Source organism: Piliocolobus tephrosceles, chromosome 8 (assembly GCF_002776525.5).
Source record: "Piliocolobus tephrosceles isolate RC106 chromosome 8, ASM277652v3, whole genome shotgun sequence".
In the NCBI taxonomy this organism is placed as follows: Eukaryota; Metazoa; Chordata; class Mammalia; order Primates; family Cercopithecidae; genus Piliocolobus; species Piliocolobus tephrosceles.
Genome location: NC_045441.1, coordinates 78922937 through 79186483, shown reverse-complemented (window position 1 = coordinate 79186483; position 263547 = coordinate 78922937). Strand labels below are relative to the sequence as shown.

The 263547-nt window shown below is 36.9% G+C and overlaps 4 protein-coding genes and 1 pseudogene across 18 annotated transcripts; 2 read left to right on the top strand and 3 right to left on the bottom strand.

Moving 5' to 3' along the window:
* Window positions 1–58146: 58146 nt before the first annotated feature.
* SAMD9 (sterile alpha motif domain containing 9) lies at window positions 58147–90396 on the bottom strand. The gene is given in 10 exon segments (XM_023226758.2): window positions 58147–60077; window positions 60948–61193; window positions 61195–61237; window positions 61240–61942; window positions 61944–62905; window positions 62908–63014; window positions 63016–65258; window positions 65261–65601; window positions 88657–88753; window positions 90280–90396. Coding segments are annotated over 10 exon segments (4863 nt in total). The 5' UTR covers window positions 90289–90396; the 3' UTR covers window positions 58147–59965.
* On the bottom strand, window positions 89599–107805 carry SAMD9L (sterile alpha motif domain containing 9 like). Of its 10 annotated transcripts, none has more exons than XM_023226753.2 (5): window positions 107612–107805; window positions 104809–106575; window positions 104171–104278; window positions 97557–97681; window positions 89599–95528 (listed from the first exon to the last, which is right to left on the bottom strand). In XM_023226753.2, the coding sequence occupies exon 5, from the start codon at window positions 95506–95508 to the stop codon at window positions 90751–90753; it is 4758 nt and encodes a 1585-aa protein (XP_023082521.2). In that variant the 5' UTR covers window positions 95509–95528; window positions 97557–97681; window positions 104171–104278; window positions 104809–106575; window positions 107612–107805; the 3' UTR covers window positions 89599–90750. The 10 variants fall into 10 exon arrangements, with proteins under 10 accessions (XP_023082521.2, XP_023082523.2, XP_023082516.2 ...); XM_023226755.2 differs by having other exon boundaries at window positions 104171–104272; XM_023226748.2 differs by lacking the exon at window positions 97557–97681 and having other exon boundaries at window positions 104809–105004; window positions 106310–106575.
* A 42026-nt stretch (window positions 107806–149831) lies between these two features.
* On the bottom strand, window positions 149832–193720 carry HEPACAM2 (HEPACAM family member 2). 5 transcript variants are annotated; one of them, XM_023226591.2, is made up of 11 exons: window positions 188344–188645; window positions 187860–187927; window position 186529; window positions 181093–181443; window positions 177410–177694; window positions 170592–170888; window positions 158998–159123; window positions 158884–158908; window positions 158753–158790; window positions 157350–157423; window positions 153493–153606 (listed from the first exon to the last, which is right to left on the bottom strand). In XM_023226591.2, the coding sequence occupies exons 1-11, from the start codon at window positions 188420–188422 to the stop codon at window positions 153493–153495; spliced, it is 1458 nt and encodes a 485-aa protein (XP_023082359.1). In that variant the 5' UTR covers window positions 188423–188645. The 5 variants fall into 5 exon arrangements, with proteins under 5 accessions (XP_023082358.1, XP_023082360.1, XP_023082356.2 ...); XM_023226588.2 differs by lacking the exons at window position 186529; window positions 187860–187927; window positions 188344–188645 and adding exons at window positions 150551–151881; window positions 193360–193720 and having other exon boundaries at window positions 153497–153606; XM_023226590.3 differs by lacking the exons at window position 186529; window positions 187860–187927; window positions 188344–188645 and adding an exon at window positions 149832–150515 and having other exon boundaries at window positions 153497–153606; window positions 181093–181581.
* Window positions 193721–194338: 618 nt separating this feature from the next.
* VPS50 (VPS50 subunit of EARP/GARPII complex) lies at window positions 194339–238047 on the top strand. Its single transcript, XM_026449226.1, has 12 exons — window positions 194339–194499; window positions 201506–201574; window positions 214218–214340; window positions 215430–215501; window positions 218114–218167; window positions 219006–219076; window positions 219767–219884; window positions 219967–220002; window positions 221464–221546; window positions 232891–232933; window positions 234287–234385; window positions 237785–238047. Exons 1-12 carry the CDS (start codon window positions 194467–194469, stop codon window positions 237965–237967), a joined length of 984 nt encoding a protein of 327 aa, XP_026305011.1. The 5' UTR covers window positions 194339–194466; the 3' UTR covers window positions 237968–238047.
* A 6387-nt stretch (window positions 238048–244434) lies between these two features.
* On the top strand, window positions 244435–248543 carry LOC111552370 (annotated as a pseudogene). The gene is made up of 2 exons (XR_002734621.2): window positions 244435–244440; window positions 246961–248543. The product of XR_002734621.2 is annotated as an anamorsin pseudogene (transcript).
* The last annotated feature ends 15004 nt before the right edge of the window (window positions 248544–263547 follow it).

Below are 263547 nucleotides of genomic sequence, written 5' to 3'. Positions count from 1 at the left end.
CATATAATTTATAAAATACATATTGTATTTATATATTATATTAATATAATATATAATAATTATATAATTTATATCATATAATATATAGATATTATATTATATATAATATTATATAATTTATATAATATGTAATATAAATTATATGATATAATATATAATATATGATATAAATATATCATATATAATATAATATAAAAATATTAAAATATAAAATGTATTTATAATATATTATATATTAAAATGTATTATTATAAAATGTATTTATAATATATTATATATTATAAAATATACTCTCTGTCTATATATATATATATATATATATTTGGTCAAAAGAAAGGCTCATTCCTGCTCTAAGATGGCCGACTAGATGCAGCCAGGAGGAACATCTCCCACAGAGGGACCAGAACACTGGGAAGAATGGCACACTCCTAGCAGATCTTCAGAGGGAAGGCATCGAGATTGTACAGAAATAAGACACAAATGCTGGGCTGAAGCAAGAGGAAGCTAGAAATGTTGCACGGGGCTACCATGCATTGGCTTTCATTCCTGGCCCCCAGTGATTCCTGCCAAAAGGGTGAGTTGAACAGGCAAGGAGCTACCCGGGCTCTCCACAGGCCTCTAGAATCCTGGCAGGAGACCTCTTGATCACCACCAGGGGTGGTGGGGAGAGCTGCTTTGAGAAGTGGTAGGGCCAGAACTCCAGCCAGTGCAGAGCCCAGAGGGTTTGGTGTGGGAGTGTCTATAGTGGTGCACAGCCAGGGATGCCCATGCCCCTCGGTTCTGTTGGCTCCCAAAGGAGACTTTAGCCCTTAGGATAACTGTTGGACGTGAACTCTGCAGGGTGGTCTTACCCATGAGATGGGGCTAGTCCAACCTGAGCAACCCTCGGCCTGCTGGCCTCTCTGGGGCCCAGAAGGTTGGCTGTGTCTGCTTGGATTGGAGCTCCCAGGCACCCTCTGGGGGCCCATGTCATAGCTCTTGTACTGGAGGACCACCCATGACCAGCAGAGTGCTCCAGCAGAGCTGTGCCCACTGGACACACACCAGCCCACTTGTGCCCACCCCCACTGCACTTCCCCATGGTGCTTTGCCTGAACATGTTCACCCATGGCCAGTCACCCCCATTGCTTTGCTGGCACTTGCATGCCTGGGTGGACCTTGTCTTCCCTTCTCTGCCAGTACATGTGCATGTGCACCCTGCTGTGTCACTGCTGCTGGTGTGAGTGTGCCCTGTCCCCATTCAGCCCACCTGGGATGGTTAATACTGAGCGTCAACTTGATTGGATTGAAAGATACAAAGTATTGATGCTGGGTGTGTCTGTGAGGGTGTTGTCAAAGGGAATTAACATTTGAGTCAGTGGGCTGGGAAAGGCAGACTCACCCTTAATCTGGGTGAGCACCATCTAATCAGCTAGCAGCGTGGCTAGAACATAAGTAGGCAGAAAAATGTGAAAAGAGGGACTGGCCTAGCCTCCCAGCCTACATCTTTCTCCCATGCTGGATGCTTTCTGCCCTTGAACATTGAACTCCAAGCTCTTCAGGTGTGGCACTCAGACTGGCTCTTCTTGCTTCTCAGCCTGCAGATGGCCTATTGTGGGACCTTTGTGATCATGTGAGTTAATACTTAATAAACTCCTCTCTCTCTCTCTCTATATATATATATATACATATATATATGTGTGTATATATATATAAAGGATAATATATACATATATATATAAAGGATAATATATACATATATATATGTGTATATATATGTAAAAGTATATATTCTCCATTAGTTCTGTCACTCTAGAGAACCCTGACTAACACACCACCTTCCTGCCATTGCCATTGGAGCATTGACAGACACGGAGCCTGCCAGCCCCATCAGTGCCCCACCCCTGCACTGACACTGCTCCTGGCATGAAACCAGGCACAAAAACAGCAGACTTGCCCCCAGCCTGAGTATCCACCACCACCAGAATGAATGCACAGAGGGCACACACAGTCCTGTGCCCACCAGCACCCTGCACCCCTGCTAACACCACGACCAGCTCAAAAGTGTGCATAGTTGCCAGCAGGGGTGCCTTGTCCCCCCAAGCTGTACTGCCACCACTGTTGCTGTGAACACCTGCAAAGAGGCTGACACCCCAATGCCTGCTAGCACCCTGCTCCAGCTGATATATGTGTACCCCACCACACTGCCATTGCCACTAGTGCTGGTATTTATGAACGAGGACAAATCCCACTGCCACTGCCCTACAAAGTGCTTTGGCTGACACCACTCATTGGAGTGTTGTGACCAGTGGTCTGTGAATACCTCAGGCCCTCCAGTACAGCAGGCTTCTAACCTCCAGGAGTCAGAGAACAAAGCCAGGGCTCTATACAAGTCCCCCAGAATTAGAGTACATAGTCCAGGAGTCACCTACTGAGCTTCGACCCCCTAAAATCTTCCAGAAATGAAGCCAGTCAGCTGAACCCACAATCAAACCCCCAAGGTCATCAAATAAAATAAAAGGAAAAAAAAAAAACCCTTCTAAAGGTCAGCAACTTCAAAGATTGAAGAAACATGAGCCCACAAATATGAAAAAGAACCAGCACAAGACTTCTGACAACTCAAAAAGCCAGAGTGCCTTCCTTCAAATGACTGCATTAGTTCTTCAGCAAGGGTTCTTAATCAGGCTGAGATGGCTGAAATGACACAAATAGAATTTAGAATATGGTAAGGAATTAAAATAATTGAGATAAAGGAAAACATTTAAACCCATTCTAAGGAAGCTAAGAATCTCAATAAAATGATACAGAAACTGACAGACAAAATAGCCAGCATGAAAAGAATGTAAATGACCTGATGGAGTAAAAAACACACTGCAGGAATTTCATAATGCAATTACAAGTATTAACAGCAGAACAGATCAAGCTGAGGAAAGAATCTCAGAACTTGAAGAATGGCTTTCTGAAATAAAACAGTCAGACAAGATAAAATTAAAAAGAATGAAAAGGAATGAACAAAAACCGCTGAGAAATGTGGGATTATGTAAAGAAACCAAATCTATGACTCATTGGTGTTCCCGAAAGAGATGAAGAAAATGGAAGTAACTTGAAGAACATATTTTAGGATATCATTTATGAGAACTTCCCCAACCTAGCTTGAGAGGCCAACATTTAAATTCAGGAAATGCAGAGAACCTTTGCCAAATACTTCACAAGAAGCATCCCCAAGACACATAATTATCACGTTCTCCAAGGTCACATGAAAGAAAAAAATGTTAAAGACAGCTAGAGAGAAAGGGCAGGTCACTTATAAAGGGATGCCCATCAGACTAACGACGGACCTCTCAACAGAAGTCTTACAAGCCAGAAGAAACTGAGGGCCTTTATTCAACATTCTTTTTTTTTTTGAGATAGAGTCTCGCTCTGTTGCCCAGGCTGGAGTGCAGTGGCGCGATCTTGGCTCACTGCAAGCTCTGCCTCCTGGGTGCACACCATTCTCCTGCCTCAGCCTCCTGAATAGCTGGGACTACAGGGGCCTCCCACCATGCCTGGCTAATTTTTTGTACTTTTAGTAGAGATGGGGTTTCACCATGTTAACTAGGATGGTCTTGATCTCCTGACCTCATGATCCACATTCCAACAAAGAATTTCATATCTGGCTAAACTAAGCTTCATAAGCAAAGGAGAAATAAGATCCTATTCAGACTAGCAAATGTTGAGAGAATTTGTTACTACCAGATCTTCCTTACAAGAGCTTCTCAAACAGGCACTGTATATGGAAACAAAAGACTGTTACCAGGTACTACCAAAACACACTTAACTACACAGACCAGTGACATTTTAAAGTAACCACACAAACAAGTTGGCATGATAACCACCTAACACCATGATGAGAGGATCAAATTCACACATATCAATATTAACCTTGAATGTAATCAGGCTAAAGGCCAATTAAAAGGCACAGCATGATAAGCTGGATAAAGAAGCAAGACCCAATGGTATGTTGTCTTCAAGAGACCCATCTCATATGCAATGACATCCACAGGCTCAAAATAAAAGTATGAAGAAAAATCTACGAAGCAAAGGGAAAACAGAAAAAAGCAAGGGTTGCAATCTTAATTTCAGAAAAAAAAGGATTTAAAACCAAAAAAAGATTTTAAAAATGATAAAGAAGGTCACTGTATAATGGTAAAGGGTTAAATTCAACAAGAAGAGCTAACTACCCTAAATATATCAGCACCCAACACAGGAGCACCCAGATTCATAAAGCAAATTCTTAGAGACCTTCAAAGAGACTTAGATTCCCACACAATAATAGTGGGAGACTTCAATACCCCACTGACAGTATTAGATTATAGAAGCACAAAATTACCAAAGGTATTCAGGACCTGAACTCAACACTGGACCAAAAAGACTTGATAGAAATCTACATAACTCTGTACTCAAAATACAACAGAATATACATTCTTCTCCTTGCCACATGGCACATACTCTAAAATTGACCTCACAATTGGACATAAAACAGTCCTCAGCAAATGCAAAGGAAGTGAAATTATACCAACTACCCCCTTGGCACAATAAAAATAGAAATTAAAAATAAGACAATTACTCAATACCATATAATTACATGGAAATTTAACAACCTATTCCTGAATGACTTTTGGATAAATAATGAAATTAAGGCAAAAAAATCAAGAAGTTTTTTGAAACGAATGAGACCAAAGATACAACATATGAGAATATCTTGGACACAGCTAAGGCAGTGTTAAGAAGAAAACTTATAGTACTAAATGCCCACAGTGAAAATTAGAAATATCTTAAATTAATAACCTAACATCACAACTAAAAGAACCAGAGAAGCAAGAGCTAACCAACCCCAAGCTAGCAGAAGACAAGAAATAACCAAAATTAGAGCTGAACTGAATGATTGAGACACAAAAAAAATGCAAAAGATCAATGAGTCCAGAAGCTGTTTGTTTTAAATTAATAAGATTTAAAACAAACTAACCAGATTAATTAAGAAGCTAGACTAATTAAGAAGAAAAAAGAGAAGATCCAAATAAACATACTTAGAAATAACAAAGGGAATAGTACCACTGACCCCACAGAAATACAAATAATCATCAGAGACTACTATGAACACCTCTATGCACATAAGCTAGAAAATCTAGAAGAAATAGATAAATTCCTGGACACATACACTCTCCCAAGGCTGAACCAGGAAGAAATTGCATCCCTGAATAGACCAATACTGAAATCGAAACAAGAATAAGTAGCCTACTAACAAAAAAGGCCCAGGACCAAGTCCATTCACAACCAAATTCTACCAGATGCACAAAGACATGTCGGTATGATTCCTACTGAAACTATTCCAAAAAATTGAGAAGGAGGAACTCCTCCCCAGCTCATTCTATGAGGCATTATTCTGATACTAAAACCTGGTAGAGACACAACAACAAAAGAAACAAAACTTCAGGCCAATATCCTTTATGAACACTGAAGCAAAAATCTTCAAGAAACTACTTGCAAACTGAATCCAGCAGCACATCAAAAAGGTAATCCATCATGATCAAGTAGGCTTTATCCCTGGGATGCAAGGTTGATTCAACATACAGAAATCAGTAAACATGATTCATCACATAAAGAGAAATAAATAAAAAAAACACATGATCATCTCAATAGATGCAGAAAACGCTTTTAACAAAAGTAAAATCTCATGTTAAAAACTCTCAATAAACTAGGTATTAAAAGAATATACCTCAAAATAATAAGAGCCGTCTATGACAGACCCTTAGCCAATATCATACTGAATGAGCAAAATCAGGAAGCATTCCCTTTGAAAACTGGCAGGAGACAAGGATGCCCTCTTTCACCACTCCTCTTCAACATAGTATTAGAGGTCTTGGCCAGGGCAATCAGGCAAGAGAAAGAAATAAAGGACATCCAAATAGGAAGAGAGGAAGTCAAATTATTTTTGTTTGCCAATGACAGGATTTTATATCTAGAAAATTCCAGCATCTTAGCCTAAAACCTCCTTCAGCTGATAAACAACTTCAGCAAGGTCTCAGGATACAGAATCAAGTGCAGTAATCACTAGCATTCTTATATACCAACAACAGACAAGACAAAAGCCAAATCAGGAATGCTTTCCCATTCACAATTACCACAAAAAGAATAAAATACCTAGGAATACAGCTAACCAGGGAGCTGAATGATCTCTACAATGAGAATTATGAAACACTGCTCAAAGAAATCAGAGATGAAACAAACAAATGGAAAAACATTCCATGCTCATGGATAGGAAGAATCAATATCATTAAAATAACCATACTGTCCAAAGCAATTTACAGATTCAATGCTATTCCTATCAAACTCCCAATGACATTTTTCACAGAACCAGAAAAAACTATTTTAAAATTCATATGGAAAGAGCCCAAATAGGCAAGGAAATTCTAAGAAATCCTAAGCAAAAAGCAGGAGGGATCTTGCTACCCAATTTCAAACTATACTATAGGGCTACAATGACCAAAAACAACATGGTACTGGTAAAAAACAGACACATAGACCAATGGAACAGAAAAGAGAGCCCAAAAATAAGGCCACACACCTACAACCATCTGACCTTTGACAAAGCTGACAAAAACAAGCAATGGGGAAAAGATTCCGTATTCAAAAAATGGTGCTGGGATAACTGGCTAGCCATATACAGAAGACTGAAACTAGAAACTGGACCCCTTCCTTACACCACATACAAAAATCATCTCAAGATGGGCTAAAGACTTAAATGTGAAAACCCAAAACTGTATAATCCCTGGATGACAATATAGGCAACACCTTTCTGGACACAGGAATGGGCAAAGATTTCATGACGAAGATGCCAAGAGCAATCGTAACAAAAGCAAAAATTGGTAAGAAGGTTCTAAGAAAACTAAAGAGCTTTTGCAGAGTAAAAGGATCTATCAACAGAGTAAACAGACAACCTACAGAATGGGAGGAAATTTTTTGCCAAGTATGATCTGAGAAAAGTCTAATATCCAGCATCTGTAAGGAACTTAAACAAATTTAAAAGAAAAAAAAACGTTAAAAAGTGGGCAGAGGATATGAACAGACACTTTTCAAAAGATGACATACATGCAGCCAACAAGCATATGAAAAAAAGCTCAATATCACTGATCATTAGAGAAATGCAAATCAAAACTACAATGAGATACCATCTCACACCAGTCAGAATGGCTATTACTAAAAAGTTAAAAAATAACAGATGCTGGCTTGTACACTTTTGGTGGGAGTGTAAAATAGTTCAACAGTTGTGGAAAGCAGTGTGGCAATCCCTCAAATAGCTAAAAAAGGAACTACCATTCAACCCACCAATCCCATTGCTGGGTGTATATCCAAAGGAATATAAATTGCTCTATCATAAAGGCACATGCATATGTATGCTCATTGCAGCACTATTTGTGATTGCAAAGTCGTAGAATCAACCTAATTGCCCATTAGTGGTAGTCTGGATAATGAAAATGTGGTATATATACACCATGGAATAATATGCAGCCATAAAAAAGGATTAGATCATGTCCTTTACAGGAACATGGATGGAGCTGGAGGCCAGTATCCTTAGCAAACGAATGCAGGATCGGAAAAGCATATACCACATGTTTGCACTTACAAGTGGGAGTCAAATAATGAGAACGCATGAACACAAAGAGAGGAACAACAGACACTGGGGCCTACTTGAGAGTGGAGGGTAGAGGGTGGCAGGAAGGAGAAGAGCAGAAAAAATAAATATTGCGTATTAGGCTTAGTGCTGGGGTGACAAAATAATCTATACAATAAACCCTCATGACACTGGTTTATCTATATAACAAACCTGCACATGTACCCCGATCCTAACAGTTAAAAACATATATATATAAAAGATATATAAATATATGCAATATATATGAAGAAATAGAGTCAATATAAAAGTAATTATAATATATAAAATTACACATATTTAATATTTTCTTAAAATATAATTTCAAATTAAGATTAATTTGTGATGTCAATCATTTTTAGACAATCAATAAGACCAATTCTGATTATCTGAACTTTCTGATTGTTTGGATTTGACCAAATGTGGGTTTATCACCCTTAATACTCATGTTTTAGAAGCAAATTTAGTCGATTACGAAAACTGTCATAGTCTAGAGATAGCCGTAGGCAAGGCTGAGTGACAGAGGGGCTAAAGGAGATTCCTGGATCTTTCTTTGGGCTTCAGATGTGACTGTAGAGAGCTCTTCCTGGGAAAAGCTGATGGGACCTGGGCAAGGATCCCAGCCCTCTGCTGGTCTCATAGGCTGAGTGACTGATTTAGAGTGCTTGGGGTCAGTATGAATTAGAGAGATTCAACTCATCTATTTGCTGAGCCAGCTCATCTATTGGCTCTATAGTGATGTGTATATTACTGACTTTTCTCAGTTTTACGTGAGGCCCATTGAAGGCCTGTCCTGAAGTTCTGCCTTCAACAGTGCTAGTGTCATAACCACCATGGAGAAGTTGAAGGTAGCGTAGAGGTGAGTCTTCTCTGTATGAATTTTCTTCCCTATCCCCACTTTGAACATCTGGTTGAATTAGTGAAATGCTGGGTGTGAAGCAAGTGCCCCACCTTAACTCCTGGCTTTAATTGCATTATTACCATTAATTTATCCTACTTTATTACAGTAGATAGCTTCAAAATTGTGTTCCTAGCACAATCACTTTATTTGGTAAATCCCTCCTTGATTGACTTTTGTGGGAGTGGCCATTTTGTATAACATGATCCTGCTCCTTGGCTATATTTAATTGGTACATGGATAAGCACTTGACTACATAAGCAGGTACATAATACAAACTCGATCAATCATACTCTCTTTTTTTCTGGTTTTGGCTGCGGCTACAGGTGTTAATATTTGCATCAGAGATTAGTGACTGACTGACTCAAGCTAGGACAGTTACAGCCTTTCCTAGGACAGGCAGATAGAAACCCAGAGAGTTGAGCTGAAGCAATGGGATATAAAAACCCGGTTGCTGTGAATAGCTGTGTTTCCTGCCACGTGGAGAGAATCAGTCTGGGTGAACAAGAATGAAACTGACAAGCAGAGCAAAACAGAGACTGCAGTAAGATGTGAGTGTTACTTAAAGCCCTGGTTACAGTTGTCCTTAAGGCTGACCTGCATCTCTGCCCTTTCCAATGTGTCATGTGATTGCTTCAAACTAAAACACCTATTATTATTATTTTGCTTATGCTGGTTTAAGTTAGGTTTCTGCACAAATCTTTACCAGTTTTTCTTTTTTGTTTTAGTTTGATTTGTGTTACTATATTAAATGTATTTATTGTATGCCCCCTGAAATCTTTATGGAGCAAAGCAAGTTATAAGTCTACCAATCCAGTGGGGAAACACATATACCTTATACTGTGTGAGGACTAAAGAAGAGGTGGTAAGGGTAAAATCAGCAAGGAAAGTGAAAGTTGTGCTCAATTAACAATTTTGGTGAATGAGAAATTTTCTAATGGCCATTTTTAAAGTTAGAGACCTAAACTTTGGAAAACTGACATTGTTCTCAAGTAGTACATTCTTGGAATACTTTCACTTCGATTTAACCCATTTTGAAAGGTATCTACATAGGCTATCCAGAAACAGTCTCTTTCATATTGTAGACAGTCAGTAAATGTTTATTGAATGAACCCATGTAGTGTTTCTAGCTTTGAGGATCAGGATATTTCATTTAATTTACCACAGATAAGCTATTTAACTTTCATAGCAGTTTCTCTTGTGTTAAATGGTTATTGAAATACAGAGGATTAAATTCAAATGAAATTTCAAAATTATTTCTGAACACTTATTGTTAATATCACTATTTCCATCTTTAGCTAGTGATCATTCTTTAAGAGTCTGAAGTGAAGCATTGGTTCAGTACCTGCCTCATTAGTCAGTTGCCTCACCTTGAATCTGCCTGACCTGGAAAGGAGGCTATGATGTGATCCATACAATATCTCCTACCTTAACCTTCAGAATGTCATCAGGACCTGTTGCATCTCATTTTATTTTTGAATTTTTATTTGTAACTATTTGTAAAGATATTTGATGTCTTTTATTCTTCCGAAGAACCAAGGAAATCTTTACTTATTTTTCTTTTTTGAAACAGAGTCTCAATCTGTCTCCCAGGCTGGAGTGCAGTGGGCTGTCTCAGTTCACTGCAACCTCTGCCACTAGGGCTCAAGTGAATCTCCCACTTCATCCCCTCAAGTAGCTGGGACTACAAGTGTGCGCCATCACGCTTGGCTAATTTTTAAAAAATATTTTGTAGAGACAGGGTTTCGCCTGTATAAAGCTTTATACAGGGTTCAATGGAGCTACATGGTAATTACAAGATAGGATGGTAGAAATCTTCATGAGCCTATTTTTCCCATTTTGCTACCTCAACTTGCTAGGAATGGTTTTAGCATTGTTATTTCATTGTTCTCAACTATGCTTTTCTAAAAAGATTAAAATAATAAGAAAATAGAAGAATGAAACCTCCTGTAAGGAAATAAATAAATCATCATGGTGGCATCAAGCTTTAGTTTTCTTTTTGGGTTGTGCAAAGTATTGCATTTTTAAAAAGTAGGGAATAAGGGAGGTATGGAGATACATTTTGCAGTCTTTTAAAAGACTGTTAAACACAGTTGAGGATTTAAAAATTTCCATTTTCTTCCCATAATGACAAAGAAAAAGAAGTTGATAAAGTATTATTCAATGAAACAGAAAAAGAATGCAAAGAGACAGGTATCAGCTTCCTAGGCCATAATGATGACAGTAAGTTGGTCAGAGAAGGGAAATCTCAGGTATGAGTCCTCAGATGACAATATTCTGGGTATAATTTTTTCTCCCATACTTAAAAATCAATGAATGAACAATTCATTTCTAAATAAATAAAGAAAATATGGTGTTCTCATCCAGTTAGTAATTCAACAGGAAATATTTTGCAATAAGAACTTAAACCATTCTGCTTTGCTGAAAATATGTTAAGAGTATCTTTTATTGTTTCAAATAGTTTCAAAATTTATTCCATGTAGTTTACTAGCAAATGAGTTCTGAAGGCAGGTGTGTTTACAAAGGTTACTGGAAGGAAATACAAGATATAAAAATAAAAAATTAATTGAACTGATTATTTTAACTGATGTTCATAAATCCAGAAATAAAATTTTTGGCACTTATAGAGCAAAGAAAATGGCAGTCTTCATGCTGATGGCAGTGGTGGCCTGTCTGGAGCAGCCACTGCCATGATGCCAGCTGCAGTGGGGGAGGTGCAGGGGGCTGTGGACTCAGGCATCCCTGTATCATTGAGGACTGGGAGCAGGCAGAAGCCCCACCCTCCCAGGTGCTGCTGCAGCTGCCCAAGCCATGGCTGCAGATCCTGGCATCTCTGTGCTTTCAGGGTGCCAGGAAGCCCCTCTTCCCCAACAGGCTCCTGCTGCCTGGCCTCTCCCCACTCCCAGCAGCCGGTCTGATCTTGAAGCAAAATTGGGGCCCAGCCTGGGCACTGTGGTAACCTGGCTGGGTGTGCACAAGCTCAGGACAGTGCTGACATGCCAGTGCCCTGCTGCCTTGGCCCCCTCCAGACCTTGGGCACCAACAAACACAAGAGGGAGGTCAAAGTGGGTGCTGAGGGAAGCTGCACTGGCCTGCAGGTGCCCCTCAGCATGAACAGTCTGGGGGCCATGAACAGCAGTAGGAGGCAGACAGGCTCCTGGGCCCAAAGGGGTGGGTCCCCAGTGGAGCTTCACCTTCAAACCAGAGAAAGCCTGAAGTCTGGGGGCCTGGCTGCCAGTCCCACAGACCAGGGTGGGAGCTGATAGTGCTTTTCCATGGGTCCACACGTGGACCAATTAGCACATACTTCCTCTCCTCTGAAGTCCATAAAACCCCCAGATTCAGCCAGACTCAAAAAAGATGACAGGATGACCAGCAGCAGAGAGGGGCTACCCACTCTAGGGTCTCCTCTCTGCTGGAAGCAGAACACTCATCAGGACACCCTGGAGCTATCCACTGTGGATCTCCTCCGAGCTGTTTTATCACTCAATAAAGCTCCTACTTTGCCTTGCTCACCCTCCTTTGTTCATGTACCTCATTCTTCCTGGATGCAAGACAAGAACTTGGGACCTACCAAATGACAGGGTTAAAAGAGCTATAACACCGGGCTGAAACATGCCCCTTGCTGGCCACATTGTGGGCAATAAGAAATAAGAGCAGAGAGAAGGAGAGAAGAAATGCAACCCTTTGGGGAGCTCAGACCTGGGAGCTCCCCAAGCCAGGGCTGTGATACCCTCCTTGGGGCTCGGCAATTCCTGCTGTCTCCAAGCTTCTGGGCACCAGCGCATTCCACGGTGCCAGTCGTGGAAGCTGCTTGCAGTATGCCTGGTCCAGGTGCAGCCTGGCAGGGAGTCGACACCTGTGCTGGCTCCTGGACTTCCCTGCTCCCACAGCAGCCAGCATGCCTGGCTATGCGCAGTAGCTGGACACCACACTTACTCACCCACACACCCCTCACTGCTCTGCTCACCCTTGGCAGGCATGGGATCCAGGCCAGTAGCACCAGCTGAGTACAGCCTGCCAGGCCGAGTGGGCCCAGCAGGCCCAAGTAAAACTTAGGCAAAGGCACCACCGGTCACAGAGATTTCCAGCTGGCAAAGCAATACCCTAAGAATCCTATGACAATGCCAACACAATTCTGGTTTGTTAAAAATTTCAATTGTGTCACATTTTGATAAGGCCAAACAGAGCAGAACGATGAATATGCTACAACCTATTAAAGAGTTATCTGAAATCAGGAATCAATATTTACACTATGGATATGCTGCAGGCTCCTGTATGATAGATTTGGCAATGAGTTGAATTTTAAAGACATTGTCCATTTTGGGTATAGATACCTTCAAAAGCAGGAAAAGATGGAAAATTTAAATTTGCTATGCTTAAATTCTTATTAACATTTCTAACTTTTTTTTTTTTTACTATCCCTTATTCTTCTATCAATTATTTGCAAAATGACTTAAAATATTTTAAAAAATATTTTAAAAAATTAAAAGGGTTTTTTTGGCCCCAGATGGCAAATGGTGATTTTTTTCCTGGTATAATGAAGGTAAATGAGCTCTACTTGATGTATTTCAGTAAGTATATCAATGTACATCAATAAGTGAATGGATAAAGGAATGACTAGACCCAATCAGTAAGAACGTGAGGTGACTTTCAAAAAGAATATACAATAAAAGAAAGCAAAATAGAAAGGAGATCAAAGTGAAGGAAAAACACTTCTTTATTTTCAATGTCAGTGCTTGAGAAATAGAGCCAAATGTAGCTACTGGTTGTAGCAACTACTGCAGTCTTCTTAGCTACAGAGAAGCCATGAGCCATGACTGCTCCTGTGCTGCTCATCAACATTTCAAAGTTACAAAGTGAACCCAACTCCATGCCCAGTTCAGTTACAAAGTTGGAGACAGAGTTGTACATACCTACAGGTATGTTATCTGAAAGAAGATATTGTGAGAACACAGAGTCTCATGACTTTGAAAAAAATATATTACACATCAAAGTGCAATGTTTAATGAGTCTGCTTTCTGTTCCTATAAGCCAACTCCAACTCACTGCTTTGCAACTTGAGCCTTTATTCTTTATACAACACTTACACTTCATTTCTTACTGCCTTTCCCTTCTCAGTTGACAGTTTCAGTTTCCACAGAGGCAAAAACAAAAACAAAAACAACCACAAAAATAGCTGCATTTAAATATATATTTAAAATTTATGATGTATATGCAAGGATGTTTATGGCAGCATTATTGATATTACTGATGAATTTGGGATAACTTTAATGACCATAAATATGGGAAGGACTAAATAAAACACCATACGCTGATATTCTGGAATATTATGGAGCTACTAAAAATAATATAATACTGGTATTAAAGGTTATTCATTAGTATATTTCTGAGTAAAAAGAAGGAAGTTATAGAACAATATGTTTAACAAGATCCCATTAAAAAGAAGCGATCCTCTCTCTATAGGTATATTAAATGTATATTACATGTATGCAAACATATGCAATACACACATATATTTTATACACATATCTATTATACAGTATATGTGTTTGTATGTTTTAAAAGACTGGAAAGATACTCGTTGGATTTGTGAGTGATCATTCCAGGGGAGTGGGAATGGGGGTAATTTTTACTTTTAATTTTAAACATTTCTGTATTGTTTTTTCTTCTTCAACAAGGAGGCAATACATTAATAATTCAAAACTTTTTTTTAAAGATAGAGCATATCTGCTATTGAGAGTGTACTTTATAAGTGATGTCCATTTTTTTCTCTTTCTCTCTCTCTCTTTTTTTTTCTATAGAGATGGGGTCTTGCTACGCTGCCCAGGCTGGTCTAAAATTCCTGTCCTCAAGCAGTCCTCCTGTCTTGGCCTCCCAAAGTGGTAAGATTATAGGCATGATCCACTACACCTGGCTGGATGTCCATTTTTATGTATCCTCTCTAAAAATGCATTATGTGTACAACTGGGTCTTCAGTATCTGACTTTTCATGCCAGGCTCAAATGTTTCCTAGACTCTTAAACCTGCCATTGTCACTTCTGAAGCGTAGAAAAGGCACAGAGTGATAAAATGATTTTAAAAAAATCATTATCCAAGTTCTTGATAGTGGTAAGTCAGTAAACTAAACCATAATTAATATTTTGCTTAGTTACTGATGAAGTGATATCAAATTTTATTAAATATGATTAATTAAAACATTGTTGTAAATAAACACAAATCGCTAACCACCTCAAAGTCTTTGCAGCGACTTTTGAGAAGTGCAGCTCCAAGACTGACTTGGGTTTTTCCACTCCCAGTCTCATCCTCAGACAGCCCAATTACTGGGAAACACAAAGCTGAATTTGAAATTATTTTATGGGGGCGATTTTTCTGTCCCCCTACTCTCAACTTTCAACTCAATGAAGAATGCTTCCTTGTTTGGCGATTGCCTGATTGTGGGATATCTTCATGTGAACTCCCCCAAAATGGAATCATGGATAGATACGTTGTAACAAACTGTACCTTCCCCGATGTTTGCTTTTTTCGAAAATGTGTTAGTTCTACCTTCTTTTAAAAAATTCATTAATTCGTTTATTTCTGCAAAGAGGGAGTGCCTTTATCTAAGTCAACACACACACACACACACACACACACACACACACACACCACACACACAAATACCCAGGGATTCAGGACCATGCAGTCAGTCATTTACTAAACCAATCTAGGCCGGAGAGACTGTCATCCTTCAGCTCTACAAAGGGGCTCAGTGTGTGCATCTTGCGAGGAATTAGTGCAGGCAAACAGTTCCTGGAAGGGTGAACAGCTAGCTCATGTGTAAAATGATCGCACATCAGTTCCCCAGCTGCCGCAGCCCAGCGCCGGAGCCGGAGAGGCCAGGGAAGAGCTTTCCCCCTAGCCAGCCAGGCAGAGACGCGGGAACATGAAACACATTCCAGCGGTTGGCATCTGGGCGCGCAGCTGCCAGGCGCAGCCACTGTGTGGCCACCGGGGCTGCGGGGCGGGCGGGGGCAGAGCAGGTCCGGCGCCAGGCCTGCAGAAAGCGGCCTGCGGGCCAGTTTGACTCTGCAGGCTGTGGCCTCATTACTGAGAGCAACAGTTTTATCTAGAAAGTGTGCTGCAGGGGGCTTTGGAATCCCCCTCTGGGGCGAGGGCCTGGGGAGTAGCTTTGGCACTCCCAAGGCTCTGGGGTCGGGGAGCATTCCATGTATCTTGGTGTTCATGACTCAGGCAAAAGGGAAACCCCAGAATTACCACAAAGCCATCCCAATTCTGCCTTGGCATCACCAATCAGCTAAAAGCAATGTTTTCATTTAGTATTTAGGAGTGCACGTTTGTATCTGTGTATGCATATGCATATTTTTAAGAATGAATTCTACTCCCGATTTTCATCTTTGCAAATAGATTGGGGGTTGGGGGTAGACGGCCGGTAATGCCTATTAGAACTTCAAGGGATTGGTTTTCACATGAGAGAGCTTCAGAAATGAGAAATCGCTGAAATTATCTGGTAGCAGCTTCTGAGGGACATTTACCGTGGATTCACTTTTACATTTCAGTTCATTTGAAAGCCAGTATGGTTAAATTAACCAAAATCTAAATTAAAAAAAAATTCCACAATTCTTCCAGGCCTACTTCACATCATCAAACCAGGCCCGGCTGGAGGCCCCATTAAAATGGCAGCTCCCACTGAGAGAGAGACAAAAGCCCCCTCTCTGAATGGGGATGCTGAAACAGTGATGGACTCTCAGAACTGCTTTTTTTTTTTTTTTAATCCATTAAAAAAAAGTTACCTCTGCATTGACTGTGAGAGAGTATTTATTTCGCTCTCCACACTGTGGGAAACAGAGGCGATCTCCCTTATAAGGACACCCAGACCTTCTTGGGAGAGGAGAGAAATATGAATCCATAACATGGCTGAACAAATTCCTCCTCGCAACTGAATTCATGGAATGTTTCGGACGTGAACAGCTTAATTTTGGTGTGGTCTGGGACAAATTAATATGACTCAAATCCCACCTCACAGAGGGAGCATCTCCTGATGAAGTGGGTGGGGTGAGTACACTCACTTCCTTCAAAATTCTGTCGAACAATCATCTCTATTAAATTTAAATATGTCTCACCCTCTTCCCCAGCAAGAAAAAAAAAAAAAACTAAAAAAGAAAAAAAAAATAGGGAAATCAAGAACAAACTGAAAATATATCTAAAAAGCCTAACTGCAAAATGTTCAGCAAATGGTTATGTGAAATTTTAGGCTGTATGAATGATAATGAGTTTGTATACAACAGAATAAAAGCTTCTAGAGGGTAGTCCAGAAACTTTGTATTTTGGGAGTGAGTACATTAAACAAGATTACTCTTCTAGGTTCTCATGAAATCCCAGTTATCCTTATTCCAACCCGGAAGGCTTAGGGATGAACAAAGACGTATCACTCTCTTCTTCCAGAAGATGAACTGGACTTTTCAGCTTAACACTTAATTGGACATCACTCTTCTCCCATGGAGATGCTCAGTCTCTAGCAGGGAAGGACATTCATATATGAAAATGAACTGTGATGTTATCCTCTCCAGGACTAAGTTTATTGACTTTTGCAAAATGGGAATAATTTCTTCACTCTTTCAAAATGGAAAAATGATTTCTAGCACATATGGGAGTAGGTTATTGAGTGAAAGTTACTGTAAATATTAGATATACAGTGGGATTTAGGAACCCACTTGCATGTGGCTCACACACATTACCTTGTATTTATAGAAGGCAGTGGTGAGGAAGATTGCTTTTCAATGATCAGAAATAGAAATCACGTTTATTTGGCTCTGAATTGCAACATATACTTATTCTTTCTACATATTTAGGCATGTAATTATGTTTGGGTTTGGTTAGTGTTAAAAATTAGATTACATTTCCTGACCGCTGATAATCAGCAGAAGTTCTTCAAGAAGCAAGATGGGTTGTTAGGCACTTTGAGGTGGAATGCCAGCCAAGATGACATTTTTGAGATGCCCTTGGGCTGCATAAGCACATGAGACCATTAGAGACCATGAAATACTGACAAACCCAGTGTGATAATACCACTCTGTGTGACAATCTCTGTAGTGGTAAAGGCTGTGTATGTACTCTAGAACAGTGCTCCCATTCTACAGTGGGGTTCTCAGAACACATGTCCCTTTCCAGATGCATCTGCTATACTTAGTTTTTCTATAAGAACACTATTTTGATGAAGAATCAATAGGAGAGACGTTTAATTTCATATCAGTGTTAAGAGCCCTTGAAAATGCTTATTAATAAAAGACACAAATTTATGCATTCCCTTTTCATTACAAGAATCATAGACCATCAGAGGTAAAAGGAACATCCTTCAGAATTGGTTTTCAAATTTTTTTTTTTTTTACTTGAAATAGACTCCTTTTAAAAATGGAATAAAAAGAAATAAAAGTCTACATGGCATTCCAATATGTAAAATAATACCAGTATGTCTTACTGAATGGGGGAAATAAATAGAGTTCCAGAAGTTCATTTTGAAAATCACTGTGTTAACATGTTTCCTAAACTTCCTGAAAAAGAATCTGTATGAATCATCTGAGGATGCAAAGGAATAGTAACAAACACAGAGATCCTAAAATATCGGGGAAATGGTATCATTATACTAAGATGGCACCTATTCGTATACAGATGAAGAAATGGGAGCCTGATTGTTTGCGACAAATGGCCAAAGGTTGCACAGCTCCTTTAGGACAAACACAGGACCCAAATTCATTGTTTTTTCCCCAGCTTGCAGTTCACTATCTGATGCCGCCTCTTGAGTCTGGAATGCCTTTGAAATCAGGCTGTATGACACTCTAATCAATTTTAATGATCTAAAGCTTTTATAAATTGGTGAAAAATTTTATAGCACAAAACAACTTTCTACATTGTTCTGCGCTGCCACAAAATCAGTCATGATTCTCAGGGATATTTTTATGTTCATGTGTTGATGATAATCATTACTTATATTTATGTGGCTCAATATGCATGGCTTAAACACCACCACATGCATTCTGGAATTGGACATAGGACATGACATCCCTGACCAGTAAATCCCTTGAATGAGTGCATTTTCCCCCTCTGTGCATGTCTCCTTCTCGTCCATTGTCTGTCTCCTTTTCATGCCTGTCAGGCGGTGGCCATGACTGTGCACTTATAAAGGTCAGTGACCCAGCAGAGAGGGCAGGCCCTGCAGAAGGCGTGTTGATGAAGCATTACAATGCACACTGAATTTGTTAGCTCTCTGGCTTACTCCGAGGGGCAGGCTACAATTGTTTCCTGTGTGGCATGGCACTCACCCGGAACTCTTATGGTATGGGCCATTCCAACCAGGAATCTCTAAACCACATCCTACAAAATAAACACCCATATTTCCCAGCTCACTAGATTCTTATACCTGGCTCTCCTTCCCTCAATTTGTATACTATACCCAGTGAAATGAGTTAAAACAGAGTTATCTCTTATTTACATAAACAGTCAGCCACAGGGAGGTTTTCAAGGGATTATCTGCAAAACTGGGAGGCCACATAGATAATAATAAACTCACATCTTTCAGGTTGAAAACTTTTAGAAGGCTGAGGTCCTAAGCCTCTTTATATTACAAATACTAAATTAAACAAAAACAGACATGGCATTTCCTTTGAGATTGTCTTAAGGAAGGCAAGCATTTATTTCTCTCTTTGGAGCATTTACCTTTTAGTAAAGCAATGATGATCTAGAAATGGAAACTTGTAATTCAAAAGTAAAAGATTCACCTAAAATTTCAAACTTGCTGTAATTTTATGCTACATGTGAAAAACTTTTTACTTAAGTGAAATAGAATGAAAAAGTTGCGTGCATATGTTCTGGTTCTGGTCATGCTGCAGTAGTTTGTATCAGACTGCCCTTCCTATAGATAACAATTGTGAACTCTGGACAAAATACTAAAACACAACAATGTAAACATACTGGGGAGACAACAAAGCAGCCAAAAACTCGAGAGAATTTGATCCTTGAATTAAGGAACCAAATTAGATAAAATCAATGTACTTATTGATGTTTTCATAAGTGCTCTACAGTCCACTTGGTGCAGGACAGCTAGAATTGAAGCAAAAAGTTAGTCTTATTGACCTGAGGAGTCAAAGGATAGTGTTTGGAGCTATCACAACATCTGGAAATTGAGGGGTAAAAATCCCAGAGAGAAAGATCACAGAGCAGATAGGTAGGCCCCAAATCTGCTCATAATCTCCTCTCTAATCTTTGGTGAGCCTCACCTGCATATGTGAAGGGGAGACTCCAAGGTGACCAGTGAAAACCTGTAGCTGAGAGACTGAAAGAACAGAACAGAAATTTTTAAACTCTTGTTCACTGCACCAAGACAGAGTTTAGAGTTTGAGTCCTGCCAAGTTTGAGGAGCTTGGTCGGTTTTCAAGATTTCCACTTAAACTCTCGAAAAGTCATGCTTTAGTTATAAAGGCTAGTTATCAGATTCCAGAGATTTGCTTTAGGACTAATAACACAATGGAAACAGACCCCATCAAAGCATAAAATCAAGCCTCTAAAAGTTCGTGGTGAGCTGCCAGTAATTTAAATGCCATGGACCACAAGATTCTGTACTGTTGAGAGGAAAAAACAGAAACTAGAGTTTATAATGTATTCTTTACGATGTCCAGTATACACTAAAAAAGCACTAGACATACATATGAAGAAATGGGGAAATGTGACCAAACGGTAAATGATCCAAGATGACTCGGATGTTACAAAGACTTAAAATTAGCTATTATATATTTGTTTAAGGAATTAAAAGATAGTCATAATAAGTGGACAGATGGAGTATTTCAGCAAAAAAAAAAAAAAAAAAAAAAAAAGGAAGCTAAAAAAGAATGAAATATAAATTTTCAAGCTAAAAAGCACAATGTTTGAAATAACATTTACTGGATGAATTTAAGAGCAAAGGATTAGGGAATTAGAGGACATCCATAGAAACTATCCAGTCTGAAGAACAGAGAGAAGAAAAATTATGTGAAAAAGTGTGTGAAGAGAACTTTAAGGTCCTGTGGGAAAGTATCAAATAATCCAATCTATATAAATTGGCTTCCTGGAAAAGGAAGACAGGGAAAAGAAAAAATTTAAAAAATAATAGATGTATAATGGAAAATAAATCAAGTTGTGAAGTCACGCAGCTCAGCAAACCCCAAGCAAGGCAAATACAACAAAACAAAACAAAACAAACAAACATCTAGGCACAGTTTTGCCAAAGTTGTCAGAGGAAAAAGATATCACATACAGGGATCAATGATATAATTAATCACCTTCTTTTCAACAGAAGCAATGAGACAGATACAATGTAACAACATCTTTAAAGTGCTGAATGATCATACCTGTCCATCTGGAATTCTACGTCCAGCTAAAATATCCTTCAAAAATGAAAATAAAGGCTGACCTGCTAAAGGTATATTAAAGGAACATTTTCAGACCAAAGGAAATAAAACTAAGTACGAACTCAGATCAACAGAAGAAATAACACCAAAAATGTTTTTTTCAAAAGTGGGTAAATATACAATATTTTTTCTTCCTTTTTAAAAAAACGTAGCTCATTGTTTAAAGCAACATTTAGTTGTGGCATTATAATATATGTTGATATATAGCATGTGCCTGGGAATTAATGGAATGTTACAGTTTCTGGGCTTTTACATTTTACATAAGGGGGTCAAACATTCACTCTAAGTAGACTGCGGTGAGTCAATAATGCATGTTTTAATACCTAGAGTAATTACTTTAAAAATACAAAAATGTATAGTTAAATCCATGGGAAAACTAAAACGAATACTATAAAAATGTGATTAAGCAAAAATAATGTAGGAAAGGAGAAACAAAGGAAAATGATGGGGTAAATAGAGAATAAATAACAAAATGGTAAACCTAAATCCAACTATGTCAATACTTAACACTAAACATAAATGGGTTAAACACTAACTAAAAGACAAATATTGCCAAATAATATAAAAAAGCAAAATTCCACCATAAACAGTCTATCAGATATGCACCTTAAATATAAAGATACCGATAGGTTGGAAATAAAAGTAAAAATATATACCATGCAAACTGTGAGCAAGAGAAACGTGGTGTGACTGTGTTAACCCTAGAGAAATGCAGAGTTCAAGTAAAGGAGTATTAGTAGAACTTAAAGGCATTTCATAGTGCTAAAGGATCAATTCATTAGAAAGACGTAATAATTATAAACGTATATGCAGTTAATAATAAAACTTCAACATATAAGGAGCAAAAACTGACAGAACTAAAGAGGGGACTAAAACAATCCACAATTATAAAGACCTAACATCACCCTCCCAGTAATTGAAAGAATAACTAGATGAAAAATTAGGCCGGGCATGGTGGCTCACGCCTGTAATCCCAGCACTTTGGGAGGCTGAGGCAGGCAGATCACGAGGTCAGGAGATCGAGACCATTCTGGCTAACATGGTGAAACCCCCGTCTCTACTAAAAATAATAAAAAAAAAAAAAGCCAGGCATGATGGCAGGCGCCTGTAGTCCCAGCTACTCAGGAGGCTGAGGCAGGAGAATGGCATGAACCTGGGAGGTGGAGCTTGCAGCAAGCTGAGATCACACCACTGCACTGCAGCCTGGGCAGTACAGCGAGACTCCATCTCAAATAATAATAATAATAATAATAATAATAATAATAATAATAATGGAGATTTTGATACTAAGAACCATCTTGACCTAACTGACATTCACAGAATGCTGTAACCTGTAACTTCAGAAGAGACATTCTTTTTAAGTAGGTAAAGAGCATTCATCAAGATAGACCATATGCTGGGCCATAAAATAAGACTCAAATTTCAAAGGATTGGCATTTTACAAAGATGTTTTCTTACCACAGAGGGTTAAGTTAGAAATTAATTACAATAAGATCTCTTGAAGACTGCTAAATGAACTGTAAGTTAAAGAAGAAATCACAAGAAAAATGAGAAACTTTCAAAATGAATGATAATGAACATATAACATATCAAAGTTTGTGGAATGCAGGTAAATCAGTTCTTAGAAGAAATACACTTTGAAATGTTTATATTTTAGTTGGGCTGGGAGCATGGCTCACACCTGTAATCCCAGTGCTTTGGAGGCCTAGGTGGGCAGATCCTTTGAGGTCAGGAGTTTGAGACCAGCCTGGCCAACATAGCGAGACACTGTCTCTACTAAAAATACAAATATTTTTATTCTGGGGCATGGTGGCACATGCCTGTAATCCCAGCTGCTCAGGAGGCTGAGGCAGAAGAATTGCTTGAGCCGGAGGGAGTGGAGGTTGCAGTGAGCTGAGATCGCACCTCTGCACTCCAGCTTGGGAGACAGAGCCAGACCCTGTCTCAAAAAAAAAAAAAAAAAAAAAAAAAAGGCTGATATTTTAGTTAAAGAAAGGTGTCAAATCAATGATGTAAATTTTCAATTTAAGCTACTACAAAAAGAACAAATTAAACTCAGTTAAACCGTATATATGTAAATAATAGAAATAATAAGTATGAAAGTAGAAATCAATGCAATAGAAAAGAATAAAGAAAATTAACAAAAGACACAAGTTGTGTCTTTGGAAAGAGTAATAAAATTTATAAACTCCTAGCAAACAAATTACTAATATCAGGAATAAAATAAAACTATAGAGCCTATAGAACAGCAGTCCCCAACCTTTTTGGCTCCAGGGACTAGTTTTGTGGAAGACAATTTTTTCATGAAACAATTGGGGATTGCATGGTTTTGGGATGAAACTCTTCCACCTCAGATAGTCAGGTATTCAATTCTCATAAGAGGCGTACAACCTAGATCGCTTGCATGCACATTTCACAATAGGGTTAGTGCTCCTATGAGAATTTAATACCACCGCTGATCTGACAGGAGGCGGAGCTCAGGAGGTAATGCTTGCTCGCTCACTGCATGCCTTCTGCTGTGTGGCCCAGGTTCTACACAGGCCACGGACCAGTACCTGTCTGTGGCCTGGGGATTGGGGACCCCTGCTATGGACATTAAAAGAATAATAAAATAAGGATGACTTATGTCTTTATGACAGTACTGGAAAAATTGGGTAAATGTGTAGTAAAAATGATCCTCAGCTTCTACCTCACATAATACAGAGAAATTAATCAGATGGATTATTACGGATCTGAACCTAAAACCTAAAACTTGACTGTTACTAGAAGAAAACATAGGACAATATTGAATCCATTAATTAAAAACAGTAAGCCACAGACTGTGAGAAAATATTTATAATACCCATATCCTACAAAGGATTTATATAGAGAATACATAAATAACTCTTACAAGTCAACAATTGGAAAAACAAGTAAGAAGTGTAATAGATAGACAAAATACTTGGACAGATACTTCCCAAAAGATATGTACAAGAATAAATGCTCAAATATCATTAATTGTCAGGGACATAAAAACTAAAACTATAATAATATATCATTTTATATAAAATGTTGGTGAGACTGTGGAACCCCTAGAAATTTCATACTGTGCTGATTAATATATAAAATGGTACCATTTGGTAATTTCTTATGAAGATAAACATAGAACAGCCTTATCACTCAGCATTTCTACTCCTATAAACTTAGCCAAAGGAACAGAAAATATGTCCACAAAAATATATACAAGAGGGTATTCATGGAAGCTGGGATTTATTGAAGAGAGTATATGGGAACTTTCTGAGGTGATAGAAATATCCTCTATTATATTTAGCAAAACTCATTGACTTGTATGTATACTTAAGATCTGTGACCTTCACTGTATGTTAATTTTAGCTCCAGCCATCACAAAGCCAAGAAACAAACCTCATGAATGCCACTATTTCCCCTTGAGAAAAAGCAACAATGTCACAAAACATTGATAAAAGGGAGTGAAAAGTATTCTTAAATGAAGATCCTGAAACCTTTGTGTACTTTCTAGTCATTGCTCCCATTTGTCTTTTTTGTGAGATTTATGAAAAGGTTTAAAAGAAAGCTAAAATAATAACTGGTAGAAGCATAACTTCTAAAACCTTAGGAAGATAATTTAGCAATGTCTGTGAAAACTCAAATTGCTCTTACCTTTGACCAGCAACCCCACTTGTTGACACCTATTCCACAGAAATATTCACATTAAATGTATAAAGATAGACATGGACAAAAATTTCACTGTAGCATATCTTGGAACAGAAGCGAACTAGAGACTGCTAAATGTCTACTGACAGGGGAATAGGTAACAAATTATGGCACATCTATGTTAACAAATACTGTGCAACTGTTAAAAGAAAATATAAATATTAGATGTCTACAAGACAGTCTTGTGTGAAAGAAGCAGGCTGCAGAACAAAATGCACAATATTATCTGTTTTGAAATAAATTCCTCCATTCTTCTTTTTCTCTGCTTTTCTCCTTCCTTTTGCTTTGTGAATGCCTAGAAAATGACCCAAAGGATACACATTAAACTTTTATCAGTAGTTACCACCTGGAGAGAGGGTGTGGAGACATGGTGAGAACTTTCATTTTTTTTTTTTTTTTTTTTTTTGCTTTCTATATGGCTATATTGTTTGATATACACGTAATGGATGTGTGGTTGTTTTGTAATTTAAAAAAGAAAAGAGTGGCTCGCACCTGTAGTCCCAGCTACTTCTTCGAAGGCTGAGATTGGAGGATCACCTGAGCCAAGGAGGTGGAGGCTGCAGACAGGATCTCACCTCCATACTCTAGCCTAGGTGAGAGAGTGAGACCCTGTCTTAGAAAGAAAGAAAGAAAGAAAGAAAGAAAGAAAGAAAGAAAGAAAGAAAGAAAAAGAAAGAAAGAAAGAAAGAAAGAAAGAAAGAAAGAAAGAAAGAAAGAAAGAAAGAAAGAGAAAGAAAGAAAAGAAGAAAAAGACAAAAGGAAATGAAGGAAAAGGAAAGTAAAGGAAGGAAGAAGAAAAAACAGAAGGAAGGAAGGAAAGAGAGGGGAGGAGAGAGGAAGGAAAAGAAGAGCCAGGAGAGGAAGGAGAGGAGGGAAACATAGGAAGGGAGACTGCAGGTCTCTGAAATGCAGAAGCAAAGACAATCATGGAGTCAATGTTCTGAATTGCTCAGGGCTTGGCAGAATGATCCCTCTAGTCTATGGACCATAGATTTGATCTCTGCACCTTGAGAAGGTAATTAATATTTCTTAATTTTAAAGACAGAGTAGTCGATTCCACAACTTCCCTTGGTAATATATTTATGTATACTGATCTTTACCTTCAGGTTGTTACTTCCTTATATCTGAGTACTTCTGTCACCGGGCTAGAAATGGAATCACTGATCATCACATATCATTACACACAATGTTAACTTTCAGTTAATCTTGTTAATGTTAAAGGAGGAACAATGACTTGGAGGAGGAAACTCCCCCCATAAATAAATATGTATATGTATAAAATACATACACATATATAGGTTATATACATACATACATATATATATATATATATCTCCTATCACGTTAAAGCCGGAAGAACTTGAAGAACAGTGGTGTACTGTACCTGCATAGCCTTGGAGTCAGGCAAGAATGAAAGCCAGCTCTGTCTCCTACCAGCTGTTTGCTTTGGGCAAACTAATTAACTTTCTTGAGCCTCAGTTTCCTTATTTGGAAAATAGTTAGAATCACAATAGTAACGATGATAATAATAACTCCTAACTTGCAGGCCTTTTGTGAGGATTACAAATAATTAATTGGCCAGGACTTTGAGTATTATAAAGAATTAATTGGCCAGGTTCACCTCTGTTATCCCAGCAATTTGGGAGGGTGGGGTGGAAGGATCGGTTGAACCCAGGAGTTCGAGATCAGTCTGGGCAACATAATGTGACCCCGTCTATGGAAAACAAACAAACAAACAAATAAACCTGGGTGTGGTGGCGCATGCTTGTGGTCCCAGCTACTCTAGAAACTGAGGCAGGAGGATGGCTTGAGTCCAGGAGGTTGAGGCTGCAGTGAGCCATGATTGTGCAGTGGCGCTCCAGCCTGGGTGACAGAGTGAGATCCTGCCTAAGAAAAAAAAAAAAAAAGAATTAATGAAAGCACCCTTCTCATAGTAGGTGTTTAATCATGATTATATTTAATGGAACCCCCTAAGGTAACCTAAAATGCTACTGGAGATAAGAACCCATCTCTCTCTACTTCACGGTCATAACTCCGTAACTGTTTCAAGGTTGGATCTCTTTACAACAGGCTTTTGTGAGATAGTCTCTTAATGATAACATTTGGGCTATTAGTAATTTACTGACAGTTGCTCATAGCTACCTGCCTTGTTGAGATCCATTTTATAGTTCATAAGAGCCTAATATGCACCTATTCTGGGATGTGAAGGGTTATTCTCTAGATGAGGATTGTGGGCAGCAGACGTCCTTCAACCTCAATGGAAAGGCCCACACTACAGGCAATGGGATTACACTTCATCAGGAGAGATTTAGGTTAGATGGGAAGAGAACTTTCTGGCTGATGATTTCCTTCCTTGAAGTCTTTAAAAATAGACTAGTTCCCCGTCTGTCAGTTTTCAAGATGCTGGGGGTTAGAACAGACGGGTTTTTTTAATTCCATGTGTTGCTTACGTCACAGGGCTGTATTTCTAAGAGCCACACGCTTTATTGCAAATGTGTATAGAGACAATTTAGAGACCTTTTATTTTTTTCCCCAAAGAAATGGGAAATGCTTTCTGTCTTGCCTGCCTCTTAAAGGGCCTATAGAATAACACAAAATTGTTTTAGCAAGTTAAAGAATAATTAATGGAAAATATGCAGAAAGAGATTTAAAATAACTATTGTGTAATAAAAATTTATATTTGTATTGCACATTAAAAATGTTACTATAAGTATTATTATTTCCTCATTATTAGTTGTTTGAGTCAAACCTAAAACAGCATCAAATTGAGTCTGAAATCTAATTCGTTGAACGCCATTGAGTCTCGACCCCACTAGGCTGCAAAATGAGAATAAATATAAAGTAACACTGCCATCTAATGGATTCTATGTGTTACTGCCATTGTCTGAGGTAGCATTTAAACTCAGATCTAACTCTAATTAATTGTTGATATATTCTACCACCTTATTTTGTGTTTTTAATTCACGGTTTTTATCTTTGTATTTTTTTCCTATAATCTGTTGGATTGGTTTTTTAAATTCTTTCTTTTGTCATTTTAGGATATATTGTTATTACTGTTTTCTTTTATATTTTATCTCATACTATTTTTATTATGAAATAGTTCAAATATACAAATGAGTATATGGTGACCTATGTGCCCACACCGTAGCTTTATGAAGTTTTAATAAATCTAACTTCCTGCTATAAGTGCTTCAGATTTTTTAAAAGGAGAAAACATTACAGATTTAGTTGAAGACTGTATATTTCTTTTCAATTCTATTTCCCTCTGTCTCCAGAGTTAATCTTTCTCATGAGTTTGATGGTCATTAATTCCATACATGTTTTAAGGTTTTATTCTGTATTTTCTAATTAAACAATATATTTCAGCAGTTTTAAATTTAAAAATGTTTATACAAATAATATATCTGCTGCTGCATTAACATTATATTTTTGACATTCATTCATGTTGATTCGTGTACTTCTGGCTGATCATTTTAATACCTGTATAGTAATATTTCATTTGTATTTGTACATTTTTTCCAACTTAGTCTTCTGTTGATGGACATTGAGTATTTACCCCAAGTTTTCCTTTTTTCAAGCAATGTTAGAATAATGTTCTTTTACATTTCTTCCTGTACACATGTGTGAGAATTTCTGTAAAGTGACACTTTTGCTTATGCATCCCCTAAAATAATCTTCAAAAACTATGTAATTCCTTAAACAATTTATTTTAGAGACAGGGTCTTGCTATGTTGCCGAGGTTGGAATGCAGTGGTGTGATCACAGCTCACTGCAACCTCAAACTCCTGGGTTCAAGTGATCCTCCCACCTCAGCCTCCCAAGTAGCTAGCACTACAGCTGCATGCCATCACACCCAGTTAGTTTTTAAAAACATTTTTTGTAGAGATGGGGTCTTGCTATGTTGCTCACGCTGGTCTTGAACTCCTGGCCTCTTGTGAGGCCAAGTGATCATCCTGCCTCAGCCTCCCAAAGTGCTGAGATTACAGGTGTGAGCCACTGTGCCTGGCCTCCTTGAACATTTTCAAGATAACATGAAAAATTTTTTATTTTACATTTCAATAGTAGTAAGTGATATGATTTTGGGTTTATTAAAATATTAATATTTTAAAATACAATGGTTCAAATATTGAGGCAGCACCACCATCAGTATAAAGAAACATGAAGATGCTCTATTGGAATAGTCAAATTTTACATTGTTCCTTTTTCTGCTTACACTCACATTTCCATTTCACTCCACAGAGTTTTATCCCAATGCATTCCTTTAATGTATGGAAATATTTTCTCAATCATCTTCATATTTCTCCATAATACACTATAAATCAAAAATTAACAAAACTTTTTTTCTCTGTGATTAAAAGACTAAAAGGTAAAGCATTTTATTCTGTATTGAATTATTAGCACTATTATTAGTATTATAACATTGGTCAAAGCAAGACAATAATTATTTTGATAAGTAGTTATTAGGCATAAATATTAAAACTGTAAATATTAAAAACATATTTTGATGAAATATATTTGAGCTTCTTTTTCAGTTATGGGCATACCTCAGAGATAGTGCAGATTTAGACAGTAGCATTCTGTCTAAAAAGCAATGTATATACTTAAATTAAAATACTTTATTGCTAAACAATGCCAACAACCATCTGAATCTTCAGTGAATTGTAATCATTTTACTGGTGGAGGGTCTTGCCTCGATGTTGATGACTGCTGACTGTTCAGGGTGGTGGCTGTTTGAAGGCTGGGGTGGCTGTAGCAATTTGTTAAAATAGGATAATGAAGCTTGCTACATCCATTGACTATTCCTTTTATGAAAAGTTTCTCTGTCATACAATGCTCTTTGATAGCATTTTACCCACAGTAGAACTTCTTTCAAAATTTGGGTCAATCCTTTTAAACCTGTTGCTGTTTTATCAACTAATTTTATGTATAATAATATTCTAAATCCTTTGTTGTTATTTCAACAATGTTCACAGCATCTTCACCAGGAGTAGATTCTATCTCAAGAAACCACTTTTTTGGCTCATCCGTAAGAAGTAACTCCTCACTGTTTCATCATAAGATTGTAGCAATTCAGTCACATCTTCAGGCTCCACTTCTAAATCTAGTTCTCTTGCTATTTCCACCCCATCTGTGGTTACTTCCTCCACTGAAGTATTGAGCCCCTCAGTCATCTACCAGGGTTGGAATCAACTTCCTCCAAACTCCTGTCAGTGCTGGTATTTCAGCTTCCTCCCATGAATCACATATGTTCTTTCTTAGTGGCATCTAGTGTGGTGAATTCTTTCCAGAAGGTTTCAGTTCGCTTTGCCCAGCTCCATCAGAGGAATTGCTATCTATGACTGCTATAACCCTACAAAATATATTTCTTAAATAATGTGACTTGAAAGTCAAAATTAGTCCTTGATCTGTGGGCGGCAGACTGACTGTTGTGTTAGGCATGGAAACAGCATTAATCTCTTTGCATATCTCCATCAGAGCTCTTGGGTGGCTAGGTGCATTGTCAAAAAGCAGCAACATTTTGAAAGAAATTTTGTATTCTGAGCAGTAGGTGTCAACAGTAGGCTTAAAATTATTCAGTAAACCATGCTATAAACAGATGTGCAGCCATTCAGGCTTTGCTGTTCAATTTATAAAGCCCAGACGGAGTAGATATAGTACAATTCTTTAGGGCTCTAGGGTTGTTGGAATGGTAAATGAGCATTGGCGTCAACTTCAAGTCACTAGCTGCATCAAACCCTAACAAGAGAGTCTGCTTGTCTTTTGAAGCTTTGAAGCCAGGGATGGACTTTTTGAAGGCTGTTTAATCTACATTGAAAATCTGTTGTTCAGTGTGGCCACCTTCATCAGTTGTCTTAGGAAGATCTTCCAGTTTACTTGCTGCAGCTTCTACAGCAGCACTTGCTGCTTCACTTTGCACTTTTATGTTACGGAGATAGCTTGTTTCCTTAAACCCCATGAATTACTTCTTTTTCAGCTGCCTCACTTCTCAGCCTTCATAGAATCGAAGAGAGTTAGGCCCTTGCTCTGGATGAGGCTTTGGCTTAAGGGAATGTTGTGGCTGGTTTGATCTTCTATCTAGATCACTCAAATTTTTTCCATATCAGCAACAAGTCTGTTTTGTTTTCTTATCATTCATGTATGCACTGGTGTAGCACTTGTAGTTTCCTTCAAGAACTTCTCCGTTGCATTTACAAGTTGGCTAACTGGTGCAAGAGGGCTTTTGACAAGTCTTCCTCACTAAGCTCAATCATTTCTAGCTTTTTTGAAAGTGAGAGATGGGTGCCTTCTTTTCACTTGAACACTTAGAGGACATTTTAGGGTTATTAGTTGGCCTCATTTTAATGCTGTTGTGTCTCAGGGAATAGGGAAGCCCAAGGGGAGGGAGAGAGGTGGGAGAATAGCCAGTTTGTGAAGCAGTCAGAACACACACAACGTGTATTGATTAAGTTTGCTGTCACGTGGCACCCCAAAACAATTACAACAATAATATCAAAGATCACAGATCACCATAGAAGATATAAGAACAATGAAAGAGTTTGAAGTATTGCAAGAATTACCAAAATATGATGCAGAGACGCAGTGTGCATATGCTGCTGGAAAAATGGTGTCAATAGACTTACTTGATGCAAGGTTGCCATAAACCTTCAATTTGTAAAAAATGCAATACCTACAAAGTGCAATAAAGCAAAGTGTGGTAACACAAGGTATGCTTGTAGGTTGTGTAGTCATGAAAGTTTAAAATAAATTATATTTCTGATTGTTATTGGTGTAGCCAAAGCTGCTAAGAAATCTTGTTCACATAAATAAGTGGATGGGTTGGAATTATTTTGCTAAACTATGTCAATTATTTGAACTCATGATGAGTCATATTGTTAAAAATTAACGTAATTCTCCTTAAAATTATGTTAATGATCTGTCAGCTGACAACTCACTTAGGTCTGCCTTCAATTATATTGATAACAAAGATTTGGAAATGACTTGCAAAATATTTTGTTATACAGATAGTGTAAATACTTTCCCAGTTTCTTAGAAATATACCAAAAAAGTGTTTAGCAGTTCAATGGAAAAAATGTTAATTATATCTATTGCTCTTTTATTTAATGGCACCTTGTTTAACTGAATATAATCAGAAAGTTTTGGGAAAATAAATATGTTTTTAATTTCAGTACAGCTTTGCTAACAAAGTAATTTTTGAAAAAATTGTGTAATCTCATGTAAAGACATTTTCATCAAAATCTTAGAACTACAGATTCATCTAATTTGATTCATGAAACTGGCAACTTGAAATTTAATTTGCAGAGTTAGTCCTCATTGCCAGGCTTATCAGCCAAATTATACTTTCTGTCAAAAAAAGTAATTATTTTTTAATTCAAATAAATGTGTTAATACATATTCCAAGGTACATTATGAAATCCTATGAGAAATAAAAATGTATATTGTAAAATAGACTAATAAAAGATGTTAAGATGAAGTTAATGTGATGTAGCTCTAATATAAATCATTCATTTTATAAAGTCATAAAGTAGGACTGTAATGGTGTTTTCATTACTTAATCTGAAATAACACAATGTATTATGTACCCCAAATTGCATTCTTTTTGTGAAACAAGGGGTAAGCAAGGACATGGGATTTCTTTTGGTAAGACAGTGTGACCCTGAGTGTGTGAGTGTGTGTTTGAGTGTGTATTGAATTGCAGTTTAACTTTTGGAAGTGATTAAGAATCATGTAAAAATTAGAAATAGCTTCAGTAATTTTAATAGACATTATAATCAAACATACCTATCCATTTAATTAAAAAAAGGTATATTTGCTGTAAATACATTGGACTACAATGGGAAATGAAAAAAATTAAACATGTTATAAGGTGGTATCAGATCATCTTATATAATCATATATATTTGTTATTATATGATTATGTAATTGTTATAACTCATAATTTGATAAATGTGCTTTAAGTATTTCATGGAATATTTTACTAATGTATTTATTATTTAATAAAAATAGCATTTACTGTGCTCCCAAAACTTTGAGAATATTAACTGATCTATTTCTTATAACAACTCTATGAGGTAGGTACTCTAACCTATTTTATAGCTGAGGCACAGGGATGTATCTTAAATACCAACATAGGTAGTGAGAGGCACATTCTAAGTTTATACCAAATAGCATACATTGAATCTGAAAGATAGCCATAAAATTTTTATCCTTAAATTTTATGCAGCTATTAAAATATTAAATATATTAGCTATTTCTGAAAATCTTTTTTTCAGTGCAATTCATTTCAATTTCTTAGAAATGAATCAGCATCACTAACTTGTTTTGTTTCAGTTGTTCAAAGACTTTTTCTTTTTTTCCAGATAAGGGCATGTTTTAGGATTTTGAGACTGGCTGATAAGAGTTTATTACAATTAAATATGTGAAAAGGTCCTCTTGGAATTATTTCCTACTAACCTTCTCCTTGCACTGCTCTTATGGGACCTCTCCTCAAGAAGGATTGTTTGATAATAAGAGAGAGATTGAAGAGATAATGTCACTAAATGAATGTTATCTCTCTCCTATTTTCCCACAGCACAATATATTTCTATTCACAATGACCCAACATGGGCCAAAATACTCTGTTCCTAGCACCTTGTGTCTCTATCTTAAAATAAATATGTACAAGACAGAAAATAACTTTGGGTTATAGTGCATTGGTCAATTACTAAAGGAAAAATCAATATTTCTAATTGCTTCTTTGTTTGGTGGCCCTGAGGTTTTCATACAAGGGGCAACATAGTATAATAAAGTTTAGAATGGTTAGAAGCATGTCTCTATATCAGTCAGGATAGGTAATTTGTGCTGCAGTAACAGACAACCCCCAAATTTCAGTGACTTAAAGTAGCAAAGCTTAGTTATTTCTCATTCAGCATGCCATCTTGCATTAGCTAGGCGCTCTGCTGTACTTTATCCTCACTCTGGAAACAAGACTGATACAGCTACCTCCATCCAGGTTGTTGTCATTGATCTTGGCAAAGAGAAAAGATCTCTGGAATGGTTTGCTCTGGTAGTTCAGTCCTCCGAGAACTGTAAAGTGGAGAGGATATTTGTAAAAGGGGAGGAAAGAAAGGACTAACTATATGAGCCTGAGAGTGAATGGGTCAGGCAGTTTTCCAGGTAGATCATTTTTAGGAAGGAAAAAATATGAAAGCTGAAAGTCTAAAGCTGATTTTTTAAATCCCAGTTTAAAACTCAGCATCTTCACTTAGATGTCTAATATGAATCTCAGAGCTACTATGGGCAAAAATGGAATTCCTGATTTTCCCCCTACATTGCCTCCATCAGCAGTACCCCTGTCTCAGTTATTGGCATCCCCATCCTTCCAATTAAGTTAGGCTGAAACTTTTGGAATCAATATTCACTGTTACTGTTCTCTCTCAATCCATATGCAATCTGCCAGCAAATTCTGATTATTATACTTAAAAAAATTTGCCAGACTCTGACCACTTTTTGCCATCTCTGTTGCTTCCATCCTGGTGAAGGCCACCATCATCTCTAGCCTGGAGAGTCACAATAGCCTATAACTTATCTCCCCGTTGCCTTCCTTGGCTGCCACCCTCCTCCCTACCAGTCTATTCTCAAAATAAAGGTTTGGGATAAAAAATTGCTAATTTCAATAAAGCTTTGCTAATATAATACCTTTTTTTGATAAAAGCAACCTAAGAGGTACATTGGTTCACACTTATCCAGAGTAAAATCCAGTGTCATCATGGCTTATAAAAAGTAATGAGGTCTAGCCTCTGGCTACTCTCCAACTTCATGCCCTTTCACTTTCCCACTTGCTTATTCTGCTCTTGCCACACTGGCCTTCTTTTTGTTCTTCAAACGTGCTAAGCCAATTCTCACTTGAGGGCCTTTGCACTTACTGTCTTCTCTGCTTGGTGAGTTCCTTGTGGCCTGATCCCTCACCTCCTTCAAATCTTGCTTTGGATCATCGAATTATCTTTTCAGTAAGGCCTTTGCTCAGCATTCTGCTTTAAATTGTAACTGATTTAATGTCTAGAACCAACCCAGAGGTAGAAACTCAATAATCTTGATGAAATTAATGAATCAACCAACAATATTTTATTTTTATACAAATATATGCATATTTTCTTTCATAGCTTCCAGCTTATTGTCTTGTTTGAGTAGATTCTTCCTACACTTAGATTGCACTTTTAGTCTTATAGATTTTGTTTCTACCTTTTAATTACTCTGACATTTATTTTGTATATGGTATGAGATAGAAATACAATCTAATTTAATTCCAAATGAATGACCACTTATGCTAGCATCATTTAGTAAACAATTCATTGTTTTCCTACTCAATTGAGCTGATGCCCTTGTCTCATATTAAAAATTTCACATATTCTGGAATCTATTTAATGAATCTTTGTTCTCAATTATCTATTTGTTTATTCCCTTACCAATATAATATTGATTTGATTAAAATCACTTAATAGTATATTTTGATATCTATTAAAACAAGTCTTCCAACATGATCCTGTTTTAACATTGTTTTGGGGAGGGTGTATTTTCTCTTCCATATAAATGTATCAATCAAAATAATTGAAGTTTTAGTGGTATTACATCTTTACACCCAAGAATGTGGGTTTTTTTTTTAACATATTTCAGATCTTATATTTTGTCCTGCAATAAATGTTATGATTTTTAAAAGTGGTGAAATATTTTGTATATGTGAAATATCTTATTGGTCTTATCCTTTCTTGTTAAACTTATTCCCTAGTATTTTAAGTTTTTTATTTTGAATCACTTTGCATTCAACAGCATCCAGCAAATATTTGTTGGGTTTTCTGCCAACTGCTGTTAGTTCATAGAACAATACCTGGCCAAAAAAAAAAAAAAAAAAAAAAAGAAGAAGAAGAACATCTTCATCCTCATAGAGGCCACATTCTAGTAGAAAAAAGCAAATTAAAAAAGCAAAGTCAATAAAAATATATAATATGTTAGAAGATGATAAAGTTAATGGAGAAAAATCACTGTGTTGGGAGGGGATGACAGTTTTCAATGGGGAAATTTTTACTGAGAAGATGATGTTCTGGTAAAGATTATAGATAAGGGAGATAGTCATCTAGGTTTCACAGGGAGGGGCGTTTCAGGTAGAAGTCTCTGCAAATGGAAAGGCCCTGAGAAGGGAGCTGGCCAGGTGTGAATGAGGAACAGTGGTCATTGTATGTGGAGCAGAGTGAACTAGATTAGAAGGAGAAGAGGTGAAAGTAATGGGAGTCAGACCGTACAGGGCCCTGGGTGTCTCCATAAGAAGGTTGGATTTATTCTGAGTGAGTTGCAAAGTCATTGGTGGGTTTTGAATAGAAGAGTGGCATGATCTGACTTAGGCTTTCATGGAATCCCTCTGATTATACTGAGAATAGACAAAAAGAGGAGTGAGGTTGGAAGCAAGAAAGCAGCGATCCAGATGAGAGGTAATGGAGACTTGGCCCGGGCTGGGAGCAGTGAAGGTTAGGAGATGCGATTAGATTCTGGATACATATGGAAAAAAGAGCCAAAGGAATTCACATATAAATTAGATGTTGGGGGTGAGAAAAGGAGGGAAGTTAGAGATGAATCTATGGTTTGACAGACTGGAAGAGTAGAGTTGTCAGCAATTGATTTGGAGAGAACTATGGAAGGAGCAGGTTTGGAGGAAAGCTGAGGAACCTAGTTTAGATATGTTTGAGATTTGCCATGCCTGTTAGACATCTAAGAGGAAATATTGGGAAGGAAATAAGAAGAAAGGTCCAGGATGCAGATATAAGTGTGGAAGTCATAGGCATGTAGATTTAGTATTTAAAGCCAAGAGCCAGGATGGCATCATTGAGTAAATGAGTGTAAGATAGAAAAGAGAGGAGGTCCCAAGACTTGAGCTCTGGGACACTCTAACTTTAAAAGATCTTGAACTTGGGAGCTCTTAGGGTGATGGAAATGTCTATGTTGATAGGTGTGCAGGGCCTATGCTTATATATATTTTTCATCATATTGGACTCATAAGAATTGTGCATTTAACTATATCACTGTCTACAAATTTTACAAAAAAATTATTAAGCATACAAACAAAAGCTCTCGAAGATAAGGAGGGACAACCAAAGCAGTCTAAGGATGAGCAGCCAGTGAGGTTGGGAGAAAATCGAGAGAGTGAGGTGTCTTGATAGCCAAGTGGAGAAAATATTTCAGGAAGGAGGAAGGGATCATTTGTGTTAAATGCTGCTGAGAAGCAATCTTATAGCAGTATTTCCAATGGAGTAATAGTGGGTATAGATTAAAATGTGTTCAAAAGAGAATGAAAGGAAGGAAGACAGACAGTGAATTTCCACAAGTTTTTGAAGGAGTTTTTCAATAAAGGGCTGTAAAGGTGAGGAAAGGCATGGATATGCTATTTGGAGAAATGAGTCAAGACAGGATTTCTATTTAAACATTTCTTATAAAATTTCAAAATATACATACTGGAAAGAGTATTACACTTGTATATATAGTTTTAAAATAGTTATAAAGATAGTACTCATCTCACTACTAGCTGAATCAAGAGTAGAACATTTCGACACCAAGAAAATATGAACGTCCTGTTTTTCCCAAACTGTGCCTACCCCCGTAGGAAGATTTACCTTTATGGTAGTCATTTCCTTGCTTTCCATTACTTCCTGCCCATGTAAAGATCCCTAAAACATACGCTTTTGGTTTTTTTCTTATATATAATATATATGGGATCATAATGTATATTCTTTTTGTAAAAACACAGGTTTTTTCCACCCAATATAATGTTTGTAAGGCCTATATTGTTAATGAATCTAATTTTAAAATTTTTAATTGCTATACAGTAACTAGAGTATGTATGTTCTACACTATAATAATTTATTTCATTCTTGATTAGTACTTGGATTGTTTTGTGATTTCGGCAATTAGAAATGATGCTGCAGGAGACTGGTTCTCAACTAAGGAGATTTTGCTTCCTAGGAGACAATGGTCAATGTTCGAGACTTTTTTTATTGTAACAACTGGCAAGTGCTACTGGCATCTAGTAGGTAGAAGTTGGCATCCTGCTACACAACCTACAATGCACAGGACAGCCACCCATGACAAAGAATTAACACACCTATTAAGTCAATAGTGCTGAGCCTGACAAACCCTGCTCTGGGTTATATTTTTGGGAGAGAAATTGCTGGCTGATAAAGTATATTTATCTTCAAACTTATACAATACTACCATTCTGTTTTCTAGAGTGATTGTACCAATTTACACTGCCATCATCAGAGGGGGAGGCTTCCCGATGCTGTATATCTGCACCAATGCTAAATATCACCAGCTTAAAAATATTTTGCTCCAGGCACAGTGGCTTACACCTGTAATCCCAGCACTTTTGGGAGGCTGAGGTGGGTGGATCACAAGGTCAGGAGATGGAGACCAGCCTGACCAACATAGTGAAACCCTAGTCTCTACTAAAAATGCAAAAATTAGCTGGGCATGGTGGTGCACGCCTGTAATCCCAGCTACTCAGGAGGTTGAGGCAGGAGAATCACCTGAACCCAGGAGGTGGAGGTTGCAGTGAGCCAAGATCGCGCCACTGCACTCCAGCCTGGGTGACAGAGCAAGACTTTGTCTCAATAAAATAAAATAAAATACAAAACTATTTTGCCAATCTACAAAGGTCATGAACAGACACTTCTCAAAAGAAGACATACAACAAACATGAGAAAATGCTCAATGTCACTAATCATCAGAGAAATGCAAATCAAAACCACAATGAGATCCCATCTCACGCTAGTCAGAACGGCTGTTACTTAAAAAGTCAAAAAAGAACAGATGCTGGTGAGGCTGTAGCGAAAAGGGAACACTTACACAGTGTTAGTGGGGATATAAATTAGTTCAGCTCTATGGAAAATAGTTTGGAGATTTCTCAAAGACCTTAAAGCAGAACTATCGTTTAACTCAGCAATTGCATTACTGGGTATAAACCCAAAGAAAAATAAGTCATTCTACAAAAATGACACATGCACGTATATGTTCATTGCAGCACTATTTGCAATAGCAAAAACACGGAATCAACCTAGGAGCCCAACAGTGGTGGATTGAATAAAGAAAATGTGGTACATATACACCATGGAATACTACACAGCCATAAAACAGTGACATTGTGTACTTTGCAGCAATATGAATGCAGCTGGAGGCCATCATTTTAAGATGATTAACATAAGAACAGAAAACCAAATCGTGCATATTCTCACTTCTAAGTTGGAGCTAAATATTGGGTCAACATGGACATAAAGAAAGGAACAATAGACACTGGGATCCATGGACTGGGGGTAGCAGGGAATGGAACAAGGGCTGAAAAACTACCAATTGGGTGCTATGCTCACTACTTGAGTGACAGGATCATTTGTATCCCAAACCTCAGTGTCAGGCAATATACCCATGTAACAAACCTCCACATGGACTTCCTGATCTAAAATAAAAGTTAAAATTACATGAATTATTTTTACCAATCTAATTAATTATATTTCATCAGAGTTTTAATTAGTATCTCATTATTAGCTAATGGAATTAATCACTTTTTCAAGTCTTTGTTGGCCAAGTTGATGATTTTAAAACATTGGCTTATCTTCCTCATCCTCATTTATTTGTAGGTATTCTTTATATAATCTGGCTCCTGGACTGTTGTTGATAATATGTTGTTCATATCTTCTCTGTGGATTGTCTGTGTATTCTTATGTGATATTTTTTAATGTATAGAAATTCCTAAGTTTAAATAACAAATATTTCTCTTTAGTGCTTTTTGTGAGGTGCTTAAGAAATCCTTATGTACCGCAGATTCATGATGAGTCTTCTAAAATCTTTGGCATTTTACCTTTTTCATTTAGATATTTAAATCACCTGGAAATGATTTTTGTGTAGGGAGTGTGATATAGGGTTCAATTTCACTTTTTCCATATGGATAACAAATTTACCTTTCATGACTTATTGGCAAATCTGTGCTGCTCTTCCATCTTTCTCATAAATCAAGAATCCATATATATGAGAGGCTTGGTTTCTGGGCTGCTGAATCTGTCCCATTGGTCTATTTTGCAGGATCAGCCCTCCAGGAAGCAGACTTTGAGACTCTGATAGAAGGGAGTTTATTAAGGAGGGTGATCAGGATCAACACATGTGGAAGGGAAGGAGCGAAAGCAAGATTGAACAGAGGGAGAAGCTGGGCTGCAATTCAGTCTCAACAAAGCCTCAGTTGACGATATGGGAAACTGAAGCCAAGGTGGTTACTGAGAGTTGTTCAGAGTTGGGATAAGAAGGGCATATTTATATTCCATATCAATTATTGGATACAAGCTCTCTTCAGCTGAAATAAATCATTTATTCTGGCAGCACCCCCAGCTTCTGGGAAAATAAGTTCTTTGATCTCAAAGGGATTTCAGCAGTACATCACAACATTCACTACAGCCTGCCTCTTGAGATGTTTGGATTTATTTCTTCATTTGTAGGAGCAGATCTTCCAGGATTCTGGAAGACCTCTTTTAGAAACCAATAAGAGGAAAGCGAATGGGACAAACCACAACCTTTGCAATGTAGGCATTCTTAGGACTGAAACTGATACTCATAATCTTCCCTCTCTGCTCTCTATTCTAGATTTTCTCACCCTCATCTAGCATCTCTGCTGGTCTTGGTGGCTAACTTGGTGTTACAAAACCTTAAACCCCGAGGGTTCTGAATCCTTGGTTACCACGCCCTTCTCAGGCCATGACTGCTGCAATTGTTCACCTACTGTCAAAATTGACAAGAGAGTACTGATTCACCCAAAGGTATTACTTACATGTAAAACATTCTTCTCTGCTATCACTGTATAACAGCAGCTTCACCTCTCCTGAAGGCAGGGTCAATAGCTGTTGCTGTAACTCCTCTCTTACCTGCTGACCTTTGACACAGATGTTCAAGTGGCTTGAACAGCAACCATAGCTTGTGTTTCAGTGGGACTCTTGCTGTGTGTCAGGCACTGTGGAGGGTCTGAAATTTTACACTCCTTGCAAACTAACAAGTTAGCTTGCTGTAGTTTCACAGACCATAGTGGAAGACTTAAGACTCCAATTCTTAAAGGGCAACATGAAAAAGACCAGGTGACACTTGCACATGCTGTAGGTTGCACTCTAGGAGAGCAATCCCAAGTGCAGGAAATCTGAATCTTTTACAATGGTTAGCAAGCCTCTTGAGGGAGACACTATTTCCAAAACTGCTCACTGTAAAAATAGTCTTAAAAAAATATTCTGGATCAAAGGAAGTCAGTGCCACTTCTCAGAACAGCTTCAGAAACACGAGATACCCATAGAGAATTTTCTCCTGGCACTATTGTTTTATGTTTTGCTTTTTCATGTTATAAACCCCACAGTATTTTTGTCATTATATTTGCTAGGAAAAGTAATTTTCTTTCAAAAATATTTTAAAATTCTCTTATATTACCTATTTTAAAAAATATTTTTGGTGCTCTATCTTTCTGTAAATCAAAATTTGCATTTGGTATTATTTCTCTTTAGACTGAAGAATTCTCTTAGCCTTTTATTTTAGTTTTGAGTCTGCTGGCTATGGATTATTTTAGATTTCATTTATCAGAAAATGTATCTTTTTGGATACATTTTCGAGGATTTTTTTTTTTTTTTACTGGATATAGAATTCTAGATATAGAATTCTGGATATAGATTTTTTCTTTCAGCATAAAATTTTTTAACCTAATAATTTATTTAATTCTTCTCAAGTAGAGATCATTTTTCTCCCTTTCATTTTTAGTTGACATGTAATAACTGTACATATTTGTGGGATACAGAGTGATATCTCAATACATGTAAACAATGTGTAATGATCAAATCAGGGTAATTAGCATATCATCACCTTAGACATTTATCATTTCTTTGTTTTGGAAAGATTCAAAATTCTCTCTTCTAGCTTTTTGAAAATATACAGCAGATTATATTACAGTTAACCGTATTTGCCCACCAGTGCTATAGAACACTAGAACTTGTTCCTCCTATCTAGCTGTAATTTTGTATCTGTTAACTCTCTTCCTATCCTCCCCTCCACCCTACCCTTTCCAGCCTGTAACAGCCACAATTCTACTCCCTATTAGCTCAACTTTTTAAAACTACCATATATGACTGAGAACATGTTGTGTTTATCTTTCTGTGCCTGACTTACTTCATTTATCATAATGTCCTCCAGGGTCATCCATATTGCCATGAATAAGAGGATTATATTACTTTTTATGACTGAATAGTATTCCATTATGTGTATATAACACATTAACTGGATTTGTTTGTCTATTGATAGACATTTAGGTTGATTCCATATTTTGGCTATCGTGGATAGTGTTTCAATAAACATAAGGGTGTAGATATTTCTTCCATATACTGACTTTCTCTCCTTTGGATAAATACACAGTCATGGAATTACTGAATTATATGGTAATACTACTTTTAGCTTTTGGAGAAAACTCCATACTACTTTCCATAATGACTCTACTAATTTACATGATCAGCAACATTGTATAAGGATTCTCTTTTCTCCACATCCTCACCAACATTCATTATTTTTTTGTATTTTTGATAAGAGCTATTCTAAATGGGGTGAGATACTACCTCATTGTGGTTTTGATTTACATTTACCTGATAATTAGTGATGTTGAGTATTTTTTCGTATGCTTGTTAGGCATCTGAGTATCTTCTTTTGAAAAATATCTATTTAGATCCTTTGCCCATTTATTAATCAGACATTTTTGTTATTGAATTTCTTTAGTTCCTTGTATGTTCTGGATATTAGATTCTTGTTGGATAAATAGTTTGCAAATATTTTCTCCCATTTTAGGTTATCTCTTCACTCTATTTGATTGTTTTTTGTGCAGAAGCCTTCACATTTGATACAGTCCTATTTATTTCTTTTTTTGTTGCCTGTGCTTTTGAAGTCTTACTCATAAAATATTGCCTAGGCCACTGTCCTGAAGGGTTTTCCCTATGTTTTCTTCTAGTAGTTTTATATTTTTGAATATTATATTTAAGTCTTTAATCAATTTTCAGTTGATTTTCATATATGGTGAGAAGTGGTGGTCTAGTTTCATTCTTCTGTATAGGGATACCCAGTTTTCCTAGTATCATTTATTGAAAAGGCTGTCCTTTCCCAAATGTATATGTTCTTGGTGCCTTTGTAAAAAACATGTTGGCTGTAGATAGCATGGATTTATTTATGGATTTCCTGTTTTATTTCATTGGTCTGTCTATCTGTTTTTATACAAAATACCATGTTGTTTTAGTTATTATAGCTTTGTAATATATTTTGAAGTCAGGTGATGTGATGAAACTGGACCCCTATCTCTCAACACATACAAAACTTAACTCCAAATGTTCAAAGGCTTAAAGGTAAGACCTGAAACTATAAAAATCCTATAAGAAAACCTAGGAAAAATGTTCTGAAGACTTAAATGTAAGATCTGAAACTATAAAAATCCTGTAAGAAAACCTAAGCCAACTCTATTGCCCTTGGCAAAGAATTTTTTTAAAGACCCCAAGAGCAACTTCAGGAAAAACAAAAACAGACACATAGGACTTAATTAAACTGAAAAGCTTTTGCAAAGAAATAAGCAACAAAGAAATAATTAACAGAGTAAGCAGACCACCTACAGAATTGGAGAAAATATTAACAAATTATGCCTCTGACAAAGGACTAATATCCAGAATTTACAAGGAACTCACTCAAATGACTCAATAAGAAAAGAAAAGAAAAGAAAAAAAGCCAAAAACAACCCCGTTAAAAGCTAGGCAAAGCATATGAACAGACATTTCCTAAAAGAAGACATACAAACAGCTAACAAACCCATAATGTTCAGCATCACTAAATATCAGATAAATACAAATTAAAACTGCAATGAGAATATCATCTTACACCAGTCAGAATGGCTGTCGTTAAAAAATTGAAAAGCAAAAGATGTTGGCATAGATTCAGAGCAAAGGGAACACTTATACATTGTTGGTGGGAATGTAAATTAGTTCAACCTCTATGGAAAATAGTATGGAGATTTATCAAACAACTAAAAATAGAGCTACCATTTGACCCAGTAAATCCAGTACTGGGTATTTACTCAAAGCAAAAGAAATCATTATGTAAAAAAGACACCTGTACTTGTATGTTCATTGCAGCACTATTCACAGCAGCAAAGTCATGGAACCAACCTAAGTGTCCATTGACAGTTGAATCAATAAAGAAAATGTGGCATATATACACCATGGAACAATACTCAGCCACAAAAAAGAATTAAATCGTGGTTTTTGCAGCAACATGGGTGGAGCTGGAGGCTATTACCTTAAGTAAACTAATTCAGAAACAGAAAGTCAAATACCACATGTTCTCAGTTATAAGTGGCAGATAAACAATGAGTACACATGAACATAAAGATGGAAATAATAGACATTGGGGACTCCAAAAGGGAGAGCGTATGATGTGAGTAAGGGTTGAAAAATTGCCTATCAGGTATAACGTTCGCTATTTGGGTAATGAATACACTAGATGCTCAATCCCAGTGTGCAGTATACCCATGTAACAAGCATATGTACCCCCAAATCTAAAATTAAAAAAAAATTTAAAAATTATTTTATATTTTAATTATCTTTTTAATAAAACAGATTACCTTAATTATATTTTTATTATTATTCAACAAAGAATATATTTGTGGAATTTCTTATTGAAATTATGAATTATTTTCCCAATTCCTTTGTATGATCTGTGTTCTCTTGTATTTTACAGAGTTTCCTTAAGATCATTACCTTGAATTCTTTTTCAGGTATTTCATAGATTCTCATTTATTTGGGGTCTGTTACTAGAGAATTATTGTGTTCCTTTGTGGAGGTGTCATATTTCCTTGCTTTTTCTTTTCTTTCCTTTCTTTTTTCTTTTTTTTTTTTTTTTTGTTTTGGTCATCCACATTGATATCTGTGCATCTGGTGTAACAGTTGCTCTTCCAATTCTATGGAGTAGCTTTTGCAGGAAAAAACTTTGCCCTATACATGTATCTATAGTGTCAGTTGGGTAGGGTGCTTTGGCTTTGGTCCTGGGGGGCTGCAGTGCAGTCCTTGTATGTTCTCTTGGGCTATAATCAATATCAGTGCTGTCTGTGAGTTTCTCAGTGACTTAAGCTGTAGTTATTTGTGAAGGTTCTGATGCAGCTTTGATGGGGACAGGGGCACGAGGCAGGTCAGTCCTTGGGACCATGGGGAACCCACGAAGGTGTGTGATGACCCCATTTCTGGAAAGGGTGGTTTGCCAGTGGTGGTGATGACAGACCCTGGATGGGCTGGTCCTCAGGCCCCTGGGTAGCATGTTCAGGCACCAGTGGTTGTGGTGGTTGTGATGGGCCTGGGTAGGCTGGTTTTTGTACCTCTGGGTGGCACATGTGGGTGCTGGCAGTGGTGGCAACAGGTTTTGGGTGAGTTGATCCTTAAGACCCTGGCCAGCATGCATGGCGGCCCTGCTGCTGGAGGGAGTGAAGTCACTGGTGGTGGTGGTGTTATGCCCCAAGTAGTCCAGTGCTTGGGTCCCTGAGTGGTGCTTGTGGCCCTGCTGTTGAAGGGGTCAGGGTCACTGTTGACAGAGGTGGCTCTGGGCAGGTGACTCTCACGTTCTTGGGAGTACATGTTTTGGCTCCCTATATCCTGGGGACAACTTCCCTGATGTGCAGGACAATGTTTCACAGGGCATAAGGTGCTATATGGGATTCGGTACTAGGGATGTGGCCACACCACTGGGTCCAGGTGGTGTTGTAATGCTGCGTCCTTCTGGGTGGATTAGGGAGATATCTCCATATGTTTTCTTTATTTATTCATCTGTTGATGAACACTTACGTGGATTCCTCATCTTGGCTATTGAGGATAGTGCTTCAATAAGCATGGGAGTCTAGATATCTCTTTGACACACCAATTTTATTTCTTTTGGACATATACCCAATAGTGGTATTTTTGAATCATATGGTAGTTCTATTTTTAGTTTTTTGAGGAACCGCCATGCTACTTACCATAGTGGCCATACTAATTTATCCACCAGCAGTGTATGAGGCTTCTCCTTTCTCTGCATCCTCACCAAAATTGTTGTTTTTTGTCTTTCTTTCTCTCTCTTTCTTTCTTTCTTTCTTTCTTTCTTTCTTTCTTTCTTTCTTTCTTTCTTTCTTTCTTTCTTTCTTTCTTTCTTTCTTTTTCTTTCTTTTTCGAGTCTTGCTCTGTTGCCCAGGCTGTATGTGCTTGGTGTCTTTTAAAAAAAATGAGTCAATTGCAAATGTATGGATTAATTTTTGGATTCTCTATTCTATCCACTGTGGTATATGTGTCTGTTTTTATGCCAGTGACACAATCTTGGCTTACTGCAGCCTCTGCCTCCTGGGTTCAAATGATTCTTGTGCCTCAGCCTCCCAAGTAGCTGGGATTACAGTCTGCACCACCACACCTGATTAATTTTTTTTTTTTTTTTTTTTTATAGAGATGAGGCTTCACTATGTGGGCCAGGCTAGTCTCGAATGCCTGGTCTCAAGTGATCCACCCGCCTCAGCCTCCCAAAGTGATGGGATTACAGGTGTGAGCCACCATTCCCAGTCTGATAAATGTCCTTTTAACTGGGGTGAGATGATATCATGTTTTGGTTTTGATTTGCATTTATGTGATGCTTAGTAATGTTGAGCATTATTCATATATTTGCTGGCCATTTGCATATCTTTTTTTGAGAAATGTCTGTTTAGATCTTTTGCCCATTTTAAAATCAGATTATTTGTTATTTTGTTATTGAGTTGTTTGAGTTCCTTACATATTCTGGATATTAATCACTGTCAATTGATTAGTTTGCAAACACGTTTTCCCATTCTGTAGGTTGTTTCTTCACTTTGTTGATTATTTCCTTGCTGCATGAAGCTTGTTAGCTTAATGTGATCCAATTTGTCCATTTTGCTTTGGTTGCCTGTTCTTTTGAGGTCTTACTTGAGAAATTTCTGCTCAGATCAATGTCCTGGAGCATTCCCTCAACGTTTTCTTGCAATGATTTCATAGTTTCAAGTCTGACATTTAAGTCTTTATTCCCTTTTGATTTGATTTTTGTATATAATGAGAAATAGAGATATAGTTTCATTCTTCTGCATATGGATATCCAATGTTTCCAGCACCATTTATTGGAGAGACTGTCCTTTCTTCAATGTATGTGCTTGGTGTCTTTTAAAAAAATGAGTCAATTGCAAATGTATGGATTAATTTTTGGATTCTCTATTCTATCCACTGTGGTATATGTGTCTGTTTTTATGCCAGTACCATGCTGTTTTGTTAATACAGCTTTGTAGTATTTTAAGTCAGGTAATGTGATGCCTCCAGCATTTCTCTTTTTGCTCAGGATTGCTTTGGCTATTCTGTCTTTTGTGGTTCCACATAAGTTTTGGGATAGATTTTTTTCTATTTCTGTGAAGAATGTCATTGGTATTTTGATAGGGATTGCACTAAATCTGTGGATACCTTTGTATAGCATGGACGTTTTAACAGTATTAATTGTTCCAATTTATAAACATAGAATATCTTTCCTTTTTTCATTTCCTGGATTATTTTTCCTTCCTGTCCTCTTGATTTCTTTTATCAATGTTGTATAGATCTTTGGCTTTTTTGGTTAAATTCATTCCTAGTTATTGTATTTTATTCGTAGCTGTTATAAATAGGGTTGCTTTCTTGGATTCTTTTTCAGATTGTTTGCTTTTGGCATATAGAAATGCTACTGATTTTTGTATGTTGATTTCATATTCTGCAAGTTTACTGAATTTGTTTATCAGCTCCAATAGCTTTTTTTTGGTGGAGTCTTTAGGTTTTTCCAAATAAAAGATTATATCAGGGCCAGGCGCGGTGGCTCATGCCTGTAATCCCAGCACTTTGGGAGGTCGAGGCGGGTGGATCACGATGTCAGGAGATCGAGACCATCCTGGCTAACATGGTGAAACCCCGTCTCTACTAAAAATACAAAAAAATTAACCGGGTGTGGTGGTGGGCACCTGTAGTGCCAGCTACTCTGGAGGCTGAGGCAGGAGAACGGCGTGAACCTGGGAGGTGGAGCTTGCAGTGGGCTGACATGGCGCCACTGCACTCCAGCCTGGACGACAGAGTAAGGCTCCGTCTCACAAAAATAATAATAATAATAACAATAACAATATATTTTATATATTATATCATCTGAAAACAAGGATAATTTAACTTCTTCCTTTCCAATTTGGATGCCATTTATTTCTTTCTCTTGTCTTATTGCTCTATGACTTCCGGTACTATACTGAATAAAAGTGATGAAAGTGGGCATCTCTGTCTTGTTACAAATTTTAGAGAAAAGGCTTTCAGTTTTTCCACATTCAGTATAATAGCTGTGGGTTTGTCCTATATGGCCTTAATCATGTTGAAGTATGTTCTTTCTATACCCAGTTTGTTGAGAGTTTTTATAATGAAAATATGTTGAATTTTATTGAATGCTTTTTATAGCGTCTATTGAAATGACAATATGATTTTTGTCCTTCATTCTGTTGATGTTGTATATTGTGTTTATTGATTTTCATGTCAAAGCATCCTTGTATCCCTGGGATAAATCTCACTTGATCATGGTGAATGGCCTTTTTAAAATGTCATTGAATTTGGTTTGGTAGTATTTTTTTTTTGAGAATTTTTGCATCTATGTTCATCAGATATATTGACCCGTAGTTTTCTTTCTGGGTGTGTGTGTCTTTGTTAGTTTTCGTATCGGGGTAATACTGGACTCATAGAATGAGGTCAGATGTATTCCCTTTACCTGTGTCTTTGAATAGTTTATGGAGTATTCATATTAGTTCTTCTTTAAATATTTGGTAGAATTTAGCAGTGAAATCATCAGTTTCTGGGCTGTTCTTTGATGAGAGACTTTTTTTTTTTTTTTCAATTATCATGGCTTCTATCTCATTACTTGTTTTTAGTCTATTCAGGTTTTGTATTTCTTCATGGTTCAATCTTGGTAGGTTTTATGTGTCTAGGAATTTAACCACTTCTGGGTTTTCCAATTTATTGGCAGGTAGTTGCTCACAATAGACTTTAATGATCCTTTGAATTACTGTGGTATCAGCTGTAATGTCTCTTTTTCATCTCTGATTTCATTTATTTGAGTCTTCTCTCTTTTTAGTTAGTCTGGCTAAAGGTTTGTTGATTTTGTTTATTTTTATAAAGACCACCTTTACATTTCATTGATCTTTTGTATTTTTAGTCTTGATTTTATTTATTTCTGCTAAGATCTTTATTATTTCTTTCCTTCTACTAATTTTGGGTTTGGTTTGCTCTTATATTTCTAGTTCTTTAACATGCATCATTATGTGGTTTATTTGAAGTCTTTGTACTTTTTTGATGTATGCTTTTATTGCTATAAACTTCCCTCTTAGCACTGATTTTGTTGTGTGCTCTAGGTTGTGGTATATTGTGTTTCGATTTTCATTTGTTTCAATAAATTTTTAATTATTCTGCTAAATTTCTTTATTTACTGAACAGTCATTCAGGAACATGTTATTTAATTACCATGTTTTTGTATAGTTTTTAAATTCCTCTTGTTATCAATTTCTGTTTTCTTCCATTGTCATCAGAAAAAAATACCTGATACAATTTCACATTTTTTGAATTTTTTGAGATGCCTTTTGGTACATCCTTGAAAATGTTTTATGTGCTGAGGAGAAAAATGTGTATTCTGCAGCTATTTGATAAGATGTTCTGCAAATGTTTTAGGCTTATTAGGTGTATATTATAGATTATGTCTAATATTTCTTTATTGATTTCTGTCTAGATGATCTGTCCAGTACTGAAAGCGGGGTGATAAAATCCCCAGCTATTATTGTATTGGGATCTCTCTGTCTCTTTCTCTCTCTCTCTTTCTCTGGCCCTAATATTTGCTTGTTATATCTTCTTGCTGAATTAACCCCTTTGTCATTGTGTAATTACCTGCTTTATTTCTTTCACAGATTTTGTCTTGAAATATATTTTATCTGATATGAGTATAACTACTCCTTACCTTTTTTCGGGTTTACATTCATATGAAATATCTTTTTTTTTCCATCCCCTCATTTTCCATCTATGTGTGTCTTTATACGTGAAGTGAATTTGTTGTAGGCATCACATAGTTGGGTTTTATTTTTTAATACATCCATCCACTCCTTTTAATTGGATAATTTAGTCAATTTGTACTCAATGTTGTTATTGATAAGGACTTACTACTGTCATTTTGTTTTCTGGTTGTTTTATTAGTCCTCTCTTCCTTTCTTCCTGTCTTCCTTTGTGTATACGTGGTTTTCTCTGGTAGTATGTTTTAATTTCTTGCTTTTTATGTTTTGTATATTTAAGTAGGTGTTCTCTTTGTGGTTGCTATGAGGCTTGCAAATAACATCTTATAACCAATTATATTTAACTGATGACAACTTTGTTCACAAAAAAGAAAAGAAAAAACGAACAAGCAAAGAGAAAATTTAAGAACTCTACACTTTATCCCCTCTACTTTTTGACATTTTGTTGTCTCTGTTTATGTCTTTTTATATTGTCTATCTCTTAGCAAATTGTTGTAGTTATTATTTTTTACAGATTTGCCTTTTAGTATTCATACTAAAGATGAGTGGTTTATCCACCATAATTACAGTATTACAGTATTCTGTATTTACCTGAGTACTTAATTTTATCAGTGAGTTTTGTACCTTCAGATGATTTATTATTACACATTAGTATCCTTTTCTTTCAGATTGAAGAACTTCCTTTAGCATTTCTCATAAGACAGGTCTGGTGATGACTAAATTCTTCTAGTTTTGTTTATGTATAAAAGCCTATTTTTCATTCATGTTCAAAAGATAACTTCACTGGATACAGTATTCTAGTTTAAAACTTTTTTCCTTTAGCATTTTGAATATGTCAATGCATTCCCTCTTGATCCATAAGGTTTCCACTGAGAAGTCTGCTGCCAGATATATCAGAGCTCATTTACATGTTACTTGCTTCTTTCCTCTTGCTGCTTTTAGGATCCTTTCTTTATCCTTACTTTTGAAAACTTAGTTTACTTCTTGAGGTAGTTTTATTTGGTTTAAGTATGTTTTGTGTTCTTTGATCTTCTTGTACCTGGATATTCATTTTTTTTTTCTCATAGGTTTGCAAATTCTTTGCTATTTCTTGGAATAAATTTTCTATCCCAATCTCTTTCTCTACATCCTCTTTAAGGCCAATAACTCTTAGATGTGCCCTTTTGAAGTTATTTTCTAGATATTGTTGGCATACCTCATTCTTTTTTCTTCTCTGGTGGTATATTTACATATAACCTGCCTTTGAGCTCACTAACACTTTCTTCTGCTTGATCAGTTCTGCTGTTGAGATATTCTGATGCATTTTTCAGTTTGTCAATAAAATTGTTTAGCTTCAGAATTTCAGTTTCAATTTTAAATTATTTCAATTTTTGTTAAATTTCCCTGATTGAAAATTCTGAATTCCTTCTCTGTGTTATCTCAAAGCTCATTGTGCTTCCTCAAGGCAGCTATTTTGAATTCCCTGGCTGAGGTCACATATCTCTGTCATTCCAAGGTTGATCACTGGTGACTTATTTAGTCTTTCTGATGAGGTCATGTTTTCCTGGATGTTTCTGATGCTTGTGGATGTTTGTTGATGTCTGGGCATTGAAAAGTTAGGTGTTTATTCCAGTCTTCATAGTTTTGTCTTGTTCATACCAGTCTTTCTTGAGAGGGTTTTTCATGATTTCAAAGGGTTTTGAGTATTGATACTCAAGCCTATGGTTACTGCAGTCATTTCAACACTAGGGAGTGCCCTAAGCCCAGGAACACTGAAGCTCTTGCAGACTCCTAGATGCACCATCTTGGTGGACTTGGGGAAGACAAATGGGAATTCCCTGGGTTCCTAGACAAAGTCTCTTACTCTCTTCCCTCTCTTTTGCTTAAGCAAAAGTCTCTCTTTCTGCACTGGGCCTTCTGGAATTGTTGGAAGGGTGACATGGGCACTTCTATGGCCACCCCAGCAGGTACTGCTCTGGGTTGTACCTGAAGCCCATGGTCTCCCAGACCAGCGCAGTTTTGGTGCTTGCCCAAGGCCTATGGCCACTACTGCCTGGCGGCCACTGTTGTTTATTCAAGGCCCACAGCCACTTTAGTCAGCAGGTGGTGAATCCATCAAGGACTAGGTTTATCCTTGGTTCTCTACACTACAGAGCCAAACCATATTACCAGGTCACTTTAGTTGGCTGGTGGTGAAGCTGGCCAGGACTCAACATTCTCCCACTGAGACAGAGAATTTCTCTCTGACTCAGGGCTAGTCTAAATGCAGAATTCTACTTGGTATTGTGTTCCACTGTGACCGAGTGGCACTGATTTCAAATGCAAAGTTTCTCACTCACTTTGCTCTTTCTCCTTCAAACACACAGATTATCTCCCCACATTGTGCTGCTAGGGTTTGGGGAGGTGTGGTGTAGGCCATGTAAGACTGTCCTTCCTACCTTCTTCAATGCCTCTTCCCTTATCAGTATGCTAAAACCAGGTACTAAGATCACTCATCTGATTTTATGTTCTTATGAAGGTGGATTTTTATATGAACAGTTGTTTCAATTTGCTGTTCCTGCAGGGGGATGATTGCTGGAGGGTTCATTCAGCCATCTTGCTCCTCCTCCTCCTCCAAATTACAGAATTTAAACATTCTATAATTAAGTTTGTGAGGCCAGGCAATGGTGGCTCACACCTGTAATCCCAGCACTTTAGGAGGCTGAGGCAGGTGGATTGCTTGAGCTCAGGAGTTCGAGACCAGCATGGAAAACATGGCAAAACTCTCTCTCTACAAAACATACAAAAATTAGCTGGGCACAGTGGCATGTGCCTGTAGTCCCTACAGGAGAGAGAGGCTGAGGTGGGAGGATTGCTTGAGTCCGGGAGGCAGAGGTTACAATGAGCTGAGATCATGACACTACACTCAAGCCTAGGCAATGGAGTCAGACTCTCTCTCTCTCTCTCTCTGTGTGTGTGTTTGTGTGTGTGTGTGTGTGTGTATCTCAAGTCTGTGATTCTTCTAGAGTTAATTTTTGAAAAAGATGTGAGATTCAGGTCGAGGTTCATTGTTTGGCCTATGGATATTTAATTGCTTCATACCATTTGTTGAAAAGGTTATCCTTTCCCCATTGAATTGGTTTCATATCTTTGTCAAAAATCAATTGAGTATGTTGTGTGGGTTTATTTATGGAGTCTCCATTCTATCCCATTGTGTCTGTCCCTCTGCCAATACCACACAGCCTTTATCACTATAGCTAAATAACAAGTCTTGGAATCTGGTAGACTGGTTTTGTCCACTTTCTTCTTCCATATGTATGTATGTATGTATTATTTTAGAGACAGGGTCTAGCTCTGTCACCCAAGCTAGAATGCAGTAGTACAATCATAGCTCCCTGCAATCTTGAACTTCTTGGCTCAAGTTATCATCCCACCCCAGCCTCCCAAGTAGCTGGGACCACAGGTATTTCCCACCACTCCCAGCTAATTTTGGAAATTTTTGCAGAGAAGGGGTCTCACTATGTTGCCCATGCTGGTCTCAAACTTATGGCCTCAAGCAATCCTACTGCCTCAGCCTCCTCAAACATTGGGATTACAGGTGCGAGCCACTGTGCCTAGCTAACACACACACACACACACACACACACGTCTTATATAGTGACATATCACGTTATATATAACGTGATATATATATGTGTGTGTATATATACACATATATATGTGTATATATATGTACACACATATATATGAGTCACTCTCACAAACAGACTGTTATATCTCCCAAATACACACACACACACACACACACACACACACACACACACACACACACCCCGAGAGAGAGAAAGCATGATTGGATTCTGGTAAGACTGAGAGAGCCATCAAACTGGGATGAAAATCTGACCCAAGTGAAGGAGAAGTGAAGCATCCTTGACTTACTAGATCTCCAACTTTTACTCCTAGGCTTTCTTTCTAATAAAATCTTCACACATTTAATCATTTCTTGGTATCTACTTCTTGGAGGACCTGGAGTAACAGATTGAAAAAACAACTGGCGAAAAGGGGAGATAAAGTGTTAACCTTAGAATTTTTGTAGCATTCCCAAGGGAATGAGAAACATAATCTACAAACAGAAAACAACAACGACGACAACAAATAATAGTAATAATACAAGCATTAGTGCAAGAAAACACAGTTGAGATACAAGGGATAGAACTCTCTCACTGCCCACCTTGGTCAGTTTACATACCATGTTCACACATCTTTGAAAACCTGCCACGTGGTTCAAGGTGTGAATGAAAGGATAGCCCCTGTTTTGGAGCTTAAAGTTCTTCTGAAATATACACAAAACTTCCATAAATTGGAAACAGATATGTATTGGGAGTAATAGTTAAGAAAGTTAAGAACGAAGGCAAAATTAAATCAGTTCTCAAGCATGTACCCATTAAATAATTCCCTGTAAGTCCTCTTCAACTGCTTTCTTAAAAACCGGAAAGATCAGGTGAATGGACAAAGACTAAAATCAAGTTAAGATGTCACTGTTATCACCTTGGAATAGTGAAAGAAATTTGCTTTTTAAGGTCATGTGTCAATGTCATTTAAGTTTCAAACTTAAATGGGTACTGGAGATGGTTGTAGGACTTAAAGAGTTTCAGGGATACCATGCTGGATATCTTGTTTGTCCCTCCATATACGCTCTCCTCTTTTATGTACCTTGCTGATCTGTATGAACTGTATCAGTGGGTTCCCTTGTCCTCTAGTTTCTGGTTGAATTTGAACCAATGGGAAGCACAGGCAGGAGATTAAAGGGAGGAATAAGAGTAAAACTACATTATTTATTCCCCTGGGCTTTCTCCCTGTGGGGTACCTCAGGCTGGCTGCATCCCTCTACTGAAGGTCACAGTTCCTATTAAGCAGTCCTCTCCAGAAAACACCCTAACCTTACTCCCACCGCCATCCTGCTAACAGTTCCCTTCTCTTGCCCTTCAGGAGTAAGGATAGTAGGTGCTCCTCATGCTACTAGCTAGTCTCAGGGCACTGCTTTATCCCTTGAGACTTCCCTACTCCCTATCCACACTTTTGAAAATAGTTCTTTTATTAAACTCTCCTCAAAGGACTACTTTTAAATGTGTCATCTGTTTCTTGCTAGGAATTTCACTTGCAGAGCATCAACTTAAGTGAATCACTAAAACAGGGAATTAAATTATATTTACTTCAACTAGGAAGAAATGGTGATAGCTTATCACTAAAGGGTAGATTTCTGGATTTCAAACTGAACAATTCCCTTCTTCCACTAATGAAAGGGAATGCACTTTTTGACTTACCTGAGTGTTCTCAGAGGTGAGGTATGACTTTCAGGCCATAATGGATGCCATAGAATTTAAAACTTGGCTATGATATTATGATGGTGGTGTACATACATATTTAAATTTTAAAAATACATAAAAGAACAGAGAACAATAGTATATACATTTTAATTGGAGATCAGCTTCTTGACAATAGAGAAAGTGAAAAACCTATAATTATTTCAGTGTATATGAGCTTTTTTTTTTTTTTTTTTTTTTTTTTTAGCACATTTTAAGTTGTGCAACAGGGAGACCTTTGGAGGAGCAAGGGATATAAAAATATGAGGAATTAAAATAATTTTATTGTTCTTAGAGAAATAAGTTAAATAATCTTCTCTTTGGTATTACTTTCTGAGAGCTTTTTTCTTTCTTTCTTTTTTCTTTTTCTTTCTTTTTTTTTTTTAACATCCTAAATAGCCAAAAGCAAAATTTGGCATGCTGTAGTTTCTAAACTTCTTTTGTTGAGGCTACCATTTGTTTTAGGACTGTTGATAAACATTTCTTTTTGAATGCTGAGGTTGGAAATTATTGTGTACTACAATGACCTAATTAGCGGTTTCCAAAGGGACTGTTAAAAAAAAATTCTGATGTCTTTCTACCCTAGGTTGTATCTGAACTGGGAAATAGAATGTGCAGCTTGAAAAGACCTTCAGGAGTTCTGTTCAATTGAGAACTGCTGGCCTGTGAAAGAGAAAATCATTAATATTTTAATCTCACCTTCTGTTATGGTCTGAATGTGTCTTCCCAAAATTTATATGTTGAAATGTAATCACACTTGTGATAGTATTAAGAGGTGGAGACTTCAGGAGGGGATTAAGTCATAAAAAGTTCAGGGAGCTGCCACAGGGATAGGGCTACACAGAGAGCCCCTACTAGGGCAATTTCTACTGGAGCAGTAGGAGTGGGGCCACTGCAGAAAGGCCCCACTAGGGCAATGCCCAACAGAGTTATGGGGTTGGGGTCACCGCAGAAAGCCCCCCCTGTGGCAATGTTTAGTGGAATTGTGGAGGCAGGATGATCTCTGAGATCCCAGACTTGTAAAGCCACCAGTGTGCAATGTGCAGTGCCAGCCTGAGAGAGCTTCAGGCTCCACTTCAACCCCTAAGAACTGCTGCATGGCCTGCACCCAGCAAAGCCATGAAGGCAGTGCTGTCTGAGGGATTGGGGGCCCAACCTCCACTCCAGTGAGTGCATGAGGCATGGCATGGAGTCAAAAATTATTTGCAAACCTCAAAATTTAATATTGTTTGCTTTGTGTTTTGGACTTACTTGGGACCTGGGATCTTCTTTCCTGTTTCTCCCTTTTGGAATAGGAATGTTTATCCTATGCTTGTCCCACCATTGTAGTTGGAAACACACAACTTGTTTGATTTTACAGGCTCACATTTGGAAAGGAATTTGCTTTATGAAGAGTCGTACCTTGAGTCTCACCCATAACTGATATAGATGGAACTCTGGACTTTAGACATTGGAGTTGGTGCTGGAACAAGTGAGACTTTTGAGGCTACTGGGATGGAATGAATGTATTTTGCATATGAGAAGAATATAAATTTAGGAAGTCAAAATGTGTCTCCCTCAAATTCATAGTTCTAAGGAAATATAAAACTAAATAGGTAAAGAGAATTATGATAGATCAAGGTGCCTGTTAAATTGATTCTGCACAATTTAGGAATTTTTTAATTTTCCAAATGAAAACTCACACACATTTATTACACTGGTGTTCTTTGGAAAAGTGGGTCTGAATTATTACAATATTAAAATTGATTTGTTTTCTGTTAAAAAATGTTAAAATTTAACTTTGGCTCTAAAACGATAAGAATTAGATACCAAAGGAAGTGATGAACCAAAATGCATATTTTCAAAGTAGGGTGTTTAAGAACCAATTTGACGACTGACCTATAATAAAGACATAATAGAAGAGTTAACTGCATAGAGCAGGGGTCAACAAACTTCCTGTAAAGAGCCAGATAGTAAATGTTTTAGACTTTGTGGCCCATAGGGTTTCTGTGGCAGCTACACAGCTCTGTTGTTGTAGTCTAAAAGCAGCCACAGACGATACTTCAACAAATGAGCAGAGCTATGTTTCAATAAAACTTTATTTACAAAGACAAGCAGTAGGCTTGATTTGTCCCACAGGCCGTAGGTTGCCCACTGCTGGCACTGAGGAAATGAGGGCTTACCAAGAGGTTCTTTTGGAGAAAGTTCTCTCATACCCCTATGAGAACCTTCTCTCAAGCCTTGAGATAGGGGGCCCTCAAAAGTTTCACTTGAAGCGCTTTACCTGTGTCCCTCTGAATTTACAACACATGTTGTTCCCCGAACTGGAAATTACCTTCACTCTCTATCAATGGCAGAACAAACACCCACAAGTGTTTCCTGTTTCCCCAAGGGAGATCACGGGGGACAGAACATCTGCTTAAACTGGCTTAATTTGAGTTCAAAAGAATCACCCGGGAAGGCAGGACTCCAGAAGAGACAATTCTGCCTAGAGTGAACTGAAACCTGGGGTAGACTGGGAAGTGGCTTCAGAGAAAAACGTGACTGGACATTCTAATTGAAACTCCGTTTGACCAGTGGATTTCTTTCATGTTTTAAAAATTGAGCTGAAGTGAAATGAGCCAGGCACAGAAAGACAAATACTGCATGATTTCACTTAGATGTGGAATCTAAAAAAGCTAAACTCATAGAAGCAGAAAGTTGAATGGTGGTTTCCAGGGTTGCAGGGGCAGTGGGGGAGGTAGTGGGAAATGAGATATTGGTCAAAGGATACAAAGTTTTAGTTAGGAGGAATAACTTTGGAAATCTATTGTACAACATGATGATTATAGTTAATAAAAATGTATACTTGAAAATTGTTAAGAGAGTTGATTTTAAATGTTCTCATCACACACACAAGTGGGCTTGAGAGGTGATGGAGATATTAATTACCTTCATTTAGTCATTTCACAGTATACGCCCATATCAAAACAAATACGCCAAACAAAACGCCCAGGCTGAACACCATAAATATATACAATTTTTATTTGTCAATTAAAAAGTAGCAATAAAGATTGAGCTCGTAAATTATGGAGTTAAAATTTTATGCAGAAGAAAGGGAAAAACTTCCTCCAGTGAAAAAATTCTAATGAGATTTTGAAGACAGAAACAAATGACATTTTTTTTGTTTGTTTTCCAAATGTTCTACAAAAGAAAATTTCAAAAGCACAATCAGTAAGAGAGAGAAAAGTATACATGTATCCAGCATGCAGCCATTGTTAACTCAGGACCAATCTTGTTTCGGTTCTACCTCCTTTTCACCACCCCTACACCCCAAACACAAAATTACTAATTCCAGATCATATTATTTATTTACAAATACTGTAGTATGTATCTCTGAAAGGCATGAACTCTTTAAAAAACATAACCATGGAATCATTATATCATCTAACAAATCAATAATAGAGGACCTTAATATCCTCAAATATCTAGTCTGTGTTCAAATATTTCTGATTGCCTAATAATTGATTTTAGATTTTGCTCAAATTAGGATCTAAAGTCTATGTGTTGCACTTTAGTTGTTAAGTCCCTTATAATGTATAGATTCCCTAACCTTTTTTTGGTCCTTTGCAATTTCTTTCTTTCTTTTTTGGTTGAAGAAACCAGGTTTTTGTCCTGTGAATTTCTACTTTCTGGGTATTACTGGTTGCATATTTGTTGTGGTGTTAATAGGATTTTTTAAAAAATTTCTTTTGAATTGAAAATAAGATCCAGAGACCTGATCAAATTCAGCTTTAATTATTTGGCAAGACCATCTCATGGGTGATATGTGCACTCCTATAGTACTTCCAGACCCATAATGTGTGGTCTTCCTCTGTAATGTTAATATTTATCAGGATTTGGGACAGTTTGAGAAATCCATTAGAAAGTTTGGTTTTTTTTTTTTTTTTTTTTTTAATCAGCTTTCTACTTAATGGTTTTGGTAGCCGTTGATTACTGCCCATACCCATAATTTTATTAGGGGAAAATTACATTTTGGTTATATATCTCTGGTTGTTTTTGTTCAAAACATAGGTTATATGTTAGTCTGCCAGCACATTGGCATCTTCTGGATGAGAGACTCATTAGTCTTCTCACAAGAGTCCCTTTTGTTCATTATCTTGTGGAATTTGAGTGTGAGGTTTTTTTTTAAATTGTTTGTTTGGAGGGGAGTTGATAAGCTAATTAGCTATAGAGACAAATTTTATTTTTGTTTAACTGACTCTCACTGCATGAAAAGGCAATCTAATTCTCCAGCCTACTTTGGTAAGGTCTGATGACTTCTGTGGGCATGACATTAAGAAGACTGGTTGGTCCTCTGTTTTGGAAGATCCTTGAGTGCCAAGTACATGATACATTGATGATCTGCTTAGTAAGAATAAATGTTGCTACTCAGTTTGAGAGGTTTCTGCTCTCTTTGAGAAATATTTTCCCAGACATTCTAATGTCTAAATGCCATTTGAGTAGACAATCTTCTTCAATCCATGCCTGGTAAGTAGTGCGGTTCTGTGTAGCCAGCTTATTACACTAACTTCTTCTGACTCCAGTCATAGCTCCTTATTATTTTGTCATCAATGGTGTTAACCAAACCAAGGAACATATTTGCTGCTTTTCATATATTTCACTCCTTCCATTTTCACTATTGTCTTTGTAGGACTCATAACATGTTTAAGAGGAAGTTAAATACTGCATGTACAGGTCTGAAGAGCTAGGGGCTGTATCTATAACCTTGCCAGTTTAAAGCGTCGATCTTGAGTCTAAAAAAATTAGGTGGTACTGAGACCAAATTCTTGAAGGAACAATATCAGACCCTTAAACAATTTCAATGTCATAAGCAAGTGGGCCTCCAGTGGAAAATCCCAGGTAAAAAGACACTTTTTCTATGCTTCTGCCACTTCTAAGTTGACCTAAAAAAGTGGGAGTTGAAAGGAGTGGCCATTAGGTCAGCGCTCACAAGGAGACAGAAGGCTGTGGAAAGGAGTATTTTTGCATGAATGTGCCAATTCAACAAGATCTGATACAGAAAAGATGGCTTTCATCTCCTATGCTGTTGTGGGGTGACAACTGTTTTTAACCTAAGCCCCATGTTGGGACTCAAACAAATACACAGTTCATTGCAATTAGGATTTTGGAAACACGTTCACACAGCACCCACGGAAATAATACAACCAGCCACTGGGCCAATGCTTGGTGATTTGCTTTAGTCTTTTAATGACAGACCACTAATTCCAAACAGGAGTGGTGGAGAGGATGGGCAAAGGGCTGGCATCAGAAGCTTGGCCAGAGTTGCTGGTCAGAACTGCCAACAGTGAGCCTCCACTGCTGTCTCCTTCACTCCGCTTTGTGGTGGACATTAAGCATTCCAATAAAATCGCCAGCTTGATGCTCAGCTGGCCTGATTGCTGAAGAGACTGATTGCATTATTCATTCTCATGAAAAGATTTTTAGGACTCTCAAGGATCTATAGAGATTACATTAAAAATAAAAAAAAAAGCTCCAAAGTTATCAACAGTTTAATTTATCCTCCTATTCTCTCAAAAGGAACAAAATCACAGAAGACAATAGACAGAGCCTGAACAGAAAACAGGTTTTTGCTGAGGTTGAACGAGTTTGGAAGCCCTGCATGTTATGGGATTGGGTGCCCCTCTCTTAGTCTTTTATTTTTTTCGTTTTCATTTCCCCTTTCCACTTTTTTTCCAGACAAGTTCCTCTACCTTTTTTAAAAAATAAATAAACAAAAAGTAAACAACACCCCCTCCACCAAACAAAACAAAACAAAACAAAAGTGGGAGTAATGGGTATTGTGATTTTTTCATTTATTCCATACTCTATGTATAAACAATTATTTTCAGCTCAACCTTGTAAACGAAGCAAAAGTTCTTGGACTTTTTGCTCCTTCCACACATCTCCACTCTGCCACAAGGAATTAATATCTGGTGTCTTTTCAAAGCACTGATCAATTTTTCCTTTGTGAACAAGTCTTTTCAGTCTTTTACCTTTTCCAAGAAAGAAATACGCAATTGGTTGCTTTGTACGATGCATGTTTATATTGTCCCTTGAAAGAATTTTCCAGTGCTTGAGCAACTCTTTCATTTGTTGAGAATGTTGATCTAGTTGTTGATTTTCTGGCCAGAATAAGAGGGAAGCTAGAAAATAAGGTTCTGAAAACCGATAAGTCAGTCCTATTGGTTGCAAGACTTCTCGAAGCTGATCTTTCAGTTTTTCAACTGGCTTTACTAATGTGGAGGTAGGTTTGACACAGGAGAGAATAATGTTGGCCAAGATGAAATTTAACTTTTCTTTTGACTGGATTTTGACAGTGCATTGTTCTAAAAGAAAAGCATATTTGTTCACTATATATTCCATAGTGCTTATAGCATCCCCTTGACTTTTGATAAGATATTCCAAGAGCCCAGAAAACTTGTCTGCTTTTAAAGCTACTAGGCTTTTCCGGCATCTCTCTATTTGAAGTGGCTCACTGAACTTTGATCCAAGACCTATGTCTTGTGATTCTTCTAAGAGACAAAATATATCTGTATATTTCTTAAAATATACAGCCACCTTTCTCCGAGTTTTGGCCTCTTCATTTTGCTTAATGTTATTCCTGGGTTTTAGCAGGACAAAGTATTCATCAAAAAAATCAAAGGACTTTTTCAAAGAAAATTTCAATTTAGTTAAATAAGGAATACAGTTTTTGAGGGCTAATTTATATTCATCATTTTGATCCCCTGGAATATCACCACTTCCTGATACAAAATTGACCGTATCTCTTTTAGATAGCTCATTTTTTATTATCAAAAAAAGGAATGAGCTGGAGAATTTGGATTGTGTAAAGCCCAACTCCTATCTCTCCTTGATAACCAGCAAAATTGTAAGTATCATACCTCCTTTTCGACTTCTGATACAATCTTTCCTTCACTTCACACTCTCTGTCTTCACTTTGCTGTTGAGATTCTTTGAATGCACTTCAGGCCTGTTCTGCTAAATTCAAAAGAGCAATTAGATCATCAACTGAAATGTTCCTGTTTCTTCCGTTTTCCTCTATCCACCATCTTATTTTACTTTTGTAGACTTGACCCAGTGTATCTGAGATATAAGAATTGTCAGGTTCTATGATTTTTGCTTGTTTTGCCCAGTTTAGAGCATTGCCAAAGTCCTTCTTTTTAATGTAGAAATGTCTTGCCAACGCTTGGCAAATGAATGCATTTGGGTTGAATCGATGGATACCTTCAAGCAATACAGCTTCAACTGCTTCATTTCCTTCATCTTTATGTAATGCTTCAATAAATGGGGAAAACCAATTTCCTGTTTCACCTTCATGTTCATTGCGGTGTCTTGTGAGTAGGAGTGTGTGCATATCTTGCAAAAATTTGCTTTTTCCCATACCAGTATCGAAGAACAAATTCTCAGTTAGCATATCCAACAAAATTTGGCTTTTATTCAGGTGATAGCTTTTCTTCAATTCTTCCGGTGAGAACTTTGCAATCAAAGAGTGAATGATGCGTACTCCACAGTAGTTCCCACATTCGATGACCTCTGTTTTTATCAGAATTGTAGAGTAGGTGCCCATCTTGTCTTCAAATTTTTCTGTCCCCCAGAAAGCCTTCTTGTTTCCAATTCTTAAGAATCTTTCACACTGTGATAGTGAAATGGTGGTATCAGGCACATATGAATTAAGAAGAGCCAGAAAAGAAAAGAGCTTTGCTTCCTTGGTAAAAATATTCTGCCCTTTCAGGATATTCCGGACCACATATCTATGTATTCTTTATTAAAATTGGTTTTCATGATCATAAAGGAATACAAATCCTCAAAGTTTTTATGTTGTTCTTTGATTTCTTTCAATTTAAGCTCAAAAGCTCTGTTCTTTGGAAGAGAGTTGCTGTATTACGGCAATGCTGTCTGGGATCCTTGCACTTTTTTCAGGATTTTGTGATCTCATACAATTTAGGATAATCACCAGAGGTTTTTCATACCGAATGTACTTTTTAGCTATAGCTGTTTGAATACAGTACTGTAGAAGATAGACGTTATCTTGTTCTTCAAAATCATCAACAAGGAGCACTACAGGTACATATTCCTGTCGGTTCATTGCCCCATAGGTGATTAAATTGGTTACCTGTTCTCCAATTTCAGAAAAATCCACTGTCTTGTTTTTCAGCACAGCACATCTGAATTTTTTCCTTAGGTCCCAGAGAATGTGCATAGCCAAGGTAGTTCCCCCACAGCCTGGATACAGGTGAATAATTTTGGTACATGTTGGTTTAGAAGAATCTGTGCAGTTTTGAATCATTGCTTCAAGTCTTTCATATTTATCCCTTTTGACAAAAGGTGAAGAATAACTTTCAGAAGAGAAGTAGAAGTTCCACCGTGACATTTTGCCACCTCGATAGAAGTCTTCCTCTTTTGATGCCTTGAATTCAAGGAATTTATTTTTGTCCTTCTCTAACAGTGTACCCTCACATTCATTTTCACAGATAATTTCCAGAGTAGTCATGATATCTTCTTCTTTTTTCAGAAGGACAGTCAATAAGCCAATAGATGGTAAAAGTCTTTTTGAAGATTGAGTCACAGATTTTAGTTTAAGAATAGTGCCATTGATCTCTTCAAGGCTTAAAGCAGAAATACATTGGCTTGAAATTTCATCTTGGTGTTTTATTAATCTTGCTTTAAGTAGATGTTTCCATCCCTGAAATATGTGTGGTTGTACACAAATACACAGTATATTTTCTATTCCTTTGAGATCCTCGTAGAAAGCACAGAAAGTCTCAATGAAGGGATCTCTTGGGTCATCCACAGGGGATAGTAATAGAAATACCACCAAAAACTTCCCTCTTGGCACTATGTCTTCATGTGTAAGAAATGAAATCAGTTTCCTGACATTAGAAGCTCTTTCTCTTTGCCAGGAACTTGGATCAAAGGCTTTATATTTTTCACTGTCAAGGTCTGACCTGCCATTGCAGAAAATCCAGCTCGGTTGATGGTAAAGATTCAGAGTAGAAATCTTCTCATTTGGTGTGGTTTTCCTTTCTACATATATACTTGGAAAGTGAAGGTTTGCTACTCGGTTTGCTTTGTAATCTTGGACCACTCCATTGATGTTAGACTCAGGATCGAACTCCAACACAGCAAACCATTTAATTTCCTTCAGGAAATCTAAGTGTTTTGTTTAATCTGAGTGACATTTATTTGTTACAAGAATGTACTGTTCATAGTATGAATTATCTAACAAATCTTGATTTCCTGTCAATAATTTAACCAACTTTGGTCCCTCCCTTTCTTTTTTATTTGTTTTTGCTCTGAATTTTTCTTCTGCTGCTTTTCTGGACTCTGCCAGTGTTTTAAAATCTGCTTTAAATGCTCTGAAATCAGCTTTATTTTTCATAATGTCCGTAGAGCTGGTCCCATCTTGCACAAATACTGAGAATTTTTTACTTTGTTCCCATGTTTTGTTATTGTAATTTTGAATTTTAATCTGGAAATAATCATATTGGCATTCAGAAAACTGTGGAATAATGTCCACTTCAATAACAAATCTTTCAGATAGAGTACTATTTGACAGTAAAACTTCCACAAATCTTGGCTCTCGAATGTACTTCTTTGCTTGTTGGACCTGATGGTCTTCAAAATACTTGTTTATCATCAGATTGAAATGGTTAATGAGGGCTTCCTTGGTATCACTGGTGACTTTGATGCCAACAATTTTCCCATGAGGTTTGTCTTTGACTCCAAAATGAATAGTGCCATTGGTACGTGAATTCATACAAGCTGAAGCAAACCAGAAAACCTCATTGCTAAATTTCATCTTAACATCCTCTTCCGTGGCTGTCTCTGTATTTGTGAAGGCTTTGAATTCATGTATCGGATCAATGAGATTGTCTGGTCCTGTTTCAGGCTGTAGAATGAAATCCAACTTCTAACGATATGGATTACTGAATTCATCAAATGGGTATGATACACATGTCAGGTCTGTGGATGGGTGCCTTTCCTTTGTATAATCTATTTTATCTTCTATGAGCTCAGCTTTTAGTGACTCAGAAACTTTAGCAATTGTACTCATTGTAGATGGATAAACCATATCTGGGTTCTCTTTATCTTTTTTTTTTTTCGCTTTGAAGTTTCTCTACTTTCCTTTTGAGACACGGTTTGGTCTTTAGGAGCATTTTTACTGGGCTTTCTCATATTAGATGTCTGAATCGAATCTTCAATGGCTGTTTTCTGCAATTCTTTGAATAGTTCTTCTATTTGAATAGTTGGTCCATGTGTGATGCCCATATCAACAAGATGTTCTTTTTTTAACCACTTCAAGACTGCTCCATTCACATCTTGTCCAGTTAAAATTTCCCTGTGTTTTTGGTCAATCTTGTGACTTTCTAACCACCGATTTACATCCTCTTTGGTCCAATCATCTGTATTTTGTGGAAGGTTCAGTTGCTTTGCCATTCTGATACCTACATGTAGAAAAAGAAAAATTATTTAGTATTATTAAAAGTAAAATTTTGACACAATTTTAGTAGATAATGTATACATAGTTTTCAAAATTTAAAAAGTTAAATAGGATATGCCAATGAATTATCTCTTGAGAGAACATGGCTGTTACCAGTTTCCTCTGCATCCCTCCAGAGAAATAATACCAAATACAATCACATGATCACCCTTTTCCCACATAAATTGTGGCATACTATACATAATTCTCTGACTTCATTCACTCAGTAAATTTTGGGAATGCTTCCAGTCAGTATATATCAAGATAGTTTATCCTTTTTAATGATTGTTTGCTATAATGTGTGTTTGCTGTATTATTTAAGAACATTCAATTCTGATATAGAAAATAAGAGGAAAAATAAGGATATTTGAAACTGAGTTAGAAGCAGGTTTGTGAGATACATCATGATAGACATAGATAAAGTAAATAGAGCATATGAGTATTAAGCATAGTTAGAAAGGGATGTAAGAACCAAATAGTAAATATTCATGAGACACACGTGAAGCACTTGCTGTTTTTGAGGTCTTAATTGGGTTACTTATTTGGTGACACCCATTCTAATCATTTGTGTTCTCCATTGAAGAAACATCAGTAAAATCCATAGTAGCTTATCAGGCTAATGACCTTTATCTGTGGCCAGGCATACTAATCCCTCTGCATTTTTCTGATTAGAGCAAGTGTATGTCATTGACCCACGACCTCTTCCATCTGCTGAGCCCCTTTAAACAGACCTCAACTCTGGTTCTCAAAATTGTACAGTCAGTGCAGAATGCTGAAACATCAGAGAGGAAGAGAGAAGATATATTAACTAGCACAACTGAGATAATGAGATCCTTCTACTCTTCTTGTTCTTTATCCAAGATGTGTTGCCCACCTCTTTGTTGTTGTTGTTGGGTATTTTAATTTTTTTTTTTTTTGAGATGAAGTTTTGCTCTTGTTGCCCAGGTGGAGTGCAATGGTGCCATCTTGGCTCATTGCAACCTCTGCCTCCTGGGTTCAAGCAATCCTCCTGCCTCCGCCTCCCAAAGTGCTGGGATTACAGGCGTGAGCCATCGCACCTGGCCTTGTTGTGTATTTTAATTGATTTTAAAAAGTATGTCCTTCAAGCATCTTAATTTTGTCTGTGAGCTGTTCTGCTCCATGTCATCTGGAATAGCTTGCTGAGTAGTGAACTTGTTGGCTACTGTTGTATTAAAGTAATTTTTCACATGATAATTGATAAGAGCTGATTCCTGAGCAATAACTCATGGCGTAATTATTTAGTTTGCAAATTTGCAGACTACTATCCAAAAAATTAATGTCAATCTATGCTACACAAATATAGCAATGGTTAGAAAAAATGAAATACAAATAATAATAGTCAGTTTTAAGTATGATCTAAAACTATGAGTCATTTTAATGAACTAAACTTTCATTTGTCATGGGAGGCATCAAATTAAATAATGGAGGCAGCCTGGGGAATGATGGCAGATAAATTATTATATAGGCCCACGTTCATGAAATAACACACAGAAATATTGCTTTCTAGTGGCAGAGACAAACTCAGGATTAGGATTTACGTTCCTTTCAAGACATGAAGATGCCAGAGCCATGGTCCAAGGTTTAAGCTATTATTTTTTTCATTATGTAACTGCGGTATGCACAGAAAGTGAATAAGCAACATACTTTACAGCTATAGCAATACAAAATAGGCAAAGATAGGCAATATCTTGGTTGCGATTTTGTACTATAATTTTGTAAGATTTTACAATTGGGGAAGTTAGGTAAAGAGTACACAGAATATCAAATTATTTCTTGCAACTACATATGAATCTACAATAATCTCAAATAAAATGTTACTCAAAAAATAAAAAACTGCAATGGTATCCATTAAAGAGAAAAATATTTAGAACCGAGCAGTAATAAAAATGCTGCATATAAAAAGTTGTAAGGAACAATGTCTACAATACTTGGAGAAGTATGTATAGCCTTGTATGTATTTATAGAAATGAAAGAATGGGTGTGCCCTGCCGTGCACCTGTATGGCTAAGACCCCTGCTGCATGTGTGCATGGGTGTGACCCGCATCCGCAGATTTTATCTGGGGGACTGCAAGTACCTTCAGCCATTCTCCCTTCACACGCACATGGACACAGTGTCACCTCCTCAAGCCATAGGGTGCCAAGTCTAAAGCGCAGGGCCGGGTTTCAAGATGACCAAATAGGAACAGCTCCAGTATATAGCTTCCAGTGTGAGTGATGAAGAAGATGGGTGATTTCTGCATTTTCAACTGAGGTACCGGGTTCATCTCACTGGGGCTTGTTGGACAGTGGGTGTAGTGAGCTGAAGCAGGGAAGGGCATCACATCACCCAGGAAGTGCAAGTGGTTGGGAAATTCCCTTTCCTAGCCAAGGGAAGCCATGACAGACGGTACTTGGAAAATCGGGACACTCCTACCCTAGTACTGCGCTTTTCCAATGGTCTTAGCAAATGGCACACCAGAAGATTATATCCCGCACCTGGCTCAGAGGGTCCCATACCCATGAAGCCTCACTCACTGCTAGCACAGCAGTCTCAGATCGAACTGCAAGGCAGCAGCAAGGCTAGGGGAGGGGCGTCTGCCATTGCTGAGGATTGAGTAGGTAAACAAAATGGCCAGGAACCTCGAACTGGGTGGAGCCCACTGCAGCTCAAGGAGGCCTGCCTGCTTCTGTAGACTCCACCTCTGTGGGCAGGGCATAGCTGAACAAGAGGCAGCAGAAACTCCTGCAGACTGGGAGACACCTCGCATTAGGGGCCTACAGACACCTCATACAGCCAGGTGCCCCTCTGAGACGAAGCTTCCAGAGGAAGGATCAGGCAGCAACATTTGCTGTTCTGCAATATTTGCTGTTCTGCAGCCTCTGCTGGTGATACCCAGGCAAACAGGGTCTGGAGTGGACCTCCAGCAAACTCCAACAGACCTACAGCTGAGGGTCCTGACTGTTAGAAGGAAAACTAACAAACAGAAAGGACATCCACAACAAAACCCCATCTGTACATCACCATCATCAAAGACCAAAGGTAGATAAAACCACAAAGATGGGGAGAAACCAGAGCAGAAAAGGTGAAAATTCTAAAAATCAGAGCGCCTCTTCTCCTCCAAAGGAATGCAGCTCCTCACCAGCAATGGAGCAAAGCTGGAAAGAGAATGACTTTGATGAGTTGAGAGAAGCAGGCTTCAGATGATCGGTAATAACAAACTTCTCTGAGCTAAAGGAGGATGTTCAAACCCACTGCAAAGAAGCTAAAAACATTGAAGAAAGATTAAACGAATGGCTAACTAGAATAAACAGCATAGAGAAGACCTTAAATGACCTGATGGAGCTGAAAACCATGGCACAAGAACTACATGTTGCATACACAAGCTTCAGTAGCCGATTCGATCAAGTGGAAGAAAGGGTATCAGTGATTGAAGATCAAATGAATGAAATTAAGTGAGAAGAGAAGTTTAGAGAAAAAAGAGTAAAAAGAAACAAACAAAGCCTCCAAGAAATATGGGATTATGGGAAAAGACCAAATCTACATCTGATTGGTGTACCTGAACGTGATGGGGAGAATAGAACCAAGTTGGAAAACACTCTTCAGGATATTATCCAGTAGAACTTCCCCAACCTAGCAAGGCAGGCAGACATTAAAATTCAGGAAATACAGAGAATGCCACAAAGATACTCCTTGAGAAGAGCAACTCCAAGACACATAATTGTCAGATTCACCAAAGTTGAAATGAAAGAAAAAATGTTAAGGGCTGCCAGAGAGAAAGATTGGGTTACCCGCAAAGGGAAGCCCATCAGATTAACAGGGGATCTCTTGGCAGAAACTCTACAAGCCAGAAGAGAGTGGGGGCCAATATTCAACATTCTTAAATAAAAGAATTTTCAACCCAGAATTTCATATCCAGCCAAACTAAGTTTCATAAGTGAAGGAGAAATAAAATCCTTTACAGACAAGCAAATGCTGAGAGATTTTGTCACCACCAGGCCTGCTATACAAGAGCTCCTGAAGGAAGCAGTAAACATGGAAAGGAACAACTGGTACCAGCCACTGCAAAAACATGTTAAATTGTAAGGACCATCGATGTTAGGAAGAAACTGCATCAACTAATGAGCAAAATAACCAGCTAACCTCATAATGACAGGATGAAATTCACACATAACAATATTAACCTAAAGTGTAAATGGGCTAAATGATCCAATTAAAAGACACAGACTGGCAAATTGGATAAAGAGTCAAGACCCATCAGTGTGCTGTATTCAGGAGACCCATCTCATGCACAGAGATACACATAGGCTCAAAATAAAGGGATGGAGGAAGATCTACCAAGCAAATGGAAAACAAAACAAAACAAAAAGCAGGGGCTGCAATCCTAGTCTCTGATAAAACAGACTTTAAACCAACAAAGATCAAAAGAGACAAGGCCATTACATAACTGTAAAGGGATCAATTCAACAAGAATAGCTAACTATCCTAAATATATATGCACCCAATACAGGAGTACCCAGATTCATAAAGCAAGTCCTTAGAGACCTACAAAGAGACTTAGACTCCCATACAATAATAATGGGAGACTTTAACACCCCACTGTCAACATTAGACAGATCAACGAGACAGAAAGTTAACAAGGATATCCAGGACTTGAACTCAGCTCTGCACCAAGTGGACCTAATAGACATCTACAGAACTCTCCACCTCAAATCAACAGAATATATATTCTTCTCAGCACCACATCACACTTATTCCAAAATTGACCACATAGTTGGAAGTAAAGTACTCCTCAGCAGATGTAAAAGAACAAACATTATAACAAACTGTTTCTCAGACCACAGTGCAATCAAATTAGAACTCAGGATTAAGAAACTCACTCAAAACCGCTCAACTTCATGGAAACTGAACAACCTGCTCCTGAATGACTACTGTGTACCTAATGAAATGAAAGCAGAAATAAAGATGTTCTTTGAAACCAGTGAGAACAAAGACACAACATACCAGAATCTCTGGGATACATTTAAAGCAGTGTGTAGAGGGACATTTATAGCACTAAATGCCCACAAGAGAAAGCAGGAAAGATCTAAAATTGACACCCTAACATCACAATTAAAACAACTACAGAAGCAAGAGCAAACATTCAAAAGCTAGCAGAAGGCAAGAAATAACTAAGATCAGAGCAGAACTGAAGGAGATAGAGACACAAAAAAAACCTCCAAAAACTCAATGAATCCAGGAGTTGGTTTTTTGAAAAGGTCAACAAAATTGATAGACCGCTAGCAAGATTAATAAAGAAGAAAAGAGAGAATAATCAAATAGATGCAATAACAAATGATAAAGGAGATATTACCACCGATCCCACAGACATCCAAACTACCATCAGAGAATACTGTAAAAACCTGTATGCATATAAACTAGAAAATCTAGAAGAAATGGATAAATTCCTGAACACATATACCCTCCCAAGACTAAGCCAGGAAGAAGTTGAATCCCTGATTAGACCAATAACAGGTTCTGAAATTGAAGCAACAATTAATGGCCTACCAACCAAAAAAAGTCTAGGACCAGACAGATTCACAGTCAAATTCTACCAGAGGCACAAAGAGGAGCTGGTACCATTCCTTCTGAAACTATTCCAATCAATAGAAAAAGAGGGAGTCCTCCCTAATGCATTTTATGAGGCCAGCATCATCCTGATACCAAAGCCTGGCAGAGATGCAACAACAAAAAAAGAATTTTTGACTAATATCCCTGATGAACATCGATGGAAAAATCCTCAATAAAATACTGGCAAACTGAATCCAGCAGCACATCAAGAAGCTTATCCACCAAGATCAAGTTAGCTTCATCCCTGGGATGCAAGGCTGGTTCAACATATGCAAATCAATAAATGTAATACATCATATAAACAGAACCAAAGACAAAAACCACATGATTCTCTCAATAGATGCAGAAAATGCCTTTGACAATATTCAACAGCACTTCATGCTAAAAACTCTCAATAAACTAGGTATTGATGGGACATATCTCAAAATAATAAGAGCTATTTATGACAAACCCACAGCCAATATCATAATGGCAAAAACTGGAAGCATTCCCTTTGAAAACTGGCACAAGACAGAGATGTCCTCTCTCACCACTCCTATTCAACATAGTGTTGGAAGTCCTGGCTAGGGCAATCAGGCAGGAGAAAGAAATAAAGGATATTCAGTTAGGAAAGAAGAATCAAATTGTCCGTGTTTGCAGATGACATGATTGTATGTTTAGAAAACCCCATCATCTCAGACCAAAATCTCCTTAAACTGATAAGCATCTTCAGTCAAGTCTCAGGATACAAAAATCAATGTGCAAAAATCAAAAGCACTTCTATACACCAAAAACAGACAAACAGAGAGCCAAATCATGAGTGAACTCCTATTCACAATTGCTTTAAAGAGAATAAAATACCTAGAATCCAACTTACAAGGGATCTGAAAGACCTCTTCAAGGAGAACTACAAACCACTGCTCAATGAAATAAAAATAAAATAAAAGAATAAAATAAAATAAGAATTAAAAAAAGAATAAAGTAAAATAAAATGTAAGAAAAAATAAAATAAAATAAATGAAATAAAAGAGGACACAAACAAAAGAACATTCCATGCTCATGGATAGGAAGAATCAATATCGTGAAAATGGCCATACAGCCCAAGGTAATTTATAGATTCAATGCCATCCCCATTAAGCTACCAATGACTTTCTTCACAGAATTGGAAAAAACTACTTTAAAGTTCATATGGCACCAAAAATAAGAGCCTACAATGCCAAGACAATCCTAAGCCAAAAGAACAAACCTGGAGGCATCACAGTACCTGACTTCAAACTATACTACAAGGCTACAGTAACTAAAACAGCATGGTACTGGTACCAAAACAGAGATATAGACCAATGGAACAGAACAGAGCCCTCAGAAATAATACCACATATCTACAACTATCTGATCTTTGACAAACCTGACAAAAACAAGAAATGGGGAAAGGATTCTCTATTTAATAAATGGTGCTGGGAAAATTGGCTAGCCATATGTAGAAAGATAAAACTGGATCCTTTCCTTACACCTTATACAAAAATTAATTCAACATGGATTAAAGACTTAAATGTTAGGCCTAAAACCATAAAAAACCTAGAAGAAAACCTAGGCAATACCATTCAGGACATAGGCATGGGCAAGGACTTCATAACTAAAATACAAAAAGCAATGACAACAAAAGCCAAAACTGACAAACTAAAGAGCTTCTGCACAGCAAAAGAAACTACCATCAGAGTGAACAGGCAACTTACAGAATGGGAGAAAATTTTTACAATCTACCAATCTCACAAAGGGCTAATATCTGGAATCTACAAAGAACTTAAATAAATTTACAAGAAAAAATCAAACAACCCCATCAAAAAGTGGGCAAAGGACAAGAACAGACACTTCTCAAAAGAAGACATTTATGCAGCCAACAGACACATGAAAAAATGCTCATCATCACTGGCCATCAGAGAAATGCAAATCTAAACCACAATGAGATACCATGTCACACCAGTTAGAACGGCGATCACTAAAAAGTCAGGAAACAACAGGTGCTGGAGAGGATGTGGAGAAATAGGAACACCTTTACACTGTTGGTGGGACTGTAAATTAGTTCAACCATTGTGGAAGACAGTGTGGCGATTCCTCAAAGATCTAGACCTAAAAATACCATTTGTCTCAACCATCCCTTTGCTGGGTATATATCCAAAGGATTATAAATCATGTTGCTATAAAGACACATGCACAAGTATGTTTATTGCGGCACTATTCACAATAGCAAAGACTTGGAACCAACCCAAATGTCCATCAATGATAAACTGGATTAAGTAAATGTGGCATATATACACCATGGAATACTATGCAGCCATAAAAAAGGATGAGTTCACGTCCTTTGTAGGGACATGGATGAAGCTGGAAACTATCATTCTAAGCAAACTATCGCAAAGACAGAAAACCAAACACCACGTGTTCACACTCACAGGTGGGAAGTGAACAATGAGAATACTAGGACACAGGGTGGTGAACATCACACACCGGGGCCTGTTGTGGGGTGGGGGGAGGGGGGAGGGATAGCATGAGGAGATATACCTAATGTAAATTATGAGTTAATGGGTGCAGCACACCGACATGGCACATGTGTGCATATGTAACAAACCTGCATGTTGTGCATATGTACCCTAGAACTTAAAGTATAATTTAAAAAAAGGAAGAATGACTGAAAAGTATGAACTAAATGCCAATTTAATAAATTCAAAGAAGAGCAACAGAATAAACCTGAAATAAGAAGAAAGGAAAAAGTAAAGATAAAAGTAGAAATTTATAAAATGGAAAACAAAATGACAAGAGAGACTCAATGAAGTCCAAGAGATAAAAAGTAATAAAATTGACACATCCATGGAATGATTAACCAAAAAATAAAATAAGCAATATTAATTAAATTAGCAATTTAATTAATTAAATAATTCAATTAATAATTCAAATAATTCAATTAATAAAATAAGCAATATTAGATACAAGTAAGCAATATTAGATACTTTAAAAATGAAAGGGTTTGGATATTATTCCAACCAACTTTAACTGAATAAATTGAATTCAGTTATAATAACTGAATAAATCAGCAAATTCTTAAAAAATATAGCTTACCAAACTGACTCTAGAAGAAACCGAAGGAGTCTCAGTTTCAGGATGTAGGAGATCACAAAAGGCCACCTACTCACCCACTGCAACAATGAGAACAAAATCCGAAAAATTGCAAAACTCATATTTTTAAGTAATCACAAAGTCATCAATAGACCAGATGACAAGGACAGGGTGAACTAAAATTCCAGAGAGGAAAAGATTCCTGTCTAGGTAAGCTTTGGGGTCATTTGTTGATTTGGGGTTGGGTTTAAGGATTAGACTTGGCCTACTGGGAGGAGGAGAAACCAGTGGGGATTTTGGTAGTCACAGAGGCGGGTGTAATGAAGTGCAATTAGAGGTGTTCCAAAATCTTTACTATAATGGATATACAAAGTAAAATTACAACAAGATAATATTACATGCCTACCAGAATGGCTAAAATTAAAGACTAGTAACGCGAAATGTTGGTGAAGATGTGGAGTCAATGGAGCTCTCATACATTGCCTGTTGGAATGTACATTATTTCAGCCACTTTAAGAAGCTATCAGTTTTTGTGAAGTTAAATATATACCTACCCTTTGGATCTGCAATTCTCATGAAAACGATTAAAATACTGATACAGGCAACAACATGAAAGAATCTCACATCATACTGTGTGAAATAAGCCAGTTACAACAGAAAACATATTGTAGAATTCTACTTATATAGTTTAAGAATAGGCAAAAGTAATCTGTCATAGAAGTCAGAATGATGTTGGGGGTATTTTCTGGGAAGGAACACAAGGAAAACTTCTGGGGTGATGGAAATATTTTATATCTTGATATGGGTAGTGGTTGCACAGGTAAGTACATATAAAAATTTCATAGAGGCTTACCCTGAAGTTCGTTCATTGTATATAAGTTATACTGTATTTAAAAAGCCAATAATGCCTCCAAAATACATTAGAAAATAAATAAACGGATGAATAAAATAAAAGAGACACTTGCATAAAAAAGATGATGGTGTGTTATGAACCAAGGATAATTGTGAATTCAATGGTATGTGAGGTCCTAAAGTTTTGCGAGATGTTTATTATTGCAGCCTCAGATTATGAACTTTTGACTTCTGTATCCCACTCGGTGTTGATTCATACTGGTTTTAGAGTTGTCTAAAAGCTGACTACACCCTTGTCTAGTGACTGTTCTATCTAAGTCACTTTCTTGTATCCATTTGCTGAGTCACGTCTACTCCACCCTATGAAAGTATGCTCCCTTTTGTTACACCCACACTATTTAACATAAAGCAGGGGTCCCTGATTATTTTGCTGCTAGTGTGTCCTGGCTCCTGAGGCCTCATATCCACGACTCTCATCCCTCATCTTGCCCCATCCCACCAGTACCCTTTTCCTGGGGTCTCCCTGACTTCCTTCATCAACTTGAACCTTTCACAGTTTTACAGACACAGTCACAGTCCTTACTCTCTGGGTGATATGTCATAAACTAGATTATGAGAACGAGTGGTGAATTAAATGGATTATTTGATTTATGCAAGAACTGCATACCATTATACGTAAAAACATAAAGTCAGGTTCTCATATAAGAACGTGGGAGATGGAGAACTGGGCCTGAACATTTGGTTGGGAAAGTAAGCAAATAATAAAGAAGTGACTTTTGACTGTTTTCTCTACTAGAGAGATTATGAATATTTCAAATGTCATTGAACAGGTTACACTTTCACGCTTCTTCCCCTAAAGCTTTTGTCAGATTATTGATAGCTGTGCCTTTCAATAGTTATTTTTTAAAAATTGTTGATGATGTCACTCTTGGAGAAAATAATATGCCACCATTCATAGGTATTTATGCTACTGTTCATAGATATTTTACATATTTATGATTTCTTTATATCCTCTCTTATTCCAAAATGTTTTTTAGGTGAAATATTTACAAAGTAATACAGGATCACACATATATTAAAACCGTTAGGTAAAGAAATCATGGGGAAGGCTAAATAATGGTAGGGGAAAAAAAGGTGAAATCATGGTGTAAAATTAGTGCCTAAAATTACTGGTTTTTATACCATATACTTTAAAAACTAACCTGAAAATTTGGTTCTGAGAATCTTAGCAGGAAACACTATTTGTTACCAATTGAACCCACATACATTTTTTTTTAACTCTGGTTGGTGTTAAACTGTAGGGTTTGTTAACTTTTCTAAAGGGAGCTGAAGGTCAGGCCTTCATTCAGAAATGTGATCCCCCAACCCTCTTGCATTATCTTAGTGTTTCCTTCGGGGAGAAATTAGACATAAGCCTAGTATTTTTGCCAGGCACATAAAGCTGCCATAATTCCAAAGACTTCTCATAGTAGTCTATCTGTCTGTCTGTCTTCCTATGTATGTCATCCAACAACAGTATTTGAGAAACTCTCAGAGAGCTTTGTTTTCTGGAAGCTACTTATTTCTTAGAGTAGATGGTAGAAGGTATATTTGATTAAAGTACTTTTAGGTTTTCATTACCTGTTCTTTCTCTATTTTTCCTTTTTCTTTTTTTTTTTTTTTGGAGACACGGTCTCAATGTTGCCTATGCTGGAGTGCAGTGGTGCAATTATAGCTCACTGTAACCTTAAATTCTCGGGCTCAAGCAATCCTGCCTCAGCCTCCAAAGCAGCTAGGACTACAGCTGCGTGCCACCACATCCAGCTATTTTTTTTTTTTTTTGGTAGGAATCTTGCTAGGTAGGGTTTTGCTATGTTGCCCAAGCTAATTTTGAATTCCTGGCCTCAAACAATTCTCAAAGTGCTCAAATTACAGGCTACCACACCTGGCCTGTTTGTTCTTTCTGAAGATGCTGTTATGCCTTGGGAGATTTCATCAATAAAAGAGTCTGTAGTTTTCAACTGCATCTTTAATTAAATGTTATGACTAATTTTTCAACTAATACAAAACATGCTCCTGTCAGAGCAACAAATAGTCTAGAATTTCAAGGCTTAGAATACTATTTTTTGTTTCGAGGTATATTTAAATCTTCTAATTGAAAAGTATATTTCTTTCTATTCAATAAAATGCTGCTATAGATAGTAAGAACAATATTAATAATAGATATTGTACTTAGATAGTCTTGCAAATTTCTTTTACATATATGTGGGGAAAACCATCTCTTTTGGTGCTGAAAATGTCTGATGTGTTTGTTTTCTTCCTCCTATGATGCTAGAGAAAAGTATTTTCCTCATTCTGGTTTTAACGGAAGTCTATGTGTTCTCTGCTTCTATCTCATAGCAAGCTCTAATTGGCTCAGAAACAACAGGGCATGCTTAACAACTGGGAGGTTGGGGGAAGGAAGAATGTAGGTTTGGTTTCAGTTTCATTTCTCAGATCTGAAATTATGGCGTGGCCTTTTCTATCTGAAATGCTTTTTTATAAGCTGTGGCTCTATACCACCTTCTGGTCTGCTTGGTTAAAATCTGAAGGCTTAACAATTTTTCCTCACTTGAGAGTTTTAAGGGCTGCAAAAAGCCTCGTTGTTTTGTTACAGACAAACTGTGGGATATTCTGGCTTAATTGATCCTTTGGGAATATGAGTTTACGTTGCAGTCCCAGCCTTGTGGAGCGCCGGGTTGGAGATACTCTAGGTCAGTATTTCACTGGCCTTTAAGGGTGGAGTTATGGTCCATTTCTGTTTTCCTAAAGTGTAAAGAATGTCTTTCAGGGATGGGACTTCTTTGAGCACCCCCAATAAATGCTAAATGCCTCTGGCTTAGTTCTGCAGAGCAGACCAGGGCTGCAGCAGACCTGATGGTCACATTGTAGAGATTTATCTTTTCTAAGGTCAGTGTCAGGGCCAGGTAGAAAACTGCCTGGGTGAAAGCAACAAAAATAGCTGATATTTTAAAAACTAACAGCAAGTACTAATATTTATTGTATATGCTCAATTAGCTTTTGGTTTCCACATCCCATAATTGATTCACACTGGTTTGAGATGAAAACATTTAAAAACATTTATTTTAAAATATTTATTGGGCACTTACCATGTACCAGGCATTGTTCTAAGTGTTTCACATTAGCTTAATTACTCTTCACAACAATCTCCTGAGGTAGAGATTATTTTATCTCAATTTTAAAGGTGAAGAAACTGAGGCATAGAGATATTAAATAATATCTGAATAATATCTAAAGTTTGCACAACTAATACATGGCAGAGATTTGAACCCAGGTTTCAGGCCAGTGTGCTTAAATCCTGAGGTTTAGGAAGAAAGAAAGTGGCTGTGAAGGACAGCCTAGATATAGTCATTATACTCATAACCCTCAGGAGCCCTCCTCGTAAGGGGACCCTGGGCCTGAGCTCTGAAACCTGGGTTCCACTTTGCATGGGGACCAGTGTGATGGTTAATTTAATGTGTCAACTTGACTGGGCCACAAAGTGCCTAGATATTTGGTCAAACATTATTCTCCTGTTTCTGTGAGGGTGAGGAGGCAGGACTAGCTTGCAGCTTCCACTGGGACAGACAGGACAGCATGTGGAGACTCACATTGTGAGGTTTTGCTTCAAGAATTACTGCAGCAACATACCAGGAAAGCCAAGAGAATCCACAGACCCTGTGAAGAAACTGTATCACAACCGCGGATTCCCTGAGATGCAAAAAAAAAAAAAAAAAAAAAAAGCCATGAGTCTGCTTGCTTTCTCAGTGGGGAGGCTGATAGTCGGGGGCAAGTTCTCAGCCCTGGTCACTGGCTGCCTGGAAATAGACTCGGTGTTGTTGGCAGGGGCACAGTGGGAGTGAGACTGGCCTTTAGAACTGCAAGTTGTATGGAAGCGGGGTGAGGCCTGTGACTGCTGGCTTTTCCCCACTTCCCTGGTGTCCTGTGTCACTCAGTGGAGACAGCCATAATCCTCCTGGGAACCACACCCCCGCCCTCACAGCAACTGCAGCAAGCCCCACCCAATAAGAGTCTGAGCTCAAACACACCTGTCTCTGCCCCAACCTGGTGGTCTTTCTTTACCTGCTCTGGTTGCCAAAGACAAAGAACATAATCTCTTGGGAGCTCTATGGCTCTGCCCACTGCCTCAGAAACATGAATATATAACTAGATGACCCTAGGTCAAGTTTGCTTCCTTCCTATAGTACCACAGCTAATGCACTCTTGAAAATGCCACCTTCTGGCTGGAGGCCAACCAACACATAACCAGTGCACTTAACAAAAATACAACCAAGGACCCTTACAGAGTCCACTTCACTCCCCTGCTACCTCCACTGGAGCAGGTGTTGGTATCCACAGCCGAAAGACCTGAAGATGTATTATATCACAGGACTCTTTGCTGACACTTCCCAGTACCAGTCAGGAGTCCAGTAGCTCTGCTGGATGACTAGGCCCAGAAGAGAAAAAATCATCACTGCAGTTTGGCTCTCAGGAAGCCCCATCCCTAGAGGAAGTGGGAGAACACCACATCAAGAGAGCACCTTGTGGGACAAAAGAATCTGAATAGTAGCCCTTGAGTCCCAGATCTTCCCTCTGACACAGTCACCCAAATGAGAAGGAACCAGAAAAACAATTCTGGTAATATGACAAAACAAGGTTCTTCAATACCCCCAAAATACCATATCAGCTCACCAACAATAGATCCAGACCAAGACAAAATCTCTGAATTGCCAGGAAAATAATTCAGAAGGTTGATTATTAAGCTAATCAAAAAGGCACTAGAGAAAGGTGAATTCCAACTTAAAGAAACAACAAACATGATACAGGATGTGAAAGGAAAATTCCTCAGTGAAATAGATAGCATACATAAAAAACAATCACAACTTCTGAAAATGAAGGACACAATTAGAGAAATAAAATATGCACTGGAAGTGGTTGGCAAGATGGCTAAATAGGAACAGCTCCAATCTGCACCTCCCAGTGGGATCAATGCAAAAGGCAAGTGATTTCTGCATTTCCAACTGAGGTACCCAGCTCATCTCACTGGGACTGGTTAGACAGTGGGTGCAGCCCACGGAGGGTGAGCTGAAGCAGGGTGGGGCATCTCCTCACCCAGGAAGTGCAAGAGGTTGGGGAACTCCCTCCTGTAGCCAAGAGAAGTTGTGAGGGACTGTGCCACAAGGAATGGTGCATTCTGGCCCAGATACTACGCTTTTCCCATGGTCTTCACAAGCTGCAGACCAAGAGATTCCCTTGGAGGCCTATACCACACAAGCCCAGGGTTTCAAGCACAAAACTAGGTGGCCATTTGGGCAGACACCGAGCTAGCTGCAGGAGTTTTTTTTTATACCCCAGTGGTACCTAGAACACCAGCAAGACAGAACCGTTCACTCCCATGAAAAGGAGGCTGAAGCCAGGGAGCCAAGTGGTCTAACTCAGCAGATCCCACCCCCACATGCCAGGTCTGTCCTGCAGACCCTGGCCGAGCAATGGATGAAAGAGGTACTCAGACACAGATATGCAGTGTAAGAGCAGCTAGGGGTCTGCCTGGCTATAGTGGCCAAAGTGCAGCAGCCCTGAGAAGCTGGAGCTGCTTGCTTTTATTCAACGCAGGCACCATGCTGAAAACCTGGAGCAAACAACCTGTAGGTGATTAACACTTATTGTTCCCCTTTCAGAAAACGTCATATGCATGGATAATAAAAGGTCAGTTCCTGGTCAGTATAAGTAAACAAGCCTGTTTAAGAGAAATTCCCCTACACTCACTTGTACCTACTCCTTGCCCTCTGCCTCAGAATTATAGAACAGCTGCCTTCAGCTATTCTCCCCTGGAGCTTTGCAGAGCCTTCTGACCTTTCAGAAGGCCTGCTCCTTTCCCTGTCATTTCTCCCACCACTCTGACGGATCTCCTACACCCATGGAGTCCAGCAAGCTAAGATCCACTGGCTTGAAATTCTTGCTCCAAGAACAGTAGTCTGAAGTCGATCTGTGATGCTAGAGCGTGGTGGGGAGAGGGGTGTCCACCATTACTGAGGCTTGAGTAGGCTGTTTTCCCCTCATGTTGTAAACAAAGCCACCAAGAAGTTCAAATTGGATGGAGCCCACCACAGCTCGACAAAGCCACTGTAGCCACACTGCCTCTCTAGATTTCTCCTTTCTGGGCAGGGCATCTCTGAAAGAAAAATAGCAGCCCCAGTCAGGGTCTTATAGATAAAACTCCCATCTCCCTGGGACAGAGCACCTGGGGGAAAGGGTGGCTGGGGGCACAGCTTCAGCAGACTTAAGTGTTCCTGCCTGCTGTCTCTGAAGCGAGCAGCGGATCTCCCAGAACAGCACTAGAGCTCTGTTAAGGGACAGACTGCAGACTGCCTCCTCAAGTGGGTCCCTGACCCCTGTGCTTCCTGACTGGGAGACACCTTCCAGCAGTGGCTGACAGATACCTCATACAGGAGAGCTCCAGCTGGCATCTGGCAGGTGCCCCTCTGGGGCAAAGCTTCCAGAGGAAGGAACAGCCAGCAATCTTTGCTGTTCTGTAGCCTCCACTGGTGATATCCAGGCAAATATAGTCTGGAGTGGACCTTCAGCAAACTCCAGCAGACCTACAGCAGAGGGGCCTGACTGTCAGGAGGAAAACTAACAGACAGATAGGAATAGCATCAACATCAACAAAAAGGACTTCCACACAAAAACCCTATCCAAAGGTCACGAACGTCAAAGATCAAAGGTAGATAAATCCATGAAGATGGGGAGAAACCAGCACAAAAATGCTGAAAATTACAAAAACCAGAATGCCTCTTCTCTGCCAAAGGATCACAAGTCCTTAACAGCAAGGGAAGAAAATGGGAGGGAGAATGAGTTTGATGAATTGACAGAAGTAGGTTTCAGAAGGTGGGTAATAACAAACTCCTCTGAGCTAAAGGGGCATGTTCTAATCCAATGCAAGGGAGCTAAGAACCTTGAAAAAAGGTTAGAGGAATTGCTAACTAGAATAATCAGAGTAGAGAAGAACACAAGTGACCTGATGGAGCTGAAAAAGACACCATGAGAACTTTGTGAAGCACACACAAGTATTAATAGCTGAATCAACCAAGTGGAAGAAAGGATATCAGAGATTGAAGATCAACTTAATGAAATAAAGCATGAAGACAAGATTAGACAAAAAAGAATGAAATGGAAGGAACAAAGCCTCCAAGAAATATGGGATTATGTGAAAGCACCAAACCTACATTTTATTGGTGTACCTAAAAGTAACAGGGAGAATAGAACCAAGTTGGAAAACACTCTTCAGGCTATTATCCAAACTTCCCCAAACTAGCAAGACAAGCCAACATTCAAATTCAGGAAATACAGAGAACATCACAAAGATACTCCTTGAGAAGAGCAACCCCAAGACACATACATCAAATTCACCAGGTTGAAATGAAGGAAAAAGTGTTGAAGGCAGCCAGAGAGAAAGGTCAGGTTACCCACAAAGGGAAGCCAGTCAGACTAAAAGCAGAACTCTCTGCAGGATCCCTATAAGCCAGAAAAGAGTAGGGGCCAATATTTAACATTCTTAAAGAAAAGAATTTTCAACTCAGAATTTCATATCCAGCCAAACTAAGCTTCATAAGCAAAGGAGAAATACAATCCTTTACATACAAGCAAATGCTGAAAGATTTTATCAACACCAGGCCTGCCTTACAAGAGCTCCTGAAGGAAGCACTAAATATGGAAAGGAAAAACCAGTACCAATCACTGCAAAAACATACCAAATTGTAAAGACCATCGACAGTAAGAAGAAACTGTATCAACTAAAAGGCAAAATAACCATCTAGCATCATAATAACAGTATCAAATTCACACATAATGATATTAGCCTTAAATGTAAATGGACTAAAAGCCCCAATTAGAAGACACAGATGGGCAAATTGGATAAAGAGTCAAGACATATAGGTGTGCTGCATTGAGGAGACCCATCTCACATGCAAAGACACACATAGGCCCAAAATAAAGGATTGGAGGAATATTTACCAAGCAAATGGAAAGAAAAAAAAAGTGGGGGTTGCAATCCCAGTCTCTGATAAAACAGACTTTAAACCAACAAACATCAAAAAAGACAAAGAAGGGCAATACATAATGGTAAAGGGATCAATGCAACAAGAAGAGCTAACTATCCTAACTATATATGCACCCAGTGGAGGAATACCTAGATTCATAAAGCAAGTTCTTAGAGACCTACAAATAGACTAAGACTCCCACACAATAATAATGGGAGACTTTAACACCACTCTCAGTATTAGACAGATCAATGAGACAGAAAATTGACAAGGATATTCAGGGCTTGAACTCAGCTCTGGGCCAAGCAGACCTAATAGACATCTACAGAACTCTCCAACCCAAATCAACAGCCATTCTTCTCAGCACCACATCACACTTATTCTAAAATTGACCACATAATTGGGAGTAAAACACTCCTCAGCAAATGCAAAAGAACGGAGATCATAACAAACACTCTCTCAGACCAGAGTGCAATTAAATTAGAACTCAAGATTAAGAAACTGACTCAAAACCACACAACTACATGGAAATTAAACAACCCGCTTCTGAATGACTACTGGGTAAATAACAAAATAGAGGCCAAAATATATAACTTCTCTGAAACCAATGAGAACAAAGACACAACACACCAGAAACTCTGAGACACAGCTAAAGCAGTGTTTAAAAGGAAATTTATAGCACTAAATGTCCACAGGGGAAAGTGGGAAAATCTAAAATTGACACCCAACATCACAATTAAAAAACTAGAGTAGCAAGAGCAACAAATTCAAGAGCTAGCAGAAGACAAGAAATAATTAAGATGAGAGCAGAACTGAAGGAGATAGAGACATAAAAACCCTTTAAAGAATCAATGAATCCAGGAGCTAGTTTTTTGAAAAGTTTAACAAAATAGACCACTAGCCAGACTAAAGAGAATAAAAGAGAGAATAACCAAATAGACACAATAAAAAAGAGATAAACGGGATACCACCACTGATCCCACAGAAATGCAAACTACCATCAGAGAATACTATAAACACCTCTACGCAAATAAACTAGAAAATCTAGAAGAAATGGATAAATTCCTGGACACATACACCCTCCCAAGACTAAACCAGGAAGAAGTTGAATCCCTGAATAGACCAATAACAATTTCTGAAATTGAGGCAGTAATTAATAGCCTACAAACCAAAAAAAAGCCCAGGACCAGACAGATTCACAGCCAAATTCTACCAGAGGTACAAAGAAGAGTAGGTACCATTCCTTCTGAAACTATTCCAATCAATAGAAAAAGAGGGACTCCTCTCTAACTCATTTTATGAGGTCAGCATCATCCTGATACCAAAACCTGGCAGAGACACTACAAAAAAAGAAAACTTCAGGCCAATATCCCTGATGAACATTGATGGGAAAATCCTCAATAAAATGCAAACCAAATCCAGCAGCACATCAAAAAGCTTATCCAGCATGATCGAGTTAGCTTCATCCCTGGGATGCAAGGCTAGTTCAATATATGCAAATAAATAAGTGTAATCCATCACATAAACAGAAGCCATGACAAAAACCTGTATCTCAATAGATACAGAAAAGGCCTTTGATAAAATTCAACACCCCTTCATGCTAAAAACTTCCAATAAGCTAGGTATTGATGGAATGTATCTCAAAATAATAAGAGCTATTTGTGACAAACCCACAGCCAATATTATACTGAATAGGCCAAAGCTGGAAGCATTTGCTTTGAAAACTGGCATAAGACAAGGATGCCCTCTCTCACCACTCCTATTCAACATAGTATTGGAAGTTCTGGCCAGGGCAATCAGGCAAGAGAAAGAAATAAAGGTATTCAGTTAGGAAAAGAGGAAGTCAAATTGTCTCTGTTTGCAGATGACATGATTGTATATTTAGACAATCCCATCATTTCAGCCCCAAATCTCCTTAAACTGGTAAGCAACTTCAGCAAAGCCTCAGTATACAAAGTCAATGTGCAAAAATCACAAGCATTCCTATACACCAATAACAGACAGAGAGCCAAATCATGAGTGAACTCCCATTCACAATTGCTACAAAAAGAATAAAATACCTGGAATACAACTTATAAGGGATGTGAAGGACCTCTTCAAGGAGAACTACAAACCACTGTTCAAGGAAATAAAAGAGGACACAAACAAATGGAAAAATATTCCATGCTCATGGATAGGATGGATAGGAAGAATCAGTATTGTGAAAATGGCCATACTGCCCAAAGTAATGTATAGATTCAATGATATCCCCATCAAGCTACCGTTGACTTTCTTCACAGAATTACTAAAAACTACATTAAATTTCATATGGAACCAAAAAAGGGCCCATATAGCCAAGAGAATCCTAAGCAAAAAGGACAAACCTGGAGGCATCACACTACCTGACTTCAAACTATACTACAGTATAGGCTATAGTAACCAAAACAGCATGGTACTGGTACCAGAACTGATATATAGACCAACGGAACAGAACAGAGGACTCAGAAATAACACCACACGTCTACAACCATCTGATCTTTGACAAACCTGACACAATCAAAAACAAGCAATGAGGAAAGGATTCCCTATGTAATAAATGGTGTTGGGAAAACTTGCTAGCCATATGCAGAAAACTGAAACTGGATCCTTTCCTTACACCTTATACAAAAATTAACTGAAGATGGATTAAAGACTTAAACATAAGACCTAAAATCATAAAATCCCTAGAAGACAACCTAGGGAATACCATTCAGGACATAGGCATGGGCAAAGATTTCATGTCTTACACACCAAAAGCAATGGCAACAAAAGCCAAAATTGACAAGTGGGATCTAATTAAACTAAAGAGTTTCTGCACAGAAAAAGAAACTGTCATCAGAGTGAACAGGCAACCTACAGAATGGGAGAAAAGTTTTGCAATCTATCCATCTGACAAAGGGCTAATATCCAGAATCTACAAGGAACTTAAACAAATTTACAAGAAAACAAAACAAAACAGCCCAGTCAAAAAGTGGGTGAAGTATATGAACAGACATTTCTCAAAAGAAGACATTTATGTGGCCAACAAACATGAATAAAAGCTCATCATCAGTGGTCATCAAAGAAATGCATATCAAAACCACAATGACATACCATCTCACACCAGTTAGAATGGCAGTCATTAAAAAGAGAGGAAACAACAGATGCTGGAGAGGATGTGGATAAATAGGAACACTTTTACACTATTGGTGGAGTGTAAATTAGTTCGACCATTGTGGAAGACAATGTGGTGATTCCTCAAGGATCCAGAACCAGAAATACAATTTGACCCCACAATCCCATTACTGGGTATATACCCAAAGGATTATAAATCATTCTACTATAAAGACACATGCACACGTACGTTTATTGCAGCATTGTTCACAATTGCAAAGACTTGGAATCAACCCAAATGCCCATCAATGATAGACTGGATTAAAAACTGTGGCACATATACACCATGGAATACTTTGGAGTCATAAAAAGGATGAGTTCATGTCCTTTGCAGGGACATGGATGAAGCTGGAAACCATCATTCTCAGCAAACTAACACAGGAACAGAAAACCAAATACCGCATATTCTCACTCATAAGTAGGAGCTGAACAACGAGAACTTATGGACACAGGGAAGGGAACACCACACATCAGGGCCTGTTGAGGTGTGGAGGGCTAGGGGAGGGATAGCATAGGAGAAATACCTAATGTAGATGACAGGTTGATGAGTGCAGCAAACCACCAGGGCATGTGTATACCTATACAACAAACCTGCACATTCTATACATGTATCCAGAACTTAAAGTATTATAAAGAAAAAAAGAAAAAATTTTAAAAATGTTGCTGATCCTTTGTTTTGTTTTTCAGAGGCAAGGAAACTTTTTCTTTTGAGCTATTGACAGCTTTTTACAAATAAGTATACTCCCATGAACAAAATTTGGAGCCTATTTGTTTCTCTCTAACTTATTTCTCCAGAATTTGGAAACTATTTGTGAGTATTCTTAATTTATGGAAATACAGTCATTTATGTAAGTGCAGTAAGAATTTGTTTTCATTTGTAACAGGACACAATTGGAGAAACTGGTTATTTTACCAAGGGTTTGACTGGAATGACATGCTTTCCTTTAAAGAATCGAACTTGCCCTATAGAACCAGTAAAAGATTTTTGGGAAAACTGGGCTTATACCTTGTCTACACAGTCCCTGTACAGGGTTCCTGAACGGTGGTAAATAAGGAATGCCACTTTATGACAGGCCCAGGGCCCCAAGTTATCTTGGGACTGCAAGGGGAGAAGAATTCACCCAACTCATAGGTATTTGATGATACAAAACATGGCTGGGTAGCTTGAGGCAGGAGAATCACTTGAATCTAGAAGGCAGAGGTTGCAGTGAGCCAAGACTGTACCATTTGACTCTAGCCTGGGTGACAGAGTGAGACTCTGTCTCAAAAAATACCCAAAAAACAAAAAACAAAGGCTGGTCTGAGATGGCTTCTATGGAATATAGTTCCATCAAAGCCAATTTAAAAAGCCTATGTGAAAAATAATTATTCTTGCTGCACTTTATACAAATAATCTGGCTAAGTACAATAAAGCAAATCAGTTCTACCATGATGTGTCTTTAGTAAAAACGGGAAACTAGAGAGAGAAAAATTATGTTTCAAAAACTATTGTTGGATTCTAGTCTTGCCTAATGTTTTTCAATTTTTATTATTTTCTACAATTTGGACTGCATTCTAATGTTTCTTGGCTAAAAGTCTTCAAAATAATGTTTTCATTTTTTTTCCCTTCTTTTTCTCTCTATTTTTCCTCATTTGGAGTCACTGAAAACTAAGCTGTGTTTTTGTAAAGCCCTGTGAACTGATGCTAGATAACTTAAACTTCAGAAGAAAATAACAGCAACCTATTTACTATTGAAAGTAAGTCACTTTCAAACCTGCCTACTGATGTATGGGCTTCAGAGTAATGTGGACTATATCGATTTACCGGGATTGTTCTTTTATTTCTTGCTGTTTTTCTCTCTCCCCCTGTTTTCTCTGCATAGGATGTGAGACTTCTCAACTTGCTAAAAATGAGCTTTCCTAATAACTTGGGACCTAACTGTCTAGGAATAAACCATATTAGCCATGAGGGGCCAGATGAAACCTGAGACCAGAGACTGGTTTTCTTCTAAAATGCTTTCTCCAAAGATTTTAAAAAAGAAAAGGGGGGAAATGTGAAAGGAAAGTAAATCTTGAAAATCTTGGGGCCCCCAAAATCACTAACCTAAAGGGAAAAGTCAAGTTGGGAACTGCTTAGGGCAAACCTGCTTTCCATTCTATTCAAAGTCATCCCTCTGCTCACTGAGGAAAATGCATATCTGATTGCCTTCTTTGGAAGGGTTAATCAGAAACTGAAAAGAATGCAATAGTTTGTCTCTTACCTACCTGTGACCTGGAAGCCCCCTCCTTTCTTGAGTTGTCCCTCCTTTCTGGATGGAACCAATGTACATCTTACATATATTGATTGATGTCTCATGTCTCCCTAAAATATATAAAACCAAGCTGTGCGCCTTGGGAAAATGTTATCAGGACTTTCTTAGGCTGTGTAACAGGTGCACATCCTCCACCTTGGCAAAATAAACTTTCTAAATTAACTGAGACCTGTCTGAGATTTTTGAGGTTCATAAACTTCTCTGCAGAGTAATGTAAGACCTTCCCCTCATTGAGGGTAGGGTGACATTCTGCATATTACATAATATCTCTTTTCAGGAAGAATGAATTTTTTTCTGGGGGTGTCAAAGGGTTTGCATCCTACTCTCTGAGTCAAGCATTCATGTTTAGGGATTGCTTCATTCAGGAGAATGAGAAAAGATCACTCTATAGCATGGATGCTGAAATGGGGGCTAAGGAGAAAGAAGCTCTCTAAGATACCTCATCGTGGGGCCAGAATTATTAACTGTAAAGATGGTTATGGTTAGCAGGAATATTTAGTAATTTTTTCTCCTTTCATTATAACTTTTTTCTCTACATCAAGCCTTTAGTTATGTCTTACTAAATGTTATAGTACAGTAGGGAAGTTTAAAAGAAATAAGGGTCAGGCCTATGTTCACAGGCCGATGAACACCTTGGGGAGTACAGCCACTTGGGAGATCCTGTTACTGTAAGGACTGGTGGACTGCAGAAGAAGGAGGCAACTATTTGGAGCAGGACCAGCAGCAGACACAGCTTTCAGAAAGAGGGACATGTTCTGGACTGTGTGAGCATTGCCCAGATTCATAGAAATATAGGCCAGAAGAACCCTGTTGGAGCATAGACTTCTTGATGATAAGAAGAATTGGGTTTGGAGTCCAGAATATCTAAGTTACATTACAAAGAGATACAAATATGTGGATAAGTAAACATATTTGTTATTTCAATATTCAATTTAATCTATATTAGCCTATGTTTCACTTTTCATAGCTCTTAAATTCCAAGCTATCGAATGCTGCTTGAGACTTTTCTGGCTGTTGTGCATCTGAGAATGAGTGTCTGGAATGGCATTCCTTAACACTGAAAACTTGAGAACACATATTACCATGAGGAAGCCCTCTAATCAGTCAGGAATGATGGTAGTCTTGGAAGACTTCCTGGTGGACATGACTCTTGAACTCAGTTGTGAATGACAAATCAGAATAGGAGGAGAGAGAATGTTAGATGGAAATAAGGCAATCTCAACAGAGATAACAGCATGTGTATAGCACAGGTTGAGAAGTAAAGGGAACAAAGAGGGTAATGAATGGAAAAAAGAAGCCAGGGGAGATGGGATCTAAGGAACAGGTGGAGATAAGGCTGTATTCACAGGAGACAAAAATGGCTTAAAGGAAGAGATTCACCTGTAAATGGGAAGAAGAGAATGGAGAGAGTTCAAGTTTATGATTACTTTATTTTTTGAACTCTTCTCTCTCCTGAAGCCATGAGCTAGGAGAAGGGCAAGGGGTACAAGGAGTGTGTGTGTGTGTGTGTGTGTGTGTGTGTGTGTGTGTGTGTTGAAGAAAGTGTTATATGGAGGATGGGGAACAACATATTTACCTTCCACATGAGTTTTTATTGATACCAAGATGAGCTAAGTGGAACTCTGGTGTCCATCTGTGGGTTTGAGTCCAATAAGCTTTCTCTTTTACATTCATCTTATTTAAATCTTTGCTGTCACAGTGAAGAAATAATTCAGATAACATATAAAGGCAATCGAATTTAACACAGATTTTATTGCCCTATAACCAGTTATGATGTGACCAGTGGATACCAATGAAACTTCTTCATTATTTGAGTCTGAAAATGCATATTTAAAACATTAAATGATTGACTCTACTGTGTGCCAAGCTCTGCGTGTAGGCATATTTCATATCTTAAAAAGGCTTACAATTCTTTCAGGGAGGCAAAAGCAAAATCTATGATTAGAGGTTAGCCAATAATGTCATGAAAATGCCATGAGAATAGAGAGAGGGAATAAAATCATAAAGATATAAATAAACATATTTGAACTACAGTTGATGTATTTTCTTAAATTACTTCTATATCATATGCCAGAGGGCCTTCAATGGAAAATCCTAGGTAGAAAGACACTCTTTCTATGTTCCTACCACTTCTGAGTGGACCTGAATAAACAGATATTACTGGTATTTTAATTTTTTCCTTTGTTCCGTATTCTATAGAGATCAGCTTGCCTTCAGCCTGACCACTTAGACGACACAGGAGTTGTTTGACTTCATTTTTTTTCCACACATCCCCACTGTGCCAGAGGGAATTTGTATTTTGTACTTTATCAAAGTACTGCTCTATTTCGGCCTTGTGAACAATACTGTTGAGACCCTTCCTTTTGCCCAGATAGAAAAGTGTGCTTGCCTGCTTGGACCTGCACATGCGCTTGTACTGTCCCCTGAAGGATCTATTTAAGGATGACACATACTTTTCTATTAGTTTGGAATCTTGATCTAGCTCTTGATTTTCTGGCCAGAACAGGAGGCAGGCCAAGAAATAAGGGTCTGGATATTGATGACTTAGTCCTACAAATCGCAAGACCTCTTGGAGTTGCTTTTTTAGCGTGGTAAGTGGTTGAATGAATTTGGAGCTGGGCTTTAGACAACTGAGAATAATGTTGGCCAAAATGGAATTTTGTTTCTCATTTGTCATGCGCTTATTTGAGTTTTGCTTCAGTAGGAAGGCATATTCATTCACTATAATTTCCATGGTAGTTGCAGCATCTTTGAAGTTTGGATTAAGATATTCCAAGAGTCCAGCAAACCTATCTGCTCTCAGAGCTTCTAGCTTTTTCCTGCAATTCTCCTCCTGGAGTAATTGACTCTCTTTACTTTGTAGTAGACATGGATCCAAATGACAGAAAAGTTCTGTGTATTTCCTGAAACAACGACTGACTTTCTTGCTTAACGTGATTTCCACGATTTCTTTTTGGGTATACCTCATTTTCAGAAGAACCATATAATCAATAAAAAAGTCAAAGCACCTTTTCAGATCTGATTGTAAATTTTGTAGGTGGGATGTGAACTTGCTAAGAGCCAAATAATATTCGTTTCTGGGATCAGGAGGAATGGTCCATTTTCCTGATAAAAATTGCACCATAGTTTTTTTGGATAATTCATTTTCTTTGTGGAAAAAGGGAGTGAGCTGAAGAATCTGGATAGTGTAAAGACCAACTTCTATTTCACCCAAGAAACAAGCTGTATTATACATGTCATATCGTCTCTGGGACTTCTGTGGTGACCATTCCTCGGTTTCATAGTTTTTACTATCAGTTTGCCTTTGGGATTCTTTGAAAGCTCTTGAGGCTTTTTCGGCAGCTTCTAGGAGATGTGTTAGGTCACTAACAGTAATGCTCCTACAGTTTTTGTTCCCATCCAACCACCATTTGATTTCACTTTTGTAGACTTGACCAAGGGTATCTGAAATATAGGAATTTTTAGGTGCTTTCATTTTGGCCTGAAGTGCCCAGTCCAGAGCCGTGTTAAAGTCCTTCTCTTTAATGTAGAAATGTCTTGCTAAGGCTTGACAAATGAATGCATTTTGTGGGAATCGTCTGCTTCCTACACTCAAGACCTTTTCAATGTCTTTATTCTGTAAAGCTTCCATTAATGGGGAAAACAAAGTGTCTGTTTCATCTCCATACTCCTTGCGCTGTCTTGTAAGCAGAAGAGTTTGAACATCATGTTGAAATTTGTCTCTTCCTATTCCAGAATCATAGAATAAATTCTCTTCTAATATATTCAATGCAATTTGACATTTATCCAAGTGATAGCTTCTTTCCAGTTCATTTAGACAGTACAGGGCAATCAGAGGGTGAATGACACGCACACCTGTGTATCTCCCATATTCTGCAACTTCTGTTTTTATTAGAAGTGTAGAATAAGTTCCCATCTTGTCTTCTAAGCTTTCAGGTTCCCAGGGTGTATTAGTGTATATGATTCCCAAAAATATTTCACACTGTGAAACTGAAATTGTAGAATCAGTGACATAAGAGTTGAGTAAAGCCAAGAAGGAAATGAGTTGTGCTTCCTTGCTGTCAACATCCTGTCCTTTTAGGATATTCCTGACTACATTTTCTATATATGTTTCATCAAAATTGCTTTTCATGATCATGAAGGAATAAAAGTTTTCACAGTTCTTGTGCTGCTTTTCAATTTCCTTCAGTTTGGCCCCAAAAGCTCTTTGTTCCTTGGAAGAAAGTTGGTAATTTAGTGCAATACTGTCTGCCAATTTTGCACTTTCATCTGGATTCCGGGATCTCATGCAGTTTAAGATGATTACCAATGTTTTTTCATATCGCAAATCCTTCTCTGCTAAAATGGAATGGATGGCATTTTGTAGAAAGTAGACATTTTCTTGTTCTTCAAAATCATCCACAAGGAGGAGCACAGGAATGTAATCCTGATGGCTCTTTGCCTTATAGGTGACCAGATTGATCACTTGCTCTCCAATTTCTGCAAAACCAGTTGTTTTGTTTTTTAACACAGCACATCTGAATTTTTTCTTTAAGTCCCAGAGAACATGCATAGCCAGTGTGGTACCCCCACAGCCTGGATGATGATACAGATTGATGATTTTCGCAAATATTGGTTTAGGAGACTCTGCCCAGCACTGTATTAAATCTTTAAGCTTTTCATAACTGTCCCTTTTAACAAAATCTGAAGAATGGTTTTCAGAAGAAAAATAGAAGTTCCACCAGGATACTTTGCCACCTCGATAAAAGTGTTCTTCTTTTGATTTCTTAAACTCCAGGAATTTAGATTCATCTTTCTCGATGTCTGTGTCTCTACACTCATTTTCACAGAGGATTTCTAGTGCAGTCAAGACATCCTCTTTCTTTTTCTCTAGGATAACTGAAGAAGATCCATGGGCGGGCAAAAACCTTCTTGATGACTGAGTCACCGATTTTAGTTTAAGGATAGTGCTGTTTACCAGTTCTATATTTAATGTGGAAATACTGTGGTTTGTTAATTCATCTTCCATCTTCATTCTTGTTTGTAGTAGATCTTTCCATCGTTGGTAAATATTTGAATTTACAGAGATACACAACATATTTTCCATTCCTTTGAGAGCTTGATAGAAAGCCCAGAAAGTTTCAATGAGTGGATCTCCTGGGCTTTCCACTGAAGAGAGTAATAGAAACACTACCAAAAATTTTCCTCTTGTCATTATATTTTCATCTGTGAGAAATAAAATTAGTTTCCTGACTTCTGAAGCTCTTTCTCTCTGCCATAAATGTGGTTCTAGAGGTTTATATGTCTCACTTTTCAGGTCTGATCTGCCATTGCAGAAAATCCAGCTGGGCTGTTGGTAAAGATTAAGAGCAGAAATCTTCTCCCTCATGTTAGTTGTCTTGTCTTCATACTGATTTGGAAAGTGAAGGTTTGCCACTCGGCTTTCTTTGTAAGCTTTGACCACTCCATTGATCACAGATTCAGGATCAAACTCCAACACAGCAAACCATTTAATTTCCTTTAAAAAATCGAAGTGCTTTATTTGGTTCGGATGGCATTTATTTGTTACAAGAATGTACCAGTCATAGTATGAATTATCCAGTGAGTCTCGGTTTCCTATGAGAAGTTTAACCAGCTTTAGTCCTTCACTCTCCTTCTTCATTGCCTTCATTCCATACTCTTCTTCAGCCTCTTTTCTGGATGCCACCAGTGACTTTAAATTTTGTAAAAATGCTTTGAAATCTATATCCCGTTGCTTGGAATTGGCCAGGATATCCCTAGAGCTAGCCCCTTCTCTTACAAACAGTGAAGGATTTTGGTTTTGTTTCCATACTTTATCTTTACAAATTTGCATGTGAATGTAGAAATACTTATCTTTGCATATAGAGTGTTTTGAAATAATATCGACTTCAATGACAAATCTGTCAGATGGCATATTGTTCTGCAGAAGGACTTCCACAAATCTTGGCTCCCGAATACACTTCTTGGCTTCATTGATCTCACTTTCTTCAAAATACTTTTTGATCATTAGATTGAAGTGGTCAATGAAGGCATCCTTACTGGTGATTTTCACACCAACAATTTCTCCATGGGGTTTGTCCTTGACTCCAAAATGGATGGTGCCATTGGTGCGTGAATTCATACAAGCTGATGCAAATCGGAAGACTTCATTGCTGAATTTCATTTTAATGTCCAGTTCTGCAGCTGTTTCTGTGTTTGTGAGAGCTTTGAACTCATGTATTGGATCAATGAGATTGAGTGCTCCTGTTTCAGGTTGTAGAGTATAATGTTCTATATAGCGATGGCTGTCATGGAACTGATCAAAAGGATATGGCATACAAGTCAATTGTTCAGGTTTTAGCTCACCCTTTTTCTTGTCTTTAGCATTTGCTATTTCTTCTAACACATTTTCTTTCACAAGAATTGATTCTCGTTCTTTGATATCTCTGACCTCTCTGGGATCATAATCAATATTGGATGACATTGAATTTTCTTCTTCCTTTTTGGTCTGTTTTGGATCTTTTTGGTGTTGTCTTTTGGACGGTTTTGAATGATCTAATTGTCCAGGATCATGATTGTCACTTTCAGGGGACTTACTATTCAATTTGTTATATGAACGTTTTATCAAAAGTGCTGGACCCCGTGGTAGCCCCATTTCTATAAGGTCCTTCTCAGTTAATTCCTGCAGGACTAATCCTGTCACTTCTTCACTGAGCAGAATTTGTCCATATTGCTCATTAATCTTAAGGTCATCAGTTACCCATTTTTTCACATGCTCTTTGGTCCAGTCTTTAATACTTTCAGGTAGAGATACTTGTTTACTCATATCAAAGCTTCAACTTCTTCCTGAGAAAAAGCAATATAATAGTATTTTAGAATTATACTGTATTATTAAGATCATATAGTCAATTATGTATATATTATCATACAGAAGATACATATGTATATGTGTAATATTGCTCAAGGCTGACTCTTAAACTGCTTGATACTTACTTTAGCTGTTTTACCTCCCTAATTCATACCCTTGTTTCTTAGGTGACTCTAATTGTAATTATGAAATAAGCTGTAGCTGTTAACTAGGTGACACGCCATTTAGCCTTATAATAATTCTCCCTTTTAGCTTAACTTGGTGAAAGCTGGGTTTTCGTAACTTAAAACCAGAATCTTAAGTAGCATAGAAATTGGTTCCCATAGCATATAGGAATATTGCAAATATACTTTAAAATAATGAAACTGGATAGGTAGAGGTAGGTTGAGGAACAGAAATCTACAGCTGGCTATCTTTGTTACATAGTAACGGAGCAGTTGGTTAAATAATCATCTGTTTTCTTTTGGAACTCAAGCTGTTAGACCACAAGGTTAGGGTTTGGAGGAACTTGGTAGCAAAATGTTAGGATAATTGATTTGATTGGCTAATTCTTGTGCTCTCAGGAGGTACCAGAAGAGACTAGCTGTAATTCAAGCTGGGCTCCCTGAAACTAAATAGGGAACATAGTATGAGTTTTTAATTTTGTTAGAGCCATATTCTCCCAAAATATTGATATGAGGCTAATGAAGATCTTACAATTATGTACTTTGATGAATGGCAAGAGCTGCCTATTTTGGATTCCTAGAACAGGGGTTCTCAACCTCAGTTAAACATTAGAATCACTTGGCGTTCCACATCTCAGACTGCATTAGTTGGTGGAGGGAGTGACGGTGGTGTTTTCAGGCATTAGTACTTTTAAAAATTTGCCTTGGTGCATCTATTGTGCAGATAAGACCAAGATCAGTGGTTCTCAAGGTGTGGCCTCCAGACCAGCAGCATCAGCATCACTTAGAAGCTGGCTAGAAATGTCAATTCTCAGGCCCCTACTTAGACCTACTGAATCAGAATTTAAAAGGTAAATCAATTAATTAGTTTAAGTAAACAGAAAACCCAGAAAGTGAGAATATTTTAAGGATAGACAAAACAACATTAAAGATCAAATGAAACAAAAATACTAGACTAAACTATAAAAAGAGAAAATAAAACATTTTAAACCAGGGATCCCCAAATCTGATGACCTGGACCAGTACGTCTCTAACCTGTTAGAAACTGGGCTGCACAGCAAGAGGTGACTGGCTGGCAGGTGAGCTGGCAAAGCTTCATCTGTATTTACAGCCTCTCCCCATAGCTTGCATTACTGCCTGAGCTCCACATCCCATCAGATCAGTGGTGGCATTAGTTTCTTATAGGAGTGAAAACCCTGTTGTGAACTGTGCATGTGAGGGATCCAGGCTGCACACTCATTATGAGAATCTGGTGCCTGATGATCGGTCACTCTGTCCCATCACCCCAGATGGGACCATCTAGTTGCAGGAAAACACACTTAGGGCTCCCACTGAGTCTACATTATGGTGAGTTGTATAATAATTTCATTATATGTTACAGTGTAATAATAATAGAAATAAAATGCACACAAAATGTAATGCCCTTGAATCAACTCAAAACCATCCCTCACTACCCCATGGAAAAATTGTCTCCCATGAAGTCAGTTCCTGGTTCCAAAAAGGTTGGGGACTGCTGTTTTAAATGATTTGTAATTTTTAGATTCCTTAGGTTTAAGGAACCTAAGTTTTTTAAAACAATTTAATGTACATCCAGTCACAAAGTCTAGCCAAACTGCAAATTTGAACCATCTGTACTTGGAGCTTCTTGGAAAAGTTCACCAGAAGGTCCCCTTGCAATTATGCATGGAGAATAAGCTAAACTGGGGCTTCAACTTGCAGCCCTGTGATTGGCCACAGAGGAAACTTGCACTACACATTTATGGTGTGAATACCATATTTGCACCAGGATGATTTACCCCAACTATAGGCATGCAACCACTGAGCCTAGCAGCTTCCACTTGCCTTGATAAAACTGTTCCTGGTTGTCTTAGTGCCTTGAATTCTCTTCCTTACTCTGGCTTCAGTCTGCAGATCACAACTAGTCCTGGGCCAATTAGCAGAACCATGAGCAACTGGCACAATGAATGCTATAAACATATTTTAGATAATCAATTCAGTTCATCTGCAGTGTAGACAGAAGTCACTTGTGGGTCTTATGAGGTCCCACAAAAATTAGCCCATATATTGTAACTAGAGATAAGTGTTATTTATCTTTAATTGTGTAATCTGTTCATTCATTCAACACATATTTAATGAGCACCTATTATGTACCAGGCATCATGCTCAGGAAAAACAGTGATAATCAAAACAGATGTGAAGCTCTTTCATGATATTTATTGTCCATTGGAGAAGATAAAAAAAAGAAATAAGTCACACACACACATGCACACACACTCAGAAAAGTTTATACTGACAGTGTGGTAGTGCTTTTTGTCAGACACAAGAAGGAGTCTAGGCCTGGGATATGTGAGGAGGAAGAGGGTGGGAACACTGGGCAGGTGAAGTTAAGAGAACTGCTGGAGTCATGTGGGAGGCAAGTGAGGGAGAAAGCCTGGAGGACAGAGTTAGGAAATAAGAAATAGTCTACCTGGTGGACCTGCCAAAGGCTCCTTTAGTGGGTCTAAGGGGTACGACATGGTGTTCCAGCAGTGGGCAGTTCCCACTCCTGCACCCAGAGCCAGGGCACTGGGCCTGCCATAGAGTACTCCTGGGCAGATGGAGCCTCGGAGCCTGGTAAGCTCATCCCTGATCTTCCCATCTGCCCTGCAGAGGCCCTAAGTGTCATCTCAGGTAAGACTGACAGAGGGGCCCTGCCTCACCTGTTTACAAGCATTATATAAAACCAATAGTATAAGCAGTTATTAATAAACATCCTTAATGAAAACTTTTTTGAAGTCATTACATATGAGATAACTACCATAGTATTTTAAACCTCAGTCTTAAGATATTTCATACTTTGAAAATTTGCTGAATACTTACTTTTTATACATTTTATACATTTTTAGACATTTTAATACATTTTGTATTAAAATGTAGGAAGCTGAAGGGAAGAGGACACTTGTGTCCTCAGATACCATTTCTGTCATAATTATTGGTGGCTCAATAGACATGTCATTGATTCTTCCAATACAATGGCCTCTCACCCGATTGACTTTTATCTTGACATCAAAATAGACATGTCATTGATTCTTCCAATACAATGGCCTCTCACCCGATTGACTTTTATCTTGACATCAACCCACCTCTATTCCCATGGTCATATCCTTGACCTTACCATTACTATTATGAATTGAATTATATCATGCCAAAATTCGTGCACTGAAGTCCTAACCTCCAGCACCTTAGAATGTGACTTTATTTGGAGACAGGATTGTTGTAGATGTAATTAATTGACATGAAGTTATTATAGTGGACCCTAATCCAATATGACTGAGGTTTTTGTAAAAAGGGGAAACTTGGGCACAGAGGCTTGCTTACACACAGGGAGAACAGTATATGAAGACGAAGGCAGAGGTCAGTGTGATGTTTCTACAAACCAAGAATCACCAAAGATTGCCAGCATGCTACTGTAAGAGGCATGGAAGAAATTCTCCCTGGTAGCCCTCAGAAGGAACCCACCCTGCCAATACCTTGATCTTGGACTTCTACTCGCAAGGATTCGGAGATAATACATTTCTGTTGTTGAAGTGACTCTGTGCTACTTTGTTATGTCAGCTCTAGCCAACAAATACAGTTACTGAGAACTACAAGCCCTCCGTCCTCTCTGTTTCAAGCACTTCCCTGTCCCCACCATCTCTTGCCCCTCAGGCCCACTGCCTTTAGTGCTCAAACACTAGTAAGTATTTCTTTAACACCAACACCTTCGATCTATGGATTCTACTACCATCTCACTTTTCCTCACTCCATTCATGTTTCACTTTTCCTCTTTTACTGGCTTAATATTTTTTTGATTATTCATCATCATCACTTATTTTTCTCCTCTCTGGTACACTCTCACAGTTAAACTACAGTGCTAGTTACATTCACCACTCAGTCTCCAAGAGCTTGTCAGAGCATGGCTGGAGATGGCCCTCCACACCCTGACTGGAACATGACTGGACAGTGGCCCTCCACACCCTGACTGGAATATGGTTGGACAATGGGCCTCCACACTGACTGCAGCATGCTGAACAGTGGCTCTTCACACTCTGACTTGAGCATGCTGGACAGTGGTCCTTCACACCCTGACTGGAGCATGCTGGAAAATGGCCCTCCACACCCTGACTGGAACATGGCCATACAATAGCCCTCCATACCATGACTGGTCTCACCTTAATGCTCTCAGCTACCATGCTTTATTTCTTTCTCTGCTTTAGTCAACCTCTCCATTTGCAGTAGTCACTCTCTTATTCTCCTAAATGATCATTTCATCGTCTCTCCTCTCTCATCAAACCTACAACACCTCCTCACCATGGTCACCTTGCTTCCTGTTTAAACTGGCAGAATTGAAGGAATCCAAAGAGAGCTTCTCCAAACTCCTGAAACCACATCTACCCATCAACCTACTTCTTCACTTTTCTTCTGTTACTACATCATATGTTAGTTTCTGTTCTCTGCATGTTCTGCCCATATGCCTAGTGAGGTCAAGCTCTCCACTTGCAGTAGCCCTTGCATCCCTCTCACCTATTCAGGAAGTTGCTCCAGAAAGTATCCCCTCTCTATTTGGCTTCTTCAGTCTTTCCTCATCTACTAGATCTTCAGCAATCAAGCATGTTTATGTTTTTCATGTTTTTCATGCAAGACTGTTTGGAAACTACTCTTACACACATTTCTGCTTTTCTTCACAGTAGATCTGTCTACACTTTCCGTTTCTTGTTTCTCTTCTCCTACTCACTTTAGAAGTCACTCCAATCAGGCTTTGCCCTCACTCCTCCACTGAAATTGCACTTGGCATTGCTACAGATGGTTCTTGACAGAGCAACAGCACTTGAAACAAGTGATTGCTCTCTTTTCCTTGGATCACTCTCCTTGCAGGCTTTTGGCACACCACCTTTCCTGATTTTTCCTCCTCCTTTTCTGGCTACTCCTTCTCAGTTTCCTCTGCTGGTTCTTCCTTAACTCTCCACGTCTAAATGTTGAAGTGCCTCTCAGACCTAGCCTCTTTTCTATCTAGAGTTCTATCTAGAGTTTCTCCTTATGAATCTCATCTATCTTGCATTTAAATGCAATCTGTGTGCCTGTGACTTCCAAATGAACATGATCGGCCCTGGCTTCTGCCATGGTGTCCATATATCTGCCTTCTCTATGTTCACCTAGATATATGACAGTCCTTCTAAAACTAACATGGCCAAAATCGGTCTCCTGATATCTGCCCCTCCCACTCCAAACTTGCTCCTCCCACAGTCTTATAAATTAATGGAACTTGTCAATTGTTCAAGGCAAAAACCTTGGCAGCATTTTTAACTGCCTTTTTTTTTTTTTTTCACTCATTGTATTAGCAAATACTTTCAACCACACCTTCACAGTATATCCAGAATTCCACCCTTTCCCACTATCCCTACTGCTACCACTCTGTTCTAGGCCATCATCTCTTTCCTGGATTGTTTTTGTTACCTGGTCTGACTCTGGCTTTGCCCCACCCCCATGCCATTCACTCTATTTTCAACACAACAGCCAACCTGATCCTGTTCAAACATGCAAGTGTGATCATGTCACTGACTCTTAGTGTCCTCTGCTCAAAACTTTTATCTGACTTCTCATCTCACATGGAGTAAAAGCCAAAGTCCTTAAATAAAGTCTGACATGATATGTCCACCCCACTGTCTTTTTGACCTCATTACTTCCGCTCACTTCCCTCCAGCTGCCCAGTTGTCTTGCTGTTCCTCAAACATGCCAGCCTTGCAGCTGCACGAGGCCTTTACACTACCTGTTCCTTCTGCTTGGAATGCTCTTCCTCCAGATGCCAACATAGCTCACACCCTCGCCTTTTTAGCTCTTTACTCAAATTCAATAAGGACTTTCTTGCTCATCTTTCTTAAAATTTCAGTCCTTACTCCAGCACTTTCCATTGCTCTTCCCTGCTTCAAGTTTTCACTTTAGATTTATGTACTATACATTTTACTTAATTATATTTCTCATTCTGTGTCAGCAACTGGAATGTAACTTCCATGAGAAGAGGCATTTTTGCCTGTCATTCATGCATGAATCACCAGGGCCTGACATAAAATAAGTACTCAATAAATATTTGTTGAATGAGGAAATTAATGTTTTTAGATTAGTGAAACAATTGAATTGTATTTGGGAAATATCTCCATGTTGTCATCGATGAGACCAAAACCAACTCCAGCATCTGGGTTAGCCGGTCGTAATTAGTAAGAAAAGAGTTTACTTTTCAAAAAGAAAAGTCAGTAAACATTTTATTCTTCACCTAACGGGCAAATTACAGAGACTTGATGTCCTATTGTAAGCTCCAGTTTCCTAACACTTCTCCTCAGGTTTTGGTGTCTCACTTAGAGTCCCTGAGTGAGCATTTTTCTTAGATAGGGTTTTCCCCAGAGGAGATCTCTTTCTACCCTAGGTCCTCAGTGAGCCGGAACCCCAGGGCTTCAGGGTCACCCTCCACTGTTTTAACTGCTATTGCTGCTCTGGGCAATAAACCCTCCTCTGGAGATGCTCTTACCGTGCACCATAGACTGGCTCTGTTTAGGTGTGAGGCAGTATCTTCTCCTAGCCAGTGTCCTCTCTCAGTAATTCAAGCTAACCATCCTTTCTTTGGGTCACCCCAAATACTGTAAGGAAGAACTTTAGACTTTTCTCTTCTGTGACTACAGCAATTCTGATAGACCCCAGCACTCTACAAGAAGCAGCATTTTAAGAATTTCCTGCTTAGCAACCATTACATGCCCAGAGACACTGTGTGTGCCGGGTGGTGGCGTCGGGGATAGCAGAGGGCTTGTCTTTGTGTCTTTGTGTTACCTGACAGCATGACAGCTTCCCTTCACTTTCTTCTTTATTTGATTGACTTCTGTCAGGAACCACCAGGGAGATGGAAACACCTTTCTTAAACAGGGTGACTGGCATCTGTGCTTCTTAAGCCTTGAGTCTTTTTATCTTTACCTTGTCTTAGAGGTTTCCCAATGGTTCAAAGATAAAAACTCCACACTCTGACTGGAACATGGCTGGACAATGGCCCTTCACGCCCTGACTGGAGCATGACTGGATAACGGCCCTCCATACCATAACTGGTCTCACCTTAATGCTCTCATCTACTATACTGTATTTCTCTGCTTTAGTCGCCCTCTTATTCTCCTAAATGATCATTTCATTGTTTCTCCTCTCTCATCAAACCTACAATACCTCCTCACCACGGTCATCTTGCTTCCCGTTTAAACCAGCAGAATTGAAGGAATCCAAAGAGAGCTTCTCCAAACTCCTGAAACCACATCTACCCACCGACCTGCTTCTTCACTTTTCTTCTGTTACTACATCATATATTGGTATGATAACATATCACATAAAAATATTTCTCAGCCAGAATTCCACAATTTCCCACCCCTATGTTGGTAGCTGAGAAGATACATAACAACTTGAAGATATTATGTATTCAATATTACTTTCATGTGAATTTTGCTCTCTGTCAATTATAAGTATCTTATATGGTCTACGATCCATATGTAGTTGGAGCTGTTATTTAATTCAGGTGACAATGATTTGGGCAAAAGGTTTTCATAATGCTTTGACATAACTCTTTGGCTCTTTCTGTGACTTCAACCTTACACCCTAGACTGCAGGCATAGTTCTAAACATGAGGGCTTTCATGTTTAGCAAGAAGCTACATAGTGTGTAGAAAGGTGGAGGAGTTGTGATCAGAAAAACGATGTCATGATTAAATTATGTCTCCTCTCAGTGAGCCTGTTTTCCCACTTACTTACAATATATGAAAATCGGACCGAAACTAATGTTGTCTTAGTTGTTGCTTGTTTTTGTTCTGCTTCTTCAAAGGAAATGCACCTGAAACCGCTGTATCTAACATGGGTAAAGGTGTAGCTGCTCTGGTTGGAGCTGGGGAGAAGACCTTCACGTTAACTCTATTCTGTTCTGGGATGATTTTGAAACACAGAGTTCTCTTTATTTTTACACTGGGCCCTCCCTATCAGTGGGTAGCACATCGTGGATTCAACCAACCACAGATTGAAAATATTTGAAAAAAAAAATTGCATCTGTACTGAAAATGTACAGACTTGTTTTTGTTGTCACTATTCCCTAAACAATACGGTATAACAACCATATAATATGACATTGTACTAGGTATTATAAATAATCTAGAGATGACTCAAAGTACACAGGAGGATGTGTATAGGTTATACACAAATACCTTGCCATTTTACACTAGGGATTTGAGCATGTACAGGTTTTGGTATCTGCGCAGGTCCTGGAATGGATCCCCTACAGACAATAAATTTCAGGATCTACTGCCTAAGGACTACTATTTTTCTCTCTTTAGAGACTAAGCAGGAAGGATCAAACTGGCCTGCCCTTGGCAAGCTCTGGTGCTCACCCTCCTGTTTAGGAGGCTGGGCCTCACTGGGCTCACTCACCTCACTGGACTCACTCACTCACTTTCTGTGCCTCCAGGAAAGGATGCTCAGAATCCCAGCTGCAGCCCAGCAGGCCCACCTCTGCTCTGATGCTCTGTATAACTGAAACTGCAAAGCAAAAGTTAGTTTTATTTTCTTGAAGTATATGTTCAAATTATATATTTCTTCCCATAGTCTCGATACAAGCTATTGTGCATAAAAGTCTTACATAAAATGAAGGCTAAACCTTGGAGGGTTTTATTCTTCAATTAAATGTAACTTATAAGAGTATGGCATAGCTGCACATGGCTACAATTTTCGACACGGTTTTGTATGCTCGGATTCCTGATCTTCTGGTCTACGTTTTACCCAGGTTTTTTAGCCTCACCCCCAGAGCTTTCCACCTGTAGAAATATGCTGCACCCTCGCCATGCTTGCTGGAAAGTTTCTTTTAAAAAAATTCTGCAATCAGCACAAGTTACATCTATTGATTCTTATATAAAAGTGGTGATATTTCTCATTCCTTTTATAAGAAGTAGCTTATGCACACTTGCAAATATGTTCATTTTCAAAGTTCTGTTTTACTTTTTAGAATTAGTTTTTAAAGACAGCTTTTAAGGAGAGTTGATTAAACAAACCTTTAATGATTAGAAACTTACCAGGGCTTTTCTGAAAACTTCTATCTTTATATTAGAAACATGAAATAAGTCTTCATGAGGCTGTTTGATCTGGATTCCTTAGATTAGTTCCCCTTTCTTGATGATTTGCCAAAGTCACGTTCTGGAAAGCAGCTATGAGGAAGCAGAGCTGTAGGCAGAACAGACTTGGTCCTTGTCCAGTTTGCCGGAGGATATACTTGTTGAGAACATATTGCATAAAACAATGATATCACAACCAATTAAAATGCAATAGACTGGACTACTGCTTAGGAAATGTTTATGAAACAGATTTCCCCCCCTAACTTGCTACTATGAAAATGTTCAAACACACAGAAAATTTGAAAGAATAGTGAAAAGAATACCCTTCTCCTAGGTAGCATCTCTTTGTATACTTAAATACTTCTAAGAAAATAAATAAACCTCAAAAAGTATGTGGCAGGCACACTTTATCTCTCTTCCAGCATTCCACATTCAATGTAGAGCAAATCCTATGGGGTGTATCTTCAAAATATACCCAGAATCACCACTACCACCTGGTCCAAACTCTCCTCTTCTCTCTCTTGGATTATAGGAATAGCTTCCTTGCCATGTTCCCTCTTGCTGTTATTGATCCCTTCAGGAACTTCTCAAAAAAGCAGCCAGAGTGACCATGTTAAAATGAAAATAACATCATATCAATGTTGTGTCCAACCCTGTCTGTGGCTTTCCATCTGATAAGGCCTCACACAGTCTGGTACCCTGTTAACCCTCTGATATTAGGTCTTTTATTTTTCCCTCTAAATCTGGCCCAGTCACCTGACCTCATCGTTGCTTCCTGAAGGAAGCACCTGCCCCTGTTTCCAGCCACTACAATTGTTTTCCCTTCCTGGAATGTCCTTGGATACCAGCAGGGTTCACTCTCTCACTTTGTTGAGATCTTTTGTCAAATGTCACCTTGTCGGCAAGGCACTGTTTGGCCAGCCTACTGAAAACTTTATCCCATCTCCCAACATTTCCTATCCCCTTTCTGGCTTCATTTTTTATCTACTTAGGACTTACAAGCAGCAAATATTTTATATATTTTAACCTATTTACTTTGTTTCTTTTCTGTCCCACCCATTATTCTATGCACTCCGTAAGGACAAATTTCTTTACATTGTGTTCATTATCTGGCATTGCCTAGCACATAATAGCTTCTTAACAAAAATCTGTTAAATGAGTAACACATTTTCTTAGAGTAGTTAAAAGTAATGAATATTTGAAAGGCCTTGAACTACCAATGTCTGTGGGTCAAAGGACTTCCTCATTTTCCTAGGGAAATTATTTCACTTGGCTGGAACTCCAGATAGAAATCTGGGGAAATCCCTTTACTATGCTACCTGTTAGGGCAGAACTAACTCCAGCCTCTATCATCTAGTCACAAAGAATGAAAAGGAAGTTTTTTTCAAAAGGAAAGCAAAATGAATGAATATATCTTCTCCTGCAGTTTTTGTGGATACCCTAGTTACAGAATACACCTTACCAACTTTCTGCTGTGTCACTTGCAGTCACCGAATGAGGCCATTTCTCACACTGCGTTTTACCTGAAGGAGGTCCCTTTTGACTCCAGGTCCCCAGTGTCTTAAGACCTCTGCTGTTTTCACCCGCTGCCTTTGCTGGGAAGCTGCTCTTCTGGCAAGGGGCTTACGTTTTCCACAGACACAATCCACTCGTATGAGATGCAATACCTTCTTTTAGCCAGTGTCCTCTTTCAGATTTTTAACCAGTCACTCTCTCTCTCTGGAAATCCTAAAGATGGAAAAAGCAGACTCCAGAATTTTTCTTTTGTTTTAGCCAGGACAATTTTAAGAGCATCTGGATATATGCTGTTGGAACTAAGTAACAATCAAAATTACCATGATTAGTGTGGACAAATTTTGTGATTGCCTTGACATAAGTCTTGGCTTTCTAGGGGCTCTCAGTGTCCTGTTTTGAAACAATTGTGACCACAAATCTTATCTTTTGCAACGTTGGTTACTGGGAAAGGATTTGCAGGTTGCCATCCTCAACACTCGTTTTCTCTCTTTATGTTCAGCAAGAAGTACCAAGTCAGCAAACTCTCAGGAACAAGCACAGCTGCCCACCCCATCTTTGAAAGACCCTCATGCCCTGGGGAGGTGTTCTGCTCTGTAGCATTCTTAGAACTGATGTAGGGGAAAAACACTTCAGAATCTGGCTGTAGCCCAGATTGGCTCTACCCACGCCCTGCTCGCATAGTCTGGCAGTCAGAAGTCACACAAGTAAGTTAGTTTCATTTTCCTGAAGAACACTTTGCATTTTTTGTTTCTTAGTTTTCAACCAGATTGCTGTATAAGATATATGTGAATGAAGTACTTTAATAGAATAATATTTAGCCTCTGCAGAGTATTACCTTTGATAAAATGTAAAACTTTTAATGTCTTACATTGTGAAGACAGAATTTTGTGTAATTACACAAGATCACAGGTTTTCCTTTAGAATCTTCAGTGCTTAAATTCCTGACCCTGTTTGCTTCGTTTCTCTGTCCTCTTTTCCAAAGCCTGCCTGCCACAATCAGAAACCCTCCCGCCATTCTAATTACACTTAATGGTACGTTTCTTTTTAGAAGAGCACTTATAAAGTTATTATCAGTTAAATATACTGACATGTATTTAATCCGTTGATTTTTCTAGTTACTTTAGTATTTTTATAAGTAATGGTTTATGGACAAACCTATAGTTATATAAAAAGTACAGCTGAAGTTTTAAAAAATAGCTGTCGCCTCAAAGGCATAACAAATAAAGGTTTAATGGTTCAGTTTACTTACCGGGATTTTCTGAAAAAGTCATTGTTTTATATCAGAAACTTGAAACAGGCCATTTGAACTTTTGCTGTCTCATTCTTCATCTGATGGCTAGGAGATATGAGTGTAAGGATTCTTTTTTAAAAATCAAGGCATTAAATTGTGAAGTCTTCTGTTCTCCCAGTGCTCTGACTTTCTGAGGGTGTGTCAGAGTGCCAGTACAGAAGCAGGAGGAAGTTGAAGTATAGAGAGTTTCAGTTTCACTTTAGAATGTTCTTTTTTCTTGGGTTTAGAAGGATCTAAAATATTTTTTAATCAATAACATTACCAAAAATATCAATAAATTTGAACCACTGCTTAGAAACTGTTTACCAGGCAGGTTTTTAAGTCATGAGAGTTAAGAAATAAGGAAACAACAAACAAACAAACAAAAAAACCCAACTACTCAAAAAACTACCTACAGGACAAAGAGAATGGAAATACCAGGGAGAAAATCAATATGTCAGTGCAATCTAAGTTCCTGTTACCGGTTGAATTGTGTCCCCCAAACATTCATATGTTAAAGTCCTAATCCTCAGTACCTCCATTGTTACTGTATTTGGAGATAAGGTGTTTCAGGAAGTAATTAAATTCAAATGAGGTCATTGTGACTGTAATGCTGTCTGACTGTGTCCTTATAAGAAGAGGAGATTGGGACACAGACACATATAGAGGGAAGATCATGTGAAGACACAAAGAAAAGATGGCCACCTACAAGCCAAGGAGAGAGATATTAGAAGAAACCAACCCTGATAGTGTCAGAGATGTTCTAACCAGAGCAGAGCAACTCCATTTTGAATGAGGGCTACGAAAATGAGGCTGAGACTTGTTGGGCTGCATTCTCAGAAAGGTAGGCATTCCTAGCCTCTAGATGTTTATTATTAAGGGAACAAATTAATAATATTTACTAAACAGACCCTGACTTGGGAGTGTCCAGATTTCCTGATATCTGGAGAACAAAGGCATTCCTAATTTTGCTTTAAAGAAAATAATATCGATTCTTGCAAAGTATATTAATTAAGAAAATTAATTCTTTATCAGAAACTCTTGTAGCAAAACACATCTCTCCATATATATAAGCATTGTATGGATGGATGTGTTCCTCCTCTTACTTTCGGGAACGTCCTACTCTGTAGCCAGACAACTAGCTATTATCTCTGGAGAAGCCTTGGGTAACCCTTGACATGGCAGGTAAGAACATTAATTCCTTCTGGATTGCTTATTCTGTTCTGATACATTATGATGGGTCTCTGTCACCCCAGAACTGTATGGTCATGGGGATAGATGGACAAGCCCATAGATGCCATTTTATCTATCCTTTAAGCTGCTCTTCAGGGACCTTGATTTTCTCCTGAATGCCCCACCCCTTGTTGGGGAGGGATTTGTTCACTCAGCTGTGAATAGTAGTATCTTTTGGAAATCACAAGGCGGACTAAAATTGCTCCTTCTTTCCTGTGAATAACTATCAGGCTGTGTTGCTAAACATCCTGATATAACACTTAAAGTACACCATATGTTGAATCCAACTACCTATTTGCCTGAACCCACAGGCATCCTACATTATTCTTTTACCACTGTACTTTCTTAATAAACTTGCTTTTACTTTGCACTGTGGACTCGCCTTGAATTCTTTCTTGCGCGAGATCCAAGAACCCTCTCTAGGGGTCTGAATTGGGACCCCGGTCCTGTAACATTTCTAGCAACCATGAGGGACTGATACTGAAGAACCTCCCCACCAACCCAAAGGAAATAGACTACAGCACTGCTTGAATGACTTTGGGTAAGTGGTGTCGTACCTGGGTAAAGAATGGGATTGGGTTAGAGGCTTAACTTAAGAGAATTAGAGTCTCTCTGAAGACAGGGTGGGTTAGAGGCCCCTCTTAATAGAAAGCAAAGATGCTTGACTGACCTCGAGTTAGAGGACCAACTTAAAAGGATTAGAGTTCCTTCTAAGATTTAGGGGGTTAGAGGCCTCTCTCAGTAAAGTCCCTCTCTGCTAAAAACGGGTTTGGCACCGCAGGCTATGCTCTTTGTATTAATCTGCCTTGTCCTCCTTGCTGCATAAATCAATTTCTTGGTTGCTGTCTGTGTTTCACTGTCATTTTCAGAAGACTTTATCTAAATGGTCTTAGGGATCTTAACTTACTCTTTTCCTAGGTGTTTCCTGATTTCCATGTGTCTGCTCGTGAAACATTGGGAACAAAAAGCATTGAAGGCTCCATCTTTAAAACTGCTGATTGAGATTTGGTATTCAACAGCTATGAGCAATAAAATTAGATGTGGTTATGTTTTGTTGCTGCTATGCTGACTAGGTGTGATTGAGAAGCACTAGGATGGAAATCAGGGGACTCTTCTCCTTGCCGTTTTGTTTCATTTTGCACACTAAAAACACTTCTTTCCTTTCTTGCATTCAAGCAAACTGGCTTTGCTTGTTCATTCCACACTGTCACTATTGCCCAGGACCTGCTTGCTCTGGTTATTCCCATCTAAATCCTCTTCATTTCCTTTGCCTTATTCAACATTTTTGTCAAAGTCCATGTTGTGGTTTATCTGAGATTCATGACTCAGCTCACTTATGTTATCTGGATAATGTGAATCATGTTTGATGAGAGGAAAAGAGGAAAAAGAGCCAGACATACTAGATGATCCTTTAATGCAAGTAGCCTTGGTTCAGCAGGCAGTTTTGGGTGGAGCAGAACCTCTTTCTGTCAGCTCTGAAGGTTCAGATGTATCTGTCCTTTCTCCCTCTAATCCCCCTTGAGAACCCTTCGTCCCCTCCTCCTTACCCGTCTAGCCTCACTCTATACCCACCACTCCCTGAGGAACTTAGCCTGGTGAGTACTACCCCTAGCAGAGCCTCCTGTCAACCTCTAAAGGGAAACCTTTGTCCACTTAGAGAGGTGGTAAATAGGGAAGGAGGCACTGTGAGAGTACATGTTCCCTTTTTTATGTCTGATTTGGCTCTGTGTAAAGAGAAGTTTGGTGATTTCTCTGAAGACCCAGAAAGATTCATAGATGAGTTTGAGAAATTAATCCTGACCTATAGTTAACTTGGCAGGATCTGCATGTTTTGTTGTCTCTGTGTTGTACAGTGGAAGAGAATGCATTTTGGGGACAGCTAGGGCCCATGCAGATGTGGCATTGGCTCACAACCCAAACCATAATATATATCAGGCAGGAGGTAGAGCAGTTCCAGATCAAGATCCAGAGTGGAACTATCAAAGGGGCAGTGACAACTTGGGGAGGAGAGATCATATGGTCATTTGTTTGTTGGAAGGGATGAAGAAATGTATGAAAAAGCCTGTTAACTGTGAAAAGGTTAAGGAAGTTTCCAGGACAAAGATGAGAATCCAGCTTTGTTTCAAGGGCATTTAGTTGAGGCACTTAGGAAATATACTAACACTGATCCTGCCTCAAGGGACGGACAAACCCTTTTGGGGGTACATTTTATAAGCCAGTTTGCCCCTGATATCCAGAGAAAACTAGAAAAAGCAGCTATGGGTCCCCAGACTCCCATATGGGACAGCTTTTATATATGGTATTTTTAGTTTTTAATAACAGGGAAAAAGCAGAGGAAGCTGAAAGAGTAGGAAGGACCTCCCACAAGGTGCAGCTCTTGGCTTGGGGGGGGGGGGTGGATCACTTGAGGTCAGGAGTTCAAGACCAGCCTGGCCAACATGGTGAAACCCTGTCTCTACTAAAAAATACAAAAAAATTAGCCGGGCATGGTGGTAGGTGCCTGTAATCCCAGCTCCTCAGGAGGCTGAGGCAGAAGAATTGCTTAAGCTTGGGAGGTAGAGGTTGCAGTGAGCTGCGAAAAGAGGCTCTTCCCTTACTGTGACTAAGAGAAACTCCTTTGCAGATGCAGCTAAGGCCGCAGCGTTAAAGGAGCCCCCAGCCATGATAATAACAGAACCAAGATATACTAAAGAGGAACAAGAATGGACTGCAGGTCTATTGAAAGTCAGAGTCCAATTGAAGATTCTTCTGGCTGGCTTATCAATGACAACAAACTGTTGATACCAGGTGCTAATCACTGGAAAATAAGCATTTGCATGACTCTACTCATTTGGGAGGAGATTCCCTATTTCAATCATTGTTGCAGCTTTTTGTAGGAAAATACTTACTTAAAACAGCAAAGCAGGTAACTCAGGCCTGTGAACTATGTGCCCAGAATAACCCAAATAACCAATCTTTACCTCCTCCTCTAGTAAGGCCTGTTCAGCATACGGGAATGTACCTTGGTAAAGATTGGCAAATAGACTGTACTCAGATTCTCCCATGTAAAGGGTTTAAATATTTATTAATATTCGTTGACACCTTTACTGGTTGGATTGAGGCTTTTTCTACCTGGTCTGAAAGGCAATTGAGGTTTCTAAGTTCCTACTAAAGGAAATAATTTCTAGATTTGTGCTGCCTGAGCGCTTACAGAGTGATAATGGCCCATCTTTCACAGCAACAATTACCCAAAACATATCTTCAGCTCTATGAATTCTTTAGTACCCCAACTACAGCTAAACTCCTGGGAATAAACAGCTGGGTCCACTTACCTCCAATTAAACCTGTCTCTTACGAAGTCCCACAGACCTATGGAACACAAGAGACTGATCCTGTTTATTCCTGTGAGTGAATCAGTGACCTCTGACTCCTGTTTGGAAGAAATGAAAGGGATGGGTTACATAAAAATACAGATTGACAATCTACTTTTGGGTATAAGTTGGAATCATGCAGAAAGTAACTTATTTACTCAGTGGGCACAGACTTTAACCTCTACATAATCAGACAAACTGTTGGGTATGTGGAGAACTGCCACTTTCCTCTACTTCTGGGTTGCTCTGACATATTCAATCTGCCAACTTAAGTTTGTGGCTGACTTTATTATGTTTCAGACTATTACCTAGACTATGAAAGCTTTAGACACTTTTGTCTCTGCTACCAATGTACTATCAGTCGACCCTATATCGACTTGGTTCCAACAACTTCCCAGTTCTTGGAAAGCCTTTCTGTTTAGTTTACTTGGAATGATTTTACTTATTTTGCTTTGCTGTTGTGGAATATATTGCAGTTGTACTTTCTGTGTAGGAATGCAAGACAAGCTCACTCAGTGCTTTTTTGAATTGAACACTTACTAATCTCCACTTAATCTTCTGTGGCTTAAGCTACTCAGTCTGTGGTACATTTTTATGGCAGCCTTGGCAAATTAATACAGTGACATTAAATTTCTGCTTGCTTATTCACTATTGATTTCATTTTCTTTTGAAAACTAAAACTTTTTTTTTTTTGGAGGTTATAGGTTTTTTTTTTTTTTTTTTTTTTTTTTTGGGAGGTTATCATCACCTTTTGTCAGAACTCGGAGTTATGAACGACCTTCACCATACCAACACTCTCTGACTGAGTTTCTCTCTACCCTGAATGTGAGATACTCTAATAGTTAGTCAGGAATATCATTGCGCCATTCAGGCTGAAGAAGTTACAGAAGATGGATTTTCATCCCTCTGCAACCCTTAGGATTAAGGGTCCTCTTATAAAGAGAGCCGGGAGATATGTCAGAAATGTTTGAACCAAAGCAACTCCATTTTGAGTGAGGGCTAGGAAAATGAGGCTAGGACTTCCTGGGCTGCATTCTCAGAAAGGTAGGCATTCCTAGCCTCTAGATGTTTACAGTTAAGGGAACAAATTAATAATGTTTACTAAGCAGACCCAGACTTGGAAGTGTCCAGATATCCCAATATCTGGAGAACAAAGTCATTCTTAATTTTGCTTTAAAGATAATAATATCAATCCTTGCAAAATAAACTAATTAAGAAAATTAATTCTTTATCAGAAACCTTTGTAGCAAAACACATCTTCCCATATATACAAGCCTTGTACTTAGGGTGGATGCGTTTCTCCTCTTACTTTTGAGAACGTCCTACATTTGTCCATGGAGTAGCTGTCCTTTTACCACTGTACTTTCTTAATAAACTTGCTTTTACTTTGCACTGCAGACTCACCCTGAATTCTTTCTTGTACAAGATCCAAGAACTCTCTCTTGGGGTCTAGATCCGGATCCCTGTCCCATAACAATGACACTTTGATCTTGGACTTCTAGCATCCAGAATTGTGAGAAAACAAATTTCTGTGGCTTAAGCTACTCAATCTGTGGTACTTTGTTATGGCAGCCCTGGCAAACTAATACAGTGCCATTAAATTTCTGCTTGCTGATTCACCATTGATTTCATTTTCTTTTGCAAACTGAAACTTTTTTTGGGGGGGGTTATAGATATCAGGATGTATATATTAAATGTGTACAATGTTTTTCTGAATCAATTATACCTTGGTAAAGCTAAATATCATTATTTCTTCAATTGTGACTATAATAAAAGTTTATTTTCAAACTTAAAAAATGCAGAATATACAAAGAAGGGAGAAAACCTATGTTATCCAAATACAATATCTATGTCCTATTGTTTACTGCCTTTCTTTTTTTTCTATATGTATTTAAAAATATATAAATTTAATATCTGAGAAAGTTTACCAGGCCCGAAAGCATATAACTTCAAATAGGCAATGTACAATGCCCAGTAATCTAGGTTTTATTTAGCTTTGTCTTTCTCTCTCAATAAGCATATTTTGGAGATTCTCAACTGTGTATCCCCTGTCAGTTTTGACCTCCATCACTCTCATGTGATGACACGTCTTCCTATGTAATGGACAAAATTGAAGCCATCAGATGGGTTTTCTCACATGCTCCAGTCTCAAGATCCTCAAACTCATTTTTTCCCATGATAGAGCAGTGATTCTTAAACCACACTGTACATTGACCCCTGGGGAGCTCTCAAAAAAGCAGGTGCTCAGGAACTATTGGACAATCAATTATCTCTAGGGATAGGGGCAAGCATCAATAATCTTTAAAAGCTCCTCGAGTAGTTCTAGTGTACAACCAGGGCAAGAATGTCTGGAATAAAATGAATGACTTTTTCTCTTTCTTTTCCAAACTTCTCTTCCATTTTCACACAACTCAGTCCTAAAAGCCAAAAACCAATTCAGAAAACTTATCCTTAAAATTCTATTCCTCTAGAACTACTCTCAGTACCAAAATCTTTATTACTTCAGGCTCTCCAGAGAAACAGAACCAATAGGATGTATCTATATCTGTATCTATATCTATATCTAGCTATATTGTATATATCTATATATGAAATCTTATATATATATTTTTTCTATCTCTTATCTCTCTCTATGTATCTATCCATCTATCTATCTATAAGGAGATTTATTATATTGACTCATGTGATTATGAAGGCTGAGAAATCCCACAGTCTGCTATCTGTAAGCTGGAGACCCAGGAAAGCTAGTGGTGTAATTCAGTGCAAGTCTGAAGGCCTGAGAACCAGAGACCCTCAGTGAGGAAGGAAAAAAAGGTGTGAATTCCTCTTTCTGCTCCTTTTAGTTCTATTCATTATCTCAACAGGCTGGATGATATCCAGCCCTTTTGGGGAGGGCAATCAACTTTACTTAGTCCACCTATTCTGGATGCTAAAGTACCATCACAGACACATCTAGAAATAATGTTTAATGTGGACACTGTATGCTCCACTCAAATTGACACAAAAAATTTAAGAATCACACGGTTACATATAGCAGTGCAGCTAAATATTTTATGACTGTATGTCATAGGAGAACAGAAACTGGGAGACAATTAGCCATTTCTTCTACAGATGTCTATTTGCAATTCGAAGTCTCCTAAAAAGCATAGGTTCTCTTAAGTGAAATTGGAATCTGTGAAAATTAACTTCTTAATGTCTTAAAGTTTTCTGGCTCAGTATACTTTTCTGGCATAGTAAAAGCAAGAAGAGAAAGGAGGAAAAAGTGACACCGAAGAAATTGATGCTTATACCATGAAACTTCTTAAAATATGGGAAGATGTAGGAAAGTAAATATGCTGATGACTTCTGGGAAGAGGGAAGTTTAGATAGAATATCTTTAAGTCTGATATTATCATGGACCAAACTCACACCAAATAATACAGTAACACTAGGAAATTGTATTATTTTGTTTTATTTTTTGAGGCAGAGCCTTATTCTCTTGCCCAGGCTGGAGTGCAATGGCATGATCTGGGCTCACTGCAACCTCTGCTTCCTGGGTTCAAGCAATTCTCTTGCCTCAGCCTTCTGAGTAGCTGGAATTACAGGTGTGTGCCACCATGCCCTGCTAATTTTTGTCTTTTTAGTAGAGATGGAGTTTTACCACGTTGGCCAGGCTGGTGTGGTGCTGACCTCAAGTGATCTGCCCGCCTCGGCCTCCCAAAGTGCTGGGATTACAGATGTGAGCCACAATGCCTGGCCGGAAATTTTAAAAATATGTCATTAGCTAGCTGAATACACAAAAGTATAGATTATCTAGAGCTTCCAATGCAAGCATCCAATTTATTGTCTTGGGACCATGTTGGAAATATGGGTTGTGTGTGGCAGAAATCAGCAATTATAATATAAACCACAGTCAGAAAGATACTGAATATTCAGATGAAGGACCAGGTATGGAAAAATATTTCTCAATATTCACATTATATGTATCAGAGACATTTCATGACCCACTTTGCCTTCTTTTGGTCTATCTTTTATCATAAACATTGCTGTGACAACCAGTTTTGTGCAAATGTGACCTGACAGTACCTTACTTTAGTGACCGTGTACATCTCACTTTATGTTCCAGGCTTCTCGGGCACCAGGAATGATAGGTGACAACTGCTGGAACCCTGTGGTATTCATGTATGAGCATTTGGGAAATGTGAGGAGCATAAAAAGTCACAGGGGTAACCAACAGTTGACTAATAGAGGACAGAAGCTGGTGGAAAATTTTTCTCCTTTTCACAGCTCAGAAAAATTCTTAGTTGCATTCTGTCCACCTCCTGAGTAGGTCCTGGCAAGATTGAGCCCAGAGCAATAACACATTTCTTGTATTGGTTTTCCAACCTTCCCTGTTTCACTTTCCCCAGGGCCCTACTACTTTTCCTTGGGCTTAAATCCAAAATAAACTATCTGCATACAAGCTCCGTTTCCTGGAGTATAGGGAGGGGGTGGGGAGGAAACTGAGGCTAATACAGTTGGCACCAAAATGGGTCCAGAAAGCAGATTCACAGCATGGGATTCTGGAACTGGTCAGGTAGTGATAAGGACTCTATTAGTGATGGTAGGTTTGTTGGTGAAAATTCCTGGCATGCAATCAGGATGAGGCACAGAAAGAAAGTGAAACATTGGCTTATGCTATGGTTTCAGCACTTAGATGGTGTTGAGAAAGCAGTGTAAGAATTTTAAATTGGACTGGATTATAGCAGCCTTGAAAAAGCAAATTACAGGTTTATATTAGCTAACTATAAACTCAAGACTGTCTCTGAAATCAGAAGGCCTACATGGTAGTATTAAAAAAAAAAAAATTCTGAAGCTCCTGGACAAGACTGTACTAAAAATCAGGCACAGAATCTAATTTTAATGGTAGAAGGGCTACATAGTCAACTTTATATGAGTGTACCACCTCTATAAGTATTTGATGTCAATCAGGGCTCTGATAAGAAAACAGTGGAACCCCAGAACCTGGGTGGAGATACATGAGTAGAAAGGTCTGAATCTGGAGTACCTGTACTCCCCTGAATCCTATGGACTGGCAGAATAAGCTTCTTCCCATATCAGAAGATGGTGGCCTCTCCTTGCAAGGAGAACTGGTACAGATTTCACTTGGAACAAGACAATACTTATTTTTTGTGAGATTTGCCTCAATCTTCTCTCGTTGCCTTCAGACCAATAAGACTGGGGCCAGCTTTCAGCATAGATTCAGCAGGAAAATAGAGTTTGAGAAAACATACCCAACAAAGTGCACGACCTGTCTTATATTTACCATCAGCAACAAGGGTAACAAATGTGATAGTGGACAGTGATGTGAAAATGGGCAGAATATATGAATAGGGAAATTTATTGCTAAGTGGAGACTTTTTCATGACTCTGGATTTAATATCCTGGCCCTGATATAATATCTTAAAATAAAATAAATGCTTGAACTGCCTTGGAAGAATGTCACAGAGTTCAGGAAAGAGAGTAATTTAGAATAAATTTGTTACATGATCCCCAATAACCCACTATTTCCATATTTTTCCCAGAAATAAGACACTCCTTAGTTTAAGGATCAGAGGGCACTCCTTTCTTTAAGACTATATGGAATGTACTGATGCAGAGGGTCCTGGACTCTTTGACAAGCTCAGTGCTGGCTATCTGCTGAAGGCCAAGCTTGAGAGTAGGAAGTATGGCTGGATGCAGTAGCTCATGCCTATAATCCCAGCACTTTGGGAGGCTGAGGCAGGAGGATTGCTTTAGGCCAAGAGTTTGAGATAAGCCTGGACAACACAGCAAGACCACATCTTTAAAAAAGTTAGAAATAATAAAATAAAAAAGACAGTAGGAGATACACCCAAGAACTGTGCTCCATACAAATGGATATTTGCATTAGAGAATGCATTCTGGAAATGCAATGCCCCAAGGGAAGCATTTAAATAAAGAAGCAAGATGGAAACAATAATAGTGAACAGCAAGACCAGAATGATGACCAGGGGTCTGTGGTTATTTTTAAGAGGTCACAGTTCATTTCTAGAAATACGATGCACAGGCAGCCAAAAGAGTATGACAAGTAGAGCCAAACTTGCGTAATCAAAAAGACAAAGAGCTGGAGAGCAGACTTCAGCCAACATATTAGAAAATTATGATACTGCAGTCAGGTTGAAGATCTCAGCCAGTTTATAGATCTAGAGTCCATTGATTGAAGAGAGCTTTATCTTGAGGAAGGCCTCTGCAATGTCACAGCAAGTAAATATAATAAATAATTTCCCAATCTTCCCCCACAGGGACATGCACTCATTTGCCTCAGTGTGCAAAAGTACAGGATTACCTATACCTTTTGAGGGCTGTTATATATAGGTCACAAGCTGACTCTGATGCCTAAGACCTAAAACACCACTGTAGTCCTCTGGTTAGAGTAGTAGGTTGCTTCGAGGAGGAAGATAAATAGAATTCTAACACAAGTCTATCTCACAAGTGGGTCCAATGCATTTACAAACTCACAATGGTTATTTCTCTAGTCCTCGAGTACATAATTGTGAAATTCTTATCAGCTTGCCAACTCTCACATTGATTCCATGATGTATAAATGAGAGCCATTACACTAGAAAGGGCCAAGTAGAAGTTCCTGAATTGCCCCCATATCCTCCTGTCAAGACAGAAAATCAGATGCAATGCTTCATCCTGAGAATTTCAGAAATGAAAATTACTATCAAAAAGTTAAAGAAGGAAAAAGTCCTTGCAATAAATCTCCACTCAAATCATCTGTATTCCCCCAACAAAAGTCGATGAATCAAGCATATTGACAGTGGGCTACCATATACTTAACCAAGTAGTAGTCCCAATCATAGATGCTTTGCTAGATTTGGTGTCTTCACTGCAATAGATCAACACAATCACTGAATTATGTAGCTATTGATGTAGTTAATGGACTTATTTTAATCTCTATGAGTAATGACAATCAAAAACAGTTTGCATCTACATTGGAAGGAGAGCAGTCTACATTCATACAGACACTCCATGGCTACATTAAGTCTGTTAATATAGTCTTCAAGGACTCTGATCGTGTTGGTATTCCACTGAACATCTTATCTGTCCTCTATGTTGATGACATCATGCTAATTAGACTAGAGGACAGGAAGTGGCAAGTACTTGGAATTCTTTAGTAAGATAAACACATGCGAAAGGGTTAGAAGATATACCAAACAAGTCTGGGAATTTATCACAGCAATGAAGTTTTTAGAGATCTTATGGTCTGTGGAGTCCAGAAAAATAAAGAGGTTTGTAGAAGATTCAAATTGTGATGTAAGCTGCTCTGCTATTTAGACCATGTGGCCCAGCAGATCCCATGATGCTCAAAGTATTTATTGTGGATTAAAATGCTGTTCAGAGTCCCTAGGAAGGCCTGATATGAGAAATACATTGCAGATTCTCCAGGATTCTGGAGCAATAGCAGGGTTTTTGTGCAGAAAACAAGTTGATGTTTGAAAAAGAGCTGTAAAAGAGACTGAGTGCCTGACCATGAGATAACAAGTGATATGGTTTGGCTGTGTCCCCATCCAAATCTCATCTTGGATTGTAGTTCTCATAATCCCCATGTGTTGTGGGAGGAACCCAGTGGAAGGTAATTTAATCACTGGGCCAGTTACCCTCATGCTGTTATTGTGATAGTGAGTGAGTTCTCATGAGAGCTGATGGTTTTATAAGGGGCTTTTTCCCCTTTTGCTCAGCACTTCACCTTCCTGCCACCATGAGAAGAAGGACGTGTTTGCTTCACCTCCCACCATGATTATAAGTTTTCTGATTGTAAGTTTCTCAGCCATGCTGAACTCTGAGTCAATTAAACCTCGTTCCTTCATAAATTACCCAGTCTCTGGTATGTCTTTATTAGCAGTGTGAGAACAAACTAACACAAATGATTATGTGACTAGAGTTTTCCAACATGAGTTGGATATTATCAGATCTTAGGAGCCATGATTTCAAGCAAATGCAACAGCCATCTGTCAAATGCTGGAATGACACATTTAGATCATATCTGAGCAGGTCCAGGAGTCACATGTAATACAAAAAGATGTGACACAGAACTCCACATCACCCATCTCAGTTGTACTATTGCCTCTTCTTCAAATTATATTTACGGTGTAATAGAAATTCCTCATGACTAACTGAGAGAAGTAGAAACTAAAGGCTTGGTTCACAGATAGGTCAGTTTGATATGTTGGTGCTAACAAAAAATGAACAGTTGCCATGTCACAGTCACACTCATCAGATACCCTGACAACAAATGGTGAGAGGCAATCCTTCCTGCAGGCAGAGCTACAAGCAGTGCAGCTGGTCATTGATTTTTATGGAAGGGGAAATAATCTGAAGTGTGGATATAAATAAAACCTTGAGCAGAAGAGACATGGAGGGAGTAAATGTAATATTGGAAACAAGTAAGTCTGGGGAAGAGGCATATGAATGGACCTCTGGAAGTGACTACACACTTTTTGTATCCTTTGGCCTTATGTTATGTGCACCAGAGAGCATCTACTGAAGAGAAGACACTAGATGACCACAGAGAGAACCTCATCACACAGATGTTAACGGCTTCTCTCTTTAGCTACTGCAGTGTCTGCACAATGAACCCTGGAATGGATGGCCATGGTGATAGATTTGGAGGTTATTTATGTGACCAATATCAGGGACTCTCTCTCACAAAATTGGCTTATTGGCTCTGCCACTGTCACTGTTAATTGGCCCACCTGCATAGCATAGACCAGAGCTGAGCCTCCATATGACACTATCCTTCAGGGATAATAGCCAGGCACTTAATGGTAGGTTGATTATATCAGACCTCTTCCACCCTGGACTAATTTATCCTTACTAGAACTGACACTCTCTCTGCATATGTGTTTGTCTTCCCTGCCTCGACCACCTCCAGAGCTCATACCATCTGAGTGATTATAGAATGTGTGATTTACTGATATGGCATTCCACACAAAAATGCATCAGATCCATTTCAAGATAAAGAAAGATTTATTATCCTGGAAGTGAAGCAAGATATCTCCCTGATTCCTTTGCTGGTGGGACCTAGAGTACAAGTTGGTGACTCACCCTCTTCTGCCCAAAATTTCCCTACAGGCACTGTTGAGGGCTAACTCCACTAACTAGCTGCTTCACCCCTTGTGGGAACGGGAGAGCAGGTGAGCAGGTGCTGGAGCCAGCAAGAGCAAACTCCATACTGGCCCCAAAGCAGCATCTAGGGGAGGGTGTCCAAAACCCCCGAAGCCCCAGAGGAAGTGTTACAATTCCCTTTTAGCTTTGCCACTCATGGATGGCTCAAGTTTTAACAGCTCAGTGGAGAGTCAGTGTGACAGCCTTTTGCATCCACATTTGAGTCCTTGTCCAGCATCCAAGAGGAATGAGGTGACACAAATGACTTGAAGATAGTAAATGCAGGGGATTTTATTGCCAATGAAAGTGGCTTTCAGAGGGAAAGGAAGCTGAAAAGTGGACAGAGCAGGAAGGTAATCTTTCCCTGAAGTCTAACCATCCCCAGTCAGAATCCTCTCTGAAGCTATGCCGTCAAGCTGTCCTTCTGAAGTCAAGCTGCTTCTTTCTGACATCCCATCATAGTTTCTGATGTCCAACTGCATCTCTTCCTCCTGCTGGCTGAGCCTGGGGTTTTTATGGGCACTGGATGGGGGCAGAGCAGGCCATGGGTAGTTTTAGAGAAGGCAACATTTGAGTGGGAAAACAGGAATGCAAGTTCTCACTTTGGGCCACAGTTCCAGGCTTGAGGGTGGGGCCCTTGCTGGGGACTCACCCTCTTCTGCCCAAAATTTCCCTACCTCCTTTCCCTATGAGAAGGACTGGAAAGTCCTGACTCATCAATATAAATCCTAGTCTTGTGATCTTGGCCAAGTCATTTAACCACTCTTTTTCTCAGTTTCTCCATCTACTCAGATGAGGATGACAGGGGTCCTATTAAGATCATATAAGACAAGGCTATGTGTAAAAAAGTCCTTTAGAAATCACCAGGCATAATGTTATGGATGAATTTGGTATGTAGAGCTGTGATTTTTAGGCATATCTTGTGAGAGAAGAGGTATTACATGTCACAGGATTTCACATCAGGTAAGGGAGGGGAATACACCTATCACAGCTCCTATAACCCCAAGACCTGTGGTTTACTCTCAGTGTCTGGGAGCAGATTTTAGCTAGAAGAAGCTTTTTGCTTTCATTTATCAGGTAACTAATATATGTAGTAATCATTCCAAGTTGGTGTGCCCATTTTGTTTTCTCTGAGTATCTGGATTGTGTCCAGTTTTCCATAAAATAACTTTCTGGGAATGATTTCTCTTTCTGTTTTAGATACAAACTTCCTCAGGAAATCAAAGCATTTTGGAACTTGAAGTTAATTGACTAAGCCAGGAGCCTGTAATAATCCATGTTCATATTGAAGCTCTGCCTCATTCAGGGTACACTGCTCAGTGGGACCCCTGGGAGATCTGACCCATGTGTTCCAAAGAACAGAGTCTGTGAGCACCAGAGGCTCCTGAAGAGCCACACCCCTTAGTTCTTCAGCTCTTTAAATGTTAATACTTTGCCTCATTCTTCCTGAACTATCCTGAACATGTTGAGCAGAAAAGTGCTTGGTTAGGCATATATTAAACTTTTTTTCTCATGTGGGCATCTGTGCATATTTTATTTATATGGGCAAGAACAGATATACAGAAATAAATGACTAGAAAATAAAATGGTCTGTTCTATTTTTCTTCCTTGCATCATCCCAGCCAAATCATGGTCTGTGGAGCAAAAGAAATCCATGGTCATCATTTTTTCTGGGGCATATGTTGGGGATCAGTGTGGTTATCAGGACCCAGCAATAAAAATGTATAGCTTATTTTAGCTTCAATATTCAAAGAGGCTTAATTTTTCTGTGCCAGACCTTGAAGGATAGTGCAGACCACTAGAAATTTGCAATGAAATGGGATCAGGTCAAACCACTTAAAAAGTTACTATGCCCTGGGATCAAGGATGCCTAGGAGCTGGGTGGGAGAAGATAGCAAAAGAGTGAGAGTAAAGAGTCTGAGATACTCAGAAGAGTGAGTGAGGGGCAGTGGGAAGCTTTCTCCCATTTTCTGGGATAATCGAAACAGAACACAGACATGGGGGCTGATAGCCAGGCAGGGATTGGCCCTGGTCCCCAATGAATAATGATTTCAACAGTCATGGAAGTGAGTTGGCCAAGAGTTCCACCATGCCAGTACCAAGAGGTGACTTGGTAAACAAGAAATGGTGCTAGGTGATGGGTTTATACTACTCACTGAAAGCAAGTAAGGCATTGCTGTTACACTTCAAGACCATGCTCATCAGGGAGCTTGGAAGGATCGCAAAGGCAAAATAGAGATTTATCCGTACAGAGACAACAGGCCACAAGGTAATTGCTGGACAGCCACAGCACAGTAGGTAGGGATGGCATCAGTCTTTATGTGAAGTTGGGACTCTTCAGGAAGTTGGGAGAACACAGACATCATTCCACAATCAGGAATCAACCAGGAACTGAACCAACACACCAGAGACTCCATCAGTGATGACTTCAGTATCACCACAATGGACATCTGGGATGCCAGGTAGAGGCAACTGCAAATCTGCCAAATTGGGACCGGTAAACTGGCCAAGAAAGAAAGAGAGATTGAAAAAAAAAAAAAAAAAGACAGAGAATCCACTTAAGAGTTCACAAATAAAATTCAAAAACACACAAAGCAACTAAGACCAAAAAGGACAGACAAAATTAACTATCAATTCATTCCAAATAAAAATAAATTTACATTTTAATAAGCATGTTTAGGATTCTCAAAGAAATAAATGTAGGGATATTAATAAAAATAGAATAAGAAATTATTTTAAAAAGTTGAAATTAAATAAAGAGAAGAAAAAGTTAATTGAAAATCTTGGAAATTATATATATAAATTGTGTATCTATATTACACCTGTATTATATATAATATGTGCATAATGTTGTATATGTACTTTATATATGATATACACATTCATACTTCTTATATGTAGTTTATGTGTATTTGTGTATATTCAATAGGTTTGATAAATTCCAGTTATAGTAAAAAAAAATTAAAATTTGTGTATTGAAAGATGCTTCTGAGGAATTTACCCAAATGAAGCACAGAGAAAAAAAGAAATAAAAATATGTGAAAGGACAATTAAAATATATGGTGAAGAGTTTGAGAGACTTAAACAAATGTCTGGTTGTTGTTTCAGAAAAAGTGAAGAAGGAAAATAATGGCAAAGTAACATATGTTACTTCTGATATTTCCCAGAATTGAAGAGAGACATGAACTTTTAGGCTGGAGATTTTAAAAATTACAAATAAAATAAAAATAAATAAAAAATCCATAGCTGGACATTGCATAATGCAACTGAAAAACATTTAGTATAAAAATGAAAAATTTCAAACTCTCAAAGGAAAAAATTCCCAAATAATCTATGCAAGACTGAGTACAGAACTTTCATCAGAAACAACTGATGAGAAAAGACAATGAAGTAATACATTCAATATTTTGAGAGAAAATATTCATCAGCCTGGAAACTTAAACTCAGGTAAACCACAGTCCGAAGGTCAAAATTAAGACATTTCAGACATACACATTTCTTTAGAATTTACCACTAATTGATGTCCAATGAGAACTGATTACTTGATATACTTTAATAGGAAGAGAAGTAGACTTAGAGGGATGACATATGACTTGAAAAATTGGAGTCACACACAACATTAAGAAAAATAGAGGCACACAAATTGATTAAACGGTTGAATGTGTGTGCTTTGATAAAGGGATGTTAAAGCATTATAGTGTTCAAGGAGGACTATAAAGATATGGATTAATTCCAGATTGTAAAATAAAACCATATATGTATTAAGAATATAGGATGCCAACTAAGGGGAGAAAAATATAATCTAGAGTTTCCATGAGAGTAGGAGATAAAAAAAAATGTAGAAAACTTTATTAATCTACCAGAAGGGAGGAACAGAAATAAAAAAGAAATAGGGAAGAAAGATGGTAAACAGAAAACAAGAAGTACAAAGGAAAAAGAATATAAATATATAGTTATCGCAGTGAATGTAAATAAGTTAAATTTACTTATTGAAGTACAGTCTATCATGCTGACTATATGTTGTTTATAAAAGGTATGTTGTGTATAAAAGATCCAACTAAAACAAAAACTACACAGAGATTTGAAAGGAAGTATTGAAAAATATATTAGGCAAATAATAACCAGACAAAGGATATATCAATATTAAAATAAAATAAAATGTAAGAGTTAAACTTTGATAGGGATAAAAAACTTCTACCAAGAGAATATAATAATAATGAATTTGTGAGTGTGTAACAACATAGCCTTGAAATATATGAAGTGAAAACTGTATTACATGGTGAAATTGATAAAACAAAATTTAGTTGAATTAAAAACCTAAATATGAAATGAAAAAATTTCGGAAGAAAACATTTAAAACATGAGAATTGAAAAATAATTTTACCACAAGACACAAAAATACAAACCGTAAAAGAAAATACCAATACATTTTTATATATTAAAAACACTTTTTGTATCAGAAGATACCATATAAGGGAGAAAAAGTAAGTCGCATAATCAACACAGGATTATAAAATCAACAAAGAATTAATAGTCAGCATAGAAAGAGTTCCTACAAATCAATACAAAATGCCAGCCTGATAGAAAAATGGTCAAAATATGTAAAAAAATCAATTTATAGAGGAGAGAAACTGAATGGCCAATAAATATAAGAAAATATCTCAGCCTCACTAGTAATCAGGGAGATACTTGTCAAAATTACAAGAAGGTAATATTTCACATTCATTATGTAGGAAAAAGTAGGTAAAACAGAACTCTCAGATTCTTGTTGGAAATACAAGTTGTTAAAGTAGAGTAATTAGTATTTAGAGGAATTGATATTCCTGTCTCTAATCTAGATTTTCGGTTTCTACGTTTATGCCATAAAGAAACTCACACAAGTTCATAAAAAAGAATATTTATTGTTCTAATGAAGAACAAGAAAAAGTTCAAATCCAACAGTTGAAGGAAAGATAAATATGTATGTATATGTATACATATAATATGTACATATGTGTAACATAGATATTTTGAATTTAAAAACTTGCGTTACAAAATTAATGAGAGGCCATTAGCCTTTAGGTCCTCCATAAGCAAACTGAAACCCAACTCATTGTAAATAGTGAAATGAAACTTTTAGCTTAACCAATCAGAAATTTCCAACTGTATGAGCAAACTGAAACCCAACTCATTGTAAATAGCGAAATGAAACTTTTAGCTTAACTGATCAGATACTGCCAATTAATCCCTAACTAGGGACTTTCCACTTTAATGAGTCAAATATTTTCTTTATCTTGCTTCCAAGAGCACCTTATAAAAGTTTTGCCCTGACACCCTCTTTCTAAAGTGCTAAACTGCTTGCAATTCATGAATTGTTAAATGTTCAAAAAACTCATTAAAATTTTAATATGTCTAAGTTTTGGTTACAATTACATAAACATATAGCATAGAAAGAATTTTAGATGCTAAGTTATGTGTTTTTAAAAAAATTCTCCTGGTAGTACGGGAGCAGAAAAGAAAATCAATAATAAAATAAAAAAATAAATTTGACTTCTGCTTTCAGCTCTGACACATAGAGGGCTTGGAAATAGTCACTCTCATCTTTACAAGAAAAGTCTTGAACAAAATGAAAATCAATTGCTTTTCTTGAACCCTTCAGAAAATTGAGGTCAGAAAATAAACTGTCATCCTGAAATCTGGAGACACTGGCAAATACAGAGAATCATAGCTGAGATCAGCTTACCTGGACCAGAAGCCATATGAACAATAAACTGATAATGACACTTAAATGGTAATTTTGACATGCTGACCTAAAAGAAGGAGCTGAGGAACAAAGTACAATTTTAAAGAGTTTACTTAAGCCAAGATGAAGACAGCTGCCCAGAAAACTCAGACCTCAGTAAATTTGGATATAAGCTCCCATTTGGCCTTTGTTACAAGCAGGTTTTCAAAGGCAAAAACAGGGAAAGGAATGGGATTATACAAAGTTGCTCATCAGGAATTCTCATTGGTTTACCGAAAAAAAACATTGATTAGTGGTTGGCTATACATTGTTCTTTATATCACAAATTCCAGGACCATGAAGACAATGGGTGAAGGTCACCTTGTGCAACTTGTGGTAACTTATTTTGAGATATGTTTCATCAATACCTAGTTTATTGAGAGCTTTTAGCGTGAAGGCTGTTGAATTTGTTAAAGGCCTTTTCTGCATCTGTTGAGATAATCGTGTGGTTTTTGTCATTGTTTCTGTTTATGTGATGGATTTTATTTATTGATTTGCATATGTTAAACCAGCATTGAATCCCAGGTATGAAGCCGACTTGATAGTGGTGGATAAGCTTTTTGATGTGCTGCTGGATTCGGTTTGCCAGTATTTTATTGAGGATTTTGGCATGGATGTTCATCAGGGATATTGGTCTGAAATTTTCTTTTTTTATTGTGTTTTGATATCAGGATGATGCTGCCTCATAAAACAAGTTAGAGAGGATTCCCTCTTTTTCTAATGTTTGGAATAGTTTCAGAAAGAGTGGTACCAGCTCCTCTTTGTACCTCTGGTAGAATTCAGCAGTGAATTCATCTGGCCCTGGGCTTTTTTTTGGTTGGTAGACTACTAATTACTGCCTCAATTTCAGAAATTGTTATTGGTCTATTCAGGGTTTTGACTTCTTCCTGGTTTAGACTTGGGGGGGGTGTATGTGTCCAGGAATTTATCCATTTCTTCTTGATTTTTTAGTTTATTTGTGTAGAGGTGTTTATAGTATTCTCTGATGGTAGTTTGTATTTCTGTGTGATCAGTGGTGATATCCCCTTTATCATTTTTTATTGCACCTGTTTGATTCTTCTCTCTTTTCTTATTAGTCTGGCTAGTGGTCTGTCTATTTTGTTGATCTTTTTTAAAAAAAGCTAGCTACTGGATTCATTGATTTTTTGAAGGGTTTTTCGTGTCTCTATCTCCTTCAGTTTTGCTCTGATCTTAGTTATTTCTTGTCTTCTGCTAGCTTTTGAATTTGTTTGCTATTGCTTCTCTAGTTCTTTTCATTTTGATGTTAGGGTGTCGATTTTAGATCTTCCCTGCTTTCTTTTGTGGGCATTTAGTGCTATAAATTTCCCTCTATACTCTGCTTTAAATGTGTCCCAGAGATTCTGGTACATTGTGTCTTTGTTCTCATTGGTTTCAGAGGACATCTTTATTTCTGCCTTAATTTTGTCATTTACCCAGTAGTCTTTCAGGAGCAGATTGTTTAGTTTCCATGTAGTTGAGCGGTTTTGAGTGAGTTTCTTAATCCTGAGTTCTAATTTGATTGCACTGTGGTCTGAGAGACTGTTTGCTATGATTTTGCATCTTCTGAGGAGTGCTTTACTTCCAATTATGTGGTCAATTTTAGAATAATTGCGATGAGGTGCTGAGAAGAATGTGTATTCTGTTGATTTGGGATGGAGAGTTCTGTAGATGTCTATTAGTTCTGCTTGGTGCAGAGCTGAGTTCAAGTCCTGGATATTCTTGTTAACTTTCTGTCTCGTTGATCTGTCTGATGTTGACAGTGGGGTGTTAAAGTCTCCCATTATTATTGTGTGGGAGTCTAAGTCTCTTTGTAGGTCTCTAAGGACTTGCTTTATGAATCTGAGGGTGCTCCTGTATTGGGTGCATATATATTTAGAATAGTTAGCTCTTCTTGTTGAATTGATCCCTTTACAGTTATGTAATGGCCTTCTTTGTCCCTTTTGACCTTTGTTAGTTTAAAGTCTGTTTTATCAGAGACTATGATTGCAACCCCTGCTTTTTTTATGTTTTCCATTTGCTTGGTAGATCTTCCTCCATCCCTTTATTTTGAGCCTATGTGTGTCTCTGCATGTGAGATGGGTCTCCTGAATACAGCACACTGATGGGTCTGGACTCTTTATCCAATCTGCCAGTCTGTGTCTTTTAATTGGGACATTTAGCCTGTTTACATTTAAGGTTAATATTGTTATGTGTGAATTTGATCTTGTTATTATGATGCTATCTGGTTATTTTGCCTGTTAGTTGAAGCAGTTTCTTCATAGTGTCAATGGTCTTTACAATTTGGTATGTTTTTGCAGTGGCTGGCACAAGTTGTTCGTTTCCATGTTTAGTGCTTACTTCAGGAGCTCTTGTAAGGTAGGCCTAGTGGTGACAATATCTGTCAGCATTTGCTTGTCTGTAAAGGATTTTATTTCTCCTTCACTTATGAATCTTAGTTTGGCTGGATATGAAATTCTGGTTTGAAAATTCTTTCCTTTAAGAACGTTGAATATTGGCCCCTACTTTCTTCTGACTTGTAGGGTTTCTGCAAACTGATTTGCTGTTAGTCTGATGGGCTTCCCTTTGTGGATAACCTGACCTTTCTCTCTGGCTGTCCTTAACATTTTTTCCTTCATTTCAATCTTGGTGAATCTGACGATAATATGTCTTGGGGTTGCTCTTCTCAAGGAGTATCTTTGTGGTGTTTTCTGTACTTCCTGCATTTGAATGTTGGCCTGTCTTGCTAGGTTGGGGAAGTTCTACTGGATAACATCCTGAAGAGTGTTTTCCAACTTGGTTCCATTCTCCTCATCACTTTCTGGTACATCAATCAAACGCAGATTTGGTGTTTTCACATAGTACCATATTTCTTGGCGGCTTTGCTCATTTCTTTTCATTCTTTTTTCTCTAATCTTGTCTTCACGCTTTATTTCATTAAGTTGATCTTCAATCTCTGATATCCTTTCTTCTGCTTGATTGATTTGGCTATTGATACTTTTGTATGCTTCACGAAGTTCTTGTGGTAGGTTTTTCAGCTACATCAGGTCGTTTATGTTCTTTCATAAACTGGTTATTCTAGTTAGCAATTCAACTAACTTTTTTCAAGGTTCTTAGCTTCCTTGGATTGGGTTAGAACATGCTACTTTAGCTTGGAGGAGTTTGTTATTATCCACCTTCTGAAGCCTACTTCTGTCAATTCATCAAACTCATTCTCCTTTCAGTTTTCTTCCCTTGCTGTTGAAGAGTTGTGATCCTTTGGAGGAGAAAAGGTGTTCTGGTTTTTGGGATTTCCAACATTTTTGTGCTGGTTTATCTCCATCTTCATGGATTTATCTACTATTGGTCTTTGATGTTGGTGACCTTTGGATGGTATCTCTGAGTGGACGTGCTATTCCTTTGTATTTGTTAGTTTTCCTTCTAACAGTCAGGCCCCTCTGCTGCAGGTCTGTTGGAGTTTCCTGGAGGTCCACTCCAGACCCTGTTTGCCTGGGTAGCACCAGCGGAGGCTACAGAACAGCAAAGACTGCTGCCTGTTCTCTCCTCTGGAAGATTCATCACTGTGGGGCACCTGCCAGATGTCACTTAGAGCTCTCCTGTATGAGGTGTGTCGGCCCCTGCTGGGAGATGTCTCCCAGTCAGGATACATGGGGGGTCAGGGACCCACTTGAGGAGGCTGTGTGACCCTTAGCAGAGCTTGAACGCTGTGCTGGGAGATCCGCTGCTCTCTTCAGAGCCGTCAGACAGGGACATTTAAGTCTGCTGACGCTGCGCCCACAGTTGCCCTTTCCCTGAGATGCACTGTCCCCAGGAGATTGGGGTTTTGTTTATAAGTCCCTGACTGGGGCTGTTGCATATTTTTCAGAGATGCCCTGCCCAGAGAGGAGGAATCTAGAGAGGCAGTCTGTCCACAGCGGCCTTGCTGAGCTGTGGTGGGCTCTGCCCAGTTTGAACTTCCCAGTGACTTTGTGTACCCTGTGAGGGTAAAACTGCCTACTCAAGCCTCAGCAATGGCATATGCGCCTCCCCCCATGAAGCCTGAGGGTACCAGGTTGACCTTGGACTGTTGTGCTGGCAGCAAGAATTTCAAGCTAGTGGATTTTAGCTTGCTGGGCTCTGTGGGAGTGGGACCTGCCAAGCCGGACAACTTGGCTCCCTGGCTTCAGCCCTCTTTCTAGGGGAGAGAATGGTTCTGTCTCATTGGCATTCCAGCCACCACTGGGGTATGGAAAAAAAACTGCCGCTGGCTTCTTGTCTGCCCAAACAGCTGCCCAGTTTTGTGCTTGAAACCCAGGGCCCTGGTGGTGTAGGCACTGGAGGGAATCTCCTGGTCTGTGGGTTGTGATGACTGTGGGAAAAGTGCTGTATCTCTGCTGGAGTGCACCGTTCCTTAGGCACAGTCCCTCACAAGTTCCCTTGGGTAGGGGAGAGAATTCCCCAATCCCTTGCACTTCTTGGGTGAGATGATGCCCCACCCTTCTTCGGCTCCCCCTCTGTGGGCTGCACCCACTATCCAACCAGTCCCAGTGAGAGGAACCGGGTACCTCAGTCGGAAATGCAGAAATCACCCGCCTTCTGCATCCATCTTGCTGGGAGCTGCAGACCGGAGCTGTTTCTATTTGGCCATCTAACAAAATGCTTTAAGCAATTGCCCCTGGGCATGTGTGTGATGGTGGTGGTGGTGTTGTGGATGGTACCTAATAAAGTATTTTGGATGGCACCTAACTAAAGCCTCATACCCATGTCTCTCTGGACCTGATAAGTTCTGCATACCTCACAGTCCTCAGTCTGCTCTGAGCTATTTTTCTTCCTCAGATGCGTTTTTGGAGCTGAGTGTGAACTCATGAGACTGAGAAACTTTCAGTCTTAGGAAGGCCTCCATACTTGCATGGGTTTTACCTCCAGGAAACCCATGGTGAAGAACCAAAAAAGCTTTGCTTCACAATTCTGGCAGCAGGGAGAAAAGAAAAAAGAAAAGTAATCATTTTGAAATACACCCAAAATACTCTCCATAACAAAAAGCCTGCTCTCCAGGAGAAAAGCCTTTTTCAGAGCCTTGTCCCACCTATGAGGAAGGGCATTCACCCAAATTTAGCTCACTTTAGGCTTTCTGTCTCACCAAGGGAGAAAATATAAGACACGGTTATGAAGGTCACAACACAGAGATAGAGGCCTGCTAAAAGACTGAGATTTAATCATAGGATTATAGAATGTTTCCCTTGCCCCATACCTTAACACCACATCAACAGGGTTCCAGTAAAATCACAGTGAATTATAGCTAAAATAACTTCAAAATCTGGCCTTTATTTAAGAAGACTGCAAAAACAAAAATGCTAGAGGAATTTAAAGCCACTGATAACTATAGCTCATGTATTCCCAGAGTCCAGTATATTAGTTAGCTGGATCTGCTATAACCAAATACTGCACACTGGGTGGCTTAAGCAATAGAAATTATTGTCTTACACTTCTGAGTGCTAGAAGTCTGAAATGAAGGTGAATCAAGGTTGGTTCCTTGTGTAAAGGAGACTGTTTGGAATCACCTGACAGATTCCTCTTGCCCACAGCACAAATAAAGCCAGTTCACTGAGACAGTGGTATTCCAGTAAATAAATTGTTTAATTAATTTAGGGGTAGTCAAATTAAAGACAAGAATTTATTACTCAAATCAGCCTCCCTGAGAACTCAGAGGCTAGGGTTTTTATGGATAAATTGGCAGGCAGGGGACTAGGGAATGGGTGCTGTTAATTGGTTGGGGATATACAATTACAGGGGTGAGAAAAATTATCCTAATGCTGAGTCAACATCTGGGTGGGGCCACAGGACTGGTTGAGTCATGAGTCATGGGTCTGGGTAGAGTCAGTCAATTGCCAGAATGCAAAAGGCTGAAAATCATCTCAAAAGACCAACCTTAGGTGTGTTATCTATAGGAGCAATTGGGGAAGACACAAATCTTGTGATCTGGCCACATGACTACAGAGCAATAAGAAAAAAGCTAGGAAAAAATAGCTGATTGTTATTTAACTATGCCTACATCTTAGCAGAATTCAGGCTCTTCTCATAATCCTAATCTTATGGTCTTTCATTAGTCTTACAAAGGGGGTTTCAGTCTCTGAACAAGGAGGGGGTCAGTTTAAGGGAGGAACTGTCACCATCCTTGCTTCAAAGTTAAGCTATAAACAAAATTACTCCCATGGTTAGCTTGGCCAATGTTCAGGAATGAGTGAGGACAGCCAGCCAGGGAGGCTAGAAGCAAGATGGAGTCAGCCATGCCAGTCTTCTCTTGTTGTTATATCTTTGCAAAGGCAGTTTCATGTTCCTTGCCTCCCACCTAGCTTCTGGTAGCATTCTTTGACTTGTACATGATGTTTGCCTGGTATTTTCATTTCACTGTATGTGTCTGTGTCTCCTAGTCATGTTGGATTGGGGCCCACCCTATGCTAGTATGGCTTTAATTTAACTTAACTAATTTTATCTGCAATGACTCTATTTCCAAATAAGGTAACTTTCTCAGTTACTGTGGGTTAGTACTTCAACATATGAGTTTGGGAGGGGAGACACACAATTCAACATATAACACATAATAACAAAAACAAAAAAGAAGATACAAACTGATAAAATCAGTAATGAAAGCAAAATCATCACTACTATTCCCACTGACACTAAAAATAAATAAATACCATGAACAGCTCTATGTCCACAAATTTGAACTCTTAGATGAAATTAATCAATTTCTTCAAAACTACAAACTACCCAAGTAGAAATAGATGATCTGAATACACCTATGTCTATTAAAGATATTAAATAATAGTTAATATTTAATAACCTTTCAAAAAAGAAAGCACCAGGCTCAGTTGGTTATACTAGTGAATTCTACCAAACATTTAAAGCAAAACAAACAAACAAACAAAAAAAAATTACCGATTACATATAGTCTCCTACCAAAAATAGAAGCTGAAGGAACACATTCTGACCTATTCTATGAGGGCAATGTCACCCTAATACCAAAACAAGAAAAATGTAAATGTTTAATAAAAAAAGGAAAACTGTAGACTAATATCTTTCATGAATATAGATGGAAAAATCCCAACAAGGTATTGGTAAATGGAATACAAAAATGTTTAAGAAGAGTTATATATCGTGACTGGTATGGTTAGGTTTGTGTCCCCACCCAAATCTCACTTTGAATTGTAATCCTCAGGTGTTTAGGAAGAGACCTGGTGGGAAGTGACTGGATTATGGAAGTAGTTTCCTTCATGCTGTTCTCATGATAGAGAGTTAATTTTCATGAGATCTGACGGTTTTATAAGCAGTTTTCCCTGCTCTTGCTAGAACTTCTCTCTCCTGCCACCATGTGAAGAAGGTCCTTGCTTCCCCTTTGCCTTCTGTCGTGATTGCAAGTTTCCTGAAGCTTCCTCAGCCATGCGAAACTGTGAGTCAATTAAGCATCTTTTGTTTATAAATTATCCAGTCTTGGGTATTTCCTTAGAGCAGTGTGAGAATGGACTAATATAGTGAATTGGTATTGGGAATGGGGCACTGTTATGAAGATACCCCAAAATGTGGAAGCTACTTTGGAACTGGGTAATGGACAGAGGTTGGAGCAGTTTGGAGGGCTCAGAAGAAGACAGGAAGATGTGGGAACCTTTGAAGCTTCCTAGAGACTTGTTGAATGGTTTTGACCAAAATGCTGAGTGTGATGTGAACAATTAAGTCCAGGCTGAGGTGGTCTCAGATAGAGATGAGGAACAAAGTGTACTCTTGCTATGCTTTAGCAAAGAGACTGGCAGCATTTTATCCCTGCCCTAGAGATTTGTGAAACTTTGAACTTGAGAGAGATGATCTGAAATTGGAGCTTATACTTAAAAGGGAAGCAGAGCATAACAATTTGGACAATTTGTCTGGGCGTGGTGGCTCATGCCTGTGATTCCAGCACTTTGGGAGGCAGAAGCAGGTGGATTATCTGAGGTCGGGAGTTCGAGACCAACCTGACCAATATGGAGAAACCCTATCTCTACTAAAAATACAAAATTAGCCAGACGTGGTGGTGCATGCCTATAATCCCAACTACTTGGGAGGCTGAGGCAGGAGAATCGCTTGAACCTGGGAGGCAGAGGTTGTGGTGAGCCGAGATGGCACCATTGCACTCCAGCCTGGCAATGAGAGTAAAACTCTGTCTTAAAAAAGAAAAAAAAAGTTTGGATAATTTGCAGCCTGATGATGTAATCGAAAAGAAAAACTCACTTGGTGCGGTGGCTCATGCCTATAATCCCAGCAGTTTGGGAGACCGCAGTGGATGGATCACTTAAGGTCAGGAGTTTGAGACCGGCCTGGCCAACAAGGTGAAACCCTATCTCTACTAAAAATACAAAAATTAGCCTGGAGTGGTGACAGGCACCTGTAGTCTCAGCTACTTGGGAGGCTGAGGCAGGAGAATTGCTTGAACCCAGGAGGCAGAGGTTGCAGTGAGCCGAGATCATGCCATTGCACTCCAGCCTGGGTGACAGAGACTCCATCCCAAAAAAAAAAGAAAAGAAAAGAAAAACTCATTTTCTCAGGAGAAATTCAAGCTTGCTGCAGAAATTTGCATAAGTAATGAGGAGTTAATTACCAAGACAATGGAGAAAGTGTCTCCAGGGCATGTCAAAGATCTTCATGGCAACCTCTCCCATTGTAGACCTGGAGGTCTAGGAGAGAAAAAGGGTTCCCTAGGTTGGGCCCAGGGCCCTGCTGCTGCTCTGGGCAGCCTCAGGATATGGTGTCCTGCATCCCAACCATGGCTAAAAGGGACCAATGTACAGCCCAGGCCATTGTTTCAGGGGTTGCAAGCCCCACGCCTTGGCAGCTTCCATGTGGTGTTGGACCCATGGGGGTGCAGAACACAAGAATTAAGGTTTGGGAACCACTGCTTAGATGTCAGATAATGTATGGAAACATCTGGATGTATAAGCAGAAATCTTCTGCAGGGGTGGGGACCTCATGGGGAACCTCTGCTAAGGCAGTGTGGGAGAGAAATGTGGGGTTGGAGTTCCCATGCAAAGTTCCCACTGGGGCACTGCCTAGTGGAGCTGTAAGAAGAGGGCCACTGCCATCCAGACCCCAGAATGGTACATCCACCAACAATTTGCACCACGTGCCTGAAAAAGCAGCCAGGAGGGATGCTATACCATGCAAAACCACAAGGGTAGAGCTGCCCAAGGTTGTGGGATCCTACCTCTTGTATCAACATGACCTGGATATGAGATATGAAGTCAAAGGAGATCATTTTGGAGCTTTAAGATTTAATGACTGCCTTGTTGGATTTCTGACTTACATGGGACATGTAGCCCCTTTGTTTTGGCCCATTTCTTCCACTTGGAATGACAGCATTTATCCAATGCCTGTACCCTCATTGTATCTTAGAAGTAACTAACTTGCTTTTGATTTTACAGGATCCCAGGCAGAAGGGATTTGCTTTGCCTCAGATAAGACTTTGGTCTTGGACTTTTGAGTTAATGCTGAAATGAGTTAAGACTTTAGGGGACTGCTAGGAAGGTATGACTGGTTTTGAAATGTAAGGACATAAGATTTGGGAGGAGCTGGAGGTGGAATTATATGGTTAGGTTTTGTGTCCCCACCCAAATCTCACCTTGAATTATAATCCCCAGGTGTTTAGGGAGAGATCTGGTGGCAAGTGATTGGATCATGGGGGGTGATTTCCCTTGTGCTATTCTTATGATAGTGAGTGAATGCTCATAATATCTGATGGTTTTATACAGCAGTTTTCCCTGCTCTTGTTAGCACTTCTCTCTCTTGCCACCATATGAAGAAGGTCCTTGCTTCCTCTTTGCCTTCTGCCATGATTGTAAGTTGCTTGAGGCCTCCTCAGCCATGTAGAACTGTGAGTTAATTAAACCTCTTCCCTTTATAAATTATCCAGTCTTGGGTATTTCTTTATAGCAGTGTGAGAACAGACTAACACAATAACCAACTGGGATTTATTCTAAATATGAAAGGCAGTTTCAGCATTTGAAAATTAATTATTGCAATCCATTCCATCAACAGGCTAAAGAAGAAACATTATATAATCCTATTGATTGATACAGTAAAAGCATTTGGCAAAATCCTACACCCATTTATAATCAAAAGCTTTTAGCAAACTAGGAATAGAGGAGAAATTTCTCTGTTTGACGAAGAGCACCTACAAAAAATCCTACAGCTAACATCATATTTAATGGTGAGAAAATGAAGCTTTCACCTTAAGATAAGGAATAAGTCAAAGATGTTCTCCTTCTTCACTCCTACTCAAAATTGTACTAGAAGTTCTAGGTAGTATATTTAGAAAAGAAAGCAAATAAATAAGATTGGGGAAGAAGAAATAAAAGCATTAAGACTATTAAAACTAATAAGACTGTTGCACCAGACAAGAGATAATGGTGACCTGGATCAATATAGTGGTGGAGATGGAGAGAAGATGGATTGAAGAGGTAAGAAATAAAATCCACAGAGCCTGGGAATGGATTACATATGCATGGTAGAGAGGGGGGGGACCCAGGATGACTTTTGGTATTTGACTTGCATAACTAGAAAGGTTGTAGGACCATTTATAGAACTTAAAGAGAGCACTGCAAGAGAGTAAATTTGGAAGAAAAAACTATAAATTATGCTTTGGTCAAGTAGAGATTGAGATGCCTTAGAGAAGTGATGTCACTTGGCCACTTTATGCTTGTGTGCGTGCGTGTGTGTGTGCGTGTGCATGCGTGTGTGCATTTGTGTTTGTTTGTGTGTGTGTGTGTTCCTGGAATTCAGAGAAAAGCATAGGGCTAGAAATTAGTTTGTAAATTATTTGCATGTAAGTGGTGATTGAAACCATAACTATGAAGAAATTGCCTAAGGGGAGATTATAGAGTGAGAAGGATGCCAAAAACTGTGCTGTGGCATTTAATGGCCAAGAAGAGGAGAATGAGCAACAAAGGAGACTGAGAAGTAGCTGAAGAAAAGGGGAAGACCAAGGATAGTGAGTGCTTCAGGAAGGAGGCATTGGTCAAGAATGTTGACTACTGCTGAGACAGTATAATGACTACTGAAAAAAAAAATCCATGAATTTAGCAACAGAGAAGTCATTAGTGACTTTACAGAGGGCTATTTCACTAGAGTGATGGGGTCATATGCCAGACTGAAGTGGGTTTAGGGTTAGCAGGAGGTGTGAAAATTGTAATAGCACAAAAAGAAAATTAAGAATGACTGTGAAGTGAGTGATAGAAATAGTACTACAGTTGCTAGAAGTGAGGAGGTGGAGGACATGGATTTGAGGGAGAAAGTCTTTTCATTTTTTGTTTTAAATTACATTCACTTGAGTATGTTTTAAAGTTGTTGTAAAACATTGAATTGAGAGAAAAGTTTGGATAAACATGGAGAAGAAAAGAGATGATGAATGGTGTAAAGTTCTTGAAGTGAGTAATGGGGTAAAATCCAGAGCAGAGGTAGAGAGATTATTCTCCTTTCTGGTAGTCAGAGAGATGTAGACCAGGATAGAAGCACAGGGAGGTAAGTATGTTTTATTTCAAAAAGATGAAGGAGTTTCAATCGGGTAACTTCTGTTTTCTCCGCAAAGTAAAGATTTTATATCATTTATCTTGAATGGTGTATATGTAAAATTTAACACTCTCTTCTAGCATATTTGTGAATTCTATTTGCTAGGCACATAGCTGTTTAGTTTTGTGGGTTATGGATTGTATTTTGGTGTGATGCTGCATGCTGTAGCATTATAGATCTCTTCAGATTTTTGATAGTTTATGAAAGACTTGAAATCTTTCTATAGGGAGAAAAATTACAGAGATTGCAACTGAAGGTGATTTTTTTTCTTTTGACACATTTTGAAAAATGGATGCATCATATTCCATCATATAGATGTATTATAATCATTTGCACATTGAGTTTTTTAAACAATACTGTAATTAATATACTTATACATGTATGTTTCTCCCTTGATATTTCCTAGACATGGAGTCATGGAGTTAAGGAGTTTAAACATTTTTAAATCTCATAATACATATTGCCAAATTGCCTTTCAGAAAGCTATCCAGTTCATTTAGTCAAACCCAAAAAGACAGAATATAATTGAGAGATAAATATGCTAATTTTAAACTAGGAGACTTCACAGTATCTAGAATTTGTTTTAAACTGACACTTTCTAAATTCAGACCATAGATGGCACTAAAGGATTAAGGATGGTATCCATGTTTGTAATTCTTTGTTGGAAGGGATCGTGAATGGACATCCCAGCCACCGTCTTTCATAGCAGATAAACTATAAACAGTTCTAGAAAAACAGTCCTTTCTGTCTTTAACATATATAAATCATCTTGGTCACCCATTCTAAACTTATACTTTTAGTTTTAATGGACTGTTGTACTCATAATTCTGTAACAATATAAGCTTATTGGAATTTATCTTGTCCTCTATGCCAGTGGTCCCCAACTTTTTTGGCACCAGGGACCAGTTTAATGGAAGACAATTTTTCTACAAACCAGGGAGTGGGATGCAGGGTTGGGCGGGGCGGGGGGGCGGGGGGTAATTTCAGAATGATTCAAGCTCATTACATTTATTGTGCATTTTATTTCTGTTATTATTATGTTGTAACATATAATGAAATTATTATACAACTCATAATGTAGAATCAGTAGGAGCCCCGAGCTTGCTTTCCTGCAACTACACGGTCCCATCTGTGAGTGATGAGAGACAGTGATAGGTCATCAGGCATTAGATTCTCATAAGGCGTGTGCAACCTAGATCTCTCGCATGCGCAGTTCACAATAGGGTTCCTGCTCCTATGAGAAGCTAATGCTGCCACTGATCTGACAGGAGGCAGAGCTCAGGTGGTAATGCCAGTGATGGGGAGCAGCCGCAAATACACATCAAGCTTTACTCACTGGCCTGCTGCTCACCTCCCGCTGTGCAGCCCAGTTCCTAACACACTGGTCCGTGGCCCAGGGTTTGGGAACCCCTGTTCTAGGCTGTGGAGTATACTTCACCATGTCATTTGCAATTTCCTTACAATACTAGTTGTCTTACACTAAACCTTGCCACCTTTCATTCTTCTGCTTCTAAAACTTTCTCTTTTTAAAGAAGGAAACATATAGGTCATAAGTCAGAAAGGCAAAGAACTCTCATGATCTGATTATAATAAACTTAGCACTGTAAAACTCTGGATATGAATTTATGCGACATACTTAACTTGCTAAGTTGTACAGTGACTTTCTAGCTTTGTGGTGTGAAAATTGCATTTTAAACAAACTATATATATATCAGGCTGATGTGTCCTGGTAGTGATGGTTTTGACTGTCACCACTGTCCACTGTTCGTACCATCAGTCCTTAGGAGTTGCTCTGGTGACTTCTTACCCAACATTTCTAGATTTCAATAGTCCAATGACTGAGAAGCAAACAGGCTGGCAGGGAGTCAGCTTTTCTTGGAAGACCAAATGGCCCCTGCTGGTGTAGATGTAACTTAGATTAAGAACTACCTGTCTTAAGTTAGCTTTCCCTCTGTAACCTCCTTCAGAGATGACAGTAGAACATGTGTTCAGTTATTAACTATTTATGGCTGAGAGACAGGAAAGGGAGGGAAGAAATGGGAGCATTCATGTTTGTGCCTTTTCAAAGATAGATTTAAAATGCTAATGTTTACAGCTTGCCACTTAAAACAAAAATGCATTAGATGCAGAGGACATGAGAATTGAATCTACTTGTTAAAACTGGTTTACTGGCCGGGCGCAATGGCTCAAACCTGTAATCCCAGCACTTAGGGAGGCCGAGGTGGGTGGATCACGAGGTCATGAGATCGAGATCATCCTGGCTAACACGATGAAATCCCGTCTTTACTAAAAGCACAAAAAATTAGCCGGGTGTGGTGGCGGGCGCCTGTAGTCCCAGCTACTCGGGAGACTGAGGCAGGAGAATGGTGTGAACCCGGGAGGCGGAGATTGAAGAAACACGAGATCACGCCACAGCAAGAGAAACACAGAGACACAAAAAAAAAAAAAAAAAAAAAAAAAAAAAAAGAAACCAAAAAACAAAACAAAACAAAAAACGGTTTACTTTAGTTAAAACAAGTAGCCATTGCTTCAGAAACCTTTCAGAGCCACAACACACACACATACACGTGCACACACACACCCCTCCTTGATCTAGGCCTTTTTGTTTCTGTATAAATAAAGGTCTCACCTCTGTGGAACAGCATGGTATTAGAGATAGGAAGTGAAATTATAGGTACCCCATTCTAGAAATGTAAAGAATACCACCTCATCTTTCTCTCTCTGCAGATAAAAGAAGTTTGCAGTCTACCTTACTGCAATGGAAACATTGCCTGATAATACATAAGTATGTATGTAGATGTTTCTACATATAAATAAATATATATATATATGAATATACATTAAATAAGTAAGAGAGACATTCTCATTTTGATTCTAGCTTATTAATTCTGAAAAAAATGGAATTGTTTTCCTAGCATTCTTATGCAAAGTGGAAGCCACCTGAACACTGAACAAATGAAATAACTGATGTTCTGCAACGTTTAACTCCAGAGAGCTTGGAAGCTTTAGCTGGGAACTTTATATGTAAACACACAGCTTCATGAAGCCTCCAGTGTGATTCCACAAAGCAGCCCTTGCTGAAGTTGTCTGGGAGAGAGCACAGAGTGATACAGACATTTACTCATTAGTTGATGACATTGGAGGGGATTCCTAATGTCTCTCAACATCAGTTTCTTCATCTACAAAGTAGGGATAATGCATCATAGCATTATTCTGAAAGCTAAGGTAGAATATATTTTAGGCATCTGGCAGAGTTTGACATATATTGCACATCAAATTGCAACAATAAATTAATTAAGTGAATCCTTGAAAAACCTCTGCCTCAGGTTAGTCTTTTGCTTTCCAGTTCAATGTGTTTCAATTCAATTCAATTTCAATTCAATCCAATCACATAGACTTTTAGCCATAAGAAGCAAGACCCGCCAAATACTTCATATCTTTCACCAACCTTTCTGATTAACCTGGCAGTTGCCATGGTAACAATAGCCCAGTCCTCTCTTTGTTATGGAGGCTCCTTTATTCTAGGATTCACTCTTTTTCCTGCTGGACTGCAGGTGAAATAGCCACAGCATTAAAGCCAAATCGTTATACATTTTCATGAAAATGTAAATTCTGGATTTTAGTGATAGAATTTTGTTTTAAATCTCTGCAGTCGGTCTCTGAATCTTGATATCCTTCCGTCTTGGCCACAGTTCCTCTCAGGTGGTCAGACCACACAGTTCGGATTCCTGTATTTGGAGAGCCGTGGGCCATGATCAGAGTCACTACCCAACACAAAAATCACCTATTTACACTTCCATATTTTCACCTTTCAGGGATTCAGTTTAAGGGAAAGGAGAAAGGAAATTAAAGGCAGGAAAATATGGAATACAACAAGGAGAAATGAAATCAGAACAAAAAAAGGAAAATCAGGAAGAAAGGGCCAAGAAAAATTGAAAGAAAGAAAATGAGAGTAAACGAAAGGGAAGAGATTAGTGGTCTACATACTTGAGTAATTACAGAACAATTTTGCACAAATGGAATTTCAATTAAGATGTGTGATTTAGAATGTTAAGTTCTCCTTAAGCAGTTTTTTTGTGCTTTATTATTGTAAAAAAATCTATGAAGCAGTACAAATATCTGTAAAGCAAAAAAGAAAAAAAAATTAAGCCCTGCACCCACTATTCCTTTCTTCTTCTCAGAGATTGCTACTAAGTATTTTCTTTATATACACAAATACATAGAATTAGTATTGATTCATATGATTATATCACATGTGAATCATACCAAAAAATGGACTGTGACATATTGTTTTTCAACTAATAAGATATGCAGAACTTTTCTCCGTGTTATTATATTTAGATTTACTCATTCTTTTTAATGCTACAATGTCCTGTTAGTTTTACTAGTATTTAACTCACCCCCTGCTGATAGGTACTTAGATTTCTTGTTCCTTTTCTTTAAACAGATCATTTGAAAACAAGAAAACCTGAAAACACTACTGGAAAAAGTTTGGACATTTTATTGACATTGTATGTATTTGGCAACTATTACACTGTGTGTAATTACTTGATAGTGTCTACAGTAAGTGGTGCTGCATAAAAATGATAAGAGTACAAGTGAGATGCCATGCTGAGTTCTCAAATGAGGAAACAAATTTTCTTTTATGTCTACTTATTAGTTCAGTTTTTTAAGCAAAGGCAACAGCTTGGTGAAAAGATTTGGACTTTATAATATCTGTCTTCCAAGAAGATATAGATATTTATGGTAAATTAATAAAAGCATGGGCCATAAAACTGAAAGGAATCCTAGAGTTTATTTGGTCCTTCTCTCTCACATTACAGATTAGACAACTGGGACTGGGCACAGATAGTGTTTGGTTTTACCTCAACACTACTGCATCAACACTACATACACAGTACTAGTTTGCTAATATCATTTCTATTTGTGTAACCTAGTTATTGAATAGTATCTCATTTATTTTAAATTGTTTGATCTTCCCCATCTAATAGGGGAAAGTAGATGTGTGTCCAGGGCTCCAGCAGGGTTTTGTAGTCAGCATTACAGGATCATGAAAGAATCTTGGGCACTTCTGGGGAGGCTGCACAGTAGATATGACATCAGCACGATTAGCCTTGAAGAGCAAACAAGAATATTCCAGATGGACAAGGAGGCAAATGAGAGCTTTCCATGTGTGGTCCTGATATAATCTATTGGGACACTTTTGAAAGCAGAAGGTTTGAAATAGATGTATTTTAAGTGTATGTGTTGGAACAGTGGGGATTTTCCTTGATGGCATGAGAAACTAGGCCAAGGTCAGAAGTTGTTAGACACAAATGAAATCAACAAATGTATGTATCTATTAGCATCTAATTATGACTGCCTGGCAGGTCAGCCTCTAAGACCATGGGCTTGTTTGAAAGTAAGAATCAGGATTTGCAGTTGGTAGATTTCTTAATGTGCAAAATCATATAGTTAAAAATTAAATTTTATTGAAATATTTCAGTAAATATATGTTAATTAACTTAATAAAATTTCACTAAAATAGAATTGTCTAAGAAAATGGTTTTAGGTGGTCATTGTAGACACGAGAATCTTCCTGATCTGGAACCAGAATATATAGGGTCACCCACCCTTCTTAACAGATATTTATGGACATACAACAATAAAATTCATATTCAACTTTTCTCTTTAAAGTTTATTTCCAGGTTCACCTTTTGCTTCTTTAACTGCTGTTTCTTAACCTTTCCTGGCATCTCCATAATGGTGATGGCATCTCCTGAAATTGGTGTTTCCAAGGGCATTTCCCCGTTTATTTGCTTTCTATCTCATCTTCTGACATCCACTTCCACCTGTTCCTCATTCCATACAAAATTCAATTTTAATCAGATCTTCATTGTTTCTCCAACCACTCACATGCTTCAGAAGGTGTTGTCTTCCCTACCATATCCAGGGAAGTAAATTCTGAGTATTGTTTTAATCAAGGTAATCCCACTCCTCTTGCCAATAATTCCTTTAGGGAAGGGCATGTAACATGTATGGCCAAGGAAACACTACTGGAATTCTAGTAGAGGCTTCTGGGAAAGTTTTCCTCACACCCAAGGAAGTAGCACACAAAGTGGCTTTTTCCATTTTCTGGATGGTGCGGCATGTTTATATCACTTCTGGAATTGCTACATCCATCCTGTAACCATGAGAGAAGAGTAGAAGATGAAAAAGAACTTGGATTCTTGATGACATTGTTGAGTCATTAAATTAACCAATCCTGGGAATTTACCTGACCTTTGAACTTCTGTCATTTGAGACAATAAATTATTCATTAAGTCCTTTTAATCTGAGTTTTTTGTTATTCTCTGTCAAAGGCATTGTGATATGTGGTTCAAATTTATTTGTTAAACCCAGACCTCTCCCTGAATGTCCCTCTTGGATATACAACTGTCTATCGGACATTTCTATGTGTAATCCTAAACTAATCCTAACCTTACCTAGTTCTGAACCCATCACTTCCCCACTTTTAAACCTGTTGTTTCACAAGCACTTCCCATCTTGTGTAATGGCATCATCAAGCTCTCAAGACAGAAACACAAGTGTTCTTTATGACTCTTACCTGTATTTGATGTCCCATATCCAATAACTGGGTCCCTACAAGTTTTATCTCTAAGACTTCCACCCTATAGTCCATCCAACGCTACATCCTCATCTTGATGATAGTAATATCTTCCCTAATTATTTATCTAGTCTCAGCTTCATCCTACAAAATCCATTTCCAAGTTTATGTAGGGTGATCTATCCGAAGCAGAAATCTGATGTGATTGCTCACCTGCTCTGATGTCTCATTACTTAGAGAATAAATCCAAGTTTCTTAACTGAACACTCAGGTTCATGCATGATCTGACCTTTGTCCATGTACTCTTATTCATTCATTTTTATCCTCAAATATTTCTTGATTGCTGAGATATGATAATCATTGGGAATATAGGCAGATGTTGTTCCCTGCCTTCCCTGACTTTGGGAGCTTATAGTCTAGTGAGGAAGACAGACACTAAGCAAATGATCGCCCTCGTGATGAGTGTAATGGGGAAGTACAGTATACTAGCTTCTTCTCTCATCAGTACTTGCCTTGACCATTCCCTGTCTTATTCTCTCATTATTACTGCACTGCTTACAGTTCTTCACATAGACCAGGCTGTTTCTTGCCTCTATGCCTTTGCCCAAGCAATTATCTCTGCCCGAAATGCTTTCCTCACATTTCTTCACTTGGCTAACTCCTTCTAGTCCTTTGAGATTTAGCTCAGCTTCTTCCAGGAAGCCTTCTTTGAATACCCTAGACTCAATTTGATGCCCTCATCTAAGCTTCCATAGTATGCTTTTTGTTCTTCTTTCTTAATGGTGTACCATGTTGCATTTAGTATGTACTAGTATTATTATTAAATTTATTGTATCTCCTTCTTTGACAAGACTGCAAGCTCTTAGAATATAAAGACTGAGTTACATTTATTTATTCTCTATCTTATGGCCCGTGAAATATAGTTAACAAGAGTTTATTAAACATAACAGAAATTTCTAATGAGATTTCAATTTCTCAAGGACTGGGCATGTTTTATAATTTTACTAAGTATACCCTCCTGGATCATTCATGTTTTTTGTTTTGCATGACTATACTTGTCATACTCATTCCTCATATATTACAAATCTTACTCAATGTTAGCTCCTGGAACGCCCTTTCCTCTAAAGTTGGTGTGTTCCTTTCACCCACCAAAACCTAATATGCTGTAAGAATGCTTATTGGATGCTGCCAAAAAGAATTAATCACTCTTTCTTCTGTGGTGTCTCTGCATTTTTACATACTTCTACTATTGCATTTAGAACACAGTATTATAATTAGCTCTTTACATGCTTGGTTCACAGTATAATTATAGTAGCATGGTAAGGGTTTCAATACAGGTGTAATGAGAGAATTGCAGAGGACCTGACCTGCTTGGAGAATGTCACTTTTGGGAAAATCAAAGCAGGGTGGAGGTTGCCTCTTCATGTTTTGATGGGGAAACCGAGGGCCTGAAAGTCTGAGTCAGTTTCCTCCTCTGTAAAGTGTCTAGTTATCTGTGAACTGTGAATCAGAAAATATGAATTATTTTACACATAATGAGAATCAAATTTTATATAATCCCACTCTGTGACTCTCTGGTTTCTGAAGGACAAAACATTTTGGTAGAGTCTCAGTGAACTGCAAGGAAAAATAGCTCCCAAAGTTAAATTTAAGTGCCTCTAGGGGACAAATTCAAAGAAACTTGGTTATTGAAAATACAGTAATGTATTTGCCTCCTATAGATGGTGTCTTTATTAAATACAAAGAGGGCAGACAATTCAGCTTAGTACAATTAAAAAAACTGTGCATTGTCTGTGTTCTAAAGTGTGTGTGCTGTGATGAATGCGATGAGGCTCATTGATTGATCTCCAAAGACTCAGAGGCTCAGAGAGCTTCTGTCAGAAACCTAAGGTGGGATTCTGCTGGGGATTTTCACAAGTGTGAAAACATTCTTCCAGTTTATGCTCTATTGATGGCAAGCAATTGAGCTGTTATCTTCCCTAGGAGCATATACAAATGAGAAAATTCTTGGCCAAGAATCAACAAACAAGTAAATAAACTCTGCTGGGAGCTCAATAATACTTGAAACTAATGAAGTTCCCAAGGTAAGGCTGACAAGACACATTTGTGTTTGTTCCATTCCAGGGTGCCATGCCCAAAGAAATCATTGGTGCATTGGAATAGACCTTGGATATGGAGCCAGAGATGTAGTTCAAAAATCAGCTCTGCCATTCATTCGTTTGGTGACTTTAGGAAAGTCGTTCAACTCCCAGAGTTTTGGTTTCTCCATCTGTAAAGTGGGTATACTGGTTCTAGCTCACAGGGTTCTTGTGAAGATCAAAATAAGTCATGGATGTGAAAGTTGAATAAACTTCAAGCTTAATATGGTAATCACAATAAACAGTGTATCTAGGAGATGAGAAGGAAGGAAAGTAACACTGTTAAATCCAAATGCTGTGTCTGATTTCTGTGTCCATGAGGAAGATAGTTTTGCTTTCCTATTTCTTTGTGAAACTAAAACATCCATATTAATGTATATTTGAACATGAACTTTAGAGGACTATGTAAGAATGATATAGGAATATACATGGTTATATATAGCAAGGGAGAAGCAGAAAATAACTTTTAAAAAATAAATTTCAAGTAAAATGTAGGGAAATAGCCACCTATATGCTAAGTAATGTGTTATCACTCAATTTTTATTATTTTAAGAACACTTTTTCATGTACATGCTCTAGTGGAACTGAAGGATATGGACCTTGATGTCTGAGACTATATTGCAGTTTAACTGAAATTGTCTTATTAACATGGAAGGACACGTCAGAAAACCAAGGAAAACTATATTTTAGTAGTAGGTATTTTAATTTTTTGTATAAAAATCTATCAGTAGACTATACTCTTTAAAAATGATAAGCATCAGGAATTTGATTCTATTCCAAGTTAGAAGTGGTAATATAAAGTTAAAAACTAACACTAGCTACGATTCTGTTTAGTAATGAGGAAAGAACTTTAGGCTGGCTTTTAAAGATTAATTTGTTAATTAGGTGAACATCTGGGTTTTGGTTCATCACTTCCCTTGGAAACCTTGATTAATTTATGAAACTTTCTTCCTCATTTACTAAAAAACCAGTGAGTCATCCGGTGTTACACACCAATGACAGCAAAAGTTAATTGGATTCTAGATCCTTTCACATTTCTGCTTTCAGCAATTCCTTGCCGCTTTGAGTGGAACCATGCGCTAAGGGAGTCCGTGTATTTTTGTGTGTGTGAGAGAGAGAGAGAAATGAGAGGAATTACAAGTAATTGAAAAGTGAGTTTGAAAAAATAAGAATATATATTTGTATTTTCCTTGGTTTGTGGCGAGAAACTCTGGAGGTATACACAAAATAGCCAAACCAAACCCCAAAACTAACAAACACAATTACCTCAGTGCACGGTGTTTTTTTTTTTTTCTTAAATAGAGTTTTGATTTGTGAATCATGTGAATGTATTATTATCTTTTCAGAAAGGGCTGTTGAAGATTGTCTGTGGATTAAAGTGTTTCAGAATTGGGTTTAGGAAGGGGAAGACAGAGATATAGCTGCAGTTCATTGTAGTTAGTGTCTGGCCTCCAAATAAGAGATGCATCAGCAAAGAGAACACCCCCAAGGAAGGGGGGGGAGTGGGCACAAGACTGAAAAAGAAAGGGAGAGACAGATTGAGCTGCGGTGGATGGCTGACTTACTTTCTTCTGGCCCTGCAATAGGATTGCAACCTTTTTTTTGGCTCTGCTACTTAGAAAATGCATTCAGCTTAGGAACCCCTCTTTAGATATATACCTGTATATGGCACATGATCTTGGTCGTGTGAAACAATACTCACAGATGAAGGGGACCTCATCACATTGGTTCTTAATCTCTTACTGCTTTTGCTTTGCATCTCGTTGTTCCTTCATCCGGTTTTCCTTATCAACTTTACTTTTTGGGCATATTTTATCTTGTGATTTTATGCATTTATATGAGCTACCATGAATCTTTTCTGGAATTGGAAGGAGCATGAATGAATATGTACATAACTAATCTGGGGGAAATGCTAACAGAGGAGTAAGAATACAAGTGATTTTAATTGTTTTATGGTGAGTCTTCTGCATTTCCAAGTATACATATATTTTTACAAGGGGCATGAATTTCTTTTCTAATCAGATATAGTTTTTTTTTTTTTTTTTTTTTTTACTAAATGTAGAAAATAGTTGTGGTAGAACTGATGGACTTTTCCAACAGAACAATATGTAAGGGTAGTAGAGAGAGAGGACCAGAAAGGAGTCGTGGGACTAAAGTCTTAATTTTCTTTTCATCATGTGCTTCTATGAAAATGCAGGAGGCGCAATGTACCCACAGTGGCTTGCTTAAAACTTTATAAAACAAATTCTATTTTTAAGACTTCCTTTCTTCTATTTAAAATAATAGGCCATTAGAGAGCAAGATGTTTATTTTTATAATTCCCTATGATCTAGACTTGATTGCACATTGGGAAGTAAGGATTAAAAAAAGCAATGTTTACAATTCGATTTTTGTGTAATATTTTTACTCTATAAGACAAAGAATTAAGACCACATAAAAGCAAAAACAGAGTAATTTATTTGAATGCATCTTTCCTTGAAAAAAATAAAAATAAGACTTTAATAGTCATTTCCTTAAGTGTTTACAAATCTTCTCAAAAATACTACTGGTGATTGAAAAAAAAGAGAAAGCATAGTTTTGTTTTTGTGACAACCATCCTTATTACTTTGTTGTACAAATAACAAGATAGAAATTTAGAAGTAAAATTGAAACATAAATTTAGGATTCCTAACACTAATAAAAATTTAATAAAACGAAGTCTGCTGAAAAATCTAACAATGTAAAGTTTCCACATTCGTAGGTGAGACAGGATAGTCTCATTGTTGATGACAGTGGAAGTATAGAGTGGAACTAATTGAGCTTTGCAGAGATATTTCGTACCAAATGAAAGAGGAAACCCCTGTCATTTTCATTCTCCTCATGCGATGAGAAAGACTGCCCGCTGAGGAATGCTTCCCCAACATGTTTTTCTGTTGCACAAGACATTGTGTATATGCTGAAAAACCTGCAGTTCAATTTGCATAAATGCCTCTATTCTGCATGTAAAGGAGTAATGAGTAAGATGTGTTGGTCTTGGTTTCTTCACTGATTCCAGATTAATATACTTTTCCACTGTTTTTCCTTAAAATATTTCTTCAGAATTTCACTCTAATGTGCTGTTTAGCCCATGAGAGTTCACCTAGTGAAGACATATACAAAATATGTAAACAGTTCTATAGATTTTTCAGGTCTGCAGGTAAAAGAACCTTAAATTCTTTTATTCCTTTCCAGGGCTACAAATTAGATCAATATTTTGAGCTAGCTCAAGAAACTTACATTTATCAACAAATAAATATAAGAGTAAGCAATTATTAAATTTTGTAGGTAATTTACTTTTGAAACTAAAGGTTTACTTAACTTGAATGTCCTGTTTTCAATATACTAACATCAGTCTTGGGTTCAACATAAACCCTACCAAGAGCATTTAATGAGGTCAATAGACAATATTGAAATACATCCAGTCATAAGTTCAATAAATAAATAATTGGGCTGAGTACTAGAATATGAACACAAACCAGTTTACCAGTTTGTTAAACAGCAGTCCAATTAGGTAATAGACACATGAAGTAAAGAAAATAATACTGTTAGGACAGTCTAAGAGCCAAAGAATAAAATTGTTTGGCTGTCTTTCCTGCTCAGAAGTGACTGCCAAATAAAAGAAAGCAGTGAAGTTAAGATTCTTTCCCCAGAGCTGGCACATTCACATTGGGAATAAGAGATGGAAGAGTTTCACCAACCACCTATAATAATGCATTACTCATGAAGTTGATCTTTGAATTTAATTGGACCTAGAGGAGAATAAAACCATAGGTAATCAGGAAAGAAAAATGCTCTCTGCATCTATAGGTGGCATTTATGCTACTGAGAATTATTTATTTTACTAAGAATCACTCATCTTTAGTTAAAATAATTAAACAGCAGCCCACTAAACTATGAAGTCTTTAAAAAATTGAGTCTTATTTAATGTCTTGCTCTAGCACATAGTAAATGTCCTGGAAATGTTTGTGAATTGATTATAAGTAAAATAAGTACAAACTAGTTTCTGATAAGGAAAAACGAAGCATTTCGTTTATTTATTAAAAAAATTAGAGTAAGTAACATAAATCTGAATTCGAATAAAATAACACTTTAAAAAATATTGGCTCCCCATTTAGATAAAGTTAGAAGACAGAGGAGGAAAATTTTAAGAAGGATATTATGGATAAGGGAGATAGTTATGGAAAAAGAGAAGAAAAGAGAAGGGTAGACTCAGAAAAGGAGGGATTCAAAGGATGAAGAGGTAAAGGAGGAGAGAGCCACTGGAAGACAAAGACGTACGCAGATAAACAAACACGAAAAAAGATTGAAAAGACAAGAAGAAGGTGAGACGAGAGAGTCTGTGGGAGGTGGAGATGTCACTCAGATTGGGCTGGTAGCATGAACTGGGGTCTTGAGGGTGACTGCCTTTTGGAGGAGCATGTCCTAATAGCAGTTTTGAATACCTTTTGAATAGCAGTTTTGAATGCCTGAAAAAGAACATTTCTGCTTTGTTTTCAATTCTCAAATCTTATTTATGAAATAAACTTTTATGTTCTTAAGAAAGTCAAAAGATTTTGCTAGTGTCTAAAAGTCATCTAGTTTCAAAGGGTGTTCTTTTTTTGAGAATCAGTTTTTTGACATGGAAAACAACCCAATCACTTTATTTTGTGTTCTGAAATTGTAGCTGCCATATTCACAATTTTGACTTCAAATTTATTTCGTTCTTGAGAACCTTAAAAGATAAACCCCAAGTTGTCATTTGGTTTGTCTACATTCTAATGTGAAAAATTGATAGTTAGAAGAAAGGATATATAGAAAAACAAATGAATTTAAATAGGATACAAATTTTAATTAAATTAAATCTTAGAAAGGAGACATAATCTCAAAATTATTTCAATGCCTTATATTTAACAGCAAACAAACTTCCCCTAGTTTTCTATTATAGCTGGTAAAGAGAATTAGGTATCATTTTAGAGTGTTTTTATTCTTAAAATATCATGTAATAATATCCTACTCTTGTGTTCTACTAGATTGATAATGCAACGCTTTACAACATTTTTTTTCAAACTAGAAATTTCTAGCTCCATCAGAGTCTGTTCCTTATTCATGTGACTCTAGGTAAATTTTCTCTGATGAGGTTCTCTGAAGTATGTTGTCACTTATTTAGACCTTAAATGATGCACAGTTCCCCCAGGACTAGGTTTCCTCCCCATAAGATAATTTCCCATGGATTTGTTCACTCCTAGCTGTTATTTTTGGTATTTACCCAGAAGTGTGCATGAAATACTTTGCTGGAACTGTTTCTTTTGCCAGAGGGGAAGTTTCTGTATGTGGTTATTGATGTTCTTTTCAAAGTCAATAAATGACAAAGAAATGATGGAAGATGATCTGTGGCAGTTATGCCTGCAGGCCGCTACAGCCCACAAAAAAGAGAAGTTCGTCTTATTATTTCAAAAGATTGTAGGCTTTATTTCTCCATGGCAGGGAGGAAAGGGAGACTTCTTAGTGACAACCTTGAGCTTAACTGGATAAATAGGCTCCTAGCTTTGTCCTCAGCACAGGTTTTGTCCTCTATGGGTGAGAGGCCAGTCCTCAAGGGGGTTCCACTCACTTGGGAATAGGCTACTTCGAATAGGAGGATGGGCATTGGTGCTCACTGTGCTGTGGATCCTCTGTAAGCTTTTATTTTACTGGTCCTATTTTTAGTGACAAATCATCATGGCTCTAAAACTACCATAGCCACTGGAAAATCATTAAGTAATCATTAAAATGGCTACAGAATTGGCATGAACATTTCTTTCATACCCAGATGTGGATTCCTTGGGGAAATATTGTGAGAAAGAAATGTACACAAGAGAAAGTTGATTCTAGAGTTTTGTATCTAGTCCACTGGCCCAAGTGCATGACCCTAGAAGATATTTGTGTGCTTGCCTGTTTTGTTTCTCAAAATTATGTTCAGGTGGGGAAGTGTGCTCAAATGTACAGAAGCTGTAATTTCTTGTTTTGGTATTTTTCTTCTGTGCCTTTTAATCAATTCTGGGGAAAGCAAAAGCTAAATGCTTAGCCTCTCCATAGCACCATCAAATGCAGATTCATACTTACTCTGGCTGGTCTTGCTGCTGGGCAGGGATGTGCTGAATAACTTCATATATTGTACTGTGCAAATCTTGTCCCGATACACCATCAGAGACTGGAACAGATCTGCTTGGGATCTAGAAAATGTGGCACATTATAAATAGAATATCTCAATACTAGTAAATAGTTTTTCCACTATGCTGCATAGTTGAAAACAACTGGCAGTAGTGATGATTAGAGAATTAGAACTATTTATCTTCCCTAGAAGGCTGACATCCTCCTTGCTACACTTTACTGCACTTACCCTACAGCAGTTTGTTTGTGCAGCAGCATAGCTATAAGGTCAGAAGAAGGATAGCTTGACAAAGCTATGGCTTTTTTCTTCATTTAAGAAGAAAGGTGGCAGTGCTGGAAAGGAAATATTATAGAAAGAAAAAAATAGCAAAAGAGAAGATGTCAGGACATCTTTTTTTTTTTTTTTTTGAGACGGAGTCTTGCTGTGTCTCCTGGGCTGGAGTGCAGTGGCCGGATCTCAGCTCACTGCAAGCTCCGCCTCCCGGGTTCACGCCATTCTCCTGCCTCAGCCTCCGGAGTAGCTGGGACTACAGGCGCCCACCACCTCGCCCGGCTAGGTTTTTGTATTTTTAGTAGAGACGGGGTTTCACCGTGTTAGCCAGGATGGTCTCGATCTCCTGACCTCATGATCCGCCCGTCTCGGCCTCCCAAAGTGCTGGGATTACAGGCTTGAGCCACCGCGCCCGGCCCTAGGACATCTTAGATAGCACATATTATTATCTTTTCTATACCTCAGTTACCCTTTTGACACTATTTGCCAATTATGTGCACAAGGGTGGCTTAAAAGCAAGAACAATATACAGCCCAAATCCCTCATCCTATTGCAAATAAGTAAACACAGTACCAAGGAATGTGGAACACTCAAAGGAAAATATTTTGGTTTAAATGTAGTAATGGACTGTAAAAACTAAATGCTTGGGTGAATGTGGAAAGAATAGTGTATTTATGGCTGGTAAAAACCAACAGATATTTTTATTGAAAGTGGTATTTGTGTTTTATTAATTCCCATTCCTTATATTTCATAACTTCCTTCTTCCTGTAAACACTCCCTCCCAATTATTTAGCCAAAGTCTAATTTTCCTCCCCATCCCAAATGCTTCCTATTTTAATCCTACTTCTGTCCACTTTCAGTCTTTCATATTTATACAGCTCCACCTCGAGGGCTCTTTGGTCTTGATAACTCTGAAGAGTTCACTATCTCATGTTAATTTGACCTGCTAGGTTTTAGCAGAACATCTTAGCTTTTTGTTTTTCTAGAAACCACTAATTTCCATTCCACTTGCTATAGCTCTCACATGAAGCCTTAGTATATGTGATTTGTCCTGTCATTTTTGTGTCAAGGAAAGTTTGGTTTACAACCTATCCTTGAGATCAGCTCTTGATATTTTTTGTATGAAGGTATTCAGGGGCTATGGTAAAAGCAATCTATTGATGATCACCAACTTACTCACCTAACCTAATATTAGAACTGTTAAATAATAAACTTGCTCACTTAATGCAGTTGTTTTCTGTCTAACTCCTGAAAGAGGTGCTAAATGGACAGTGAAATGTACAATGGGTAGAGACAGAAGTAATCCATTTGTGTACATACCACACAATATGCCAAGAGATTATTTTGATTATCTTTTTTTGAGTCAGGGTCTTGCTATGTTACTCAGGTTGGTCTTGAACTCCTGGGTTCAACTGATCCTCCTATCTCAGCTTCCTGAACAGCCGGGACTACAGGTGCACACCGTGGCACCTAGCTTATTTTGATTTTAAAAAACTCAAGAAGTTAATAATTTATTTCGCTTCTCAACTTCAGTTTTGAGATCTTGGTTCTATTATCACTTTCCTTTTCCTCTAAAGGCCATTACATTTGGCTGCTAATCTTCCCACACAGCTGCCATTCTGGCTTCTCATGCACAGTCTCCTCCTCATGTCCCCATCCTCATCCTCATCCTTTGGTTGTTGGTCTTGATTTCTCACTTCTTCCCCAAAGCACCTGTGATGGCCAATTAAGAACCTCAGCAGATTCCTCAGGAGCTTTCAGCTTTGAAGATGGGCATGGCTTCAAATCAAGTTATTCTGTTTCCGACAGAAATAAGCCGGGCTTCCACTATGTAATTAAAGCCCCTATTTCTCTGCCTCAAGTTCTTCAGGGCTGTAATATTTTGAGCCAATTGAGGTTCTCCCAGTAAAACTCCAAAATGGAGTAGTGATTAATCACATGGTAAGATTTAAAATTTCTTATATAAATCTCACTCCTTTCCAGTGAATTCCTAGGAATAAAAAGTGTGTATTATTTTACATAAAAAAAACTGAAACTCCTTATTCAAAAATTCAATTATAAACTTTAGCTGTTCAGTTTCCTGCTCTCCAATTCGAAGCCACACCTCAGAGTGGTGCTTTCTGCCATCGTGAGAAGCTGTTTGAAATAACTGATCCATCAAATATTTGTTTTTGTCTTTCGGTTGTGGAAGTGAAGGTGAGCCAATCCTGCCTGAGATTGAATAGGGTATTGCAAAGCCTTTGCAGGGCAGTTCTTCCCTTCATCTGTGACTGTTACTGACTCACCCTTAGGGAGGATGAAATCCAATCAGTCCCTCTCCATTACTCACATGACATTTCTCAAATAAAGTCTGTGGTCAGGAGGCTTACTGGATGAACCTTATACATTGACAGAATCCTCTGAACAAGAGAAGTCACCATTCCCTACTGGCAAATAGTCCTTTTAACAAATGGAAATGAGAATGACTGGAAGCAAGTAATCTGTTTTTATGGTGCCCTTCCTTAAATGGACTCTCATAGCAGAATAAGGAAGCAGAGGAAAACTTGGTTCTATACAAATCTGTAAAAGTGTTAATAGTCTGATTTGCTCAGAGAAACATTCTGCATGTCTTAAGCAAAACTGATTGCTTTAAAAAACTTTTTTTTTTTTTTTTTTTCCCGGACTGAAATGACTTCAACTATAAGAAAGCTCCCTTGCCATCATGCACCTTTAGGGCAATAATAAAGATGTATACTTGCATACTTTGGGCCTATATGGTAACTTCCTTTTGAAGCATGAGTTATGTGTGATCAATTGTCTTTCAAAGTTGTCAAAAGATATGAGGGGGCAATAAAGGGAAAACTGAGGAACAGAGAGAGTTCAGTAAAGTGATGGGTTGCACTCACCCAAGTGATGCAGAATGACTTAAATCAGGGTCTCCTGATCCTCTGTTTATTCAGTATTTATTTATTTGAGACAGGGTCTCACTCTGTTGCCCAGGCTGGAGTGCGGTAGTGTTATCACAGCTCACTGTAGCCTTGAACTCCTGGGCTCAGTGATCCTCCTGCTTTGGTCTCCCGAGAAGCTGGGACCAGAGGCATGCACAACCATGCTTGGCTAATTTTAAAATATTTGTTGGGATGGGGTCTCTGCCCAGGCTGATGTCAAACTCCTGGGCTCAAGCGATTCTTCCATCTCGGCCTCCCAAAGCCCTAGCATTGCAGATGTGAGCCACCGTGCCCAGCCTATTTATTCAGTTCTCCTGACTTTCAACCTAGTTAGTTCTCTCTTCACTGAGATTACCAGGTAAAGACTATTTATGAATTAGCATAACTTCCTTATTTGTGTTAGCTTTACTTATAAAGGTGAAGTAAGATGCTTTAGCTCCCCAAATCTGGCAATGCCATTCATCATGGAGTAAGTCAACACTGCTTAATGCAGTAATGGGTAACGCAGCCATTTGATCACACTGCCCAGTGCTTAAACAAATGCTGCTTACACCTCTGGTGAAGCAGAATTCTACTTCTTGGTTAATCAGCCACTAGGAAAACCAACCCTGGAAACACCAGAAGTATCTGGAAAAGCAACAAATTCATATATTCCGAAGTCATCCAGAGCATCTTCATGGCCTGAAATGTAAAACAAATACTACTTACAAACCAAATGCCTTGATTTGCTGTTGTTTTTTTAAAACTTTGTAAAACTTATCTTTATTGTCTGCTTTAAACGGTATAGGTACAAAATGAATTTAACATTTCCTAATCCCTACAGTCGTATTGCCATTAAGCAGTGTTGGAAATCACTCTTTCTGAAGCTGAGAATCGAAACTGAATTGGAACAATTATTCTTAAGGCCAGATGTGAGAATAGCCTATTGTATCTTTAAATACACACAGGTGGGCAAGCTTGGCCTTTGTAACTCTCAGTTACCAGAGACTCATGGTCACCAGGGCTTTAGCCTGAAGGTCACAGCAGCTCTTGATCCACCCATGGTATCTACTGCACCCTGTTAGATCTAACAGAGACCATCAGAACTAAACAGAGCAAATAACTAACTGAAGCTTCCCATACATAAAAGGTAAAATACATTACAATATCAATCCACATAAACTATCGTCTACAGAATGATGGGGGTAGAGGTGGTTAGGAGGAACGAGATAGCCTCTGGGGCCCTTGCCAGCTCTGACATTCTGTAATTTATAAGTCAGGAAGGGCTAGAAAAGAGGAAGAAGGCCCACATTTATTACACATCCAGGCAGCATATCAGGCACTCCACCTCATTTTATTTAATTCTCATAGCAACCTTAAGGGGGAAGTTTTTAATCTCTATTATTTAGAAGAGGAAGTTGTGGTCAAGAAAAATAATTTTCCTAAGGTGACATGAGGGGAAAGTGGCACATATAAAACTGCAACTTGGCTCCCTGTGACTCTGTGGCCTGAGCAAAAACTCCATTGTTAACTTATAATAACTCAGTACAGTCAATATTGATGGTAATGAGGGTTACAATGGGGACAAAGAAGCAACCCTGGCCCCTGCCAAACCTTTTCCTCTTCTCTTTGGGATGGAGCTACCAGCATGAAACCTACCTTAGGAATGAACAGAGTGATAGAACGCTTTGGCATTTTCAAAATAAGGATAATAGAATCAATGAATTAGAACTAATTTCACTGATCCTACTGACTGTGGGCAAGTGACTTAATCCCTTTGATGAGTAGTTCCCTTGACTGTAAAATGGAGTTAAGAGTGCCTTCCAGGCTGATAATACAGACTTGTGTGACTTATATAAAACCAAAACAGAAGACAGCACTTTGTAAAGTGAAGGCACTAACTCAAAGGTAAGAGACTGTTATGTTAATTTTAGCTCATATTAATTATATTACATCAATAATATATAATATTAACACAACTAATTAACATACATTAAAACTGATAATAGCCCTTTTCAGCCTGGCCATTACCTGAAAATGTTTGAGCTTTCCTGTATTCTGTTTCTGGCCTGAAAAGACAAAAGAGATATTTTTGTCAGGGATAATAATTGAGGAAAAAGCATCTAAGGAAAGAACTATTTTCATAGAAACAGATGCATTACCTGCCTTCTAGTTTCTGTTTTATAACTAAAATCAAGAGAGAAGAAAAATGGTAAGGTTATTTTTAGTACACATATACAGCTTCAATTTTTTTTTTTTTTGTAATTTTAACCTACCTTTGTAGGGTTGATATTTTTTCCATAGGAAGAGAAGACACATGGATATAATCAAAAATAGTGATATTCCAGTTATACTTGCTAAAGGTGACAATGATTTTCCTTTTTGTGCAAGCTTCCCCAGTCCTAAAAAAAGGATAAATATATTTTTAGCAATAAATTGCTACAGTATATAACTTGACTTTTTAAATGCCTTATTTTAAATGAGACACTATTGAAAAAAACCATATAAACATGTATATTAAGAGACACACACAGAGAGAGAGATCAAATGGAAGGAATGCACTTATTTTACAACACACACTAAACTCCTTAGGGATACCTGTGATTGGAAATGTGGTGCACTGCCCAAGTTAAAACTGATTGTGTTGTATTAGATGTAGCAAATATCTCATGTCGTACTTCTCAATTATGTTTGCCACCTTAACTTAGATCTGTTTCATCTCATCATCTCTACATCCCTAAATGCTAAGTTGTTCTCTCATTTTCCTTCCATTTTGCTTTTTTAGCATAATTCAAGTATGTGAATTTTCTAGGGAGATGGCATGTGAATAAAGGTGCGAGAGGGGAGGTGTTCATTTCAAACACACTTCAGTAATTTTTGGCCAATAAAGAAATGTCTCTTACCATAAATGATGAAAAAAATTAAAAAGAAAAAAAGAAACATCAATTCTTAAAATAGGATGTATGTGTGGTTTTTAAAAAATATTTAAAGTCCCACCTTTTGACTAGAATTCACTTTGTTTCATAAGTCATTCCCTTTATTAATATCACTATATAAAATATGGTGCTAATAGCATCTGCTGGGTGCTTACAATATGTCAGGCTCTGTTCTAAGGGTGGATGATACATATTAACTCACTGAATCTTTACAACAATCCTATAAAGGAGAGATTATTTTATCATCCCTTCCAATAGATGAGGAAGCTGAGTCTTGCCCAAAGTCAATTGGGTTATAAGTGGTAGAGTCCAGAAGTTACCTCAGACTCTTAACACTAAATGATGCCTCCCTTTAATATAATTTAAACACAACTTATTAACTGTGGCTATGTTAACACCAGCTTCAGGCTATAATATGTTTAGTTAATCTATCTATATATATATAATCTATATAATAAGAAGTAGTTTTAACCTCCAACAAATGAAAGTAACAGATGTCTTCCATATTAGCATGTGAATCAGATATGGGTGTGGAAATAAATCATGGCAGTTGCCTGTCTCTGTCTAGATTAATATGGGAGTGAAAGTCATGTGATGCCATTTCTGTTCAGCAGTGGAGAACAGCCTGGAAAATCTGGGTGTGGTGAAGACCATGGTGGCTACACAGCTCTGCAATAAATATCCAGCCTGCACTGTGTCATCTTTCACCATAAAATCTCTGCTGAGATCTCCAACAGCCAAAATAAGGGGGAAAGCCTTAATCTTTTCTTTCTCTCAGTATAAACCTACATTAATTTTCTTGGCTTTTCCACCTAGAATACTTTCATTTCTTAATTTTACAGGAATCTTTTAATAATGTAGTGTAGATCATATGTGCAAAAATCTAGTAAACACATCATGGAAATCGGTTATCTCTTCTAATTTCCCCATACAACACCATTCCCATATTCCCCTTAAGTCCTAAAGAGTTTGACAAGGTTGTTTTTCATTATCAAAAATCTTCACAATTTCTGATGGGGAGTTTATAAATTTCTGACATGCATTCAGAGAATTGCATTCTTAAAATGTTCTTCTATGGGATTATAATAGCTGTGTCCTACTTATTGCCTTTAAACAGATTTTAAATTAAACTCTTTCAAACCTTAGCAGAAGAAATAAATGAAAGGCAGCTTCAAATGAACTAGAATAACAATTTATTGATCCTAGATAGAGACTAGGACATCATGAAGCTTATTAGGTTACTTTTGCCTCATATTAAGTTGTAGAATAATTTATATTCTCCCACTGTTAGGTTGACCTTTAGATTGGAACCACTTTGCACTTGGGTAGTCTCTTTGTGAGATCTTAGTTTTTTCTCAGATATTATTCTCTTGTGGGATTGATCTCTCTAAAGAGCTGTATAACTTTGGGTGAGCCCCTTGACTCTCAGGGTTTTGATTTTCACATTAGTATAATGAGGAGGCAAGAGTGACTGGCATTTAAGTTCTCTTCTTGCTCTGATACTCTATGACTTGGAGGAGCCAGAGAAGTTTACATAAAGTTATGTAAATAGGACCCTATATCCGTGGCATGCTAGTAACAAAGTCTTCAAAAAATTGCCCATATATACGTTATTTTAACACAACATATAAACACACACAATACACTTTTCACTTTAATTTCCATTATTTTCCCCTCATTTCCTGAAGTGTAGGCAATGTAATTATAGAGCAACATTTTTCTGAGTTTTAAAACATAGTAATTTCATTATCATTAAGTCCAAAATGTTTTTTAATTTTCACTGCAATTTCTTATTTGACCTATGGGTTATTTAGAAGTCTGTTGCTTAATTTTCTTAAGTTTTATTGAGAATTTTCTAGTGTTGTTTCTATTATCAATTTTTAGCTTAATTTCATTCTTGTTAGAGGGCAATCTTTTGAAGTTTGTTGATTCTTTTAAATGACTATACAAATAGTCATATGAAGAGGGTGTATTCTGCAGTTGTTGCATGTAGTATTTATATTATTTCAACTAGGTGAGGCAGGTTTTCTCTATTCCTACTGAGTGTTTGTCTGTTTCATTAGTTACTGAAATAAATATGTTAAAATCTCCCACTTTGTGATTTTTTTGGTCCATTTTTGCTATTTATTAGGTATACTTCCTAATGCTTCTTGTCTTAAAGAATTTATCTAATTCATCTAATTTTTATATACTTTATCTTATACCAGTACAATAAGTCCTCACTTAACATCAGCTGATTCTTGGAAACTGTGACTGAGCAAAACAACATATAATGAAACCAATTTTACCATTGGCTAATTGATATAAACAAGAGCTAAGTCTCTACAACATATTTCTGGTCAGAAAAATATCAGAGGTCTACATAAAGATCCCAAACATTTCTAATATCAAACACTGAAATAAATGTGAGCTACACATACATTTAATAAAGATTAATAAAAACAAGTAAGATCATTATGTACTCCATTTTTGGTGAATCCGTGAATGATGGCAGTGGTAGTGGTAATGGGTTAAATCAAGGAATAAATGTTTACAAAGTGAAAATTGTAAAAAGCACCTCCTAGCATCATGCAGTTCAAAAACTAACATCACAAATCTGGTAGTCTTGTGGAGTACTTTCATATCACATCTTTTATTGTCATGCATTTATATAATTATCCTAGACTTTATAAATTTTTATTTGACAATCATTCATATTCATTCATGCATTCTCCAACCTGCTTATTCTAGTTCAGGCTTGCAGGTGGCTAGAAGCCTATCCCGGAAACCCAGGGCACAAGGCTGGAACCAGCCCCAGACAGGGTACCATCCCATTTCAGGGTACACTCACACACATACCCACACTAACTCAGACAGTGACCATGTAGGTATGACAGTTCATTGAATGTGCACATCTTTGGGATGTGGGAGGAAGCTGGAATACCTGGAGAAAACCCGTGTAGGTATGGGAAGAATGTGCAAACTGCACACACACAGTGGCCCCAGTGGGAATTGATAGTTTTTCTCATCAATATTATAAGGAAATGATGTTGAAATGAAATAACATTATTAGAAGACCTGCTATATAGCTACGCTGGCTTTCTTTTTTGTATGATTTATCTGTTCATTTACTTAATTTCAACCTTTCAGTATCTTCATACATAAGGTGTGTATCCAGTTTGACATGTTTTTTAGTTAGAATAGCTAAATATTATTAGCTAGAATATTTAGCGCACTAAGACCTAGTATGATTAGCAATATATTTCAGTGTAGATCTACAATCTTATTATTTTTTTCTATATTTCCTACCTTTTTCTTTTCTCTCTCCTTTCTTGTCCTAATTTAAATTAATCAGAATTTATTTATCTTTTCTTCTCTATTTCCTTGTTAGTTATACATTTTTATTTGTCTTTTAGACTTTAGGCATTAAAAATTCTAATCAAAATTAATAGTTTTACCACTTACTGCTTCTACGATACAATAATTAGTTTCACATTACAGTTGGGAAATCTAAGACTCCAGTACTCAAATTTGAATTTAGCAAGGTCTAACAATAATTCCATGCTCTTTCCACCACTCTTGCCTAATCGTTATGGAAGAAATAGAAATCCTTCCCCCAAATGGAGCCCAAATCTACTCAGTTCTACTAATTGAAGCAACAACAAATAAATCAAATCCTCTCTGTATATGAGGCCATCTTAATTGTTTGATGAAACTCTCACATCTCCCCCTGAGAATCCTCTTCTTCAGATTCAACATCCCCAGATCATTTTGTTGTTCTTTACATAATAGAATTCCAGATTCTCTACCATCCTAGAGGTGTACTTTTGGAAGCCCAACAAAATTTAGTCAATTTCATTTCTAAGATATAAATTTAGAAGGACCCATACTTCACTGTGGTTGTCAATAAGATAAAGGCAAATAGAATGCTTTCTGAGACAGTGACAGTGATAAAAAAGCAAAAAAACCCCAGAAAAATTGATAAGAAATAATAAAAAAGAAAGAATTGATTAAAAATACCAAATAATAGAGTGACAAGATTTAACATATATCATATGATTTGGGCACCACTTTTAGCAAGTGAATTCTCCATTTCATCATTTTAGATCTGACAATAAAATCAAAACTAGCTAAGGGAATTTTCAGATAATGCACAATTAAATATATATTAAATATTATATATACATAAAATCAAATGTACATTTGTTTTCCATTTACAAAAGAAAATTCATAACACCATTTACAGTTATAGATAAAGAAAGAGTCTCAGAGAAGCTAAAATATTTGCCATAGTCAGTAAGTCCTAGAATTGAGAGTAGACAGGTTTTTTTCTGACTTCAAGTTCAACTTTTTCTGTTAATCTGTGGTCAAAGATTGTTTTTTCCAATTAGTAGGTAGGCTCTTATATATCAGTTTTTCCTCTAACTTTTTCTGACATCAGACTTCATGTGCTTCAAATCTTTCACTTCTTAATAGCCAGACTGCCATCACCAAAATTCTATAAGCCCTGAAGACTCCTCAAAAAAGAATTCAATGCTAATTTATTCTATCCAAATTTTTGCAACGTGCTTTACCATGAGCAAAACTGCACAAAACCACTTGAGTAGTCTCGGCTGTTTTTTCCCTCTTAAACTTGAACATATCCTAATAATTACTATTTCCAAGCAGTTCTCAGTTTAATAGTGAAGCTTCACTCTGGCTGGCATCCGCTCTCTGCCAGACACTTCTGTGATTCTGCAGTTGGGCAGAAGGCTTAATATACAATGATCGCATGTCTTAGACTAGATAAGATACATATGTTCCCTTCTCCTTCGTTTTTAACTTTTTGTCCCTTTTGATATGTATTTAGTAAAATGACTTAATTTGCACACATTCTCTCCTACAGAGGATCCCACTCTTCCCCTCCTCCATTACTTCCTTATTTCTTTAGGCTCCTTCCTTATTGCCCTCTTGCCTCTTGCCTTGGCCTGTGTTTGCCTTACATCAGAGAGCTTTCCTGTAATGACCAGTGCCTGTCAGCCCAAAACCACGGCTGGGGCAAAGGCCAAGTGTCTTCCCCATGGAGAATGAGGAATAGGGACAATCCTTTTCTCGGAAGAAATGCTCTTTCCTGTTAGGACTCTTCTCTAGGGCATCCTGGCTCTCTGCTCTCAACACTGCTCCTCTATCCGGGAACACACAAGATTTACTAGGTCCAGCATTTGAAATTTGTTCCCTTTCACGCACACAAAAAGTGCCAAATATGTCAAGGATCAAATCAAAGGGCACAGTTGTGTGGTCTCAGCCATAGGCAAGTGTTTTTGCAAAGATGAACTTCCAGAACCTGAACTTGAAAATAAGACAGCAGGAAATTCTGAGCCTATTGCCATAGAGAATGTATAGGGATCGCTTCTGCAGTTCTAGACACTTGCAGGAGCTTCCTTCTTTCTCCTTTCAGAGAGTTTATACTATTCTTTAGCACATAGCATGCCATTCTCCCCATTATTTAAACATGATGGACTCATGTGCCAAAGCCATAGTGCAAATGCTATTTGCCTCCTCCTTAGGCAAACAAATAAAATGGAATAACATGTTAAGTGCAAATATGGGCAAGAGGTGTGGTATCCATGGTATCGCAACCCTGCTGTTTGAGACTGCACTCAGTGCAGGACAGCCATATGCTACCAGTCTGTGTATCTATTTCTAGATCAAAATGAAGTCTTGAGATCTCTCTCATCCAATTCACTGATTATGGTAGCTGACTATGTCCCTCTGGAGATGAAGGTGCCACGTTGAGGAGTGTGCCATTTCCACACTCCATCATAAGCCCACCTGACAGACAAAGTTGTTCAATGCTGGGTGCTCATGGAGACATCACCTTAGGTCTCAGGGTCTGAATGTCAGATTTGTAGTTCCATCTTAATTGTCATTTCCAAAGGCCCAAAGTAAAATACATTTCCTAGAGGCCTTGATTTGAGAAATTTCCAGACAGAAAAAATCAGTAAATTCATTTTCCTGCCTTGAGTCTTTTTCCTGTTCTCTTCTTTAAGAAACACCAACATGGCACAAGTATACATATGTAACAAACCTGCACGTTATGCACATGTACCCTAGAACTTAAAGTATAACAATAAAAAAAAAAAAAAAAAGAATCCTCAGTCACATTAGCAATTAAACAAAGGCAAATTAAAACAAGTAAAATTTTTTTTCATTCCAGACCAAACAGAACATTGAAACACTAATAGCTTTTAGCGCTAAAGAGGATGTAGGAAAATAAGCAGCCAATCTTTTGGGGAGGGTATTAGTGCTATCTTTTGGAGGGCAATTAAGTAATACCAATAGAAAATTTCATTGTTCCAAAACTGTTTCATATCCTTACACCCAGAATTCCACTTTTATCTCATGAAAACACTCATGGAAGAAAACAAAAATATATGTACATGAATGTTTATTGTACCATTGTTTATGAGAGCAAAACATTGGGAATGAGTATGAATAAATACTTATTAAATAAGTTAAGATACATCATAAAAAAAAGAAAAGATGGGGAATATAAATAAATGTAAAAAATGGTAGCTTTCTCAGGATCACATACAAATTGAAAACATTTCCATTATGGCTAAATCTCAAACTATGCCTACATGGCCTTAGGGAATTCTATTTATACAATTGAATGCCTTCATTAAATGTGAACATTTGAATTCTGATCAGATGATTGCATTTCCATAAACATTCTCTATCATCTATCTGTCATCTATCAATCTATCTATCTATCTATCTATCTATCTATCTATCTATCTATCTATCTGTCTGTCTATACATTGCATGTCAAAATAGCAATTTAAGCTCAGTTAAAACTTTAAAGTAGGGACATCTGCATTCAAGGAAGTCCTTAATTAAGGTAATAAAATATTGTTTTTCAAAACACAAAGCTAATTATTTTAATAATTATTCTTTTCTTGAAACATATCATAGACATTATTTTCAGTTACATGTATTTCCTAACTTTGCATTAATATGAAATTATACACATTGTAGACAAACCAGAGTATCTCTACATACATAGCATTAAATAAGATAGGTGATGAGAAAGTACACACTATACTCTATGTGTGACCCTATACCTATCTTTTAGGAAGACCATATGGTTTCATCAACATTCTCAGTTATACCAAAGGAGACAGTTTTTATAGTGGTTAAAAACAAGGGCTTTGGGCCGGGTACAGTGGCTCAGGTGTGTAATCCCTGCACTTTGGGAGGCCAGGGTGGGTGGATCACCTGAGGTCAGGAGTTTGAGACCAGCCTGGCCAACATGGTGAAACCCCGTCTTTTCTAAAAATACAAAAATTAGCCAGGTGTGGTGGCACATGCCTTTAATCCCAGCTACTTGGGGGACTGAGGCAAGAGGATCACCGGAACCCAGGAGGCAGAGGCTGCAGTGAGCCGAGATCATGCCACTGCACTTTGACCTGAGCAACCAGAGTGAAACTCCATCTCAAAATAAATAAATAAATAAATAAATAAATAGTCTTTGAATTAGGATATTATTTTATCACTAGCAATGTGAACTTGCCTATTGTCTCTGTTTTCTTTAGGATATTTCCATGAAGATATAAAAAGGTCAATTAATATCTCAAATCAGATGTGAATCACAGTCCAAAGAGGTAAAAGTCACTGCTGCAGTCTTAGAAAGGCAGAAAAACACAGAACTAATTGTTCTCTCTAGCCTTCCTCTCCCCACTGAAAATCCCTAATAAAACTTGATTATTTCCTGACTTTGTTATTTTCTTTCCACATCTGTGATCTTGGAGTCATCTCTGACTCCTTTTTCCTTTGGCTTCCACATTCTATTGCTAAAACTTTTTGGTCAGCCACATGTTTTGCCTTATTAAGAAGTAAGAGGTTAATCTATTTCTTACAACTTCACTGGCTATACCAAACACCAGTTCGGTTCTGGAAACATCTCAAAAGCAGGTACTTTGACCTTTTAAATGATTTCAAATTCTTCACAGATCTCAAGAGTTTATTCATCAGAGTGGATGGTCAGTAGGCTCAATTGATAGTTGCAAGTGATGGTCATTTATAACTGCAGGTTGGTGTATACTTAATGTATACTGCAGAGGTTCACTGACTTTGAAACTTAGAAAAAACAAATATTTAACAAAACATATCAATACTATTCATTTTCTTTGTCATTTTGTTGCTGTTTGAGTTAAAGCTCTGTGGACATTTGGGGGTTAGAAAATAGCTCTAAAAGCCACAAAGAGGTCACTAATATTGACAGCTCTGAATCCCTCTGAAAAATAAGCACCTGCTCTTCTTATTTACTGTAATAACAAATGCTTGGTCTTTGTACAGGTCAAACAGGTTTTTTAGATTTTGCAAAAGGTAATTATCTGACGTTAAGACTGTAGCTGTCTTTAGACTTTGGTAATAAGATCTTAATCAAATATTGGGGGCTTCTGATATTATGAGAATACCTTGGCTAAATATTAATGTAGAAAGTTTAGGCCGTGGGAAAGCCTTACTGTAGTACACTTTTATATATTACAGCCATGTTTTCACTTGCAGTGAGCATGAGAAACAAGCTGAAGATGACACCTGGATTGCTACTATTTTACATGCTTAATTATGGCTTGCTGTACAACTATGTCTTGGTTTGCTACTGGGGTGAAAAGCTGGTTAAGCCTATAAAAAATTTAGTAAAACAGAAAGCAAAGGATATACCTCAGCTGTTTATGTGTTTGCCACTCATATTAGATTGTGAGCAGGAATTCTTGTTAGAAGGAATTACCTTTCTCATATGGTATTCTTAGTGCCTACTCTGATATTTGGCCCATAATGGGTGCTAACAAATGAATGAATGGGTGCTTAGTTTATAACACCCTAAAACACATATGCTTTTTGGCTCTATAAGAAATATATATTATTATCTACTGCCCAAATGAAGCAACTCAGGTAAAAATTCTAGAGCTGCATTGTCTGACATGGTAAACACTAAACACGTAGCTATTTATATGCAAATTAAAATTAATAACAATGAAATAAAATTAAAAATTCAGTTTCTCAGTTGCATAGCAATGTGTTAAGTGCTCAAAAGTCAAATAAGGTTAGCGGCTATCATAACTAACAGTGCATTGTATTCAGATTAAAAAAACCCCACCATGACAGTATATACATTCCAATATACCTAAGTGATTTTTCCTCCTGGTACCTTAAGGAGTCCCTAGGAGGAACCTATCCACTATACATGTCTTCATCGACCTGTAGGTTTGCAATAGTCTTATAATTCTTCATGGCTCTTCAGGCACTTTTTAATAAATTCAAAACTCTCTGGAGATAAAATGTACTAAACAAGTGGTTGTCACACTTGTGAGTCCTGAATATTCAGATTCTCAGGTGCTACCTGAAAGATCCTGATCCAATGGGTCTGAGGTGTCTTAATGAAGCTACATTTTTAGCAACCTCCCTAGGTGATCTTGATGCAGAGGGCCCAAGGGCAACATACTGAAAAATTGAGCCTATGGATTAAAAGAAATTATATTGTTGCATCACTTATTCAACAAAATATATTGAGTTTCTCTGTGTTATGGGTCTTTTTCTAGGTACCAGTGCTATAAAGGTGAAGAAAGAGAAGGCATCAATAGAAAAGATATTAATGAGTAGTAGCTTTTATAAACTTGTTCTTCCACCAGTCATAGGTACCTTAACTACCATGTCCTGTCCAAACCTGCACCCAGATTTTGCCCAAGTGGCATTTGACGTGTGTGCAAAGGAGAGTCTGAGAAGGACTTAGTAGTAGTAGAAGTAGTCATAGAAGAGGAAGAAGAAAAACGAAAAGGAAGAGGAGGAGTAGAGAGGGAAAGGGCAGGAGAGAGGGAGAAGGAGAGGAGAATACAAAGAAATAAGTAAAGAAAGACAAAAGAAGGAAGAAGGAGAGAAGAAAATGTATCTGAGAAATAGGAAGGAAGGAAATGGACACAACTTGGTGACTGAATGTGGGACCAGGCAATAGGCAAGAGGAATGAGTCTGAGATGACATTTAGCTTTCTGTCTTAAGTTGGTAGTTAGTAGGGCCATTCACTTAAATAGGCAATACAGGCAGAATAGCAATTTATGGGGAAAGAAGATGGTTCAGTTTTGATATGTTGGACCTGTAGGGTGCTTCTGGCACTTCCAAGCAGAGACATCCAGAGGAAGTTAGGTGTACGGTTTTAAAGCTTTAAAGATATAGATTTGGGATGTACCAGTGTTACATGAAGCCTTGGAAATGAATGAAATCATACAGAAAATCATACAGGAGAATAAAACCATTATGTACGGAGAGAGAAGAGAAGGTGTAGAAGGATGAGAATTTGGTGGGCATCAGTATTTTGGGCAGTAATTCTTAACCTTTGCGGGTTGATGACATTTCTGATAATCAGAGGATTTCTAGAGAAAGCCAAATTTCACAGACTTACAGAATTTTGTAATTTCCAAGGTGTTAAGACTCCCCTTGTGAACTTCCATAGCTTTCAGGTGTTTAAATGGTGAAAGAGGAAGGGGAGCCCATGAAAGACAGTGAGAAGGGGAATCAAATAGAAGTGGGAAAACCAGATTTCCAACTCATGGAGATTTATTCATCTGACCTAATGCAATGGTAGATACAAACCCTCTAAATGAGCAGGCTGTTTCTCTTATATTTTTGTTCATAAAACTAGGAAAGCAAGAGTGCACATTTAGAAGTAATTTATGGAATTCACTTTTTCTTCATAGCCCCTCACAATTGAATTGAATTTCTCCCCTATTTCGTTTTGAGTTTTCTTTCTTTGAGTCCTAGAAACCACAGCTTTGTTAACTTTGGAAAGAGAGATTTTTAGAGTATATGAATAATCCCACAATGATTTTCTTTTCCACATAGGTATAAGATAGGGGAAGGGCAAGGCCAGCATGCATTCGTGTTTTATTAGGATCCCTTCCTTGTATGTCACACATACCTACAGAAGTGATGATAACTGTGAAATGAGTTTCATCTTGCCTGCCGGTTATGTTGTTGTAAGCACAGCACACATAGTCAGTTGTCTTCTGCACTACTTTCTCAGATGCAACTTCTAAGCGAGGCCCATGCTTAATGATATACGTTGTATTGTCAGTCCTCCTAATCCAGGAGTAGGTGTTGGGGGGATAAGAATCAGCAGAACAGTCAAATAGGATGGCCTCTCCAAGGTCAACAGTAAACACTTCCCCTACTTTTAGCCCTTTATCAGAATTCACTTGAAGTCCATAAGGTCCATCTGCATCAACATAAAAAAAGAAATAGATAAGTAGCATAAGTAATCACAACATAGGTCTTGAGTTTGGGAGAGCTTAGTAGCATTTTACTGTTTTTGAAAGTCTTTATCTTAGAATTGGACGAGCAGGTCCTTGCTTAGACTCCCAGTAAATGATGAGGACCTAAATATATTTTATTTTGATATCCATGAAAGTGAAAATTATTTGAGATTTGATTTGAAATAGTGATTTGAACTAATCTGAAATAGTAAAAGCCTGAAACTTCATATATAATTTTACAAATACTGTCATCATAATTGTGATGCTAAGGTTTTGAGTAATGTATTGATAAATCTACAATCTTGTAGACAAACTCAATCTTTCTGTTCTTGTATGACTAGCTTATTTTTATATGCTGATTTAGTTTGTTTTATTATTATTTTTAATTGAGACATGATAATTGTACATATTTATGAGGTACAGTGTGATGTTTTGATCGCATGTTTTGATACACATATACAGTGTGTAATGATTAAATCAGTCTAATTAGTACCTCTATCACCTCAAACATTTATTATTTCCTTTTGTCGGGAACATTCAAAGTCTACTGTTGTTGCTGTTTGAAAATACACCATAAATTGCCATTAATTATAGTCACCCTATAGTGCTATAGAACACAAGAACTTATTCCTCGTATCTAGCTGTCCATTAACTATTTGTGTCTATTAACCAACTTTTGGCTACCCCCCACCACTCCACCCTTCCCAATCTCTAGTAACTACTATTCTACTCTCTCTGTCTATTAGATTAACTTTTTAGTTTCTACACATTAATATTTCTGAAATAGTCATTATACTTGAAAATATTTTTACAACAGATTATGGCCACTATTTTCTCTTTAACAACCATATTTTCGGTATTATCTGTTTTTCTTCTCAGTGCTAGGGTAGGCCATAAAAATATTTATAGAAGACATTATTTCACATGGAACACTGTGCAAATAGACATAGGGGTGTTTGGTATTTTTACAACATTTTAACAGCTAAAGAATTTTTTAAATCCTCCCACCCACGCCCCAGCTAAGCTTAGGATTCCATTTGAAAAAAAAAAAATTACATCTTCCTTATCATTAACTAATATGCATTGATTATCAATAAACTACTTAATCCCCTGGTGTTTTTTCCACATTGCAGTACTCCTGTAGCATTTTCCTATTTCTATGGTGTTAGGTTGTCAGTCGGTGAAGACACATTTCCTATTGCTTTCTTCAGAGAATAAGGAAAATTTAAAAAATAATCTTCACCTAGATAGGTTTTCTCATTCAGTCTAAATCCTAGCTTATAGTCTAAAAATCTTTGAGTTTTAGGTATGCTTATATACACCTTTCAGCTGCTCATTACCAACATTTATGGGATATCTGCCATGAGAAGACACTTTACGTGCTTATGCAGATAATAATATTTAATATTTACAGTGACCACCAGGAGGTAGATGTTATTATTCTAATTTTAAGATGAGGAAATTGATATTTAAACAATTTATTTGCCCATGGTCATATAGCTATTAAATAGCAGAGCTGGGACTCTAAAATATATATACTTAATCATTCATATTACTTCTCTAAAAAGAAATAAAGTGGTATAACTTTCTATATCATAATAGTTTATTGTTATCTAACTGTAGTACTAGTTCTACAATCAATTACTAGCTAATTATATATTAATATTAATTCTGTAATCATCCAATCAAGTAATGAATCAAATATTTATTTGAGAGCTTCTAAGTATGAGATAATATATTTAGAATATGGGAGATGGAAGTATAAGACATTCATATTCTCAGGGAATTTACAAACTAGATATGGCTATGGATAGTTTGCTCAGTGATGACCTCATCTTAAAGGCCCTGAGTTTTCTTAAAGTATGAGCTATTTATCTCTCCACATGCAGAATAATAGAATGTAGTAACTAAACAAACATTAGGGTAACTGATTTTTTTCAATCATTAGCTAGGCATTCTTTAGAAGTCATTTGAACTTTTTGGGTCTCATTTTCCTCACCTTTTAATATAAAAAGATGGGTTAGAGGACTGATTGCCAAGATTCTTTCTAACCCTTTGAAACACCAGGATTCTTGCCATGCCATTAAAAGTATGGCCAAAACTGCAATTACTTTTGCACCAAACTGGTAAAACCATTTTGGATATTGGCAAACCAATCCCAAGTTCACAAATTCCCAGAGTGGTTCTTTATCATGTCAGCATTTTCTGAACAATCTTCCACTGAGGAGACAAATTTTCTAAGCTATAACAGAAAACGAATATACAAAACAATAGATTAGCTAGAAAGCATAGACTAATCTATGTTTTTTCTAGAGAAAAAGGCATATGGAGAAATGTGAAGGAACTCGACGCGTTTTTATTAATATACCTGCATGAGGTAAGCCTGCTTTCAGAAAGCAAACAGAAGTTAGTACTTTCAATTTAAAGTAATCAGGAACTGAAGGTACAGGATTAAAATAAGGAGAAATTTCTGCCCCTTTCCTGTTACTATATAGGAAGCCTGTTCCCTCATTTCAGGCTGTGACACAGTCTCAGGTGAAACCACTGTGATAAAAGCTTTAGAACAGTGTGCTGTAAAATGGAACTCTTTTATTCTGAATTCCACTAAACAGTAAGTAGTATAATGGGAACAAAAATTTGTTTTTGCTCACTCAACCAAAATCAATATTGAGATTACTTTGCACATGGTATGATTCTAGGCATAGTGAGGACATCTGAGATATTGATCACATGCTATGTATGTCTATTATCTCAGGCCTTGTGGTTCAGAAGGGATCCTTCATGTTGTCAGCATTGATAGAACATTAGGGAAGGAAAGATCACCAAGCAACGGGCACAGTTATGGTTCACATTGAAGGAAACCAGCAGGAAGAATTTACTATAGTTTGGAAGAGCAAGAGACCTGAGTCTATGTACAAAAACTAAAGTCTGAGGGTCTTTCTAAGAGTAGAGCAAGGCAGACTTGATAAAGAAGAAAAATTTAGGTCTTCATCTTCCCCCTGGTTTTTGGGGTATAGAGAATGGGGCTATGAAAACAAATTGTCTAGTAATTTAATATACATAAAAATGAGTGTTACTCCTTTTCAAGCATGCTGATATTACTCAAAACTTTTTGGGGAACTCCTCATTTGGAGTTGCCTTAGGACCCTGCCGCATAATGGAGTATTCTCACAAGCAGTAATTCTTCAATTTCAATTTCAGAGGGTGGGTTTAATTTGTAGAGGAAGCCCATACTCATTTAGAGCCAAGGCTGGTAAATAAGGTCAATTACCTAATTTAATAAGATCATTTAAAATAAAATACCTGTAAAGAAAGTAATCTGATTATCTTAGCTTATCTTCTTTAATCATGTTTATTTTGATTTTGTTACTTCCTCATTTGTTGGGTTTCATGATTGGCGTAATTTTTTCTCTTCTGTCTGTTTTATTTATATGCTATATCTGGCTCTTCAGAAGCAGCCTCAAATCCCTCAAACTTCCTTGCCCCCACCTCAACACCTCTTCCAACTCTTGAACCTAACGCTTTGAAGCATTTCAGTTCCTTGCTTCTGATATGTTTCTTAAACGGTAACATAGTTTATCTATTTACTTAAGAAATGCATGTTTTTTTTTTCAGAAAATCCTAAAATTCAGAGAAGCACAAAGATGAAAAGAAAATCATTTGTAATTTTATTGCTCAGAGAACCAATATCCACATTTCATGGATGATTTTCAAGTCCTTCTTTAATGCATCTTTTTCTCTCTCTCTTTATCACACATGCACACAAATCTAACTACATCTCACACTCTACATGTTGCTTACAATCTACTTTCTTCTGACTCTACTATGAAGTTATTTCCTTTATCATTAGAACTCCAGGCTGACTATCCCACTACTTGGAGGGGCAGCCTAGTACCTTATTCAAGTGAATGGGCCATCCAATTGGAGATATTTGGAGTGATTCAACTAGAGTGACCTCTGATACTGAAGATGAAAGCAGAAGGATAATTCCATTTTGACTTTGGATTATGGTTTACTTTCTTGCCTTTGGCAGAGAGCTCCCAATAGAAATAACCCTTTGCCTTGGGGATGGCTGTTTACTAAATGACTTGTAAAATCACATATCATCTGTTCTCTTTAACAATTTATGACTGTGTGGGAACAGTACCTAAATTTACATCATGATGCTGTTTGCCGCCCTGCTTGGGAACAGATGGTAAGTATTTACTGTGAATGACCTTTTATTTTCCCTTTAATTTTTATCACTTAGAGCTCTCCACTGCAGCATTGCCATATGTTGCACACAAAATGCAGTGGTTACTGGATTATTATTTACAACTGGAGCTTGAAGGCGTATCATGAACTGCAAGTAGATACTTGTCTGAGTTATTGGTTTGACATTGTAGTCCACCAAGGCCAATACCAGATTTTGACATCACAACCTCAAAAGTATATAGTCAGTCTTAATAGATTTTGTTATACTTTTTCAGCCAAAATAAAAATTAGTTCCTACTTTCATGAAAAAACCCCTTCATGGAAACAGTGCCTTTAGAAAACAGAATAGTTGATTTTGCTAAAGGTCACGAAAAAAGTGCCAAAGCACTATAATGAAGAAGCTGTCATCTTATAATGGGAATTTAGCCTTTTTACAGCATCGTCAAGTAACACTAGAATCTAAAAGGGATATGAAGAAAGATAATCTGTTCCATTTTAGTCCAGTTCAAGAAACTATTGATTTCTTAATCTCTGTCAGCTATTGCCCTATGGATACAAAGATGAAGAATGCAGAACTCTGGTTTGGGTTTGTGGTGTTCATGAGAGTCAGGGAAAATAGAATGCAGAGAGGACCAGGAATGAGAGTGCCTAGGATGCTGAAGGAGCACAATGAACCTGTTAGTGACACTGAGGTGGTGAGACAAGTGGAGGCAGGCAAACCTTTCTGGAAAGGATAATGTCATGAAGGAAGAAGAAGGTAACCAGATGAAGAAAGATAAGTGTGAATAACACCAACCAAGGCACATATTCCCAGCTTGCAGGGAATGATAAAGATTGTAAACATTTGGATGCCACATCAACAGACAGGATATACAACCAATCTTCAGATTACAGTATACATTTTATTTAATTTTTGTTACTCAAAAGCAACAAAACCAACCAACCAAAACAAAAACAGGGCTAAAACAGTGACAGCAAGAAAAATTATTAAATTAATGGGTCTGGGTTGTGTTTGTACGTATTATATGGTAGGTAGTAACTGTTTAGCACAAATAAGAACCTGATGTTTGATTTTTAAAATCAAATAATCTATAAAGGAATGAGTCCATAAATGAATAAATAAGTGAATGAATATCAATAAGATAAGATGTTGACCAAGTGAAGGATTCTGCATTTGAATGTAAAAATAGTGAAGACAAAATTTAGTAATGCAATGTTCACAATTAGCAATTAACAAGAGTCAAAATCTTTCTTAAGCCATGTAGATAATTCATCTTTACAATGTGTAAATGGAACCCATATTTGTAAATTTTCTGAATGTTCTTCTTTCTATTATCTGTCATTACTCTTTGCATGTGATAGATGTTTCTCTGTGAGATTTTCATACGTAATGTTTAAAATAATGTAAAGAAGAAAGTTCAAACTGTCAGCAAATGATAGATTCTGTGAAGTGTGAACTTACTCAAATCGGGGTATTCTTATTCTTTCAAATAACATCGTGAAGGAAAGAAGCCTTAGGAGCCTAAAGCATAATGTTTAACATTTGCAGGCTTGATTATGGTTTTCTTTCCCATTTTTATATTTTCCACACTATGTATCACAGCATATTCTGTGATAATAATGAGATTGGTGCATAGACTTGCACATGTTGAAAGAAAGATCTTATTTTCATTTTTCCAGATTAATATGAACTGTATAGCAAAACAAAAGTATATTTCAAAAATGATATTTGCATGTGCCTGTAATTGCTTAAGCAATTTTCCACAGGATTTTTTCATTTAAATCTATGGCTAGAGTTTAAAGATAGGCAGGTAGGGATGGAAAGACATACAGATAAAGAGCTAGAAGAAATAATTGATGTAAAGAAAATATTTTACTAGAGAAAAATAAAGTATGTTAAATTCAGGAATGGTAATATTTGGAGAGGAAAAAAGTTCTTCTCAAGGTATTTTTCAGTTTCTTCATTGCAGCCTCTGCATTGTTCTGGGTTCTTGAAATTGAGATTCTTGCATTCCACTGGGAATGAGGTCACACAATGGAATGAATCACGAAATACAACCTGAATGGCCCCTGGCCAGTATTTCAACTTGATCTTTAAGAAATAGGGTTGTGCTAGTAGACATGTTTCATACAAGACAGTGCCTAGGAGGTATGATTAGAACTACTGAACTACAATAATGGTAAAAGCCAAATGACATCTAGTACTTATATTCTCTGTGACTATCCTGGGAGATATTCTCAGAAAACAACAACAACAAAAAACTCATGAGTTAAAAAAAAATAAACTTACAATATATGATGGGCATAATGATACCACTTTCCATTTCACTGACAGGGTTCCTCACCAGGCAGCTATAATTCCCAATGTCTTCCTTGGTCACTGGAGCAATATGAAGGGTATTGTTTTGGGGAGAAAAGGAGTAGGTAGAGCTGGTGTGGGCAGGTCTCCCATTTTTTAGCCACTGGTAAACTAGCCGAGTGCCCCCTTCCACCTGGCATGTCAGGGTCATGTTCCCCACATACTCCACGGACCCAGAGGGAGGATGAATCTGCACCACTGGCTTTGTGACAGGATCTGCAATATTAAGAGAGATAGGAATGATTTTTTCTTCTCATTGAATTATAATAAAACCTTATGAGGTCTTTCCAATATGAAGTCCTGGAGAAATTATTCCAGCATTTTACACTGTAAATGTAGACAGCTCAGGTAATAACTAAAGAAGAGAAGAGAATAAAAAGCCAGGGAAAATGCAAAATGTCAAAATATGAGAATATCCTTTATAGTAAGAGATAATCAAATTCCAGAACTTACTTTTCAAGGATGATCTAATGAAGCCCTTTACTTTATAGGTGGCTGAGAATGGAATGCCAGCTTCCTTATTTCTTGTTCATTGTGCTTTCACCAACACCATAAAGGTACACTTTCCCAGGCAAAATTTATATGGTTATTCCCCTCTGTTGACTTGTCCTCATGTCCCAATAGCAGCTGATTGGGATAGATGTGGTGAACTCAAATTTCTATCATCTGCAAAATATACGGCTAATATATACTATACTTTTGGGAAACTGAGGGATAGTTTTAGCGAATCACATATGTACAATTATTCTTTCTATGGATGTCATGAAGTAATTATAAACTTTAATTGCTTTGCATTTGTGTTGTAACATTATGTTAGTCACTTTAACAAACCAGAGCCTGCATTTCAACACTGTCTCAGTCTGAAAATAGGACAAAATATATTCTTGGGCTTTTATCAAATTAGAGAAAAAAATACAAATCCAATAGAAATTCCTGTTGGAAAGTCAAGTGGTAGGAAAATAGTCTTAGTTCATCATCTGACACACAGTAGGCTCTTAATATTTGTCAAAGTAAATTTCCAAAAATGAGTAAATATTTTCTCTCTGAATATTAACTGTAAAGTTGATGGATTATATAATCATGGTGGAATTATGTAAGAATCTGCAACCACTTTTGGCAATTTTCTTTAATCATTGAAGTTCTTGACTTAATTGATAAAAACAGTGGCTTGCCCAGAGTCACACAGCAGTCAGTGGCAAAATGAAGAGGGCTTCACATCTGGTAATGTTTCTCTTCTGCATTTTGGAGAGGGGTGTATTTAGTAATCCCCTTCTATGTATGACTGCAGGACACAGAGAGAGTAGGATGATACATAAGTGAGAGATGATTGTGTCCAATGTTTAGACTGCAATTTCCTGTCAAGCTTTTAATTAGGGTCGATGCATCTTCCTCAGGTAGATTTATTTTGACTTGTGCTCATATTTTTGTACACTAGAAAATGTGCATTAGAGAACAAACTGACCAAATTCTCCATCCCAGAGAAGATAGAAGAAAGTGAAAGAGAAAGGAGGTCGAAAGGTAACTTATAGGGGAACCGAGTAGTTCTGAAGCCTCTAGCACTTTTCAAGGAGGGTGTAATCAACTGGCTCATCTATTTAATTTAATCCTTCATTTTCCCTGGCAAGAACAAAAGATTGGGAAAAGCTTTATGTTCATGATATTATGATTTAAAAAGAAAAACAAATTGTGTACATTTAATATGCAGAAAAAGCTTTTATTTCAAATGCACCTGTGTGTGGAACTGTAAGTGGTATGAGATAAATAGGTAACACATCAACAGTCTTGTATGAGAAGAACCAATCATTAGAATAGTCACTGGTATTGTGATCATACCTTTGCTTAAAACAGTATAACTCAGATGAAGAAGTTTTTCTTCTGAGAAGAATTTTGGCACAGGCCCTAAAACCCTATTGAGGCTTTACTAAGTTTTTGGTTGCATTTTCCTAAGCAGATTTAACTTTATTACTAATTAACAAGAAAGGATATTATATTAGGAGGGAGACAGGACACCATACAGGAAATCTTCATGGAAATTCCCTTTAGATCTCTCTTTTCTTTTTCCCCACAATTGCTCTATAGGCATTTGCTTTTACCTTCTGCATCTTCACTCCCCTGAAGTCTCCCCAGTCTCCTCTGTGGCCACTCATTTACTCCACAGATAGTTGCTGAATCTACTAGCGATCAGCAAAGGTTTTAAGCACTGAGGACAAAGCAGCAAATAATACAAAGTCCCTGCTCCCAGGGACCTCATATTCTAGGTGGGGAAGAGAAACAATAAACAAATAAAAATCTATAATATGCCTGGGTAGTAATAAATGCTATGAAAAAGAGAGAAGCAGAATTGGAGATAGAGAGTGACTCTCTCTCTCTCTCTCTCTGTCTCTCTCTCTCTTTTCTCAGAGTGTGTGTGTGTGTGTGTGTGTTTGGGGAAGTGAGATTATGTTTTATATAGTGTGGTCAGTAAAGAATTCACAGACAAAGTGACATTTGAGCTGAGACCTAAAGGAAATGAGGGGAGCATGCTAGTATCTTGGAGAAAAGCTGTCTAGGTAGAACAAACAGCAAGTACAAAGGCCCTGAGGAATGAGTGTGTTTTGGCCTGTTCCAGAAGGAGCATGGAGGCCAGCGTGGCCAGAACCAAGTGAGTGAGGGGGATACAGATAGGAAAATGGGGTCAGATAGGCGCTGGGTATGTGGGGCATTGCAAATTGTTAATACTTTGACTTATACTCTGAGTGAGATAGAAGCAATGGGAGGATTTTAAGCTGAAGGAGGCAGGAATAGAAGCAGGGAGAGTAGATGGAAAAGCTATTAGGATAGTTCAGGCCACGGCTGATTATGGTATTGAGTGCGGCAGTACTGGGGGGTGGTAAGTGGTTGGAAATTGTCTATATTTTCAAGGTAAAGCCAATAGGCTTTCCTGTGGACTGGATGTGGGATGTGAGAAAAAGAGGTCGACGGTGACTGCAAGGTTTTGGCTGGAGCAACTGATAGAATGGAATTCGTATTTATTAAAATGGGGAATACTGTCAAATAAACAGGTGTAGAGAGAAAAAATCAGAAGTTGGGCTTTGGGCACAGTATATTTTGTGTATGTCACTTACTTCAATAAGGAAAACAAGTATCTGAAAGTTAGCTGACCCCACTGCCCCTCAGAGGACATTTTCAGGCATGTCCATTGTCCCTAAGCATCATTCCTGCACAAGTCTCATCCTCTTCCAAACAGTGTACTGAAACAAAAATCTTCATGACAAAAATAGGGCTCTTCCCAGGGTATAGTCTATTGTTGAGAAAATAAGATTTTCTCCATCTCATCACATTAGCAACATTATACTTGATAGTTCCCAGGCAAACAAACAATAAGTTATATGTAGTGCTTGATTACCTACTGCTAGGCACTATGTATATCTCTTACATGTATGTCTTATTTAATCTTCAGAAAGCCTTGTGAGGTAGATAATGTCATTAGTGCCATGAGACATTGAGGCTTTGAGGCTTAATTGATTTGTGCAAAGTTATGAAGCCAGGATCTAAAGCCAAGGTATTTTAGTCTCCTGAGCCTTTGCTAACTACCATACTAGATTGCTACCCACATACACTCACAGGGGACTCACCATCAACCGTGACTTGTATCTTCTGACTGGAGGATAGAGTTCCATTTCCCTGAATGTTGACCTTCACGATGTAATTGCCTTCATCAGAGAACTGCAGTGGGTTGATGAGCAGAGAGGCATTGGGTGGCATCATGGTGAACTTGTGTTGGTATTCCAAGTCAGGAACCACAGACTTATTCACAGAGCCCAGTAAGTATTTGGGCATCGTGTGGGGTCTCTCAAATAGCCATATGATCTGGATGTCTGATGCTGGAGTGTGGAAGCCATAGTGGACGGGTAGGTAGAGGGCCTGACCTCTGATGCCATGGACAGTGTGTGATGGCACTGTCACCTTCAGCCCCGAGCAAGCACCTGTTGCAAAGGAAAGGAAGGTTGTGAAGAACTTGAGCCACATTTCACACTCTAAAGGGGCAACTGCAGAGAGAACCTGATCAGGTGATAATCCTTTTCAAAGAAGAGTGGCTTCTAGGTACCGACTATTCTAGTACGGGTTACATATAGAGGTAAATATTTGTCTCTGAAACTTTCTGCACTTTAAAAACTCCACCCAAAGACTGTGTTGATTGCACAAGATAAAAAGGAAAAGCAGAAGTTATTTTCTATGATTGCTACAGAATAATGGGGAAAGGAGAACTAAGAAAGTTTACTACTTCTAAAGTCCAATGAAACCATTAAAACATTTGGAACTATGACTATATTAATGTCTGCCACAGCATATCATAATCTAACCATGTGATGTGAGAAATACTAGGGGCTATTTCCTCCTAACATTTTCCCTTAAAGCCGTATGAAATGACTGAATATTCCATTATTGGAAGTTCTTCCCTTTAGCCAAATGCTTGCCAAATGCAAATATCCCAAGGAGAGTGGTATTAAACCATTGTCAGTCATGACCAGTTATTTCCACCCAGAACAGGCATCTGGTTGGTGTATTTGAGAAACAGCAAGAGGCAGGTACAGATGGAGCACAGTGGTGGAGGAGGAGCATGATAAGATATGAGGTCAGTGAGGTGGCTGTGACAGACTGGCAGGACCTTAGGATCATGGGAAAAACTCTGGCAATTTTACTCTAAGATGGAGATGCAATAGGAGTTTCATGAACAGAAAAGGGCTGTGATTTTTCTTATGTTTTATTAGACCTAGTCTAGCTGCTGTGAGAATACACTGGAATAGAGCTAGAGCAGGAACAGGGAGAACACATAGGAGATGACTGCAATGTAATAGGCCAGAGACAACTGTGCTGGAGACTAGGGTGTTAATAAAAGACGTTTTGGAAAAAGACTGATCGTGACAAAAGGATTTGCTGATACTTTGAGGGTGTCAGAAACAAAGAGGATGCCAAGCTTCTTGACTTGGACCAACTGGAAGAAAGGAATTGCAGTAAATAAATTAATCATGGGGAAGACTGTGGGGAAGTTTTTTGTGGGGAAGACGAGGATTCAGTTTTGGGCATGTTCATTTTGAGATGCCCATTAGATATCCAAGAGGCAAAGTTGTGAAATTCTGGTTAATGAGAATTTAAGAGAGAATGAGGGACCTGGAGGGCCCTGGGGCATGGAGCTCTGCCCAGTGGAGAGCTCTGGGCAGTGCTGGGGATTTTGGGGCCTATGCATTCACCGCTGTATCTTCAGGTTTCTTCCCAGTTTCTGGCAACTGGAGATTTCCCCATCTTACCTGAAGCCATGATATATTATTTTATGTTATTTAGCATTTCTATGTATTTGCGGGGGGTAGAGAGTCTTCCTTAGCTCAGGTTACCATGTTGCTGGAAGCTCTTTGCTTCAAAATCCTCATATTAAAAGGGGCAATAGGATACCTACATCATAGGAACATTTGACATAGTAGAGAGTGAGAGAAATTTAAATGTGGAATATTTTGAATGATGAGAGAAAAAATAGACAACAGAAAAGAAACTATAGACAATGAGTATAGACAACACTTTTTGGGGAGTTTTGCTGTGAAGAGGAGCAGAGAGATGGGGCAGAGGCTGGAGAAAGATCAAAAATGAAATCAAGAGAGTTTTCTGCTACTGGGAATGTTCCACTGGAAAGGGAAATGTTGATGAGGCAGAACAGAGAAGGGTGAAAGTGGAATAAAATCCTTAAGCAGGTGAGAAGAGATGGAAATTAGATATAAATATAAGTACTTTACAATTTTAAATTTCTCAAATGCAAAATGTTTATCCTCTTTGATCGCTTCCCCTTTTTCATTTTTTTCCTACATTTTTTTCATTTCATTCTACTAGAAAGGGAGTGTTTAAGCTTCATCCAAGTCATGTCATGAAAGGTCATCAATATTAAAAAGGGAAAGGTAGAAATGTCTGTTTGCCTTTTGTGATTCTTTTTCTTGGAAAAACTCAAAGACGTAGGCCTGCTCCTATGAAGAATCCAGTTCTACCAACAGTAAATTTATCTCCTTCCTTCCCAGAGTGGAGGTAGGAGCAAAGATTCCCAGTTTGGGCCTTTGGCTAGCTATTAGTAGAGAGTGAAACTCTGGGGTTGGCGAGAAGTTAGAGCAAAGAATCCAAGAGGAGAAAACACCAAAGAGGAAGATAGTTGGTTAGAGGGAGAAGAGACTCCTAGACTCTCAACTGAAACTTACCGTATGGACTGAAAAGCAGATAAGTGTAAGAGAAACATAAAGACATGTCTTATTGTCTCCTTTGCCTCTGTGTGTTTTTGTGATTAACTTCTAAGATTTTTTTTCTTCTGATAATGGACCTACTTGCACACTTTGGTGATTGGTCCATAACAAAGGAATTACAAAGATGAGAATTCCCTTCTGTATTCTTTTCTGCCAAGTGTAAGACTATTAAATCTGGAATTTTTCCTAATTTAAGTGATTAGAAGAAGAGAAAACTGGGTGCTGGGAATTCTAAAGAGGAGATAAAGTGGATTGCAGAAAGGAAGTAGTGGTTTTCGCAAGGAAACAGTAGGAGAGAGAAAGAAGGATGGGAGAGTAAATCTATGTCTCAAAATTACTGATATCTATGATATGTGAAGCAGAGGCTGACAGTGGCGGTGAAACTCTTTAAAGTCATAGATTTAGTAAGACATTGGGCACTTGGATGGGAGATCAGCACAGGAAAAGATTCCTCTTTGTCTATCTGTTTTCTGCACAAAACAAAATGCATTTTTACGCCTTTCATTGAATTTGAAGGTAGGCGGTTCCTGACAAGTTCCTGGTAAGCAACAATTAAAAAAAATAGGTTTAGTACCTGTTATTACTAACTTAAGATATGTAAATTGGAACTTTCACTGATTGTGTTGCTCCCTCCTTTTTTTATTTTTTTACTTGGGTAAATATGAAAATATTTACAAGGGTTTCATGGCTCACTACTGATCTTGGACTCCCATGTTCTATGTCCGCCACTTGCAAATAGCCCTAAAATAATGATTTTTAAGCACCTATTCTCTTAACTTGAAGATTACTGTGTTTGTTTTTTAATAAAGTTAAAGATCTACTGAAATATGAAGTCCTAGTAAAGGACACATACTTGGGGTAAAATGGTGATTGGTCGGTTATGTGACCTTAAATAAGTCATTTTAATTCTCAGACTCAGTTTTCTCATATATGAATAGGAGGTAATACTGGATAAGGCATAAGGCCTTTCTCAACTCTCTTAATTTTATGTTCTTGACATCCTGAGATGCTTTTCTAAGGGTAACAGCTACCTATATTTGAAGGTGAAGGGCCCAGAGGGTTTTGACAGGATCCAAATTGAGAGAGGGCCTAACTAATTTTGAAGAATTGAGTCTCACTTTTTGGTCCATTTACTAAATCGTCAATACTTGGAAATCCTTTAATAAAACAGCAATTCTGTGTTTTTTTACACAGAAATCAAGGGGAATGATGGAAGTCCGTATAATTGCCTTGGGAATGCACTGGAAAAAGCTGCACCACTGCTAATAGGGAGCAGTTTTGTCATGGATGTACTGGTTCACTTAGGACATTTCACAACACAGCCTAGAAACCACCACTAGGCTGAGAAAGTCTGAATGGATTCTGACCAATTTGTGCTTGTCATTTGGGAAAGCCATTGCAAAAGTCCTTTGCTGCTCTTTTTGTAATCAACTTCCTTTATAGTTACATTTGAAAAGACTGACTGAGATTTATTTAATATTCTGGAAACGGTTGGGAGGCACTATATGACTACGGGGTGACCATATCACTGGAATAGAAATGTTGATGACTTTTGGATCTTGACCCAGAATGTTGAATCTCACATATGAAAAGACTGGTTAGAGAGTCCATGACTAAAATTATGGGAGGAAAATTTTATTTAATGAATATTAAATACAATGCAAATATTGAAGCTCTGAGAAAAATAAAACTACATTAGTAGAAGATATTTTATATAGCATTTATGATCACTATTTAGGGGGAAAATTAGTTTTGGGGGCTATTTTAGACTGCATCATGTAACAATACCTTAAATAATATATTGCCATCAATATCTCTGAATAGATTCAGTGCTTTCTTATTAAATGAAAAGTTTTTTTCAAATATGTATGCTTTTTCAAATGTTTGTATGACGGGTGAGAAATAGCACAGCTGTTACAGTAACTATTTGCTTAGAGATTGCCTATACAATTTTTTATCGGATAAATTATAGGTAGCAAGTTATAAGAATGTCAGCAGGGAATGAAATTTTCTTTATACGGTATCTTATCTCAGTTACGTAAAATCTCTTCATTTTGCAGGAAAGACATGAACCTATCAATATGATACAATCTTTGCTTGTAGTGAAATTTGGGAATAAATAGATAATTGAATGCTTCCTCCACATTCTAGGAACACATACTCTCTTGCCATCGTTGTGTTACCCGCTACAGATGTGATGAATTTATGCTGTCAAACACGGTAGTTTACTAACGTTAGAAAACTTAGCTTCATTTTGAGAAATTTTCAAGTGCTCTTTTCTAGTTGTATGAGAAAACCCAAAGGACTAAAACTATTGATTTTAGAAAATCAACCTCTGCATGAACAGATAAACTTCAAGAAAATAAATAATATAAAAAGGCTGGTTGCGGTGGTTCATGTCTGTAATCCGAGCACTTTGGGAGACTGAGGTGGCAGATTGCTTGAGCCCAGGAGTTTAATACCAGCTTGGGCAACATGGTGAGACCCCTGTCTCTATTTCATTTGAAAAAATACAAAAACAAAAATAATAAATAACATAAAAATTGATGAAATTTAAATTTATTTTTAATATTCCAAATATTTGGACTTAAATGGAAATTTAAAGTCAATTTTATTATTACATTCACTATTACTTTCAGGGTATAAGAAACAAAAACTCTTACAAATTATAGTTCTGTTTAAAAAATCTTGACTTTTTGCATATAAGGCATTACACAAATCTGGAGAAACATTTATAATACTAACCATAATCTGACATAGAAAATTGCAGCAATAATCCCTCCTTTTACAGACCCTCTTACATTGTATAACAATAGCACTATAAAAAAGTATCCAGTGTTAAGGTACACTTGAAGTCCTACTGTAGAATTTATCTATATTCCAGCAACAAAGGACTCCCTAGACCGGTTTCATTGTATTGAATATAAACACCAGATTTCACAAAGTGAACTCTGCTGTAGCTCAAAATAGCTGGCATTTACTTCCCTGTTATCATGCGTGGTATTAACAAGCATAACACAAGTATTGTTGACTGAAAATAAAATCTTGCATCTTTAGAGAAAATAGAAATTATGATGTATTTTGAATAAACTGCACAAACTGTACATTTTAGGCTTCAAATTTTTAAAAATTTTTTAAAAAGAAGAAACAAACAAAAATTCAATATTCTTAAGAGCAAAAAGATTGCCAAATCACCTGTGGTCTTTACAACACACTACCTATGGAGAAAAGCAAATTTGCAGAAGAGAGAAGGTCCTAAGGTATAAAAACTGCTTTAGCTATTTGTGAACATGCTATTTTCCTAATGTACATTTGTTTTATTTTAGTTGAATTCCTTAACTAAATTGTCTCTAAGTTCTTCTTAACGCCAGCTTCAAAAACAACACTTATAAAATGATAGCAGTCCTACTGTTTTAAAAATAAAAATAAGTGGGACGATGACCCAGGATACCTTCAAAGGCAAGAAAAATGCACAAAGATAGAGACAGTTATAGTAATTATTTACTTTTTCAAAAATTTTAGCAAACAAAAATCTATTACAGGCTTAAATTTGATATCATAAATACTGTAATAATTGGAACAATCACAACTCTGGGAAACTCAAAGGCTTAAAAAATTTACAAACTGTACATTTCAAATGTGTGAAATAGGTACAACATTAGGTATGAATTTGAATAACAACATTTACAATGCAAAGTTTAACAAAATATAGGAGTGAAAGTAAGGCTCTAAATAACTGAAGAAGCCTAAACGTTAAATTGCTTAGTTTGCTAAGCTGTTCTTAAATTTTTTAAAATGTAGCCTTTTTTGAACTCCTATCTGTTGAATATAAACAAAACAAGAAATTGATTTGACTTTTAAAACTGATAAATAGGAAGAATGGAAAAGAGAACATCTGGTGAAAATAATGTTGACAGACAAGCAGTCAGAATGTTGGAAAGAGACTCCTTTAAACTTTAAGGATAAAGAGGAGAATGAGGGAAAATATTAAGGTACAGAAAAATTTTTTTAATAGGACTAGCCATTGCGCAAAGAGAAAAGCTAAAGGCATTTTGGAGTAACAGTCTTTTCAAACACGTTCTCCCTTTTGTGTAGGAAATTTTCTTGTTAGTTTGGAATCTGACCTTCTTCCATATTTCATAAGATGAAACAGATAACTTAAAATGAAGCAGTAAACAGTTTGCAACAATATCTTTAATTAAAAAGAAAACAATTTTCATAAATTATTTGGAGTTTCACTCTAAGTGTCACAATTTCATGGCCTATTAGAATATTTGCTGAAACAAATACATCAGACTATTGAACCGATATGTAAACTCTAAAAAGAAAAAAATCATTACATTTTAAAAATATCTTAATTCTCTTAATGGGTGCTATAACAACAGTTGTTGTTCCAAGAAAATAATAACAATCTATTTATTGAAACTCATTTATCTTAAATGTTCCTGCTTCTTTGCTGAAACAGTGTATTATTGTTAAAAGGTTCTGACCTGCTCTTCAATTATCTGAATGCATCTACAGCCTAAAGCAAATATTTACCTTATGTCCACACTTAAAAAAAAGAAAAAAACCTAAGAAACAGCTAAAACAATTCACGCAGGGCCTTACCGAAAAGGAGGAGGTATAGTTTGCACTGAAAGACCCCAAGTGTGTCACCGAAGGGCTCCATGAAAGCATCCTGTCCCATGCATGCAGTGACCTGTTCTCGGTGGTAACTTGGACCAGCAGCTGCTGGTTTATTTGCTAGGGAAATTAGCAATGAGGTAACAGACCCTATCTTGCCTCTTGCTTCTGTGATTTGAATACAGAATGAATGTGTATACAAAGGACACAGGGAGTGGGAACACCTGTTATATGCTTTGCAAGAATACAGGCTTATGGCTTTCAGAAGAGTTTCTTAGCAACTACCAGTAATTGTCTATATATTTCATAAATTATACTTAGTTATTAAAAATCACATGAAGGAAAATATCCTTTTCAGTGACTTTACTGAAAAATGGCATGTTTTCATAATGAAAGAATATTGTGAAATTTCCTTAAAAACAGAAGCTGGTTTTCTATCATGCAAAACTATGCCATTATTATTTAAAAATTAAAAAAAATAAGAAAATAGAAGTATCTCATGTATCTGCTAAACAGTTATAAATCTTCGTGAAGTCACTAACATGTAAAAATTCTACCGATGAATCAAAAGAGCGCTCCAGCATATATTCAAAACATATTTTTTCTATGCAGTGTTTCCTATTATAGTGACTGATTTCATTGAATCTTTGAATTCATCTTAGTTTTAAAAGCAAATCACAGGTGTGTTTCCGAGTAGGGCTGAGGCATGGACCATGCATAATTATAATGAAAAGCCCAAGTCAAGAGATAGTGTCTGAGGCAACATTTTCACAGCGGATGCATAGAGGAAGTGAACCAATGATCTAGAAAAGATCTTACCTCTACTGTAATGTCCAGGTTACAGTTTCTCAACCTGGTCTCTTCATTGTCATGGCAGCAGATAGTCTGAGCATGTCTGCTTAATTTACGAAGTTATTAGTTAACCCCTATTTGCAAGAACACTCTGGTTCTAGCTTTGCTATATAAAATGTTAATTATATATCCAAATCTGCATCAAATCATCAAATTAAGTAAAATTCCTTGCATACATCAGTTTTAACAGTAAAGGCCCACTGAAGAAGTTCAATGACAAGAGGGGAAGGAAGAATATACCTCAAGCATAATTAAAGTAAAAAAGGAATGATAGTAATTTTGGAATGCAAGTTTGGAAACTCTCTTTGCATTAAGGCTCTGAACTTTTCTAGAAGGACTTCTATAAGCCAAGAAAATAAGTGACTATTGGGAAAACTAAGTCCTCTTCAGAGACCAGTCACTTTCAGATCCCTCCATGCTTCAGAAAAATGGCAAGAGCTCCTCACACTTCCACCACCTCCCTGTAAAATAATAACAATGCCACAACTTGCTCTGTGCTATCTCTAAATCTGGTACATACATCTATTGCAGCACTTATCTCCTTAATCTTAATTTATTTTATTGGATGTTTATTTTCCCTCTGAGCTCTAGAATATAGAGAATAATCTTATTCATTCATGGATCTTGGGCACGTAGCATAATGCTTAACTAGTATTTTTGTTAAGTTGCTCCTCCAGAAAACAAAACTCTAAATGCTCCTTGGCCCCTGTCTTATGATTCTCAGTTGATGCGTAAGAAATACAAATAAATTTTAATATTGGATTGCACAAAATACAATCTGGAAAGTAATAGGGAAGTTCTACAGATACCACATAGGCTCCCCCAACATCTTTTAGATTGATATTAATCTCCAATTGCCTTTATTAAATTAGCTCTTTCCAGTGTTTTTCAATCTAGTGCTGGATTATAACAAAATTTGTTGGGTCCTTGGCAAAAAGAGAAATAAAGACAAGGTACTGTGTTTTTTCCTTAGTGTTAAATATACTCAATATAAAGGAGTTTTTTATTCTGAGATTTTCTTTGTTGTATTTGAAAATATTCTCTCTTTCATGACATAAGGTGATAGTAGATGCTACATTAACAAATAAATGCCAATATGAATCTTACTTGTAATCTTTGTATTTCAAGGCACACATTGAAATATACGGCACATCTAGGTAAAGGGCTACTGGGATAATCATGACAAAGCGCCCTCTAGTGGTAAACTGTAGATATAAACTCATACCTGCTGGAGTCACTTCTGATTTCAACATGTTTATACAGGAAGTGAGAAAAAGAGTGCTCAAATCAACTGTTGTTAATTTTTACATGAGTCTTAAAAATAGTTTGAAGTGTTTTATAATTATAAGATTTTCCTACCATCCATATCTCACATCACACCTGTAACCCACTGGGAAGTTCTGCTGTATCATTCCAGTCAGGAAAAAAGGGGCTGTAGTGTTACTATTTACCAATCTTAGTGATATTTGCATTTAAAATGAGAAGGCTGATTAACCTAAAACAATCTATATTCATGGTGATTAAACTGCAAGCAATGCAAGGAGCCACTGGGATAGAGCGTGTGTGTGTTTGTGTGTGCGCGCACACATGCATTTGCAATGGGATATGGACACATATACTCCCGTGCAGGGGTGTGTGTGTGTGTGTGTGTGTGTGTGTGTGTGTGTGTGTTGGAGGCAGGGCTTTTTATTACCTCTCAAATCACACTACACAGTTTACAGTCTAGTTTATTTAAATTGTAGACTGGTAATACTTCATACAGTAAATGTCTGCTGCATAAATTTCAAACATCCACATTTTTAATCACAAGTAGCAAGCATGTGCACATTTTGCAGTGGCAGAAACAATTAAGAAGGAGAGGTGGTGAAATGCCAAGGTCAATGTAGATGTAGAACAGTGGGGAATAAGAAGAACTGGGGAGAGAAAATGTTTCTTATTGTTGTAATTAGTAGATTCTCTCCAGTTTACAGGGAGAGTTAGCTGCCAGAGGAGGCTATCACATATGCCTATGCCTGTGCTAGCGTTCACTTCTGTAAAGTCCACAAAGCTACCTCGCAGAAGCCTTTATCTATCTTATATGGCTGCTAAATACTATGCAGTACTGTCTTTCTTCCTGGGCACCTATTTAGGTCACTACTTTACCTTTGACAAGTGTTCTGTTTTCTGTTATGGCCTGCTCAAGAAATGTAGTCATATCATCTTGGAGGGGCTGTATCTCTCCACTGCTTTGGTATTTGTGCAGTGGTAAGTAACTTTATCTTTCTAATCAAACCAGGATCTCAGCTTTTATTTAAGCTTCCAGATATTCCTCCTGTTTGGGCCATTAGAAATATGCCCTTATCCTACTTTACTACTAATCCTATTGCCCTGAATCAGATCAATTTACTTAACTCTCGGCTCTGATGTTCCAGTATGCAAAAATGGGGTTAGCACTTCTCTACCAAGGAATTGGTATCCAGCAAACCTTCCCCCAAGATTTGTTGGCAGATCATCTAAACTTTCCATTACTTTGCACTGGCCTATCACTAACAACAGCTCTCAGGTAAATGTGAAAATCCTGACTAAATCTTACAAATAAATACCTTTTTGAAAATTGGAAAGGAAATAGCATGCCAAACCTTTTACAAAGTGTTTTTTAGGATGCCAACTTTTTTGTTTTGTGAGCGTAGACAGGTAGAAATGAATAACATAAGGTTCAATTATTTCATATAGTGTTAAGATATGCTGAATTTGGAAATATAGTTTACTTAGACACCAGTGCTTACTTTACAAGCTTTCAATATTATAGTTACAGCCTTCAAACTTTTAGAAGACTGTAACCATTTTTATCCATTTCTTCAGTTTACAGGAAATAAAATAAAATGTAGAGTTTTGGAGTAAAACAAAGTTTTAATACTTTCTTGCTTTTTCAGTGTCAAATAGATAGGGATAACACTCATTTTTCTGAATTTGGCCAATAGAAATACACACATTAGATTAAAAAAAAACTTTTTTGGGGGATCATCTTTAACTTTGTGTATCTGAGTGTGTGAGGGAGAAAATTCTGGGGTTGAATCTGGGTTCTAGTCCTAGATCAAGCTCTCATGAAATATGTGGCCTCGAACCCTTATATAGATACGTTTTCTCATCTTTACAGCATGGATTTGACATGCTAGAGCTGGACTGCCTTTAAGAACCACAGAAGATTTTAAACACACAAACATCCCCAAAGAAAATAACAATAATAACAGCACACACCTCAGGTGAATCTGAACAGTCAGGTTTGAGAACTACTGAACTCGGATCACCCGTCAGATACGCTTTTAAACTAAATTGTGAACTCCTTGTGACCACAACCATACATTATCAATCTAAAGTGCTTACTATAGTGTTGCCTTGAGCTCAACAATCAAGAAATGTTTATTGACTTGGGTTTTATTTTTATATGCTAATATGGCTGGCAGTTTTTGTTTCTTTTGATGCTTTCAGGGACTTCTAAATATTGAAGATTTTCACATACAAATAACAGTCTGACAACTAAGATTAGAGAAGGTAAAGAATAAACTAAACTAGACTTGCCCTAAATGGGACCAGAATTTCTTTAAGGGGTTAGAAATAACAAAGTCAGAGAAGCATATAGGCAAACATAATTTCAAAGGAATTGCTGAATGCAGTGATACAAGAATACACAAGGTGTTTCTGTTGGTGTGGAGAACTGGGCAGAATCAAACTATACCTAATTGTACAGTGCTTTACAATTTATACATTTCATTCAACTACATCATCTCATTTATCCTTACAAAGCCCTATATAAAATATTGCAACCTCATTTGTAAAAATTAATAAAACGAGGCTCTGAGGGGTGAGAAAATAGAATTTCAGAATCAGAAATAACCTCTGTTAGTGTCCCCCAAACTTCGGTCATTTGCAAATCACCTTTATTAGTTTTGCCATATCTGACCACCACCCATACTGTTGTTTACCCAGTATTTTTTATTAGGTTGACACACTAACTCTTTTTATTCTAAGAAATATTTTTGAAATTATGGGTTTATAAAAGTTTATTATGATAACTTTTAAAAAGTTAGCATTATAATAAAATAAAATTAAAAAATTTGGTGCCATGCTTTAGAACTTTCTTCAGCACAATACATGGAAATCTTAACACACCTGATGACCAAACCTTCAGTTTCTGCTTGCACATCTGCAGTAATCTTAGGCAAGTTCCTTAATTTCGCCATACTTGCTTCGTCATCTTTAAAATGGGAACCCACAGGATTCTTGTGTGGATTAATAAAGCCATATATTTAAAGCTATTAGCAGTTTCTGACAGGTACTCAGCTTTCGATAAGTGTTAGCTATTATTACTAGCTTTAGGGCCGCTTTCTTTTTCTTCTTCTTCTAATATTCTCATAATTGTAAAGTCCTTTTAAAACTGTGTCCCCTGTTCCCTTCCCCAATTTGACTAAACTGCCAAAAGTTGAAAAGAGGACTTCAAAGTGACACGTATACTCATTATTGTTGTCGTATTTCCCGTCATCACTTGCCTTAGAGTACGGAGGTAAAATAATAGGCGGGCGTCAAAATCCTTCGATTTTAGAGCTTTTGCGGGGGATGCCAAGACTGAGGTAGAACAGCCCTAACCCTGGCGGGCCGCCCATTGGGCAACCTAGAGCACACCTTTCCTCAGGCCAAACCCAGCGCGCCCGGGGTAGTCTCGAGTTCTCAGATCACCTCTCAGTGACAGCCCTTTCTTGAGTTCCTTCTCCTTCGCGTCAGTCTCTCGTTCTCTCACCCCGCCCCTCTAGACCAGGTGAGGTTTCCTCCCTCACACTCCTAGGGGGCATCGCGTCAGTCTGGCTTATATATTGTCTCCTCTGAGTTTGATCTTTCGCTCAACCCCTAGTCACCTCTGACTTAGGTTTCCGTCTCGCCGAAGAGTAGCTACCACCTAGTGCAAGCACCTTCCCACCTTCCGTAAGACCGGCGATCGCAGTGGTCGCTCTGAGCAGTAAGATTTACCGGCTTAACTGAAGCACCCGCTCCTTTGCTTGCTGGGAGATGTAGTCCCTGGACTGGCCGTTTTAGTTCACTGTTACTATCGCCGGCGGCCAGAAGACTACAATTCCCAGCATGCCCAGGGACAGACAGGATGACCTGGGTCGGCGCCTCCACGTGACCACCCACTATGGCTTCCCTGTGTCAGGTCCAGCTGTGTAGTGGCTCGGTGTGATTTGTTAGCTATTTGAGGCAGGGTACCCTCGTCAGGACTGAGACATGCAAAAAATTAAATCTCTCATGACCCGACAGGTAAGTCGCGGCGGCTGAAGCAAAGGCTTCCTTCATCTCGAAAGTGAGAGGAGCCGAGATGTTCTGTCCCTAACCGGTGGCGGGCGGAGACCTAAGTTATGGGTGGTGGCAGGTGTCAGGGGGACTGGGAAGCCGGGGCACACCCTGGAAAACTCACCTGGGCCGCCTGGATTGGAGCCCTGCTCCAGCAGGTACCCGCCTCCCAGAAACATTCGTATAAAAAGAAGTCATTGAAGGAATCAGGATATCTTTGTCTCCCCTCCTTTTCTTTTTGCCATCTTTCCAGAACAGCCCCAGCTTCCTTGCAAGGTCTTCCGCATCCAGGCTGTCTGTCATATGTGAGCTGATAGCCTGGGTATGGTGGTGTGGTCTGTGCAGTAGAGGTGACCTGGAAAGAGTGAAAATGGATGATTTTAAGACAGCATTTGTAGCTTTTGGATTTTGAGCAAGTCCCCAAACTTTGTAGCTTACTTGTCGGGATGTAAAAATAATTATTTTTGTTCATTTTATTTCACAGTTCTGTTATGAGGGTCATCAATAAGCTAATATATGTGAAAACTCTTTGTGAAATTCTACTTTAAAACATTTATTTTTGTCATGGCAAAATACTGATCTTTTCTTTTTTTCCCAGAATGAAAATTCATGAATAAGAGCTTTGGCTATTTTGTAATCTGTCTCATAAATGTTAGGGACCTCGTAATAATGCCTCAGCTTCGTTTAAGAAGTGCAGAAATTTTCTTTTATGTACTTATTGATTATGACTTTATTTTAGCTACCTTATTTACTTCAACTTTAATATTTCACTAGAATTGGTCATTTTATTACTTTAATATAAAAGATAATTAAGATTAGAGTTTTAAATCAACATGGCTTTTAGAAGTTTGGAGAATGTGGAAGATAATCGTTTAGTGGAAGGTTTATTTGTGAGATTTTTTTCTTGTTGATTACAAAAAGAACTCAAATTCCACTTTCTTATTTAAGAATTCACAATTTGAGAGAGATATAAACAGGTTACAAATTGTATATTTCTCTTGCATAATACACAAATGACCCTTACATGATTATTTTAGTTATGTCAGATTATTTTGTTAATGGTATGAAAATATATATCAAAATGTTCTGTGAATCATAAAAATATTTAAGTAAGTGGCTAGTAACATTTGTCAGTTCCTCACATGTGTGGAGTACTGGTATTATGCATCCTGCTACCTCTTACTTGACAATGAGTTTGGGTCCTGCTGTATCCTGTGGTAGCTGTGTGACTTTCAGCAAGTTACATAACGTTTTTAAGCATCTGTTTCCACATCTTTAAAATAGGAATAATGTGTACCTTATGGAGTTAGCTTGATAGTGGTGTTTATATGATACAATGAAGTTAAAGAGATTAAGGTGTTAACAGAGTTCCTGGGCATTATCAAGGAAGTGCTTGAACATAGAGACCATTAGTTACATTGGCTACATTGATGGTGGGAAAGCAGGAAAACTGGAACCAGGCTGTTGCAGTAATTCAAGCAATAGATAAGTTCATGCTGACTTTGGTACCTGTTTGATTTTTCAATCAATATATACTTTTGTACATTATATCACTAATACCTCTGAACTGCCTTTGGGAGGCTGAATTTGGACCTTTGTGTATCAGCTAAGTTTGATGCTCTCTCAAGTTTGTTGCCTGCCATACAGTTCAGTGTAGTTAACATTGTCATAATTGTATGGTAGCTGTGGTTGGTTTAGGTTTTTTGACCTCATTTTGTAAAACTGAGGAGAGAAAAAAATTTCAGATAGGAGTGATAAGTGTATGTCTCCTAAATGTAATGCAATTTGCTGAAAATGGTCACACTTAAGCCTTAGTTGCTTATTGAATTTCAGCACGTCAAACCTGTGTTTAATTGGAATGGAAAAAAATACATTAAAGAACACATACAAAAAGCTGGAACCATACTGTGTACAAAGTGAGGTAAAATTAGGAGTTTTGCACACATATTTAAAGTTATCCTAATTATATATGTTATGGCTTGACTTTCACATATTTGATACTGATGCACAGTTCTTGAATCCATGAGGTATGAAATTAGTGTGCCTCCTATTTACATCGAGGGTTTGAATTAGTACAGTTGGTTATTGGGTTAAATTTAACAGGATTACAAATAAGTGTACATGAAAGTATTTCTTTTTTTGAACCTGTAGAATGTGCTAATAATATATATTGAGTTAATGTGGAGAGATGGAAATTAAGGTCTGTGAAATTTAAGTTTTTGGGCATTTCAGCTGTCCTGGGAACTTTGTTTGCAAAATAATGGGAGGAAGGAAGGCTTTGTTAGCTCTCTTTATTTAAATGAGATCTGTTCTTCATCTTTCTCCATTATGCTGGCCTCTGTTCTTTCAGTCCATTCAACAAATGTTTATTGAGCACTTTGTGCCAGGCACTATTGTAAGTAAAAAAAAAAAAGACAAGTGTTAAGGCAGACATGGTGATAAACACTGTAGAGGAAAAGAGGATAGAAAGTCCTGGGAATTGTTGGCGATTTGAGGTCACTTATAATTTTAGATAGGATGGTCATGGAAGGCCTCGCAGAGAAGGTAACATAAAAAGACCCGAAGGGAGTGAGGAAGTGAACTCTGTGATGTGGATATTTGGGAAGGAGCATTTCTGATGGAAGGAAAGGCAAATGCGGAGGCCCTGAGGCAGGAGCTTGTTTGAGAAATTGCAAGTGGCCAGTGTGGTGAAGTGAGTGAGGAGAAGAGTAGTGGGAGATGAGGTCAGGATAAGGTTAGATGACTGAGGGCAGGAAGCTAGATCATATAGTACCTTATAGGTAATAGCAAAATCATGGCTTTCATTCTGAGTGAAATGGCAAATAGAGGAATGATATAATCAGACATAACACTTCAGACAGACCATTCTGACCCATGTTTTAAGAATAGATTGAAGAGGGGAAAAGAGCAAAACCAGGGAGACCAGTGATGAGGCTACTATGGTAATCCAGGTGAGAGGGTGGGTGTAGGCCTTCTACCCTAGTGGTGGAAGTGTTCAAAGAGGTCAGATTGTGAATATCCTGTAAATGTAGAGGTGACAGAATTTCCTGACAGATGGGGTTTGGGCTGTGAGGGAAAGAGAAGCATTAAGGATGACTCAAAATAGTTTGGCCCCAGCAATTGGAAGAATGTAATTGTGATTTCCTCGGATGGATAAAACTGAGGGAGGAACAGATTGAGGGAAGGGACATGGTTTTTGTACTTGTTAATTTGACAGCCTCTTAAATATTCAACTGGAGAGATACAGTAGGCAGTTGGCCAGATGAATCTGAATTTATGGGGCGAATCCAGGGTATAGCTAAAACTCTGGGAGTTACAAACATGTAGATTGCATATAAACTGGTTAAGATCACAGTGGAATGAGTGTAGATATACAAAGAATCTAAAGTTGGAGCTTTTGAGAATCCAGTGTTAAAAATTCAGGGGGAAGCAGTGGATCCAGGAAAGCAGAATGAGAACATGAAGCTCGTGAGGTAAGAAGTCTTAGCTTCCTGAATGGCACCTGGAATATAGCAGATGCTCAATAAATATTTGTTGCATGAATGTGTGATAAAGAGAACAACCTAGAAGAGTGCCTTGAAGCCAAGTAAAGAATTGAAAAGAGTAAGGAGTGATTAGCTGTGTTAAATGCTGAAGATTGGTCAAGTAAGGTGAGAGTGAGAATGAGAAATGTGCTTTTGGATTGAGCAGCATGGAGGTCCTTGGTGCCCCAACTACAGCAGTTTTCATCAAGTTGTGGGGAGGAAAGCCTGATTAGAATGGGTTCAGGAGAAAACAGGGGGAGAGAAATTAGGGACTGGGTGTAAACACTCTTGAGTTTTGCTGAAAGAGAAGGAAACACAAATCATCACAGATGCTGCTTTGGATGGATAAGACATAGTTGCTGGTTTCATAAATGGAAAATGAGATTAATGTAGACATAACTGAAGTAGTCTGAAATGTTAATCTGATTTGGGTAAACGAAATGCAGAGGTAAGTGTTAATTTATGATGAATTTTCTATATGTCTAAACTGGGGAATTATCAACACAAAAATCAAATACAAAAGAAAATCAATTAGTGGTAAATGATTAGCATCAAAGTTTTAACTTAATAAAGGTGGAGAACTGCAGTTAAAACCATGACTTCCTGCTTTAGAGAGATGAAGATAAAATAAGAATGACTTCACTTGTTAGTAGAAATTTATAAAATTGATAAAGTGTTGAAGATCTAAAGTACAGTTGAATGTCAGATGTGCTTTGAGACATTTATGTAATTCTTCATTTCTGTTTTGATAAAAGGAAAACATTTCTGTCATAAAATATTAAGAATTAGGGTTAATCATCACAGAATGCTTGAGATATATGAGACAGTATTTTTGGCTTCTCATATACATTACCTCTTTTACTTCTTATAATAGCCTATGAATGATCGTAGAATATAATGCACAAAAAGGATAGATAAGTTGTTCAAAACCACAGCAAGAAAGTCAGGATACAAGCTCAAGTGGTTTGCTTCAGAGCCCATTACTATAATCACTTCACTCTACATCCTCTTAACATGTACACAGATTTTCAATTTGTATTACTTTTATTTTGTACATTTGGCAGAAATTTGCCGTTTATTGGTATTGAATTGTTATATGGTGACTACTTTTTCTAGATACTGGTATATATCACATTTACATTGCAGGCATTGGTTTCTTTACACAGTAGCGCTGGGGAAAGAGAAATTAAATATGATATATTTCTTCAGGGATTTCTATTAGATTAGTTAAGCGAATCTATACAGATGGTCCCCGATTTACTATGGTTTCATTTAATGAATTTTTGAGTTTATGATGATTTTATTGAGATTATTAAATGTATTTTCCACTTATGATGGGTTTTAAAAATTTTTTTATTTTAAGTTCAAGGGTACCTATACAAGTTTGTTATATGGGTAAACTCGTGTCACAGGGGTTTGTTGTACAGATTATTTTGTCACCCAAGTATTAAGCCTAGTACCCATTAGTTATTTTCCTGATCCTCTCTCTCCTCCCACCCTCCACCCTCAGGCAGTCTCAGTGTCTGTTTTCTTCTGTATGTTTCCATATGTTCTCATATGATGGGTTTATTGGAACATAACCCAATATGTAAGTCTAGGAGCATGTGTACTTTGAAAAATGTTTGTTTAAAAGACGTGTCAATTACATTTTAAAAATGTATTTTAGGGGTGGTCATGATTTGGAATCAAATTGGGAAGTTTTAGTTTCATATGTGTATATATAATGTATTTAGAAGTGTAGTTTGGTAGCTCAGCCTTGCCTTCTTTACCACTTTTGATGCTATTCCCTCATGACTGTTGGTAAGAATTCAAGACAGGGAAGAACAAACTGCCCAAGACTAGTAACATATTTTTTCTCCCTCCCTCATTGAAAGGCATATTAAATCTCATTAGGCCTTTCTTTTTCCAGCAAGTATTCCTAGAAATTTTTTTGCAATCAATTACATATTCCCATGGGAACAATGTGCTAATTTGTTGGAGATTGGAACCTGACCAATGACTTCTACCTAATAATTTCCTCATTTCTTTGTTGTTTATTCTGTTTCTGGAACTTTGCTAACCACTGGGCTACAGAGGCAAATAGGACTTTGCCTCTCCCTTTCCTTAGGACTTAAAGTTTGGAAGAGAAAGATACATTTAAAATTTAAAGCTTTACTACTTTGGCTGAGGTATTGTCTTGGAAGATGTCTTGCTGAGGTATTGTTTTGGAAAATGCACACTCCTGGTCCAAATCCAGAGAAACCTATTAGGTTTATTTTAGGGCCTACGAATCTTACTGTTAGCAAGTTCGCTGGGTGATGTTGATGGTCATGATCCAAGGGTTATACTGAGAAATACTGTGTTCTTTGAAGCTTAGGGATTTAGGAAGACTTTGTGGAGGAGGTAATTCTGAAAGTGGTGTGTTGCTTTCTCATTTCTTGGAGTGGTAAGTGTGTCTAAGGGAGAAGGGGAGAGAAGAGTGGGTGGGCTAGATATTCTGGGGGTAATGAAAGACTTGGGGTTGAGGCAGAGCACTTTGTAATAAAAAAGTGTAGATATGACTAGTGGTATTTTACAACAGGGAAGAGAAAATACACATCTCTATAGTTTAAAGATAAGCAAGCTCTTCTCTAAGTCTCAAGTAGTCAACATAAGCATAGCATGTATTTTGGTTACTAAGGACCCTCAATGTAGGGCACCTAAAGGACAATTTGTATCATCAATCTCTCTTCAAATTAATAATAGCTAATTTTGCCTAAAAACTAATATTTGCAGGGACCTTAAATGTCTGCTTTGAATAGTCTATTTTTAAAAAGAGGATTTTAAAGAAAATGCAAATTGCTGATTTCTTTCTATTTTAATAATTTCCCCTGTTACAGATAAAGCTTTCAGAATCCCTCAGTTGATGTGAATATAGAAAGTACAGGGCACCAAAGAACTAAAGGACAGGTAGAAGACAGTGAGATATGAGACTTCAATCTTAATTTATGCAACACGAATTAGATATATTGGTGGGAAATAATCAAGTAAAATGAAGGGATTACTTATATGTTAGCTTAGTTGGTTAGCATATTGCATCTGTAAATCGTAATACTATTGCTTGGACTTTTTTCCTGATTGATTTAGTAATTATTATTGTATATACAAGCGCTTGTATAGAATGCTTTTTGTTATGTAAGTTTCTTTACTTTTGGCTGTTTTTAAATCATAGATGACTTAGACTTCCACCGTTAGCTGTACAATTGCTGTATAATACTCTTTTATTTTAAAATACCAGAAGTACATCATTCTCTGATTTAGTAATAGTACTATATGTGTTAAATGATGATTACTTTTAGAATGTGTGTTCCATATTTTGAAGCAGGAAAATTTCTATTTTTAAAGTGGTCATTTCTGTTTCAGTAGGTGTATTCTATCCTTTTATAATTCTTCAACATGATTAAAATTTTCCTTATCTTATTTTTTTTAAGGGTCTGAAAAGCCCTCAAGAAAGCCTCAGTGATCTTGGTGCCATAGAGAGTCTCCGGGTCCCTGGAAAGGTATCGATCTACATGTGTGAGCGTGACTTTTTATTTCCTTAAGAAAATATGGTTGCCGCTGGATCATAATAATTGATTCACAGAAGCTTTTCTTTCCCACAGGCAGATGGTGGTTAAGATAAGCTGGGTAAATTTTTATTGTACAGTAGGTATAGAGCTTGTTTCATTACACATTGGGATGCAGTATGTATGATTCATTATAGCAAAGCAAAAAATGCAAACTTGACAAATTTGGAATTTATTGTATTAAATTCTTAGCCTGAAAGCAGTTATATATGTGTGTATACACACACACACACACACACTCTCTTACTGATTTATGTGCTCTAATTTGTAGAAATAAAATAAAATAATTGACTACTGACTTTTTATACTCTTAACACTGTGCCAAAAATCATAATTATATTTTTGTTGTGGAGCAGAGGTTTTTCAATAAACATCTAAACCATAGTGTTTATACTGAATTGTATAACTTATCTCCTAGATTGTAGGAATTTTAGATTTTAATTGTCTGATATTCATGTGAATTTCTCAGTTTACAAATTTTATATAGGTTATTTGAAAGCTAGCTGGATTCCCCTCAGAATTATTAAGTATTGTTAAATCCCTGCTGTTTTTCTGGAGTGTTGCTGCTCGGAGCTGCCCATGTGAATAGCTGCTCCATCACAGATTAAGTTGGCATTTCTGAATGTCTGTTTTTGTATTTTTTTAATTTGAGAGTGACACGTGAAAATACTGTTTGTTTTCTGCATCAGGCATTTGAAAACACAGGGCATGCTTCTCTTGATCAGCAGTTTAAGGCCTCTCCTTACACCTCAGTGTCAGCTCCTTAGGAGGATGATTTCTCATCTCTTTCAGGTGCCTTGTCTGCTGAAGTGAATTTTGCACTTATGTATTGCTTTTATTTTGGGTTAGACCCAAACATATTCTCCAAATGCAATAAAATTATAACCAACTCTTTTGCATGAAATGGTTCAGACAAAAACTTAAAAAAAGCATTCCATATAGTTTTATATAATGTTATTAAAAAATATTGACTATGAAAAGGTTGGGAAATAAGAGATAGCTATAAATTCTAATTGACAATAATTATCTTTATTTCTTTGACTTCAGAAAAAGATGATCATGCGTTATGAACATACCTTGAATTTGATTGTATTACATATTGCGGAATCAATGTTAAATTGATGAGTGAACCTCTTTAAAAAAATACGTGACTGTCTTAATAAGAACTTTCTGTTGCATTTCCACCATGAGCCATGATGTTTTCCCAGTAGTGGTTGGTAGTGAATTTATGGTGATCTCATTACACAGTCTTCTTATTGACTCTGCACCCCCAACTCCATCAGTGACCAGTGCTGTCTTTACTTTTAGGGTAACTGGCCTTGGGTGGAGTGGCCAGTCTGGTATCAAAAGGTCAGCAAATATAAATCGTTCAGATGAAGAGTAAGCCTAAAGCACTGGTCTCTTTAGCACATACTGAGAAGCTAAGTTAGTTAAATAATAAAACAGTTAATAGTAAAAAAGGTATTGATGCTGTAAGCTTACATTTAACCTTAACACTAAGAAATCCCTACAAGCTTCATCTGCCTGTTTGTTTTTTTCTGTGTTCTCCTATAGCATAACAAATGATGGAGGGTGAAAAAAGCTGCTGTCTTCTTTCTGGGTAGTTCTGAGAACATAAGAGTGCTGAGTCCAGAGAGTGGCAAAGCTCCAGTCAGTAAACTGAGTCTTTGGATAAGGTTTGAAGTCAGTACTGATATAAAGAGTTAAGAAGACTCATATTCAGAAATTCCCTACACAGCATAGCTTGATGTAACTGTAATGTTGAGTATTTTTCACAGTGTAGATATGACTTTATACTTAGATCATACACATATATTTTAATGATTTATTTTTATATAATTGCTTTAAAATTAATGTTGCTGCTAGTTCTTGATGTCATTGAAAAAGATCTTTACTTAAGATCTTTTAAAATTAAGATTAAAAGCATTTTAACAAAATGGAAAATGTTAATTCAAATGATTATTTTAAAGTAACCTTTGCTTTAAATATAAAATTAATGTATACTCTAAACAGAAAACATGATAAACAGAAAAAGGTATCTAAACAAAAAAAAAAGTCACAAAAATCACCAACACTGTCAAGGTTAACATTGCCTACTGGTCTTTTCCCTATGCATATTCAACAAATTTATTGAGTTTCTATGTGCTAGAGATACTTCCTAGGGATTAGCAGTATAGCAGAGAAAAGACAAGAGTTCTCTCCAAAAGCCAAAACTTCCCTGTTGTCAGAGAGCTTACTTACATTCAAGGCCAGGGGTAAGGAGATTACAAATTAGAATACTGTGAAGGAAATAGGGCGATGAGATAAACTCTTTGAAATTGGCAGTTATTTTACAGGAAGTAGTCAGTATAGCTTTTCCACTCTCCCTCCCCAACCTTTTCAAAATGGTATTATACTCTAGAAATTATTTGGAAGCTTGGGTTTTTAATTTAGTTATATATATATATGTTACATAGAAAATTCTCACAGTATATTCTAGGTTTAAAAAGCAAGGTACCCATTAGTTTTGCTTAGGGGAGTACTCTTTGAACTTAACAATTTGTGCTATTTAAGTAGTCACTATAAATTTTTATATGGAAAACTTATAAACATTAACTTCATTTAATAGGTCTGCCTCACTCATAAGTGTAAGTACAACTTTTAAAAAACATTTCCCTGGTCTTCAGGAATGGTCTCCTTTCTTTTCATAATGTCTTTCTAAGTTGGGGCAGAGAATTGATATTTCAGTGGCATTTTCAAGAAAGAAATAGGTTAGTTTGCATTCTGTTACATGAAAAGGTTCTAGTAAAAAGGATAAGTAGGAGAAAAATATTAGGATAAATCATGGCTGTTTAAAATGGTCAAGTATTGGCACATTTTATGTGCTTCAACTTGCTAGAAAAAGGAGTGTAGTGAAGGAGAATTGAAGGTCACTAGGTGTGCTTGATAAGCCAGATGGTATTATTTATTTATTTATTTTAGAACTATATAAATTCAAAGTGGGAAGAAACTATAGAAACTATCTGGCACAATTTCTGCATTTTATAGACAGTCTGATCCTGTGCCCCATTTTAAGAGCAGATGCAAGTCAAATAGTAATCTGTATACTGGAAATTTGGAATTTGGGTGGATAAAATAGTATAGAAAAGTAGAAAATATTTAAGGTTCTTTTCAGAACTTGCTAGAGGAAAGGAAACTTTTAGACAGATTTCAGGAATTTTAGCTTAAATAGCTCAGTGCCAAGATCAGTGGTGCCTAAACTTTGCTGTACATTTAGAATCAACAGTCCCCAGGCCATCGCCAATTCCAATTAAATTACCATTTTTGGGTGGAGGCAAGTGTCAGTGATGTTTAGAGATTCCCTGGTAATTCCAGTGTGGAGCCAGGCTTGTGAACCATTGGCCAAGATGAGAATATTATCTTAACAATGGAGCAACAGGAAATGGAGGAACTGTTCTAAAAAATAGTTTGAAAGTTTTACTGAGAACTTTTGTAGGATAAGATAGAATGACCTAAAATTTCATTCTTCGAAATAGATTCTGTTATATTTCAAATTAGTGGGATTTTCATGCAGAGGTAAAGATATAAGAAATTAGGTAGCGTTTACTAAGCTTGTTATCCATTTAAACATGAAATGTATTTTACTTAATTGGTTATAAGAATTAAGAATAAAACTAGTATTTATTATAATGTATGATAGTAGTCAGAGCCAAAATGTTACTAGTTATAGAACTTAGTAGGACTGTGTTTGAGAGTATTTGTTGAACCCAGATTAAAAAGTAAAAATACTAGTATTCAGAACCTTATAAATCTACATCCAACCTTTATTAATAAACACTTTCCATAGTACTTTCACAGTGGCACAATATGAACCTGAAAAAGAGTATTGATACTAATATTGTTTTATGAATTTTTACTGAAACGTTGCCTCCTCATAGTATTCTTTAATGATAAGACTTTTCTTGTCCTCAATTTAATTAACTCATAAATAGTAATGGGATTCAACTGTCTTTACTATTAATTGGTTTACCTTTGATTTTTTTTCATGAAAGAAAAATATAGTATGAAGTGAAAAAATAAATGTCTGTTGCAGTCAACATTTGAGAATATATTTGTTTAAATATTTTATACTTCATCCATTCAACAAGTATTTATTGAGTACCCACCTTCTCTGAAGCATTTCTGCTTATATACATTCTAGGAATTTGAGCAGAATGTTTTTTCTAGAGTTTCTAGTACCTCTGTGAAATCAGATGAACCGATTTGACTTGACTTCTTAAAATCCATTAAAAGAATCCTAAAACCACATGCTAACTGCAGAGCTTGGTTTACAGTTTTACCAAAATTCGTGGAAAGTGTGCTTGAATCACAGTCAAGAGACCTAGGTTCAAGTATTGACTTAAACATTCAGATTGTTGAAAGGAAGTCATTTTAATGCTTTGTGCCTCAGTTTCTTCATTTGTGAAAAGATGCTATTGAACTAGATGACTTTTTTAGAGTACTTGTAGCTCGAATGTTTTATAGTTTCTATATTGTAATTTTTGTAGGGGAAATATGATAGAAGAAATATACATTCTAAAGAATTTTTTGAGCAGTTTTTGTTAGAAGATTTGCATATTGGTGTCTATATCAGAGAGGATTAGTATTGAGGTTTATGACTAGGAGACTTTATTTAGAGATTATGATAAAGACTTTCAGTTTAGAATTATGTATCATTTAGGACAGGTGTCTTCTGCAGGTGGTACTAAGGGAGGCTCTAACTATGGATCTGCAAAATCATTTAAGAGTTTTTCTTAGGTGCTCATGGCCAACAGTATTTAGTTGTGTTCCCTTGAACCATTAATGAAATTATGCTTCTCATAGCTTCAGATGCTTTGAGATTCTTAACCCTTCTTTCATAGCAATCATATAAGTTCATTCATACAGTCAATTTGGCAAACACTTATGGAACCAGGCAGCTACTAATCATTGAAGATACAAAGAGATACAAGACTGTTCCTAACTCAACCTGAGTCGGGGAGACAAGCAAAAATAGATAATTGCAGAGGAGTAGAGGCACAATAGAGTTCAGCTAGGAGAGGATGTGGAATAGGTGAAGTATATTCAGGATCTTTTAGAGTTGGTGATTAATTTTTTAAAGAAATACTATAGTTTAAGTTGTTGAGTAGAGGTTGGGGACGAGGATACTGATTAAGAAGAAAAAAGGAACATAAGGTATAGGAAATGGAGAAGGGTTACATTGGAAGGACATTTAAAAAGCAGAATTTCAGATTGATGATTTTATTGGATTTGGAAGGTGGAAGAACCTGTAAAAGGCACTGGGATTGAAGGTGATGTTGTCTTTTCTCAGATTAGACAGTATTATTATCTTTTAGAGAAAGTGTCTGATGAGATGTTTGAAAACAAAAGAAAAACAAAATTAAGATGTACACACTGGATTTTTCTCCATATATCTTGATTTATGATGTATCTTTTCTTCAGTGTTAGCCCCAGAAAGGACAGGCATTGGCACACATTAAAATACATCATCTTAATTACTTGATTGTGTTATAAAGCTGGATTAAAATGTGATCCAATAACCTTTTATTAAAATGTTCTATAAATCATTTTGCCCAAAACCTCTTTTTAAATTGTAACTTCAATAGTATTCCACAAGATGGCACTAAAAGCCTGAAGAAAAACAGGGTAGGCTTTAAAAGATAAGTTTATTTAAAACACACACAGAAACTGATGAACCAGGAATCTTTGATGGATTATTATTGTTGTTCTAGTGGGATTTTAGGAGAATGTGCCATTTCCTCACGTAATCAGACATCTGACAATTCGTTATAAACTTATGTGGCATATGGTTTTAGGGTATCTGTGATCTTGAAATAAGTTTTGAATCCTGTTTCATTTGGAAAGAGATAAAATTTATTTCTGTTCAGTGATTTATGACTGTTGTAATACTGACTGAATATTGAAAACTTCATGTTTTGTCCTTACTTTTAGCTCTGTTTTAGATTTTGGTGACTAAACACTTTTTTTTTTTTTTTTTTTTTTTGCTTTCAGTTAGAGCCCTAACATGATGTTAACTTTGGTAAGATTGTAGCATCTGTTTTCCCTATAACAGAATAGATTTTTTTTGTTGACGAATGAAGAAATGCAAACAGTAAAAAAAAGTCTTTGATAAGGGATTTGCTGTGGCAAACCCCAAGTCATGCTTGAAAATTTCTCTTTCCTTCCCAACATACACATGTACATACACTGCATTCTGCCATTGAGTTATATAATCAGCTATTTAAGCTCTAATTTCTGCCACTGAGTTATATAATCAGGTGTATAATATGAACTGTGGTCTAGTGAGCTACGTACAGAAAGAGGAGTTGGTGTGCATTTCATTTTTCTGTTTATTTTTAGCAGAGTTTTGAAATCTGACCTATGAAGTGAAGATTTGCATTCATATTTTTGTTTGAATAAAAACCTAGTATTGAAGATAATGAGATTCCAAGCTGTTATGTGGGTTTAGAAATTAGGTTAAATTACTTTTCAAAATTGCAGAAAATATTGAATTTAGTAATGGTAAGGAAAACTGTTAAGCTGTCATAACTAACTTTCTATAAAAGTGAATAGAATTAAGAGCCCTGAATTTGGATTAGTAGTTTTAATTAGTGTGATATTTTAGATAATTTAAAAGTAGTGGTTAAATACAAAATTAGTAGTCTCTCTTTTTTTCCTCCTAAACTTGAATACCATCCCTTGAGTGATGAACTCTTAAGTGGAAAATTTCTTGGCAAAGTTATAACATAGTTCCTTAGAAACCATAAACGTACTGGGAGTGTATTATAATGCCTTACATTTGAGGGCTCAAATTGTTTTACAGAGCTGAATCCCCAATTCCCATGAAATCTTTTTTGTTGTATTGTGAGGAAAAGTAGCTTGGCTAAATCAAAGATGTTGACTTAAATCTCTAATATGATTGTTTTTCTTCATTTTTCATAAAGTTACATTTCTGATGTACATTTATGTGCATGGTCATGTAGCTTTATCTCAGACATGATCAAAATAGAAAAATAGACTGGGTGGTATTATATGCAACCTTATTGCGTGTTGTGACTGCCGGAAAAACATAGCCTCTAAAACATTGAATTCTGCTTGGTTTATTACATTAAGAAAATATTGAATATTTATGCCTGTTTTTGATATAGCACCTGAGGCAGTGATATGTGTTAAGATGTTTTATTTTTAGTGAAGAAAATATGGTTCTAATATATAAAAAATATATGGAATTTATACAAATCTCAGTTGTTGCATTTGTCTCTTGGTGTACAATGCAGGCTCTCCCTTGTGACATTTTTCTATCCTGCGGAAGCCACCCTTTATTGCTTTAACCTGTTGTGCACTTTCCCGATTCAATATTTTTACTTTTGCTTTGCTTTATATTTGTAACCCTATTCCCCCAATGTCTAAATCTGAAATTCTACCTATTCTCTCATATTTTCCAAATGCCACCTCTTCCATCAGATGTGAACCCACTGTCTGATGCCTTCCTTCTGTTTGCATCACCCTTATGTTCTGCCGTGCTTTGTCATTTCTTACTTATTCGTCTGATCCTTCCTATTACTTAACTGTTTGAGGGAAGAGCTATATTTTACTCATTTGTGTTCCTGTATGACCTAGTATGGGAAATTTTTACATAGTGGGAATTTAAAAAATTGTTAAATGAAATTTTTTTTTTGGGGGGGGAATGATAAGATTATAGAGCTTTGAAAGTAGGCAGGTTAGTTTCTGATGATAGTATGGGAGAGAGATTTGATTTATTCATTTTTTACCTTTTATGCTTTTGTTTTCTCCTCTTTGTTATTCCAATTCATTACTTTAATTGTAGTTTTTTATCCAGCTTTAATTCTGGGGTGACGCTGATATACTTTTTGCTTAGTTGATTACCATTGACAGCAAGTTGTGGCAGCACATTTGGTAGCCTGTAGTTGTTAACAAATTATTTTTGGATTTTCAAGTTTTAGAGAGCATTTATATGACTGTTAATGTCACTATGTATTTATTAATTACTATGTGACATAAAATTTATTATAAAAATGTTTTAAACATTTTTAAGGCTGAAATATTTTATCCCAGATTTAGTTTGAATGTCTAAGATTATTATAATTTTTTTCTTAAATCACATGTTTAAATATGGTATAAGAAGTTTCATTTGGTATTCATTTTCCCTAATTTTACCTTGTAATTTTTAAATAGGAAACCTTTTGTTTGTTTTGTTGATATAAGATTTGGCCTCACACCTATGTATTGGTTCTATTTTAGGTGAAGAATTGTGTATTTTTGTACATCTCCCACCCTAGGAAATCAGTTTCTATTAAATTATGGAGTAATTGTGTTAAGAATATGCAATCTGGTTGCTTCTGTTTATTTTTCTTATTTACATGTATAAAATATTCCTAAATCAGTTCACATTGTTATCTCTAATTAAAATAAAGAAATGTTTTACTAAGAGTTTGTGGAAAATTTTGACTATTGAAACAAGAACATATTGGCTTTTCCTTTCCTTTTGTCTTATATTCATTTTTTGGCAATTAACTGTAAATTAATTTTAGTTTGATCAGTGATTACTATCTACGGTGTGCCTTGGCACTGTGGAGCAGCATGATGCAGAATGAAGAGAAATCTCAGTTCTCAAGAAGTGTACAGTCTGATTGAGCAGGCATCCCTAACAGCGATGAAACGTTTAGACAATGATTAGGTAGCAGCAGAGCTTTACAGACTGCTAGTTCAGTGGGACTAAAAAGAACATGGTGATCAGGATTCTAGTCAGAAGAGGGTTTGAATAAGTTCCAGTTCAGATGTATATTTTCACATAGAAGCTATGAAATTGTTTTAAAGGAGAGGATATTTTATAGGGAAATAATGTTACATGGGGGCATTTGTTTTAGGTTTAAATCTGTTTTGTATGCTACGTTTCTTTTTCTTATTTTCTAGGTTTTATTCCTTTCCTTAGTCCAGGTTTCTTACACTTCAGAGTGTCAGATGTTCCATGTCAGTTCTTTGAAATTATGTGGGGTTGTATGCTTTCTGTGATACTAATTGCTTAGTTCTTTAGGAAAGAATAGCGTTTGACATTTATATACAGATTGTACTCCTTTTACAGAGTCATCATGTTTTTGAAATGTACACTTGTGAGGTACTTAAAATTATGTTTTTTCTTTGGCTTTCTTAATAAATTTGGATATTTGTTTCACTGTCATTTTGAGAGAGACCGAGACAGAGAGAGAGAGACACACAAAGAGAGAGAAAGAATGCATGTTTGCCCTTTACAGGTGAAAAAAAAAAAAAAAAAAAAAACTAGGCATGAAGAGACTAAGTTGCTGAGGGTTAATAATGGAATTGCAGCTAAAAATCCGAGTATCTTTACCTTCTTATTAATCAATTAGGTACTATATGGAGAACCTCAGCATGGTGTTATATGTCATTGACATTTATGCTTTTAAAATGAAAGTACTCAATCATTGCAGTCTATTTTAATTTCTAGCTTGGCTCTATTTCTGATTTAAAAAATCATAACAGTTTTTGTAATCTTCAAATATTTTGTCTTGAATGGTATCACCTGCATTTATTTGCGCATATTACTGCAGACTGCAGAATTCCTAGGGAGGCAGTGTTGCCATGTCCTCACTTGGGCCTTATTTCCTCCCCTCCCTTAGCTTACAGTATTTGAAGCTGGTATTTCAAATGTCTGTGGACTTTTAGGGAAAGAGATTGCCAGGAAGTTCAGACCTCCTCTTCCATTTCATGTCTCACTTTCATTTCATATTTCCATTGGATGCACGGAGGCTGCCTGTTGATAGGCTAGTTGGTAACCTTCCCTTCCACACGTGTGAGTTTTACCCAAGTCTGTGTGACAGCACCACTGTCCAGGGTGCTAAATGGATTAATGTGTTGTAGATAAACCCCTTTGGGAATGTAGCACCCACTGTTAGTAACGGACCCCGGATTTCTTACTGCACTCATAGTAGCTGATTGCAGGCTGACTCAGTGATGGCTATGTCATTGACCTTTTTTTCTCAGTGTATTTTATGAGTTAGTACAGAAGAGGGATTTTTCCTTTCCAAACATTTTTGATTATGCAGGTTTGATATTTATGAGTTTGCCTTCTCTTTTAAGTTTATTGGAATTTATATTTAAACAGTCAACTATTTTCTTGAGTTTTAGATTTGTTCTATTTTTTTTAGCTTGAAATTACTGATAGGGAATAATTTTATAGTTAATTTTACAAATACAACATGTACGTTAAACTCTAAAAGATATCTGAGCAGGGCTCTTTTTACCAATAAGAAATATGCCCCACAATAAAATAATCTAGAATGTCTCTATTTGAAAAATATACTGTTCTTTGATCTCTGACAAAAACAAGCAATGGGGAAAGGATTCCCTAGTTAATAAATGGTGCTGGGAAAACTGACCAGCCATATACAGAAAGCTGGATCCCTTCTTTACACCTTATACAAAAATTAACCCAAGATGGATTAAAGACTTAAACGTAAGACTTAAAACCATGAAAACCCTAGAAGAAAAGCTAGGCAGTACCATTCAGGACATAGGCCTGGGCAAAACTTCATGATTAAGACACCAAAAGCAATGGCAACAAAAACCAAAATAGACAAATGGGATCTGATTAAACTAAAGAGCTTCTGCACAGCAAAAGAAACTATCATCAGAGTGAAAAGGCAACCTACAGAATGGGAGAAAATTTTTGCAATCTATCCATCTGGCAAAGAGCTAATATCCAGATTCTACAAAGAAATTCAACAAATTTACAAGAAAAAAAAAACAACCCCATCAAAAAGTGGGCGAAGGATATGAACAGACACTTCTCAAAAGAAAACATTTATGCAGCCAACAGACATATGAAAAAAAGCTCATCAACACTGGTCATTTGAGAAATGCAAATCAAAACCACAGTGAGATACTATCTCACACCAGTTAGGATGGCGGTCATTAAAAAGTCAGGAAACAACAGATGCTGGAGAGGTTATGGAGAAATAGGAATGCTTTTTACACTGTTGGTGGGAGTGTAAATTAGTTCAACCATTATGGAAGACAGTGTGGCAATTCCTCAAGGATCTAGAGCTAGAAATACCATTTGACCCAGCAATCCTGTTACTGGGTATATACCCAAAGGATTATAAATCATTCTATACAGACACATGCACACGTATGTTTATTGTGGCACTATTCACAATAGCAAAGACTTGGAAGCAATCCAAATGCATGGAATACTATGCAGCCATAAAAAAGGATGAGTTCATGTCCTTTTGAGGTACATGGATGAAGCTGGAAACCATCATTCACAGCAAACTAACACAAGAACAGAAAACCAAACACTGCATGTTCTCACTTACAAGTGGTAGTTGAACAATGAGAACACATGGAGGGGAACATCATACACCGGGGCTTAGTGAGGGGTGGGGGCTAGGGGAGGGATAGCATTAGGAAAAATACCTAATGTAGATGACGGGTTGATGGGTGCAACAAACCACCATGGCACGTATATACCTAGTAACAAACCTGCACATTCTGCACATGTACCCCAGAACTCTAAGTATAATAAAAAATAAAAAGAAAAAAGAAAAATATACTGTTCTTTAGTTGACCAGATAATTTTTGTGTATTTCCTTAGTATTTTTGTGTTATTTTAATTACTGTAAAATGGCTTAAAACAGTAGTTCCTTTTTGTGTATATAAATGTATTTGAGGTTAATTTGAATTAAAAATCAAATGGCTAACTTGTTTATGTGTCTATAATAATGTCTTGATTAACTAGTGTGGCAGGGCAGGGGGTATCTGAATTGTAAAAATTTACTAGTTAACTGAAGCTTTATCTGATTGTGCAGTGAAATTGCATAGGATATGGATGCTGACATTGGGTTTAGGGATTTGTTTGTCAGGCTCTTCTTCAAATCCACATAACCTCCATTCTGTATCATTAGAAAGAAAGCATTTTACCATATACAGAAATTTAGGTTCATAATCAGATCATTAATTGTAACAGCAATCCACTTTGAAGGAAGCTTCTTAGAATTACAGAACTAAATTTGTGAACCTTTTCTGGAGCCACTGTTTCTTAGGTGAGTGCTGAGATTTTTTTAGCAGAGTTGATGTCTTCTGCTCAGGGCTCCAAAGTTGATTGTGACCCAGAAGTTGTTGAGGTGTTCTTCCCTTATTATCTGTTGTGAGACAGATTTTAGAATGCTATTAAATATTCTAAATGTAAAATGTATATATCTGTGATATGTATGTATGATAGGTTTAGGTAGTCACTTTTTTTCTTTTGTTGAATATTAGCGTTTTTTTCAACCTTCTTGACATGCAAGCAATTGAGGATAAAATCTGAATGTTCAAACTGGCTAGTTTTCTTCCCTAGTTTTTAGTGTTAATGGTTGGCTATTTCCTAATTTCCTTTGAACTTCTGGTTTCTGTTGGTTTGTTTCCTTGGTCAGAATTGTACCAGGTAGATGTGACTGTTAAGACAAATGATCATTTATTTCCATGCAGGTAGAATTTTGACAGCTACAATTACTATAATTATGATTTTTTTTTCTTAAAGGAAGAATTCAGGGAACTTCGAGAACAGCCAAGTGACCCTCAAGCTGAACAAGAGCTTATTAATAGTATTGAACAAGTATATTTTTCTGCGGATTCGTTTGATGTTGTTAAATATGAGCTGGAGGTAAACAGAATTTCATTAAAACATAACTAAGGCGTATTTTGTTCAGTGATTGGATTTGTGAGATTTGGATGCTTTTTTGAGGCATTTATATATTTTTGGTACCAGAATAGGTCTGTGATTACCACATTGTGATTAAATCAACTGTCAGCATTGTTTGGTGATGAAATTATTATTTTTTAAATGTAACTTTAAATACAGCTGTTCAGGGAAACATTTCTGTATTTTTGATTTTCAATTGTTAGCATTTAATGTGTTAGTATGCTGTTTCTATCCTATTTTATATTGTCTATGTTTAGAGAAGCTCAAACTTTTAATTACAAAATATGTATTTATATAATTGTTTAGTGATGATAAAAATTCTTATACCATAGTTTTTATAATACTGACATTTTAAATTTATAGAATGTTAACAAAAGCTAGAATAGTGAAATTTAGTTTTAGATACAACCAAATGCCGTATGCATATATACTTTATATGCATTATTCACAGTCAGTCCCCAACTCAGTTTGAAGTTTCATCAATCAGTTGACTGAGAGTGTTTCCCTGTATACACAGTGGTATGCATTTTTTGGTTAGTTTCCCATACTGTCCTCTGAAAGCTGATGTAATCCAGATTGTAGTCCAACAACGGTCACACAGTAGTATTTATGGTTTGTAATATTCCAGAGGAGAACTCTGTTTTGAATTCTATCATAAACAAATAGAGATATATCTGTGGATGGTAGAGTTGGGATTAGGTTAGTTACTTTCTCACATTCTCCTGACATAGGCTGTGGCAGCAGTGTCTGTCGGCCTAGGGTCCGGAGTCCCCAGTGGTAGTGGGGTTTCTCAGAAGGCAGAGCAGCAGCAGTGGAGGTAACAAGGCTGAATGAGGGATGGAACCAGAGGACTGTGTACTAAAGATGTATAGGTTTTTGTGGTTGGAGCCTAGGAGGGAGGTTGGGAGAACAGGCAGCATGGAGGGCAGTGGGATGTGACACTGTTTTGTATGCACAGTTTGTAGTTCACTGGTCAGAAGGGTCCAGGTAGATGAAACCAAATTAAACAATTTATTTTTTCCTTTTCATTCATGAATTTTTTTTCTGCAGAAGCTTCCACCTGTTCTCAATTTGCAAGAATTAGAGGCGTATAGAGACAAATTGAAACAACAGCAAGCTGCAGTAAGTAAAAAAAAAAAACACATTTCTTTCTGACAAGACTCTAGATGAAACGCAACAGAGAGGTATAATGTTGGCAGATTTATGGTTTTAACTAATAATTAACATAGAAACAAATCTTGTTATTTAATATGACTGATTCAAATGATGCATTTATATTAAAAATTTAATGCATATGGTTTTCCTTATGTTACCTTGATAGATTTGCTTCTAGAGCTTGGAATTTTCTCTCTGGAATCCTAAATGTGATCAAAGAACTTTGAACTTTGTTTTAGATTAGTAAGTACCTTTAGGCTCCTTGTCATACACGTATGATTTCCCTACCCATAGTTTTGTAACTGAGTATTCCGTTTTGTTTTTTGAGACAGGGTCTTGCTCTGTTGCCCAGGCTAGAGTGCGGTTGCATGATCATGGCTCACTGCAGCCTCTCCCTCCTGGACTCAAGTAATCCTCCCACCTCAGTCTTCTGAGTAGTTGGGATTATAGGCATGTGCCACTAGTCTGGCTATTTTTTAATGTTTTGTAGAGATGACATCTCACTGTGTTGCCCAGGGTAGTCTCGAACTCGGGCTTAAGTGATTCTCCTGTCTCAGCCTCCCAAAGCACTGCGATTACAGCTGCAAGCCACTATGCCTGGCCCTGTGATGGAGTATTCTCTTGGAATAAACGTCCCCCTGAGATTCAGAAAGTCTGAGTTGTAGTCACTATTTATTTATGATGTTGAGTAAATCACTTAACCTCAGTGACTCCCTTTTATTTATCAGTAAAGTGATAGGTTACTTTACTAAGTAACCTAATAAAGCAAATGCAAGAATTTTCTTTAATGCTGTAAAATTCTCTGATTCTATAATTTCTTCATGTTAGGCTAAACCTACTTTATGAAATTTAAACTCTACTGTAGGTATTAATTAATGGTAACATGTGGTCTTTTAATTTTTTTCAACAAAAGGACCAGTAGTAATAAATGTATCTGTTTGAATTTAAGATATGATTTTTAATAATACAACTGGCAAACGAAGGTATATTTTTCTGTTACACTCAGAAGTCGCAGTGGGTGCTAGGGTCTGCTTGGATGTAGCAGTGTTGGTGTAGGGCAGTCTTGGGCAGGAGAAGGGATGTGAGCTCTAGAGCAGTGGTTGCCAATTCTTTTGGCACCAGGGACCAGTTTTGTGGAAGACAATTTTTCCATGGACTGGCAGAGGTGGGGTGGGGATGGCTTCAGAATAATTCAAGTGCATTTCATTTATTGTGTATTTTATTTCTATTATTATTACATCATAATGTATAATGAAATAATTATACAACTCAGCATAACGTAGAATCAGTGGAATCCCTGAGCTTGTTTTCCTGCAGTTAGACGGTCCCATCTGATGGGAGACGGTGACAGATCATCAGGCGTTAGAGTCTCAAAAGGGGCACACAACCTAGATTCCTCGCATGTGCAGTTTACAGTAGGGTGGAGTTAGTGCTCTTATGAGAATCTAATGGCACCGCTGATCTGATGGGAGGTGGAGCTCAGGCTATAATGCAGGTGATGGGGAGTGGCTGTAAATACAGATGAAGCTTCGCTTGCTCACCTGCCACTCACTTCGTGCTATGTAGCCTTGTTCCTCACAGGCCACGAACCAGTACTCTCTATTACTAGACAATCCTGTGGAACCTTTGGAATTCTTAAAATGATGTTTAAGATAACATTGATATTTCTTCAGTAACTGAAGTCTAAAACCCCTTTACAATTTGATTTTCTTAACCTTAATGGAATCCCTCTTTCTAGATAAAAACAATGAGTGTATCTATAAATTAATTTACATAATTTTAAAGATGCTTGAAGCAGATTAAGAAAATGTGAAAGGATTAATGCAGTAGTGTAGTAGGTGTGCAATGTTTTGTTCTCAGTTGGCCTGGGGAAGGGGGGCCAGTTGTGTTTCTGGAGCAAACATTCCCTAAATACTTTCTATATGTCCTGCTTCATGCTACATGTGCTATCTCTGTTAGTGAAGTTGGCAGGGACCCTGAAATGGTGGAATTAGAGCCTCATGTTCAAAATCATTATACTTCTAACCTGCATACATTAATATTATTCATGGAACAATACACACAACCTTAGATATCTTCATAGCGTTCCAAAAAACATGTTTTCAACTCTTCAGAAGTGGAGAACCAAACTACTTGCTTGTCTTCTTAGGCAGCATAAAGGATCTAAAGGATACAAGCAAGTTCTTTTTCCCAGATATTGTCTCCATAAATTCATTTGATTAAAAATCTGCTTAACAATTTCATCTTTTTCAATCAAATCCTATTCCCTTAAAGATGGTTACACTTTTTGGTTAATGTTAGGTAAATCAGATAATGATACTCATATTATTAACAATAATAATGACCATTTATTGAGTTTCTGTTAAGGACCAGGACCTGTGCTATGTGCTTTATTATATTACCTCTTTTACTAATTTCATAACCCGGGGAAATGTGTATGGCCAGAGTATGCCAATATCTGCTCTAGAAGTTGTTGGGGAGATCTGTGGAATATTCTTTTAAAAATTCAAATATAAAATATCCTAGAAAGCATGAAGCTTGTTCTTTTGCTTCCTTTGTTTGATTACATCTTCTTATAGGTATCTAAAAAAGTGGCAGATTTAATCCTTGAAAAACAGCCTGCTTACGTAAAGGTAGGATAATATTTGTTATTTTTTTGTAGTAGAATTTTTAAATGTTTGAGTGATTTACACTTGAAACTGTCAAAATATTGTATTTTTTGTCAATAATTCTGTAGCAACATACTGACTGTCTTTGGGTGTGTTTGTGTGTGTGTATGTATGTATGTATGTATGTATATTTTTCTCTTTCATTTGGGGTAATTTACCAGACAGAAGAAGCAAAGAGTTTTTATATATGATTCTAAAGTGATCTCTTGGGTTTTTCAAACTTTAGAAGAGCCAGTGAAAATTGTTCCCATTAACATTTAAACAAATAGATTCACCAATATTGACCCCTCATTGGTGATATAACAATCTGGCTTTAAAATATGATAAAATTGGAACTAACTGAATCTGTGTTTTCATCAGAAAATCAGAGCCTTCAAAATCCATTGAAATGTCTACCAGTGTTCAAATGAAGACTTTCATTGTTGAAGCATCTTAGTAAACAGAAATCATGTTTGTCATATCCTTTAATTACCTTGTGAAGTTCTCTTGGGTAGAAATTCAAACAGACATATCACTGGTATTTGTTTATTCCTGTCTACAACAAGTTGGTCTAGATTTCCTTACAAGCAATACTGACTAAATATTTTGTCATCTGTCTTGTGAAAATCAGTTACAAGTAGTCGTTTTAAGTAATTTTGTGAAAAATATACTAACAGTTTTCAAGTTCAGGTATTTTTGTTGCTACTTTGTTTTTCAAGCAGATTTTCTTTGAATCTGACTAGAGTTTTTGTTAGAGTACTATATAAATAAGAAAGAAAAATAAAATTCCTCCAACAGTAACCTGTACCTCATCTTTCCGTAGGAACTTGAAAGAGTTACCTCATTGCAGACAGGTCTTCAATTAGCGGCTGTTATCTGTACAAATGGCAGAAGGTATTGCTTTTGATGATATTTTGTTCTTTACACTGGACAATATTTCAAGAATAACTATGGAATCTATAATTTATAATTTTTTTTATTATGGCTGTGGTTTCTAGAATATCATTCCGTAAGCAAACATGTATTATGATCTAAAGACTACACTAAGAGGGTTTGTGGGAAATATCTCTAAATGTACTTATGGGTTTTAAAAAAATTACTATTTTTGTATTATTTAGACTAGTGCTTCACAAACTGTTTGCCATGAAGGACCTATTTTTTTCTTTCTAAAATTTCCCATCTATTATAGGCTGTGATTTTTAAAAAATGCAATAAAAACAAATTACTAGGCAAATGAAATAAAGAAGGAAAGACATGTAATACAGTCTTAATTTTTTAAATTATTTGAGTCACAAAGAATAATTATTCTGTCAGCTTTTGCAGTAAGTGTTTTAAGTGCCTATTCTCAGTTTCTGTAATTTTTTGTTACCACTAGCAGGTTGTGAATTGGCACCAGTCTTCTCGTGGTGTTCTGAGTAATGCTGGTTTAGACTGGCCATTGAGTACATTTGTAAAATAGTAGTTTAAATCCTTGGTTTTAAAAGTAATCCATTTCATTGCTTCATTACTTACCTAATTGTTCTGTGTGGATAGTATTCTTATTATAATAAAAAACTTTTAATTATTTATTGTTCACTTTTGCAGACACTTGAATATTGCAAAGGAAGGTTTTACTCAAGCTAGTTTAGGCCTTCTTGCAAATCAAAGGAAACGTCAGTTGCTGATTGGACTTCTGAAATCTCTGAGAACTATAAAAACATTGGTATATATGGGTCATTTTAAAAAAATTAAAACTGAATTTTGTGGTTGAAACAGATTTTACCTTTGATATTTGTTTTTTTCAGCAAAGAACAGATGTACGGTTAAGTGAAATGCTGGAGGTAAGTTAACAAGTTTTGGAAATTTAGGGTCCTACTGATACTATATAGAAACATTAAAGCAGGCAAAATTCAGAAGTACATTTTTCTCAAATTGGTTTATGATATAAAGAATACTTTTAGGCCGGGCGCGGTGGCTCAAGCCTGTAATCCCAGCACTTTGGGAGGCCGAGACGGGTGGATCACGAGGTCAGGAGATCGAGACCATCCTGGCTAACACGGTGAAACCTCGTCTCTACTAAAAAAAAAAAATACAAAAAACTAGCCGGGCGAGGTGGCGGGCGCCTATAGTCCCAGCTACTCGGGAGGCTGAGGCAGGAGAATGGTGTAAACCCAGGAGGCGGAGCTTGCAGTGAGCTGAGATGTGGCCACTGCATTCCAGCCTGGGCGACAGAGCAAGACTCCATCTCAAAGAGAAAAAAAGAATACTTTTAGACATGTAAAGATACTTGTTCTGGAGCCTTTTTCTATTGACATGATATATACTTTATTTAGAAAAGCAAATATATTTGGGGAAACATTTGTCTTCTGATAACATTGGAATGTTAACTTGTTTGGTTGTATTACATCCAAATAGCAATAAAAATTAATATCTTTTTCATCTAACATATAGTAGTAATTTAAGGACTGTGTAATACTTTAGTTTTGTTCAGTATCATGTATTAATTGCTTTTCTGAGTGAGCCGTCTGTTTTTTCTTTGATGCATTCTTAGCATTTTCTGTCTACTTCTGTCATAAGGTTCTCTAAAGCGTAATGTAGTATGTGTGTTTCCTAATAATACTTGAGCTCCTTGGGGTAGGTACTTTGTCATTATCAGCATCACCAGTGGTTTGAACCGCATCTGTTGAATTTAGAATTGAGCATAGGGACAAGTTTTTGTGGTTTTCTTATAATTGCTTTATTACTTCTCAACTATTACTGCTAACTAGGGTTTCAGAAACCCATATGAAAAATTCATTTGGCATTAAATTACTGTTAGGTGATAAAAATACTCTGAGTTTATTAATTAGTGTATTTTTTTTTCTAAATTTATTTCTTTAGAACTATTTATTGATTTCTTGGTGGTAAATTGTTGAATATCAATTACAAATAGAATGCATACTATTTTGAAACATTTTATATAGGCATTACTGAAAGAAGATATGTTAACAGTTAAAGAAAACCTTTCCTGTGAAGCAGCTAATGATTTAATGTAGGATTTATCCATAAGTCATCATCTTCAGGGGGCTGTTACTTTGAAGGAATAGAATATTTTAAATATTTCTTCTATGTATATATCTTAGGCCTGAAACTAGTTGCCTCTTAACATTTTGTCACTTATCTATCATTGATATTCTAAGAGGAATTAACATTTTTTGATTCTGCAACTTTTGGTTAGAATATGAACAGAGGTGTTTTTTTTATCAGGAGCTTTAAGAAAAAAATGTTTGTATTCTAATGACTCCTGTTGTTGTTATCTTAAGGAGGAAGATTATCCAGGAGCTATTCAGTTGTGCCTTGAATGTCAAAAAGCTGCCAGTACTTTTAAACATTATAGTTGTATAAGGTAAGGTCATGTAAAAGGTTTAAAGCAGATTCTCTTGTCAGCTTTTTATGTAGCAGTTGTGTAAAAATGTTAATAAACATTGAAAGTTAGTATAAAGTGCTGTGTTCTAGTTTAACATTCATATTTATATATGGGCAGTACAATAAAATTATAAATAATAGATTTTAAGGTGTGAAAGAGCAGATAGTTTTCATTCCTGCTTTTTCGTGTCACCTCATTGAAATTCATTTTTCATATTCTTTCCAATCCAATGGATTCTATTTTTATAGAGTTGTAGACAAGAAGAAATTATCTGTTCATATATCCAGTGTACCTCTTGGGAATTCTTCCTTAACTTTGCCCAGCTTATAAATATTGAGGATATTATTGCAGCTTGTTTTTAAGATCCAGATGGTTCAAGTGTTCAGCTCATCATGATAAAAAGTCTTTTGGAAAATTTAAGTATAATTTCAATGTATATAATAATCGTGTTTGTAATAGTTAAGTGATTATGTATTCTATGTGTTGTGTCTTTTGTTTATTATTAAATATACAACAGAAAAATAGCCACTGCATATTTTGCTATGATCTCTAACTTTATTAATAGCATTTTGGTTTGCTTAAAATGAGGAATTTGCATTACTTGTGACAGTCTTGGAGAAGCTCTGATCTCTAGGTGTAATTTCCAACATTCCTCTAAAGCCATCACAAATAAATGTACAATCTAAGTAAAATAGTGTGCTTGCCAAACAAATCCAATATCAAATTAAATTCATACCCATCCCAGATTGCATCCCCTTTGTCTCTCCTGTATGGAAATTCTGGCATTCAGTGAGCGTGACTCACTGTTGTTATAGATGTTGATTGCTAGTACCTGAAAACTGAAAGCATTATAGTAGAGCAAAACATTAGTATAGGTTTGAATTAATTTTAAAAAAATTATCTCATATTATAAGTGTTTGCTGGTTATAGGCTAAGGGCTAGATATTTTCCTTCCAGAAATGCTGTTTAAGTCTCTATGGTATTTTTTTTTTCTTTAAAATGTGCAGATTGAAGTTACACTTTTTTTTTTTTTTTTTTTTTTTGTAGATAGAGTCTGACTCTGTCACCCAGGCTGGAGTGCAGTGGTGTGATCTGACTCACTGCAACCTCTGCTTCCTGGGTTTAAGTGATTCTCTTGCCTCAGTCTCCTGAGTAGCTGGGATTACAGGTGCCTGCCACGATGCCCAGCTAATTTTTGTATTTTTAGTAGAGATGGGGTTTTGCCATGTCAGCCAGGCTGATCTCTAACTCCACCATGCCCAGCTTGAAGTTATACATTTTTTATTCGGTTAAGATATAAATTGAGTAGTACCAGTGACACTTTCATTTTGTCCATTTTGAGAGTCATTAACTGTCATTATTAGAAACCTGATGATGTCATTTACACTTATTAGGTTAAGTAAATAGAGAATTAGTTTTAGTATGTTGAATGTATTTAGAAATTTCTAACAAGCCATTCTGGGTCCTGAAAAAGCAAATCCATTTGAACCAAAGCATCCCTTTAGTTCATTTTGTAGTGATAAATCTGTTATATAGTAACAGCTTGTTTATTGGGTGAAAGTAATTCAGGCAGTTTACAGAGTGTTTATGCCAGGTACTTTGCTTTAAAATTGTCGGTATGGTGATAAACCACATACAGTGTAATCAGTATAATCCCTGGTTTCATAAAGAACATAATCTGTCAGGAAGGACTTATATTAAAGTAGGCACCAATAGAATTAGGCTGTAGAGAGAAGGAAGTTGTGCATACAGTGGAAGCTTTCGGATCTAACTCTCCTTCCAGGGTCAAGACTGAGGAGGACATGAAGGAGGAACAGGAAAACTTAAGGTAGGCCAGGATATGAGGGTGTGAATAGGAAACTGTCTACACCAGAAATGAAATCTTTGTTGCGGAGATACCAAGCAAAATGAAGACTGAAAATATGTATCTATTGGATTTCTAGCAACAAAGAGGTCATAGTTGACCTTTTGGGGACAGATTTGGTGGGAGTTGGTTGAACTATCAAGTGTAAGGTGAGGAAATTTTGTGACGAGGACAGATACAAAATTAAGAAGGAGAAACTTCAATATTTGAAAATTGGTGGGACAGAGTGAGAAGCTGAAAATAAAATAGCATAATAATATACTAAGGCTTTGCAGGGATTATAGCAGAGATTGACTTTGAAAAGGTCACTGTCTATTATAATAGGGAAGAATGAGCGTGGAATTGGGTGGCAGGAAATTGAGGGAGCAGGTGATGTGCTGAAACTTTTATATAATTAAAAATCTATTTTAGCTATGCTAAAGTAAATGTCTTACATGATGAGTGTTAACTGTAAAAAATGTCTTTGAAAGAAATTCTTATTTGGGCTTTTAAAAATTGATATCAAGTGGCTTCTGAGCACTTTTTAAATTAATGGATATACTGATATGTGGAGGAGGTGTGGCTACAGTTATCAAATGAGGTTAAAAGGTTGAAATGGAAAAGATTTAAATTAATCGTTATTTTAGGTAATACAGTGTATAAGAAGCATGCTATGTTTAGATACGTGAGTCATGCATGTGATAATAAGAAAAATTGGTCTTATTCTCTGCAAATAGGTAAAAATATATCACACATACATTCACATATCCCAAGGAATTCTTTGTAATGCGGTTTTACTTTAGATATCTTACGAAAACTTAGATAAAGTTGGGTTTTTAAGTTGGTGATTTAGTGACAGTGTCAGGGTGACTTAGAGAGCAGGGCTATCAGTTGGAGCTGTCTGGTGGTGACGATAGCCCCTCTGCTAGCATCTCTTCTCCACCCCATACCAGCACAGTGTCCTTTGCCAGCCACCATTCACCTGCCTAACACCATTCCCTCTTTCCCTTCACCTGTTGTTTAACTATTTTGTTTATATGGGAGAACATAATACGTTTGTTCACTTCTTTCGTAGATGATGTAATGTGGGATGTAAGGATAGAGTTAATTGACATGTGGGTCACATTGAGTCCACAAAGATAAAAGGCATTGTTATTCTAACATTCTTTTATTTTTGTCTTTATAAATTAGATACACCTCTTTTTTTTTTTTTTTCTGTGCGTTTTTGCTCTTTTTTCTCTGGTCTTCCCAGTACAGTGTTGCACCTGTTCTTGAGCTCTCTAGTTGGGCCTACTCATACAGGATTCATCCACACTTTTAAAATGTATTTAATTGACTCGGGGCTTGTGGAACTTAGCCAAAGGCAAGATTTAATCTTTGCTTGGACTTGAGTGAATTAGAGTGAATAAGCATTTTGCCTTCTAGTAGTCTTAGGAACACTAATTAACTTCCAACTGAATTTATATATTCTCAATTTTAAAAACATTTATATCTATTCTAATTCTTGTTGATGACTAGAGAATCATAAATATTTTCCTTTTAGAAATGATTTTTAAGAGGATCACCCCATGATGTAGAACATTTCTGAATTCTGGTGTGATTTTTAAAAAAATATTTTAAGCAAGTTTATATGCAAAGTATACCTACTTGTCTACTTGTTAGTTTTTTCTTGGCAGATTGTGTGTTCCTCTTTTCTTTCCTAGTCACATCACTCCTTTATTGGAAATAAGTTTTTTGTTTTGGGTAGAGAGCAAACTCTCCAAGGAGGGTTACTTGGAGTAGCTGAGATGGAAAAACTTTGGGCTGACTCTTATGATTCTGATAATAGGAAAAACAGAATTTACATATTTGCTTCTGCATGAAGAGATACTGACTCTGTATCTTGTAAGTCTCAGATTATATAACTAGGTAGTTTAACACATGAAATACCAAGTGTAATCGGCTCTCTGTATCCATGTGTTCTGTATCTCTGGATTCAACCAGTCGGAAGTGGAAAATATTTGGAAAGAAAAAACAAGAACAAAAATAACAATACAACCCAAAAAATCACAATGCAATCGTAAAAATAATAAAAATAAAAATAATACAACATAACTATTTCATACATTTGCATTGTATTGGACATTATAAGTAATCAAGATGATTTAAAGTATAAAGGAGGATGCGGATAGGTTATATGCAAGTACTGTGCCATTTTATGTAAAGGACTTGAGCATCCATGGATTCTGATGCCTATGGGGGGTCTCAGAATACTCCCCCACAGAGACTGAGGAATGACTGTCATATAATGATGCACCCAGTTGGTTGAAAAATGAAAGAGAACTGGCACTTCCTCTGCACCTTGTGTCTTCCTTGAGATGTACCATGTTTCAACATCTTTAATAAAATATACAGTAATCCGAGTTTTGTTCACTTTTATAACTGACAGAGAACATTTTAACATTGTCTGACATTTCCTGAGTTGATTGACAGAGAGTCATATAGTTGGGATTTATTGAGAATCAGAATCAGAATGTGTTTATGCTAAAGTGCATCTGTGAATGAAGTACTTAATTTCTTTTTCACTTGAAATTTGTCTCAATTTGTTTCAAGGAAAGTCATTTTTAAAAGTCAAAATTGCTTTATTATTGTATTTCATTTGAAAGAAACTACTTGACGGAGCCTGATAGCATTTTGTATTATGCACTGTAAAGTTTGCTTACTACTGAACTGGTTTGTTGAGTACTGTACTTTAACATAAACAGATGTATTAAATGTCTCATAAACTTTCAAGAATTCCTTCATTTTTTTCTCAGAATATGATCTTGGTAGTTTAGTGAAAATTGTAGGTTGTGGAATATCTTTACGTCATATGGTAAATGAACAAAGCTTACAAATACAGCAATACTAGGAACTTTTCTTCCCCTGTTGCGTTTAATTTCTTTATAGCAGGATGTGTCTGCTTTCTTCCTGTAAGATCAGGGACATAAGGAGCCCTGCCTTGAGTAATGTTTGAACATTGATTGTTTCTGCTAGGTTGCGAGGCCTTCTAGCTTGATCCATTGTCTAGATCCTGAGTCCTTGTTGCTTGGTCAGCTTGGACCAAGTTTTGATAACACCTGCACTCTTATCTTCTATTTTAACTTGTTTTTCTCTGCCTCCGTCTGCCATGCTGTGCTGTTTTAAATAATGTAAAATAACAGTTTCACATGGCAAAAATTCTTATAAACAAGAAGATTTTAAATAAAAAGCAAATGGTTTGCTTTATGCCCCATTCACCCTTCCCTTTCCTAATCCCTGGAGTAAACCAGGGATTTTAGAGCTTACTAATTTTTTAAACATAATTTTAAAAAGTCTATATATATAATATATATATATATATATATACAGACACACATACACACATATGTCTCTTTCCTATTTTAACTTTTATCAGTTCACCAACTAAAAGTTCTTCTGCTGAACTCTAGCATGACTTGGCAAACTGTCTTTAAAGGGCCCGATAGTAAATATTTTAGGTTTTACATGTCGTGATGTCTCTGTTGCAACTATTCAACTCTGCCTTTGTAGTCTGAAAGTAGCTGTAGACGAAAAGTGAACAAAGGGATGTGGCTGTGTTCTAGTAAAACGTTATTTAGAAACATAGACTACCAGCTGGATTTGGCCTGTGGGTTCTGATCGCTGATCTAGAATTATAGTTAATAAAATTGGAGACATTTTGAACTTATTAGTGTTGGACTCTGAGCTTTGTGGTGATAGATTAGGTCAGGGATTTCTTTTCTTTTCTTTTCTTTTTTGAGACAGAGTCTCATTCTGTCACCCAGGCTGGGGTGCAGTGGTGCAATCTCGGCTCACTGCACCCTCTGCCTCCCTGGTTCAAGTGATTCTCCTGCCTCAGCCTCCTGAGTAGCTGGGACTACAGGTATGCGCTACTACACCTGGCTAATTTTTTTCTATTTTTAGTAGAGATGGGGTTTCATCATGTTAGCCAGGCTGGTCTCGAACTCCTGACCTCAGGCAATCCACCTGCCTCAGCCTCCCAAAGTGCTGGGATTATAAGCATGAGCCTCTGCACCTGGCCAAGGTCAGGGATTTATTAACAGAGTTAAGTGAAGTTAAGTGAAGACAGAGATCTAGTTAGATCCAAAGTGATCTTAGACTTTCTGTTATAGCCTGGTTATATATGGTTTGAAGGATCATATAGACACTTCATGGTACTTAAGAGTTGTTGGTTTAGCTTCAGAATGTTGAAAAATCAGTTTCTCTGAGGTCTGCTGATAAATTCTCTGCTTCCTGTAAGTAGATTGAAAACCACTGGAATAGGCTCTGATTTAAACAGACTGGAACATCAGCATCTTCGGGCCATGGATATACAGTATAAACTTGGAAGTACTTAAGCTCATTCTAAAAGTTTTAGAGCTTTACTGAACCATGTACAAATTGGGCAATTGAGTAACTTGTCTTCAGCATATGATAGAATCATGAAACATTAGAGCTGGAAGCAACCCTTTCTATCTAGCCCACCTTTATATACCTTTATATAAAGCCCACCTTTGTATAGGAAACTAATGCCCAGAGATACTAAAGGACTTGACTTAAATCATATGGTTCATTAATAACAGACCAGGGAAAGATCATTAAGATATTATCGCTGTGCCATCCTGTCTTTTTGTATAGTCAGATTTGTTCAAAATCTTGATTTATATGCAACCTTTCTAGGACTCATGCTTGTGAGTGTATGTGTGTCCTAGATCAGTTGTTTAAAAGAACACTATTAATTAGTTCTTTATGGATAAATTATTCTTAATATTTCCTGTAGTGATGGTAAAAACGCTTTGTAGAATTGTTTGATTCATTCCATTCAGCTTGCAGATAGCTTTTAAAGGCTTTTAGCCTTCCATCTTAGAACTGGTAATTTTTTGACCATAATGTTGCATTTATTTATCAAAATGTTTATGAATAGATCCTTTTAACATACTTTGATTAATTGATAAAAATGGATTGAATTCATGTTTCTAAATGGTGGGTAAGAGCTTCTTTAAAAGCTGTACAGTTAATGTCCACTATTTAATCACATAACTTTTATATATGTATTTTTAATTAGTAGTAAATTGTTGTCAAATTGCAGTTGTACATTTTGAAAGCATTTTTATTGAAACCAAATTTTTGATTCATAGATTTTTATGTTTATAATCTTCCACATGCTGTTTACCTTACCACATTTGTATTAAATCTTAATAAATAGGATGTAGAATCATTTACCTTTAATAACAGCCATAAAAACATCTAGGTTTATTATAATTTCATAAACTAACACTAAAGCCCATTTGTTTTGATAGAGAAGTTGAAGACATCATTGCTGTCACCTGTGAATGAATTCAGATATATATTTTTTTCTTCCAAACTCAAAGTATTCCCTAAAGGAATATGTTTACCAGTTCTGAATTACTCATTATTCCACTTGTCCTTGCCTCTCTGTTTCTGTTACTCTAGGATCAGCCTTGGGTGAAATTTTGAACTCCATATGATAGTGGAACTGTCTTTAACTCTTACTCATCTCTCTTCTCTTGCTAAGACACCTGCAGACCCAGAATTCAGTGTGGTTCTTTTTCTTCTAAAATATTCTCTTCCCTTTCCTTCTATCTCTGTAATTTTATTTATTGAGGTAGAGAATAGGGGCTAATGGAATGATGGAATAGGGGCTAATGGAATGATGAGGTAGAGAATAGGGGCTAATGGAATGGAAAATTTTGCCATTTTTCTTTGAATTACAATTTGACTTAGAATATTTGTTACCTACTCTTAGTTAGGTAGTAAATTTAGTTCTGAGAAGTCACTAGTGAATAAGCCACAGTGCCTTAAATGCTTGTGCCTTGGAGACACAGCCACAGGTATTCCTTACTGTAATACAGGATGCTGTAAACAGAGTATTATGAAGATTGTGGGGATAGTTACTTAGCAGGGAAAGACTTCCCAGATAATATGGCATTTGAATTAAGCCTGGAAAGATAGATGGATGCTTGTGAGTGAGAAAGGAAGAAGGGATATTCAAGTTATTGTGACCACTATGTACAAGAACTGAGGGTGTGAAAGTCTGGAGTTTGGTTCAGGTGCTGTGCACAGTACGTATGTCTAAAATAGAGGCAATGAGAAGTCATTGTGAAGTTATTTTTTTCATGTCAGATTGTTAAAAGTCTTATATGCCATACTAATTTGGGGCTTTTCTCCTTAATAGGGAGCCACCAAAAGATTGAAAGCAGGAGATTAATGTGGTTTTATTCTTGCTTTACTTAAGAGCTGCACTCAGATGTCTTTAGGGACCAGGCAGGTAGCATAAATGTGAGGCTGCCAGATGTAAGACCACAGGAAATGGTAGAGCCCACAGGACTGGAGAGCACTTGCCTTGCCTAAAGCCGTTCACATGCAAGCCATTTGACAACACTGTGTCTGCCAAATCATGTAGAATATTGACCAAATCCAATGTGAAATTAGACCCCTGCTCAGAACTATTTCTGACAGCTTTTTGAAGGATGTTGTACAATGTTTGGTTGATGGTGTTTGTCAAATAAATGGATGGATTGATTAAAGTATGTGTGCTGCATGTGCAGATTCATTAGGAGGCTATTTTTTTTTTTCATTATTTTAAGTTCCGGGTATGTGTGCAGGATGTGCAGGTCTGTTACGTAGGTAAATGTGTGCCACGGTGGTTTGCTGCACCTATCAACCCATCACCTAGGTATTAAATCTGGCATGCATTAGTTATTTTTCCTGATGCTGTTCTCCCCACCCGTCCCCTGAGGTCCCACCGTGTGTTGTTCCCCTCCCTGTGTCCGTGTGTTCTTATTGTTCAGCTCCCACTTATAAGTTAGAAAATGTGGTGTTTGGTTTTCTATTCCTGTGTTTGTTTGCTGGGGATAATGACTTCCAGCTTCATCCATGTCCCTGGAAAGGACATGATCTGATTCCTTTTTATGACTGCATAGTATCCCATGGTGTATATGTACCACATTTTCTTTATCCAGTCTATCATTGATGGGCATTTGGATTGACTCCATTTCTTTGCTATTCACGTATCTTTGTTATCGTGAATAGTGCTGCATGAACGAACATACACGTGCATGTATCTTTATAACAAAATGATTTATATTCCCTAAGCAAAAGGTAATAATGCTTGAATTAGGACATAGAATTGAGAAAAGATAAGCACAGGTGGATATGGGAAATCTGAAATGAAATGGTAGAATCATCAGGATTTGATTACCAATTACATATAGAGAGGGAAGAATGCAAGATGACTGAGATTTTCAGCTTTGAGTAGGTGGTGATGCTGTGAATCGAGACAGAGAACATGGGTGACAGAACAGCTCGGAGGGAGAGAAGATACTGATTTGTTTTGTTTTGCTTTTCTTGGGGTTGGATGAGGATTTACTTAATTCTTTGAAAGTGTTAAGGCACTATCATAGCTATCCTTTTGGGGGAATTATTTTGGGGGCAATAGTTTTCATTCTTCATTCACTTATTTATCCATTCATTTTTTTTTTTTTTTTGGCAGGAATTGTCCTAGAATCATTTTTTAAAGGAAATTTCAGTCCTACCTACAAGTATTCCCTTAATCTGCATCTGAGGATTTGGCTGTGTTTCAGGCACAAATCCTGGTTAGAGATCTTACTTTTTCTAATAAGGTATCAGTCCTACACTGTTAATTGTCAAAGGATATAGTTTTGCTCACTTCCGGTTTTTACCTGAGAATATACTCTCCAGTCCTCAACTTCAATTCAAAGTATGCTTATGATAAATACTATTTGCAGAAAATGATCTAATTCCTCTAGATGTTTGGACATTTATCATTGAGAGCATCCAAAACTGTGTATTTGTATTACATTGGTTTTACTTTTCTGACAGATTGCTATCTATATCTATCTGTATCTCACTCTGGTATTATCTCTTTAGCTTGCATTGAAAGGGTCTATAAGAAGCAAATGCAAGGAACCCATTATTGTATGTATTGTAAGGATATTGTCAAGGGTGTTGTGCCTTTGGAGATCAAGGCACTGGCAAAATTTTCTCTCAGAACTTAATGCCAACAAAAGTGATTTTTTATATTTTTGTTTTCATTTATTTTTCCCCCTTGAGCTACTGGTATGTTCTTCTGTTTTAGACTCTGAATTATGTACTGTGGCCCTCCCTATTTGCTTTGGCTGCTAGGAATTTGAGAGTCAAGTTTATTATCAGTAGATAGCAATTTTAAAAACCTTTGATTTTGGTGTGCTAAATGTCTTTCACTTGTACTATTTTAAGAACAATTAGGTTTTATTCTTTCTTGTTAAAATATGTTCTCTGTGATTGCATTTATTTTTTTAGATATCACATCATTTTTAGTAGTGAGATATAATAATTCAAATGATGTTAGTTCTATTGATTTTTTTTACTGACCTTGTAAGAATTAAAGGGGGAAAAAAAATCTAGATTCAATAACATGTCCTAAGTGTATGAGTATAACTCAGTAAACTTTCATAAAGTAAACATAGTTATGTAATTACCACCCAGAAGTAGAAACAAAGTATTTCTGACACCCCACAAACTTCTCGCATGTCTCATCCCAGTCATTCTTCTAAGGTAAGCACTGTTCCGGCTTCTGTCACCAAAATTAGTTTTGCTTGTTTAAACTTTAAATAAATGGAAGCATACAGTATATACTGTTTTTACTGACTTCTTTTGCCAAACGTGTTTTTGGGGTTCACATAAATTTTATTGCTATAGGATTTTATTGTATGAATATATCATATTTTACTTATCTAATTATTCTAGACAGTTGTGTTGCCTCAAGTTTTTGCCTATTAAAAATAATGCTGCAAGGATTCTGTGTGCTTTTCTGTTCGGTATGTATCCAGGACTAGACCTGCTGGGAGATAGAGTGTGTGTTGTTTCAGTAGATATTAGGGTTTTCCAAGAGGTTATATCGGTTTCCCCTTCCTCTAGCATCAAATGACTGGTTCTATTTGCTCAACATCCTTGCCAACATTTGGTGGTGTCATTTTTAATTTAAAAAAATATTTTTAGCCATTCTTTTCATTTGTTACAGTGTTTTTATAGTATTAATTTGCATTTCCTGAATGACCAATACACTTGAGACAGATAGAATAAAAATAAAGGGTAAAGGTCTTCAGATCACTGAGAAAGACGATATTCAGTTGACTGTTAAACACACAAACATTGTTTATGTAAAAGTTATCAATTTTAATTCTTCAGTTTTTTTAGTTTTATCTGTAGATTCTGTCTTTCTACTCACACAATCCTGTTGCTGCTGGTAATGACTCTTATTTATTCCCTTCTAGTACTTTTTCTTATTGCATTGTCTGTATGTTGAATTCAGCAGCACGCCTTACTGTCTATACTCTTAATCTTTGAATTTACTGATTAATTATTCAGTTAGTATGTATTTATTTAGCACTTAGTTTGTCTCTTTTAGAAATAGAAAAAGACTCTTTTTTTTTTAAATAGTGAGCTGAATTCAAAGCTGCAAGATACTTTGGAACAGATTGAGGTAAGAAGGATTATATCCTAACCTTAATGACTTTTTCTTTTCAGAAGTTTTTGAATAACATAAGTGCAACATTTTGTTTTGGCTTTTATGTTATTACCAATGTCTCTAAATCACTGTATTTCTTGATTTTCATTTGGAATATCTATTTATGGTCAAGTTTATGTAAAAATTTACTTGTAAATTATGGGATGTCAAAACAGTATTTGAAAATATTACCATTGACAAGAAAAATTTCCAAACTGTTAGTCATAGGTATGTTCTCATAAAATTATATAATAACCATAATACATTCTATGTATTAATTATATTTTAATTATCAGTTTCTTTATTGTTTAGTATAGTGATAATGAGTTAATTTACTTACAAGTAATTATTGGCTGATGAAAACCCTCCAAAATTCCTAAACCTCATAATGATACTTATATAGTTCATCAAAAATGTAGAAACTAGAAAGGAAGAGATATGTAATTGTGAGCATGAAGTATGTTTTGCTTGTTACATGTATTCAAAATTCATCCCTTTCCTTGACAATCTTTGCAAAGGAGGGTATTCATTTTAATAAATAAGAATTATTTGGTTTCTTCTAGTCTTTTATTGTTTTCCTGATAAGAGTATTTATAAAAGTTGAGACTGGACTTTCAAATTACCTTTTGAGAAAGTAATTTTTGACCATAAATGCAATTATTTGCTATTAAATAATTGTGAGAATAACAGTTTATTTGATAGTCACAGAAACAACTGCTTTGAGTGGCTTAAGTTAACAATTCTCTGAATGTTTTAATGAAGGCTTTCTTTTGACAACTCAGTATTTCTTCACTCTTAATAGATATTCTGTACTTATATTAAAAGCTCTTATTTCAAAGTAAAATCATTGAAATGGAAATCCATAAAGCATAGTAATTTAGATATAAGAGCTTAAATCTTGAGGAATATACTTTTAAATTCAATGTAGTTTTGTTGAGAATTCCTTTTCATTGATTAGAGAAAGATTGTTTTATTGTTTTCCAGTAGTACCACAAATTCAGTTTATATAAGATTTTAGCAGATGCTTGAGGAAATGTTAAGTAGTAGTAAGAGTAAGATTCATTACAAAAGTATTATTTTGTTTCCTGTAAAACACTAGGCATGGGTTTTAAGGCAGAAATTCATATGTTAATATCTTGGTAAGCTTGATTATAGTTGCTAATAAATTTACAATTGCAATTTATAACTTTATTTAAATTTATTTTTGACTTCTAAATCTGGTATGATAGTAAATGTTAACTAAAAGTGAGAGATTAGTCTTAATATTTTCCTATCATTGCCTTGAAAACATAATTCCTTAACCATTTCTTGCTTCTTTTAATTACATAGGAACAGCTGGACGTAGCTCTTTCCAAAATCTGCAAGAATTTTGACATTAACCATTATACCAAGGTTCAACAAGCTTATCGACTTCTTGGAAAAACACAGGTTTGTTTCAAAAGCATGTTTGGATTTTTCCTTAATCAGGAATTTATTGCCCTTATAAATCTCATGTCCTTAAAAAGTTTTGTTTTATTTAATGAAGTACATTTTTATTCTGAATTAACAGTGATAAAATGGTTGTTCTCATAGACTCAGAGGGTATATACTGTGATTAAAACATTACAGGAGTTTGTTTTGAACTATGAAGTACTTGTTAGGTTTAATATTTTCACAATTTTATGTAGATTTTCCAAAAAATATATTATAAGATAATTCAGTGGGAGACAATATGTAGTCTCTTTTAACTCAGCTCTTGGTTCTGAAACAGGACTTCCTAATTTGCAGCTTCATGTGTTGTTAGATAGGCCAACATGACTCCCTCAAAATGATATGTCAGCATTGTATATTTTGTACATTTATCTGTAAAACAGGTCCATTTTATTTATCAGATATTTCAGAGGGCCCTTTTATCCCTAAAATGTCATAATTTCTCTCATAATGTATGGCTTTTCATACCCTTATTGTTCAAGGGCTTCCTTGAAAGACTTGAAACAGGTGCCATGGTTTTACAAGTTAATTGTATCTTTTATTTGTATAGGATTATATGTTTACCTAGACAACATTTAATGTGATAGATGTAAATGTTTTCTTCCCTTAAATGCTCCCCTCTTTTAGAACGAAGTTTAAACATTTACTAAACAATTTAAACTCTACATTTTGAAATGTGAATAAAGAAATTTTACTGTTTATTATAATTTAGTTTTCATGTCTTAAGCTATACCCAAGAAAAAATCTAAGAAGAAAGAACTTAGCAATTTTGAGGGATATGTTTAAACACTTTTGAAAATAGGATTATAATTTCTCATTTCCCCCATAAGATTAAGTCTTAAATTCCATAAATATTTTTGGTACCTCCTACGCTCATTGTTTCAAGTGTCTGGATGTAGGCTTTTATGTATCTTACCTTTTAGGGATACTGGCCTACCTCTTTTTATTACACTTCACTTTATTGTGCTTTTCAGGTACTGTGTTATTTACAAATTAAAGGTTTGTGACCAACCTGCATCAAGCAAGTCTGTCAGTGCCATTCTTCCAACAGCATGCATGTGCTTACTTCATGTCTGTGTGTCAGATTTTCCTGATTCTTGCAGTATTTCCAACTTTTTCATCATTATTATATCTGGGATGGTGATTTATGTTTAGTGAGCTTCATGTTAGTATTGCAATTGTTTTGTGGTCCATGGACTGTACCTATATAAAATGGTGAACTTGATTCACAAATGTGTGTGTTCTGACCACTGCACCAACTAGCCATTCCCTCTTCTCTCTCCCTCTTTTTTGACACTTCTATTCTCTGAGACACAACAGTATTGAAATTAGGCCAATTAATAAACCTACAGTGGCTTCATGTCTCTCACTTTAAATCAAAAGCTAGAAAGGATTAAGCTTAGTGAAGATGGCTGTGCTAAAGGACAGATTTTCAGTGTACACGAAATGGCCTTCTATTGGAAGAAGATGCCACCTAGGATTTTCAGAGGTACAGAGAATAAGTCAATGCCTGGCTTCAAAGCATCAAAGGACAGGTTGACTCTCTTTTTTAGGGACTAAGGCATGTGGAGGCTTTAAGTTGAAGCCAGTGCTCATTTATGATTCTGAAAATCCTAGGGCACTTAAGAATTATGCTAAATCTACTCTGCCTATGCTCTGGCAGTAACGAAGTGGAGTAACGAAGCCTGGATGATAGTACATCGATTACAGCATGGCTTACTGAATGTGTTAAGCCCACCGTTGAGACCTCCTGCTCAGAAAAAAATTTCTCTTTCAAAATATTACTGTCCATTGACAATGTACCTAGTCCCCATGACTTTGATGGAGATGTACAAGAAGATGAGTGTTGTTTTCATGCCTGATAATATAAGTCATTCTGCATCACATGAATCAAGGAGTATTTTGACTTTCAAGTCTTACTACTTAAATACATTTTATAAGGCTATAGGTACCATAAATAGTGATTATTCTGATGGATCTGGGGAGAGTAAATTGAAAACCTTCTGGATTTACCATATGCCATTAAGAACATTTGTGATTCCTCTGCCGGATCTCAGGAAAGTCAGTTGAAAACCTCCCATAAAGGATTCACCATTCTAGATGCCATTAAGAACATTCGTGATTCATGAGAGGGTCAAAATAGCAACATTAGCAGGAGTTTGGAAGAAGTTGATTCCAACCTTCATGATGACTTTGAGGAGTTCAAAACTTCAGTGGAAGAAATCACTGCAGATGTGGTAGAAACAGCAGCAGAAGTAGAATTAGAAGTGGAGCCTGAAGATGTGACTGAATTGCTACTATCTTATGATAAAATTGAATGGATGTAAGAGTTGCTTCTATGGATGAGCAAAGACAGTGGTTTCTTGAGATGGAATCTACCAGTGAAGATGCCATGAACATTGTTGAAATAACAAGAAATAATTTGGGATATTACATAAACTTAGTTGGTAAAGCAGCAGCAGGGTCTGAGAGCATTGACTCTAGTTTTGAAAGAAGTTCTACTGTGGATAAAATGCCATCAAACAGCATCGCATGCTACAGAGAAATCTTTTGTGAAAAGAAGAGTCAACTAATGCAGCAAACTTCACTGTTGTCTTTTCAGAAATTGCCATAGCCACTTCAGCCTTTAGCAACCAGCACCCTGATCAGTCAGCAGCCATCAACATTGAGGCAAGACCCTCGACCAGAAAAAAGATTGACTCGCTGAAGGCCCAGATGATTATTAGCATTTTTAGCAATTTTTTAAAATTAAGATTTATATGTTGTTTTTTAAAGACATAATGCTATTACACACTTTAAATAGACTATAGTACAGTGTAAACGTAACTTTTATATGCACTGGGAAACCAAAAAATTTGCTTTGTGATTTATGCCTGTAAATGAATATGATGTCAGGTAGTAACAGATGCTACAAAGAAATATAAATCAGGGTATGTGGATGCAGAGATAGAAAGTACTGATTCATACTGGCTAGTCATGGAAGGTTCCCTGAGAAGATTACCATTGAGAAATGCACTAAATGATATAAAAGAATGAATGCATGCAGAATGATGCAGAGGGTAATTAGAGATATGGTTATGTACAACATATTTAAGAAAGAGCAAGATGAGTACCAGTTATAAATAAAGAACAACAGAGCAGTGTTCACGAGTCACATTTATTTTGAGTGCTCTGATAATCTGGTTGTGTGAAGGGTTATTTGCAAATAATATACCCTACAGTTATAATTCTGGGAAAAATATTATCTTTGTTCTCTAACTATTATTTGAAAAGATGATTCCCTGGGTTTTTTCAATCTGTTGAAATTTATTTATTTAAATAATGTGAAATTATGTTGTGCGTTTTTTCTTTCCACAGACAGCAATGGATCAACTTCATATGCACTTCACCCAAGCCATTCACAACACCGTGTTTCAAGTTGTTCTTGGTTATGTGGAACTATGTGCAGGAAACACAGACACAAAATTTCAAAAGCTGCAATATAAGGATCTCTGTACAGTATGTAGTGACTTAATTACTATTCATATATCTCTGCTTTAGATTTTAAATTTGTATTTCCTTTATCTTGGCACCTACCTATTTGAAGATGCTACTAAAATAAAAATAAATCTTTGCCAAAATTTTTTTTCCTCCCAAATTGTTCTTTTCCTCATAGAGAAATTAGAGGACTCAGTCACACAAATGGTAAAGGTTACCGAGACTGGAGCGTGATTGCTTCTCAATCGACTCTGCCATTTCATAGCTTCTTTTATCCATCTCTCTCAGGCTCCAAATTATCTCCTATGATTGCATCCAGTAGGCTTCTAAGCAACCATCATTGCTGGTTTTCTGTACAGATTTTCAACCAGTTTTTTCATGTGTATGAATGCTGCCTTTGTCAGCATCTGTAACTGTTTTTTTCTTTTTCTTTTTAAAGAAACATAGGTTTGGGTTCTGACTTGGGTTCTGTTTTAGAAGTAGGTCCTGCTGATGAGTTGATGTAGAGTGTGAGGAAAAGAGAGTAATGAATAATTGGGAGAATGGTAGTGCCATTTGCTTTTATAGGGAAAACTGGGAAGGAACAGGACTTAGGTGAAAAATCGTGAGGAATTAGTGTAAAATTAAGTAATCTTCACCCTTCAATGAATTGTCATGACAATGAGTTGTCAAACCTGCTGGTTATATGTCTGTTGGGTACTAGAGAAATTTTCTTACCTGAGTTGCAATAAGTATCCTGGAAGGGTGTATTATATATGATGTATTAAAGATTAAGTTAGTAACGATAGTGGATATATGTTAACATATGTGGCTAAAAATATCTTTTTAAACTAATTGTAGAAACCATGAGGACTGTTTTACAGATTTTATGATTACTAACTTTAAGTGTGATGTAGTTGCATAATTTTGTCTTTAAATGTTCAGTTTTAAGTACAGTTATCATTTGGTAAATATTAATAATTTTGAAATGTGTTGTTTATTGTTATTTTTCTTATGTTCTTACTTTGATAGTATATATTATAAAATTACTCAGTTACCTTTTTTATTCTAATAAGTTTTATTAATTTTTTTATTCTAATGTTGCTCTCACTAATAGATGATAAACCAATTTATTATGTTGGCAGTTTTTTTCTGTTAAAGCAGAAAAGAACTCTTAAAAATGAAACCAAACATTTTAAGCAAATTAGATTTTTGTCTTTTCATCTTTTTAAATTTGGTTAGATCTGTTGTGTATGTTTGTGTGTGTATATTTTGCTTTCTTTTATTGACCATTTTTATATGCTTTTAAAAAAATCAAGGACATATATTGTGCTCATGCTTCTTGAGAAAGCCTCTCTGTGCATTTATATAATAAAAAGCTGAACAAAATTTTTTATGAACAAAACTTTGTGCTCAAGGTGTTTATCATTATGTTTCTTCTGAGTCTCTTTCACTTTTTAAAAAAGCTGACTGTAGGCCAGGTGTGGTGGCTCATGCCTGTAATCCCAGCACTTTGGGAGGCCAAGGAGGCCAGGGGTTCAAGACCAGCCTGGGCAACATGGCAAAACCCTGCTTCTGCTAAAAATACAAAGAAAAAAAAAATTAGCTGGGTGTAATGGTGCATGCCTTTAATCCCTGCTACTGGGGAGGCTGAGGCGTCCAGCCTGGGTGATAGAGTGAGACTCTTGTCTCAAAAAAAAAAAAAAAAAAAGCTGACTATAAAATAATCTTTTGAAGTAGCTGTGTATATATTTAAATTATCAGATAACAAATAGCTTATCCTTGATTTCATCTTTAGTGAATACTTGTTAAAATTATCCCCAAGAAACTTCTGGTACTTTATTATAAAATTATACATGTATGTGTGATAGTAGGTGATATATATGTGTACTTACACATATATATATATGTATATAAAATATAGTGGTTGACTAAGGAGAGTAAAGGTAGAACCCTTAGGAGCTGAATAAAAAGCTGATGAAAGAAAATCTAAATACATTTTCCTGGTAAGAAAAAATACCAAGGTTCTGGCATAACTCAGGCAAGAGAGATAATTCATGAAGGAACCTCATAGTAGAATGTAAGCTTCTTATTTTTCAATATGTGGCAGTGGGGGATCATTTTAGCCTCTGATTAAGAATAACTGATAATAATTATTGAAAATATACTTGTGTGAGAGCAAATGTGGCAGTGGGGCGTCAGGTGAGCAAGAAGCAGGAGAGTCCTCAAAAGATGTGCAGGGTGTTGACTGACATGAAATGAGGAGAAAGAGTCTAGGCATTTTGGCAGTTTATATCCTCTGCACAGTAGCAATGTTTTGAAGGAAGTGTTTAATTATACATAGAACTTAAAAATAACATTGAAAATTAAGATGAATGGTACGGAGTTAAGAGGGAGATTGAGTTCCTGTGAACAGGGAATAATTGTGCTTCCTTTAAATGGAAAGAGAGTGGAAATGAAAAGAGATAATCATCTGCTTGCTTTATTTATAGTATCATTTTAAACCATTCTTAGATATCTGCCTAAATGAGCTACAGTGAAATTGAACTAATTAAAAAAAAAAAACAAAAAAAACCCTCTTGGATATCTGGGATGAAATTAGTGTTCCATTTTTATTTACTCTGGTATACAGAACCTCAAGTTCTTAAGGCCAGCAGCATCCTTTCCCAGTCAATTTTCTGCCATTTGTTTGCATTCACCATTGCTCTGAGTTTAAAAGTTTAGTTGGTTTTGAGCTTTTTGAAATCATTTTGCAGTTGGATGTACTTTTTTTTTCTTTACTAAACCATATTTTTTGAGTGGTTTAATTAGATGCATAGTTTTTATTGGTTGTCTTTTAGTCTGTTTTCCCTGCTTTTCTTGAATATATTGGCTAACTGCTTTTACACCAGCTGTTTAGGTACTTTTTTAAAAAAGCAGGTACGTTATTTTGAAACTCAAATAAATTGGTAATACTTAGCAGCAAGATTTCCAAATGAAAATTCATCATACTTCATTTCTGGAAAGGGACAATATAAAGGGCTCATAGTAGTACTTTTATTTACTTAAAATATTAAGACTTATTTGTGATTGCATTTACATTTTGATGTACCCTACATATTTACACCAATTTGTGGAGAGATTTATAGACAACATTTGGAAGCTTTTAATTTAGCACCTTTGTAGATAAACACTTTGTGGTTTATTTGAAAGTTTATGAAGTATTCATAAGGATTTTTTTTTCCTTTTTAAAGATAACTTTACTTTGGCAGACTGATGGATTTTCCTGGGGAGCTTATTTCAAGATGCTAATTAGGATGTTATTGATTAATTTTAGGATAATAGAGTTGGCTAGGCTGCCTGAAGTTTTCTCAACTATTTTTGAAATTGTTCATTTCCAAATGATCTTAATGAGCTTTGAGTTCGGTTTTTATGATGAGTTTCATAATGTACTAAAAATACGTGCTGTGTAAAAATATACTCTCTCTCTATATATATATACACATATACATACACACTCATATATATTATTTGGGAGAAAATAAAATGTTTCTGTTAGAAAAAGCTTTTGAAATTATTTCATTGTGTGTTCTCATAGTGCCTGGCACATTGGAGGTGTTTCCTTAGTAATTGGATTGCCATATTTGTCTCCAGTTGGTGTGGTGTTGACACAATTAGAGTCTGTTTAGGTTAAGTGAGAGGGAAAGAAAACCAACATTGAGCACCTTCTCTGAGCCATGTAGTTTTTACAGGTGCTTTATATTAGTACATCATAGACAAACTGTAATATTGATCTAATGTTCCATTCATATAAGCTTTTAAAGTTGCATTATTAAAAATAATATTTTTTGATACTGAATTATAATCCTGTCAGTTTTTTGAAAGTGAAACAATATCTTTAGTAAGGTCCCTGTAGAAGATACAGTTTATTTTGTTATTAGTATAAAACCCCAAAGACAGATTCTTTTGAGTGAAAACATGTTTCTGTTCCTAAATTCTCAGGATTTTTCTGAAGAATTAGTATTTTCTGTCATCCAATACTGTGAGAGTGTATTGACTCTCTTTACTATGGATGATAAGCTGCAGGAAGTTAATGCTAAAGTTAATGTTCATGTTTAGTACCCATTTTGTTTTGGGTTCTCTATAGAATTAACTGCCGCCTCCTTATCCCTTTTCTGTTTTCCGACTTCTTAAACTGGTATGTTATTTATATGTCTTTATGTTACTCACAGTCTTTATAGGGTTAGAGATGATGTGAGTTATATAAATAGTGACTCAAATTAAGCAGTCATTAATATACATTCTCAAAAATGTGCATATTTTAAATTAGACAACTAAACCACTAATTGTAGGAAAAGCACAAGCAAAAAGAAGAAAGTAAAAATTGCATATTTCTGCATGCAAAGCTGGTTCTTTCAATGTGTATAAGCTGATAGCTTTTAAAAGTAGCTGCACAAACTGTTTTATAACTTTTTTCCCACTTGCTACATTATAAACAATTTTTCCATTTCAGTATAATTTTTAATGACCAAATGGTATTTCACTGTAAGGGATCCTGTGGATTAATTAACTGGTTTCCTGTTCTTGGATATTTATGTTATTTCCAGCTTTTGTCATTATGAATAGCACTGTAGTAAATATTCTTAAAAGCTAAATCTTTGTGTATATCTTTGTTTCTTTAGAATAAATCACGAGAAATGAAATTGCATTATCTGTCAAAGCTTTACATTTTAAAGGCTTTTGGTTTGTCTTTCCTAAATTTGCACTATAAAAAAATGATATTTCAATTTACACTCCTGAGCAGCAGAGTGTGTGTTTATCCCTTTCCCTGAGCACATGAATGCTGATTATCTTTTATTTAATACTGTAATTGTCAGATGCCAGAGGTAGCATATCAAAAATAATTTGTGTTGCATATCACTCAGGCATATTTGGGATGGTAGGGAGGTTAAATGATATTTCATTGATTGTTGAGGTTAATTTGCTTGATGTGGCTGGTTAGGTGAGTAGACCTTTCTTGCTGAATGTTACAAATTGGAATATTTGGTTGAAGAGAGAAACCTTTTCACTTCAAAGAATATTATCATTTACTTGGTTTGCTCAGGTCAGTTTCAGAATGAACTAAGAATTCAGTTGTCAGATTTATTCTTATCATATATATATGGACTGCCTAGCTAATTTTGTAATATATGATTTTATGTAATGATTTCTAGATTAAGTAGGTTTTGATAATTTTTAAAATTAAAACTGAATGACCAAAAGGTAGGCGAAGAAAGTTTATTCGTTTCTTCCTTTTTTTCCTGACATTTTCTCTCTGGATCATCAAAAATTGTGAAGAGTCTGAAATTTTATTCTACTTGCAAATTAATAAACTAGGCTGTTACTATTTCATGGATGCTGGTAGAAGACACAGACTTCATATTCTTAGCACTATGACTTGTTAAGTGTAAACCAGTTCCCTTGTCATTACTGAGCTTTTCTTTTTTCTTTTCTTTTTTTGAGGTGGAGTCACCCTCTGTTGCCTGGGCTGGAGTGCAATGGTGTGATCTTGGCTCAGTGCAACCTCCGCCTCCTGGGTTCAGCAGGTTCAAGTGATCCTCCTGCCTCAGCATCCTGAGTAGTTGGGATTACAGACTCCCACCACCACACCCAGCTAATTTTTGTATTTTGAGTAGAGACGGGGTTTCACCATGTTGGTCAGGCTTGTCTTGAACTTCTGACCTCAGGTGATCCGCCCACCTTGGCCTCCCAAAGTGCTGGGATTATAGGTGTGAGCCACCGTGCCCAGCCTACTGAGCTTTTCTTACACAGTCATCAGTTTTCTTACTTAGTCATCAGTTCAGATCAGCAAGGACAAATAAGACTTTAAAGTAATCATCTAGTTAAGGTCACATTAATTATGATCAGAGGTAGAGTAAGAAAAGGTCAAATGGCATAAAGTATCCAAGGGGTCAAAATACCTCTTTAAGGTTGGCAAGGGAGGAAAAAATTGGGTCTTAGATTTCAACAGGCACAACGGGAACAGTGTGTGTCCAGGAATGGAAAAGAAATATCATGAGCAATGCCATGAGAGTAGGAAAGCACAGGGCAGGTGAAAGGAACAGTAGATTGTCTGGCTTGGTTTAACCGGATTTTTCAGTATGGTGGTTTGTTTGTTTCTAATGCACCCAGGGAATAATGAGTGCCTATGGAGCACATGCTTTGGGTAACCATTTATCTGGGTAACCAGTATTACTCTCTTGGCTGGAAGTGGAGGGGTGTTCTCTTCATTTGAAACTGGCCTAGGTCTGGCAAGGCCTCTATATTGTTCATATCTAAGAACCCTTAACATTATCAATTATCACCTGCTGGGTGATTTTTTTCTGGGAGGGGGATTGGATTGGAGGTAAAAAAGAACCAACCTATGGTGGCACACAGCTTCCAGCAGAAAGAAAAAATAATATACTAGTAGGAAACCATTTTTGGGCCACCTTGCCCAGCAGGAAACTATTTTTGAAACCTGCCAAACACCTGATTATTTGATAGTGTCTTTATATTTAAATACTACCTTTTTGTGTGTGATCTCAGGCAGCATGGAGGTTAATAGCATCTTATCACTTGAAACTTTGAAAGATAATTATATATTCTGATTATAGCTTTGCTTATTTTATAATATTGAGCTATCTATTTGATTAAGGCCATTTAACAGCAATTAAAATAACCTGCCAACTAAAGAAGAACTTTTTATTTCACAATTTAACCAGTGCTAGTTACTTAATTCCAAGTTGGGATTATTTATATCATACATATTACATGTCTTATGTGTATATACATATTTAGCATTAATGATAAAATGCCTGGTAGATGAGAATGAGTGTTTTTCTCCCCGTTTATAGTTGTTTTTAAATAATGAATGAATCCAGTGAGTTACAAGGAAAGGTTTGCTAAAATCATACGCATAGTTTTGTCTATGGAGACTCATAGCTTTTAAAGCTTCAGAGGGACTCTAGGAGATTTGCTTTCGTCTTCGGGGTTTAGATACAGGAATTGCTATGCAGGAGTCATGATCAAGTAAATTGCGAAGTTGGGCTCCAAGCCCAAACATGTTTCATCTAGTTCAGTGCGCTTTCCACTATGCAGTACTACCTCTCTGGTTTCCAGTGGTTGGAAACTTCTTAAGATAATCATATTTCATATAGGTAGGCCCTCACAGAAGTAATTAGATATTGGAGTAATTAAATTTTAGATACTGGCCCAGACGCTTCCGTAGGTCCAGAGTTACCCCGAGCTGTTTTCAACTCCCTGGGCCTAGTGCTGTTTTGACCAGCAGCATATTTTCAGAAACCGCTCAGATAAGCAAGATTCTCCCCAGCAGCTTCTGATGATGTGAGCTTATAGTGCCAACAGCATTCATCTAAAGATACTGATAACTCTTTGTTATTTTTTGAAATCCATCTATCACTGTGTGTGTGTTTTGGGGGCTGGAAGCACTGGGAATTTTGGATCTCTGTGAGGATGCCAAAACATCTGTTCCCTTTATGTTTGTTAGGATGTGATTAGAGTGCTAAATCAAAACGTGGAACAAGAACAAAATAATTCATTACAACCATCCCTAAGATTTTTCATTTTGATGCTCTAATATAAAAAGCATTACTTTGAAATTTTTGTACGGATTTAGTTATAGAGATTTCTTATGAGTATTAAAGTAAATTATAGAATAAAAAGCAAAAGACTGGCAGCTTTTCCCCCTGTATTTACTGCTTTACTTTGCATTTAAATAACTTTCAGAAGACAACATTCTCTTATTGTGTGCTTCAAACTTATAAAGGCTACTTATATTAATTTCCGGATTTATACTGTTCTTTGAAAATGACCTCAACTTATATTTTATAATCAAGACTCAGATGTTGCTGGTTTTAATAAGCTAGTTTCATCATTTTTTATTTTAACCAGGTAGGTTGGTTGAGATGGTTAATAGTAGAAATGGAAGGTGCCAAGTGTTACTGTGAACTGACAGTGATAAGAGATGGGAAATCAGATTTGTGGATTTTGTGAAAGTGTTAATCAAAATTGGATTAAGGAGTGAATTGTGGTGTTTGAATGTGAAGCATAGTGGAAATGCTGTGATCTTCTTGCATAGAACATCCAGTTTGTTCATATTCTCCAAATCCTTCCTCCTAGGATATTTGTTTACTTTTTGTGATCACCGCATGTATTAGACATGTATGTTGTCTCTGTTATAGAGTTTATGGATTTTTTTTTAAATTAGGATGCTTAAAATTTCCTTTTTTTTTCTGTGTATTTCTTGGGATATTTTCCAAAGATTATATGCCTATTTTATCTTTTCCCCTCACTTTATAATCCTTGCTAAATAAATTGATGCTACTAGCTTTCAGTTGTAGTGTAGCAGTGGAAAATAGCTTTAGAACACAGAGAAATATTTGTTAATTAAATTGTGATTTCTTATCTATTTTTAAAAAAATTTCAAGATGTGTTATTTAGCTCTTGGGGTGTCTTACTATGTGAATATTTTATAAATTGATTCAATCAAGACTTTCATTGCTATTTTCCATATGTGATGTGAACATAGAACTGGGTTATAGTATGGTGCTCCTCTGCTATGATATTCCTAGTATTATGCCAAATGAGTCTCCCCTTAGCCTGAACTGAGTTTCAATGTAGGTATTTAGTGATCAATGAATGACTTCAACCAGTGATGAAACAGGAAGATACAGGTATCTCTAACACGTTTATGAAAGGCGAAACTGAGAACCAGAGTAGTTTATTTATCTAAAGCATGTGACTGGTAAGTTGTAGAACTAGTGCCAGCTGGAATCCAGGGATTCCAATTCTTAATTTAGGTCTCTTTCCATTATGCCCTGCAGATGTGAAGAATTGATGTTTGGGTGGAACACTCAGGTTGCTCTTCTGAGCCTGCCTTTTATTTTTTGATTACTTGTGTAATTATTTGCTTATTCTCTGGCTTCATTGAATCTCTTTGGTTATGATTCATTTATGTCTTTGTAATAAAATTCTCTATTTGAAATTTGGAGGTGATTTTTATAAAGTAGAAAATACTGGGCAGCAGTCTTGATTCTCTTTTGGCCAGCAGTTTTTAGGTCCGTCAGTACTGCACTGCAAGAATAGCAAATTTTGGGATCTCTGCTGGCCAGTTTGTGGCAGTGGTCTGGGATAAGGCATCCTCAGTGGAGGCTCTGAAACATCTGGTGGATAAGCTTCAAGTGTTAACTGGCAATGAGGGCCGCAGGTCTGTGGAAAACATCAACCAGCTGTTGCAGTCTGCTCACAAAGAATCCAGCTTTGACATTATTTTGTCGGGTTTAGTCCTGGGAAGCACCACTCTGCACAGTGCTGAGATTTTGACTGAAATCGCCCGGATCCTTCAGCCTGGTGAATGTCTTTTTCTGAAAGAGCCAGTAGAGACAGCTGTGGATAACAATAGCAAAGTGAAGACAGCATCTAAGCTGTGTTCAGCCCTGACTCTTTCTGGTCTTATGGAAGTGAAAGAGCTGCAGTAGGAGCCCCTAACCCCTGAGGAAGTACTGTCTGTTTGAGAATATCTTGGTCATGAAAGTGACCGCCTGCTGTTTGTTCAGATCACAGGCAAAAAACCAAACTTTGAAGTGAGTTCTTCTAGTCAGCTTAAGCTTTCCATCACCAAGAAGTCTTCTCCTTCAGTGAAGCCTGCTGTGGACCCTGCTGCTGCCAAGCTGTGGACCCTCTCAGCCAACGATATGGAGGACGACAGCATGGATCTCATTGACTCAGATGAGCTGCTGGATCCAAAAGATTTGAAGAAGCCAGATCTGGCTTCCCTGTGGGCTGCTTCTTGTGGAGAAGGAAAAAAGAGGAAGGCCTGCAAGAACTGCACCTGGGGCCTTGCTGAAGAACTGGAAAAAGAGAAGTCGAGGGAACAGATAAGCTCCCAACCCAAGTCGGCTTGTTGAAACTGCTACCTGGGCGATGCCTTCCGCTGTGCCAGCTGCCCCTACCTTGGGATGCCAGGCTTCAAACCCGGGGAAAAGATGCTTCTGAGTGATAGCAATCTTCATGATGCCGAGGAGGGACTTGACATGGGACTCATCTGCTCCTCCAGCCAACTCCTGTCCCTCACATCCCACCACGGTGGCTCCTCCCACCTCCTCTGGATTTGTTCACTCTGAGATCCATTTGCAGAGTGGGTGCTTAGCAGACAGAGTGAAGCTGGCTGGGTGGACGCAGTGGTGTGTAGTGCTGCTGTGTATCAAAAGACCAAGGTATTATGGGGCCCAGTTACTCAGAATGGGATGGGTTTCTTCACCTCATGTTAAGAGAAGGAAGTGTGTCCTGAAGAAGCCTTTCTTCTGATTTAAAATGCTGACCAGAACACTCTTGAGCCCAGGCATCCTTGAGCATTTACACTCTGTGACAGAGCTCCAGACCCCTGCCCCAAGTCTCATCTCAGCAATGCTGCCACCTGCTTGTCTTTCAGAGTTGTTAGTTTATTCCATTCTTTGTGACACAAGCCAAGTGTCTCACCACCTCCTCAGGGCACCAGAGGACTCACTCACTGGTTGCTGTGATGATATCCAGTGTCCCTCTGCTCCCTTCCACCCCCAACCACATTTTACTGTAGCATTGCATCTGTGTCCTGTTGTCATTTCTATTAACCTTCAGGTATTAAACTTGCTGCATATCTTGAAAAAGAAAAAAAAAAGAAAATACTAGTAGCAAACGATTTTAGTTATATGATGTTAAAAGGATGAGAAGCATTTGTCACTGTGAGAATTGACACCAGTTGGTTGCATGGCATAATAGAAAGGGGCTCAATTTTAAAATGAAATAACTCTTTTAACTTATTACCAGTATAACCTTCAGAGATTAACATAGCTGGCCTTAAATTTATTGAAAACATTGTTTTGTTTTTTTTTAATCTACCCCACTTACCTTTTTTCCTTAAACTATTTATTGTATATGTATTTAATAAAATGGTCTTTACATTTGTTGCTATTTTAGAATATAAACAGGCAAGAATCATCTTGTTTGCTGGTGCTGTATATATCATAGTCTTATGTTTGTACACGTGAATATATTTGAAGATAATAAATTTGGGTTCTTTTGGGAGATGTTTAGTATGTGCAGTGGTTTAGCTAGATCTCTGGATTATTTACACTTGAATCAGTTCAATGAGAAGAAAGCCTTGCTATAGCTTCACTATGTAACTTTAACTTTTTTTGAAAAAAAGATTCACATTAACATCTGTGTGTGTATATCTCATCCAAACCCATTAAATTTCAGCAAATCTTCAAGAGATAACATAATGAAGGACCCCTTTTGTTTCAAATAAATAGGCAGATAATGAGCTGGACAGTGGTTGAGTGGAGAATAGAAGATAGTAGGTCTAAGTTTTAATTTTCTGGTTTGTTAAACTGTGACAAGTATAATAGAAATTAATTATAGGACTATAACACAATTATTTGTATAGTCATAACTTTTCTTTGGGAAAAAATATGACTAACACTGCCTTTCTCTTATCTACCAGAAAGAATGTTGGGCTATACTTAGATTAAATTTGTTTGCATAATATATAAATTTATGCAAAGTTGGGCTAATAAAAGTTAGAAGTACTGACTTGTACAGGAGTACCTTTATTTGGGTGTGTGATTGCTGAGTTGCAGCCCAGAACTTTTTGGGATTTTTTGTTTTGTCTTGTTCTTGGAAAAGGTTTTTAGTCTTTTCCTGATCCTGTGCATTTGTATTGGCTTTCGTCGTATGTGTATGGTATAAGAGGTATGTCAGGTATAATTATGTGCTAAAACTAAACCAAGTGTATTAGTCTGTTCTCACGCTGCTAATAAAGGCACACCCAAGACTGGGTCATTTATAAATGAAAGAGATTTAATTGACTCACAGTTCCACATGGCTGGGGAGGCCTTATAATCATGGCGGAAGGCAAATGAGGAACAAAGTCTCATCTTACCTGGTGCCGGCAGGAGGGCTTGTGCAGGGGAACTCTCACTTATAAAACCATCAGATCTCATGAGACTTATTCACTATCACGAGAACAGTATGGGGGAAACTGCCCCACCCTTGACACATGGGAATTATTACAATGCAAGGTGAGATTTGAGTGGGGACAGACACAGCCAAACCATATCATCAAGGGAAAACATTAAGACTGGCTCATTGTAAGGGTAGCAATTATAAAAGTAAATGTGAGAAATTACCCAAAATTGTTTTTCACAACTGTAAAGTACTCTTTTGTATGTATGAATAATGTTATACCAATCTCCTGTCTTTGGACATTTAAATATATTTCAGTGTTTTGCAATTACAAATAATCCTTTAAGAAATAACATGGTGCATATGTTTTTTCACATTGTTTGAGGTATACCTTCAGTATAAATTCCCAGAAGTAGAATTGCTGGGTTGAAGAAAACATACACATGTAGGTTTTGTTAGATCGTGACAAATTTCCCTCCTTGGGATTGTACTATTTTGCCTCAGTAATGTATGCAAGTGCCTGTTTCATCGCAGCCTTGCCAACAGAGCGTATATGATGTCAAAGATAAAGCCAGATACTAGTTAAAGTGTTGAGGACAGGTTTTAATCAGAAGATATTATTGTAATAGGGAAAATAGTCCAGTGTGAACTGACTCAACTTTGATTCATACAATGGTGACTGGGCATTTTTTAAAGGGAAAATGAGGGAAGGGGTTGAGCAGGGGCTTAGTGGAGTCAGAAAAGTGAACATTTACAAAAAGTGAGAAGGGAGTTAGTCCATGTGAAACCCATTTGTATTTGCTAACTGATGTTTATGGAAGTTAGGCTCCTACCCTCTCACAGAGACTGCGGAACAGGGGCCCTATCTTCAGATGTTGGAACAAACAGTACATTTTTTTTTTTTTCAAGTACCTTGGCAACCTTGAGTTTTTTTCAGGCTGTCACTTTAAGGGGGGGCGGAAGTCATCCTAGGGGTGTGACTTGAGTCATTAGAGACTCTGTTAGGTGTTTCGTCCAAGTTTTTTTAGGCCATGGTTAAGAAGATAGCTGAGGGGAGCCTCACTAGAGTTTGGTTAAGGAGAGAATGTTTGTCAGTGCTCAGCTTTAAGATTGAGATTGGTGAGAATCTTTGAGATTGGTGAGAATTTGCATCTTATTGTAGTTTTAATTTATATTTGTCCTATTACAAGTAAAGTTGAACATGCTTTTCTGTGTTGAAGGGCCATTTTTATGTCTCTATTTATGAAGTATGTTCATGTGTATTTTTTCTCATTTTTTTTGATAAGAGTTTTAGTCTTTTTTTTCCCCCAACTTTTAAGAATTCTATATAAATGTGGAATATCAGCTCTTTATTGTGAATATATGTTATGAATATTTTACAGAGTTGTCATTTGTCTTTTGACCTCACATATGGTGTTTTTTTGCTATAAAAATTGTTTATTTTCTATATAGTAAAATCAAATGTTACTTTTATTGCTTGTAAATTTTGTGTTGTAATTAGAAAGTCTTTTTCTATATCAGTGTTAGACATTGATTCGTGTTTTCTTCTAGTATAGTTTTATTTTTGACATTTAAATATCTTATTCATTTGGAGTTTATTCTTACGTATTCTTGAGGAATATGTCTAATTTTGTCTTTTTCCAGCTAACTATACAGTTTTCCCAACACGATTTGTGAAGAAAAGACTATCTTCATCTAAGTGATGTGAGATGCCATCTTTATCATATACCAGATTTTTATATGAGACCAGATCTTTTGCTGTACTTTTTTATTGGTATCTCAGTAAATTTATAAATTTACTCGGGAAGAATTGACATCTTGATGATGTTGAGACATCCTAACTGAGAATAAGGGATTTCTTTCCATTTGTTCAAGTCTGTTTTTATGTCTCTTGGGAATATTTCATGGTTTTCTTCTTGGTTTTCAATCATTTCTTATTAAATTCCTAAAAATTCTCTCTTTTGTTATTTTAAATGAGGGTTTCTCATTCAGTATCTCTTCTAAATGCTTATTTGTATACCATTGTATACCAATGCCATTGGTTTGGGCATGTACATTTTATAACTTGCTTCCTTGCTGAATTCTTTTATGGTTTGAATTAGTTTTATTATTGGTTCTCTAGGAATTTCTGGGCATATTTTTATGTCATTAGCAGATATAGTTTTATTTTTTCTTGTCCTATTCTTTTGCCTCTGTTTTCTGTAATCTAATTGCATTGGCTTGTACTTCTGAATCGTTGTTAAATACCAGCCCATCTGCTGTGAATCAAACAAAGAAATTATTGAATTAGCAAGTGTTCTTATAAATAGCAGTGTAAACAGTTAAATAGTAATGGAGATAATGGGCATCATTTGTGTGTGTGTGTGTGAGACCACAGTGGTGGTGCCTTAGAGTTTTCTCATATTAAGGAAATACCTATTCATTCTTATTTCCTCATATGTTTTTGTTAGGATTGGGTTTTGAATTTTCTTAAAGCCCACTTTGAGAAATTTCTTTTTAATTAGCATCTATTGAGATAATCACTTGATTTTTCTCCTGAGATCTATTAATAGAGCAAATTATATTAATAGATTTTGTAAGATTAAGCCATTCTAGCATTCTTGGCATAAACCCCACAGTCTGTTTCCAGAGCTTAATTTCTTTATTTTAGTACTTTCTACTTTAGTTTCAAAGATTTGATATACTTAACATGGAAGTGTAGTAAATCATGTAAGTTAGTATTTTTATTACTTGCCAAAACAATGTTTTGGTGAATGAGTTTAGAGGGAGAGATCATTATGGGAAGAAAATGCCTTTTGAAAGAGCAAGGACCACTACTAACTGTGACATCATGAGCATCAACCATACCATGGCAGTACTTGCCACAGCCTATTTCTACTAGCTGTTTATCTTGGGGAGTTTACTTACACCAGAGTCTTCACCTTTCAATATCTCATCAGCATAAGTTGTAGTCAGTTGATCACAAACTAAAGAAATGCCAGAAAATCTCAAATGATGGAGCAATTGCTGCATTATGACAAATGGGAAGCCTGCAAAATAAAATAAAATAAAATAAAAGGGCAGAATGGCAAGTTGTTTGTTTTTACAAAGGGAAACAAAATTCATATACTTCCATTAGGGAGAGGATTTGAGTTCATATATTGTTTCATAACCTTGTTTATGTTAGAAGTTATTTTAAGATGTTATTGTCAGACATAGAGTATCCCATATGATTTAAAAATCTTAGAGATTGTCAAAGATATTTACTTAGTTTACACAAATGAAACGATAGAGTTGTAAATCCAACCTCCTTTTTGCGAGTTGCGACTGAGGTCCAGGCTATGTAAAGCTGTATTTGCCTGTTTAGGATCATGTCTTTCAAAAAATGCATTTGGGGATGTTTACACTGCTATTTATGGGACCAATTGCTATTTCAGTAATTTCTTTATGGTTCTATAACTACAGATTGATTCACAGCTTATGGGCTGATATTCTTAATGTGTACAAAATAGCCATGTTGAGATGGGAAGTATTTAAAAAATTTTTTTCTCACCATTGAGTTTTCCCTTTAGATATGTCGGTTGAAGAAATTTTCTTAGTTCTTTCTAATTTTTGAATATATTTGATTAATAATATATTTTATTATAACTGTGTTAGAGTAAACATAATAAATTGAAAGTTGTCTCTTCTCATTTTCTTTAGCATGTTACACCAGATAGCTATATTCCATGCCTTGCAGACCTGTGCAAAGCACTGTGGGAAGTTATGCTCAGCTATTATAGGACTATGGAATGGCACGAAAAGCATGACAACGAGGATACTGCTTCAGCTTCTGGTAGGAAAATATTTTTATTTTATTTTAAGAATTGAACTATAAATATCCCACATTACTGGAGTAAGAAGAAAGGAAAGGGGCAGGAATGCCTTTGTGATTTCAAGGATTACAGTGACCATAGGCTAAATAGTGAGCAAATAAAGTGATTCAGCTACTTCAAATGTTCTATTACATTTGGAGAGTAACTGGGCCAAAGGACTTTTTAAGTGGCACATAGTGCCAGTTTACAGAAGTGTGTGCTGATGGCTTTAGGACTGAATTTAGTTTATTATTAGTTGCAAACTAGATAAGACATTGGTCTGTCTAAATTTACTGTGAAATTAATGCTAGATGGTCAATATTAATCTATTTGGCCAATTTTCAAGTTGCAGTAATAAAGCTAGGTTCTAAGAATCAATAATTATATTGATAGTTTCCTTCCTGAAAATGAAGCAAGACTAGAATTTCATTTTAAAAATGATGTCTTAAAATATTAATCTTTGAATGGAAAATATAACTTTAAATGACTTTGGTATAGTCAGCTAAATAATAAAGAACAAGTCTTTGAAAAATTATTGTATTTATTAATCATTCTATTTAAATTGCTTCATTTGTATAATTATATATCTTAAGTGATTATCCTTGAACAGTAGCTGAGATTAAATATTCAGAATACTTATAAAAACAGTAAATGATTTTATCAGCGTTTTGTTTAATACGGACAAAATAAATTATACTGCACATCTTTTTTTTTTTTTTTTTTTTTTTGTATTACATACAATTTATTGTAGCTATTCAATCAAATTAGTAACTTCCAGTTTCTTAGGTGCTTATTTTCTGTTGTTGGGTGAGTGGACAACACACCCAAATCTCACTGTTTGATTAAACGTTTTGGTAGTTTAGAAGGCATTAGTTTAATCTTTGTCTTGACTTACAAAGCTTGTAAATATAGAAAACAAAATAAGAGGAAAATTATATGAATGGATTTTTATCCATTTAGAAGTATTATTGGGGAGAGTAAAGGAAGGGAGAGAAAGAGGAGAAGGCAGAGAGAAGGATGGACACATGGCCAGGATTCCAGGTCAGACTATTTTTACCCAAAACTTATACTCTTACCTGTACTACCTCTGGGACCATGGGCTCTGCAATCTGAGAGGCCTGGCTTCAAGTTTTCACTTCCGTTTACCAAAGGTGAGAACTTGAAGACACTGCTTATTTTTTCCACTCTTCAGTTTGCTCCTAAAAATGATCAGTTAAAAAGCAAAGCAAAACCAAACCAAACACTTAAAGAGTAGTAACACATGTACCCTACAGGGTCGTTGTAGAGTTTGGACAGCATGTAAGGTACTTACATTGGTGGTGGTTAATATGATGAAAGGAAATGGATCAAGAGATAATATAATAATAGTGAAATACCTGGAGCTTGTTAAGACATATTTGCTTTTCTAGTACATTATTCAAGGAGAAACCAAAGAAAAAGTTTGGAATAGAATTAACACATATTTTAGATATCAGAATTTAGGTGAATGTTATCTATTTATTCATCATGGTAAAGCTTGCTTTTTACTTTAGGCCGATAGTTTACATTCACTGGAGTACTGAGTCAAACTTAAAACTCTATTTGATCCTTATTACTCAGCCCTCTTTGCTAAAATCTCTTCACCCTAATATGTATGTTTTATGGCACTATCAAGTGCTCAAGCAGTCAGCTGGTAGTATCTAGGACTGTAAAAAGTTATTTGTTCACCTGAAATTAATCATGTTATATTCAGGAATAAAATTGTAGAAATTAGTAAATTGAAAATTACTCTTCATGGAACTTCATAAAACTGAAGAGGACTCTAGACTTTATCTGCTGTATCTCTTTAATGATAATATTTGATATTGTTTAGTAACCTAATACTTTAATGTTCTAAGATAAAGCTCTAAAGCTCTAGTTCAGGTGCACTGCTTTAGGCTGCTGGATCCCTAACAGCCATACCATGCGTGTAATAATAAGGCTTATGTTTTAGGAGTGCTCAGAGGCAAACTAGTCATGTATCTATGTATCTGAGGCCTGGCATTTCCAAGGACCTTTTACTAGTTATCAGTGGACACCTTCCCAACCTGAGACAAGATGATAACATACTTGCTTAGGTGTTCTGCACAGGATATTCACACAAAAGCTTCATCTTTTTAATATAAATGTGTATGTGTATTTTTCAGCTCTCTTTAGGGGGAGATTGGAGGCAGATCACTGATCTTACCTATTAAACTAGACATTGTTAAATTATTTATCTAGAGTGGATAAAACTATTATTCATCATGAAAAATATAAAATATATGCATTATCACCTCACTGCCTGAGCTGTTAATGTAGACTGCCCTCTTAGCATGCATGTTAATTGATAATTTGGTTAATTGGTCCTGTAATGCCCTTCCCACAGCCTTTTACATGGTCTTGCAGTAGGCAGTATTAAGAACCTGGTCTTTGGGCCCACACTGACTCAGGTAGAATCCCAGCCTCAGTCACATATGATCTCAGTGGTCTTAGGTATAGTTAGCATTTCATAGTCTAAGTTTATTTATCTTACCAAATGGGTTTACTTCTAATACCTATTGTTTGACATTGTTTTGATTGTATAAATATCAAACATATTTTCTGTATCTTACATAGACTTATAATGTATGAGAGGCCAAATAGAAAATATTTGGAAAACAAATACAAATTGGATTAAATCTAAAAATATTTATGTCTTTTATTTTCAGAAGGGAGTAATATGATAGGTACTGAAGAAACTAATTTTGATCGTGGCTACATAAAAAAGAAATTAGAACATGGACTTACACGAATATGGCAGGTTTGGTTTTTTTAATATTATTTTTTTCACAGAAGCAATATAAATGTCATGTCAAAGTTGTTTTAGAAATTCAGTTTTAAGTTTTCTATATGTGTATTCTTTGCAGATTTAATCATATGTTTCTGTTTGGAATTAGGCTATGATTTAATTTATGTGATGTATTTGATTATTGTATTTGCACTCTAAGTGGCAGGAAAAAAAAAGACTTTTAATTTGAAAATCTCCATTGGAAATATTCATATATGCCTTGAGTACGTTTTTTGTTTTAGAGGCCTAGAGAATTTCCACTATCGTAAAGAAATGTATATTTTCTCAGTGAGATGTTCTGTTTATTTTTATTTCATTTTTCTATGTTTTCTTAATTTTTTTTTTCTGTTAATTTTAGAAAAGGAGTAACTAAGTAGGTAGCATACTTAGGTCAGATTATAGCTCAGAATGAACAATTTGTTTTTTTTTCTCAGTCAGTGATCTTTGTGCCTTGAGGGAGTCTTACATGCTTATTGGCTGAATATATCTGGTTTTAGCCCATTGGGGCTCCTATAACAAAATATTCTAGACTGGATAGTTTATAAACACAGAAGTTTATTTCTCAGAATTCTAAAGGCTGGAAGTCAGAGAACAGGGTACCAGCGTTGTTGGAAGGGGCTGCTTCCTGGTTCATAGACATTGTCTTGCTATATCCTCAAATAGTGGAAGGGATGAGGGAGCCCTCTGGGGTCCCTTCTATAGGGGAACTAATGCCATTAATGATGGCTCTACCTTCTTGATTTAATCACCTCACAAAGTTCCCACTTTCTAATATATTATCACCTTGGAGGTTAGAATTTCAGTATAGGAATTTTGGGTAGACACAAACATTCAGTCCATAGCAGTATCTTATTAAGTTTTTCTTTGCAATTTAGTAGCTCAGTTGTTATAATCAGTTGATTTGTTACTTCTTAGATCACAGTGTAATTTCTTTAAGATAACTTACTCTTTTTGGACTTCTTTGAACCCTGGAAGACTATAGACCCTTTGGCCATGTTATGGTCTTTTAAAATGTATTTTTGATTTTTCTAATGAGGCTGATCTTTATTTTGACCATCTTTTTTTTTCTTTATATTTATTTATTTATTATTTTTTGAGGCAGGGTCTCATGTTGTCACCCAGGCTGGAGTGTGGTGGCAGAATCATGGCCTAGTGCAGCCTCGACCTCTTGCACTCAGGGGATCTTTCTGCCTCAGCCTCCTGAGTAGCTGGGACAGACATGCACCACCATGCCTAATTTTCTTAAATTATTATTTGTGGACATGGGGTCTTGTTATGTTGCCCAGACTGGTCTTGAACTCCTGGGCCCAAGTGATATTCCTGCCTTGGCCTCCCAAAGTGCTGGGATTATAGGCGTGGGCCACAATGCCCAGCTTGACCATCTTTTATAGAATGTGTTTTGAAAAAAATTGTTTAGGAAAATTTATTTTGAAAATGTACATTTCTTCATGAATCAGTATTTATAATTTAGTGCTCTTCTATTTTTGATAATTTTGTATTGGATATACTATTTGATTTTGTACTTTAGTATTTGAAATTTATGTGGTGGTTGTAAGAGATTTGACATATATTTTCTCATTTGACTATATTAAACTCATATAACCATATTAAACATTTATTAAAATTAAATAAATATTTAATGTATCATTGTGGATTTAGGCTGACTTTTTTCTGAATATTAATGCATAAAAAGAAAGGAAAATCTTAATAGTTATTGCATATACACCCAGGGTCAGATATGATTTGTTTCTGACTTAGTCTCCCAGTAGGCTTTAATTGTACTTAGTTAAAATTTTAAAATCTATGATAGAATTTCTGGTAATTCAATGTACTTGGAAATACTGACTTGGCACTTTATGTAGCTAGTTTCCATTCAGTTTGGCAACCTGATGGCATTCCTGATACAGGAAATGGGATTGTCTCTATTATATCTCCCTTAAGGATGTTGGCTATTGGCCTAAATAGATATTCATTAACAAATTTGGAATATATTCCTGTCTCATTTTAATCTGGAACTATAGAGTAAATGGTTCTGATAACTTATTTTCTATATTTTGAGTTTGCTTGATTTTTTTTTTCTTTTTCTTACAGGATGTTCAGCTAAAAGTAAAAACCTACTTGCTTGGAACCGATTTGTCTATATTCAAATATGATGATTTCATCTTTGTTTTGGACATAATCAGCAGGTAGTGTTTAAGATCTTGTCTTATTCTTTAGTTTGAGTGATTCAACCATGATAATCAAAGAAATCATGAACTAGTGAGCTCTCATCTATAACTTCTTTATGGAAATGAAAATAATTTTTGCTGCTAAGTTTGTGGGTATATTTAAATATTTCTGCTCTTTGGATGTTTGTAAACCTTTATGAATTTGTGATCTTTAGAATTTTTTCACATATCCAAATTTTAGCGATTTTTTTTAGTCTTTGAAGAAAGAGAACCCACCCTTCTTTTTCTCTATAAGGATGTTGCTGAAATTTACTGAAACCTTTTTATCCAACTAGGTTGATGCAAGTTGGAGAAGAATTTTGTGGTAGCAAGTCTGAAGTTTTACAGGAATCTATTAGAAAACAAAGTGTCAATTATTTCAAGAATTACCATAGGTAAGAACTCTAATAAAATATGAATGGACTTATTTAGGTAATGAGAATACTTTTGTCTAATACTTAATCTTATAGCATTAATTGATTTTAAACAATTACTTTTGAATTTGAATGTGTTGTAGCTTTTTTAAGATGGCTAAGGGTTTTTTTAACCAAAACATGATGAAATGTTCTCATTACATATTCATTGTACATTTTAAAATATTCTTTGTCTTGAAGGGCTTAAAATATTGAACTGATTTCTTTATGAGTAAAACATGATTATTAGATCAAGGTTCACAGAAAGAATTTGGCTGCTGTTCCGTATCTGCATACATATGTGTGTGCTTATAAGGAAGTTAAATCAGTAGAGGCAGTGCTCAGTGAGGGGGTGCTTGAGAGTATCTATCTTTTAGAAGTAAGAAGGCTTCTACAGGAGAGGATGTGATATTCAGAATTTCACTATAAAGCCAAATTTGTATACTTCATTGCTTTGCAAAACAATCACTGCTAATATTTAAAAGAGTGACTAGGAATGATTTGGGTAGAGGAGGAAGGTGGGAAAGAATGTTCATAATAGCGGTGTGATTATATGCTTACAGCAGCAGTAAATTGAAGGAAGGGAGAGCTAACATTAGATTTTTCTTGATATAAGCTAGACCCCAAGTTGTATCCCTTACATGTGTTTTGTCCTTTGAGTTGAGTTTCATGTTACTTTTTATTCTGAACTTTTACTTTTTACAATTGAATTTAAGTTTTGATTTCCTTGTTATTTGGTGCCAGAGAGAGTCATGATTTGAAATTCTGCTTTTGCTCCTTGTTCATAGTCAACACCTGCTCGCAGTGATATATGCCGTGTCAAAAGAGAGATGACTGAACACCAAACCGTTGATTAATTATTAAATATATTTGAATACAAGTTGTCCGTGTTAATTGTAAACAAGTAAATTGTTTGAAAAAGATTTAAGTTGAACTATACCAAAGCAAAGCCTGTGAGTTTCACAACTGAGAGTGTTTAAAAATTTTAAAAAACTTAATTGAGTAAACCTCAGGGAAACAGTGGGAAGGGACCAACAGGAAACCCTAACACTGCCTTTATTTATGACTTCCTTGTCTGCTAAAACTTAAGCCCTGACTAAATGAAAAGGCTGGCCCTATAAACATTCCTGTATAGAAGGGGGAGGGGCCTGTTAATCATGGATAGGGAAATAAAATGGAAGCACAAAGGAGCCAGAAACCTCACTTTCCTTGCAGTATGAAGGCACACCAAATGTCTCTCTTCCCAGAGATTGCTTCATATCCAACATGACAACTGGGATCACTTTTGGTGTTCCTAGCATCTAGGATGTGTGTACAATAAAAACACTGATTTATTTAGTGGCTTCCATTCTGCATTCTGTTTTACTTATTATCAAAAGGTGTCTGTCATCTGTAGCAACTAGCTAGGGTCATTTTGACCATGATGGAAATTCCTCAGAGTTCACATTAATGAAATTAGAGAATACAGAAATGAATCACTTAAATCTTCCCCAAACACTCAACATTTTAAAGAACTTCTCTTAGAAACATTTGTGAGACTTATTTCTCATTGATGTGGCCGTGCTATACTATTAGAAGTAAAGCTGGGTTGAGTAATAGATTTGGGTTCTTGTCCCATTTTTTGCTGCTTACCAACTGTCTGATATTGGCAAATCATTTAACCTCTCTGGCCTGTGATTCTATGAATTGTAAAATGAAGTGGCCAGATTAAAAGGTCTCCGTAAGTGTTACCTAGACATCTTGACCTGTTTTCTTGCAGTATTGTATATTGTAAAAATTGGGGCAGGTTAAACAGCAAAGATTTAATTATTACTTAGTATTCTTCTTTTTCCCTAGTATTTAAACAGAAGTTTAAGGTAGTCTAGTTTCTATCCTGTCTCTAGTCATTTTTGCTCTGACAGTTGCATCGGGAAAATTACGGTGGAAGTCATTTCGTAAAGTTGGTGCAAACCATCAGCGTGTTCTAAGGTACATTTATTTCTTTACAAAACAAGGTAAACTTGATAGGAACTTTAGAAATGTTACTAGTGTCCATACATTGAATTGACTAAAGTCATTACATTAGCCAGTGATGAATCTAAATCTGCAAAATCCCAATTTAATATTCCCTTTGCCAATCTTATTAAATAAATACTGAAAAACTGTATGGAACATGGTGAAATATAGATGAAGTGTGTTCTTATTTTGCTAATAGAAGTGTTTAAATGTGCATACAGTTTGTTTCATGGTCCTCTCCTGCCAAATAGAGCTCTTGAGGATGAAGAAATTCTTGAACCAACTTATTCTGACTTTGAGTCCATTTAAGCTATTGGTTTGAAGTTACAGGGATAATAAAAAGACAAAAATAGGAGCAGTTTCTTTTTGGTGGAGCATCTACTTATGAAATGTATTAATGTTAGTTGTGGTAGTTGTATAAAAGTTTGCATTCCACTACCTTTTTCTAGGATAAAACTGTATGAACACATGAGGGAACACAGCCTCTATTATTGCTTCTACTTCTCAAAAGTATAAGTTTTATTTCCCCCCATTTTTTTAAATATTCAGATACTAAATTTATATACACCCAAAGAACACTGTTCTGTCAGATGTTGGAGAATTTCTAAAAGCATAAATATGCTAATTTAAACATTAATGACATAAAAATGATAGAGCAATGTATAGTTGTCAAAATATTCTGTTTAATAAGTACATCTTATTTTGTAATTACTCTAGTAATCAAAGCTTATAAAATGTTTTCAAGGATCCTAAAGTTGCATTGACTGGTGTTAGAAGAGAGAAGTCACCTATCTTTTTAGAAGAAAATACAACAAAGTAGATGAAATAAATAAGTTCCTTATAAAGCCAAACTTAATGAGCTCATGAAACAAAATATAGAAAATATGAATAGTCCCATGTCTTTTGAAGAAATTATATCTGGGCTTCAAAACATTTCCATAAAGAAATCTCCAGGCCTGCTGATGTCTCTGGTAAATTCTACCAAACCTTAAAGGAGAAAACAATACCAACACAACTCTTTCATAAAATAGAGAAAGAGGGAATGTTTTATAACTTATTTTATGAGGCCAGCATAGCATTTATACCAAAGCATAATAAGAGGACATTATAAAAGGAAAATGACAGACTAGTATCTCATAAGAACATAGATGCAACATCCTAAACAAAATAGTGACAAATTTAATTCAGTGATACCTAAAAAGGTTCATATGCTGTGAACAGGTAGGATTTATTATAGGAGAGCATGAGTTGGCTAAACATTAAATAAATTAAGAAATTTAATTTACCAATTGACAGAATACAGGAAAATATCATAGTTACTATTTTAATAGATGGAGAAAATAATTTTGATAAAAATTCTATGCCAGTTCATGATTTTGAGAAATTGTGTTTTTGTGTAATTTTAACTTTCTTTCTAACTATGTTCTCATATTTAAAGTGTGCCCTTTTGAATGTGTTTGCTCTTGCCTCTCTAGTTCTTTTAATTGTGATGTTAGAGTGTCAATTTTAGATCTTTCCTGCTTTCTCTTGTGGGCACTTAGTGCTATAAATTTCCCTCTACACACTGCTTTAAATGTGTCCCAGAGATTCTGGTATGTTGTATCTTTGTTCTCATTGGTTTCAAAGAACATCTTTATTTCTGCTTTCATTTCGTTATGTACCCAGTAGTCATTCAGGAGCAGGTTGTTCAGTTTCCATGTAGTTGAGCGGTTTTGATTGAGTTTCTTAATCCTGAGTTCTAGTTTGATTGCACTGTGGTCAGAGAGACAGTTTGTTATAATTTCTGTTCTTTTACTTTTGCTGAGGAGTGCTTTACTTCCAATTATGTGGTCAATTTTGGAATAAGTGTGATGTGGTGCTGAGAAGAATGTATATTCTGTTGACTTGGGGTGGAGAGTTCTATAGATGTCTATTAGGTCCGCTTGGTGCAGAGATGAGTTCAATTCCTGGATATCCTTGTTAACTTTCTGTCTCGTTGATCTGTCTAATGTTGACAGTGGAGTGTTGAAGTCTCCCATTATTATTGTATGGGAGTCTAAGTCTCTTTGTAAGTCTCTAAGGACTTGCTTTATGAATCTGGGTGCTCCTGTATTGGGTGCATATATATTTAGGATAGTTAGCTCTTCCTGTTGGATTGATCCCTTTACCATTATGTAATGGCCTTCTTTGTCTCTTTTGATCTTTGATGGTTTAAAGTCTGTTTTATCAGAGACTAGGATTGCAACCCCTGTTTTTTTTGTTCTCCATTTGCTTGGTAGATCTTCCTCCATCCCTTTATTTTGAGCCTATGTATGTCTCTGCATGTGAGATGGGTCTCCTGAAGACAGCAGACTGATGGGTCTTGACTCTTTATCCAGTTTGCCAGTCTGTGTCTTTTAATTGGAGCATTTAGTCCATTTACATTTAAGGTTAATATTGTTATGTGTGA

Bases quoted from the DNA above. Each gene is read 5' to 3' on its own strand.
- SAMD9L (XM_023226753.2), bottom strand. From the start codon at position 95,508: ATGAGTAAACAAGTATCTCTACCTGAAAGTATTAAAGACTGGACCAAA.
- VPS50 (XM_026449226.1), top strand. From the start codon at position 194,467: ATGCAAAAAATTAAATCTCTCATGACCCGACAG. The intron at 194,500-201,505 runs GTAAGTCGCGGC...ATTTTTTTTAAG, and splicing joins AATCTCTCATGACCCGACAG to GGTCTGAAAAGCCCTCAAGA. The intron at 218,168-219,005 runs GTAGGATAATAT...ATCTTTCCGTAG, and splicing joins AACAGCCTGCTTACGTAAAG to GAACTTGAAAGAGTTACCTC.
- HEPACAM2 (XM_023226587.2), bottom strand. From the start codon at position 181,486: ATGTGGCTCAAGTTCTTCACAACCTTCCTTTCCTTTGCAACAGGTGCT. The intron at 177,695-181,092 runs GTGAGTCCCCTG...TTAATATTGCAG, and splicing joins GATACAAGTCACGGTTGATG to ATCCTGTCACAAAGCCAGTG. The intron at 153,607-157,349 runs GTTGGTTTTCCT...CACATTTTCTAG, and splicing joins ATACTTCTGGTGTTTCCAGG to ATCCCAAGCAGATCTGTTCC.